This window comes from Marmota flaviventris, chromosome 16 (genome assembly GCF_047511675.1).
Source record: "Marmota flaviventris isolate mMarFla1 chromosome 16, mMarFla1.hap1, whole genome shotgun sequence".
Classification (NCBI taxonomy): domain Eukaryota; kingdom Metazoa; phylum Chordata; class Mammalia; order Rodentia; family Sciuridae; genus Marmota; species Marmota flaviventris.
In genome coordinates, this window is record NC_092513.1 from 68,052,413 (window position 1) to 68,306,397 (window position 253,985).

The 253,985-nt window shown below is 43.4% G+C and overlaps 3 protein-coding genes across 6 annotated transcripts; 1 reads left to right on the forward strand and 2 right to left on the reverse strand.

The window, feature by feature from the left end:
* Window positions 1–20,662: 20,662 nt before the first annotated feature.
* Window positions 20,663–154,275, reverse strand: Spire1 (spire type actin nucleation factor 1). Of its 2 annotated transcripts, XM_071602486.1 has the most exons (17): window positions 154,004–154,275; window positions 132,832–132,866; window positions 96,361–96,594; window positions 87,413–87,538; window positions 70,200–70,277; window positions 69,249–69,413; window positions 54,426–54,512; window positions 53,469–53,598; window positions 42,334–42,506; window positions 35,287–35,377; window positions 33,695–33,837; window positions 30,825–30,998; window positions 26,953–27,090; window positions 26,446–26,516; window positions 25,913–25,940; window positions 25,691–25,827; window positions 20,663–23,767 (listed from the first exon to the last, which is right to left on the reverse strand). In XM_071602486.1, the coding sequence occupies exons 1-17, from the start codon at window positions 154,266–154,268 to the stop codon at window positions 23,509–23,511; spliced, it is 2,334 nt and encodes a 777-aa protein (XP_071458587.1). In that variant the 5' UTR covers window positions 154,269–154,275; the 3' UTR covers window positions 20,663–23,508. The 2 variants fall into 2 exon arrangements, with proteins under 2 accessions (XP_071458587.1, XP_071458588.1); XM_071602487.1 differs by lacking the exon at window positions 30,825–30,998.
* Window positions 154,276–157,485: 3,210 nt separating this feature from the next.
* On the reverse strand, window positions 157,486–188,656 carry Cep76 (centrosomal protein 76). 3 transcript variants are annotated; one of them, XM_071602488.1, is made up of 13 exons: window positions 188,491–188,633; window positions 187,850–188,005; window positions 186,844–186,919; window positions 185,724–185,948; window positions 184,239–184,424; window positions 182,409–182,506; window positions 180,224–180,352; window positions 175,502–175,690; window positions 172,177–172,343; window positions 170,698–171,031; window positions 168,945–169,162; window positions 168,434–168,549; window positions 157,486–157,644 (listed from the first exon to the last, which is right to left on the reverse strand). In XM_071602488.1, the coding sequence occupies exons 1-13, from the start codon at window positions 188,551–188,553 to the stop codon at window positions 157,628–157,630; spliced, it is 1,974 nt and encodes a 657-aa protein (XP_071458589.1). In that variant the 5' UTR covers window positions 188,554–188,633; the 3' UTR covers window positions 157,486–157,627. The 3 variants fall into 3 exon arrangements, with proteins under 3 accessions (XP_071458589.1, XP_027776495.2, XP_071458590.1); XM_027920694.3 differs by lacking the exon at window positions 157,486–157,644 and having other exon boundaries at window positions 166,169–168,549; window positions 188,491–188,656; XM_071602489.1 differs by lacking the exons at window positions 157,486–157,644; window positions 185,724–185,948 and having other exon boundaries at window positions 166,169–168,549.
* Window positions 188,657–188,921: 265 nt separating this feature from the next.
* Window positions 188,922–205,566, forward strand: Psmg2 (proteasome assembly chaperone 2). The gene is made up of 7 exons (XM_027920695.2): window positions 188,922–189,098; window positions 191,778–191,949; window positions 195,575–195,633; window positions 198,964–199,082; window positions 200,023–200,196; window positions 204,427–204,547; window positions 205,276–205,566. The coding sequence occupies exons 1-7, from the start codon at window positions 189,042–189,044 to the stop codon at window positions 205,366–205,368; spliced, it is 795 nt and encodes a 264-aa protein (XP_027776496.1). The 5' UTR covers window positions 188,922–189,041; the 3' UTR covers window positions 205,369–205,566.
* The last annotated feature ends 48,419 nt before the right edge of the window (window positions 205,567–253,985 follow it).

The window sequence follows — 253,985 nt, forward strand, 5'->3', positions numbered from 1 at the left end:
CATCTATAGATTCATTAGTATATTCATCTATAACATCTTTCCCAGTTAAATACCTTGGGATTTTGAATTAGAATATTCTGGAGTTTAATCTCATTAGATGGAAGGTATACAAATTAACTCTCCTGATGAGTTTGAGAATACACGATTCTAATAAACTCACCAGGTAAAGGGCATAAGGATCCACCCCCATGGTGGGGTGAAGGACATGGGGATCTTCACAGTGCAAAAGGTATGGAGATCTACTCATCTCATTTAGCAGAGGTCAGGTTGACCCCTTTTCTATATCAGCAGAAGGCACTGGAGTCTAATTCACATATATAGTTATATATGTGTGTGTATATATGTATCCTTATATATGCATATATATTCATTTGTATATACATTTTCATGTACATATTAATATGCATATTCATATTCAATTCATGTGTATGTTCACATATTCATATTTATACTCATGAATATGTTCAGATTCAAGTACATGTACATATGCACTTATATACATTCATATTCATGTTATGTACTTGTACATATTCATATTCAGGTAGATATTCATATTCCAACTCATTCATATTTATGTACATGTACAAATTTATATTCATATTCAAAGTAATACTCTTTCATATGCATATTCATGTTTGTATATATTCATAATTATGCACATATTTATACACACATTCACATTGATATTCATGTATGTGCATAAGCACATTTATAGTCATTAATATTCACAAATATTCATATCAATATTCATATTTGTATTCACGTACATATTAAAATACATATTCATATTCCTATACCTATATGTTCATATTCATGTTCCATACATATTCATGTTCATATTCATGTATGTGTACATGTGTTAATTCATATTTTTACTCATTCATATTCATGGACATGTAAATGTACACTTCATATTCATGTAATGTGCATGGATTCGTGTATGGATTCATCTATAAAATCTTCTCAGTTTCATACTTTGGGTTTGAACTGAGATATTGTGGCATGCAATCTCATCAGATGAGGGTATAGAGATTAACTTACAGAACAGTTGGAGGATACACGATTCTAATTCACTCACAAGGTTGAGGGCATGGGGAGCCACACCCATTGTGAGGTGAAAGACACAGGACCTACTCCCCTTAAAGGGAACAGGAGTCCTCACGATGCAGAGAGGGTAGATATCTACTCACCTCATCGACCAGAGGAGCACTGAAATCTAATTCTCATATATATATATGTACACACACACACACACACACACACACATATCCTTATATAGTCATATACATATTCATTTGTATATTCACATTCATGTACATATTCATATATTCATATTTATGTACATGTACATACACATAGTCATATTTCTACAAATATCCATACTCATTAATGTTAATGTACACGTACATGCAAATACTTATATACATATTCAGGTACATGTACATATTTATATACATACACATATTCACATTCATATCCATGTACATGTACACATTAATATTCAAATTCATGTACATGTGCATTCACATATTTATATTCATATGTATGTATATTTTACAATTCTACTCATATATATTTTATATAAATATGCATATCCACATGCATATATTCGTATGTTTTATATTCATATACATATGTATATATTTATGCATGTATTAATATTCATCTGTAGATTCATATTCATATACATGGTCATATTAAAATCCATGTACAAATATAGATATTTGAATTTATATATGTACATATTCATTTCCATATTCATATTCATATTGACAAACATTCATATGTGCATATTCATATTAAAAAACATGTTTATATACATATTCATATGCCTACACATGGCTTCTCCATTCATACTGTGAGGGTAGGACTGGAATGGGAAATCATCAAAAGGACTGAAATTAACTCACCTGATCAGGGTGGATTATACATGGTTCTACACCCCCCAGAGTGGCGGGCATGAGGACCTGCACCCCTCAAGATATTAAGAACATGGGGACTTACTACCCCCAAGGAGAACTACTCCTCTCATTTGTGAGAGGGCATGGAGATCTACGCTCCCCATGTAGGGGAGGACATGATGTTCCATTCTCCATATTGAGCGGAAGGCACTGGGATATATTCTAGATTCTTCTATAGATGTATCTACAGATCTACTCTTCTCAGAGTGTTGTGCATATAGATCTCCTCTTATCTAGTGGAGAGCATGGTGATCCATTCTTCACACTGAGTGGAAAGCACTGGGTCTACTTATCCGTAGATATGAATATATGTGGTATTTAATTTTAATTGTTGGTGGTTGACCTGGATTGTTCTCCCATGGGATGTCATCAAGTGGAGGGTGAATGATCAACTCTTCTGATCAGGTTGAGATACTTGATTCTAATCCACTCACCAGGTGAAGGATACAGGGATTATTAGCAGAAGGCACTGGAATCTTTTGTTTTTTCTTTTTTTCCCCATAGCTCTATTGAGGTAAAATTGATATACAATAAAATACACATTTGAAGTATGCAATATGATCAGTTTTGACAGATATGTAACCAATAAATCAATATAAAAAGCATTTCCATTACTTTTTTTTTTTTTTTGAGAGAGAGAGAGAGAGAGAATTTTTTAATATTTATTTTTTAGTTTTCGGCGGTCACAACATCCCTGTTTTGTACGTGGTGCTGAGGATTGAACCCGGGCCGCACGCATGCCAGGCAAGTGCGCTACCACTTGAGCCACATCCCCAGCCCTCCATTACACTTTAAAATTTGAAATAATGCAGACTGTGTTTCCTACATGATTTATTACATGAGACATCAGCACCTTAAGATATATAGAACCCCACCCCACATGTCAACTACTTCAAAATTAAATGGAACACTGATAAATATCCCAGAGGTCAAGGAAGAAAGCACAAGAAAAGTAAATAAAAAGTGCTTTGAATTAAGTGATAATAAAAGCTTAAAATATCAGGATCCCTGGGATGAACAGTATTCAGATTAACATTTATAACTTAAAGTACTTGTATCAGAAAGAAGTTAGAATAACAATCAAATTATTCTCAAATTATATAGTAGAAAGGAAAAAAATAAGAGTAAGAACAGAAAATAATGAAACAGAGAAGATATAATACAGCTAAAATGCAATAAAAATCAAACAAGTCTAATCAAGGAAAAAGCAAGATGATGGGCGCAGTGGTGCATATCTGTAAACCTAGCAGCTAGGGAGGCTGAGACAGGAGGATCACGAGTTCAAAGCCAGCCTCAGCAATGGTGAGGCACTAAGCAATTCAGTGAGACCCTGTCTCTAAATAAAATACAAAATAGGGCTAGGAATGCAGCTCAGTGGTTAAGTGCCCCTAAGTTCAATCCCTAGTACCAAAAAAGAAAAAGAAAAAAGAACATAAAAATTAATATCAATGGAGAAGGAGCTATAAAAATAATGCTAAAAATATATTAAGTAATATTATAATTTATGCCAACATTTGTAATAGCTTATGTAACATGGTCTACATTCAAGATGGGTCTGTGTGCTGCTAAGAAGAAAGTGTATTCAGTCAACAGTGTATGAAATATTCCATTTGTCTGTTAAGTCTAAATTTTCCATTGTATTTTTTACTTCTATAGCTTCTTTATTTAGTTTTTGTTTGGAGGAACTATCCAGTGGTGACAGAGACATGTTAAAGTTACCCAGTATTATTGTGTTGTGGTCTATTTGATTATTGAAATTGAGAAGGGTTGTGGGATGTACGTAGATGCTCTATTTGGGGGGGCATAAATATTTATGATTATTATGTCTTGCTGATATATAATTCCCTTAGCATCATGAAATGACCTTCTTTGTCCCTTCTGATTACCTTTGGCATGAAGTCCACTTTGTCTGATAGGAGGATGGAAATCCCTGCTAGTTTACACAATACACATGAGTGACATGCTTTCTCCCATCCTTCCCTTCAGTCCAAGGATGTCTTTGCCTATGAGATGAGTCTCTTGAAGACAGCATACTGTTCGGTCTTTTTTTAAATCCAATCTGCCAGTCTATGTCTTTTGATTGATGGGTTTAGGCCGTTAACATTCAAGGTTATTATTGAGATATGATTTGTATTCCCTTGTTGAGGGCCACAGCCGAGTTGGGATGACGCATGACATTTTTGCCAGAAGTAGTGGTTGAGAGGTGACGCCAGCAAGCCATTAAGATGATGACTTTTGAGTTCTCGAGGAGTTCCTGTTGAGTTCCGGTTGAGCTCTTGCGGGGATTCCTGAAGAGTTCGCATTGGTTGGGGAAGTGCCGGAGGAGGGATTTCCAGTTGGTGGTTCCTGGAGGAGCCGCGTGGCGTGCGGGAGAGTTCCCGGGGAGCGTATGTGGAGTGTGCTGGTGGAGTTCAGAAATAAAGTTTATTCCTGCTTCAGTGGCTCATGATTTGTGCCCAGCCAGACTGCGGCATTCCCTGTCATTTTGGTTTATTTCTAGTTTTTAATTTAAATTAGTTTCTCCTTGGATTGACTATTCCTTTAGTGTAGTTCCTCCCTTTGCTGATTTTCACTTTATTTTATTTTATCTTCATGGGATACTTTGTTGAGAATGTTCTGTAGTGCAGCTTTCTAGCTGCAAATTCTTTTAACTTCTGTTTATCATGGAAGGTTTTTATTTCATCTTCAAATCTGAAGCTTAATTTTGCTGGATATGAAATTCTTGGATGGCATCCATTTTCTTTCAGAGCTTGGTATACGTTGTTCCAGGACCTCCTAGCTTTGTGGGTTTGGGTTGAGAAATCTGCTGAGATCTGAAGTGGTTTCCCTGATATGTAATCTGATACTTTTCTCTGGAAGCCTTTAAAATTCTATCCTTATTCAGTATGTTAGGCATTTTCATTAGAATGTGCCTTTTGTGTGAATCTGTTGTAATTTTGTACACTTGGGGTCCTGTAAGCTTCTTGTACTTGATTTCCCATTTCATCCTTTAGATTTGGGAAATTTCCTGATGTTATTTCATTGAAAAGGTTGTGCAGTCTCTTGTTTTCTATTTCCACACCTTCCTGTATCCCAATGATTCTTAAATTTGATCTTTTCATGTTCTAACTATCATAATTCTTGGATGTTCTGTTCATGGTTTCTTAACATCTTCTCTCCGTGGTCAACTCTATTTTCAAGATTATATATTTTGTGTTCATTGCCTGAGGTTCTGTCTTCCAAGTAGTCTAGTCTGTTGGTGATGCTTTTTATTGAATTTTAAATTTTGTTTTATTGTTTCCTTCATTTTGAGGATTTCTGCTGTTTGTTTCTTTAGTTTTTCTTCAGAATCTTTCCCTTTTTATTGAAGTGATCTTTCACTTCCTCTGCTTTCTCTCTGATTTTATTCCTTATACCACCCTTTATTTTGCAGGTCAGTTTAACTGTGTACATTCTAAACTCCTTCTCTGACACTTCTTCCACTGTGGTGTTGACAGATTCTGTTATTGGAGTATCTTGGTTTGTTTGGGGTGATCTTTGCTCTTGCTTTTTCATGTTGTTTGTGTGTCTACTCATCTAACAGTATGGATTTGAGGGACTACAGTTTCTACCCTGTGGACTTAAAATTCCCCTGAAGGTTTCCAGTACCTCACTGTTTGTTGGGGAGAGAAGTAATAACAACCAATACCAATAACATGCCACATTAAACCAAATAGTTCTTACTATGATGTCTACAATGTTAATTATCGCAATAAACAAAAGTGATGTGATAATTTATCACCTACAATAAAAACAGCAAATTTGCAAAGAAGTTTATAACTTCATATGGTGGACAGGGAGAGAACAGAAGTGATATATGATGTGATAATTATGAGGGATGAGGAGCGACGAAGAAGTAAAACATTAAAGGGAGAATGAAAGAGAACAATAGAGATTGGCTGTTAGAAGAAAAGAGAGAATCAAGGGACATAGGCAGGAGAAAAATGTGTATAAAGTTAAATGTTTTTAATTAAAAATAAAAGAATACAGAACAAAACTAAATGTACTAATAAACATCCTAGTTCACAAAAAGCTAATCCATGAAAAATAAGTGGCTTCAAAAATGCTCAAAATATGAAAAAACAAATATGAGTATGTATAAATGTCCACGTACCATTAAGGTCAAAATTAAACACAGAAAAAGAATTTTTAAGAAGATCTTTATGAAAAGTTAAAGAACTTTTTCCATTGGAGTTCGAGGGTTCTGTTCTCTTCTCAGCAGTTTCAGTTGGGATCTTCTGGAGTGTGATGCTCTACCCTCTGGATTGCTGGAGTGAGCGAGGTGATCCTGTAGGTGGATTTCTGGTGTAGGCTTAGGTGGGCTCCAGGCTCTTTGCTGAATGCCATTTGTCTGGAGATTTTAATCAGTGCACCTCCAATGCCCAGTACTTGCTGGTCCATGCCGGAGGACTGTATCCCAGGGGTCTCCCTGGGTTCCACTCATGTGGCTGGGGGCCCAATTCTTAGTCCCCTATGTTACTGGACACCACCTTTCCTGATCTCGGGTTCAGTCACCAAACAATCTCTCCCATGAGTTCCCGGTCAGAGGCTCTCTCCCCCCATCCTGCAGGCAGTCAGATTGGAGGTGGAGGGGTACAGCCAGTGGGTTTCCACCGCCAGGTGTCCCCTGTGTAAACCGCTCTCCATTTTGACTTTTCTCCTGGTCATTTAAGCACACTCTCCATCAGGCAGTGTGTGTTTACTGGGCCTGTATTTTGGGCCAAACTTGAGTTTGCCAGGCATTGGCCCCCCTCAGCTGCTGCCCCTCACCCCCCACCCCCAGCAGCAGCTGTGAAATTGTTCTTTGCTTTGTCCTCAGCTTGCGGCCTAGAGAGATGCAGCTTCCATCTCCACACACGGATCTTGCAGCGCCTCTTTCAGGTCCGCTGGGCAATGTCCTTGATCTCTAAACCAGACACCCCCCTGGCCTCCCCAGAATGCGGGTTTCTTTAACTCCCTTACCCCTCTGCTGTGCTCTTGGAGGGGCCACTCTGGCTGGAGATCCCCGGGCTGTGGCAGTGGCTGTGCTGTGGGACTTCCTCCTTACTTCATTACATCCCACCGCCTGTGTCCCCAGTCTGCTTTTAATGTTCAGTTTTAAATTCCAGTAAAGTCCCCCCGCCCTTTTTCTTGTTCACCCACCTTGCTGGGAAGCTGCCTGTCTGCTTTCTTGGTTCCACTCCACAGAGCAGCCAGGAAAGCGACCTCCTCTATTCCACCATCTTGAAAACCTTGGGATCTTATTCATATATATCTCCTTATCTATTCGTATACATGTTCATTTGCATATTCGTATATAGCATATACATATTCATATACAGAAACATGAACATGCTAATATATACATATCCATGTTCATACTCATTCATATACATATGCATTTGTATATTCATATACATGTTCATATTTATATACATTCATATTAATACCATATGCACATTTATATACATATTCATAGACATATTCACGTACATCTCTTTGGCTTTCATATTTTATGGTAGAACTGGAATGATCTGAAATGGGAACTCCTCAGATGGAGGGTACAGAGGTTAACTCCCTGGTCAAGTGCAGTATAAGTGATCTGACTCCCTTCACCAAGTGGAGGTCATGGGGATCATACCCATCACAGGGTGAAGGGCACAGGACCACTCCCTTGTGGGGACCTTCTCCCCTCCCTGGGCAGAGGGCTTGGAGTTCCAATTCCCTCCTGTAGGAAGGATCCATCCTATAATTCCCTCCTGTAGGGCAAGGTGATCCATGCTCCATCCTGAGCAGGAGGCACCGTTATCTAATATATATATTCATAATCATAATCATGTTTATTTATATGTATAATCATCTACATATTCATAAACATATTAATATTGTCCTCTTTATTTTCCTGCTTCATGGGTTAAACTGGAATGCTCTGGAATGGGTACTCTTCAGATGGAGGGAACAGGATTAACTCCCCTACTCGGGTGCAGGCTCTACTCCTCTTACCAGGAGGAGGGCTGGAGATTGTTCCCCTCATCTTGCAGGGGTGGGGTGCAGGTGGGCCTGTGGCCGCCCCCCCCACCCCAGCCTCTAGGCAGCAGGCTCAGGGTTGGGACTTGGGACATCAAGGTTGCATTCGCAAACCTCTGGGGGAATGAGGACCTTCTGTGTTATACTAATGTTATAGTTAAAGCTTTGTCCCAGGGTTTCATAAACTGACTTCCAGACTACTCATGTACAATCAAATCAAGCCTTTATTGAAGCACACTAGTGGCGGCTGACCAGAACATAAAGCTGTTCCCCTGATCAGCCCCGAACAATTGCAAGGGCACTCCTTATAAGCCTGAAAACTACAAAAGGGATGTTTGGGGGTCTAGCCAATGCAAGCAAGCCAGGTTACAGAAGCGGGACAGTGCAGTCAAGCGGAGGGAAGCCTAACCAATCACAGTTAGCCCAGTCACCCCAGTTACAGAAACAGAGCCCTGTTACCCTAGTTACAGAAACAATATCCCATTAGGTAGTTCCGTGTTCTTAAAGGTTTCTATAGCAAAAGGAAAATAACATCTTGCTCCAGTCAGGACTCTTCAACTTGGCATGGTTGTTTTACAGGATGAAGTCATAAAACAAAATGGAGTCACATTTGCTCCTACTATCACACTAAGGGGGTGCCAAGGCTGGGAAAGCTGGAGTGAGGGTGTCAATTTACTAAGATGGTAGAGAAAACATTCCGGCTGATTTTGAGCTTGAGGGAGATGCTGGACAGGTCTCTGTTGTGTCTTCACCACAGTGTCACCCCTCTCCTGCTGCCTGCGCCGGCCCGCAGCGGAACTCACAGTGGACCTTGTTCTGTGTTGCTGCAGGGGTGGGCTGCTATTGAGTGGATAATCGAACATTCTGAAAGCGCTGTGAGCTAACAGGCGTGGACCTGCACCTCGGGATACACGGTGGTCACTGCAGTGCTCGTGATCCTGGTACAGACGTTTGGCGTTTCATTAACTGCGTGCATGGGGCGTGTGCAGAGGATGCTCAGGAGCCCGCTGCGCTCCTCTCCGGGCCTGTGCTTCTCAGTGTCCGCCCCCAGGTCGAACCCTCCAACCCCACTGCTTTGCACTTGCTTGCTTCATGCAGGATGTGTTTTCCAGGGACACTTGAGCTGCTGTCCTCTGGTGCCTGCAGGTTCCTCCTGCAGTGCGCGGCTAGTGAAGAACCCTCCTTGGGTAGGTCAAGATGGGCTTAAAGGCTCTTCTGAGGCGAAGAGATTTCATTTGAGGTAAAATTTGTTCTCTTTTTTTGGAGCCGGGGATGGATCCCAGGTCTCACACTTCTACCCCTGAGCTCCATCCCCACCCCATACATAGTCTGTCACCTGCCAGAGCCAGTGTTCAGCCCCTGCCTGCTTCTCTTCAGTGGCAGAACCATCCCTGGCATGTCTGAGAGTGTCACAAGCATTGCTTGATTTGTGCCCGTGAAATTGATACTGGGTGCCCAGCACCCTTGGCCACGTCTCACTTGGGAAAGGAGACCAGAGCCCTGCCTCCCTTTGTCCAGGGACTCCTCATGCTCCTGGTCCCCGTCAGGCTGCTGGGCTGTGCTGCTCTGGGCCCAGCTCCCCATTGTTTGTCCATCTGTCTGTCCCCAGCCTGCCTGCTCTTGTTTGGCTGTCCTTCAGCCAATAAGCTGCCTGGTCCTGGTGTCTTTAAGAACTTGTTGCTGATTTTGCCTCAATCACTGAAGCTGCAATTTGCCAGTGACCTTGACCTTGAATCCAAGGCTGAGAGCTGCCACAGTCTTTCCTCTTCCCTGGTGGCACTGAGCTGAGCACTCTCAGGGAGGTTACCAGGCTGGTGTTGCAGTGTGTGTGTGTGTGTGTGTGTGTGTGTGTGTGTGTGAGAGAGAGAGAGAGAGAGAGAGAGAGCAAGCGCATTGATGTGAGTCATGGCTCCTCAGGTTCTGTTTCCTCCAAAGCCAGAGCTAACCTGCCTCCATCTTCAACCAGATTCCTGACCCAAAAACTCCAAGAAGACAGGAAGGAAGAGAAAGAAGATGGAGAAAGGTGAGCTAGACGTGCCTCTGGCCTGTCTGGAGGGGAACCTGCTGGCACGGAAGCCCTGGTGACCTTGGAGCAGCCCTCAGCGTGCAGGCTGCAGTCATGGGCATGCGGAGGCTGCAGGAGTGCTAGAACCCCAGCGCCAGTCCACACCATGTCGCCACTGTGCCCTGGGCCTGTTCTGGGCCTTTGCTGCCTTTCCCTGGCACGGCCCCCAGCGCTTTTCTGCCAGTACTGGGACCTTGCTGCGAGAGCTCCTTCTTATGTCCCCATTGAGCCCTGTCCCTCTGCAGAGCTGACACTGTCCCTGCCCTCCACCTGCATGTGCCCTCCATGCTTCACAGAAACAGTCTCTGATCCTGAAGCTTCCTTCTGCCCCAGGTCCCCTCTGCACCCCTTGGCAGGGAGCTCTGCTCAGATGTCACTTCACACTGATGGGGAGCTGAGCCCTAGGAGCCACTGGACTTGCTGTGGGGTCCTGTGGTGTTGAGAGCCACAGCCGAAGGGGCCCCAGCAAACTTCCAGCTGCCGGCTGATGATTGGCTCACAGCGGCCCCAGCAACATCTAGCTGATTGGCTCCTCTGCGGTGATGCTCATTGGACTGTTTCCCTGCCCTTTCAGACCACGGAGCTGCTCATTGGGGGACTTCTTTGGCTCCGCCCACGTGACCCAGCCAATCGGCCTCAAGAGCAGGAGGATTGGGGGAGGTGGAAAGAAGCTTGTGTGGCGGGGTGAGAGGCTTGTGGAAAGCCGGTGGTGGCAGTTGAGGCTCTGAGGGGTTTTCCTGAGAGGCTGTTTTGTTTGGCATGTGTGGTTCTAAAAATAAAGTTAGTTTCTTTTGACAAGTGGCTCCTGATTGTGCCCAGCCAGACTGCGGCACTGTGGGCTGATGGGTTTGTGGTCAATTACCAAATGTCTTTTTTCTGGAGTGGTCTGACTTCTGACGAGACTCCCCAGCTCCTGGGGAGGGGAGGAACACAGTGGCCTCCCACTTCCTACAGGCTGGGCAGCAATTCCTCCAGCCTGGCACTGCCCTCTTGGGACACCTGGGGTGTGGGACCTGCTGGGCTCTCACTGGTGGCTTTGGGCCCTGCCTGGGCTGGACTGTCCCTGTCTACATCACCAGCCCCAGCTCTGCTCTCCCGCTATAACTGATGGCCTCAGGGTGCCAACACCTCCAAGTTTTTGAAGTTTGTTTTCCTGGTTTTCTCCTCATAGTTTCATGGACATTTCAGGGATCAGGGCAAAAGGCTTTTTCTCAATGTTTTGAAATCAAAGTTTAGAACAATACTAGTTAAAAAAAAAAGTCAAAGCAGCCCATATTTAATTGGTTAGAAGAAAAGCACAGGACTGTGTTGAACAGAGTCCTCAGCTCTCCCTCTGCAGGTGAACTCCCCCACCCTGTTCTCACAGACCCTTCCAGAAATTCTCCGTGCCTGTGAAAGTTCACATGTGGGGTTTGATCTTTCCCTTCTTTCATTAAACTTAGATAGGATCGTGCTGTGTGTACTGTTTTGTGACTGTCTTTTTTTCCTACTTTTTTTTTTTGTGTGTTGTTAGGGGGGTTGAACTCGGGGCACTCGACTACAGAGCCATATCCCCAGCCCTATTTTGTATTTTATTTAGAGGTCTCACTGAGTTGTTCAGTGCCTTGCTTTTTGCTGAGGCTGGCTTTGAGCTCCCAATCCTCCTATTTTGGCCTCCTGAGCTGTCAGGATTACAGGTGTGCGCCACTATGCCTGGCATTTTTTCTCCTTTTTAAACATCTTCTTGAAGGTCCTTTGGAGGATTCCCCCTGGAGGATTCGCTGCATGCACCCAGCCCTAATCCCTGGGGCCCCGAGGGCCACATTCACTGGCTCTGCTGTGCCTAGTCCACTGGTGGGTGAGGAGGGACAATCTCTGGGTTACTGTACCACACTCTTTCCAGTGCAGCCTCTTGTTCCCAGGTTTCAGGATGACTCTGTCACTTCACAGGGTCATTGTCTAAGTGTGTCACCTTGGGAGTTGTGTTCTGGAGGGAAGCATGTGAGGCTATGATTTGGAAAGCATGTGCTGAAGGCTGGATAGTGTCAGGGCAGCTTCTCTGATCTGTGCAGCGGTGAGGCCGCAGAGGTCCCGGGTGTTTTTGGAGTAAGATGGCATTTTTAGTGTGAGGGCTGTTGTAAATGTCAGTCAACTGATTCTGCCCAACTTCTGGCAGCTTGAGGGAGGTAAAAACAAGCCCCTGCATGCATTGCGTTCTCAGTCTTCCATGCTTTCAGCCATTAACAGGTTTTAAAAGTTTCCCTTGAAGTGATCATTAAACCTACAGGGTAAGTTGCTTGGCTTTGTAACACGGTTGGTTGGAAGTGAACACAGTATTTATTTCTACAACCATTTCCATTTGGAATTCATCAGCACAAAAGAAAATTTGTATGATAAAATATCAAGGAAGCAGTTTAGCCTTGATTTCAAACTTTTTATAAATTTGTCAAAAGTCAACTTTAACAAGACAGCATGCTCCGTAACTGACAGAAGTGGCTGTTGCATTAATGTCTAGTAGATACCCAGATATCCCCAAGGGAAGCCCCCTGTCCTGGGATGCTCTGGGGCAGAAGTTCTAGAATATCAGTCTCAGTGTAACAAAAATAATAACAGAGAAGAAGCAGAAGTAAGACTAATGAGATGGGATATATAATGTAGGGAAGGACGTGTGGGCAAGGCTGTCTGGCCACTTTGGGAGGGGACTCAGTGCTGTTCTGTCTTCAGGGTGGAGGGGTCTTGGTGTGGGTGACTGGCCGCCTGAATGTGGCCTTGGTGAACCCGCAGCCTGCAGGTGTCTCTGCAGGCACCAGAACCTGGCCCGGGGCCCCAGCACTGCCCCAGCCACTGCCCCCACCTGCAGCCCCAGGACCACCCCTGGGTGACTCTGCCACCTCTTAGCCCACCGTGCCCTCTGTCTTTTCTCTTTGATGGAAGAAAGACAGGTGTTGACTACTGACAGGAAGTTAATTCAGCTTCCCCAGAGCCATCCTTTCTGCAGAGTCCACGACATTGAGAGAAGGGAGTGGATTTCTGCACCTTGAGTCCTCACCCCATCCCCACCCTGCCAACAGAAGTTTCCGGAGGGATCTGTCCCAGGTCAGCCTTCCTTGGTTTCCAGCCTCGGGTCTGCGAGGCCCTCAAGTCCAGCAGGAATGAGCGCAGGACACCAAGTCTGCAGGACACCACCGGGTGACTCCGGCCAGCGTCCCCGACAAGCCGGAGTCCCTCCGACAGCCCTGGTCTGGGTGCACCGGGAGCTGATTTCCGGTTGTTGGTTCTCTAGGGCCCGGCTCGCGTTCGCCCCGTCGGGCGCTGGACCCTCGGACGTGCGCGGCGGCTTTGCTCCTGAAGCCGGGCGGGTGGCCTGGCACCTCTGCCTGCTTTTGGGAGGCGGCGGCGGGCAAGAGGAGCTGGCCCCGGGGCCCGGCTGTCCCTGGCGCTGGCCGGCCTCCCCAGCGGCTCTCGGCCGCGGAGCCCCGGGGCGGCCTGCAAAGCGTTCAGCCTCCAGGGCGAGGAGGCTCAGGAGGAGGCCGGCTGTTGGCCAGCGCTCTGGTCTCCTGGGCAGGCCGCCGGCTGAGCTTCCGCCCCCTCCCCCGGGAGTGTGGACACCGACCAACCAGAGCAGTCCGGAGGTCCCCGTGGAGCCTGTGTCGCGGGTGTTGGCCAGGCGCTTGGGAAAGGCAAGGCTGGGTGTAGGGAGGGTATTTTAAATTTTTGTAACTTTTTTTCTTTTTTTGGTACTGGGGATTGACCCCAGGGGCACTTTATGATTGTGCTACAACTCCAGCCCCTTTTATTTATTTGTTTTGAGACAGGGGCTGGCTAAGTTGCTGAGGCTGACCTCAGATGTGTGAACCTCCTGCCTCAGCCTCCACATTGCTGAGATTATAGGTGTGCACCACCACAACCTGGCTTACTTTTTGTAACTTAGTCACTAATAAGCGGCACCTGTCAGCTGTAGAACCTTCTAGTGAAGTTACAGGTGCTCATGGGTATGGATGAGCTTTGGAGCCTCTACTTCTCAGGTCCAACCATGCTGTGTCCAGCGGTCCCAGGACTGCCCAGCAGGGCAGGCTGGCACTCTGTGGCCCCGGGTGACTTCAGTACCACCTGTGAGCCCAGAATGGCCCAGGTGTTTTTAAAAGCTGGTTAATCAGGCTCATGCCTGTGATCTCAGCAGCTCAGGAGGCTGTGGCAGGAGGATCTGGAATTCAAAGCCAGCCTCAGTAAGAGCGAGGTGCTGAGCAACTCAGTGAGATCCTGTCTCAAAAAACAAAACAAAACAAAATAAAAGCTGGTTAATGAAAACCCTCAGCAGGAGGGTGAGGAGACCTGGGAGGCCCACGCGGCCCTTTGTGGAAAACACTGCCTGCACCTCCCCTGGACCCCATGAGACCCTGGTCGACATTGATTGAGCCAAACTTTCCTCCTTCCGCCAGAACCTCCCTCTCGCCTTGGGGATCACGCTGCTTCGGTTTCCCAGACACACAGCCTGCGTGACTTGGGACCTCCTTCTTGGCTTCTCCAAATGGCTCGGGTGAGTCTCTCCCCATGTCACTGTCGTGCTCCATGCTGGGTTGCTGAGAGCCACAGCCGAGTTGGAATGGCCCCTGGCATTTTGCCAATAGTATTGGTTGAGAGGCAAGCCATTAAGATGATGCTGGATTGATTCGGTTGTATATTAGACCTTTACTGTCCGCCTTGGCCTGCTACTTTGGAGTTCTCGTGGGGATTCCTGGAGAGTCCCATTGGTTGGGGAAGTGCCAGAGGAGGGATTTCCGGAAGAGGGATTTCCGGTTGTTGGTTCCTGGAGGAGCCGCGTGTCGTTCGGGAGATTTCCCGGGGACCGTATGTGGAGTGTGCTGGTGGAGTTCAGAAATAAAGTTTGTTCCTGCTTCAGTGGCTCGTGATTTGTGCCCAGCCAGACTGCGGCACTGGGTGCTCCTCCCCAGGCCTCGCCCCAGGGGCAACTCTGGCCGGTGCAGGGGCAGGGAGGGCTGGCCTGCGTGACCTGGGAATGTGATCATGATGGTGTGACTCCAGAAGCCGGTCACAAGAGACACTGCCTCCTGCTCCCTCTGTCACTCGGGGCCTGCGGGGGCCTCAGGGTACCAGCCTGTGAGCAGCCACCTTGGAGGCAGATCCACTAGCCCAGAGCAGCCTTGGGATGACAGGAGCCTCCGCAGACTTGGCTGGGAGCCTGAGGGGGATCCCTGCTACCGCTGCTCCTGAATTTGTGACCCAGGGGGAATTGTGAGATAGTAAATGCTTGTTGTTCAAGCTGGAGTTTGCGGGCAACAGTAATAGATAACTCAGATGTCACCTCATATTTCCATCGTCTCTTTCACACTTTCTCTCTTGCTGTCAAATCCTTCCCAACGAGTCCTGGGCTAATTGGCTGTCAAGCTGGGAGGTTTTTTGTTCCATTTTGAAAATGTCAAAACCAAGGCTGAGGCTTTGGCATAGATGGCCCAGGTGGAGCCACATGGCCTAGAAGTCTGGGCTCTCTCCCCTCTTTGAACTGCCTTAAAATCTCCTGTCCTGGAGCTGGCCTTGCCTGAGCGCAGCTCATGGTCCAGGGCAGTCAACCCTGGAGATTTACATGGCCTCCCCCGAGACCTCCTTTTCACCTGTTCTCATGTATATTTGATTGGTTTGTACTGAGATTTCTTCCAGAGCGAGATCAGGTGTTCTGCTTGCGTGCACAGTCTGGGTATTCGCTAAGACTCTTGGGGACTGATGGCCAGTCACTGTTAAGAGGAGCAGCTGGAAATGCAGCAGGGTGAGGCAGCTTCTGGAGACCCATGGTCTCTTTCTAACCACTGGCAACCTCACTGTTCCCCCTTCTTCATCTGTAAAGAGGAGGCTAGTGTCTGAGTGCTAAAGGAGATGCTGTGGACTGGGGGCATAGCTCACTGGTGGAACAGAATGTTACCTTGTTACTAGTTGGGTTGGGGGTTGTACCGAGGGCCTTGTGCATGGTGGTATGTGCTCTACCACTGAGCTATACCCACAACTCAGCAATTCTCAAAAATTGGTGAGGCATGGTGGTGCATGCCTACCTAGAGTCCAGCTACTGGGGAGGCTGAGGCAGGAGGATCGCTGGAACCCAGGAGATCAAGGCCAACCTGGGCAACACAGCAAGACCCCTGCCACAAAAGCAAATGTTGAAAAAAACCTATATTAACCATAACAAACTAAGTGGGGAATATCTTCATATCCTAAAGCTTACTTTCTTATTGGTAAATAATATAACAAATTTGGAATAGTTCAGTTAAGTTGGAATAAAATTGTTAATGAAACTTTTATGATTCCGTAGAGGGGGCAGAGAGAGAAGAGGGGAGGGGAGGGGAGGGGAGGGGGGATAGTAGAGGATAGGAAAGGCAGCAGAACACAACAGACACTAGTATGGCAATATGTAAATCAATGGATGTGTAACTGATGTGATTCTGCAATCTGTATATGGGGTAAAAATGGGAGCTCATAACCCACTTGAATCAAAGTGTGAAATATGATATATCAAGAACTATGTAATGTTTTGAACAGCCAACAATAAAAAATTAAAACAAAAAAAAAAAAACTTTTATGATTCCTACTAAGAGTTAACCACACTGTAAGAGTCAGGCAGTGAAGATTATGGGCCCAGTAAACCTGGCGCATTTACGCAGCCGCCTCCTGACAGGCACTGGGCCCTGTGCATCTGCACATCTCTTTGTTAATGGAAGGAGACAGGGGTGCAGGCCCCCACCCAGGGCTCTCAAGCTGGAACAGCCTCTGGGAGAGTGAGCCAGGGAAGCTAGGTGGTGAGTCAGGGTCCTGAGAGAAAACTCCGTGTTTCTGAGTAGTGCTTGAGCTGCTTCTGGCTCTTCCCTTAGCCAGCTCAGGGCTGCAGTGACTCGGTGTAGAACTGTCCCTGACCGCTGTACCCCCTGGGCCGGGGGCTGTCAGCACACTGCCAGGTGCTCTGACATCCTCATGGATCCATCTTTGTGTTTCTCACTTATTCCCATCTTGAACATGCTGTTAACTCACTCTGCACTTACTGAGCACCTACTTCATGCCAGCTATTTATTTCAGAAACTGGGATACATAGGACAGGGAAGAAATATGGCCGAGATTCTTGTTTTCATGGAACAATGAAGTGGGATATGGGATGCTAAGAGCCGAGGGGGAAACACACAGGCCCACATACAGCGGGGAGAGAATGTCGCGAGCAAGTCAAGGATGGGAGCAAAGTACGTGAGGGTGGAACTTGCAAGTTGGCATTGTGCAAGGAAGATGGCACTGTGCAGGGAAGAAGGTGCACCTTGTCCATTCAGCACTGAGAGCGCCCATCAGCAGAGGCTGAGGACCACTCCTGCCACTGGCTGGTGCGGGAAGGAGGCCACATCAGCTCTGAGCATCAGCTGTGGAGAGGCATCAGGTGGGGCTGGAGGGTGCAGCATCGAAGGCCAGCCACCTCACTGGGGACGTCATCGACTCTAGCCAGCAGGATAGGGAACATTGGCAGCCATGCTGACTTGCCTGGATATTTGTTTCCAAAAATGGCATTTGTGTTGCCATGTACAACAAGTAAGTGAAAATAGCCTGCTCATGTCGTGTCCCCCGCCACCACGCTTCTCTTTATATCTCCAACAGGAAGTAGGCAGCACAGCATGGGTCACAGAGACCGAGCCCCTGCTTCTGCCAGGGCAGATGAGGCCCGGTCTCCAGCAGAACCCAAGGGGACCGCGGAGCCCAGAAGGTGCCAGAGGAAGACGCTGGCGCACAGGGTCTCCTGTGTCTGACACTCATCACTGAGGGTTTTCTTTTTAATTCTGAGAGATGGACTCAGGTCTTTACAGCAACTGGTGAAACTGATTGGCCTCTGCCTGGAGCTACAGATAAACCAAGCCCAGTTTGCACTTTTTCCTGCTTCTAGGTAATGTTCACAACCAGTTTGTCTTCAGACAGAGAGGCACTACTTAAAGCCAGGCACTGTGGTACACGCCTGTGATCCCAGTGACCTGAGAGGCTGAGGCAGAGAGGATCATGAGTTTGAGGCCAGCGAGACTTTATCTATCTTTAAATAAAAAAATAAAAAGGGTTAGAGGTGTATCTCCGTGATAGAGCTCTTGCTGGGCATTTCATGGGGCCCTGTGTTCAGTTTCCAGCACTGTGCAAAAGAAAAAAAAAAGAGAGAGAGAGAGAGAGACTGCTCAGAAAGCATCAGCTACGCCACACTTGGGTGAAGGCTGTGAAGGCTGGCGGGGGCTCCACAGACTCTTCGCCACTTCTAGTCACAGCAGGTCAGGTTTTAACGCAGTTGCTGGCTGGTGCCTGCGTGGTCCTGGAGGTTTAACACAGTAGCTCCAGTCTCTCTCTGGGTAAAAAATGACATCGTGACCACCTAGGCTAACATCCTCATTTTAAAATTGAAGAAACATATCCATAAGTGTTCAGGAGCCTTCGTGAGCTGAGCAGGAGCAGTTTCCTTAGTACCATTTCTGATCTGTGAGAACCGGGTGCTCATGAAGACTCTCCTTTGCTAGCTAGGCTTTTCTTTTTTTCCCTTCAGTATCAGGATGGAAGCTCTTGGGTCCTGCAAAGGCCTTTTTGCTAGAGATGTCACTTGGGAGTGGAGAGGGCTCTACCGCCTACAAGGAAGCTTCAGCCACTGCTGGACCTGGGGGACCCCAGGGGCCAGGTACCCCTGGGCACTTGTTCCTAATGTGCTCTGTGCAGCTGACTCCAGGTGACCAGGAGTCGGGGTAGGAGGCCCTGGGGCTGCGTGTCAGCCTGTGCTTCCTGGGTGTGGGGGACAGGCTGCGTTGCTGCTAGAAGGCCAAAGCTTCGCCCCAGAAGTCGCCCTGCTCAAGGCTCACCTTTGCTCCCTGTGGCTGCTCCTGACTCCCCTGACCTTGGGCCGTTTGCCTGTCCTGGGAGGTGTGAGGTTCTCTGTTGCCCCCCTCAGGAAGGGCTCTGGAGGAGGAGGCAGGTGACTGCTGGGGTCAGAACCACACTCCCAAGTGGAGCGGCAAATATAAAAGGGGCAACATCAGATGGGCTGGTTGTTCAAGGCCGGGCCTCTTCGCTGGCCGCAGCCCGGGAAGGGCACCCCTCCTTAACTCACAGCTGACCCAGGCTTGATACAGCAGCCGGCGAGACCCAGTGCGTCTGGCCCTCTGGGTGCCGAGTGAGGCAAGGGGTCAGGCCCCTCTCCCCGGGGACAGTGAGCAGCTTCTTGATGCCCCTCCCAGGAGCCCTGCCCTCCAGGTCTGGAGCCCCTCTTCAGCACTTCCACATCATGGCTCTTGGGTTGGCCAGAGCTCTGTGCAGTGAAATCTAAATAGTTCCACAACGTCACCATGTTTTAATGGGATGAGCTGGGAGACAGCGAACTCCATCTGCCACACACATGCTGCTGAGCGTGGCTCTGTACTAACCAGGCACTTGGCTTCTAAACTTTTTTGGGGTGGGCAAAGGGAGCCGTTTCTAGATTCTGTCATGTCTCTGGATGACAAGAGGGAAGGTGGCCCAGGCTCATCAGCAATGTGACCAGTGCACGGTGCATGCAGAATGGAGTCCCTTCCTGAAAGTAGTCCCCTCTAGGATACTGCAGACTCATGATTTACAAGGACAAATCTTTTCCTCTGTCGAAGCTGGGGAAAAAAAATACATTTACAGAATCACATAAACCTCTGACCATTTATGGTATCCCAATTTTCTGTATCTCTGGATTCAAGAGTTCGGTCCTGGACTTAGAAGGTCACTGAATGTTTGGGTCATGAGGTGGACATACAGTGACACACACTGGTCTTGTTCTCTACATATTACAGAGAAACTCCAGTAAAAAGAGCTCCTAAAAAAATGTCAGGCAGGTGGGTACAGTGGCGCATGTTGGTAATCCCAGTGGCTGGGGAGGCTGAGACAGGAAGACGGCAAGTTCAAAGCCAGCCTCAGCAACTTAAGTGAATTAGTCCTACGCAACTCAGCAAGACCCTGTCTCTAAATAAAATATAAAAGAGGGCTGAGGATGAGGCTCAGTGCTTAAGCACCCCTGGGTGCAATTCCCAGTACCTAAAAAACAAAACAAAACAAGTCAGGCAACTGAGAAGACAGGTTTGTGTAAAATGGATTAATATCAAATTAAATTATCACACACTGTTGAAACTATGCTCAAGGTCAACAAATTTCTCTAAATTCACCATTTAGGAATATGTTCTTTGAGGAATGCTATTTAAAGTGTACCAGCCTGAGACACAGCCCTCATCCTATAAAAAAGGGGGAGGGGGAAGGTCTTATCCCAAACTCATCAAATGACATAAAAATGTTAAGGTGACTTTTTGGTTTTGGTATCTGTTATCCAGAAAGCTGTTATAAAAACATTATCTATAGTCTGTCTCCATATATAATAAAATGCTATATAATCTATTTTAATCTCCCACATGAGGTTATAAAAACAAAGAAGAGTCACACTGCCTGATAACACTGCAGTCCCGGGGCTGACGGCCTTGTCTTTCCAGGGGGTCCCTGCAGATCACATTTCTTCAATGCCCAGGATTTGCTGTGGAGAGTACCTGCCTTGACCCCAGTGATTTAACAGCCACTCACCAAAAGACATCACTGTTTTACAACAGGAACAACACAGAGGTATGACCAAAGCCATTTTATTTTTTCCTACATAAATTTTAAAATACTTTAATGGAAAACACTGAGTACCCATCATGTCACCCTGAATGCCGCAGCACCTCGGCTTCTACACACGTGGCAGCCGGGTCAAGGCCCAGCCAGCAGCATATACTTCTTCATGGTCCTTCAGTAGTTTTGCATGTATAGAATCTCCCGTTTTGCTTTAGCAAACAGCAACATGATTTAAAACTCTCACATTTCCTGTATGACACCTAAAATCCAGTCCTATATTTATTAATAGAGTTAGAAAAATAAAAGCCTTAAAAATTTCATGGAATGAGTTCATGTATTAATCACATAATCTCTTTAACATAAGATTATTTTTAAGACTCGTTTACATAACAACCTCTGGTTTAATTTGAAAGACATGACTTGAACTCTAGTGAGATCGTTAGGTCAATGTACATGTATGTCATTTACCTGACTTAATTTTTACTGGCTGGGGAGAGTTAATTCCCACTGTCCACTGGATGAATGACTTAAATATTAATAAATACACTACAGTATTTACAAGCATTCTCACATACTCTGACACTGACTGGAAAGTCAAGCCACAGGAGGGAAGATTTCCTGACAACGTGACCTCATGGCAAATGGGACAAAAGGAAGCAGCACTCAGGGATGAGAGGAGGGTGAGACGAGGGTGACCGTTCAGATGTGCACAGTGTTCAAAACGCGCTGGATGACACTGAGGCCAGCATGCTTCTTGTTGGCGTGGAAGTCAGAGGGGCCCAGTGGGCAGTCAGGACAGAGGAAGGTGCAGAGGGAGGGCATGCCAGGAGCCTAGGGGTAAGAGTCAGCCTGAGGAAGTTACCTCCTGCAGCCTGCAGGGGGCAGCACACATCCCAGGGCTAATTCAGAATCCTTCTTGGCAGCCCGGGCAATGCCTACTGGTTTTGGTGGTTTCAACCACACGCCATCCATCTGACCTCTGTGCACTTGGCCAAACCCATCCCTGCTGCTGAAGAATCTACACCCTCACAGCCTGCTAAGGGGTGACCGTGATGCCCGGTCATCCCATGTGAGGAGGTGAAGGGACAAGGGGTTTAACCAGGTCACTGCTTTGTGAACAGGAGTAAAATCCTCGTCCTGGGCTTTATTTCTTGTGTTGCACACACAGTAACTAGTCACCGCCCTGCATGCGAGTGCACACTGTGTGAACTCCATCTGCGTCCCTTGCTCTCCTCAGGACCTGCCTGGTAGCTGCTTCAGAAGCTCACACCCAGGGCCACCAAAGCAGGTGGCCCCACCTAACTGTCTGGAATGTGAAGTTCAGAGTCTCTTGGAAAATTGCATAAGCAAGCTTCCCTGGTGTGATTTCTAAAGCTCTTTAAAAAAAGGCTTGAAGCAGCCAGCAGCGTGTTCTGGGGACCCGCTTTCACAAGCAGCACAGACCAACTGTTAACATGTATTATTTAGTCAACTGTTAAAGTTTATTTCATAAGTATCAGTAATTTAAAGCCATTTACTAAATTGTAAATTTCAATCCTTTAAAAACTACTACCAGAGCAGTTCTGAGGTATTACTGTTAACTTAATATGGAAATGTGGCTGGAAATGTGACTGCCATGCCCGCAGCTCCCTAGGCTGCTGGGGTGTGACCACAGACACGAACTACAGCTTTCAGGAAATTACTGTGCCCGTGCATTAAGTGACTTTCTGAACGTTAATGCTGATTTGGTTGGCTGGTCACTTCTAAGCATACCAAAATAATAAAGGCTGGCCCACAGAAGGGCCCCTGGAACTGGGAAACCGCCCTCCAGGCCTCCTTCATCCGAAACCCAGCCTTCACTCAAGTTATCTACCAGGAAATCAGTGCAAAAAGCATCCAAAAATCTTGCCTGTCAGCAGGTTAATTTTCATATAATTTTAAAAGAGCTAGACATTTTTCTTTCAAAATTCATTTATAAAAATAAATTTCAGTTTGAGACCTTAGGTACCAAATTGTAGCTTAATTTAGTCGTGATGGCTGCACTATAAAGTCATGAAAAACGCAGCTGAAAATGCTGAGCCCCAGCTCCTCCTCCCGGCACCCTCTGTGGTCACAGCCCACTCCAGGGCTGACCAAATACCCTCAGCTGCTTGAGAACAGTTTAGCCTTCCTCTGTCCTGAAACTCCCACAGAACTGTCATTCTCAGATCCTCATGACGACACCCAGTAACTGAAATACACTCGTGATGGGGAAGGAGGCCCGTCACAGGCTCAGCAACACTGATGCAGGCGCCAGGACAACGTGGCCACCTCGAGGCCCCGCTCCCTCAGATGCTCTGCACTACAGTGCCAGCACAAACTTGAACCTTGGAACAATGACAATTTCAGTCAGCTGGACGGCATCAGCAAGTCCCTCCAGGTGTTGTGCTGAGACGATGGACAGCCTGGCCCGCCATCACCAGGCACCCTGGACAGGCACACTGTCAGGTGGAACTGCCAACGTGCCTTCCTGCGCACAGCCCTGCTGCCATCGACATCTCTGTCTGACTACGTGCGGGAGCAGCTTCTGCCTCAGCCAGGATCACTGGAGGGGTGGCAAGGAACTGGACTCAGCAAGGTTCCGGCCTCCACATCCACACACACAAAGCAAGTTCCAGAGTACTGTCCTCTCAGGGCCAACGAACAGGTGGCTGGCCTGTTCCTATTACCAGTTGAGGGAACTCAGCGTAGAGCCTGTGGGACAAGGTGATACAGCAGGAGTCTGGTCCACTGCAAACTTAAGCCTGTTTAGTCAAACCACGGAAAGGAACGGCCCGGTCAGCATCCTCGGACATGGCTGCCCCAACTCTGCACACAGAAGCCAGTGGAAGGCACGGCTCAGATCTCACTGATAGTCCTCTCTGAAGGACAGTACTCCGAGGGGCCAGGAGAGGACACATAGAAGGACTGTGTTTTCCTTTTTAACCGGGCTCTTTTGTTGGCCAGCACCAGGCTGCGCCGGCTGGAGCTGATGATTTCCGAGATGAACTTCTTGCAGTCCACGCACACCTCCATGGTGCTCCAGTCCTCCATGAGCTCCTTGGGAAAGTGCGGCTCTTCATCCGACCTGTCCACAGACTTAGACTTTGAGGAGAACCTGGGAAAAACCAGAACCACTCAATATTCTTACTTATTTTTCCGCTGCAGTACTGAGGACATTGGTAAAAAGCAACTATTATTGCCAGAACATGGGCTGGGGAGTGGCCTAATCAGGTCCTTCCAGAGAGGAACTTCTCACTGGAAACAGATTTAAAAATATTTTTCAGTAAAGAAACCAGGAAACATGTTTCATTAAGAAGGAACAGAAATAGCTGGGCACACACCTGTCACCCCAGCAACTCTGGGGGCTGAGGCAGGAGGACTGCGTGTTCAAAGCCAGCCTCAGCACCTCAGCAAGGTCCTAAGCAGCTCAGTGAGATTCTGTCTCTAAAAAAAATTATTAAAAAATGGCTGAGGAAGTGGCTCAGTGGTTAAGTGCCCCTGGGCTCAATCCCTGACACACCAAAAAAAAAAAAAAAAAAAAAAAAAAATATATATATATATATATATTAATTATAAAGGAGGAGGAAAGAAAAGAAAGAAAGAAAACAGAGCCTCCTGGGTATCTGCTGGTTACCACACACATACAGGTGGATTTTAACAGCCAAATGACACAAGGGTGCACGCTGCTCTAGCACCCTACGAGATTTAGAAGAATAACTTCTTCCCAAGGGTCTGGGGACTCTGTGTCGTGAGCACAGGACATTGGTAAATGGTGCACGGGGGTCAGATTATGGGAAACTGAAGCACATTTATCTTCATCCTACGACACATTCTGAAAAATTGTCTTTGATCAGTTCTCCTGTCATTTGTGTATTTGTCAATATGCCACCCCTCCCCCATCTTTACCTTTGGGTAACTGGTAACTTAGATTCCAGAGATCACAGACATTTTGGCCATGTTTGCGGGACCAGCTATTCATTTACTTTTTTTTTTTTTTTTTTTGTACTGGGGATTGAACCCACAAGTGCTTAACCACTGAGCCACATGCCCAGCCCTTTCTATTTTTTATTTTGAGATAGAGTCTCGCTAAGTTGCCCAGGCTGGCCTTGAATTTGCCATCTTTCTGCCAGTAGGCCTGTGCCCACCTCTAAGCCTAGCTTTGTCCTGCCACCATATGACCAGAGCTGGCTTTCTTCCTTCCATTTTCCTTTTCTTTTTCTTTTTGGCCCAGGGGGTGCTGGGGATTGAACTCAGGGGCACTTAACCACTGAGCCATATCCTCAGCCCTATTTGTATTTTACTTAGAGGAAAGGTCTCACTGCGTTGCTTACCACCTCCTTTTTTGTTGAGGCTGGCTTTGAATTCGCCATCCTCCTACTTCCGCCTCCCAAGCCACTGGGATGACAGGTGTGCCACTGCGCCCGGCTCCTTCCATTTTTCTTTTAAGACCAACACTAACCTTGCCCTGCCCTGAATCCAAAATGACTGAGACTTGGATGAGTTTTTTTTTCTTTTAAATTGCCAGCTTTGGGCATAGAGCTTTATTTCATAGTGAAGTGACCCAGGGCTGTTTCAGACTCTTGTAGCACAGGAATGAACAGATTTATTTTTTTCCCCAAAACTTAGGTAGGGAATAAGGATTAGAGTGTTACATGCAATTTTTCATTCCACTGACAATAGTTTTAAAGATGACTTTTTTCTTCAATATTTATTTTTTTTAGTTGTGGTTGGACACAATACCTTATTTCACTTATTTATTTTTATGTGGTGCTGAGGATCGAACCCAGGGTCTCGCACGTGCGAGGTGAGTACTCTACGGCTGAGCCACAGCCCCAGCCCATAAAGATGACTTTTAAAAGGTGTAATAAAGCAGTTATTTCAAAAGTAGGAAAAATAATAGACTACATTATTAGAGTATCCTTTAAGTAGCTAGCCATTGTCCCCCCAAAGGTAACTTTGGAGATTTGGGACTCATGTGGAAGTCCAAAACTATTAAAACTGAAGCCAACACATGCCCCTGGAGCACAACCCCCCTCACCTGGCGATGCTGCGCAGTGGCCGCTGGTGGCTTGCCGGGGGCTTTTCTGACCTGGTAGTACTGTCCCCTCTTTGTAAGGTGGAAGGTCCCAGAGAGAAGATGGGTAGAGTGGAGTATGGCTTGGAGGGCAGCCGCATCTGTCACCCCAAATAAAACAGTGTGAGCAGTGCTGAGGCGGCAGGCAGTAAGCCGCCCCAGTCCAACTCAACCAGTGAAGCTTACCTTTTTGCAGCACTGTGAGCACACGGGTCTGCGGACAAAACCAGAAATATCAGTTGATGTACAACAGATGAGGCCACCATGAATCTCTGTAGTCAACTGCCCGTCACCAGAACCTAACAAGTTGATGGTGTGGATGCCAAAGTGGCACCTGGAATGCTGAACTCCTACTTTGTCTTTCATAAAAGGACCAATTGATATCTCTTTGGAAGTTTTTAATCAGTCTACCCTGAATCTCATGGCAATCATACCTGCTTTTCTTTTTTTTTCCCATTCCCCCATGACATAGTATTAGAATTATCTTGCTTATGTAAAAGAAATAATGAGCCAACGGTTTCCCAGTTCAATACCAAGTCACTGTCTAGCCTACCCTTCATGGGAAACAGATGATTCTAACTGGCAGGGATGGCACAAGGGACCAGGCAGAAGGGGCCGTTCCTAATATCCTGGGCCAAGAACGCAGAAACAGTGGAGGTGACAGTCATTTCTTTCATGACTGCTGATCTTATCTTTTCATCAATTCCAGGTTACCTTACCTCTTACAGAACTGGCAGGTGTAAGACCAGGTGAAGAAGGAAAACCTCCGGGTTCGGCAACAGAAGCAGAGCTAAAAAACACAAAGTCAGAGAAAAGAAGCAGGGTTGACAGCTGCCCCGCCAGCCCCGCCGGCTGGGCAGGTTTCATAGACAGGAGGGGAATCCAGAAGGCCTGTGGTCCTGGCAGGGCTTTACCCAGCCGCCGCAGGACGATACTGAAACACTCCCCCGCTCTTAAGCATTTCTGTACAGACCCTTTCCAAGTCTAGTGACTAACACAGTTATGAAGGTGGGTCACTATCTTTGTGGTGGTCTTTAAACCTTCCAGATTTTTCTCTCTGCGGGAGAGGCAGAACAGGACCGTCACAAGAGCATGGATCTTGCCCTTGAATGCCCAGGTCCTGAGCCCTGCGGCCAGCAGCCAGGCCTGCCAGGCCAGGAGCCGAGCCTGGACCTGGTGTCCTCCTGCCCTCCAGCCCTCCTGCTGGCCACCTGAAGCAGCACTACCTTTCCTTTCTTCAGGGCGGTGTAGATGTCCTTGTACTGCTGGTACTTCTCCAGCTCTGCCTTCACCAGCACCTGGCGGATGTGCATCACCTCCTCCACCGTCAGGGCGAGGCATTCCACGGGGAAGCAGAACTCCTCCTGAAATTCAGGGTGCCAGTGAGCAGGAGCTCCCACCCACCCAGCATTGCAAGATCCCCTTCCGATCAGACACCTCGTTAGTAGCATCAGAGAGGAAAAGAGGTTTCCCACGATCACTGGGACAGAGCTGGCTTGCTCTGGGGACCACAAGACTCTAGGTGGCTGACGGGACCATGCAAAGCCCTGGAGCCACGGAAAGGTCCACAGTCAAAGCCTCTCATTTACTTGGGTATTTTTTTTAAAATTTTTAATGTTTATTTTTTAGTTTTCGGCGGACACAACATCTTTGTTTGTATGTGGTGCTGAGGATCGAACTCGGGCCGCACGCATGCCAGGCGAGCGCGCTACCGCTTGAGCCACATCCCCAGCCCTACTCGGGTATTTTGACTCAAGTTATTCTATTCCATCAAGCACAGCTGTGTTTTTATGCTTGAAATCTTCAAATAAATTTTGTTCTTCTAAGCCAATTTTATGTCAGTTTTCTCCTAAAATTAGGCAAGGATACTATTATTTTGGGGGCATTTTATACTAACAGATAAAAGAGCAAATCTGCAACATTGGTCCTATTTTTGTAACTGGTTTGTGGTACCCAGAATAGCCAAAAGATGGTGGTTAGTACTTTATATTACAAGCATTATTTAGTGATCAGTTACATCAGCACACTTGAAAAAAATCCTTGTGAACAGAGGCTGGGAGGTCGGCCTGCAAGGCCGCTTCTCCGGGCTGCCCCACAGGCCTCCACGTTTTTTCAACAACTGTGAGCCGCAGTCAGCACCGGGAAGACTGCAGAAACTCAGAAGGCTTTCGTCTCCTGTTAACAGTCTCCCTGCAATCAGCACGGAGACGCTGATGTAACCGATCCCTCCGCTCTCCATCCGGCCCTGCTCGATTGGCGGATCTAAGGCAAAGACAGACCAGTCTGGGGCACTGGGCCCTGCCAGGCTTCAAGGGGCCATTGTGGTGCAGTGACACTGAAACTGAATGTCTTCAGGACAGCACATCAGGATTCACTCCCACACAGCCAGCACCGCTCACAGGCATCCTGCAGCCCCAGGAGCCAAGAGAGAGCTGTGCCTGAACGCAGTCAGTTTACAGAGCTCTAGCCTCCGGTTCGGTCTTTCAAATCAGAGAGGAACAAAAGTAAATCTAGGTTGCAAACTTGACAAACATTAGCATTTACTAAAAAAAGTACTTTGAGAACTACTGCTTCCTACTGAAACTCAATACAAAATCATCTCTGTTCAAGCAAACTTAAGGAAGATTAAATCAGCTTAAAAATGCTTTGGAAAAAGCCCTCGATTGAATTTTTAATGTGAGGAGCTCATTAGTATTTGGAGGGCATGGTTTGTTCAGAAACACTGCATCATTTGCTCAAAGATGCCCAAAACACTCATTAGGGGGGGAAAAAAATCACCCTTCAGAGTTTTCTTTCTCTGAGAGCAGCTCACAGAGTCGATAGGATAAAATGGACATGTTCAATTATCCACTGTAGTTCGCTCTGCCCTGGGAAGAGTGGGGCCAAATGGGAACAGTGAGCGCCTTTGAAGGTCAGGCGTTGAAACTGCAGTAAACAAGCAGAGCTGGCTCGACACAGTAGCGGTGGCCCTACTCGGCTTCACCATATTTCAGAAGTTTTCTGCAGCCATTCCTATTCATCAGTGGTGAGCGTGAGCATGGGACCTCGCTGCTGGCTGAGTCTATGATAAATTTGCTAAGCTGCAGCAAAATAATGTGTGGATCTAGCAAATAACCAGGTAGTCACTCCTAAGTCTGTCACCTAGCACAGTGCCACATAACACTCATCACTGTGCAGGAAGTCAGCCAGCAGTGCCAGTTTCGTTGACTTCACAACCAGCATACCTGGGCTGCTATACATTTCAAGTAGACAGCAACTCCTTTTTATTTGTGGGGACATGGTACCACACACAATTCACCTGACAGCTTGTGCTGCCCTCTCTTTAGTCGCAAAAGGGCTTAGTCAAGTGTACCTTCGACTTCCTGCTTTGAACCATCTGCAAATCCAGTGCTTCGTATGAATCATAGATTTCTGTTTCTTTTTTTTCTTTTTTATTTCAAGCAGACTACCCTTCGGTAAAATAATATTTATCAGGTAAAATGCTAATGTTTTAATTCTGGAGCCTTCCCAAGGACAACAAAACTTTAATGCAACACGAAATAAAATGACAGATAGTTACTAGAAAAGTACCCCCCCCCAATTGAGAGAAACAGTAATTTGACATACCCAACATCAAATTAAACTTTACAGACCTTGCTGAGCGGCTACTGCTCCAAAATGTAAAGAGCAGCAGGGGTTTAAGGGATATTGCTTTGTCACTCCTGCAGGGGGCATTGAACTCACTTGATGGCTAGATGTGGGCAGGTGGATAAGGGCTGGGGCCAGCACCATTCTGTCCCCTTACTTCTCTGTACTTCAACATGACCCTCAAATTTAGGAAAGTCCAATAGAGGTCACAATCTGCTACACGGACAGACATGCCTCAGAACTTAACCTGTGTGCATGTCATTAAGATCGCAAAACTTTTATTGAATATTCTTGTCCTATTTTACTATATGAAAAGGGGCAAAGTTAGGTAGCAGAGTGTAAAACTCTAGTTACTGAGCCACAGAAATGGGAAAAGACTTCTTTTCTATAATGTTCTTGATTGGCAAAAAACGTCATACATAAGTAGCAGATACCTGAAAACTATCCAAAATAACCACCAATTTTCAAGCTTTTATATATCAACTTTTATATATCAACTTTAAATAAATAAGAATAGCAACTATTAAGTTTAGTTAGGCTAACCTTTTTTAGAATTCGACCATAAAGGCCAGAGTGAACCCTCGTGTTGCCTAAAGCACTACCTGGTTTTTGTGCAGGGATCTCTGTTGGGAGGCTGGTCATAAAATGCTGACCGGCAGGATTGGGAGGCACTGAAGGCCACCCTGCACCTGACCACACTCTGCCCAAACCAGGTCTAAAATAGAAAAAGGCTGAGATCTGACAAGAGGAAAGTGTGCATTCACATTTGGGGTCTTTTTTCTATTCCAAGACGAGTGATAAAAAATAGCAGCTGCTGGGTCACCCTGAGGGGGAGCCTTGAGAAGCCAGGACCTGGGGGTTCAGTGGCACCTGCTCTTGCTGCTGTCTTTAAATCATGAAAGCTCAAATACCAGTAAAATGTATCCTTCTGTGAGAAAAAGCTCCAAAAAAATGCAATGACATGCAGATTTAAAAAATTTAAAATAACCACATCAATACAAAGAAAGTGTAAGCCTCTCTCCACAGTGAAGCAGCACCCTGCCCACCATGGTGCAGTTTATGACAGGTGCCGCCCCAAGTGGCCACAGCACCTTCACAGTGGGCGGAGCCCCAGCGCTGCCTGGGGTTGGGAGGCTGCTGAGCCCCCCCAGGTCCTGAGCAAACTCTTCTGGATGCAGGGGAGGCCCCTGGAGGAATGCAGGCTGGGACCTCCCAGGAAGGGGCACTGCCCTTGCCAAAGACTTGCTCCAAGAGAAAAATGCCCAGTAGGCTCTCTAATCCCTGCTGCATTTTGAGTTTGTTGTCCTTTCCCCTCTGGAATGAGATCATGGCACGACCTACGCATCCTACACAAGCTTGGAATCAAGGACCAGAAGCAAAGTGCCCAGGCTGTTAATTCTTGCGGAGGACAGGAGCTGAGGCATCACCCTCAGAGAGATGGGAATTCCCACACCGGCAGAGAGAGGCCAACCTTGGAGGAGGTCCACCTGCTGGTAAAAGCTCTCTCACACAGATAGTACACAGCCCCTGCCACCCCAAACACGGCCGCTTCAAGAGGATGGGAGCTGAGCAGAGAAGCTGTGTGTAGGGTAGAGAAAAGCGGCCTGAAAGGCGTCCGGGGCCACGCGCTGCTCATCCCAGGAACCTGAACAACAGAAGGGAGAAGACAGTGGCAGGGGACGACAGGAGAAATGACACCACTGAACCTAAAAAACAGCAGCTGCAGATCATGAAAGAAAAACAAAACAAGAAGCACCGGAGGATGGTGGTGAGGTTCCCGCTGACGCCTGCGCACACAGGCCTATGGCCAGGAACCAGCCAAGAGCTGGGTGGAGGTTTTCAGCTCACACGGCAAAGCCGTGAAAAGGGTTTTCCTAACTGGGTGGTCCTGTGAGCACTGAGTCTCCCACATGGGACTTGTGGGGATGCAGGACAGGCCACCGCTTCCTCTGCCAAGAAAGCCCTGGAGTGAACACAAGGCACACAGCCACTCACTCAGAAGGTCCTGAAAGACTCTCTCCTTTCACCTGGATGGGCAACCGCCCCTAGTCACTGGACCAAATGATGGGAAAATGACACCTGAACCTCCTGTGGGAAGGGAGGAAGGACGATAAAGTAAAACTATCAATGCCAGAGCATTCCGGCCACTTCCAGCTGAGGGCTACACAAAATTCACAGTGATTCCTTGTTTTCTAAAATGCAGACACAATTTTAAACTGATGACCACACTTTGAGAAAAGGTCCCAATCAAGCTAGAGTGAACTGCTACAGAAGTGTGATTCTGTGGATTTCCCAAGATAAGCTGCTAGTGGGAAGTCTCTGCCTGGAGCTGGAAGTTCCTCTGCCTTAGCCGGTGGCCCAGGTGGGGCCGAGGATGTCCTCCAGGCTGCACATGCCCTCCCTGTCCTCCAACCTGCATGCCCTCTGCGTCAGCAGAGCTGCTCTCCTGCTGCCTGTCCCTCAGGCCATTCTCAGTGCCTGCAAAGGAAGTTTGTCTTGATCTCCTTCCTACCCACAAAGGAACAGCCCACCTCAGGACCAAGCACACAGGAGCCCTTGTTGGGCTGAGGGTCCTGGTACTTCTCTTATTAGGTGGAACTACTTTTAGTTGCTCTGTAGTTCCTTTAGTTTGAGTCTAACCTCAGGGCAAAGAAAAGAATATCCTAATTATCAGACCAGCCAAACATCCCGGAGAACTCCTGCTTATGTGTTTAGATTGTGACAATAACTAATCATGTTATTGAGAGTCTGGACTTTATTTATTTTTTGGTACCAGGGATTGAACCCAGGAGTGTTCAACTACTAAGCCATGTCCCCAGCACCACCCCTCCCCCTTTTATTTTTTTTTAATATTGAGAAAGGGTCTTGCTAAGTTGCACAGGGCCTTGCTAAGCTGCTGAGGCTGGCCTTGAACTTGCCATCCTCCTGCCTCAGCCGCAGAGCCACCGGGATTACACCCCTGCACTTGGCAAAAGTCTGGATTTAAGGTTTGAATTATGGCCAGAGTTCTGCTTCTCTGCTGAGGAGCACAGCAAGGCTACATCTGATCCAACAGCAGTGCTTCGTGCTTATTTAGAGGTTAGGGGAGCCTCCTGAGGAACAACCATAACATCGTTTGTTCTTTCACTGTATTGTTTGAAAACAGAGAAGACTGATCCCACTTCAGCTTTCATGTCAGCTCTCAGCTCTGCTCAAACTCCCTGTGGGGGGGCTGGGGATGTGGCTCAAGCGGTAGCGCGCTCGCCTGGCATGCGTGTGACCCGGGTTCGATCCTCAGCACCACATACAAACAAAGATGTTGTGTACGCCAAAAACTGAAAAATAAATATTGAAATTCTCTCTCTCTCTCTCTCCCTCTCTCTCTCTCTCTAAAAAATAAAAATAAAAAAGTTTAAAAAAAAAAAAAAAAAAACTCCCTGTGGTCACAATGACCACTCCCCCCCTACCCTGAGGGACATCTGCTGCTGCTTCACTGAAAACTCTCACATCCATCACAGCCCCAAAGTGGGGGTAAGGATATGGTGGTGATTTCTATTCTGAGTACTTGGAAAAACATTAGATATTAGGTTGTGGGTAGAAAACTGAAGCCTTACATGCCGCACGCCCCATGTAAGGGGGCTAAAAAGAATCTACACAGGCCTCCTTTGGCTGGCTGATCTATTAATTTTTCCTGGCAGGCACTAACATGCTGTCCCATGTCCTGAGAAGTGAGTAGCCACTATGTGAACGAGATAATCAGGCAGACACGGTCGCACACACTTGCAATGCCAGCTACTTGGGGGTCAGAGGCAGGAGAATCTCAAGTTTAACACCAGCCTGGGCAACACAGTGAGACCCTGTCTCAAAATAAAAATCAGAAGGCCCAGAGATGTAGCTCAGAGGTAGAGCACACCTGGGTTGGATCCCCGGTCATACAACCGAAACAAACAAACCTGGATGCTCTGGAAAATAACAGAAACTGTTAACCAATCCAAATAGCAGCTTTGGCCCAATATCACAGAACATACTAGAAAACAATGTACAATGGTTATACATGGGTCAAAATTTTCCTAGCCCTTCTGTTCCAATACAATCCTCTACTGTGGTCAGATTTTGCTAAGAATTTCTAGATTAGCCTTTAACAATTTTAAATGAATTAATGTCCTTTGAAAGAAAGCATTTCCTTAATAATAATACACTGATAAATATTCTGGGGATTTCACTCAGGTTGGCGCCTATTTTCTTCACATACAGAGTAAGTTACTTGGAGTTCATTTTAACCTTTGGGAAGTTTTTCTCCTTATCATTTTGGAAGAAAGCCACTGACTCCAGGTCTCTGGGGGGCTGGGAGCCGGTACTCACCAGGGAGCGGGAGCTCTGCCGGGTCGGGGGCAGGAACTGCCTCACGTTGGTGGGCGTCTCCTTCTCGATGGAGTGCCGGCGCTGGGGCGGCTGCCGACGCTCAGGCTGCGGGGTGGACGACATGGGCAGGAACTCTGGGGGCTCTGCAGGCGAACCCAACAAAGGACTCTCTTACAGAACAGAAATCTTAGGCCTTGACTTTCCGACGGAGAGCCCTGTCAATGTGACAGCACCGCGTTCCAGGAGAGACTGCAGGCCGGTGGTGGCCAGATTAAGGGGGACCCCGAGGGACTCCCAGCCAAGTGGCAAGGAGAAGGAAAACCTGTTCTGAACACTCCGTCAAATTCACATGAGGAAGCACAGCACAGCACAGCACACTCCTGGATCTAGTCTTACAATTCACATCTCCGGCATTATTTTAAAAACATGCAAAAATATGTATTCTGTATAGCCAAAAAAGCTCCCAAACCATCCCAGAATTCTTAAGTGCATCCTCTTTCTTTTTACATTCTCCCTTATAAAGATAGAATATGAAAACCTTTTGTACTACATGTTTATTCAGATATTTTATTCTTAGGTTTAAATTGTATTTAAATTGCAAACAAAAAAAATTAAGCTTGATGTTAACATTGTAGCCGCTGCTCCTCTGCCTAGTAGTATTTTGGGAAACGGCGTGAAAGAATTTTTCAAGGCTGAATGGTGCTGGATTCACCCTTTGAAAGCACAAGGAGAACATTAGAAATAAATCATCCTGACAGTCTGATTGAGTACCCCCTCCTGCTCTACTGCAAAGGAGGGCTGCTTCAGCCAGTGGGTGGGTCAGCAGGGCCAACAGAGTCAAACGAGACCCACCAACTTGCACCATCCCCTTACGAGACAGCAGTCGAGAAAGATGCAGAAATCCCTCCTGTGGCTGAACTGGGTCCCTTATGCTGGGCCTCACCAAATACTAATTACACATAGTAACCCAAACCACTTCCTGATTTTTTTTTTTAATAATCTTTTTAAGTAACTGAAATGCTATGTAAAGAATTTTAACCACTAAGCTCTCTGGTGCACAAGAAGTCAAAAGACTCTTAATATGTAATTAACTTTCAGTTCTTTATAATAATCTTATGGGTAAAAGATTACTGAAAGCCTTTAGAAATCAATACCTTCATTTAGGTATCTGTGTTCCAAATCTACTGCCTGTAGATTCTGTGTTCAGAATCTACTAAATTCTCCTATGGTATCTTCTGGAAGCACGTTCACGTGCATGAATGAAGGTGGGGGTGTGTGTGTGTCCCCCAGAAGGGACAAATATGATTATTTAGGGCTTACTGCTCAAATTCAGATGAGGTAATTAATCTAAGATAGGCACACCCCTCGAGGACTTATTTCCGACATTATCTGTCACACTCAAACGTGCCCCACCTGCTCCACATTAGAACTGAGGCCAGCGACCAGGTTAGCCTACCTCTGGAGGGCAGCTAAGAAAGTAGCCAGGTGTTCCTGCTTGTGATGGTGAGACCCAGGGTTGGGGCTTTACACCCCGAAGGTCACAGGGAGCTCTGGGTTCCTTGGTCTGGGCCACGTGTGCCCTGGGTACTCACTCTTCCTCACGCACGTGGCCTCCAGGGCTGGGTCCTCGAGGAAGGAGGGCGACGCGCTGCTGCCACTGGACGACCTGGGCAGAGTCTCCTCCTGAGGAAGGGAGAGGTCCTGCCAGTCAGCACTCCCAGGCTGCTAAGAACACACGACTCCCAACGGCTCCACATCACAACTCAAAGGTTCAAAGCAGCGGAGACACCCAGAGGGCCTGAGTTAGACAGCTCTGGGTGTGTGTCCCAGGTCGGGCCCACTGAGTGGCATGGGGCAAGTATTTCAGCTCCACCACTGGTGAGGGGGCATGACACCTCTTCTCCACAATGTTACTGGAAGGACTGAGAGGCACACTCAGGAATATCGAACCCAAGTACTAGATGGTAAGCCCCATTGGCAGATGCTGGGTCGTCCTGCTCACTGCTGTGTGCTTAGTAGCAAACCCATGACTTAGTAATAATGAGTAAATATTAGCTGAAGGAATGGATGAAAGTAAACATTTACCGAGCATCATAAGTCTAGAAAAATGCCTACGGTGCACCAAGTAAAATTCAAATTCCTGTTACCAGTGAGAAGGGACCTTAATTGGCTTTAATGCAAACCTTAATAAGGTACCATATTTATCCAAGAAATATTTTCTACTTTGTGACAGAAAATACATTAACTAGAAAACAACTAAATTTCACTATAATATCTATGAAATACCACTAAATATTTTAAATACAGAAGGAAGAATATTAGGTAAATCTGCTCATCCATGACTTTGTGAGGTAGTGAAAATTCCCTTTGACCTTCCCAGCTCAGGTGACTTTAAGAATTAGTCAGTTACCAAAGAGGGGCCTCCCCTGAAACTTCATGCTGAAATCATCAGTTGCAACTCAGTTACAAGGTAAAGAATCTGGTCCAAGATCAGGAGAAGGAGAAAGGCCACAAAGGGAGGCAGAGGGCACCTGCAGGTTTTAGCAGTGGCTTCCCCATTCCTGGGACAGGCCAGGAAGAGCAGCCAAGCAGTGAAGGTCACACCCCATCCACATGTGCCACAGGCCACAGCAACCGGGACATGCAGCCAGCCAGCAGAGAGAAGGACTCCTGCTTATGGAGCTCAAAAGGGGACAGCAGCCAAAAGCACGTCTTAGGAAAAGAAAAAAAGGAGCGAGGAGCAGCACCTCCCTGCAATGTCCTGCACAAGACTACACGATGGAGACCCGGAAAACCCTCCCTGGCCCCACGCACTCCTGCCCACCTTCCGCAGGAACTTTTTCTGCAGTAGTGGGAATTGTTCCTTTCCAAGCCCTTTTTATTTTCATTTCTAAATTTTGATACAGGGTGTTGCTAAATTGCTGAAGCTGGCCTCGAACTTGGAATCCTCCTGTCTCAGCCTCTGGAGCAGCTGGTATGACAGGCCTGCGCTGCTGTGCCCAGCTAACAATGTGTTTGAAGTCCAATTTTACATGCTGTTTCCTCTGTTAGTGTCAAGAGAGAAACAGATCCCATTTCTTCTTTTTTTTTTTTTTAAGAGAGAGAATTTTAATATTTATTTTTTAGTTTTCGGCGGACACAACATCTTTGTATGTGGTGCTGAGGATCGAACCCGGGCCGCACGCATGCCAGGCAAGCGCGCTACCGCTTGAGCCACATCCCCAGCCCTCCCATTTCTTTATTTACAGGCAGAACCTAATTATAAAGCTAAGCTTTGTCTCTTGAAGATATTACCACCCTTATTTTTTAAAGAAAACTCTGGGGGGGGGGGGGGAAGCTCTCTAAATAAAGCCTGTCAGAGTGAAGTCTTTTTTAAGCAAGCAAAGAGATCAATAGTCTTAATACCATAAATGTTAAAATTTCAAAGAAAACTAACCAATGTGAGAAAGTGTGGTCAGTGGGGGGAGTGGCCACTGGGCTCACAGCCTGCAATGGCCCCCTTCGGCCTGGCCCCTCCTCCACTGTCCTGTATTGAAGGAGAAGAGCTGTGGAGGGGTCTCTGTGGAGGGGGGTTCTTTTTCTTTTTTCTTTCCACACTTTTTATTGGTGCATTATAGTTGTACATAATGATGGGATCTGTTGTTACATGCACACAATGTAACCACACAGTTTGGCCAATACTCTGCCCAGCACTTCCACTGTGTGTGTGTGTGTGTGGGGGGGGAAACCTCCTTTTCTTTCCTTCATACCTAATTCTAGGTGAAGTCCTATAAAACCTCACAGCCAGCTTTCCCTACCATTGCTCCCAATCTTTAAAACAGCTACTCAATATCTGATAGTCTTGAAAGCACTTTAAGGAAGCAAAGTAAAGTTAATCAGGAGCCTTCGTGGTACCCTAGAGCGCCAGCTCTGCTCCAGGAAGTCAGCAGGGCAGGGCGAGATCCACCCCTTTCCTAACCATCTGGAGTGAGGGGCTGGAGGAATACCCTTCACTGCCCCTAGCAGGTCAGAGTGTCAACTCAAAGTAAGCATCTTTCCTGAATTTTACTTTTCAAAATAACACTAAAAATGTGCAGATATGGTTCTAGGGGAATAAATATTTCAGTTCAGGTAAATTTAAAGGTAACATTCTGATTTTTTCCTTAATAATGCCTGATACTTTTCTTTCACTTTTGTAGACACAAGGAAGATAAGAGTGAGAAAGGAGCACATTCAGAGCAGGATCTGTGCTACTCAGAAGCTGCATTCTCTATTTAAAAATGCATTCACTCAAAATTAAAGAGCAACACAAGAAAACTGCATGCATAATGTACTCATTTTTAAGTGTTTTTGCAAAAAGGAAATAACCAAGGTTTGGTGATAGAATCTGATGACCTCATTGAACTTGCTGTCTTCCTGCCTCAGCCTTCTGAGCTGCTAGGATAAATAGGCATGTGCCACCATGCCCGGCTTGATTCCCAGTTTATGTATAATTATAATGTACCAATAAAGAAAGGTTAAAAAAGGAAACATAACCTCTTAAAACCGAAAAAAAAGTTGATATAATTTCCTTTAAGGAAATTGAAAATATGTAAGCTATGAAAGTGTATATTTTCATCTCCCAAATGTAGTTCTAGAAATATTCTGAAATAATATAAAAATGTAACATAAGAACGTTCACTATAATGTTGTTACTTATAATAGCAGAAAATCGGTGCTAATCTAAATGTTCTAAAATGGGGGACAGGGCAAATGCTAATGATGGCATACCACTGGACATCGTAATAGCACTGTGTTTGAAAAGGACATTTAATCAGATGGTAAAATGTTCATGGTATTTTGGTAAGCCAAAGACATGGGTTAGCTCTAGTTCTGGCAAAATGGCAGGTTAGACAAGCTACTTCCAAGCCCTAAGAGAGGTGTGAAGCTTCTGGCCACCACCAATGGACAAGTGGTGTCCACTAACAGTGCAAATTCTCAAGTTCAGTGTCAAGGAGGCAGAACCAGCAGGCCATGTCTGACAGCTAGAAACTCCGAAGGCACCAACCCCAACTTGAGCTAATGCTTCCTGTGATTGCAATTTGAACGGATAAAGCTACTGGGTAAGTACAAGAGAAAAAAGATTGGTTTGCCACTACTGCAAATGGATCTCTTACTTAAAGGAAAAGAAAAAAATTTGATTTTCCTTGATTAAACCACAAACTTTGGACTTTAAGAAAACGAAAAGACAAGTCAGTGTCTCACAGTTCTTACAGTGATTAAGAGAACCGTTTTCTTTCTGCATAAAACAGTGAAGTTATCATTGATGTGCAAATAATTAATATTCTACTTCACAAGACCATTTGATCAATAATAACATAGTAACTGATTACAAGGAACTTCAGAACAAAATAAGAATTACTTAAACAGTAAACTGCTCTTTGTGATCCTACAGACATAAGTTAGCCTCACAATCAGCAATGAGGAAACTGCTGGTGGGTGATGTCATCAACTGAAAACTGCCTCTCTAGGTGACATCCTACAGTGGGAGAAGCTGTCTCTCAAAAGAACGTCAAGTCTCCAAGAGAAAGACACAACCATGATCAGAGTTCACTGCGCAGGAGGTGTCCTGGTGGCCTTAAGACGGCAGAACAAAAGCTCTCTGTGGGGTAGCTGAGAAGGGTGTTCACATTCAGGACAAGGTGCTTGGTTTGCAGTGTTGCTGCTTCTCCTCCAGCCATTTCCAGGGCTGCAGGATATGGGGTGGCAAACAGGTAGGGCGCAGAAGTGCAGTGCAGGCCACATGCTGTCACTTTTGGCACAAACACTTCCCTTAGGAGGGAAGATGAACTTCATGGTGCCCTACGAGGCCCTCAGCGAGGCCAGGAAGATGGACAGTGAAGGTGGAAAGACTCTGGCCTCCACCTCCATTTCTAGTCACAGACACAGCAGCTTTCTGTAACTCTGGGGTAAGGAAAAGTTCTGATGCTTAAAGAAAGGTCTGGAAGCCTTTCCTTAAACCAGGAGGGAAGGAGCAAAATGGGGAAGAAGGTGATTAAGAGGGAGACACAAGAAAGCAAGATCAGCCTTCTCTGAGATTTCCCTTGACTCAGCCTCTGCAGCCCTGAGTCCTGACCCTGCCTTTGCTCCTGGTGCGACCTTGGCCAGGAGTTCACTAGGTAAGTCAGCAGAGCCACCACATGCCAGAGGTGGAGCAGAGGCTCCATGGCCTCCTGTCCTGGAGCACAGGCCAGCACAAGCATGCTAGGCCCATCCAGGCTCTGGTCATCGCACAGCAGAAGGGAAGGCCCCTGCCTGTCTGCCATGTTCATCTAAGTCTAACACCCAGGTCCCACCTCCCGCCTGAGGCTGCTCCAGCCTTCCACCCTCTGAGACCACCAGACTCCCATGCATTCAGTCACACAGTCCAAAGTGCCCTCAGACACTGTGCTCAGAGAGGCTGTAAGGATCCTTGGCTGTAGGTTTTCATTTGGTATTTAAATGACAAATACCTAGAGGACAAAGGCCATGGTATTTCTGCCTCCACCTCTAATATTTATTGAAGTCAGTCAAAAATATTTGACCAGAAAAAATGGAAAAAACAAGTTGGTGAAAAGGCCAAACAGAAGAGATAAAGAATATGTTAAAAAGCAGAAAACAAACAAAAAAAATTACTAGAGAATGCAGATGAAGGCAGTGTGATGTGACATGAACACACCTCGTCTTCATATTTGGGCCATTTTTACTAGAGAGCAGAGATGAACAGAGATCAATTTTGGTTTAGGAATGTCCTGGTATCAGAAATAACAAAAGGGGCAGGAGAATACCAACCGCAGGTTAGAAAAGGCAGGATTCTTCAATGTCTTCTGCAGTTCCATACTTCTGGGGTTGCACTGGGATGCTCATATGAGTTCATGGAACTCATCAGATGGAGGATACAGGGATTAATTCCAGGTGGAGGATACCTGATTCTACTCCTCTCACCAGCTGGAAGACACTGGGATCCACTCCCCTCACCAGGCATAGCGTATGGGGATCAACTCCCTTCACTGGCTGGAGGGCACAGGGATCTACTCCCTTCATGCAGTGGAGGGTGCAGGGATCTATTGCCATCGTTGGATGCAGGGTACACTGTCAATAAGATGAAGGGTCTCTTCCAGGTCCTGAGAACTGGGAGCCTGGGCAGGTTCCCTGTGGATAACAACCTTCACTAGTCCACACTGGAAGGAAAGCTGGTGTGAATTTCCTAGTGCACCATCCATCCAGATGAATGTCAGCTGATGATCTGACTTTACAACAGATGACCTGCCTAGTCAGCTTCCACTAGGTAACAGATCACCTGAAGCTAGCTAATGCGGGAAGACACCGTTAGGATAAGCACACTAATCTACTTTAATTCAATTAAAGGTATGTTTCCTCCACAGACACTTTATTGAAACTTTGATTACTATAAAGCCCAAATTTAAATATACTTGATTAAATATGAAGGCTTCTATTTATCTGTTTTCTTAATGTTAAAATTTGAACACTCTAAACTTTTAAAGTTTTAAAATTCTTTTCAAAAAAGTAACATAAAGCATTGCCACATATGATCCCTTTGAGTAGTCCTTCCTTACACTTAGAAACATCAATCATATTAAACTGCAGAGGAAGGGAGGGTATGCTGCCTTTCAGGCCACTAAGATTACGACCCCTGCGGCTAGTGACAAAGGTCAGAGGCCACAGGACTGTAGCTTCAACACTTCCCCTGGCAGTGCCCCCCTGTTCTGATGGTAGGGGGCTGGGTAACAGCCTGAGGGACTTGAGGTGTTAACAAAGTATCTTCTAGAAGAGACCATAAAAAACGCTGTAGAGGCTGCCAGTGTTTGGGACCACGGCCTGGTGCATGGTTCTGGGCAGGAGGTGATGGAGGAGTCAAGCAGAGTCAGCCACAGGCCAGGGGGCAAAGGAAGGCAGCCCTGGAAGCTGTGGACAGACCCACCCAACAGAATGTTCTGCAAGAGGACCCTGACCTGCACCATCCTATGGTGGTGGCCACTAGGCCTGAAAACCCAAGTGCAAATATAGGCTGGTGCAAGCGACTGGGGAGAGATAAGAGGGCAGTCGTGCACACACGAGGGGCAGGGAGGGGTTTGGCAAGCAGATGAGGGGAAGGCAGGGCAGAAACCAGCTTCACCTCACAGCTGGTCTTAGAACGGGCAGCAAGACCCAGCAGGAGGCAAAGGTGCACAGGACACTGGCCAGGGTGGAGAGCGAAGGAAATGCAGGACCACTCTCAGGAGTGCTTGCTAGCTTGCTAGCTTGCTTTTTGAGACTTGTCTGCTGACATTACTATTACAGAAAGAATCGCAATTCCGACATGTGTATTTTAGAGGGAGAAGAATACGCAGAAAGGTTTTTCTGGTCTTTATTTTTCCCCTTCCCCAAACAAAGGGGAAGGTGGTATAAGTTTGAAAACTGATGACTAATTTTAGCCCTATGTATAATTTAAGACTGCAGAATATTCAAATTTCAGCATTTATTCTAGAGGTGCACCACTGCACCAGCCTACTCAAATGACACTAAGGCACCTGCTGTCTCCCTCTCTGCTACCCAGATCAACTGGAATCCTCTTCGATGGCTGGAATGTGAGAGGAGAGGAAGCAACCTCTGAAGGCCACGGCGATCTAGATGGGCCTCACCTCGGAGTCAGAGCTGTCCAGCTCGGCCAGCGTGGGGGCCTTGAGGAGCTTCTTGCGCTGTGTAGGTGCTTGCTGGGCAGCACGGGTCCCCCCAATTTCTGTCTGCGATGTCAGGCCTCCATTCAGCATAGATGGCTCCCCAACATTCTTTGGAGATTCTGGGGTAGTCACATCTGGAGGAAGAAAGAGAGAAGCTCAGCTGTGCTTAAACCATCAAGGTAGGTGGTGCTGAAAACTGGCATCAAGCAACAAGCACCTCCTGATCACTCGGGCTTGGCACAGAGGCACCTCGCCTTTGCCCACAAACCACTATGTTCAGGGTTTAACTGTTGAGACTTGATAAAGGAAACTTCACACGTTCACATTTGTAGTTCAGAATTCAGATCTGGGAGAAATCCTACAGACTCTGACTTCTTTTTATTTTTCAGATGAAGAAACTGAGGTTCTGAGAATCTGGCTTTCCTTTACTACCTCTGAGGAGGCAGAGGTGGGCAGACGTAAGGATAGCACATGGAGCCTTACGGGCACAGTTCCAAGCTCTGTATGTGTCTTGGACACCAGGGGCTGGAGTTGTGGCTCAGAGGTAGAGTGCTTGCCTAGCACTGTGAGGCACTGGGTTCGAGCCTCAGCACCACATACAAATAAAATAAAAACATTTTTAAAAAACCCAATATACCAGTAATTCATATACCAAAAATCAATATGCCAACAAACAAAGAATCTGGGAGATGTTCCCTCTCACACATCAGATTTAAATTATTAAGGGCTCAAATTTGATGGGAAGTTAACATGACAAACAAGGAGGAGGAGGAGGAGGAGGCAGCTCTCTACAGGAGCCTCCTGATTCTGAGCAAGCTGCCCAAGCTGCTTCCCCCTCTGTAACACAAGGACAGGGACAGAGGAGAGCTGCTGAGAGGGCGCAAGGCTGACACCACTCAAGGACACCCTGTAGGCAAGGCGGGCAACACCAGAGCCAGCAGCTGTGAGCAAGTGAAGGCAGGCCCAGACTGGCACCCGAGCCCCATGCCGAGCCCCATGCCAAGCCCCTGCTCTGGGGCGCTCTCCTGGAATCCTCCCCTGCAAGTGGAATTAGTTTTCCTCACCATTTCAAGTAAAAACTTAAGTGTGGACTGAATTTAATAGCTTACTCAAAACAAGGGTACATGAAAGTGAGGAGGAGCAGCAGTAGGTTTTTCCTCAACAAATGACACTTCTACGTCTGGAGTTAAGAGGTCAAGTTCCAGGAAACAGTCAGTAGGCAAGAGTGCTCCACTGTGCAACTCCCGGGACGCTGCCTAGGAGCCTGCACAAGAGACCTGCACACTGTGCTTACTGCAAATGACACACAGCTTATGCAACGTTTATAATCTCTGCTTATTTTTGGAGACAGGACGTCAGAGAACATGCACTTCTGAACATGAAGAAAGGTTTGAACAAGCTAGAAAAAAAGGATGAAAGGAAGAGGAAAGGGAAGAAAAAAGGAGGGAGGAGGGAAGAAGGAACGGAGAAGGCAGAGCATCAGTCAGGTTTTTAATACCTAACAATACACACACTTATTTTATTATTGCCTTCCTGGGGATTAAATGGTTAGAACAAATAAATAATTGATGGTGTGTGTGTGTGGGGGGGTGGGTATTGAAAGAGAAAAAATAGAATGGGTGACAAGGGTTTACATAAAATATAAAGGTTAAAATCATTAAATAATTCTTTTGTAAGAGATGTAGGGAGAAGTATCTTAAGTATGTTAAAAGTTTTCCAGAAAGCAAGAGGAAATGACTGGGCTAAATGATTAATTTCTATTCAAGAAAAAAAGTGTTTAAATATGGTCTTGAAGAATAAATTTCTCAAAGTTTTATTCTACAGAATACTAACTCTATAGAATTCTAACTATATACATTTCCAAAGACTGCTCGCATTGTTTAGGAGAAAGCACTCCTAAAACTCAGGCGAGACAGGCGAGAAAGCTCTCGCCTGTCTGAGCTTCTCATATTCCCACAGAGGCTCCCTCTGCTCCGTGGGTGGCAAAGAGGAGGAGGAGGCCTGGGAACATGGCCAGCCTCCCAGTCCAGGATGGACACACTTCCCACCCTGCTGCACCCCACCACGGGTAGCGCTTAGGGGCATGAGCAGCTCAGTGGTACATATTTATGAAAACTTTGTAAAATATATAACCACTAATCAGATCCGGGATTTTATGGATATCATTGCTTAGGACAATGAAGAGAGTCATTTAGGGTAGTTTAAACATCTTAAACAGTACTGGAGGCACTATGTGGAGTTCAGGGACAGTGGCTGCCCTGAGCTCATTTCAATACAGGGACATTGAGAAACTGCCCAGCAGCTTCCTAACCATCTGAACACTGTTCTACGACAGTTGTCTCTTTAGCTCACTGATTAAAACTCCTGGAATCAACACCTATTGGTATTTGGATTAAACTTTTTATTTCTTCTATGTAAGACAGCATATCTTGAGGGGAAAAATTGTGTTATATTAAAGATGTGAAATATTTAGACAGTTTTAGAAACACAGAATCTAAAATGTATACTTATAATATTCAATATTTTATATAATAACTTTGTGCTGCCTTATTCTGTTTGAGGAAATTTGACTAGAATACAGGTTCTATATTTAATATATACATAGGAAAAATACTCACCTTGATTGATGCTGAGTGGACTGTTAGGAATTTCACTGAGAAATGACCTCTCTACGATGTTCTTAAGCAGCAGGATGTACTGTCTTATTCTACACTTAGATTCAAAAGTTATCATCTAGACTACAAGCTTCAAATGTTTACTCCTTAGTCTGTGCATTCTTCAACTCAGGAAATACACTCCTATCCTTAATAGAATTAGAAATGGACGAACCTTTCCTGTTTACAATCTGGGACATTTTGATAATAGTCAAAATGCAACAATGAAAAACATAAAAGTAGCACAAAAAAGAATGAAGCAGTTGGAAATCACAGAGTACATTAAGGCACAAAATAAATCACAGCAAATGACAAGTGAAGGCAAAACTCTCTGCTGGAGGGTGTAAGTAACAAGAACTTTCTTCCCAACACAGAACACCCGTGGGCCTGTGAACACACCCTCATGTGGGAGCCCAAGCCTGTGTCCATCAACCCACTGCCCACCACCTCATTCCCTGCCACCCAGCCTCAGAGACCTCAGGCAGAGGTCAGGAAAAGAGCCTCGTGGTACACTTGGCCAACTTCCGGAGAGCAGCAGTCACACATACGTTCTAAAACTTTCCTGAGTTCCTTTTCTAGACTATATTTGTTTTTACGGGGTTACTCTGCAAATGGTTGATAAAATTAAAATTGTCAAATGGATAAAAGAAAATAGAAAAGGCTCTTCAGTGGTCAGTCAAAAAGATTGTAAAATTTTATTCATGCCATAGATCTACAAAAATAAACAGAAAACTTAAAAGCAGTTGGAAATTAGTTTCACAGTTAAAAGACAGTATTCAATATAGAAAATGAAGTTAGAACTCTCTGGCTCTTTACATATGCACTATATGTAAGGTATGCCACTACTTCTTTGTGACTTAAGGAGCATTCTATAGTATTTAAAAGGAAATTCTGGAAGAAAACATTGTAATACCTCATGTTATATGTTTTAAACAGTGGCTTCTAAAATTAAAAACTTTAAACTGTAAAATATTTCATTGAAATCAGCTGGCTTTGGAAGTTTGCTCATGTGTGCTCTTCCCTGAGCCACAACCTGCACTGGTTTTCTTCACTCTTGAGCTGTCATTCCCACCTGGGCTACATCTACCCAGCTCCTGCCTACCAACTGAGACTCTGCAGGCATCTCAAGCAGCTGACTGTTGGGAGTTCAGCTACTAAAAACTGAATGCCCCAGAGAACAGGATGCACTGAAATTTGGTTTTCTTAAAAGTCTTTCTCTTTCTCTCAAGGCCAAGGCCGGAAGCTGTGACAGCCCCATGTGGGTGGTGGCTGAGTTCTGGACCCTAAGCCTGGCATCATGGCTCCCGCGTAACTGACCAAGAGTGCGGATGTGCTGCAGTTTTGATTATTTCAAGTATACTGTTTTCAAAAGGCAGAATGTCTTACTGACCACAGATTACAAGAAAGCCTTTCAATTTTCTTTTTTGACATGTTTGAACAAGCAGATGAATGCAACGTGTTTCACAGAAACCACACAAACCCACGTCAGGTGTGAAATGTTTGTTGTTTTTACCTGACAAGTCAAAACTGTGAGACATGCTAAGTGGCCGCATTGCTGGAAAAAAGAAAACAAACAATAAAAGAAAACAGTTCAGCTGTTAGGAGTATACAGGAAAGAAAGAAAGGGCGGAGCGCGCAGGCACACCTCAGCCCCCAGGCTGCTAGAGAGCAGGCCTGAAGGTGGCAGCACCATGCAGGAACCTGAGCCTCCACTGGGTCACTGAGACTTGACATGCAGGGACAACAGAAGGGAAAATGAAGATGAAGAATTGCAGAATAGAAAGCCACAGAAGGATCTTTCACTTATATATAAAATAGACCCAAAGGAAAAACGGGCAAGTTTTAAAACAGGATTTTAGGGAATGTACACAATGTTTAGAATTTTAGCACACAAATGTAGTAATGTAAGTCAGGGTGAAAATTTCAATAATGTAAGTCAGGATGAAAATTTGGTTTTCTCAATAAAGGTGAAACATTTCAGTTTAACAGTCTCAGTAACCAGCGGCATCACAACGTGTTATATACTGTGTCTTCAGATATAAATGACTTCCAAAAAGGGTGCTTGGCACACAGTAAAAAAAAAAAAAAAAAAAAAAAACAATGATTACCATTTCTTAAGATCATTATTTCCGTCTTGTTGAAATAATCTGTTTCTAAAATTTATTACATATCATGAAACTGCCAAAATATGTACTTTAAGTGGGTAAATTTTAGGGTATGTATATTATACCTTACCCAAGCAGGCAGAGGAGGCTGTGAGAGAGATCTGATGAATTTGGTACTATGGACAGAGCTACCTACTTTCATTGCAGTCCCAAACCCTGACCAGTAACTTGATGGTACCTTGCCCAGGAGAACACCTCTTCCGTGCCCTGGGCTGTTCTCCTGTCCCTGTTCAGAAACTGTGCAGGGATGCACAGCATTTCAGATGCCCAGGTGGCCTTCCTCCCTCCCTCAGGAGGTGCGGTCTGCTCTCCCCAGGCACACACTCAGCTACCAGGACCTGCAAGGCTCCCCAGAACCGCTGGAGGCAGAGTGGAGTCTCTGGTGTCAGCCCACATTCTTTCTTCCATTCTTCTACATCCTCTTCACACCAGCTAGCCAGGATGATCTGAGGCGTTCACTATTTCTTTTTGGCTTCCCCATTCCACAAAGCCCTCATCACAGCCCTGTCTCAGGCAACTTGTCATCTAAGGACAATGCTGCCTTCCTGGCATGACCTCTGGTGGCCTGAGGTGCTGCTGCGGGAGGATCCACTGCAGGAGGGCAAGGCTGACGCACAGGCACACCAAGCAGTGTCCTCCAGGAAGGCAGCCTCTGGGCTCTGTACCCCAACTGAACAGACTGTACTCTTCAGCATGTATGTTAGTAGGTGATTTCAGGGAATAATTCACATCTACAACCCAAAAGCTCAATATAGCATCCTTCAAAAAAATAGATGTGAAGGAAAAACACTGACTTATGTCCAGCACACATCTCCACAGGTAGATGTTTTCAAAAGCTGTATTTCATCAAAGGGATCTGCATCTGAGGTGGGGCAAATGAGGCAGCTATTTTACTTAACATTCTTACTGTTTGATGGTCAGAAAGTAATATTTTAAGCACTTCCATCCTAACGTAAAAGTTAGGATATAACTTTTTTCCCTCCAGTACTGGGGACTGAACCAGGATGCTCTACCACTAAGCCATACCCCCAGTCCTTTAAAAAATTTTTTTAAATTTTGAGACAGAGTCTCACCAAATTGCCCAGGATGGCCTCCAACTTGCAATCCTCTGCCTCAGCCTCCTTTCCTCCTAAGCATAAGAAAGTGATTAGGGATTTTGTGTTGATGAGAATAATCTTCCACTCACTCTTCAAAAACTATGCATTTCTAAACTCAAATACCATCTACTGTAGATTTTCCTAATTACGGATAGCAAATAAAATACTACATATTCTCAAGGTAAAATATTACATATCCTCAATCTTCTCTAACATTTTTCTGCTCTTCTCTGGTATGTGACCTCACCTGTGGCTGAAGACTTAAGAAAGCAATGCAGTCACTTCTGGGGGAAGAGGTTCTGTCTCTCCAAGCTCTCTAGCCCAGGAGGACAGACAGTAACTAGTGATTGTGGCAATTAACATGGTCAGAGAAAACAAGACGGGGCAGGTGCTAAAGTGCCATTTAGCCACATGCTGGAAGGTCACAGCCTTATAAATCCAGTTCTGTGTCATAATTAATGGCAAGATGTTTGTGACACATCAGTGTTAAATGGAGAGATGGGATACTGTACAGACGTGGAATTTGGTTTTTTGTCCTCACTTTTTAGATTCACAGTAGATGCAGCTGGCTGATGAAATTATGGGTGACATTTCCTTCTTCAAACATTTAGACATTTTCTCCATTTCTGCACTGGGTTTATACTAGCAAATAAATGGAGAAAAAAATGTCATACAAGTATTTAGGGGAACTTTTCTTAGGTTAAGTCTGCCAACCTTATCCAAACTCTCCAAAGCCCAATTTTATTGTTAAAAAATCTATGTAGATCTGTGTAAAAAATGAACTCAAATTCCTTACTTTTCAATTAAGATCACTTGGAATTCTAGAATTCTCACAGAATCACCAAATTTGGAGGTTGTGAAACCCCAACTGTCAAGGCTAAATAAGATACACTCAACACAAAACTGTTACTTACGTATTCTAAAGTAGGGTCCCTGCCCTGGTTAGGCAGCACCTGAATCTAATTTTTTGAAGAAGTTGAAGAACATATACTGAGAAGAACCTGCAGTAATCAATCCACTCCCCACAAAGAAGCGTCCAGGACCAGGGGCATCACCTGTGACCTCTGCCAAGCACTGCAAGAAGGAACGCCAGTCTTTCTCAGTCTTCCAAAACTCCGAGGAGGGAAGGAAAAAAATTGAAGATCAAATGAAAATGGAAAACTACAGGCCAATATCTCGGATTAACACAGACGAAAAATCCTCAACAAAACGGCAGTGAATCAACTCTAGCAGCACACTGAAAGGACTACACCTGGGCCAAGTGGGATGTGACTCTGGGGCAGGAGGACAGCTCACCCTGTGAGAATGGGTCACACCCAGCTAATGTGACCTAGTAGAGTTTGGTAAAACTCCACACCTTCCATGATACAGACTCCCAAGGAAGTGGGAACAGAGGGAAGTTAATCAGCATAATAAGGACACATGTGAAAAGCCCCCAGGTAATGCTCATCCTGAAAAACTGAACACTTTCTCTCCAATATCAGGAACCAGGCAAGAATGACCATAGCACTGGTGGACCTCAGGAAAACAGCCAGGCAATAAATGGGGACCAGAATTAAAAGGCACCTAAATTGGAAAGGAAGAGGTAAACTGTCTCTGTAGACAACAAGATCTTATATACAGAAAACCCTAACAATGCCACAGAAATTGTCAGAACTAATAAATTTAGTAAAGTTGCAAGACACAAAATCAACTACAAAAACCTGTGGCATTTCAATACATAACAGCAAACTATCTGGAAAGGAAATTAGGAGAACAATCTCATTTATCACCAAGAAGAATAAAACACCTAGGAATACTTGTATTCTAGAATCCACAAGATACAAACGAATGCAAAGACACCTCTGTGTTCAGACCACAAGAATTAATATTGCTAAAATATCTGTACTACCCAAAGCTAAATACAGATTCAACACAATCCCCATGAAAATTTTAGTGGTAGTTTATATAGAAATAGAAAAGATCAGTTCCCAAAATTCATATAGAAAACCGAAGATGAATAGCCAATCAATCCTGAGACAGAAGAGCCAAGTTAAGGCATTACTCTTGCAGAGGTTCAAATATGATGTTACGAAGTTACAGCAATCAAAACACAGGGTACTGAAGTACAGGCAGACAGCCAGACCCAAAGATGGGACAAACCTGCTTAGATGGGGTCAACTAATGTGTGACAGCGTTACCTGAACCCACGGTGGAGAAGGTAGGTACAAGCAGTGTCAGGAAAACTGAATATCCACATTCACAAGAACAAAGCTGCACTCTGGTCTTACACCATACACAAGAATCAATTCAAAGTGGATTGAAAACTTAAAGTGAAAGACCTTGAAGTATAAAACTCCCATTAAAAAGCAGCAGAAAACCTTTACGACAGTGGTCTGGGCACCGATTTCAGGGATATGACACTAAAATCACAGGCAACACAAGAAAAACGAACACATGGGACTGCATCACACTAAAAGGCTTCCAGTGCCAGCAGAGCCCAGAGGGGAGGCTGGGCAGACACCAGCTCAGAGTCTGCACTGATACTGGACATCAACTCCTCATTTCAAGTTCTCTGAGCCTCCACTGTCAATCACTGTGGGAGTGACTGGAGACCAGAGATGACAACGCACAGCCCTGCTTACTGCACACTTCCAGAAGAGACCATGAGGCTGCAACTGCAGGAGGGCTGAGTGAGCCCCAGCAGAGCCCATCAGGACGGCTTCTCCAGGGCCAAGACAGGGGTCTAAGACCAGCAGGGGACCCGCCCCACTGCACCCAAGGATCACAGCAGACTTCTTTCCTTTTTAAATAGTTAACATTTTATTCCTAATGCAATAGAAAAGCTTAATTTTTTAAAATTGTGGTAAGAGCGCTTTAAAATGAAATCTACCTTAATCTATTTTCTTTCTCTCTTTTCGGCAGTGCAAGGTAAGTGTCCTACCACTGAGCTACACCCCAGCCCCATTTTAACAAATGTTGAAGTGTGAGATACGTTATTACTGAATACAGATACAATTTTGTACAGCAAATCTTTGGAGCTTACTCATCTTGTTTGATCGATAAGCCAGGCCCTGGCAACCAACACTACGTTTTTCTGATTCTATGAATTTGAGTGGTTTAGAGTCCTACTATTAGTAAATCCATGCAATATTTGTTTTTCTTATTTCACTCAGCATGATATCCTGAAGGCCCTTGTGAAATATGCCTTGTTTTTTGTTTTGTTTTTTATTTTAGTGGTACTAGGGATGGAATCCAGGGCCTCATACCTACTGAGCAAGTGCTCTGCTACTGAGCTACAAACCCAGCCCAGACATTTTTTTATATTTCAGGGGATCCACAGACTTTCCTCCAAGGAAAAAAACCCTTGGTTCCCTGATCTATGTTGTGGCTCATATAAATGCTTATATGGAATTGTCATTTAGCATGCTTTAAATATTTTTCCTTTCCTTCTTTTTTTTGAAGCAGGATCTCCCTGTGCCACCCAGACTGATCCCGTACTCCAGGATACCCCTTCTCAGCATCCCAGACAGGGGATCTCCAGGTGTGCACCAGTATACTCAGCTTAAATGTTCAAGAGACAAAACGTGCTGCCATAAACCCAGGGAGGTACATGATGGTACACGTCTGGGCATGATGGTACACATCTGTAATCCCAGCTACTCAGGAGGCTAAGGCAGGAGGACTACAAGGTCGAGGCCACTCTGGGCAACTTAGTGAGACCCTCTCTCAAAAACTAAACTAAAAACCCCAAATTACAACAAAAATATCTCATGAGGGATAAGCTGATAGAACCTTGCTCACTCTAGCTTTGTAACCAGAAGGCACATTAACTATTTTACAGCCCAGTCCCATACTAGGAACACAACAAACAAGAGCTATGGGTCCTGCCACACTAAAGGAGGGTGAGGGCCAAATAGGGAACACTGGTGTGGCCTGAGTGAGGGGTTCCAGAGTGGAAGCGGGGAGCACAGTCAGAGGACACACCAGGTTGGGGAGGAGGCACCTGGTTAGACAGTGGCTGCTGGGCTGCCAATGGGAGCAGACTCAACGGGGCCTGGACAGCAGGCAGGAGCCAGAGTCAACGCTGAGGCCCCTGCCTGGGGAGACAGGGTGAGAGGGCTGGTGGGCAGAGGCCACTCGTGGACACCGTGGTCTGTTTGCTTGTGGGATATGAAGAGGCCCTATCTAGCCGACAGCTGGGTGCTTGGCCCTGAACTTGAGAGATTTGTGCTGTAGACCGGGAGCTGGAAGATAGCCAGAAACACACCCTGAGGGAAGGTATAGTTGCCCAGAGAGAAGAGTCCAGGGTGGAAACGAGGACCATGAGGAGTGTGAAGAGGCAGAAAAAGGGATGGGGGACAGAATCAGCAGAGTGTGTCTTCCTGGGATTGGCTGCTCCCTGCTCAGGCACCACTAAAACCTGTTTTCCTAAAGATGCTTCTCTGAATTCTTTGGGCACCTTTAATTTTACAAATCAGAGGAGAGCTACATAAACAAAAATGTTTACAAACATCTAAAAATGTGGTCTTGCAATAAATCAAAGTCAATATGTGAAATATACATTAAAATATTTATTATTAAAAATAATAACTGGGGCTGGGTTTGTGGCTCAGAGATAGAGTGCTCGCCTACCATACGTGGGACACTGGGTTCCATCCTCAGCACCACATAAAAATAAAGATACTATGTTCACCTATAACTAAAAATAAATATTTAAAAAATAATAACCATAAAGGAAGTTTGGGAATAAGTGCTACCTAGTGATAATGGGTGCTCTCACACATAACACCCATAATTAGGATGACAGAAATATGAAGTAAGATCATGTATCTACTATTTACATTCCCAAAACACAACACCCAATCTTTGCAAAAATGTTGCTATTTATGAAATGTTTTTACCACACTCCTATTTCTTACACAAAAGCCACAACGTAGTGGGCAGGATCTTTATTCCCTCTCTGCTAACGAAGGACGTGTACTCAGCGAGGTAAAGAGCCTCTCCGGAAGCCTCAGCGTGGGTCCTGGTAGAGTCCCCTCCACTGGGCCAGGAGGGAAAATCTTCCAGCACAGACTCTGAGTGTCAGTGTGCGTGAGTGACAGATGTGGAGAGGGGGAGGGAGGTGACGGAGAGCAACTGCAGACATGTCTTTCCCAGAGGTGACCACAAACTGAGAGTGCGAGAGGTAATGGACTCACCCAATCGGCTCCGTCTAATCTCTTCCGGGGACACAGGCCGTAGCTTTCTTTCTGCTTTAATTTCTTCTAATATTCTTTCATGCAGGCTCCGAGGCCGTGGTGGGGTTGGTTTCAGTTTTCTGGCTGAAGCCTTGAAAAAAGAGTATAATGGCTAGAGATCTGGGTGTTCGTGCTTCAACAGTCTTTCCAATATCGTGATTTATATTTCATGGACTGGGCTGCTGCTTGATAACCAGTACAAGTCATTAAACATCACGATTCCTCAAGCAACAGGAAGAGCACAGGGTTCCACCGTGCTTTGGTCATGAATGCTCTGCTCCGCTCCCCTGAAGCATCTGTGCTGCTCAAGTCACACCCATAGCCCTGGATGCTTACAGGGCAGGAGTCAGCTGCGCCTGATCATTGCCCTCACTGCTTCCCCAGCTGACGACCCTGACTGACCCACCACAACCTTCTTAGACTATTATTATTTTCTTTACTCTGTGGAAATTAAGGCTCAGAGAGGCCAATTAATGGCTCGGAGATGCGTGCCTACTGGGCTGCAGAGCTAGTGTGCCTGTCAATTTCACCTCACCCCAGGCTCTTCCTGATGAGTATTCTGACTCTGTGGTCACCAGAAGGAACCTGGTTAACAGAGGAGATAAGAAGGCCGCTGTGCTAGGTGGTAGAAGGGATGGGTACAGCAACAGGGCCCGGGAGGCCTTCTTCCTAGAAACCACCAGGCCTGCCTCAACCGAGCAGCTGTCCAGCCAGGTCTTGCACCAGAGTTGGGTGTTTTGAGTAAAAACACCCTGATAGCCTCATATTGAATGAGTTTAGTATTTTTCTATGACACTTGTGTTTCATCGTTCTTAAAAGGAAAGCTCAGATACACCAACCACTAGGGAAAGCTGCCTTCTAGGGAGGAGCCCTGGCAGGGAGTAGCTCTGGCAGCGAGGGGAATGTCAAGTTACATACGGGGTTTAAAGGAGGTCTTGACCTGATGAAGTCCAGGATGATCTCGTGAGCGCTCTTCTTTAACCGAGGAGGAATGTCGCCATTCACCTACGGAGACAAAAGGTAAAGACCCAGCTGACCCCAGGATGTACCATGGTGAACTTCTAGGTAGAAGTGTTCCCCAAATGACGATGCAAAACTGGTGAAGTGCAGTCTGGCTCCCCCAAGGACACATGTCAAATCAATAAAAAGGAGGAAAAAAATCTGTGATTCTCAGCAAAAGTAACTGTGGAACTGAGAAAACACCCACAGTTCCTATTAGTCCCACCATTTTGAGATATTTGAGACACAGCCTTCCAATCAAGTTTCTCAAATCATGCATGTGAACGGAATAAACACTGTGATTATAAAGCCTTTTATAATATAAAAAGACTTCACTTCATATTCTCACCCTTGGAAAAACCAAGGTAGTAGGAAGGACAGGTGACACACATCATATTCTGTAAATGAAACTCTAGTAGCGGAGGAGATGCTGCCCATGTTCCCAAGACCAGTAGGCAGAAGAGTTACTGCAGCCCCAGTTGCCTCTCACTTAAATACTCTAAGATCTTCTCATTTTACAGCAAGAAGTTTTTTTTTCTAATTCTTATTTTTTTTTAAGAAATATGAAAAATCCTCAGAAAGCCGCAAAAGTAAGAACCTGAACTCAGTCTGACACTCCAGAAGGCACAGCTGTGACCACTTGGCCACCTTTGCTCCCCAATCTTGTTTGAACAAAACAGAAACTGAACTGCACCTCCAGGCCTGTGGCTTCTTCCTCCAGGCGCCCTCCCCAGGCCTGACCAAGGCCGGGTGGCCCCACAGCAAGTCTCAGCAGCAATAACCAGCCCAGCCCAGCCAAGCATGTGGCCTGGCGGCTGGGGCTTGGACTAAAGGTAGGAGCTGCGACTTGGAAGCAGAACCCGGGACCTGATATGACAGGGGTTTCATGTTATATAAGATTTAAAAAAAAAAAATCCTTAGTGTATGAAGCAATGAGAACTTCCTATTACTCACAATGCTACTCCGGAGCAGAACAGCATCTACCTTTACAGCTGATTTTTGTATGCTTTACTCTTCTTTCCATCACAGTGGCAAGACGCAGAGATAGCACAGCTGGCTTAAATGAGGCTGGGGTTGTGAACCCTGTCACCAAACAGCCTCCTCAGTGGCAGGAGCTGCCTCCTGGTCCCTGCAATGAATGAGGGTCAGTAGCATGCTACAGAGGACAGGAAGGTGGGGTAAGCAGGTAAGCACAAGCAGCCCTGTGAGGCCAGCCTGCTGGCAGGGCAGGATCTCCGGGTACACATCAAGCCTGAACTGCAGAGGAAAACGTGTCCTGCGTGGACACAAACAGTAGACTCAAAATAAGTTACATCAGTTACAGAAACCTGATCTCAATTTTGAGCCAAATAACTTAAACAAACATAAAACTTCTAGTACACAAAAGGATCCCCTTTCAATATTTTAAAACATCTATCCTGAACTCTGCATTGTTTCTGAAATAATTTTTTTTTTTTAGGTAACTGAACTTTAAACAGATAAAGGGAATCTTATTAACAAACACACAAGGCCAAAGATAATCTCTTCTCCTATTAAGATATATATCATGGGGCTGGCAGAATAGCTCAGTGATAGAGTGCCTGCCTAGCATGTACAGGCCCCAGGTTTGATCCCCACTCCCCATAGATAGATACAATTAAATTACTGAATTGGTTGTTTAGTTACAAAGTTATAAGCAGATTACATGATAAATTTTTCTCCATGTTTTATTTGAATTTTAAAAATTTGTGAATTGGGGGTACTGCTAGGGATTGAAATGGAGAAAACCATGTTATATGAATATCAAAATTCATAAATGCACATAACACAGACCCCCTGTTTTGAGAAGGTACTGGGGGTTGAACCCAGGGGCACTCTACCACTGAGCTATAACCCCAGTCCTCTTTAAACTTTTGAGACAGGATCTCATTAAGTTGCTGAGGCTGTCCTTGAATTTACAATCCTCCTGCCTCAGTCTATCAAGCTGTTGGGATTATAGGCATGTGACACTGTGACTGGCTGAACCCCACTATTATGTATAAATATAATACACTAAAAAATTTAAACACATCAAAAAATCGTGAATTACAATAAATACAACTACAACAGAAAAATGCTAAGTTTTTACATCTATTTTTAAAGGACAAAGTTATTTGTTAGAAATAACGAAATAAAGCATTCCGCTCAAACATTTTGGGATTAAAAAAAAAATCAAATAAAATGTTTTACATCTCTATAATTTAATATTCCAAACAATATATAATAGAGTTGAGTCAGTCAATTGTCACAAATAGTATTACAAATATGCAGAAAGCAGAGAATTACTGTGGTACATCTATGTAGCCTAAACCTTAGGATTAAACCTAAGACACCATGGCACAGCACCTCAGGGATGCATGGATCGTGAGTGAAAATGGTGTGCACTTACTCTTTACAGAAACATTTATGAAGCCAGGGACAGTGGCATGTGCCTGTAATTCCAGCAGCTTGGGAGGCCAAGGCAGGAGGATCACAAATTCAAAGCCAGCCTCAGCAACTCAGTGAAGCCCTAACAACTCAGTGAGAACCTGTCTCTAAATAAAATATTAAAAAGGGCCATAGATGTGGCTCAGTGGTTAAGCACCCCTGGGTTCAGTCCCTGGTACCAAAAAAAAAAAAAAAAAACAAGAACAAAAACAAAAATCCCACCTAAATAAATAAATAAACAAACAAACTACAGCCACTAGAAAATACTGCAAAGTACCTGCTGTGTTCTAAGCATTTCCTAGGACTATGTATCTTTGTACTTTTTGATACACTGCAGCCCTATGGGGCAGGTACTTTTACCCACATTTCAAAAACGAGCAATCCAAGGCACAGAAGCAAAACAGGCGGAACCATACGGTCAGAGCAGACCCAAGACTCAAACACTAGTGCCTGCTTCCAGAGCCTCTGCTCTGGGCCACTGCACTTAGCTGCTTAAACACATTAAAGAGGTGCCTAAACTTATTCATAAAAACATGAGATTTATAAATAAGAACACATTTTTACCTGTAGACTGGTAGATAAAGTCTGACTATAGAGCATCATTAGTGAAGAGCCGGGGAAAGGCTTTATTATGCATTTTTGAAAACCTCAGGTGAAAGGACTCACAGGTCAGTTTTCCTATGTGGCCTCTGCTGCTCGCCACTCTTGAGACTCCAGGACACTGCTGCCCACACTCCATGTGCTTGCTCCTGTTCATACTGACGGACCTTGGGTTACGCTCACATTGTTGCTGTTGCAGACAACACTATCGGGCATACTGCTGTACGCGTCTTCCGGCACCACACCCTCACAGTCCATTTAAGAAATTGCCTACCTGAAGCTCATGGAGACTCTGTTACCTTGCAGAAACTGACTGTTGCACATTCACTTTGAGATCTAAAGCCACATGAGACTGAGTTTTCTCTCCTGTGTATACTTTGAGATAAAGGTCAAAATGTACTCTTTTCCCATAAGGAAATCTAAATGAACATATACCATTTATTGAAATGTCATTCTTCCTCCACTGCTTTACAGTGTCACCTCTTTCACCACCAAATGAACACACAGGTCCAAATGTGTTTCTGCTGTCTACTGACAGTCTGTGGACCATGGGTTCCAATAAGTGGAACCTAGCCCTGCCTTCTTAGACTGCAGAACCCTGGGGCCCTTCACTTCTGAGTCCAGTGGGTCTTCCAGGCGGTCTGTGTGCACTGTGGAGGGCCGTGGTGGTGGTGTCTCCATCTCCCTCTGGGAGCCCCCTGCTTCAACATCCTCTCCTGCCATCCCTGAGAGAGTCCCTTGCCCACAGGCTGGTGCGATGACCTAATCTCCACGCTCCAACATCTGGACCGCTGTGGGGCTTGCTCCAGGACTCTCCCTCCAGGCCCAACACATCTGGGATGCTCAGTGTGTCCTGTGTTCTACGCTTCTCTGCTAGACACACGGAAAAACCCATTTCTGTTCCTAGTATTTTATTTAATGAACACACTGACTGCTTCACTTTGCAGAATGAACATCTGCAAACATCATTATATATAAAATGATCAATCAATTTTTGGTTCTGTGTAAGCTTCTCAAATCCTGTACTTCAATTCTAGTCACATGTTCATATGTAGGGGGCCCCTCGTGTGCATGAACAAAGACCCACCCAAGGCTAAACTCCAACCTGCAGCTCCTTCTCCTCTATCACAGTCATACAAAGTAGTTGGGTTCATTTTAACAGAATGTCCCCATTTCCCTCTCCTCCTTCCTCCCCTATTCTCCTGCCTCTACTCAAATCCCTTTGCTCATTTATTTGTTCATTTCTGACAGGTTCTTTCTACTTGTACATGAAGGTGAAATTCCCTGTGGCACCTTTATGCATGTACCTAACATGATCTTGCTAAAATGATTCTGCAGTGCCCCTCCCCTCCCTCTTGATCTCCTCCGTCTATGCACTGATCATCCCTGAATCTTCCTTTTTTTTCTCTCTAGTATCAGCTTCTTTAGGATGGTGGTTTCTTTGACAAATGCTGAACTGGTTCATAAAGTTTATGGTAGGTGTAAACAGCAAGACTTGTGATGTTTACAGAACGAGGCCACTCTGCTCAGGAACAGGGTCAGCTGAGGATGCAGTGCTCCTGTGCCACCGAGGACTCCTCCATTCCATGTGAAATACTAAAACCTAAGAAGGCCTGATCTTGTTTTTTTTGTTTTGTTTAAATATTTATTTTTTTAGCTGTAGTTGGACACAATACCTTTATTTTATTTATTCATTTTTATGTGGTGCTGAGGATGGAAACCAGGGCCTCGAACATGCGAGGTGAGCGCTCTACCACTGAGCCCCAGCCCAGCCTGAAGGCCTGCTCTTCAGGTGGAGGTGTCAGCCTCACTGAAGTACCATACGCACACAGAGAGGAAGTACGTGCATGGAAGGGGCTCCACTGAGCCCCCTGCCCAGCTCAAGGAGCAGAACAGTGCCACCTCACCCCAGCCACCCGCTGCAGTCTTCCCCCAGCAGCTGCCCTGCCCGGCTTGTTTTCAGTATCCCTGTAAACAGTACGAAGACAGGTTTAAGAGAAAGACTGAATCAAATCAAGATGGTCCTGCGGCCACCAACTCCACTCTTAACACCTTTCGGCCTCCCCTTCAGCAAGGCTGACTCATCCATTGATGTCCACACCGTGATATTTGTTCAAAGCATTAGCAATCAAAGGTGGGATTTATGCTTATTTGTTGATACTCAAAACATTAATGAGAGGTGCATAAAATATGTGGCCTGACACCTACTCTAACACATGCACTTTTAAGAAAATGAATATAGTTTCTTTCAGAAATATGTAAAGCTATAATTTTAGCTTTGATCTTATTTTATATATATATATATATATATATATATATATATATATATATATATATAATTTTCAAAGCACAAGTTGCCTACAAGTATTTTGGATAATTTGATTATATTTATCAAAGGCCATCACAGCATGCATAGTCACTGATCCAGTAATTCGGTGGTTAGAATTTATGTAAGGAAACTAATACAGTTTTTACACAATACTAAAAAATGGGAAATATCAATAATAGATTAGTTAAATAAATTATGGTTTGCCTACTCAAGAGATTATTTTGAAGGCATTAAAAATAACGTAGGATGTACCAAAAATTCCACCAGAAAACTTCTAGAACTAATAAATGAATTCAGCAACCTAGCAGAATATAAAATCAACACCCCAAAATCAAAGGCATTTCTGTACATCAGGGACAAGTCCTCTGAAAGAGAAACTAGGAAAACTATCCCATTTACAATAGCCTCAAAAAATAAATAAATAAATAAATACTTGGGAATCAACTTAATGAAAAAGGTGAAAGACCTCTACAATGAAAACTACAGAACGCTAAAGAAAGATATTAAAGAAGACTTTAGAAAATGGAAAGATCTCCCTTGTTCTTAGATAGGCAGAATTAGTATTGTCAAAATGACTACCAAAAGTACTATACAATTTAATGCAATTCCAATCAAAATCCCAATGACATCTTCTCAGAAGATGATATAAAATCAATCAATACATGAAAAGATGTTCAACATCTCTAGCAATTAGAGAAATGCAAATCAAAACCACTCTTAGATTTCATCTCACTCAAGTCAGAATGGCAGCTATTAAGAATATAAACAACAATAAGTGTTGGTGAGGATGTGGGGAGAAAGGTACACTCATACACGCTGGTGGGTCTGCAAATTGCTGCAGCAGTATAGAGATTCCTTGGGAAACTGGGAATGGAAACACCATTTGACCCAGCTATCCCTCTCCTTGGTCTATACCCAAAGGACTTAAAAACAGCATACTACTGGGACACAGCCACATCAATTTTTTTAAAAAAGATATTTATTTTTTATTTTTTTCAGGTGGACACAATGTCTTTATTTTATTTTTATGTGGTGCTGAGGATCAAACCCAGTGCCTCACATATGCCAGGCAAGTGCACTACCACTTGAGCCACATCTCCAACCCCACATCAATGTTTATAGCAGCACAATTCACGATAGCTAAACTGTGGAACCAACCTAGACGCCCTTCAGTAGATGAATGGATAAAGAAACTGTGCTATATATTACACAATGGAATATTACTCAGCATTAAAAGAGAATAAAATCATGGCATTTGCAGGTAAATGGATGGAGTTGGAGAATACTATGCTAAGTGAAGTTAGCCAATCCCAAAAAACCAAATGCCAAATGTTTTCTCTGATGGGAGGATGCTGATCCATAATGGGGATGGGGTGGGGTGAGGCATGGAGGAACAGACAAACTCTAGATAGGGCAAAGGAAGGGAAAAGGAGGGGGCATGGGTAAGAAAGGCCACCGGTGTGACCCGAATGGTGTGACTCTACTTTGTGCACAACCAGAGACATGAAAAATCGTGCTCTATATGTGTAATATGAATTGAAATGCATTCTGCTGTCATGTATAACAAATTAAATAAATTTTTTAAAAATAATGTAGAATGTAATATAATAAAGCTACAAAAAATAAGAAGAAAACTTTTTACATGCTGTTAACATAATGATCAGCAAGAGAGATAAAGACCCAAAACAATATCTATAATATGGTAAAATTGTGCAAATGTGAGCATAGATGGGGCCCACATGTGTGCGTGCACGTGCACACACACAAGAGGGCTGTACTAAGATGGACAGATTTCTGACCATTTCTAGGAACAAAACTGGAGCCCTGGGAGAGACTTGCAAATGTCCACCACATGTCTTTCTAGTTTAACCACGGGTTACTTATTACCTATATAAAACCTAGGTATTAAAAAATTTTTAAATGATACACAATTGTATTTCATGATACAGAACCAAGTTTATAACATATCAATCAGGTGGAAAGAGTTCCAATACATTTTGTCCACTTTAACTCTATTTTTATAATTATACATTACACATTTACAGAGAAAATTCAGAAGCAAACATGCTAAAAATGGTAGAAGTGGTCTTAAGAGTAGATGAACTGTGCGATTTTTTTTTTCTTTTTACCCACATTTTCTAATTTCCCCACAATGAGCAGTTATACTTTCAAAATAAAATAAAAAGTTAAAAGAAAGTTACAACATGAGCAGGTTTGAGAGAAAAGGATGGAAAAAGATGTTCCGTGCAATAGCAGTACAGAGAACAGGGCAGCAACGCTGCTGTCAGACTGGAGCTTTAGGAAACACTCATCAAGACAAAGGCCCCGCATCCGGAACATTCCACAGTTGTAGGTGGACATGCACCAGACTGTTGGGACCTTTTACCTCCCTTGGGACCGCGACCATTATTGGGTGTTGGCTGAGGCGGCCTCATGGGTTAGCATTTCTGTATATGTGACCTGGCTGATTGGCATTCGCGTGGGCTTTTGACCTTAGTCCCGCCTAATGGTTTAATCTGAAATCTGCCTAGGCCCCTTAGTGATAGTGTCGTAACTGCTCCTTATTGGTTCTTGCTACTGTTTCTTCTTAGTCCCTCCTATCACTATATAACCTTGTCCCTGACACAATAAAGTTGAGATTATTGCACCTTCACGGTTGACTCATCTCCCAACTCGGTGTGATTGTGTGGGCGAGGTTGGGTGGCGGGCCGGGTCTTGATACTTACCCTCTCGCTCAGCCCAGGAGACACTAGCTGGTCTAGTGCGCTTCACTACCTCTGTCGGAGGGCGGTTCCGACAGCTGGTGCTTTGGAGACGACAGGCTGGTCTCCCACATACCCTTGTCGCGGGGTGTGTGTGTGTGTGTGTGTGTGTGACACCAGACCACAGAGCTCCAAAGCACAGGGAGCGAACGCTGAAAGCAGAAGGGGAAAGCTCCACAACAGGTGGAGGCTCAACAGTCCATTTTCCATTCAGGATTCACCACTAGACAATGGGGCCAATGAGAAAAGAGAGGGCTTGGAAACACCAAAACCAACCAGCAGAACATGCATCCAGGCAGACAGCGCTAGGCCATGAGAAATACCTCAAATTTAAGACACTGAAACCACACCAACTAACTCGTCTGCCCATAATGGACTGAAACTCGAAGTCAAAAGCAGAAGGAAAAATGAAAACTTCGCAAATATGAGGGATTTAAAAACATACTCCCAAGCCATCAAAAGGTTCAATGATAATGAAAGTGAAAGAAAGGAAAACATGGGATGCAGCAGGAGTGGTGCGCAGAGGGCAGTCCACACTGCAGACCCCTGAGCTCAATGAGGACTCAATCAACAACCTGACTCCACAACCCACGGACCCCACAAAGAACAAAGAACAATGCCTATGGATACAGGAGGAAAACGGAGGAAATGGTAAAGAACAGAGAGGAGACAATGAGCAGAGAGCAGAAAGCAGTGGACAGAATTAACAAAACCAAAAGGTATTTCCCTGATAAAAATCAATAAAAGTGACAAACCATTACCTAGACTAACCAAAGAAAAGGACCCAAAATATAAAATTAGAAAACAAGGATATTAAACAGGCTGCGCACCAATACGAAGGACTATAAGATGTACATCAGCAAACGTCTGTACTTGATGATTGTACATCAGCAAACTAGGTCACCTAGAGGAAATAGACAACAGGAGGGGAGGGAAGACAGAAGAAAGGCAGAAAACACCCTGGGGAAGACCTGAAGGAGGGAACAAGATCGAACCAGCAATCAAAAGCCTCCCAAGGACAACCATCAGTCGAGAAAGTCCAGGACCAGGAGGTTTCACTGGTGAACTTCACTCAGACTTTAATGCTTCTCACAAGCTTAGCAGAAGAGCTAAGACTTCCTAACTTATCTGTGTGACCAGCGTTGCCCTGCAGCTAAGACAAGACAACGGAAGAAAACACCACATCAAATGGATGCACAACATCCTCGCAAGGGGACTCCAGCAGCATATCAAAAAGATGGTTCAGCCAGGTTTGGTGGCACACACTTGTACTCCCAGTAGCAAGGAGGCTGAAGCAGGAGAATCCCAAGTTCACAGTCTCAGCAACTCAGTGACACCCTAAGCAACTTAGCACGACCCTGTCTCAAAATAAAATATATAAATGGGCCTGGAGATGTGCCTCACTAGATAAGCACCCCTGGATTCAATCCCCAGTACTGAAAAAAAAAGTTCATTTTGAGAAGTGAGATTTATCCCATAAATATAACGGTGGTCCAACATATAAAAATCCCTCAAGGTATTCCATCCACTACATTAACAGAATAAAGCAAAAGAACTTCCATGATTGTTCTCATTGATGCAGGAAGAGGATTTGATAAAATCTAACACTTATTTTATGATTAAAACAAAACAATAACTAACAGTCAACATACATGAATTGGAAGGCAATTTTCTTGGCATGACAAGCCATTTATAAAATACTACAATCTACTATGACACTCAGTGGCAGAAGAGTGAATGTCCTGAGGAGACCAGGGACAAGACACGGATGCCTGCTTCTGCCACATCTAGTTAACATTGTGCTGGAGTCCTTGCTGGGCAATTCGAGGGCATCCAGACAGAAGAGGAAGAGGTACAATCAAGGGTCCACACAGAGGACACGAGCATGAAATAAAAATACGTTAGAGAAGCCACCAGGGAAACCATCAGAACAAACAAATTCAGCTGAGTTATAGGATACCAGACCAATATACAAAAATCAACTGCATTTCTATACTAACAATGAACAACCAAAAATAATCTTAAAAATGATTCCATTTATAATAGCATTGAAAAGGATAAAATACTTAAAAGAAGCTAGCTTGACCAATGGGGCACAAGATTCATACACTGAAAACTAGAAAATATTGCTTAAAGAAATTAAAAGAAGATCTAAGTAGTACCTCATGTTTATGTACTGAAGACTTAAAATTGTTAAGATGACAAACTGCCCAAAGTGATCCACATATGTAATTCAACCTCTACCAAAATCCCAAATGCTGTTTTTTAAGTAGAAATATGCATCCTAAAATTCATAAGGAATTTCAAGGAAACTTGAAAAGCCAAAACAATCTTGAAAAAGAAAAGGGCTCACTTCTCTATTTCAAAAATCACAACAAAGCTATGGTAATGAAAACATAATGATAGACATTTACATTAAAAAATTTCAGAATCCAGAAATGAATCCATACATATTTGTTCATACATCAGAGTTGGGTGCTGAGACACAGGAGCCTGACCTTGACCTCTTACCACATACAGATTAACTCAAGAATGGAGCAAAGACCAGACCATAAGCACCAGAAGTGAAAATCATACAAGAGAACACAAGAGGATATCCTCATGCCCTGGATTTGGCAATGGATACCTGAAGCATGGGAAATAGAAGACAAAACAGATCAACTGTTTTAGCCAAGCTAAAACCTTGTAAACACCAAAGGATCAAGAGGGTGACAGAAGAATGACCAGCTGCAAAATGGGATAAAATACTTGCAAATTGTGTATATTGAGGATTCAGCATCTAGAACATACAAAGGAACGTTACAACATCATGGCAGAATGGGTACAGGACCTCAACAGACACCTCTCCAAAGATGACACACAAATGGCCCACAAACACATGAACACACACATAGCAGCACCATAGCATCAGTCATCAGCAAATCAAAACCACAAAGAGATACCATGCCATACCAACCAGGGCAGTTATGATTAAAGGCAGAAATGGACAATATGTGTTGACAAAAATGTGGAACACAGGAGCCCGCGTCCCCTGCTGGTGGGAACATTAAATGTGCTACCACTGTGGAAAGAGTTTGGTGATTGCTCAGTCACTCACAGAATCACCATGTGACCCAGACACTCTAGCCGAGGCACACACCCAAAAGAAAAGAAATGAGATGTCAGACACTCACAAGTGACGGTTCACAGCAACCCCACCAGCACTGCACAATGGTGACAAGAACCTAATATCTACCAAGCAACACACAGTACAATGTTGTCTATCCCTGGGGTGGAATGATTATTCAGCCATGAAAAGGAATGAAGCGCTCCTACATGCTAGCAGGATGGATAGACTTAAAGAACATTAGGCCAAGTGAAAGAGGTCACACACAAAAGGTGGCACACCACATGACTCCATTCATGACACATCCAGACAGGTAAGTTCTCAGAGTCAAAGCAGAGAAGTGCTTGCCAGGGCTGGTGGGGGATACCAGTGACCCATCATGGCTATGGATTTCCTTCTAGGAGGATGAAACTTATTTCAGAACTAGATAGAGGTGGAGACTGTACAATCTTGTGATATACTAAATGTCACTGAACTGTACACTTTATTTTTTTGGTGTCAGGGATTGAGGGTGCATAACTATTAAGCCACATTCCCAGCCATTTTTGTTTTGAGACAACATCTCACTGATTTGATTAGGGTCTTGCTAAGTTGCTGGAGCTAAAAACTTTCAATCCTCCTGCGTTAGCCTCCTGAGCCCCTGGGATTAGAGGAGCATGCCACCATACCTAGCTAGACTCTTATTTTCAAAGCCTTTTATTTACCCCAGGAAAAAAAATAATTATGCTTGCAAATACTTTCCAAGTTGGATGTCATTCTGTTATGGTTTGGATATGTGATATCCTTCAAAAGCTCATACATGAGACAATACAAGAATGTTCAGAGGTGAAAAGATTAGATTAAGAGCTGTAACCTAAGCAGTAGATTAATCCACTGACATGAATTAAGTGGGTGATAACTATAGGCAGTGTGTGCCTGGAAGAGGTGGGTCACTGAGGGCGTGCCTTTGGAGTTCATATTTTGTCTCTGATTCATGTTCTGAGCTGCTTTCCTACACCAGGCCCTTCTGCATGATCTCTCTGTCCTCGGACCCAGAGCAGTAGAGTTGGCCATCCATGACCTGAACCTCGGAAGCCATGAGCTCAAATAAGCTTTTCTTCCTCTAAGCTGCTCGTGAGGTCCTTTGGCCACAGTGACAAAAAAGCTGACCAACACACATTCTATCAGACATTACTATTTCCATAATCCTCACAGAGAGTGATTATATAATGTACAAATACCCAGGCCCCAGGTGGAATCTGTTAAGTCAGCAGCTACAAGGGGAATCTATCCTAGTAATTCTTAGTATCAGAAACATTACCTACTATTCAACACAATTATTTTTTGGATAAAAATGTAAAGATTTAACAATATCAAGGGTAGCAGGTAAAAGACATTAATGTTAGATCAACTATTAATGCTAATGACCAACTGGGCTTACTATAACTACTGACGAATTTTTCAAAAATGCCTTCTGGCTACAGAGGAAAACTACCTGAGATTTATGCTAAGTGCTTGCCCAATCAGAATGGATAAAGTTCTAATAAGTAGATGTTTTTTAAAATGATAACACTACCCCGTATTGGCAACAGGATTGGAATGTATTATCTTGCAATACTAGAAAGCATACAAATTGGTGCAACCTTTTGGAGAGAAGACTGGCAAAATGCATTAAATTTTTAAATATGCCTTATCTTTATCAATTCATGTCTCCGGCAGAAATTTAAACCCAGGAGAAAAATGAATGATTTTTTTAAAAAAAATTTGTAGTTGTAGATGGACAGCATACATTTATTTTATTTGGTGCTGAGGATCGGACCCAGTGCCTTACACATGCTAGGCAAGAGTTCTGCACTGAGCTACAGCCCCAGCCCCAAAATGTTTTTATGTGGATGATCATCCTAATCCTGATTAAAATGATGAAACTGGGAACAACCTAAATGTCCGTTCATGGGATGGGAAGTAAATCACGACAGGAGAAAAGAAGGCTGGGAGGGGAGAGAACCAGGCACAAGCCGGCAGCACACTCCACTTTTCATTCTGATGCTTTTGCTGTCTGGATACAAGGAAATATTGAGCCACCATTAAACAAAGAGATCATCCACAGTCACCTTTACAGACTGAAAAAGGCTCTAGTACTACATGTCACTCTATGTGTAAAATGACCATCAGCCTACCTGCCTATCTATAATAAGGGAGTGAACAGGAAGAACAGACCAAGGGCAAGGTTTTGGTACACAGCACGTTTGCTTTTATTCATTTCTTTCTACAATGAGCAAGCAAACAGAGGACAAAAAATGTTGTGTGGAAAATTTATGCAAAAGTAAGGGGAACTGCACCTGGATGCACCTGTCACCTGTCCATCACTCAGGACTCACTGGAGCATGAAAACCTACTGGTGGCCACCACCCTACAGCACACCTTGCTGTCCCAGCCAGCATGGTCACAAATGCTCACTGTGGCATGAACTGGAGATATAACTTCATGACACAGTGTTGTCCCTGAGCCACATTTCCCAGGGGCTGCCCTGGCATCTGTGGTCCAAGACACAAGCCCCTCTTGCTGTTACATGGCACTGCAGGTATGTGGCAGTGAGGCTGACAGAGCACAGAGGCTGACAGGGCAGAGCCAGCAGCCACACGGCACGCTGCAGGAGGGTGCAGGGTACCTCCAGACCCAGCCCAGCACCTCACTCAGTCTCCACCTCCACAGTCCAAGGAAGAGACAATGTGGCCAAAGCAGAAGGGGTGCGTGGTCGGATTCCAGGCATACGTGACAGGTAGAGCTGTCAGGCTACTGGCACACTAGACATTCCAACTCTAAGACCTGAACCCAAGGGTTTCATTGTGGCTATTCAGGAAGACAAACGTCAAAAAAACACACAAAACAGGCTGCATATGATTGGGTATGGGGCAATCAGCTTAATGGACTCTGGTTCAGCCATAGCTACAAAAGATAGAGCCATTCAGAAAGGGTAATATTGACTATAATGACAGGAAAAAACATTACAATATGTCAAACAAAAATAACTGGTGACAAAATGAAATTAGCCCATTTTATCCAAATGAAATCAAAGAGAAAAGATTGAGGGATGTCTTCCACATAATAAAGTTCTTCTTTGCTTGTGCAATTATAAGTTTATAACTTTCCTTTGAGAAATTTATAATGTATTTTCCAATGATCAAGTATTACTTTTATGAGAAGAAATGCTTTAAAAAATATAAAGAGTAGACCACTGCTGGGCGTGGTGGTGCACGCCTGTAACCCCAGCGGCTCGGGAGGCTCAGACAGGAGGATCATGAGTTCCAAGCCAGCCTCAGCAAAAAGCAAGGCACTAAGCAACTCATTGAGACCCTGTCTCTAAATAAAACACAAAAAAAAGACTGGAGATCTGGCTCAGTGGTCAAGTGCCCTGAGCTCAATCTCCAGTACCAAAATAATAATAATAATAATAATGTAGACCATTTCAACAAACATCATCACTCGACCCTCTGAGAGCACTCATGGCTGTGGTCACTCACCATCACTTTCCGCAGGGTGTACCTTCTGCACCGGATGTCATCCATCAGCATCTCATAGGGGGTCAGCTGGTACTCGATGGGCAGTGGGTTGTACTGCCGCTCCTGGACTTTCTTAAGTTTTACCCCATTTCGCAAATCCCTCATCACCTGGACCCAGAATCGGGCCTGAAAGAACCACAGGTCAAGAGGCATCAATAAGTAAATTTATAGTTTTTTTCTGAAAAGCTACAGTCATGTAGAATAAAGGAATGATTCAAGAGTACAAAATGCTGAGTAAACCAAACAAAAATAACTCTAAAAATAACATTTTAGGATACTAAAAAAAAAGTCAGCCAAGAAGTCACAAGCGCTCACAGACAAGGTACTTGGGTTTAAAGCTTTACTCAAAAAAAGTCAGAATTCTGAAGTGTGCCTCCCTCTGACACCTGAAAGCTTCAGGGCGCCCACTGTCCTGTCACTGTTTTACTAAGGGCAGGACCCCTAGTGTGCATCATTGGGATCTGGAAGCAGGCCAGTGGAGGCTTGGCTCATGTCCCTGGAGCACATCCATCACTGGCCTGTGATCCAGCTCCTGCTCGGAGCTCTAGAGGGCAGACTCCACACTACTTACTCTGAAGCCCTGGGACCCTAATCCAGGAACTGTCTTTGGATAAATGAAGGCACTGCATGCTAGTCTTGCACCTAATCCTGAAAACAGGTTTGACTTTGAGTGCACGGAAGCGTACATCCGGGTACTAGTATCATTAGAAATGTTGGTATTTTAAAATTTCAAAAATTCCCAGAGATATGAAAGATGGCTGATAAAATAGGAAAGCTTTTAAAAATGGGAACAGATATTTCCTCACATGTTAAACCAGGCATTCAAATTTACGTCCGATCAATTCACACTACAGTCCTAAGTCACACTGTCTTAGACACTGAACAGCCAGGAAGTGGACCCCACTGCCTCACCCAGTCAGCGTTTTTCAGCTCATCTAGGTCTGTGCTGGAGTCGTCACTCTTCTCCATTTCTTGAATCTTCTTAAGATTCTACCGGTTAAAATAAAAAGAAAACAGGCATGAAAATTTCACTAAGCCCTTCTCAAATTAAAACTTCTAACAGATCAGACAAGATACACACATAGGCATCACTGCGGGAGAGAAGTCCCTGAAAATGGATATAGTCTTATGAGGAAGCCTGGGGCAGCTGGCTCTAGGCCATGGCCCCAGTTCTCCCTACCTAGCCCCACACCACCCACCCTGGCCTAGGCGGTACTACTCCTCCAAAGGACACAGGGCCACACCTGCACCAGCCCCTCTCGGTTTCCATGCAGATGCCTTACTCCACACCATGTCCTGCCACCCAAGGCGATCCCTGCTGGGCACCCTCCCCTCCTCGCCCACAAGGCTCCCTTTCACTACTTCTTTTCTTCCAGATCCCAGGCTCAACAGAAACTTCCAGTTCTTTGGGAAGCCCCTTCCACCCCGAATGAGCTGGACCCTTCGCTCAAGAGACTCCCTTCCTCCAGGCCCTTATCAGCACAGTGGGCTTACATCTGCTGCACCATCCGTTCACCAAATAACTTAATAAATACATTGCAAGTGAAAAAAAGACCTTTTCAATTGCGTCAGTTCAACGTGTGCAACTTTAGGAGCATCCTGACTGTAACGCACATGTTCACATATTAATGATGAAGTTGCGGCCTGTCTCCTAGTTAGAGAGTCATCAACCCTACTGTATTTTTCTATGTGCTGAGATATTTACCTGCTTACACTTAGGCTGAATTTCAATGAGCTATATGAAATCTGACTTGTTTTATATGAGAATACAAATGAAACATTTCTTAACTATTCTTAGCTTCCTAACTCCTCCACTGGCCATCTGTGAACATGGAACACATCACCTGCTTCTTTTCCTTCAATAACATGAAAGAGTGCAGATGCAGTTACTCAAAACACTCAGGGAAAATGGAGTACAAATAATGCATTATTTCTACTCTCCCCAGGGGGGAGAAAAAGTATTTCTGGTTATTTCAGAATGTGTTTACACTTACTTTATTTATTTATTTTTTAAATTTTCTTTTTTTTTCCTTTAATTTTTATTGTTGGTTGTTCAAAACATTACATAGTTCTTGACATATCATATTTCACACTTTGATTCAAGTGGGTTATGAACTCCCATTTTTACCCCATATACAGACTGCAGCATCACATCGGTTACACATCCACTGTTTTACATATTGCTATACTAGTGTCTGTTGAGCATGAGAAGAAGATTAACATTAAACAGGGGTGAGAGGTGGGAGGCAAAAGGAAAAAGAAGGGAAATTGCATGGAAATGGAAGGAGACCCTCATGGTTATACAAAATTACATACAAGAGGAAGTGAGGGGAAAGGGGAAAAAAAAAACAAGGGGGAGAAATGAATTACAGTAGATGGGGTAGAGAGAGAAGATGGGAGGGGAGGGGATGGGGGATAGTAGAGGATAGGAAAGGCAGCAGAATACACTTATTTTAAAGAGCCAAGTCAAGTCTCCTGTTTGAGATGCTGTGATAAGATCCTTGCCACTCCTCGAGTCTCTGGTCTTGCCTAAGACACCCTCTTTGGGCCTCTTAACTTTAAAAGGAAACCACCACTACCTCCCTCACCAGGGCATGAGGAGATCACCTGCTGAAGTAAATCCCTGGCATGCTGGCTGGCATGCAGAAGGCTCCCAGGACAGCTCCCCATACCTTACAAGTATAATAAATCACAGTTCATTACACCATAATATGTACCAAAATTTAAAATGCAATCAATTAAACACAGCAGAGATGGGCACATATAGATTTGGTAGAAAGCAACCCAAAACATACACATCTGGATTTTCTTCTGGGCCACCTCTCCAGGCCCTTGCACTCCTCTGGAGCTAGGCTCTTTCCCAATGCTGGTCTTACCCGCAGCAGGGTGGTAGGGTCATGGTAAACAAGTTGCTAAGCCTCCAGGCAACTACCACGTACCCCTGCCATGGCCCATAATGAGGGGAACCAAGGCTCTGACTGGCTGAATAGCACACCTGGGGTCTTCCCCCGAGGCTCCCCAGTATGAATAGGCTGTGAGGCCTCACCAGGCTATGATAACAGTGGCCCTCCAGGCAACTGACATATCCTGATCCTACCCCAGTGGCTTATCCAACCCTCAGAACAGCTGGATGCAGTTCTACTTTATTTTGCTAAAATAAACATTCATGAATATTAATGAATTTTGATATTATGTAAGGAAAGAGGACAGAATTTATTACTTGTGGCTGGTCTTTGCAGACAGTGGGTAGTAACATCTGGCATGACCTTACATGGAATCTGAGTAGTGATCATTATTACTAAACTAGGACTCCACCGTTTCTACCTTTTTAGATACATCAAACTGGCACACACAATATTTCTGATATTCAAAATCCCTGATTTGTTTTGGTAGGGGTCAGGTATCTTTTTAAAAATTCCTGATGATTCACAACGGTTGTGTCCAGCCCAAGTCCACACTCCTCACCAGTGTCCACATCAGAACTGAGTGAGGAGGAGACCAGGCAGGGGGATCTGGTGAGTTTACTTTGTTCTCTGGTGGTGTGACTCAGGCTCCATTCAAAAAGAATGAATGACTTAAAGTGTATATTGTTCTAGTTATTTAATTTTTAACAATTACAATGGTGAGAGGAAAGGGACTCCAGGTGGTGAACTGCCCCTGGGTTCCCAGGCAGGTGCTGTGGCAGCATGCTCCCTGTGCCATGGGAGCGGAGAATGCCTGGGTCCCCTGCTGCTCCTCCCCATGCAGTCCTGGGGCTGCACTGCTCCCCTTCCCAGAAGGCTTCAACGGATCCGAAGGTCCCAGAGCCAATTCCCTCACATCCTTCACCTTCACATCGTTGCTCAAATGTCACCTTCTTAATGGGGACGCCCTTGACCAAACTCCAAGCCACTGGCCCTCCCCCTGGTCTACATCTTCTTGCAGAGCACAGCCTGACTTCTCAGCTTACGATTCACTACTACTAACCATCTCCCTGAGTAAGAAAAGAGACTTTCACATATTCTGTTCACTGACAGGTGCCTGGCACATCACTGGCATTTAGTACGCATCTGTTCATAAGTGAATTAAGAACTTTCAACCAAGAATGTTTAAATGCTTATATGTCTTCAAGAGCTCTTAATAAAAGTCACCTTTAATTAAAAGAAGATCAATCACAGGGAAAATTATTCAGAAGGAAATCTGCATTTTCTCCTTTCAATTCAGGATCTCCAGGGAAGCTGGGAGAGAGGTATCCATCTGTGCCAGAGAAATGTGCTCTGTAGCTCAGGAAAACTGCCAGCACCCACACTACACACCTTACACACCTCAGTGTCCCATCCCACACCCAGGCTTCCTCCCTGTCCAGGAATGGATCTCAGTCAAAAAAAAAAAAAAAAAAAAAAAAGGGAAAGGAACCATTCTAGCACCTTACAGAGGAAATGAAGCAATCACAGTGCTAGCAGGTCAGGAAGGCTCCAGCACCATCAGAACCCCCTGCTGAAACCCCCTGCCTGGGCCAGCCGAGCCCACGCAGCCGCACCAGCGCTCGGGCAGCCCCTGTCCCCACACAGCAGCAGCTTGCTGCTCCTGCCCAGCTGGAATGCAGTTCGCGCTTCACGTTCTCCCATCACTGGAGGCTAAACACATGGCAAGGATCAGTGCCAATGACCTCTAAACCAGCAGAAGGAAAATGGGAAGGAACCCTTCCAGGCCTGGATTGCTGACCACACTCCAGTGGTCCCCAGGATCAGACCCATAGGCAAAGGCTGGGAGGCCTCTGGCAAGGCCCAAGTCTCTCTTTCTTCGGTCGTTCATTCGCTCTGGTTTCTCCCCCACTGCATCTACCTTCTCACTCCCCTGTGCCAGGTTCCCAGTGTCGCTGCTGTGGCCCTCAAACTGGGACCTCTGATCAACAGTGCAGGGATATGCCAGAGAGCATTAAAGTGACAGGTAAACACAACACATTTCCTGGAGTTAATTTTATTCCATGATAGGGCAGCGGAAGCTGCAGTCAGTTGCCTTCCAAGTTGGGAAGGAAATTTCTTCTACTGGCTGCCGAACTACAGGGGCTCCTCACTTCCTCCCTTCCAGGAACTGCCCTCACCAAAGGGGGCCCTCCTCTCTGGGGCAGCCCACACTTGTCCTGCCTGTGTGGAAGCACACAGCTTCAATCTGGGACGTTTCGGGGCCACCCCAATTTCTGGTGGGTCCGCTGCGGTCCCTGTACGCTCCCTCACCACTCTGGGTCCCCCAAGGCACTCCTCATAAACCTGAATTCAGATTTTACCCCTTGGAGTCTACTTCCTGGGGAAACTAAATCCATAACACAGGACATTAAAAATCATTACAACAGACACAGCAGCCAAAGTTTTATGAATTTTAAGAAAATCTTGACTTGCACTGGACTACACATCCCTTCAAAGTCAGCCGTTCTTTGGACCCAGAAATTTTCCGGCTCCTTCGTTTGGCAAAGGCCCTTTTCCTGTTGGGCAACGTATGCCCTGTGGCTGAGCAGAGCTGGTCCACTGCCAGCACCTCACCTCATCCTCACCAGGCAAGGATATGACAGCCCGACCCCTGTGACTGGCTCCCAAGACAGTGAACCTCCAAGACTTTGACCTAAATAACCAACAAATTTCCATGGGAGTCACTGACCTGAAAGAACATGGCTAGAGGACGGCCTCCCGCCTGTCCTGGGAAGGGTGGGGGGTGGGAAAGCCCGTCCTAATTAGAACTGTGCCTAAAGCCAACTGGATGTCCCCATTATTCAGCCAACTAACTACTCCCTACCTTTCCCATGCTATTTTGAGTGTGATTCTGTCATTTACAATTAAAGTTGTGACAGAATGTGTCACCACAGGTCCAAGAGCCGAGTTCATGATTCTGTTCCTGTGCTCCTCTGGTGCAAGCGCAGGAGAAGCAGCAACCAGGTCCAGTCAGCACGGCTCGCCAACACAGCCACCCAACACAGGCCTTCACCGTCTCTGCCTCTGTCTGGACTGAGCTCAAACCCCAATTCCCTGCTACTAAGAAAATCCATCTCTTCTTAAGATGTTGCAGATAATTTAAACGAATGATCCAAGAACGTCAGGTTCTTTATTTTCCTGAGCAGAACTCTCTGGTGGCGTAGATCCTCTAGGCTGTGTGATTCTAGATGGTATTAAATGGCCCATCCTCATCTGTGAGATGCAGATAATAACAACCACTTTTAGGGTTTTGTTAACATAACATAAAATAACAGAGAAGAAAGCAGCCCTCTCATCATGGGCATTCGGGAGACAGTAGATGTGGAGGGCCAATGGAAGTCCATGAGGAGCTGACTGTCAATTTTTATTCCATCACAAAAACACTTTACTCTTTATGAGTTCGTTTTACCAAATGATACTTCTCTTCTTCATAAAATCAAATCCTGGCTCAGCAACAAATCAAGGTAAAACAGTGGAGAGTCTGTAAATACTATAGTTGAACAAGTTTGATCTTTCTAGTTCCCAGAAAGACAAATGAGCTACTTGTCAATTACAGATTTGTCCTGCTTTACAGACAAGCTTCTGTGAATTCTATTTCAGCTTGTGAATGAAAAAATTTTTTTTAATTTGCTTGCACAAATGTAATCACAGATGCCAACCTGTGCCTGGAATATGGTGAGAAAGCTCTAATTGGGAGCACCCACACGGTAATTACTTCTCCACATTTCTGACATAACCATGTCAGGCTAGCAATTAGAACTGCTCCATGCCAACATTTTCAGTTCCTGGCATCTTGAGGAAAAAATAAACAGAATCTACCCTGTGAATCACAAGTCTGTCAAATGCTCGGAGAATAATATTAATTCATTTATGAGAGTTCAATGTCAGCTCACAGACATGTCTCCCCTTTTTGGTTAAATCTCCATCTTAAAGATCACTGCTTTTTTTCCACATCGTTAACCATTTAAACTACATGTCACTTCCCCTGTGCAACGGGCACCTAGAGGAGCTCCTCCGCCATCTCTCACTAAAGCACTCTTGTGAAACATCTGAACAGGGACAGCAGTGAGCAGCCAGGACTGCAATGTGACAAACGTCCTGTGCACACACAACATGCACGATAGGAACATGTCAGACGAAGATAGGCTGGGATAAGGACCCTGAAAGTCACAAACGATGGATGGCCTCACTAAAACGAACAAACGGCAACCACACAAACAGGCATCTGGTGGCAGATTCTGTCTGTCAAAAGTGACATGTTCACCACTTGGAGGGATTAAACAATCTTGGGTCTAGGGAGGAATTGCCAGGCACCTAAATGCTGCAATTCTGTGATACTGGGGGTGGGGGGTGGGGGGGTGCGGGAGGAGGGGCAGGGGGGTGGGCAGCGGCAGGGGGAGCTGTTTACTGAGGTTGGCCTGTGCCTCAGACCCTGAGCTGCTGGGGCTACAGAAGGCACCATTGCACCTGGCTAGAATAATGCTACTTAAATAGCGATAGCCATTAGCACTGGTAGAGGGGAAAGTATTTCCTTCCTCAGGACAACTTTTAAAACATTCTGAGAAATGAAAGACAAAAAATTCAACTCAATTCACAGTATAACAGAATGGAAGGTGAAATAATTCAATAGTTTTTCATAGTAAAACTGTCACAACCTAACTTGTACTTCTAAAAATTTTTTAAATTTTAAAATTTAAAACCAAAATAGTTAAATTAATATTTTAAAAATATACATCCTTATAAAAATACTTTCTTAGGGCTGGGGTTGTGGCTCAGCGGTAGTGTGCTAACCTAGCATGTGCAAGGCCCTGGGTTTGATTCTCAGCACCACATAAAAATAAGTAAACAAAATAAATAATAGTGTCCAACTACAACTAAAAAATAAATATTTAAAAAAACAAAACTTGCTTAAAATTCAACCAGAACTGTGCAGAATTACACTAGCATAATACTAAAAAAAATCCTGAACTTGGATAAAAATAATTTATTGTGATAATTACTTAGAAAGAATTGAAATAAATAAGGGCAAGAAGTTAACAAAGGAAAAATTTAAAAATCACCTTTGTGATATGAATTTTAAAAAATCAATATTTAATTCAACGCTGCTGTTATTTCATTGTTTAAGATAATTATAGCGAAGAAGTTCATATTAAGCATTTATGATGGTCTGGGTGAGGAGAAAATAATAAATAAACCTAATTAGTAATTCAAATGAAATCCTGGGTATACTGAAAATGAGGATGCTTAATAAATGCTGCTGAAATGATCAAAATTCCATCAGCTTTATAAAGTTGTTCAATCAAATGGATGACTGAAGAGTTACCTGAAAAGAAGATAAAAGTAAAATGAACCTGGGTAAGGAGGAGGATTTAGGGGCTGGGGTTCTAGCTCAGTGGTAGAGCACTTGCCTAGTATGTGTGAGGCACTGGGTTCCATCCTCAGCACCACATAAAAAACAAATAAATAAAGTTATTGTGTCTATCTACAACTAAAAATATGTTTTTAAAAAAGTTGAACCTTTACCTTAAAAAAGAAAATAAAGGAGGATTTAGAAATGCCAAGTAGGGCTGGGGATGTGGCTCAAGCGGTAGCGCGCTCGCCTGGCATGCGTGCGGCCCGGGTTCGATCCTCAGCACCACATACAAACAAAGATGTTGTGTCCACCGAAAACTGAAAAATAAATATTAAAATTCTCATTCTCATTCTCCTCTCTCTCTTTCTCTCTCTCTTTAAAAAAAAAAAAAAAGAAATGCCAAGTAATCATAACTTTTAAATGAAATGCAATACAAAACAGATACGCGGTCAAACAGAAATCCATGCATTTTAGGGAGAAAATTTAAAATTGCCAAGTGGACTAACCTAGTCATAGCGTAAGTTCAGTATGAAACCATCATACGACTTTCGGGTCACAAAAAAATGTTAAGATTGCAAGCTTATCTCAGATGAAGCAAGTGCTACTATTGAGAATGAGCCCCCACATCTGGACACCAGGCCCAACCAGGATTCCTGGGCCCCCGGGACCTCTCTAGCTCACTCTCGGTCTGCGACCCAGTTCCTAGGTACTGGAGGAGTACATGCTCTTGGCTTACATCATCTCATGGCAGATACTGTCCAGATGAGGAAGGGGGTGTGAAAGTGGAAGGAAGGGAGGGGTAGGGAAGGCGGAGAAGCTGCTGTTCCAGGGCTCTTTCACTAGAGCTGCGTGATCAAGAACTGTGGGTCAGAGGCTTACAGACCCAGATTCAGGCTCCGGCTTTCCATCTAAGCTGCTACAGACTGACTGATTGATTGATTATTTATTTATTTACCAAGGATGGAATCCAGGGGCACTTAACCACTGAGCCACATCCCCAGCCCTTTCTTTTATTTTGAGACAAGGTCTTGCTGAGTTGCTGGGGGCCTCACTTAAGCAGCTGAGGCTGGCTTTGAACTTGCGATCCTCCTGCCTCAGTCTCCCAAGCTGCTGCATGCTTCAGAATTTTTAAAAAGCAAATCAGAAATCGGGAGAGAACACAGAGAAAATGGAAGCAACCCCTGACTTTCCCCTCACTTGGCTTCCTGAGCTTTCTCTGAAGCGCGGCCCCTCTCAACGTCAGGTCTCTGGGCACCAGCCCAGGCACACTATTCCTGATCTAATGCGGCAAATTGGAGCTTGCATCCTCACACATCTACCTTTGTCTGGACACAAGTTTAACAGAGTTTCTATTTTAAAGCAAAACTACCTTTAAAACAAAGGAGTTCCATTTGAAGATTGAATAACTAAAAACTCACTGTACCTTGCAACTGAACTGTTCTCCATCTGGTCATCAACAGCAAGAGACGAGACCTGGGACGTTTGTTCATGTTTCTGTGCATGCCTCACTCATTACGAGAGTCATTTTGCCACTTGAATTCAACTAGTCCTGGTGACCTGCATGTGCTCAGAAGCTCACTGCCCAGAACACAGACATGTTCCGTGACACACTGAATGAAGGAAGGAAGCAGCACAGCAGTGGGGGTCGGAGCACTGAAGCACACACCATAGACTTATGCTGGTTCTTGAAGAAGGCATTAGGCCACGAGCAGTCAGAATGCCTGGGCCTTCAGGCCCACCCGCATCAGGCACCTGCCTTCCCCATGAGCATCCTCCTGGGATGTTCCTCCTCAGACAGTGGCTCTGCCCTTGGACAGGTCTGCCCCTTCCTCCCCCTGTCATCTTACACTGCCTCCTCCCTTGCCTGTTCCTTGTCTCTGGGCCTTCACAGGGCCGTGTGCATCCACCATTTTGCTGGGCATTTGGGCTTCAAGACGCTCTTAGGTGCATCCACAGCACCCTGCATATACCTATCAGTCTTCTCACACTACTCTAAGATGGCTGCTCCTAGACAGTCACCCTTACTCAGCTAGAAGTTTTGTGAGGACAGAGACCCATTCACCTTTATTATGGTTAGGGTAAGGGGCGTCCCCCAGAAGTCCTGTGTCGATGCAGGATGTTCAGAGGTAGAAGGGCTCGACTGTGAGAGCTGGGCCCTAGTCGGCCCATCCTAGTCTGAACAACCTGACTGGGTGGTAGCTGTAGGCAAGGGACGGCATGAATAGGGGAGGGGGTCTCTAGGGGAGCCCTGGAAGGGTGCCTCTTCTTGAGGCCCCTTTGCTCTGCTTCTCAGCTGCCAGAAGCTGAGCAACTTTCCTCCACCTCGCCCTTCCCCCATGGTGTGCTGCCTGACCTGGGCCCAGAGCAGTGAATTTGGCCATCTACGGACTGAGACATCTGAAACTGAGAGCCAAATAAGTTGTTCTTGTCGGGTATTCTGGTTGCAGCGACAACAAGCTATCATAACCTTATTCACCATTGTACTCCCAAGGGGGGAAAACAGTAACGACACTTAACAATGGCTTGTTGTCAGGACCCAATGGGTTAATGTGCTTGATGTCTCCCAGTGGCAGCCAGTGCGGGGTAAGTATAGCAGAAATGCTGCTTACTGCTACAGCGGCACACGTCACAGAGCACACCTGTCACATAACTATTACATGGATGAACTAATTTTGCCATTTGGTCCTCGTTCTCCATAAACCTAGTACTTCTTTAATCACTAGCATTTCTGATATTTGGAAAAAGCTATCACATTCTGCCAATTCTACACCAAAATCCCCAGCATCTTCACTGCTTCTCCTCTATTGAGACTCACAGCCAATCACGCGCACAGCGGTCCTGACCTGCCATTTCAGGTATGTGTTACTTGTTGTTTCTAAAATACTGGAAGGCATGGCTGATCCAATTCCTCCTATCTCCCTCAGTGGCTAATCTGTTCCAGTTTATTACAAGCAGACTTGGGTTTTCCTATACATATGAAGAAATGGGAGGCAAAGGTCGGGGCTACCTGATTACAAGAATATCACAAGGATTAAGTGCCAACATAAGCAAGGAGTGGGCCACTCAGGATCGTAAGGACAGCGATGCAGGCTATCTGGGCTCCGAGCTGCTGCACAAGGCTTTGGGGTGTATAAACTGCCCTACTATGAAAATCTTTTAAAAACTAATAAAAATCAAGTAGGGCACCCAATCTCCCTCAACCCCTCAGCCTCTCACTGTGGACAGCAAGACACACGTGAGGGGCTGGCCCAGGGGCAAGACCAGGGCTAACCACAGTGCAGGGTTCCTGGTGTTGCCTCCTGCCTCCTACTGGCAACTGAGGGCTAACCTTCTTCAAAATGGAATAATTTGGTTAAAAAAAAAATCAGATTTTATTGACATAAGGCAAGCTGAGGAAGCAGCAAGGGAAACACCTAAACAGACCACGCGAGATTTCATCCTGGGCCTCAATTCTGGACTCTGACAAGGTGAAGAGACCCCTGTCCCCAGCAGCCCACGGTGCAGGGGAGGCCAGTCCCCTGTCACTTCTACACAACACCCCCAGGAAATCAAGGTGCAGGGGAGGCCCGTCCCCTGTCACTACTACACGATGCTCCCAGCAGCTCATGGCGCAGGGGAGGCCTGTCCACTGTCACTACTACATGATGCCCCCAGCAGCTCACAGAGCAGGGGAGGCCTGTCCACTGTCACTAATACATGATGCCAGCAGTGGTTGGAAGAAGACAGAGCCGGGTGCACTGCACACTAACAGAGGATGAAGAATGACCTCTGGACAGTGGACTCTGACCTAGATCCTAAGCAGAAACAGGCATTCTGTTGTGGGGAGAAGAAGGAAAGAGCAGCTTCAGCTGGGTGCAGACTCCCTGGATGCTCATGCAAGGGAAGCACAGGCAGAACACGCAGGCGACGCAGCAGGTGAAGGAAGAGCTTCCGGGGTGAGATGGCCTCGGGGAGAGTGCCTGCAGCCTGCGGCACCCCCAGGTGCACCTGCAAGCACCCAGTATGCTGGAGACAGGCTATATGGTACAGTTCCTCTTGGTGGCACACCTCGAGCTCACAGCTATAGAATCAAGCAGAAAGGCCCCTCAGGGATACCTGCTCACTGATGTCTACAGAGGAACACGAGAGAGACCAAGAAAACACCTGTCCCCGTGACAGCTGCCAGACAGGAAGGTACAGGGCACAGTGCCCAGTATGAGGAGCCATCATGGGGTAGCCTGAAGTGACTGGCAGCAGACGCCTCAAGAACGTGAGTGGAAAATCATAACCGAGGGGGGAATGAACAAAGAACTCATCAGAGGAAGTAAGACGTCAATAAGAAGCTAACTAAGCACCACAGATGTCACCACACTTGAGATCAAAGATCATCACACTCGGCTAATGACAATGAAAACCCTGAAGAAACCTAAGATGGCTTGACTACCTGAGACGCCTTGCCTCTCACATGACTGAAGGTCTAGAATACCTTCAGTGCGGTGTGGCATGCATGGTGCCAGCCGCAGCCAGGGGAGACGACTTCCATCACTCTGAGGATGCCATCTGTAGAAAACACATCCTGACATGGAAGGTCAGGTTTACACACCGCCCTTACATACAAGACATCCAGCTGCTCGCCAGGCATGAGGCATGGTCATGCCTGCTCCCTTCCAAGGACATCAAACTGCTCTGAGACAATCCAGCAGGCCCATGCAAGTCTTTTCTATCATTTAGAGAATAACTTCAAAGGATTTTATTTGTCATTTAAGAAGAAAATCACATCATAAGAAGAGATCAGAATAGAAACAAATGTACTCTTAAATGAACAGATGATGAAATACCAGGAAATGCACTTTATGAAGAACCCAGTCTCACCATGCCTATAATCCCAGCTACTTGGGAGGCTGAAGGAGAATGACAAGTTCAAAGGGCAACCATAAATTCAAAGGGCAACTTGATAAGACCCTTTCTCAAATAAATTGAAAAAGTCTGGGGATGTAACTCAGTGGTAGAATGCCCTTGGATTCATTCCCAGGACCACAAAAAGCAAACCCAAAACAACAAAGAAAACACCCACCTAGGCTCTGGAGTGGAGGCCCTGGGCAGGTCTCCAGCACCCAGAAATGGGGGCAAAAAGCTTAAAGTACCCATATTCAGTAAATGGGTATGTTACTGCCACTTTATAGGACAATGGTGGCACTTGAAAACAGATTTTGAAAATCCTGACACTTCAAAGCATTGTATGCCATGACAGGTTTTATATTTTAATCATTGCCAATTAAACAAATAAAGAATTGAATATAATTAAAGTACTTTCAGATCATCAAATCAGGAAGGGTATCAGCAACTGAGCTCAAAAATGTTCATATACTATGATTTTACCCCCAAGTTACATAAAACACAGACATAATTATACACTGATATAAGGTAGTTTGAAAGATCATTGATAATTTAACTTTTTATTTTGTTTACTCTGAGGCTATTTTGAAAATTTCACTTGGCTCAAACTTATAGACTGTCTGATTTTTTTTTTTTTTTTGGTACTTGGGATTGAACCTAGGGGCACTTACCACTGAGCCAAATCCCCAGCGCCCCCTCCTTTTTTTTTTTGTGGTGCCATGGATTGAACCCAGGACCTTGTGCATGCAAGGCAGGCACTCTAACAACTGAATATATCTCCAGCCCCCCAGCCTGTTTTATTTTATTTAGAGACAGGGTCTTGCTAAGTTGCTGAGGCTGGCTTTGAAATCACAATCCTCCTGCCTCAGCCTCCTGAGTCGCTGGGATTACAGGTGTGTGACACCACGCCCAGCAAAACTGTCTGATTCTTAAAATGCATTAAGTATTTGAGATCCTCAATAAAAAATATCAAATAAATATGTAATATTTTATTAGTAGAGTGAACTCAGCATTCTTAAGGTTAAAACCACTGACATACATACATGAACTAACATCAATGAAAACTTTCTTTCACTTCGAGAATGCCTTATATATTATAAAAGAAAACCTACTTGTTTTTTATTTAAAATTTCTATATCTTTTCTTTTTTCCTAAATCGTGTGTTTTATGTCATAAGAAAACCTGTGACCCTGCAAGACTTCATCCTGAGACCTCAGTGCTGACAGGTAGTTTGTGTAACTAAATGGCTCAGAACCTCTCAGGGCCAGGATTTGCATGTGCTCCACGGCTCGCCTGTCAGGACTTCTTACTAGATGAAGGTGTGCAAGCTTACAGAATGGCAAGAACAGAAGAAGACCTCATCTACAGTCCATAAATGTTCCCATGTTCATTGGACTACGTGACCAAGATGTTCCGAACATGCTTTCAAAACTGACTCCTTCCAACCAGAAGAAATCCTTTGGGTTCTGGGAAGACACAGAAACATACGAATGGTTTCAGTTCAGCAAGTGTTTCTAGAGGGTTTCCTACATGCCCCACACGGCGTGATGGCTTCAAACACAAACCAGCACCTGGTCCAGTTGTGGAGATGGGTCTCAAGGATGTAAGCAAATGGCCACCACTGAATCTGAAAAGTGAGAGGACACAAGAGAGGCACGGGCAGCAGAGGGGTCAGTGCTGTTAGGGGTGGAGGGAAGTGATGAGGATGTCACACAGAAAGCAGCAAGAGGGCAGGGCTTGACAGGGGCTGACCACATAGAAAGAGCCCAGAATGCAAGAGCTGCAAACATACGATAGCATGATGCTTTCCAACAGCACAGGATGATGTACACACGAGGAAGGCAGCACTGTGAAGGAGAACAAAACCAGGCAGGCACGGTGACACACATCTGTCACCCCAGCAGCTCAGGAGGCTGAGGCAGGAAGACTGAAAGTTCAAAGCCAGCCTCAGCAATGGTGAGGTGCTAAGCAACTCAGTGAGACCCTGTCTCTAAATAAAATACAAAATAGGGCTGGGGAGGTGGCTCAGGCGTTGAGAGCCCCTAAGTTCAATCCCTGGTACCAAAAAAAAAGAGAGAGAGAACAAAACCTAAATAGATGATGCACACTGGAGGCCTCCATCACAATGAGCTTTAACTGTCCTCCACAGTGACAGGGTGCCATGTTAACCAGGACAGCAAGTCCCTGGAGTCAGAGCAGTCAGTCAGGACAACCAGCCTAAGAAAGGAGCTACTGCCTCCTACAATGGGACAGGCGAGAGGCCAGGCAGGAAAGTGCTGGCTGCCCCTGGCCTGCTAATTCCCACAGATGGAACTGAGGCAGGGTCAAGAGTCCTGCAGGCAGGGGAAGGATCTCACTGCTGAGCAGTACTGGACAGAAAGCTCACCGGGGGCCCATAGGAAGAAAGGGGAGGGGCCAGGAATGGAAGGCGTGGAGTCAGAGAGGAGGGCTGCCCAGCACTGGGGAGGCAGGCTGTGAGTCCCTGTGCCCCGGCAGAGACCAACAGCGCACTGGCTGGCACCAAGGAAGGGGGCAGGCAGGCCACCTGCCCACAAGCCTGCCAGGTCACACCTGTCATCTTCTGTGCTGGGTCAGGGGGCACACACAACACACAGGATTTGGGCCTGGAGCAGGCCTCCTGAGGCCTCCTACTCTGTGATCTACAAAAATTAGCCATCAACAAAAAGGAAGATGAACTGGACGGAGAGGGTTTCGGTGATGAAGGCCACCTGCAAGGAGGCTGCTGTCATGATGGAGGCGAGACAGTGGACACAGACTCCTGGAAAGTGACTGAACCCAGTCCAGACAAGAAAGGAAGTGGAGCTGGAAGGGCTGACAGACTGGAAGACAGGAGGGAGCAGAGGGGTGGAGGACCTGCGCTGGCTGCAGTGGGCCAGGCCTGAGGACAGGCGCTGGGCCAGAAGCGGAACCAGGGCCAGGGTTCTGATGTGAGACAAACAAAGGTTTTTATGAGGAGAAGGTGTGTTTAGGTGGCAGAGCCCCAACAAGAGGAATGGCAGGACTGTGCCATGTTTCTTCTTTTTCTTGAACTCCCCCAAGAGGAGCTGATGATAGCAATGGAGGGTTGAGACTGGCTGGGGGACTACATAAGCGTCAAAGAAAGAAGGCAACTGCCCAGGGCGGCCACAGGCACAGAAGCTGTGCAGAGAGAGAACCAGGAGAGAGTGCCCAGAAGAGCCTGAGCAGACGCGGCTGGAACCCACCCCAAGGCCTGGCTGGTCCCCCAGGCCCAGCACCCAGCACTGCTGTTCCACTGCCTGGGTGGTCCCTCAAGCCCAGCACCCAGCACTGCTTCTCCAACTGCCAGTTTTCTTATTTAAACAGACTTGGATCATGGTTAAACCTCTTTCTGAGAATGTGTTTGCGTATCTGAAAGAGCCAAGTTCTAATTAGGAGCCAAGGAAACTTTTTAAGAAGCTCACTGGGTGGGGTACAGTGGTAAAAATACTAACGCTGTTCTTTATGCTCAGAAGCAGCTTCTGAGGACGTCTGTGCTGGAGATGTCAGAAGCCATTCAATATGCCATACTAACTCTGCAGCACTGTACTCACATCCTTGAACTGAAGCTCTGGGGAGAGCAACCTCAACCTCACCTAACCAGGAAGACGAGGACAGCCTTAAACTGTGACCTTTTCTACCACTTACTACAACTTAGTTGGGGGTGTTTTCACATATTCACTTGGAAGCTGTATCAGCTGCTGTTTCCTCTGATCCCATCCACGCTGGGCAGCCAGTCTGTAACATGTACAACAGCCCTCCAAATAACATACAGTTCGCCTTTCTCCACCCTGGTGATGGCTTTCCTCTTGGGTCCAATTTTATGAACTTATAGCTTCTCACTGGCCTACCATTACAAAAAAAAAAAAAAAAAAAGACTGTAGGCAGTGTGCTGTCTAGAGCAAATGAAGAAGCCCAAAGCTCGTCTTCACAGGTACCTGACGGACTCAGGTAAGGGCAGCTTATTGAGGATGAGGATGATGTGGCTGAGACACCCTTCACCTCCTTTTTACCAGGGCTAAGTCTTACTTAGCAATGAGGTTTACTTTTTCCTTCTTTGCTTCCGCATCCAATATGTGTCTCTCCCCAAATCATGCATAGTGAATCTTAGCCTAGTGTTTCAGATAAACTCTGTACTTCAGGCATTGAAATACTGCTTCTGTTCCCTATCGTGATCCAGAATGCTGTGCCATTTCAGATGAGATCTCACTGAATCTTCACAACCATCTAACTCAAAACATGATGATTCACCTTCTAAATAGAGTGATTCTCTTTGGACACAGTATTTTAAACTCACAGGCATTAATAAACAATAAAAAAGATATCCCAAATAAGGTTTTAGGTTATCCATACATTAATTCCAAGCTCCTCCACTAAATCTTTCATCAAATCCAATCAGAGGTAAGGGTCACCTCCTTTCAGAGTTCCTGTCCTTTCCTGAAAAAGGCACTAACATGTTTCAGAATGGACAAAAGAAAGCATGGCAGGGCAGGTGACAAGCAGGTATGCGGGAAGCTGGTGCAGCCAGCTGAGGCGTCCTTGTTCCCCACTAGGAAGGAAACTTCATGAAAACCTTTGTTTTATAAAATGGATTCAAGCTGCTCATATGTAAGAAGAGATTTCCTGGAGCTGGGGATGTGGTTCAAGCGGTAACGCGTTCGCCTGGCATGAGCGGGGCGCTGGGTTGGATCCTCAGCACCACATAAAGATGTTGTGTCCACTGAAAAACAAATATTTAAAAAAAAAAAAAAATTCTCTCTCTCTCTCAAAAAAAAAAAAAAGAAGAGATTTCCTTATGCCTAAGTTGCTTCTTTCCTAAACAGTTTCCAGTACTCACCAGAAAGCAGAATGGGGATGGACATTTTAAGGTTCACAGGGAGGACAAGGTTGAGGACTCAGGTGTGCCATCCCCGACATCAGCGGACAGCACTCACCTCCTTTGCACTCTTGATTTTAGTCAGGAACGTGTGGAGCTCCATGGTTTCTGCGAACAGTGCGCGACACACTGCCTGATAATGATTTGGTGCCTCTGACTCGGCTGGGAGATGAGCAGCACACAGCTACAGAAGAGGAAATCAACAGAGAAGGTCTGTGATCAGGGTTCTGGGCACCGGGAAAGCAGCCGCACCTATGTATGCTCCCGTGAGACAGAAAGGCAACCCTCCTCGCCCAGGGCCATCAGTTCCTACACAATTACATGGGGAGGCCCAGAAACCAACCAATGCCCAACAATACACCAGGCTGGCTGAATTAGCTTCTCCTTGAAAATGACCAGACATGTATCAAAGTTTAGGTTGGGAGCAGAAAGGGAACTACCATTTACTGGTAAAAATGAGAGTATCTTAACAGCTACTATATACTCAACTGTTGTCATGCCAGATCCTATATCTGACATGCCATTAGGCAGCCTATTATCATTTACTATTCTGTGAAACCCTGACTCTTCCCCTTTTTGTGCAAAGGAAGATGACAGTGAGAGAAGCCAGGTTAACCTGTCCACAGTCAGAGATCCCTCTTCTCAGGAAGAGGGATCCTATCACAACACTACCTGGTTCTGAGGCCCAGGCTCACTCTAGTACATGTTGACCTTTGTAAGTAGTAAAAAGAATGTCAGGAAAACATTTGGACTCAGGAGAAGGTGCTTGGGAGTGGAGCAAGAGGGCAGCAGGAGCCCAATGATGCTTCCTGTCCTGCCATCCTGGACTCCACAGAGTGCATGACCCTCACATCATTTGCGGCAAAATACATCATTTAATGTCATGCAGACAATATACCACTTTATTTGTTTTCAAATCTTTAAATGGTGCATTATAATTTCACATAATAGTGAACTTCATCATACATGCACCATTTATTTTATTAGATTGCAAAGATACCTCCCAGGAGTCCAATGCACTGGAATAACCATTTTTCTATAATAATTATATATCCATATACAATAGCTATATTTTAAAGTACTCCATTTACATTAAAAAGCTATAAGAGCCAGGTGTGGTGGCATACACCTGTAATCTCTGCGACTCAGGAGGCTGGGGCAGGTGGACCACAAGTTCAAGGTCAGACTCAACAACTTAGCAAGACCCCATCTCAAAAAAATGAAAAGGGCTGGAGATGTAGCTCAGTGGTAAAATGTCCCTGGGTACCTTAAATAAATAAATGGCTGTAAATAAGTTTTCCCTTAATAAATTTGACATTAATACAATTACTAAATGAACATGTCATTACATTTGAATAATTGACATCAATTGAAGAGTACTAAGCTGGAAATGGAAATGCCAGGGCAGGAGGAACAGAGGGACTGGGTTATTGGGTTTTATTTTGGGGTTTTTTTTTTTTTTTTTTTTGGTGGGGCTGGGTAGAATGCAGGGCCAGATGCATCCATTCTTAGGGAGAAGCACTCAGTGGGAGAACTTGGTACTAGGGCTTCATTCAGAGCCACAATCACTGGACCACTTGAACCCAATCAGAAAGGCCAGAGCGGATGCCTGGCTGCCTGCCAAAATAACTCTTCTCTTTATAAGCTGGTATTTATTCTCAGGCAGGCATATGTATACTCAGCGCGCTGCCGCGTGGCAGGCACAACAAAAGGGAAAACTGTCCCCATGCTTTTAATAGTGCCAGGCCTAAAAAATCATGCAACAACTCCTGCCTCACACCATGCTCAACAGTCGATCTGGGAACTGTAAATTCTAATAATCACTGTGAAGGAAGTCAACAGCGTGGTGGAGGGCATGAGCTAGCTGGGAGCGGCGGCTTGCTGACCCGCCCAGCACGGGACACTGCTAGCTTGGGAAAAGATCAAGGTTCAAAACATGAAGTGCGGTTTCTGTAGAACACGGGTCGCTTTCCACAGGTAAAGTCAAATATATATGGTTAATATAATTTTAACCCTTGGACACCCAGAAAGACTTGTTTCATGTCCTAGAATGGTCTAATTTTTCATTGTTCCACACAAACCTAAAAAGAACATGTACTCTGGGTGCTGGGTCCCATGATGTCAGTTTGCTCTTCCCACTGTCCACATACCCTTTCTTTGATGGATGCTGAGAGACACCAAACCTCCCCTCAAGGACCATGGATCTGTCAATTTCTCCATATAATTTTATCAATTTTATTTAATTGAATATGTTGTTAATGCTACTATTTATAGGCTGTTATTAGGTGCACACAAATTTAGAATTGTTACTTCTCCTTAGTGAATCAAATTTCTATCACTAAGTATACTTTTTATCTGTAGTAATGCATTTTAAGTCCAGTTTATCTGAAAAGAATATCTACAATAGCTTTCTTTTGGTTAGAATGCTGTATCTTTTTTTGTTCTTTTACTTTCAAGTTTTCTTTGTCCTTGTATTTATGAATATGTCCTTTGTAAGAACATATGGCTGGATTCTGTATTTTTAGTGCAGTCTAAAAATATTTCTCTTTTAATTAGAGTGTTTTCAGCGAGTACAATCCATAGAAATAGTGTGAGCCACATACGTGACTTTTTTGAAGTTTTCTGCTGAACACGTAAAGAGTACAAAAAAACACTGAAACTGACCTTGAGAATATATTTTAGCTAACCTGATAAAATACATATTATACAATACTTAATTATAGTCAATATAAAAATTCTTAAGGAGATATTTTACATTACTTCTGGGTGTTTTGGAATGCAATATGCATTTTACACTTTTTGCACATCATCTCAGGTAATCGACCTGTGGCTGCTACCATCCTGAGCAGAGCAGTCCCACCAATTTAGGTGTCAGGACACTGTCCTCCACGTGCCTCTACCTGTCCAACTGCTCTCTGTTCAAAGCTTTATCATTCTTCCCATCTCTTCTTTCACACTGTCAATATTATTTTATTAACTTGTTCCCTCCCCTACCAGCTCAAAATCTACAAATTATTTTACTTTCTTTTATTGGCTTCCTTAGAGATGGGCCATGTTCTTCATCACAATCTAATAAATTAGTGCTCTAACCTGCTAAGGTCTGGACTTGTCCCCCAAAGGACCGCGTGTTGAAGACAAGGTGCCAGCTCCACTCTCTGGGAGGTGGTGGGATCTCTAAAAGGAGGGTCTAGGGGAGTCCTGGTCACTGGGGATATGCTGCCAAAGGGGGTGGTGGGATCTCTAAGAGGAGGGTCCAGTTGGAGGCCTGGTCACTGGGGACGTGCTGTCCTCTTGCTCAGTTCCTGGCCACAGGTGACCAGTTTGCTCTACCACAATCTCCCTGCCATGAAGTGCTACTTCAATGTAGACTCAAAAGCAATGGGTCAATTGGCCACAGACTAAGACCTTAGGAACTGAGCCAAAATAACTCTTCTCTTTATAAGCTGGTATTTATTCTCAGGTATTCATTACAGAAAGGGAAGGCTGGCTAACACAAACCTCTGGCCACACCATTCCAGGACCTGACAGTGCTACCTCCAATTACTTTCTCACTTGTGCTGAAGTTGGGTGTTTTAACTTAGTATGGTCTAAACCACACAAGTCATTATTATTGTTTTATGCAGTTAGTATTCCTTTTGATTTACTTTCATGTTTATCTTTTTCTTTGTTCTTCAAATCTCCCTGCATCCCCGAGCTTCCACCTGGCATGGTCTTTGTTTGAGAAGCGCTCTCTCTGTCAGAAGAGGTATTTCACCTTTACTGCTGACAGTTATTCCACTGAGTAACGCTAGACTGTCAGGACTCTGAAGATGGCACTCTCTGTTTTCCAGTTCAGCTGAGACCTCTGGTGCAGTTTCACTGATGTTCCTTTGAAGTCATCTTTTTTCCTCTGGCTGATTTTAAATGTGGTGTTTTGCAGTTTTGCTCTAATGAAATCAGATCATGGTGTTGGAAAAACAGTGTGTCTTCAATACCGCTATCAGCCCTTCTCTTCTTTGCTCTCCTTTAAGACTTTAATTACATGCACCAGCTTTGTGTCTGACCCTCTATTCTGCTCGTTTTGTTCATTTGGTGTCCCTGTGCTTTGCTCAGTGTGTCTCCTAGTGACCACACTTTCTACATTTTCTTTTCAGCTCTGTCTAGTCTGCTACTGAACCAATCCATTCAACTTTTATTTTAGTTACTGTGGTTTTTTGGCTCTCAAATTTCCATTTGGTTCTGTTGAAAATCTTTTCCAGTTTCCTGGCTCTTAAAATCCTGAACATCATTCTAAAGTCTTCACAATTCCATTATGTGAATTCCCTGTATAGAATCATTATTAATATACGGACTCAAAGTTAATTTTCTGGAAAATTTCATCAGCACTCATAGGATTCTGCTAGATATTTTCAACAGAACTTGAAAGTATCAGCAAACCCCACCTATACTGATGTGATGAGGAAATAGCCTATTTACATGTCAACATTTTGAAACCTTCTCACTTTTGTTATTCTGGCAAATAAAAAAACATATACATCATAAACAATGTACCAACTAGGAGAAAAACCTTTATTTGATACCAAAGACATTGTGGGTAACTTGGAAATTCTATTTATTAACAATTGATACTTTATTTCTACTTAGTAATAAAATACTACACAATAAGAGACCATGAAGTTTTCCTGAAAACTTGGCATAATTAATAATATAGTTTTTGTTTAAGTTAGAAGGTAGTCAGTATGTCTACCTCTTTTTCTGTAACGCATACCACAATATGTGCGAGATATTTAACCTTAGAACTGATATAATCAAAATTACATTCTCTCAGTTATTTAGCATTTATCATATCAGAGCACTTTATTAATACTACTGAATTCCTTACCCTGGTTTGGTCATCACAGATTGTATGTGTGTACTCAAATTTCACACTCTGCCCCCAAAATAAGTGTCAATTCCAAAATAAATTTTAAAATACTAGCTTCCAGTTTTTCCCATAATTTGTTCTCAGATACAGAAATTCAAATGTTTTTAACCATATTTAGTCACAAACATTTATAGTATAGAATCTTATTTGCAAAAAAGTACCATATTGGACCAGTGTTGTGGTCAGTAGCAGAGCACTTGTCTAGCTTGTGTGAGGCACTATGTTTGATCCTCAGCACCACATAAAAAATAATAATAAATTTTTAAAAAGATATTGCATCCATCTACAACTAAAAAAAATTGTTTTTAAAGTACCATATCAGTATTTTCAACTACATAATATAAAAATGTTTTCCCACTGAGCATAAGCATGTATTTATCACAAGAAATAACAACAAAAAAAAACTACATGGCAATCTTTTTGATTAACTCAGCACCATACAGTTAACCAAGATGGATCACTAAAACTCCATCTCCTCAGTGAGAAAAGCAGCACACTTTCCACCAGACTTTAGAACTCAGAGGACAAGTACCAGGAAGGGTGGAGAAGTTTCTCTCCATGGAGCCACTCCAGGGAGTGGTGCACACTGTCCAGTAAACTAACCTGGGTGGACAGAGATCTTAATTCACTGGCTCCACCAAACATTCAGACTTCCCTTGAATAAACTCTGTAAGCCTAGGCCAAATTAAAGCATAAATGAAATAACAGATGGGTCCTGTTTCTGCTGTTTGCAATAGATGAGCATTTTGAAAAGGAAGACTCTGGCATAGACAAATCTAGTTTAGTATTTATAAAATTAAATACATATTTATAAAATTAAATACATAAAGCTCACTTCTAATCATACTTTACTATTCTTAAATTCTTCCCCTTTTAAAATAGCAGGCAGGCCAGGCACAGTGGTGCACACCTGTAATCCCAGTAGCTTGGAAGGCTGAGGCAGGAGGATCCCAAGTTCAAAACCAGCCTTGGCAACTTAGCAAAGCCCTAAAGCAACTCAGCAAGGCCCTACGCAACTCAACAAGACCCTGTCTCTAAATAAAATATAAAAAGGGCTATGGATGTGGCTCAGTGGTTAAGCACTTCTGGTTTCAATCCCTGGTACAAAAAAAAAAAGTAGGCAAATTTCCAAATTACAACTGTATATATCAACCAAAGAATCTACCACCTTTTTTCTAAACATGGCCTGTTATTTGTAATCTATTTAGGTATGGCAGATCTCATTCAAAAGTATGAATTAGCACTGAAAAAACTTATAAATTTTAACTAAGAATTTTACGTATTTTATTTACTGTACAAATGCTAAATAATAAGAGGAAGGGAGTTTCTGAAACCAAGTGATTCCCCCGCAGTCACAATATGACTGACATACAACTTCAAATTGCCAGAGTTTCTTTTATTCTTTATCTAATATATGCAAATTTTGTGGGTTTTCCCCCAAGTATTAAAACTAAGGGGGGTTGGGGGTGTGGCTCAGTGGTAGAGCGCTTGCCTAGCACATGTGAGGCACTGGATTCGATCCTCAGCACCACATAAAACAAAATAAATAAAATAAAGATATTGTGTCCATCTACAACTAAAAATTAAAACAAACAAATAAATTTAAAAAAACTAAAGTTTCTCTACAACCACAGAACCCATGTGATTTTAATGTGACAGCCTGTATAGTATTCCACTTCGCTGCTAAACCAGGTGCCAACTCATTCCTCTCCGCTATCGGTTTGTAGCGTGAGGGCAGAGTCAGGATGCCATGCACATCCCTGGGTACATGTTCTATCTGCCCCCTCCCACAAAAGTGCCAGTGCAGCAGGCACATTGTCCCCTATGCTTTCAAGTAAAAACCCTGGAGATTTCTCCACAAGGTATGAAGAGATAGTCCTTAATCCTTATGGCTTCCTAGTAGTCCAGCGAGTACCATAGTTGAACTAGTCCCCAATTAATGGACAATCAAGTTTTTTCTAGACTTTAACCTTTTTTATTATAGTGAACTATTTCGAACTTTTTAATATAACAAATTATTTTTCATCAGGAATACATAAATTTACATTGCTGCTATTAATTACCAAGCAAAACAATTTGCCACACTTTCAAATTTCAACAAAATAAATTGTTTGCAAAATAAATAGTTGCAAAAGGTATTGCTTTATGTTTCCAACTGTCAGAAAGAGGGAATGCTGCAGGAGAAGAGAATCCTCTCAGCTGGGTTCCTCCCCTCTGTGCTCTCAGAGTATCTCACATCCACTCCAGGGGCCACCCTTCCATCCTTGCTCGTGAGAACAACCCACCTAGAAACTCCTCGTGGCCAGTCCTGCCTGACATGCCTGCCCTATGTCCGCCTTGCTGCTGTTCACTTAACTTGCCTCTCCCCCATGCAATCAGCTCTGAGAGGAACCACAACTCACTCCTTGTGGCAGGCGATCCAAATGCCCACTGCAATTCCCAAAGAAGGCACACCAGAGGCTTGCAGGATGTTTAAAGATAAAGCCCAGCATGGATACCACTCTCCTATTAGCCCTCGGTCACTTCTCAAACACCCTCAGGTCCCACACCTCCAGGGTCTTTCAGGCCCATCTGTCACTGTTCCAGGGCTCGCTCTTCCCTTCCTCCCTGTGCATCTTAACCCACCCCACCCCCTGCACTGTCCACTGGACCACGACAGTTTTCTTCCTAACACAGACAGAATGTGCATCCAGGGATATACTTTTATATATAAAAATAATGGAGCCAACTTTTCTTAATACTTTTAGAGGGCCGATGCTCATGTTTCTCAAGAAATACTTAAAATTGGAAGTATTTTACATGCCATATTCTAAAAATTTTAAAAAGCACATGTTCCAGTCCTGACATAAATTTGTGCCTGCAATTTATTGTGCCTGAAATTTCAATGGCAAAGAACTCTCAAAAAATTCAGGGAAAAAAACTTATGCATGTGCATTTGTGCTTCATAGACATCCCAAGAATCAGAGGCCTATAGCTTGTGTGTATTCTGTTTCTATTACAGTTAAGAGCCACCAGGGCCAGGTGCAGTGGTACACGCCTGTAATCCCAGCTGTTCCGGAGGCTGAGGCAGGAGGATCACGAGTTCAAAGCCAGCCTCAGCAAAAACAACTCAGTAAGACCCTGTCTCTAAATAAAATACAAAATAGGGCTGGGGATGTGGCTCAGTGGTTGAAAGCCCCCGAGTGTCTTAATATGCATATTATGGAGTGTCTTACATGTGCATATTATGGTACCAAAAAAAAGCCATCCAGGTAGAGACCCTGCATATTTGTTACAGACTAAAGAGGTCCTGCTCACTAAGAATTGAAGACTAATTGACTCCAAGATGCTGGTGGCACTGTTATATGTCTCCCACCCCTACAGTAAGGGTGCAGTCTGAGTTCTTCAGCTGACTCTTGCCTTCCCTCTTGACAAAGTCAAGGGTGAGGTTTTTAACCCACCGGCCAGACCATAAACTACCATAAACTCTTTCTCAGGTCCTAAGTAATGGGTTTTATGATATTTTAAAAGTTCAGTTTACTTGCCTAATGTCTCAGCAATTATTTTTCCTCCTGTTTAGCTAAAAGGGACACTCAGAACATATTATTATAGGTGTGGGAGATTTTTCAGTATATGTCAATACACGTGCACAGCATATGCTGACCAAATCCTCCTTTGACCCACCCGTCCATTCCCAACCGACACTGGTCACTATCCCAAGCTCAGGTCAGCTTGGTTCACCTTCCATATGAGGGAGTTTGAGGCACTTGTCTATATCTGGCTTATTTCACTTAACATGATTTCCTCGTTTGTATTTTTAAAAAATAAACCTTAACATTAGAAAACAGAAAATGAATACAATGTGTGAAATTTTAATTTGTATGTACGTGAGGACATTTTATTTGTTGAGGACATTGATCTAAAATGGAAAGTACTACAGCCCTTTTTATTTCTTATTTTGAGACAAAGCCTTGCAAGTTGCCAGGCTGCCCTTGAACTAGTGTTCCTCAGGCCTCAGCCTCCCGGGTAGTTGGGATTACAGGTTTTTATCATTATATTTTTAAAACAGAAGAAGAAGCACTCTAGAGAAACTAGCTCTATGCTGTCGTGAGCTGGTGCTTTACCTTCATGACGTCTCGGTAGGAGCGTACGGCGGAGACGGCCCTCTTCTCATCTTCCTCCTCCTCTAGGCCCTCGTCTGCAGCCTCGTAGCCCTCGTCCTTGCTGCCATCGGCCTCCACCGTGTTGGCCATCCGGTCGATGAGCTGCTCCAGGGGAGGGCTTAGCTCCCGTTCCTCATTCTCCTTCAATCCATAGTCCAGTGCTTTATAGATAATAATTCCCAAGGACTCGATAACCTGGGAACATTAGAGAAGGGGTTAGGGAGGTGATGGAACCACTCTACAGGACCAAGTGGAAGATATGACACATTTGGAATGATACTTAAGCTAGGTCTGATACTGTTCCATTTCAGATATGTGACAAAGTAAATTTAAGGAGTGTCTACCTATGCATATTATAAAAACAACTCAATGGCAATCTTTGCTTCCCTCAAACCAATACATGATACCCACAAAGCATTTTTATATTTTCTTGGATTTACAAAATGTTAAGATCAACATTCTCCTTTCATTTAAAATTCTAACCAGGTTGATTTTTTACATTTCCCCCCAATATTTCTGAGAACAGATAGAATTATTAAGGGAACATATCCTTTCAGAATTCTTATTCCAATATTTGAAGATTTCATAGACATCCCAAGCTGAGAGGCATAAATTCAGTTCTGAGTAGCAAATAACTTACACCTTATTGAGTTACATTCAATCCCTGGAAATGTGTAACTCTCATGCAATACAAACACTCTTCAAACCTTCAAGTTGCAGAGTACCCAGATGACCCTCCCTGCCTCCACCTCCAACACCAGGACCAGGTAACACAAACCTGATTTACAAATACCAGACACACTGCTGCTGCACAGCGTTCTCACGACCACACCAGACACAGCCAGCACAGGGAACTCTATTCTTCAACACTTCCTTCCTTTTCTGCTCAGAAAAATATCACAGGACTGGGTGCGGTGGCACCCAATTATAACCCCAGCAACTCAAGAAGCTGAGGCAAGAGGATCCCAAGTTCAAAGCCAGCCTCAGCAACTTAGCAAGGCCCTAAGCAACTTAGCAAAACCCTGTCTCAAAAAAATATAAAAAGGGATAGGGATGTGGCTCAGTGGTTAAGTGCCCCTGGATTTAATTCCCAGTACCATCAATCAATCCATCCAGCCACCAATTAATCAGTCAATATTTCTTGTTGAAAATACATATTCTGATTAGTTTGTATGGTCACTGTTTTCAAAAATGGGTATGAACAATGGGTCTTCAGGTTCCAAGGCAACTGACTGCTCTGGCGGCCTCTCCTGGCAGCTTCCCTGGCCAAACCTCCCCAAGAGCTGAAGCCCTCCGCACCCACAGGGCTTGCCATTTGCCCCTGGGTTGCGACTTGTATGTCATACTGTTATCTTAAAACCTGCACATGAATAAGTAATGACCAGCACAGCATTGATGTTTGTCTCCTGGCTGTCCCTGCACCAAAGTTCAAGTTCCACCAGGCCTGGGAGCTTGCTTGCTCTGTTCACTAAGGAATATACATCTACAGCACCTGGCTCACCGCAATGCCAAATAAATATCTCATAAGTAATAAATGCATTGATTTATAAAAGAAACACATCTACTTCTTAGTTTCTTTCTGTAGACATAAAGTGAAAGAGTAAACAAATTTTTTTCAGAAAAGTTATAGAATTTTTATCTTAACAATCTAAGTTACTAAGAAAAGTCATTTGGGGGCTGGGGATGTGGCTCAAGTGGTAGCACGCTCGCCTGGCATGCGTACGGCCCGGGTTCGATCCTCAGCACCACATACAAACAAAGATGTTGTATCCGCCGATAACTAAAAAAAAAAAATATTAAAATTCTCTCTCTCTCTCTCTCTCTTTAAAAAAGAAAAGTCATTTTGGCTACATTTGAATACAAATGATTTGGTTCTTTTTAAAATGTAAAAATAGAATAAATATGCTAGTGTTCCCAAGGCTAAGTTCTCCACAATCATCAACTTCCACCACCTCTTATCTGAAACCTTTAAAAGCAGCGAGTTAGAACCTTCAGATGGTTAGAAAGGTTAATCCCACAATTCCCATCTCAGTGGGATCTGGGGTAGTACTTTATAATCAAGACCTTAATATTCCTGCAATGAAATGTTTGATCATTTACATTGAATAGAAAAAGAAAGACTATGTGTACAGTTTCATACTGGTTACATTTTGCCACCAAACAAGTTGGATACCAAACAGATGGGGATGCAGCAGTGTCAGAAACTTGCATGAGGAACAGGAGGGAAAGCACAGCAACACTGGATGGGGACAGGACAGGGCGGGTGCTTCCATGTGCAACTGTGGACTTGTATGTGATGGAAATAAGGCCCCAAGGGAAAAGACCAAGACAGTGGACTCCCACAGTAGAGCATTATTCTGTGACTTGACTGTGGCAAATCAGATCCCCAAAGGGTCAGTGATTTTTATAAATAAAACAAGGAAGCAAAGCGCCTTTCTCTGCTGTAGGCACCATCAGTCTCCCCACTGATGAGCAAGGCCTTGAGCCCCAGGCACGGCTCCCATTAGCTAACACAAAGGCACACTGCTCATGCGGAGAGGTGAGCTGCCCCCTCCCCAGCACGTCCCAGGGGCCTCTCTGTGGCAGCACACACCGATCTACCCACACCTCATTCCCAGCCTCACTTCCACATAGTGGTCCCTTCCTTCCTTTACCCATGGTGCCCTCCTTGGACCCCATCAGCCCTCAGTCCCAGCTACTTCTTCCACCTCCTCTTAGAGGTTCCCACTGGCCATGGTGGAGTAGCCAGGAAGATAGGGCACCTCCCCTGCCCTATCTTACCCACCACAATCCATGTGTCCACCAATCACACCACAAACTGCAGAGGTCAGTTACTAAGATACCTAGAACATTCTCTTTAAGTGTGAATGGCACATTCGCCAAGAAAAGCCCAAAGTTCTGCCAAAAACAAGTCCCAATAAAATTCAAGACTGAAATATCCAAGAATATGTTTCTTGGAAATGCAATGAAATCAGAAATCAGTTAACGATACCTACACCATTCCCAAGAACTGAAAAATTAATTAACACACAACTAAAGAAATCTCAAGGAGAATTAGAAAATATTTCATAATAATGAAAACACAACCTATCAAGATTTGTGGGATGCAGGGAAAGCAGTGCTCCAGAACCTGACAGTGTCAGATGGAGGGACAGACGTCCTGAAAAATATACTCACCAGGAGCTGAGAGACATCAAAGACCACAGAAACACAGAATTCCTGGATCAAAAGACTAAATATTGGAGCTGGGGTTGTGGCTCAGTGTTAGAGTGCTTGCCTAGCGTGTGTGAGGCATTGGTTCGATCCTCGGCACCACATACAAAATAAGTGAATAAAGTACAGTATTTGGTCCATCTACAACCAAATTTTTTTAAACCAAAAATTTTTTAAAAGATCAAATATGGTTAGTTATCTCAGGTCTCTCCCACACTGATTTACACTTAATGTAATACCTATCAAAATCCTAGTCACTTTCAGGGAAAATGATTTAAAAATATCTATGGAAATGCAAGTTACCTAGACTCACAATTTCAGAACAATAGAGCTGGTGACGAACACAACCCAGCTTCAAGACTCAGGACAGAACTGCAGAATCAACGCCTGAAGCACTGGCCCAGGAGGAAGGCACACCAGGAACCCACAATCAGCCCATCTAAACAAACATGCCAAGGCGGTTGGACAGCAGAGGCCACCATTTCAACAGATGGGCTGGGGGCTGGGGTTGTAGCTCAGAGGTAGAGCGTGTGCCTAGCACGCATGGGGCGCTAGGTTTGATCCTCAGCACCACATAAAGTAGAATAAAGACATTGTGCCCACCTATAACTAAAAAATAAATATTTTTTAAAAATAGATGGGCTGGATACCTGGGTCTTCGATCAGGAAACAGACCCAGGCCCCACACCTCACATTACACACAAAGGTTATTTTTAAACAGATCGCATATCAAAGATGTATTAAACTTATAGAAAATCTGAATGACAAGAGTTTTCATAAATTTTTAAGTACTTTCCATGGTCATGTCATCAGTGAGGTTGACATAAAGAAAAAAATCTATGAAAATTTATCAGAATTAAAACTGTGCTTCAAAAGACAACAGTGAAAGTGAAAAGGCAAGTCACATGTTGAGCAAAGCTCTCTCTCATATATATCCCATGTGTGACAAAGAAGTTAAATCCAGAATATATGTTTTAAAAACTTAGAACTGCCAGGCACAGGAGCATACAACTCTACTCCCAGCAATTCGGAAGGCTGAAACAGGAGCATCACAAGTTCGAAGCCAGCCTCAAAAACTTAGTAAGAACCTGTCTCAAAAGAAAAAAAATTTGTAAAGGGGGCTAGGGATATGACTCAGTGGTTGAGCACCCCTGGGTTTAATTCCCAGAACTAAAAACAAGAACAAAAAAAACTTAGAACTAATATTAAAAAGTCCAATAAAAATGAGCCAAGGATTTGAACACATATTTCCCCAAAGAAGACACACACAAAATTTATAAGCATGTGAATAAAGGGTCTATATCATTAGTCACTAGCAAATGCACAGTACGAGGTGGCATCTTATGTCCTCTAGAACAGCTCACATAAAGACAGAAATCCCAAGAACTGGGAGGATGTGGAATACAAGAACTCACTGATTTGCTGGTGTGACTTAAAAAAGGCTGGGGATGTGGCTCAGTGGATAAGCCCTTCTGGGTTCAATCCCTAGTACCAACCCTCCCACCCCCCCACACACTGAAAATACAACTATTCTGCAAAATATATGGCACTTTCTTATAAATATCAAACCCAATTACCATATTACCTACCAATTACATTCCAAGTTATTTATCCAAGAAAAATGAAAATGTATGTCCGCAAAAGGACTCATACAGTAAAACTCACAGCAGCTTTATCTGCAAGGGTCCCAAACTGTAAAACCCCAGCTGTCACACAACAGATTACTGGATAAACAAACTGCAATGACCTGACAAAACAGAAAGCCAGGCAGCTGTACAATGACACAGTACCGAGGCACACTGCAGCTGTGTGCTGACACCCACCACAACTCCCCACACTCTGAACAGAAAAGAGTCCACACAGCACATTCAGCATGACCCCATTTACAGGAACCTGGGACTGCAGAGGGCATGGCCTGCGGAGGGAACTTCCATGTGATAAAATGGCTGCAACCTCAGCTACACAAGTGTACAGTATTGTTAGAACTCATCTACTTAAAACATTTACATTGTTGGCATTTTATCGTATTTAAATGAGACCTCAGGGTTGTTTTTTTTAAAAATAGCCAAATGAGTTATTTCCATTGTGAAAAGAATATGAGCCAGTGACCCTGAGAGCTTCTGCCCATGGTCTAAGGTATAACCTTGGGCCATCGCATGAGCTCAAAAGACACTCAGCCTGTGGGATTCCAACACAGCAAAACGGTACAGTTAGAAAGAAGTGCAGAATAAGAACACTGAAAAAAAAACACCCTGGCTGGATGCACAATGTTCTGCTTATGGGAAGGAATACCAGAGCCCAAGAACCCGGAAGGTTCAGAGGAATGAGTAAGCAGGCCTCGGAATCAACTGCACTTTAGCAGGAGTAAAGAACAATTACAGCAACAATCAGCCGCCTCTGAAAAACTTCATCATCATCGTGGGAACTTGCCTGGCCTGCTATGAAGGAACATTTAATTTCAGAACTGGTTCTCCTTGAATTAAAAAAAAAAAAAAAATCAGGCCTTGAGGATATAAGGAGGAGGAGGGGAAAAAAAGAAACCCACATCAAAGACACCAAATTTGAACAAGATTAAGAACAAGAAAGGAATTTTTCACCACAGAGAGGAAAATTCCAGGAACAAAACAACTTGGGTACTTATATATACAGCGGAATATTACTCAGCCTTTAAAAGGAACAAAATTCTGATGCATGTTACATCACAGATGAACCTTTAAAACATTATGCTAAATAAAATGGCAGACACAAAAAGACAATTATTATAATACTCCATTTAAGTGAAATATCTAGAATAAGAATAGACAGGAAGTAGGTTCAAGGTTAGTAGTGATGAGGCTAGGGCTTATTGGATACAAAGTTTCACTTTGGGACTCTTGCAGGCCTGTAATCCCAGCAGCTCAGGAGGCTGAGGCAGGAGGATTGCAAGTTCAAAGCCAGCCTCAGCAAAAGCGAGGTGCTAAACAACTCAGTGAGACCCTGCCTCTAAATAAAATACAAAATAGGTCTTGGATGTGGCTCAGTGGTCGAGTGCCCCTGAGTTCAATCCTTGGTACCCCCCAAAAAAGTTTCAATTTGGGGCAATACAAAAATTTTGGAAACAGTGGTAATGGCTGTCAACACCCTGAATGGAATTAATGCTGCTGAAACGTGTGCTGAACATAGTTAAAATCAAGCTGTGTATTTTATCACATTAAAAATTTTTTTTAATAATAATAATAAAAAAAACCCATAGGGGCCACCACAATTTCTTAGGAAATACTATCACTTAACAACACTAAAAAAAAGGGGGGGAAGTGGTGCTAGGGTTGTGGCTCAGGGGTACAGCACTTGCCTAGCACGTGCAAGGCCCTGGGTTCAATCTTCAGCACCAGATAAAAATAAATAAAATAAAGGTATTGTGTCCAACTACAACTAAAAAATAAATATTTAAAAAAAAAAAAAAAGCCCTGAGTCCCTGTACCCACAGAGGTTACTAAGGTTTCCAAGGCAGCTCCAAAGTCCAGGAACCAACCTGCCCTCTCCCCACCCACCAGCTCCTCTGCATCAGCAGCAGCCTGGCGAGCACTGGTTGTCAATTGGCTTCCATGACCAAGCCTTCAAAAGCACCTGTCCCAGGCTGGGGCTGGGGCTCAGGGGTATAGCATTTGCCTGGCACGTGTGAGGCACTGGATTCGATCCTCAGCACCACATTATATAAATAAATAAACAAAATAAAGATATTATATCCAGGGCTGGGTGTGGCACTCAAGCAGTAACACGCTCGCCTGGCATGCGTGGGGCGCTGGGTTCGATCCTCAGCACCACATAAAATAAAATAAAGATGTTGTATCCACTGAAAAATAAATATTAAAAATATCCCTAAAAAAAGATATTATATCCATATATAACTAAAAAATAATAAGTAAATAAAGATATTGTGTTCATCTACCAAAAAAGACACCTGTCCCTGTATCCGCCAAGCTGACCTCACATGATGCTTCCTTCTGTTGACTCCACACTCTTCTGACCTGCTTCTTGTCTAGACTGATGCCCTTGACAAGAGGGGCTTTCACTTAGTGGGTCCTTGTTAACACATGAGAAGAGGAAATGGAGGGACAGGGGGCAAACAAGCCTTCAGAGTCACTTCTGAAATCTCTAGTACCAAAAAAAAAAAAAAGGTCCTAAGTTTTTATCATCTTGGAGGGGAGAGTAAGAAATGAGACAAGTTATGCAAATTAGCTTTTCAAAGAGTTACAAATCTAAACTAGGGCAGTGTCTCCCCAACTGAGCATGTGAGGGCTCCTGAGAACATCTGTGGGCCAGCTGGAAGGACACTGGGTGTTGCTGTCTTTAGGTCACCAGCTTCTGTGGAGGGCAGCACGATGGACATGTGACTAATCCAGGCATGGCAGCGAGACAGAGCTCGGGTAGGACCCACCAGAATCAAAACAGAACCCTCTGGAGCAGAACTACTGACCACGGCGGGTCCTCAGAGCTCACATGAAGAATACGTGGTTAGGGTAAACGCAGAACCTTTGGTTGTCTGCCATCAAGCTGGTCGTGGGAAGAATTGACACATGTCTGTGTTGTTACAGAATAAAGGTGCTGAAGCAGAGGATGTCATCCTTCTAATTCTCCAATTTACTAAAGCTGGGTTTCACTGGTTCTGTTGTGACAATTCAAAGTACTCATTAAATTCTGTTTTCCTACGATTTCTGTTAAAGTCTTACCACATGTAATTTTGTGTTTCACACAAGCTGTTTGCTCCTTCTCCATCATTTCCCAATATTTACAGTGCCTTTTCAAATACAAGAGACCAAAAAGGTTTTATGACAACAGTAATAAAGACAGACCGAGGCACTCCAGACACATGATTCTAAGTGTCAAACAAGTCCTGGCCAGGCTCACTTACAATAGCACATACTTATTATTTCATTTAGATTACCTAGTGAGTAAAGGTTCAGAAAACAATCAAACTTTCATTTCTTCAAAAAGGTTCAATTAAAAATTAAACATTTAAACTTTCCTTATAACACAGTAATTTCCTGAACTTTTTATATAACTAAATTTATAACAAGATTATAAAGTACAACAATGGCCCGTATCTACCACTGATGTCCAGTTCAACAACATGCAACCTGCCCACACGAGGGAATATCTCTGAGCTGTAACAGACTGAAGCCCTGACCCGGGCTACACCACGGCTGGTAAACCCTGAAGAGCCAGCTGAGGAAAGAGGCCAGTCACATGGGCCCAGTGTGATCTGTTAGGTGATGGGCTGGGAACTGGAAAATCCACAGCAGTGGAACAACACCTGGAGCATATGGGGAGATGAGGAATAACTGCTGGTGGGTACAAGAACCCTCTGAGGATAAAGAAAATGTGAAAAAGATGATCATGGTGATGCTGGCACAACTGTGCATTAACTAGAAGCTACTGACTTTTCACTTTAAATGGGTAAATTATGGGTCATGTGAACTGTCTTAAAATGGATTAAAAAAACCATAAATGAATGTCATATGCAAATCTCTATCCTTAACAACAGCTCCATTACATGGGAGGGGACTTAGTGGTCCAGATCATACACATCAGGAACTGAAACCTAAACACCATAATAAGCTTCTTCTTTAAATATTGAAAAAATATTAAGAAATGGAAATTGGCTAAGAATCACATATAGTACATCACTGGCCAACAGAACCTTCTAGAGTGGCATGTTCTGTATATGAGCTGCCTCATGCTGTATCCACCAAGCAAAGCAGGCTTGGACACATGAAATGTAGCCATAGGACTAAAGAAATACAACACAATTATAGTTGATTCTAATTTTAAAAGACACACATGGGAGGTGGCTACTTGCTGAATAGTACAGAGCCAGAGAAAGGAAAGCATGTATGCCCCAGGAGCCTGTGCAGCCACAGAGAGGACCACAGACAGGGACACCACAAAGGCCCAGGCTGGGCATCTGGGCCACATTTCAAAGCCCACAGATCAGAGGGTAACAGACAGGTTGTACACAAGGGCACTGATCAACATCAGAACTCAACTGCTGGCAGCATGTTACACTGGAGGGACCCAGTCTTGCCAACATCAGCTGGTTATATGAAGCTTTGTGTCTGAGTACTACCCAGTGTGCAAGGACATGGCTTTATCAGGATGGACGTGGAAACAGAGCAAGGAAAGTGGGTCACTATTTGGGGGCAAAGACTTGGTTTCCTGTTTCCAGATGATCCTGCTGTTCGCCCTCCTGTTAGGGTACAATGCCCTGCAACGCCACTGAACCGCCACAGCAGGTGGCCCTCATCAGCCTCCAGGCCATGCAACCCAAGAGCAGGACAGAGATCTCCACAGCTGAGACTGGACTCACCAGGAAAGCACACGGACAGTCATGTCATCTGGGGAGCACCAAGCAGCCCTGACGTTGAGTGACGATCCTGGCCTGGCCAGTTCTCCCCATGGTGAGTTCTCAGACTATTTAACATATGACTTCTGTAGTGCTTGAACAGAAGGGACTTTCATCAAAGTGGCTCAAACCATTAATTAAGATTCCATACTGGACTAAGTATTATTTCCATTTTTAAAACAAGAAAATCAAGGCACTAAAAGGTTAAATAATATACTCCCAATTAAAAGATGTTGAAATATTTAAAAAGTAAAAAGCCATATTATTTGTATTTTAACCTGAGTAAATCTGAAAATGCAATTCTAATGTTTTCCCTTAAATATACCTACTGAAACAACTCACCATGAGCCCACCTGACGCCTGGGTACTCAGCTTCAACACAGAAAGGAACTCAGGGACTACCTGATCACGCACAGGTCTCGTAAACAACTGTCTCCAACTCTACAAAGCTCACATTCTACGATGTGTGTTCCTTCGAGGCTAATGCATTTCCCAACTCCACAGTTGACTCAACCAGAAGAAAAACTCAAAAGGTATAACAAAGCAGGTCCTTTGTATGCCAGTCAATTTCATAAACTATAAACCATGATAAATGTCAACTAAGAGAATCAGTGCCTTAGGAAGTGGAGGGAAGACTACTATCCCTAGTCCAGGCACTCGCTTCCACGCTCAAGCCCTTTGGCTACTTCCAGGGATGGATACTGCTGATGAAAAGCATAGAAGCATGTTCAGCCAAGCCAACTCTTACAGAGCATGTGAAAAAGATGTAGAAAAGCTTAAAGAACCATTTCTGAAAAAGAGGAAAAACTTAACATTGCTGCTTTGATGTTACCCAAATGGTATCCTCCAACTTAACTGAAAGAGAGAGAGAGAGAGAGGGAGAGCGAGCGCTAACATGGTAGAATGTTTCTCTGCTCTCTGCTTTACGGGACAAAAGCCTGACGCCTGACATTAAATAGGTAAATAGATTACCAAGTGATCAATGTTTGAGTTACAGTCATTGCCTATAGCAAAGGAGCCAGAGTCTCTCTCAAGACAGGAAAGCCCATAAAACACCAGTTCAAACTGTTCCAAGTCTATCTGACAATCTGGGGAATTTCTGTTTCTTAGCCTACCAAGTCAGAGCTACTGAGAATGAAGGCAGCCACCAGCAGTTTGTAAAGCTATCTAGGTGATCTGAACGATCAGCTACTCATTCATTCAAAACATGAAATAAGTACCTGCAGTACGGTGCCCAGAGCTGAGGGACAGTAGTGAAGGACAGACAAGACTGGCACATTGTCCTCATGAACCTAGTACAGGGTCAGATGGACATGACCAACAGCCAGGAGAGGCTGTGGCAGCCAGAGCGTACAGCACCCAAAGGTACACTCCAGCCCCACTGCTCAGCACACCTCCACGCAGGCACACATGCCCAACAATGAATGGCAAACGTGACTTTCCAAGTAGGCGAGAGAAAAGTCAAGGACCCATGGCCAAGTATAACAAGCTGCACAAAGTAAGATGACAGAAATTAGTCCAAATACATCAGAAATCAAAATAAACGTGAATGGGTGAAACATGTCTGTAGACAGACTCCAGGTGAGGTCTCGAGACGACAGCCCTGCAACATGCTGTTCACCACAAGCACACTGTCAACCACGCAACATGGTCTAGGGTGAGCAGAAGGGAATATACAAACCACGAGGCTCCAAATCCGAAGGTGGCCTGGGTACAATATCAACACACAGGAGAAAACAGACTTAAGGAAAACATTATTTAAAATAGCAAAAATGGGGCTATAAAAATTAATTTTTTAATAATAAATAAGAAAAATAAAATGGCAAAGGAAACCTTTCAAAAAATGATGGCTATAAACTTGCAAGCACCGAACAGTATAGCCTCAAGACAGAGTAAATATTTTAGCTGTAACTAAAGATATCAAAAGTTACAAAGAGGCCAGGCACAGAGGTGCACGCCTGTAATCCCAGTGGCTCGGGAAGCTGAGGCAGGAGGATTACAAGTTCAAAGCCAGCTTGAGCAAATGCGAGGCACTAAGCAACTCAGTGAGACCCTATCTCTATATAAAATACAAAATCGGGCTGGGGATGTGACTTTTTGGTCAAGTGCCCGAGTTCAATCTGGTACCCAAAAAAAAAAAAAGTACAAAGAGGAAGTGATTAACCCCTAGCCATAAAAGGAAAACTCAAAACACCTTCCCTCCAAATATTACAAATCAGCCCCCGCACCCCCCCCCAAAAAAAAAACTAGGATGAAAACATCTGAATAATACAATGAACAAGCCACATGGACACCTACTGAACTGACACATGGGCTATTAGGACACCGCTCCCTCAAAACACTAGCATAATGTTTTATTAAAAAATGTGAAAGCTAGAGAAACTTTGAGAGAGGAAGAGCAGAGGACGGACAGCTGGAATCCTACCAAGTACAAGGCCAACAACAGGGCACCAGGGGGAAGTGTCACAGCTAAATATTCAGGTAATTCTCTTCTTCGCTGAAAACTATTTGTTCCTTTCACGAAAAATAAAATGGGGGTGGGGCTGGGATTGTAGCTCAGTGGTAGGGCGCTTGCCTTACCACTGGTGAGGCCCTGGGTTTGATCCTCAGTATCACATAAATATTAAAAAAAAAAAAAAAAACTACCAAAATAAAGGTTAAATTCTTTAAATAAATAAATAAAATAAAATGGATAGACTACTTCATGGAGTGTTTACAAAGAATACATGAGAATGAGAGCCAGATATAGCCTCCGGAGTGGCTTCAGGGGAGGTAATCCTGGGAGGATGGCCACACACCTCTGAGCCTGAGGACCCTCCACACAGTGGGGTAATGGCAGCAGCTCATCCATGAGGCTGGGTGACGACTCAAAGAGCCTAGAGTGGGAAGGAGCTCCTGACAGCACCACAATGCAGGCCTGAAACCATCAGCAGCTGGTCACCACCAGCAGGCACTCTGCTGTTAGTGTTAAAATAAATGTGCATAACAAACACAAATGCCTGTGAATTCTTCTAGAAGAATAGCTAAGTTTCTAACAGTCACTTCTAGCCACTAGACTGGAAGGACCAGGCAAAACTGTGTTGTACTGTGTGAATTTGCTTCACTATTACCTTCATAAACTTTAAATTCAGAAGTGTAAAAACAAGTTTTCATAGCTCAGCTCTTTTGCCAGCATAACTACGGAAGTCAAGCCCGGTATAGCAAATTCCAGCCCCACAAATAACCTGGTTTAGCCCACCTCTACCTTCACTCCCTTGCCTAGGAAACAGTAGCTCAGCAGCCAGGCGGCGGGGCTGCCTTGGAGTTCCCCAGGCTGGTCTGAAGCAACAGGCAGAGGGCAGAGAAGGACCCCTCTTCCCATGTCACAGAAAGACTGGAATCCGTGAAAAAGATCCTCTCCACAAAAATCCCACAGCTGCTGCACTTGCCCTGGTGGATGAGAAAACAAGTTAACACTATGCAAATTTAGCATGTATTTCCATGGAGTCTCAGGCTGGCTGCAGTGGTGTCTCATAGATACACATGCTTATGGAGACTTACATCACACAGTCTACTGCAGGGCCTGTGTGCTGCCCACACCCTTCTGGCGCAGGACACGGCACACCATGTTTTCTGAGACAAGCAGGGCAGCTCTGTCCTCTGAACAAATGTGGTGAGCACTGTCCACTTGACCTTCCAAGCCCTAGCAGGAAAATGACAAGGTTGATATGTTGAGAAAGGGCATATTTTGTTTACCTGCCCTTTAAAAAACATTTCATGACTCTAGGTCTTAAAGCAAAGCTACCTGAAACCTTCTGTAGAAACAGTTCACATTGACCGAGCATGTACTATGTGCCTGTGACTGTACCAAGCATCCCATAGACAACACTGTAATTCCTCACAAGAATTCTATCAAGCAGACATAATTCTTACCCTGTGTCCTTCTGAGGATGAAACTGGAGCACAGAGAGGGGAAAGTAACCTGCCCAAAGTCACAGCCAACGTGGTAAAGCTGCTGAAAAGCAGTTAGCCCCCAACTCTGTGCAGGTCAAGGACTGAGTACTGCATACAAAATAGAATTCTGACACAGTGTGAGGAAGGGGGAGGAGCTAGAGAGGGCCCAAGCCAGCCTGGATCTGGATTCCAACGCTCCTGCTTAATAGCTGTGAGGCTCTCATGAAAAAAGACCTGTCTTCAGCTGCAGTAAGTCCACACAAGAGAGGTTCTGATGTCATTTCAAACTCTAAATAAATTACTGCATGACAACAGTACAGACAGGACAGAAATGCACAGAACCCAGGCTGAATCACGGGGTCCAGGAAGATGCTCTATGAGAACCTCTGCCAGGCGGGTCTGGGTGCTTGAGAGGACAGCTGACTCACTGGGGAGCAGCAGTGCCTACCGCCCAGGAGCACCTGGGACCACACTGTAACCCCCCCTCACTGGTGAAAGGCTGCCCCAACCCAGGCCCTATGGTCTACCCTGCCCCCTCAAGACTTCAAGAATTCTTTCAACTGCATAACTCTTTAATAAAAATTAACAGCCTTTTTACGATGTAATTATCTGCCACACAGTTCACCTGGTGTTCACAATTTGGTGGCTTTCAGTGTACTCGTGAGAGCCACGCGATCACTCACAGTCAATCTCAGGGCTTCCTCACTCCACAGGCAGCCCTAGTTTCTGTATCACTCCTCACTGCTCCAACCCCACCCCTGCCCCAGGCACACCCAACTGTTAATATTTCTAGACCAGCCTCTCACAGAGAAGCCACCTACTCTGCTTCCTGACGTCTGTCCACCACAGCCACTTCAGTCTGTCCCAGCTCTCCACAGGGAAGTACCCATGCACCACATCTCACTCGTCCATAAAGGATAGCCACTGATTTCTAAAACTGCCTCATTTTAATGCAGAAAAAAGTACATCAGGTTTAAAACTTCATTAAGATTTTCCTAGATATCAACATAGTCAATCTGTTCACTAGAGTAAATCTTATCACAGCATAAACATACCAGTTACAGTTAATAGCATACTTTCCCATATTATTTACTGCTATTAAAGCAGACACCAGAACATAAACATGCTTATCATCACGTGTTTGAATGGTTGGGGGTCACGATGTTTAAACCATGACTCTTTCAAATCCAGGTGCTAACTTCTGATGCTGCCACCAGAGGTTATGGCTTCTGTCCTGGAAAATCCCCACCTCCACTCTGCAGGGCAGGGTGCTCTCAGGGTTTCACTTTAAAGGCAGCCCTCAGAGGCCCTGCTCCATTGGCTGCCTCCCCCTTCCCAGAGCTGACCCATGGATGCTCCTTAGGGGCCACGCCAGCTTGCGGAGCACTTCTATCAAAACGCTGGAAAATTACACTGATTTCTCTTGTTCTTTTTTAACTTCAGAGTTATTTTATTCAGCTTTCAATTTAAAACTTTATCCTAGGGGATGGGATTGTGGCTCAGCGGTAGAGTGCTCACCTAGCACGGGCAGGACCTGGGTTCAATCCTCAGCACCACATAAAAATAAAGGCATTATTTAAAAAAAAAAAAAAAAACCTTTATCCCAGCTTCAATTTAGATTTCTTCTCCAACTCCAGATCTACTCAAGGCTTCTTCTAACAACTACCAGGTTTCAAGACACAAATGTCTCTCCCTGGACTGTGCCATGGCAGCTGTGGTCACTCGGCACCTGGCAGGGAGCCCAGGCAGTTACTCTTATACTAACCCTCTGTATTAATAACTTTGCAAATATAAAATAGAACACACAAATGAAAGAAATATGGCCTGAGAAGATTTTCATAATAGCTGATACCTACCAAGTTTCTATGTGCAAGGGCCTGTGCTAAATATTTTCATGCATTATTTAATTCTCATAATAGTACTATTAAATAGGTATTATGCATATTAACACACACAACTTAGAGATAAAGAAATTAAGATTAAGTAAGATAATTAGGGGCAAAGTAAGTAATGGAGCCAGAACTGAAACTCGAGTCTGCCTTGAGAGCCAGGACTTGACCTTTGTGGTGCATGCATATATCAAAAAGCAAGAGAGCTGAAGACCAGGACAGCCAGCACAGGAGGGCACGCCCTTGACCTTGGACCACATGCCAGGTGCCAGGGCCTGGGCAGTGTGCAGGCCACCGCCCTGCCGGGCTTCTAACAGGCAGCTGGGACCTTTCTTCAAACATGCACAGAGAGGGCACAAAAACTGCAGGACATGTAAAATGTCCTCCCTCCGTCCCAGGAGCTCTTAGGTAAAACAGCTCATGCTGTGGCTTACAGCTCATCATTTCTGGAAAAAAAAAACTTCTGTGCCAAGCTGAAAAAACAAACAAGCAAGCCCAACTTGAGAAGAGCCAGGGCAAGGACAGGCACCACCCAGCTGCCAGTGCCTTCTGTTCTGATCCAGCAGCAACCACCACCACCTTCACCTTCCTGTATCAGAACAGGGAAGAAGGGATCTCATGTTAAAGATTAAGTTACCCTCTGCTACAGAGGGAGTAGTTTAATACAACAATGATATGAGTTCATCAAGATAAGCGCTTCCGTGTTGTCCAGTCATATATAATTTATCTTCATAAAGCAAACTTGCACTGCTAAAGAACAGGGGTTTGTAATTTTTAAAGATTTAGGTACATAATAAACATGTTATTCAGGACTATTTAGGATGCCAGGATACTTTAATCTTGCCTCTTAGTAATACTTTTCCTCATGCAGTAAGTGAAAAGTCATTCTCAGGGCCTCTCCTAACTGCCGAGTGGGTTATGTTCCAGTTTTCTATCAATGCATTTATAAACTGGATATAAAAAAGTTATGAGGCCAAGCACAGTGGTGCACACCTGTAAGCCAGTGGCTCAGGAGGCTGAGGAAGGAGGATCATGAGTTCAAAGCCAGACTCAGCAACTTAGCGAGGCCCTAAGGAACTCAGGCCCTGTCTCTAAATAAAACATAAAAAGGGCTAGGATGTGGCTCAGTGGTTAAGCACCCCTGGGTTTAATCCCCAGTACCAAAAAATTGTTATGAAATGCTCCAATACTAGGCCACAGACCACTATAGTTGAAAACATGGTGCAGAAGTGGTGTGAGCCCCAAATCCCTGGGGCCACAGGTGGGAGACGGAGTGACATCTGGGGAGCTGGAGGTGAAGGCAGCAGTAAGATTGCAGAGCTCGATGGCTCCTGTCCCCAAGGCCTCCACATGAATAAGATCTGTACGGAGCATGTGAGGTGAGTCCCATGTTGTGGGGACTTCTTCAGCCACACAAGCTCACAGCTGGGCACTCAGCCCCAGTGGTGTCCATAAATGGTCCATCGCCCTGTTATTGTTTTTATCATCTTCACCTTTTCAGGTGAGAAAGACCCAAAAGTAAGTTATGTGCTCAGTATCACAGAGCCCAAGAAACAGAGGGAATCCAAGAGACGGAAATCCTCGCACTCAGAAGAGGGAGCAATATTAATAAACAAGGATAATAAACAAATGATAGCATATCGGAAGGTACCAAGTGTGGGGAAATCACACTGTGTGTGAGTGGCAGCAGCGTCAGCTGTGACTAGGACAGGCAGCAGTGTCACGTCAGGTGGCTATACAGAGCTAGGCTGGGAAGGGCAGATGCATGGCTATCTGGGGGAGAGAGGTCCCAGGCAGAGGGCAGCACAGCGCCACAACCCAGGAAGAGGTGTGTGCAGTGCACTCTGCCAACAGCAAGGTGGCCCTGTGAAGACAAGCCACACAGTGCCAGATGGGTGGGAGCCGGCTGCCCGCTAACTGCAGGGACTAAGACTTTTATGCTGAAGGGGACGGCAGCCACTGAAGGTAAGTGGAGGAGGGACCCAGACACAACTGCCTCTGTCGCTTGCTGCCAACAGGCTGGAACGCGGGCGGCAGCTCGGAGCACTGCTGAGAAGGAAGCAGGTATAGGTGCCCTCCCACCGCAAACCGATGGCTGGGGCTCAACAACCACTGGTGCACACGCCAACATCTCCCTCCTCAGACACAGAGACACGAAGAACAGCTCTGCAAGGAAAATCAGGGTTCAAAATCAGGGACAGATTAAGTTTGAGCCACGCTGCTGACATCTAAAAGAACTGGCCCACCAGCTGACAAGCAAGAAAGTGGCACAGGTCAGGTCAGCAATGTCCAGCGTAAGCCAGGACACAGAGACCAGGACTTGACAATAAGACTGCCGAGATCCCTGTCCTAGATTCCAGGGTGCCGGCACAGAAGAGCAGCCAGGATTTTCCTTTTTTCTAAGGTAATGAGAACTGTCAGCAACAGTTCTTAGTTTCTTAGGAAGACTCATCTGGAGGGCTTTTTAAACGTGTGGTAAGATCTGTTAAACCCATGTAACAGAATCACATTTTAGACAAAGGCATATCATTTTTCACTCACATAGTTCTTCAAGAGCAAGATTCATTTTGTATGTCTGAGCATCAGAAAAGTTAGAGAAGATGAGGGCTGAGGTTGTAGCTCTATGGCAGAGCACTTGCCTAGCACACGTGAGGCACTGGGTTCAATACTTGGCACCACATAAAAAAATAAAGTTATGTCCATCTAGAACTAAAAAAATTTAAAAAGAAAAATTAAGAGAATATGATTTCTAAAAGTGAGTTTATATATTATCTGGTCTCATCCCTTTGTTCACAGAAAGGAAGGATAAAGGTCTTTAAAGAGAGGTTAAACCATCTGTCAAAATTCACACATTCAATGGTGAGCTACAGTGTCATCCACAGACCCCCAGGTCAGCACCCACACACATTTAATCCACCCAATCCACCCAACACCCAGTCGAGCAACTGGGTGGTGGGATAGAGCATGGGGAGTCTCCTCGTGATCACAGGGATCACTGCTGGTCCTCAGACACAGGAGGTCAGAGCACACGGCGTCTGCCAAGAAAGGCAGAAACAACCAGGGCCGAAAAACCAAACAGAACTACTGTGAGCTGGGGGCCAACAGCTGTGGGGAACCACCTGGACCACCTTCCCAGTCCAGCCAGGTGCTTCCGTTCTCTATGGCTACTACTAGGTTCTCTTGTCCCTGTCTAGGTATTTGTCACAGGCCACTCTTCTTAGTAACTGATCAAAGCCCAACTATTACTGAGTCATTAGCCTATAAAAATAAACCCTTTATCTTTATACTATAGTTTTAAATCAACTTAAACCAGTTACAAATTCTCATCATGCCTAATTACTACTTAAGACAGACTTCAAATATAAACTAAGAACATATGGTATTAACTGTAATTTGCTTAGAAAGAAAATTCTCTGCTTAAACTTTTAAGATACACAGACATGAATTACTAATGTTATCATTTAATCACTTATCTACCAATAAAGACTAATATATTAAGGTATTGAACAGTAGATCAATTTGAAATGCAGAATACATTTAATAAAAATTATTGGAGTTTTCCAACATGAAATGTACTATAAAGTACTCTGTAAGTAAAAGGTCATTGCTGTTGTGTGGATAAACAAAATGTCTGTCAGAGCCTGTCAGCTAATGACCCACCTGGAGAAGACATCCATTCATCCGCTCAACAGGAGGCCAGAGCACATGGTGCCCACCCGGGAAAAACCAGACTCAAACTCCACCACAGAAACAACTAGGGCCAAAAAAATCCCAACTGAACTACACTGTAGCACTGTATGGGGCTGGGACACACAACAGAAATAAAGCCCAGTTCCCTTCCTGAGCCTGTTATGGTCTAGTGGGAGACACACTGAAGAGAGCAGGCTGCTCCCACAGAAGTGTGCACAAAATGCCACCCACAAAGCCCTCTGAGGGACAGTAACTCAGTCTAGGAAAACATTCAAAAAAGAAGGAACATGCCGGGCGGGGCGGTGGCACACACCTGTAATCCCAGTGGCTCCGGAGGCTGAGGCAGGAGTATGTCGAGTTCAAAGCCAGCCTCAGCAACTTAGAGAGGTGCTAAGCATCTCAGTTGAGACCCTGTCTCTAAATAAAATACAAAATAGGGCTTGGGAGGTGGCTTCACTTGGGTGCCCCTGAGTCCAATACCTAGTACAAAAAAAAGAAAGGATCATCTAAGTTCAGGCTTTAAAAACATTCTTATTGGCTAGGCAAGTATGTTCTGGGCAGAAGGAAAAGCTCTGCACTTGTCTGAAATCGAAAGAACATAAAGTTTTCAAGTCTTAAAAATGGACTGACACAGGTTGAGCATCCCTTGCCCACAATGCCTGGGGCCACAGGTTCCCCCAGGTACAGAGTCCCCCGGGTTGTAGAGTGTCTGCACAGGCTTAGCTGGTTGGCATCCCCAACCACACCCACACCCCCAAACCCACACACATACCTGGCAAATCCAAAGCCCCCGTGGGGTCATGTCCAGGCTTTCTAACTCCTGGGCTGCAGAGCATTCTGTAGATCAGATCTTTGGATTAGGGATGGTCAGCCAGTACCATCAAAATAAAGAACAGGAGGAGAAAGGGATGAAGCCAGAGGGGCACACAGATCAAATGCACTCTGTTAAGTGAGTACACAGCAGCCTAACCATGGAGAACTGGGAGACTGGCTGGATAAATGATAATACGTCCATACAATGCAACATTGATCACCATATAAAGATGCTGAAATATGTTTGAAAACATGGAAAATGTTTGTCAAGATAAGTATTTACTGAGCATCTATTACCGCGCTGAGCTAGGGAGGTGAAAAAAATCCAGTTACAAACCAGTAAGTTCCCATGTGACTGTATTCTCATGAAGAACATGCGCATACCCCCAAGAAAAAAAAAGGTGTGACTATAAAATGCTGACCGCTGTTATTTTGGGGAAACGGGGTTGGAGGTGATCTATTTCTTTCTTTTTGCTTATCTTTCCCTCTTATTATAACAATTAATATAGACAATCCAAAATAGGCTGGAAGTAGTATTAAACTGAAAACATGTGGCTCCTCCATGACCAGGTTTGCAAGGTGAAGACACACAGTTGCTTCTGTTTCTAAAATTATGGTCACACTCCTCTTCATTAGGGGGCTTCCTTACTCCATGCCCTGCAATGTGGCCATGCAATGAGGCTGGGCCCCCACCCTCAAAGGGTTCAGAGTCAAGTGGGACAGGCAGGTAAGCAGAGAGTGACGTGTTTTCTAACTGCTAATGGAGACACCACAAAGAACTGTGGCGCTCCTGAGGACAGAGACCTCTGGCATTCTAGAAGCTGCTCTTCAATAACTGCCTCCTGGGCCCCAGAGAGTCCCATTCATAGCACATCACCTTGACCTATTTGCCACCACAGAAAAAAGGGGGAAGGAAGGAGGGGAGGGACGCCACACCAATCATACACAGCAGCCCACAATGCAGCATTGATGCTCTGTACCTGCTGCACAAGGCACCCGTTGTGGGAAGGACACAATGGCTGCCCAGGCGCCTGTTATCAGATGGTCCACTCCTGTTCTCCAGCCTCTGGGTTGTCAAGGGCAGATGTGCAATCAGCTCTGGCTACATGTTAACAGCTTTCCAGCCAGCCAGAGAGACAGGAGAGGAAGACCTGCAGTACCTGTCGTCTACTGAAAGGAGAAGAAAATGAAGAGCAGGTGAAGGCCAGATCCGTCACTTGGCTTTTCCACCTCTACCTCCAGCTTTCCTTGAATCACAGAAGAAACAGTCAATTAAAAATGTCTGCCACTCTGAGTATTCAAACCTTCATTACAATAGAAGCTGATGAAAAACAGGTTCCCTACAAGGTTCAAAAGGAGGAGGATATATTTCTACAGCACGGACCACATATTAACTGAGGTGAAAATTTTGTTAGGAGAAACTGTGGCTCCTATAAAATTCTATACATTGCAATGACTGATATTGGACCCAAATACCGTTTGGTTCACACATGCTTAATCTTAAACATTTAAAATGACATTCGAGGGCTGTGATTGTGGCTGAGCAGTACGGCACTCGCCTAGCATGGGCGGGACCCAGGTTCGATCCTCAGCACCACATAAAAATAAAGGCATTGTGTTGTGTCCATCTTCACCTAAAAGATTTAAATAAATAAATAAAATGCCATTCAAATAACTCATTAAACTCAGCTGGGAGATGTGATTTTCAAATTGACTTTAATAACTCATAACACGTTCCTAAAGAAGTCACTGTGGCTATGAGACCTTGAGACCACAGCTGTCCTGTGCAGGGCCTGTTCCCCTTTCTCGTCTCCTCCCATTAGGGGTGGGTGGGTGCTCAGAAGCCTGGCTGACTCCTCCACCTCTGCCTCACTCTAGCCACCTCCTCTCTTGACAAAGACCTTCTCCTTCCTTGGCTCCTTTATATAATTCAAGCCCCCATGTTTTATTCCCTATTCAAAGTCTCTATTCACTGTTGCATTTTGTATTATCTCTATGGCGTGTCTCTCTCTCCTTCCTTAACCTCTCCCTCTACACACACACACACACACACACACACACACACACACACACACAAATTCAACCATCAGGTTTACTTAAAACCCCAAAAGTTGAAAGAGCCCACCCACCCAGCCCCCTGATTCTGAAGGAGAGCTGGAGAGGCTGGCGGCCTGGGCAGCCACAGGGAAGAGAGCTATGGGAGCAGAACACCCATGCTGCTTTAACCCCTGTGGGCAGACGCTGAAGACAAACCCCCGAGAGGACGGAGCCAGGGCAGCCTGCCTAGGCCTAAATGCCAACGGCTCTGGGGAGACTATTAACTCTGTGTCTCTGTGCCCAGCACTTCTGAATGTTTGCCACATGAATGGTTCCATCTCAGGCCCCCCAAAGAGTAACTAATTCAAAGGAATGTCTGGCCAGAAGAAAAAGAAAAGCTGCACAGTAACACTGTGTTAGGAACTGTGTCAGAGGGCCTGGCACTGGGGTTCTCTTGCACCAGGACCATTCGTGAAACAAACGCGGTCTCCACTGTTTTTTCAGGACTACCTCACTGTCGGCAATAGCTGTATAGTTTCTTTGCTCCACCCCCCGGGGCACATTTAAATATGCAGACTGGAGGAGGAGGAGAAGATGGAATTCAGTGGTGCAGATGCCAGGAGACCATGCCACCAGTGTGTGGGCCCGCCCCTCCCAGCACAACCCACTGGCTGGCATCTAGATAGTGGGCTACAGGCAGCTGGGGAGGGTGCCCAAGGGGAGGGCAGGCGGGATGCAGCAGGGTGCAGAGGCGGCCCTGGTCACATACTTCAGATTTTTACACAACAGAGTAGCCTGGGTCATATATAATCTTTGCTTTTTCAGAATTTTGAACTATATGGTAGAAAACTAATCTGAATCATTCACTCCTCACATATTTTTCTTGTACTTATTTGGTAGGGTTATATCTCCCTTAAACATGTACATAATTTTCTTAAAACTAAATTAGAAATATACAATGAACATAAGATAACACAAATTTAAATTTCATTTCAAATTATGTCAGAAGCAACAAATCCTTTAAGAATCCTCCCCACATTCCTGGTTCATTTTTTAAGATTTTTTATTTTTGTTGCTGTTTTAGTTGTAGATGGACACAAAACCTTTACCTTAGTTGTTTATTTTTATGTGGTGCTGAAGATCGAACCTAGTGCCTCACATGGGCCAGGCAAGTGCTCTGCCACTGAGCCGCAGCTCCTGGTTCTTTCTTAAGATTTCCTTTAGAGAGCACATCAAACGCCAATCACACTTGAGAAGAGGGCCCACACCCACTGCCGCGTGCTTTCAGGCTGCACGGATCCCAGCAGATCATTAACATACATCACTGTGTACACTTGTATTTTTAAGTAACAATGAAACTTTACAAGCTAAATAACTACCCTTGCTTCATGATTTTTCTCATAAACACACTCATACATACTTTCTCACCCAAGTCATATTCACACATATCTAAAACCATTTGAGTAAACTGGACACATCACGACCACCTCTTCTCCAAATACTGTGCTGTTATTTCCTAATAAGGACACGCTTCAGATGATGACGATACAATGATCGAAATCAGGACATTCACCAGAGACACAGACTGACTGAGTCTGTATGAAACTCCGATAACCATCCCTGAAACGCGCACTTTGCAACTCATCACAACCTGGCATCACCAGCTGGATTTTTTTGGTCATGTCTCTTCCATCTCCTTTAATCTGGAACAACTCAGCTTTGTCCTTCATGACAATGTCACTGCTGAAGCCTGGCACTTGGTCCCTTGGGCGTTCAGTCAGTCTCAAGCTCCTGGGTTGTGCATAGTTGGCAGGACCACCTGAGGAGCGACACCAGGAGGCACAGAATACCACCTATAACTCTGACATGGGCAGACTCTGAGGTGTCCGGCTGCTCGTGCCTGTTTGAGCCTTCCTTGTGAACACACGCAGGACCTGTGATGTGCCTCTAGCCAACAGGATGCAGCGTGTGACTTTGGTAGGTGAACTGCAGCTTCTAGTGCCAGAGTCGCCTTACCAGCTGCTGTGGGGGAAAGATGGCCATGGGGGAACCAGCATGGCGGGAACTATAGACGCCTCTACAAGCCAAGGCCAGCACACGATGAAGCTGTCAGTCCTACAGCCACAGGAAGGGAACGTGGCCAACAAGCTCAGGAGCCAAACAGCAGGAAGAGGACCCTTCCCCAGCTGAGCCTTCGGACGATCCAGCCCAGCTGACCCCAGGATTCCAGGCTCAGGGGACCCTGAGCAGAGGACCCAGCCAGCCAGGCCCAGCTTCCTGACTCACAGAAGCAACAAGATGACAAATATATGCTTGTTTTAAGCTTCCAATTTGGTGGCAAAATTGTTTTAAATCAATAGAAAACTAATTGTCATGTGGTCCTTAGGATTTGTCATTCCAATGCTCAAGCCCTTGGGGTCAATCCACAGCACCAAAACAAGCAACTCATACTGCCACGTCACACTAAACATAGTCTGACAAAGGAAAGAGGAAATTTTTAAGACATTTTGGAGACACAGCCACGCTCTAAAGACAGCCATGACTCTGTAGACCATAAGCTAAACAGGAAAGTGCAACAGTAAAAGCCCTCAAGCCACAGTCTTCCAGTTTCTGTATCCAAAACCAGCAGGAATTAGGGACCAGGCAGAGGAGGAGATGCCGAATCCAGTCTAGTGTGCAAGGCAGGGGAAGAAACCGAAGCGGCCACTGCTGCGTAGACCAGTATGTGCACAGGACAGGACCCACACCACCAGCAGAGTGCCAAGGGTCCACACCCAGCGATGCAGGAAGTCCTTTCATAGCTGTCAGGAGCTGAAGAACTGCTGCAGCTGTAGGTAAAACTTGCTTTTCTGGACAAATTCCATATTTTTCATCATATTTTCAATGAGGTCAGTGACCCCCAAGTGGTAAAGGCTCCCTGCCCTAACATATGTGTGAGCTGACACCACGTAAACCACACAATGGCCTGCAGGGTTTGCCGCACTGTGTTTTCTTACATTCTTATTTCTTCAAAAGTGTGCATGCCCACTATGTGCCAGGCAGCACACGCAATAGAAAGAGCAGAGAACATACACACACTGTGCGTACGTGTGCTAAGGGAAGGGGACAGCTCAGGTCAGGTCAGATGGTGCTCCTCTGCTCACACCCAGTTCATAGAAGCACTATTCACAACAGCCAAGATGGGAAGCAAGAAATCCTTCATCAGCAGGTGAACAGGTAAACAGAACGCAGTGTACACATAAAATGGATTATGACTCAGCCTTCAAAAAGAAGGAACTGCACCCTGTGCTCCAGCTCCGAGGAACCTGGAAGATATCAGCCAAGCTAAACAAACACCACACAAGCCCACCCTGGGAGTCACCTGCAATGGCCCATCAGAGGCAGCAGAGAGGCTGCTGTCAGGAAAGGGGACAGGGAGAAGGGCAGAGAGTTTCAGGTTTGCCAAATGAAAAAGTTCTGGAGTTCTGTGGCATACCATGTGGATGTACTTAACACCAACAAAAAGTACATTAAAAGTGGTTAAGATGGTAAGTATCACGTGCTTTTTACCACAATTTCTAAAAAGGTAAACTTTTATCACCTTATGTTATGCCAGCAGACCCCCATGGAGGACAGGCGAACACCCAGACAAGAAGCAGGCAGCGGGAGCAGAGCTCTGGACTGTGATGACAGTCCCGATAACAGTCCCTCACCATCACCAGCTACTGAAACGAGATCATCTTCTGGTCGACCTGTTCCAGGGTAAGGTGGGTGGGTCCTGTGGAACCATGACTGTGCCTCCAGTCTCCACGCTCCTCAGAGAGCACACCACAGAACTGCCCCTGGCACTGCCCACTGCCTCCCATCACACTGCCTTCCTCCTTGGGACACCCAGACTCCCTCCCACCACACACCTTTGGCACCTGCCACTTCTTCTGCCTGGCTTCCTCTCTCACTCCATTCAGATCTCTGCTCAAAAATCACCTCAAAAAGAGGCCCTCCTGGGGCGAGGGGGCTGGGTTGGGGCTCAGTGGTCGAGTGTTCGCCTTGCGCATGTGCGGCCCTGGGCTTGATCCTCAGCACCACATAAAAATATATACATAAAACAAAGGTATTGTGTCCAACTACACCTAAAAAATATGTATTAAAAACAACAAAAAAGAGGCCTTCCCTTCTAAAACAAAAGTGAGAAAATAGAATCAAGAGGGACCCTCTCTCTTATGTTATGGAGTCACACTCCACTCCTCATCCTTCTGTTCTTTACAGCACTTACTGGGACCCCACATTTAACAGACACTCGTCTGTGTGTTCCCCACAAACACTAGGGTGCAAACCAGGCAAGCAGAGGCCTTTTCAGTTTTGTTAACTGACAAACCTCAAGGCCTAGCAGGAGGTATGCTCCCTGCAAAGAAAGGAAGCATGTGTATTTAGTTTCTGCTCTCTTTGCAGAAAGAAGGCAAAGAAAGAAAAGGGAGAAGAAAAGAAGAGGGAAAGAGGGGAGAGAGGAAGAAAGGGAGATGGGAGAAGGAAAAGGAGAGAAAGAAAAAGGAGAGGATAGCGTCTGACCAACCATCTAGGGCTGCTCCCTGGCCCAGCTCCTTCCCAGACTGCTCACCTGCCTAAAGTTAGCAAATTATTTTTTTCCCTTTAATTATCTGATTTGTATACTTAGCAATGCTAATGTTCCCTTTTATTAGTACTATACACATAATTAAAAAGCTGCTTTTCCCTCATACCTGCTGAACAACAGAATAAAAGATAATTTTGTTGGGACATGAAATCTGCTTTTTACTTAGCTCAAGATAAGTGCAAATTTCAGAGAATATTCCATCAACTGGGAAGCCATGCCCTGTTCAATTTGGGACCTGCAGCTCCCCGCTCCTGCGGCAGTTTTGTTCACTAATAAACCTCAAGGCCAAATTTGTATTTGGTAACCACACATCTTTCCTCGAGTTCAAAGCCAGCCTCAGCAATGGCGAGGCACTAAGCAATTCAGTGAGACCCTGCCTCTGAATAAAATACAAAACAGGACTGGGGGCGGGGGCTGGGGCTGGGGCTCAGCAGCAGAGCACTCGCCTAGCATATGTGAAGCCCTGTGTTCGATCCTCAGCACCACATAAAAATAAATAAATAAAGGTATTGTGTCCAACAACAATTAAAAAATAAATATTTTTTAAAAAGGGCTGGGGATGTGGCTCGGTGGTTGAATGCCCCTGAGTTCAATTCCCTATACCAAAAAAAAAAAAAAAAGGGGGGGGGTAGTGATATACAATGTGCTACAGAGCTAATATTGACTTATCAAGAGCCAAACTGGCAAATGTTCAGGAATCCTGCAAGCTCACTAACTAGACTGCAACTGTCCAGGTGGGAGTACTACTTACACCACAGAAATCCGCATGTGGGGAGTGGCTGTGCAGTACAGCCAGGTGACCAGCATGCCAGCTTCAAGCAGTTAAGTCAGTCTCCTGTTTTCCTCTTGCCACCACCCTGGTGAGAAGGGCTGGCATAATGTCTCTTCTCTTCCTGACAGCTCCATGCTCCACCAAGGAGGAGGAGTGCAGTCTATTCCAGTCATACCTGAGACCTATTTCCAGAATTTTCTTCTGCAGGATCAAAAGGGAGTTCTACCTTCCCCACTTCTATCATCGATGACCTCATCGTCTTACTTGCTCTCAGAACACTCTGTCTGTGTCCCAACTGATATGAGTCAGTACAGAAGCTGCATGCTCCCTCCCACTGCCACATAGATCTTCACGGCCAGCAAAATATGATGCTATTCATACAGTGGAATATTCAAAGACACAACACCAAAACTGAGCAATGATGGAAGAAACTGAACCTTAGCTCACCAAAGTTAAAAACTCAGGTGCTTCCACAAACATCATCAAGAAAGCAGAAGGAAAACCCACAGACTGGGAGAAAATATTTGCAAATCATACATTTTTCAAGGGCTTGTTTCCACAACATGTGAAGAACTCTTGCAACTCAATAATAAAAAGAGAAATAACCACTTTAAAAATGGGCCAAGAATCTGAATAGATATTTTTACAAGGAAGATATATGAATGGTCAATAAGCATGTGAAAACATGCTCAACCTCATTAATCATCAGGAAAAATGTCAAATGAAACTATATGACATACTACTTCATACTCTGTAGGATGACTGGAATGAAAACATCAGGTAATAATGGGTTGGCAAGGATGTGAGGAATCAGAACTCACACTGCTGGTGGTAATGTCGGGAGATGGAGGTACTGTGGAAAAGAATCTTCGAGCAAGCTGAAAAAGTTAATACATGGAGTTCCATGTTTAACCACAAATTGTTCTTCTAAATACATGCCCAAGAGAGAAGAAACATAAGTCAACACAAAACTTTGTGTATAGCAGCATTATTCAGAACAGCTAAAAAGTAGGAACAAATCAAATTTCCATTAATAGATAAATGGGTAACAAAATATAATGCTATTCATACAGTGGACTATTCAGCAATAAAATGGTACTGGATACCAACACATCCTCTAACATGAAGGAACACTGAGCCCCCTGCCAAGAGGCAGAAACAAGACAGGAAGGACCACACGTTATGCGAAGTGTCCAGCTACTTACAGGAAATGTCCAGCACAGGCAAATCTACACAAACACAAAGTAGGCAGTGGGGGCTGAGACTGGAGAGTGAAGGACCGGAGAAGACAAAGGGTACTGAGCCCCCCCTGAGGTGATAAGGATGTTCTGAAGTTGACTGCAGTAATATCTCTATGGTTATCTTTAAGATTGCTGATTTGGTTAAATAAATAACTTATAGGGTTTGTAACTAACATTTTTATAAAGCTGATAAAAAATTAAGAAATACTATCATCAAAAAAAACTAGGTAATAATCCCAAATAAATTATCTAACTTTACTGACAATGGGGGTTTTTAAGCTGTATTTTATGGCATCTGCTAACTCCATAAAATTTCTACCAGCCTGAGGGAAGACACCGAGACACACAGTGCCCAGAGGCAGACACTCTTGGTCAGTCTCCAGTAGCTGACCTGTCCACCACTCACTCCCCGGTCCATCCCACAGCTGAGCTCCACTCCCTAGGTCACCAGCGCATCTCTGCCATTCTGACATGGGTGCGCAGTGAGCTTACCATGTCAGCTGTGGCAGCTTGGACAACTGCACTCCTGAGATCACAATAACGATCTGGACAAATAATGCATATACTGGTGACATGAGCATACACGAACACCCCACAAAGAACAGACAGACAATGTGAAGAGTGGACATCAAAAGAAGAGTGACCCTGATGACTTCAGACTGAAGAGGAGATGTCCTGTCTTAGTACGAGTGGTCAGTCCCAGCACCAGCTTGTCCTCCCCTCCGGCCCCGGTGCTCTCAGCACACCACAGCATGGCTACCCACTTCAGTCTCCAAGATGATGGTGTCCTCTGCCTAGAAACCTCCCTCAGGTACCTAAGCTCCTCCTCTCAGCCTGGCTATCTCCTTGAAGCCAAGTTGGTCTTTTTATGCAAAAAGTCCCTGAGGGTGGTACCTGATATGTGCTCAATGTAACATGGTCATCATATAGATGGGAAGCGAGGCCTGGGACACCCTGAGCAGCCATGACCCTAAATGGTAGGGTAAACGTCACCCTACTGTTTCCTTTTACCTTTCTGTGCCATTTTAATTTTTACAACTCTACAAATGAATAAAGGTACTTTGAGAAAAGAAACAGAAATCTGGTCCTGTCAGCACTGTATTATGTATGCTAAAAAATCCTCAAGTTGAAAGTTATCAAACACATTTTGCCTTTTCATCAAGGTAGATGACATGGCCCCCTGATAGGGCAAATGACTGAGAAAACCTTTACTCCTTATCCAACTACTGAGAGATGTTTAAGTACAGAAACCTGTTTAATGTATAGTAACTATGGATAATTATAAAATGCTTCCTTGCAGATAAACATTTTTGGTTTTCCTGAAATCCTTTGCCAAACATAGATATACAATTTTCATCTGTCTTTGGATACAGTAAAAGTCACACAAAGAAACACTACTTATACAAGTTCTGTATCCTGTGGTCCAATCAGGTGCCCCCATCAGCCATTAACCAAGGCAGGCGCCTTCGGGGCAAACCACTGCACTTAGAGGAAACAAGCTGTTCACCCTTGAAAAGACCATTCTTTTCATTTCAGCTAAAACTCCTAGGAAACCTTTGGGAGCCAATCAGGGTCACTGAAGCACTCCAACTCATTCTTTTTGGAACCTAGCATCAACTTGCTCAGAAGTGCTCCTGTCCACCATCCTTCCTTTTGAACATGTGCTCTATGATGCTAAGCTGAGCAAGCCCAGGAACCTCTGCCATCTTTTTCCTGAACTGTGACTTCAAACTGGACATGCTCAGAAATGTGCCCTGCCACATGCTTTCCTGCGTGCACACACAGAGGCTTGCCAAACAAAATATCCATGCTTCCTTTCTTTGGAGTGATCATACCTGCTATGGGTAGTCTTTCCCCACTCTTGTCTCCCAGCTGTCACCAAGATATGACTGCACTGCCTTTGTTTACACCTGACATAGACATCTATCTCCGACACTGTCACCCAGATAGGCCATTTTAGTAGTAAACATACCTGGGTGGGGGAGGGGAGGTCAATATCACAATGCCCTGTCTGTGTCTACAGGAAACCTGAGTGGAGACTGTCTATTCAGCACACCAGTGCCCCTCTACCAATCTCTATGAGAACCGACAATCAGAAATGGCAATTCATACATGAATGCAATTTTCTCTGAGGAAATACACCAATTTTAAATTACAAATTAACGTCAGCCAAATGGCAATACCAATGCCAACACATTGGGGGGGGTCGTTTGGGGGAGGGGGTAGGAAGTAGAATGTGAGCATTCCTTCCCACTCCTTTTAGCCTGTGGACCAAGGAGGAGGGAGGATGTGATGTTGTTACCAGGAGTTCCCAGAGCTTATTCTTTTCATCCTTTTGGTGGCATATCACCATTTTAACTTGTTGTGGTCTAATTCCATTTATCAACTGTTCAACTTAAGTTTAAGACAGACAAAGCCTTATGCTAAAAAGGGTAGACTTGAGAGCATTTCTCCCTTTGTTTCTGCTAGCTATTCCAATTATTTTGTATCAAATGCTATTTTAACAGTCACACAGTATGCCAGTCATGGTGGCCCACACCTATAACCTCAGTGGCTTGGGAGGCTGAAGCAGGAAGATTGCAAGTTCAAAGCCAGCCTCAGCAAATCAGCAAGTCCCTAAGTAACTACAGAGACCCTGTCTCTAAATTAAAAAAAAAAAAAAAAAAGGCCCAGGGATGCAGCTCAGTGGTTAAGTGCCCCTGGGTTTAATCCCTGGTACCACCAAAAAAAAGGGGGAGGGTCAAAGGAAACAGCCTCATTCAAATACAACTCAAGTTGTATACACATGCAAATACTTTTACAAAAAATATCATACACTTCTCTCAAGTTAGATTTTTCAGTTGTTTATAAAATTAACTAAGGGTGGTACCATGTCAAAAGAAACAATATGTATGGAGGCCAGAGTGCAATGGGCAGGTTGAGCCAGAGACAAAGTGAACATTTTAAAACATCATATTCTGCATCACAGCAACCTCCACGTACCACCTCTAGGCTGCTCAGGAAACAAACAAACAAAAAATCATATAGTCCAATTTGGGTTAAAAACTATCCACAACCAGGGCTAGGATTGTGGCTCAGCAGTAGAGCGCTCGCCTAGCACGGGCGGGACCCGGGTTCGATCCTCCCTGCACCACATAAAAATAAAGGCATTGTGTTGTGTCCATCTACACCTAAAAAAAAAAAATTATCCACAACCAAAATAGAGTAAGTCCAAGACACTAACTCTAATGTATTTCTTGGCTCATTTCCAAGATATCTGGGTTTTCCCCAAAGCAGACCAATTCTAGGTCCAACTTCCCAGGAGATTCTAATATATAGGACAGTTCTTGAATCATTCTTGAGTAATTCAGAAGCAGACCATTGTGCAAACTCTGTACCCACCCAACTTGTGGATTGAAGGTCCGCGGACAGCACTACAGCCTCACAGGTTGGTTAGGTTTAGCCGTCCCTGGTCAGGGTACACACAGGGTGAGGAGACGCAGACCACGCACTGTTCTCCTCGGGGCCCTAATTACCAGCACAATACAGATGTCCACACTACAGATGCGCGCGCGCACACACACACATACACACATGCTGAGCAAAGGAAAGCATAGAGTAGACGAGAGTGGTTCTGCAACTTGTTTAGCCTCTCTATACCTTAGCTTCCAACTCTAAAATACCAATAATAATAGCAGCCATCTCATAAATTTGTTATGAGAATTAATTAATGTCTCTAATAGTGCCTGGCATTGAGAAAACTCTAGTGTTTTTTTAAAGATGCACGCAGGAATAAAGCAAAATAAATACTTATGCACAGTATATATGATCTCTACTTTAAAGATATAAGTATAATTTTTTAAAATAGTTTCCTTCAGTAAAGTTTAAATTTTTCTGCTATGATACAAATTAAAATAATTTCTACTGAAAGTTCACTTAAATCAGCTCTATCAAGACTACAGTAAATGGGCTGGGGATGTGGCTCAAGAGGTAGCGCACTCGCCTGGCATGTGTGCGGCCCGGGTTCGATCCTCAGCACCACACACAAAGATGTTGTGTCTGCCAAAAACTAAAAAATAAATATCAAAAATTATCTCTCTCTCTCTCTTTAAAAAAAAAAAAAAAAGACTACAGTAATGATAAAAGTTAATCTAACTTTATGTAATACATTAACCTATTCCACTTAAAATATAGCTAATCTGCCAGGGGAACAGCAGGGTTGTTCTAGTTATTCATTTAACCTTCTTTCCTATTAAAGGGAAAGGCCTCTGAATGCTACATAATTAGTGGTAGTTAATGGAAGACAGGAATGTAATGAAATCCAGAAAACTTAAAAAAAAAAAAAAAAAAAGAAAGTCTCAGTTTAAATACTTGAAAATTCAAATCAGTTATGTCTTAGTAATTTTAAGTACTCAACAATTTTTCTTCAAAGTTTATAATCCATAAAAACTATTTAAAAAATGGCAGAAGGAAAAACTTATAAAATGTGGGTAAAAGCTCCTAATCTGGGTCAGAACTGTTTCCTTGACAGGCAGGCCAAGTACAGGTCAGTCATTCCCAGTTTATAAGTCACCAGCCTGAACTGGCAGCCACAGGAGGGAGAAGTATGGGCCATTCTGTTTAAATTACATGTCCTCCTCAGAGCTATAAGGACAGCATGCACATCAGAGGTCACCACAGGCTTGGAGGAGCAGCACCGGGGCTGGGGGGGGAGGGCACTGGGGGGGGGCACTGGGGGGGGGGGGGTGTCAACAAATGAATGCATTTGCAACACTGTAAAACTAAAAGGAGTGAATTTCACTGTGCATAAAAATGGGGGGATGGGGGAAAAAGTATGGAAAAATTGCCTATTAAAAATTTTTAAAAAGGAAGTAGATCCTTAAGAAGAAGTCACATGAAAGATTTCCCTTCATAAGTTCAAATACAGGAACATGAGAGCATAATGCAGTACACTGGAAACATCCTTCCAGTGGGCTGGGGTGAGGCTCAGTGGCAGAGCCCTACTGAGCACATGCAAAGTCGAGGTTCCATCCCCAGCATTGCCAAAAAAAAAAAAAAATCCAAACCGTGACAAATGTGGCAAAATTCTTCATTGCAATAAACATTAGCTAATCTTAAGGCAAAAGAACTTGTTAACTGAATGCCTGCATAGTCATATTAAAAAGAGAATTATGAGTAAAACTAGGAAACAATTACTAACATTTTTATGTACCACAAAAACCACTAAAATAAACACACTTGAACACTTGAAATTAGTGTCCATTTCAACTATGCTGTCTTGATGAGGGTACTGAAGCCCCAGAAAGATACAGGGCCTCCTTTTTCACCAGCGGGCTGCTCAAGAAGCAGGACCTTCGGCTCCCTCCAGAAAACCTCGTTGCATAATAGCAATCACAAGCTGCACTCCTCGGCCAGGCCGGGCAGGGCTCTGCCCTCAGCTCACCACCAGGAAGAATCCCAAGGTGGGGGCACACCCTGAAGCCCCAGCCACCATCTGCACAAGCCCTAGCCACTGTCCACACAGCAAGCCTGCCAAGAACAGGGGCTTCAAACCTCTGTCCTCACTAGAAAACTACTCAGGAGCCCCGAGGGCCCCGCAGTGCCCAAACCTGTCTCCTCTCTACAGAGGCCACTGGCCAGAATCTGCAAGGGGTGTCCTGGCTCTCCAGGGCCTGCAGAGGGTTCCCTCATCCTGTTCCTCAGAGAAAGAGCTTCTGCAAGGGCACATTACCCAGCAGCTGTCAAACCTTTTGGTTTTAGGAGACCTTTATACTCTAAAAAAAAATCACCAAGGACTCCAGAGAGTTTCTGTTTATGTGGGCTACAATCTAACATTTACTGTGTTTGAAATAAAGAAATGTTAAGAATATCATTAGTTCACTTAAACCCCATAACATATTAATATAAATACGTTTTCATTTAAAAAAATATTTTCCAAAAAATCAAGAAGGGCTATACTGTTCCACATTTTGCAAAACACTCTGATGCTGGGCTCATAACAGGCAGCAGACCTCGGGCTGGCTCCTGCAGTCAGTCTAGCCATCACGGCTACCCAGAATCAGTCATTGAAAGCCCATGGCACACTCTGGAGGATGAAGACAAAAGGCAAATAACGTCCGAAAGTACTCTGAAAATGGTCTTAACCTTGCAGATCCCCAGAAAGGGTCTCAGGGACCCTGTGGTCCTGCTCCCACCACTGCCCCTCTCATCCACCCTGGGGGCTGCTTCAACAGGTAATCAGGCTCCACCTGGAAGTCAGTCTCACATTCTCCCCTCCCCCCAAAGGCACATCTTCCCTAACCACAAAACAACCCAAGAACATCTCCTCTCAGGTCCCAAAACTTCTTAAAAGTGTAGTTCCTACAGCCTCACTGCCCCTCCCTGTTAGTATTTTAATTACTAAAAAGTAATACATAGAGGCATTTATTTTTCTTTAAAAAACTCAAACAATATAAGCAACCATCCACCATCCCAATCTCCTCTCCAGAGGGAACTGTCACCTACTTTACCCAGAACCTACTTTTTAAACCAGATTGAACTTTCCATTTTCCTATAATTTGCCCTCTTCCCTCAACAGTTATTTTAAAAATTCTGCTTAGGCTCATTCCTTCTGGTGACCTAATTTACCAGTCAGGAAATAGGAGGAGTGAGCCATCCTGTGCAGAGGCAGCAACGCTACAGCCAGCTGGTTCTGTCCAAGGACGGGGCCTTGTACACATGGCCACACCACATCACCAAGTGTAGGCAAGTGCCAGAAACTCCCTGGTCTTCACTGTGACAGAGCCTTCAAGTTTGGGAAACATCTGCTCACATAAGGCGATGATCTCTCTTAAGTTCCACAACGCTAGGAAGTCACTAGGGATTGTCATTAATGCTTTACAGGTAAGAGAGACAAAGTTCTGAGAGAAAAAAAAACAAAAAAACACTTGCTCAAAATTGTACTCCTAGAAAGATGCACACCCAGAAACCACAGATAAAACCTCCATTCTGACTCCAGTCCAGTCCTACTCATTGATGCCCCCTGAATAGTGCCTCAAAACCCTAGCAATATAAAAATACTAAGTGACCTATTTTTAGAACTAATTTGAAAAATTATCTCAAGTTATTTCAAAGTTGAACAGAAAATACAAAAATCATTTTTGCTTTTTATTGCATAATATAATCCCTTGGGAAGCTTGAATTTCACTAAAGTTAAAATTTATTAAAACCTACATCAGAATGTAGAGGCATCAGAAATACAATTTCCCAAATCCTTTATTCAGGCATCATCATGAACAAGAACCCAACGCCCCACTCCATGAGAGCAGAAAGAGAGTCACACGGTGCAGCCCTGGCACCTCAGGGACACACAGAAATGCCTCAAACTTCACAACCACAGTTCTGAACCAAGTTATTTAAATTATTAAAAAATAATAAGGCTACTTGTATGAACAACACAACATTTGATTCCTTATTCTTCTTTCTAGAACACTGTTTCTGAGTCCCTATTTTTTTTCCTACACTCAGGAAGCCTCACAGAGTCCAACACATCTAAGTGATATTTTGATCACAACACACTAGGCTGGGTTATTAAAAAATAAATAAATTGGACTTAATTTTTATTCAGAGATCTTGGTCTTAACTCAATCCCACAAATACTATTACAGAAACAATTTTAAACTATGATTAAGTCACTCTTTATAATACACCTTGATATTACAAACATGTAGACAAGGTAACTAATTTCTCCTCACTTTTCATCCTTCAGTATAAACAGTTTATAGCTGTTCTCAATATATTCTTAAGAGAAACCAAGAACAGCAGTGATATGGTCAGCACTAAGTAAAAACAGGACAGCCAAGTTGCTTTACTCAAAATACTTGAGTGTCTCTTACCTCTGTTTCTGTACAACGTGAATTTCCCATTTTACCTGTAATAAAAATGAGATAAGTTACTTTCAAGGATTTTGGATTTTTTTAATCATTGACGAATATATGAGTTACTATGACCATGACTTTATTATACCTATAAAAATATCTATGCAAATAAAAAGTGCTAGAGTGACCAATTTTCTAGGTCTTGCTCAGATATTTAAGCCTAAATGGGCCCATGCGAAAATAATAAAGAAAAAGATAGAAGAATATGCTTAATTGTAGAATGATCTAAAACACACACATACTTAATATGCATTCATACCAGTTAATCAAAAGAAAATAAAAATGCTTTTAAAGTCCTACTTTCTTTTTAAAATATCTTAAAATATTTTAAAGACATTTTAAATATACCTTAAGAAAACTTTAAAGATTCTTGGGCTTTCCCCCTAATATATTTCCATTTTAAAGGTACAGTGATCATTTCAATGCAAGCAGAAACGTTTCAAATTCAAGTTTTCTTTAACACATGTGGCTTTTCTTCTTTAATATGTGATTAGATGGCACATCATGAATTTAGTAATTCTTTCAATAGAAGACCACCTGAAGGATGACCAGAATTGAACAGGACCTGGCTGTACCAACATAGTGTCATTCGTCACCTCAGAGACATAAGCCAAGGAACATGTGTGGCCATACATTTCTGTCAATGTGGGTGGCGAAAACGCTTTTACAAACAAAGATGTTGTGTCCGCCGAAAACTAAAAAATAAATATCAAAAAATTCTCTCTCTCTCTTTAAAAAAAATAAAATAAAAAATAAAAGCAGCTGCTTTAAAGGAGAACCTTGCATTAAGTAGTGTCGACAAGAACAGACAACACCTCCATGTGCTCCATGTGGGCCCTGGGAATTCAGTGGTTCAGGCTTCATCCTCCTGAGCTCACCAGCGGGCAGCGCTGCTCTCCCTCCTCCCACATGTCCCCCGCTAACCCCACTTCCTCACCCCCCCCCTCACCCAGCCAGCTCCACAGTGATGGCCCCATCTGTCTTGGGGCTTTCCTTTCTTCAGGTTTAATGACTTCCTACGCCTGAGAGTCTATGATGACACCACCAAAGGAAAATCATGAGCAATGGTTTCGTAGGCCACCCAGTTCTAGACGAAAACTGAAGGGGAGCCACGATTCCCACCACCTAATGACCCTAATGTAAAAACACCAGCTGCAGCTGAGGTCAGATAACAAGGGACCTCGGGTCCTGCCAATTAAAACATATATATAAGCAATGAGTAATTAAAGACTATGTGAATATATATAATGAGCTAAATAGATGAGGTTTTTATATAGGAGGGCTTGCTAAAGATGACTGTTTTTTAATCTGTTATATAAAATTATTAGGATGTGATTCTGCATATCGTTACAGACTTTATTTATGTCTATATTCACATACAACTATCTGTTCAAACCATTAATGCTGTGGATAGATTAGTTTTACTAAACTCCTACAAAAGTGGTAATGAAAGCAGGAAAGTGCTGTTGATCAGAGGCAGCCCAAAAAAGGGGGCAGACTGGTTCTTTGCAAACATTTCCTAAGGCCTATTCTGCACCAGGGGAGGGGGCCACCCCACACTATAAGAGAGAACAGAGTAACCTCCAAGAGTATGCACATGGATGTGTGGCTTCAGTAGGATAGATTCTTAAAGTAAAGAGAATTACAAAGAAATCTGTAATTTTTTTGGTAGTGGGTTTGCTGCTGGTGGTCTTGCTGGTAAAAACTGTGAGCACTGAGCAAATGAGTAGACAGATACACTGGTGGTGGGAGGACCATTCTGTGAGGGAAGGAAAACACAAGACTATGTGGTAAGGAGGGGAAGAGCTCTGTGGGTGACTAGAACTAGAGTCATTTCTCAATTCCACACCCACGCTTTCCAGGCACCCATTCTGCAAGGGCACACCTATGCCCATTCCCCTTCATTGGACCAGGACCCCTCGGGAGCTGGCCAACTCTAGGCCAGGACAGGGAAATGGCCAAATGAGCCTAAAACATCTTGCACCTGAACATAACAAAGTGCTTAAAGAATGATAATGTCAAAAGGGCATTTGATTATATGTAATAGGATTCTTTCCAAAACCTGTTTACAAAACTGAAAATGCCTTTCTATAAGAGCATCAAGAATTCTTGTGAGAGATTGTAACTGTTCCTGGTTATCCAGGGTGAGCTGGTGAATCCCCCCCAGAGAATGTGACAACATCCCAAGTATGCAGGGCCTGACCGCCTACACCAGTCTGCCACCAAATCCTCGCCCAGATGCTGACCCAGGAGTCAGAAAACCCCAATCACATGACATCAGAGCTTAGGACCTTGGAAATGGTCTTGCTTAATCCACTCAATTCGTAGATGAGTAACCCGAGAGGCTGCAGAGTCAAATGACTGGCATGTGATGACACAGAGTGGGTGGCAGGCCAGGAGGACCGCCAGGCTCCCGATCGCCTGTGTGCTGGTGGGGCTGTCTTACCCCGATCTCCATTCCCACTTCCTAGAGCTGGTGGGACGAGGAGGGGATCGCAGGGATGCTGTGCTGGCGGGGAGAGAGGGGGGGAGATGGAGAAACCGCCACTCTCACACACCACCCAGGCTGGAAACCTCCAGTCTAGCACCAAGGGATTTTCACTTGACCATTTTTGCACCTTTCTTCAAGGACTGGGCACTGTTGTATAGAACCAGAATAAGGATCCCTCCAGAACCCAGAAATCATACGAGGTCACCTATGGCACTTCCAGTTGTATACACTGATAGAAGGCCTTCCCAAGTAGTGAGATTATAAACACAGTGAAGCAGATCTTTCAATTAAATATGAAGTAGGCTGAGTTTAGAAGGACAGATTAACTGTGTGACAACATAAAATCAAATATCTGAAGTAAGGGTCTGGGGCTCAGCGGCAGAGTGCCCGACTAGCACATCAAGGCCCTGGGTTCAATCCTCAACACCACATAAAAATAAATAAACAAAGGTATTGTGTCCAACTACAATTAAAAAATAAATGCTAAAACAAAATCTGAATTTAAATATTAAGTTTTCAAAATATTTCCAAATTGTCAAGAAGCACTTACACACTAAGCAGAGGGATATTTGCAAAGGAAGCCAGAAGTTTAGCTCAATGTTTCTCAACAGGAATGGGCAGGGCCGTGTTTTAAACTCTTCTTTTTAACTCATCTAAAAGACACATTCTGTTCTGAAGTTTTCCTGGATGAGCCCCTCATGATCCAGGAAACGGAACACCCTGCATCTCAATATAAAATGATAGGTAATGGTTTTAAGCAGCACACAGAGGGCTGGGGTTGTGGCTCTGTGGTAGAGCACTTGCCTAGCACATGTAAGGCACTGGGGTCAGTCCTCAGCACCACATAAAAATAAATAAATAAAATAAAAAGGTTATTGTGTCCATCTACAACTAAAAAATATTTACCAAAAAAAAAAAAAAAATAGTAGCAGCACACCAGTCCTGGTATAAGAACTCACCAGACAACACCACTCTAGCAGGCTTTTTTTCTTAAATTTTTTTTAAGCTATAGATGGACACAATACCTTTATTTTGTTTATTGATTTTTATGTAGTCTGGGGATTGAAGGTAGTGCCTCACATGTTCCAGGCAAGAGCTCTACCACAGCCCCATCTAGCAGGCATCTTGAGTCTTCAGTGCTGACACTCAGGTGGCTGCAGTCAGCAATTCTGCACACGTCACTTCCGAGGAGGCGCAGCAGGCCACGGGGCATGGCATTAAGATCACAGCTCAGCGCCCCATCCACTTCCCTCAGTGCAGCCAGATTCCCAGGAACCACACAACTCTGACACAAACTTTTTCTGGCAGTATTTCAGAAAAAGATCCCCAAGTTTTCATATGGCCAAACAGTACTTTGGAGTCAGGAGCTCTGGAGCAGAAGCCTCCCACCTGGCTGAGTGATCACACCTGGAGCAGAAGCCTCCTGCCTGGCTGAGCGATCACAATGCCACACACAAACCATTGAGTAAGCACAGGGCAAACTATACCCCCAGAGACACAGAATTCCTAAACTTTTAAACAAATAGATACTTCTCTGAATTATTCTCAAATCTCTTCCTTTGTGACCACACTGGACAATGTTCAGGTCCATCTGACCATGCGAACGAGTGTGCTTTATCATGATGAACCTAGGAGGTACCTCCACTGACTGAACACATATTAAGTGCTCCTGATGATCATTAGCACTGATGATGTGGAGTGAACAAGCCCGACACGGGCCTCGTCCCATAGTGTCTACATTTAATAACACAGACCAAAAAAGAGAATGGGAAGAAAACCAATCAAGCAAAATAATCACAACTGGTGATAACTGCTATTAAGGACACAAAAGGGAGAGAAAGAACAAGAGAAATGACTCCACTCAGGGTGGCCAGGTAAGACTCCTTGAGAAGATGCTGTTTAAACAAAGACCTCGAAGCTGAGCAGAACTGACTGCAGGCTACAGGAAAAAGCAGAAGACAGCAGTCTGTGGGGAGCACAGAGGGTCAGGAGGAGAGGAGAGGAGTGGGCCATAGGCCCACACGGGCGGCACAGGGCATTAAGCCGCGACTTAAGCACAAGAGGATATTCCTGCAGGACCCGACACGGAGGGAGCCGCTCCAATGTGTTCCAAGATGGCCCAAAGGCATCCAACTGGAGGGTCACCAGGGGAGAAGGCAGCAGGCTCAGAATCAGAGGGGAAGGGCAGACGGGAGCAGAGAGGAAGGGGACCAAGGGAACACGCAGGAGGCCTTCAGAAGCTGAAAAAGGAAGGATGCAGTCTCCCTGGAGCCCCCAGAGGGAACAGCCTGCCGACGCCTAGATTTGGGCTCTTATTTTCAGACTTCTGACTGCCAGAACTGTAAGATAACAATTTTATGTTGTTTTGAAGCCATGAAGTTTATGGTCATTTTTTACAGAAAACCAAGACATGGACCATCAAAGCAAAAGGACATTCCCTCTTCATTACAAACCCAATCCCAGGAAACCATGCACACTGTACCAACCCTAGAGAGAACACCCTGGGTGAGAAGTCAGACACAGCCCCCACATGGCACACAGGATGCAGGTGGCAGCATGAGGCCTCAGCGTCACACTTTTTAGGTGTGATCCAGGTGGGCTGCTTCCTAAACTTAAGGAGTTAACTCAAAAATATCCTTCTCTTCCACACTAGCTGTGCGTCAACAGGCTACCTGACCTCCCCAAGATCCGGTACAACTTAAACCCTCACCATGCCTGGGCCCTAAGTACAAAGACCACCCAGTTTATTATTAACTTTTTTTTAAGTTGTGGATGGAACAATGCATTTGTTTTGTTTATGTGGTGCTAAAGATTGAGCCCAACACCTCCCATATGCTAGGCACGCGCTATACCACTGAGTTATAGACCCAGTCCCCGCCCAATTTCTTTAAGGTCCAAGAGTCTCCTACATCTGTGCATGCTGCATTACTAGCCTGGGCGTGAAAAAATCACTGACACCTCCGAAGACGGGGGCTGGCAAGGAGCTGCAGTCATTCTCCATCTCTGCTTTCCCTCACCTTTTCACTGTCTCCACCTTGACTTCTTCCTGGCTATCCAGCTTGTGCACACCCCAGGGGTCTTATCCTACCTTGCAAGTACTTCTTCCAAAACTGACAGCACCCTAAGAGTGATTCTGGTTACGAAGATTTCTTCCATGTCCTTACACTGAACAGCTTTAGTTGATAACTTCATGTAGATGCTCTGACAATTATTTTTACAAAGATCCCCACCTTAAGGGAAATGCTACAAACAGTGGAACTGTTCTGAACACCTCTACCAAAGATGCATTTAAAAGGATAAGAAGTATCCGTCCAAACTTCCCTGGACATTTCTAAAATTACATGCCATTCAAACCCCAATAGTAACCTTTTAAAAGCTAGGAGACAAAATTATTACCAGCGAAATATCTCAATACAATCAGTTCACACTTGTCTTAGAGAGCTCAAACACAGGCTGCACTCTGATCTGAAGACCAGACATGAGAAGAGAGGTGTAAAGCCCTCCTGTTACAGCGGAGGAGGCTCAAGCTCGAAGAATAAAATGACTCCTTAGAGGTCAAAGAACTGAGACCAATCAGCAGCTGATCTCTCTCCTCACTTAATAAAGGGAAGAACAGGAATCAATAGTGCCTAAAAGGGAGGCAAAGGACCAGCATGGGGGAAGTCTGGGAATATCAGAAGCAAAATTTGCAAAGTATTGCTTTGGCTTACTATTCCTTGGTCGTGACTCATAACTATGGGCAAAAGAAAAGAAAAAAAGCCGTGTTTAAGCTTCACACCCACTTGAGAGGACAGAGGAATCCTTTAAATAATCAATGAGTACGACACATTTAATCAACATTTTCAAGGATCTGGAGCACAATCTTACCAATTTAAACCATTATAGACATGCACAGACGCCTACACTGTTGCTCTTATCCAACAGATTTCGACTCCAAGATCCTGGTCAGGAGCATAACTTCTAATTGTTTTTTTTTTTTTTTGTTGTTGTTGTTGTTGTTTGGTACCAGGGACTGAACTCAGGGGTACTCAACTACTGAGCCACATCCCCAACCCTATTTTTTGTATGTTATTTAGAGACAGGTCTCACTGAGTTGCTTAGCACCTCACTGTTGCTGAGGCTGGCTTTGAATTCTCAATCCCCCCACCTCAGCCTGCCGAGCTGCTGGGATTACAGGCATGTGCCACTGCGCCCAGCCATAACCTCTAATTTTAATGCCACTCAGGGAACAAGTGTTCAGCCATCTATTCACACACAGGCACTGCCCAGAACTGGACTCTCCTTTGGGATGAAATAACTGCCATCTGCAGGCTCTGCCCTGGGGCAGGCTCTAGGACCTTCAGCTTCAACTTTTTGGATAAAAAAGTCAGATTAGTGGCAAAGGTGACATAAGCCTGCTTTATTTTCTCAAGACAGTCTATACTATGCATCCTATGCTTCATAACTAAATTTCTTATCTTAAAAAAAATGAAAGCCTTGCTTTTTTATTATTGCTGGTCACCTCCCAGGGACCAGAGGTTAGTCCTGGACCCAATGCCAAGGATTAAAACCCACCATTGTTTCTCCAGCACACACCACTTACTGGGTCTTTGCTATGGCTACAGGCGGCAGCTTGGGGCCCAGATGAGAAAGCAGTTCCCACAGAGGCTGAGCACTGTGGAGGACCAACACACCAATTCTGTCCCTTGCTCATTAGGTCTCCTTGCCTCCACCACCCCAATCTAGGAGGAAATGTGTCCCACAGCTCCCCAAGCAGTTCCATGACAAAATATTAGAAATTTAACTTTTCAAAACAAGAGTTCTTAATTATCAGTGTTGTTTTTCTCTTTCTATTCAACAACCTTAATATTCTCTCATAGAACAAACATCATAAATATCATTAAATGTCAAGTTTTTTCCCCTGAAAAATGATTACTTCAGTTTCAGCAGAGGTTTTCTCAACATAGTTCAAATATCACCTTGTCTGTTTTATGTAATGTGGCAACACCAAAAGTTACCAGAGAAAATAGGTTTTGCCTCTGCTGCCAGCTGCAGCCAGCCAGTCACGGCTGTGTAGAACTCCATCTTCAGAAGACCTCTGCGGGCAGGTGGGAGGTGCAGCCTGGGCACAGGAAGGCAGGAGATCAGCCCTGGGGCCACAGAACTGACACTCCTCCATAGAGCACAGAGATAACGGAATCTGTGATACTTTTTGTAAACACTTAAATTTTCCCTAGCAATATTAATTAAAAGATTGCTTAAATTTCATGAAATTTAAAAATACACTTAAGACCACAGCACTATATCACTTCCTTCAAGAACAAGAACTGGGAGGGGACTCCCGGGCAGAATCACCACTGCCTTCCAAATGTCCAGGGCTCCTGTCAGTGAAGGTCCTGTGTCCCTTCCATACATCCTTGCACATCCTTAGGATCTCCTCCCCACTGTGACCCAGGACCATGCAAGAGATCTTCCAGTCAGGAAGGGCCCTGCCAGGCAGCTCAAGTACTTCTATCTTGCTGGCCCTATCTCCCCTTAGATAGATCACAACTCTACCATCCATCCATATCCATTTACCTCTTTATTACTCATCCCTATCAAGATTTGAGTATATCTGATTTAAACTACAAAAAAAAACCTAGGTAGGGACAGGGGGAGGGTGACTCAGTGGTACAGCACTTGCCCAGCATGAAAGAGGCCCTGGGTTCCATCCCCAGCACTGCCCCCCTACACACACATACACAAACCTACCAAGGAAAACATTTTTATCTATTTAAATTTTCATTCATATAAATATTTATAAACACAGACACACATGGAGAGAGAGAAAGAGGAGGGGGAGAGAGTAAAAAAAAAAAAAAAAAAGCTTTGCTTTTTATTATACTTGTGAGTAAAATACTAAGTTTTTGTTTGTTTGGGTGCTAGGGATTGAACCCCAGGGCCTTGGGCACAGGTGCCTTACCACTGAGCTGCATTCCCTGCCCAGGATCTTTAAGTACAAACAGAACAAAATGACATTAACTAAAAGGAAAACATGAGTTTGGGAGCAACTATTATGACAATTTCCCATCAAAATTAAATTTTAACACACCAAGCAAAGAATCATCCAAATGTTTCACTTTGTCTAAGCTATCTTCTCTTACAGATCTTATGTAAAATTTGTTCCGAGAGTTCAAGGGAAATGCTGTATTTACATTATTTTTATTATTAATGGAAATAAGCTCTCTTTCACTCCCCAAAAGGTTTTAAAAAGCTAAATTAATTATGAAGTAAATATACAATGAGTTAAAAAGTAGTAAAGAACAGGAAAAACAAGAATATACACATGGAAAGCAGGTAAAACTATAAATGGTTCTCAAATGCTAATTACCTTTTTCTAGTATTCTCCAACGAAATCCCCAGTCCTTATGATCTATTCTAAAACCTAGTACAGCCCTAAGACAAATATGAATACCTACAGTTTCAGATTTTTTTCAACCTCAAGAATCATTCTATGGACCTCCAAAAATTATATCTGATATTGTTTCAGAATTTCTTATCAATCTTGAATCAAAGAATCTTAAAATACTCATCTTTTCACAAAGGGTAATAATAGTTCAGTAACAATATATTTGTGCAGAATGTATGAGCTGACGAAATGTCCTCACACATATTCATTTGATTCTCAAAACAATTTTGTAAGAAGAGCTGAACAGCCAGGTATGGTAGTGCACGCCTGTAATCCCAATGACTCTGGAAACTAAGGCAGGATTATCACAAGTTCAAGGCCAGTCTGGGCAATTTGGAGAGATCCTGTCTCAAAATAAAATATATATATATAAAGGTCTGGGGGTGAAACTCAGTGGTAGAGCACCCCTGGGTTCAATCCTCAGCACAAAAAAAAAAAAAAAAAAGCTAACTGAATATTACTTCCATTTTATAGATTAAAAATAAGAAAAAATTAGAAAGCCAAAGGTTACATGGCTTGCCTGAGGTCACAACTAAGCAGTAAGCATCAGAGCCAAGAATCAAAACCACATCTTTTGTAGCCAAGTCTCATGTTCTTTCCATGTCACCACACGATATTACATAGTTGATGTACAAGTACCGGGAAGAACCAAAGACAGGAGAATTGACATGACTCCATAGGAAAAGTATTTCCCCAGCCAACTGAGCTTCCATGAAGCCCAAGTCATCTTCTTCCCTCCCTGATCTGCCCTCCTGCCTCCACAACACCCAGGAAGGGAGACCAGGAATCTGAAGATTCCTGCCTCTTTCTCACCCACACATCAGGAACTCAAGAGCCTCGCCCTGCTCCAGTTCCCCTGGTCAGCCCTCCATCCTCTGGTCTGAGCAGCCCTTGTGCCCCTAAGTGGTTCTGCAACTCAGAGCAATCAGGATCTAAAGACAGCGTGGAGGGCCACTAGCATCTTGGGCCCGAGCCTCACCCCGTCAAGAGCCCCTCTACAAAGCCCTCCATGTCACCCTCCTGCTTCCCCTCCCTACCAGTCCTTCTTGACCTCTCTGGTGCCCATTCCTGGGTAGCCAGAGTCCAGCCAGCATGCTCTCCCACACACATCCCTGCCCCAGGCACAGTGAACGCCCACCAGAGAGGACAAACAGGTTTAACCTCCATGCCAAGTCCAAATCACTGGTAGGGGCAGCCTGAAGCACCCTGTGAGAACGCAGGCTGTTCACGGATTTAGCAGCACTGCAGTGAGGGTTCCCAGGGGAAGTGGGGCAGCACACTGGGCACTCACCACTCTGGTGGGTGGCACACTGTCTCCCATTACACCTCCAACCTTTCAACCCCAATGCATCTGCCTCCCAGGCCTTCCTTTTACCTACTGCTCCTCCTTTACCTTGTCCAGGAACAAAACCTCTTCTGACACCAGCCAGGTGTCACAGGCAGCCAGTTGCCCTGCTCTGGGTTCACAGGTTCTACAGGTCTCTGAAATTCTGAGGTCGCTGTACTGTACTCCAGGTGTCAATGCAGCTACAAGCTTCATCTAGGAATGGGTGTACTGCACCCCTCATTCTATCTTCCACCTGGGGGACAGTTCACTCAGAAGGCACTCAGATATTACTGAAATTAGCAAATAAAGTCATGTAACAGGGATTCCTCTGACATAGTATTCTGAGTAAATATCCAGGAAGACAGGCCATGTCCATGACCAGGCAACTTATGGAGACTGTTATTTTTTTGTTGTTGTTTTTTGTTTTTTGGTACAAGGGATTGAACCCAGGGGCACCTAACCACTGGGGCACATCCCCAGCCTTTTTTATATTTTACTTAAAGACAGGGTCTCACTAAGCTGCTCAGGGCCTCAGTTGCTGAGTCTGGCTTTGAACTTGTGATCCTCCTGCCTCAGCCTCTCAAGCTGGAATTACCAATATGCACCACCGTGCCAGGCCCTATGGGGATTGTTAATGGCACTCTACCATACCTGTCAAATATAATAACCTAGCTTTATTTCTCAGAAACAAAAGGTATTAAGATATTAAATAAGAATTTGGCTTCTAATTATATTGGGGAGGGTGAAGAAAATGGGAAATGAGTTCTACTTAAAAAAAAATAGTTCTACTTAAAAAAAAAAAAATCAATATAACCTAAGGGTCAGTTTTCACAAGCTAAACATAGGCCATGAAGTGCTGATATTATTAGGAATAAAACCTATCCACATATGACACTAATATCTCCCTCTCACATTCTCTCCCTTCTCCCCCTCTCTGTAGTGGATCAAACCCAGGTACTCATGCACACTGAGCAATCATTCTACCATTAAGCTACATCCCCAGTACTTTAGCTTTACTTCAAATAGACAAATAATAATTGTATATATAGCTATGGGGTATAAAGTGATATTTTAACATGTATATATTGTGGAATGATCACATCAGAGTACCCAGCATATCTAACAGCTCAAATAGTTATTTCTTTGCAGTAAGAATTCTTGCCAGGCACAATGGCACACATCTGTATTCTGAGCAGCTCAGGAGGCTGAGGCAAGAGTATCACAAGTTCAAGGCCAGCCTCAGCAACTTAGCAAGGCTTTAAGCAACTTAGCAAGACCCTGTCTCTAAATAAAAAATAAAAAAGGACGAGGATGTGGTTCAGTGGTTAAACATCCCTGGTACCAAAAAAAAAAAAAAAAAAGAATTCTTAAAATCCTCTCCTTTACCTATTTTGATTTTAGGGTGTAGGAGGGTAGAGGAGTAAGAGGCATTGAATCCAACACTGCTAGGCAAGTGCTCTACCACTGAGCTACATTCCCAGCCCTTCTTTTAGCTACTTTGAAATATACATTATTAATAACCTTAGTCACATAAAATTTATACTGATGTCCTAGACTGGTTTTTTTTTTTTTTAAAAGGTTGTGTTTAAAAATCGCATTGGAAAACTTTTGGCAAAAATACAATATCTATTAATGTTGAACACCCACCGTGAACTAACCACTGCACATTTAAATATTTGACACAAATGCTACATGTATACCAAAAGATATGTTCATAATGTTTATAGCAGTATCACAGTATCTAATAAATGGGTCTCTGAAACCCAGAGTCCAGGTAGAGTGAGATGGGAACAGTACAGTCACGCATTGGAATGTCACACTAAAATACGAACAAATGAATTGAAACAAGGTTCAACCTCACAAAGGCTAGGGAAAAAAAAAAAAGACGTAAAACCATACACACTGTGGGTTCTGTATAAGCTCATCAGTAGACAGAGCTCACAAGGCAAGCAGGCACAACGGCCATGACCAGACACAGGTAGGCCACCCTGATGCTAGCAGTGCTGTTCCGGCTACACGTTTTCCAAGGCTACATGTATCTATTCATGCTGCAAAACTCATCATGTAGGACTTGTGCACTTTACATTGTGTGACATTTTAAATAAATTTGCTTTAAAAATATTGACGAAAGGCCAGGAACAGTGGCACATGCCTGTCATCCCAGCAGCTTAGGAAGCTGAGGCAGGAGGATTACAAGTTCAAAGCCAGCCTCAACAACTTAGCAAGGCTCTAAGCAACCTAGCAATTAAAATTAAAAAGGGCTTGGGGTAAAGTACCTCTGGGTTCAATCCCCACTACCAAAAATAAATAAATAAATAAAATTAGAACAAAAGTATTTTTAAAGCATAAGACAAAACTGAGATGTCTTCAGACCAACAAAAACAGTGAATTCAACAATGACAGGGCCTGCTCTAAAGGAAATACTAAAAGGAGTTCCTCAGTGGGACAAATAGACCCAGAATTAGATACAGTAATCCAAGAAAAAGAGCAAATATAGTCAGCCCAAGTTCACATTAGTGGATTTGACCAATTGTGGATACAAAAACATTGTGCCTATACTAAACACACACACACTCCCACCCCATCACTATTCCTTGAACAATATAACTATTTACATAGCATATATGTTATACTGGGAATTATAAATCATACAGAGATGATTCAAACTATACAGAGATGTACACACAGGTTATATAAATATTTCACCATTTTACATATGAGACTTGAGCATTCGTGGATTTTGGTACTGGGGATAGTACTGGAACCAATCTCCTGCGGACATTGAGAAAGATGATGTTTTAGTAGTACTTCAAAAATAGTTTTGAAGTTGCAAATTTCCTGGAAGGACTGAGTTGACTTTTTGTAAAACAATCTAATGAATATTATATTGTGTTAAAATACTGTCTTTTAGCATTTAAAATATATGAACTGTTGGGCACGGTGGCTCACACCTATAAACCCAGGGGCTCAGGAGGCTGGAGCAGGAGGATCGCAAGTTCAAGCAACTTAGCGAGGTCCTAAGCAAACTTAGCAAGACCCTATTTCAAAATATTTTTAAAAAGGGGGGTACTGGGAATGTATCTCAGTGGTTAAGCACTCCTGGGTTTAATCCTCAATACCAAAATAAACAAACAAATTAATTAATTAAATATATTAACTAAAATACAGAGTTAATGTTCTCTAACGTCTTTGCATTACACAGAAAGTAATACAACAATTTATGTGAGATTTAATAAGTCAATAATGCATGTTGTAAGGCAACTACAAGAAAAAAAATGGAATATTACAATGAAGAAGAAAATTTTAATAATTTTTAAAAATATTCATAAAGAGAATGAGAAAATGTATACAGAGCAGGTGGGACAAATAGAAAACAAATAAGGGCAGATTTTTCTTAAAGCCAAATATTAGTAATTCAGCAGTGTTTACAGCAGTGCTTGAAACAGCTAAAAAATTCCAAACTATTCATAATGCACGTCAACAGCAGAATGGATACAACAATTCAGGTATTGTCATATAGTTGAATACTATGCAACAAATAATGTAAGTCATGAATGCAAAGTTGATTAAAAGAAGTCACACAGAGGGGCTGGGGAGATGTAGCTTAGTTGGTAGAGGGCTTGCCTCACATGTGTAAGGCCCTGAGTTCAACCCCAGCACTACACACACACACACACACAAAAAAAAAAAGCCAGACCAATTGGGAGTACTGCTTGGTGATGGAGTCCATGCCAAGCAGGCCAGGTCCTCGGTTCCATCCCCAGCACCAAACAAAAGAAAAAGATTTTCAAAAAGCAGACAAACGCACAATGTAAGATTCTGAATCAAGCAAATCCAATCTCTGGTGACAAAAACTAAGACAATGATTAGCTGAGCTGAGGGCTCTGGGTGACTGGTGTTGTCCTCTTTTTTGCTCTGATTTGGTCTGGTCTGGTCTGGTCCTGTTTTGTATGCTGAGTGTGGTTCTTACTGGGTTGGTATTTACATGGTTTATTACTAATGACTTGGGCACTTCCCTGTATTTATGTATTTATTTTTCAAAAAAATTGCAGGGAAAAAGCCCAAGAAGCCCAAGAAATAAGTTCTGAGTAAGAAATGTGAAAAAAAATGTTTTTTAGTTAGAAGTGGCCAATTATTTATCTTCAAATATATACAACATGCACACCAACAAAAAAAGTCTGTTAAGAGATCCTTATAGTACTTGGTTATCAGCCCACCACCTGCTCAACTAGATGATTCAAACTATACGATGAAATGCACTTGAACTGGTTAAAAATCTGGTGAGGAATTTGAATGAGAATAATGCCAGCAGCAAAACAAGCAAGGGGTCAGGGAACATCCTCCCTTCACACACTTGAGAACGCACAGGACGCCAGCCAGGGGGGCACTGGCTTGCGAGCAGTAAAGGCTGCATCAGGTGGCCCCAGTGGAGTCAAAGCAGGAAAAAGCAAACCCTGCCTGGCTGTGCCACCAAAGTAACCACACAGAATTAGCACTGGAGAAAATATTGTGATCTTTCCCAACTAACTTGCATCGCTTTATATGCTATGTATCAGTGTTTTTCACATTCCTAAAGTAAATATGATCCCAGCTATCAATCTGAAATACTCAGCCAACGCTGTGCCTGACCACACTGTTTTCGTCTCTTTTGTTTGTGTAAGATGTTCCATGAGCAGATTCGCACACCACAAGGAGTGTATTGTACCTACACATTGCACTTGAGAGCCCTAATGAAAGCACACATTTGCAAACAGGGAACCATTTCAAATGTGGCTGACTGGCTATCACTTAGATGGTTATGCTACTGTTTTAGGGACACCATCAGTCCAGTCTCCACAGCTGCTTGAAAGAGGGAGGCCAATGACCTTGAGATTTCCCAAACCATTTCTTGACCATTCGCACACCTCAGTCAATGAATGCTTGCCCACTACACTCAGGCAGCCTTCCCTGAGCGCCAGGAGTCTATTTCAACATCCCAGCAAAGGCTTCTCTGGCTTCAGCTCCCAGGCATTTCTCCCTCTGACACACACCCTGCTGTCACCCTCCCTACTCAGCCTTCTGTGGTATCCAGTAAATACCTGCTGAGCAAAGGAAAGGACAGTGGCTTCCGCAGAAGCAGAACACCAGCAAGAAACCCCAAACCTAGCAGTATGAGCACCAAAAGGAACGAAGCTAACACTGCAATTCTCCTACATTACAACAAAAACTAAACTAGAGCAGCAGCAAGCATAGCTGGGACTCAGCTTTTGGGGTCCACCTGTTCCCAGCCAAGGAACCACAGCTCCTTAGAGGTTCAGCCAATGCCAGGTGCTGGGCAGGAAATACACAACATGAGACTCAAAACACCCTGCAGTGCCAAAAAGCAAGGATGTGTGCCTCCAAAAAGGATGGCTGAAGGGTAAAAGGCCAGTGGCCACCCCAAAGGAGAGCCACAGTGGCAACAGCTAGAACTATCTGAGCAGCAAAAGAGTATAAGTGGATAATGACCAAAGTACAAAATATGTGGGAATCCAGACTGATGAAAATAGGTCACCGGATCAATAAGTAAATGGGGGAAGGGGACAATCTCACCTGGCCCTCTTTCTGAATGAGGCTGGACTTAGCATCCCATTTCTAAACAAGAGCACAGAAAAGGTGAAAACAATAACTTGGCAGAGAAACCCGGGAAAAAACTTGCTTAACTAAGTGTCAAGGTTAACATAACGTATGACGTTCCAGGCCCCAACACCACCTGAGAAGAGCCCTTCTCCTCTGGAATTATCTTCCAGCACCCCAGTCTAGACACTCCCAAATGGAGGGACACTTCACCAGGAAACTGTCACAGACCAAAACAGAACAAGCAGTACGACTAACTGCAGGACAGCATCCTGGGCAGGATTTCTACAGAGGAAAGAGGCAGAAAACTTGGGGGAACCCAAGGCACGTAAGGAGCTCAGGGAAACAGTAGTATACCACTGCTGGCCTTCATGCAGTTCTGACAGAGGTGCCTCAAGGATGTAAGATGCTAGCACCACAGGAAGTGGGTGAGGGGCACATGGAATTCTCTGAATTATCACTGTAACTTTTCTGTAAACTTAAAATTCTGTCCAAAATAAAATTGTTGTTGTTGTTGTTGTTGTTGACGTTGTTTTTTTGGGGGGGGACAGGTAACAAACTGTATTTCCCTCATCCTTTTAAATACTTGAAAGAGATCCTTTTCTTGTGTTCCACTTGGACGACAAGAAGCAAGTGGAACTACAGAGAGCCTCATGACGCCCCTAAGGAAAAGGGATGGGAACTGCTGCCTGCAGAACCTGTGACCTTACAGTTGAGCTCACCCAGGGCTCTCACCAACCAACACGTGACCCTTGGCAGATCAATGATTGCTCTCATTCAGTCAAAACTTATAGGGAGACTAATGCTTTCTTGACAGACCCCCAACTTATTGAAGCACCAACACCTGAATATAAATTCTTTGTTTCCCTTTGCATGAGACAGAAAAAAAGACAGAAATCATGTGCTCTTTCAGAATCTCTCCCCAAAGCGCACGTGATCACACAAGTGGAAGTATGTTGGAAGGTGACACTGAGAGTGACTTTGATCTTATCTGATCATGATTTAGTTTTGCAAATGAACTGGGAGGGGCCTGGGTAAATAAAGGGGCTTGAAGTTTAAGGTCTCATTTAACTTCATGGTAAATTTACCACTCTGTTTAGGTTTTATTTTCTCCTGTTCAATGACTACAACTTTTTATGTTTAAATAACCTATGAAAACTAGAACACTGCTTGCACATAGTAGAAACCCACTGAATATATGTTAGAGGGAATTAAACTGACAGATCTGAACATACCGTACAGAAGATGAGTCTTACCTATTCCTGTAACCGATCAGGCATTTACCAGCCCTTAATCTCACCATTAACCCCCAACACCTGCCCTGGACTCACACACATACCTCCTATATTCTTTTCATTTAATGGCCAGGATGTAATCACACAAGAAATAAAACAAGAGTGGACAAAAATGTTTTTAAACATGTTTTCATTACATCCACTTTCTCCACTAATATTTTCTCTTTAAAATCCAACGGGATATTATTCCAACACCATTCTCACCAATAAATTAGCAAGAACCTTGCTGAGAAGCTGACTGATCATATCCTCTTTTCAAATCCCAAACAAAGCCTGAATGTTCCCTACACCAAGAAACCATTCTCAAGGGATGTCTTTATTAGTGTGCACACAGCCTTCATTGTTCCTCCCAGGAAAACCTATTACTAACCTTAAGGATATTTAAAACCAAGATGTGACCATAATTTTTAAAATGTTCTTTACACAACCAAAACTAAAGGCATATTTAAAAAAGTGAAATAAATTTTTTAAATAAATGACTACTGTCGTTTAATGTGTTTAAGTCCTGAAGGCTGACAGCCCATGCATGATTCTAATTTCTAATATTATGCTATTAGTAAATCTTTGTGGCATTCCAGAAAAACAAATGTTTTAATCTTTTAAGATCTAGAATATTACCTCAATTTCATCAGTTACTACTTCCTAAACATACCAAAGTGAACTCTAAGTGCCAGTTAGGTTTCCTCGTGAGCACCCAGAACCCATATCCTTAGGTCCTTGACTGTCAGCATGTGAAAATGAAAACTTCATCACTCTGCACCTAAGAAACTCTCCCCACAATAAGGTCTGATGAGCACAACTGCTTGAACATTGGGGAATATAAGAATGTTACATAAACTACCTAAGAAGAATCATAAACCTCCTGATTCCAGGCAATCTAGCCTCCTGTCATCACAGAAACACTTCATAAAACACTGCTGGTTTTACAATCCTAGCTCACAATTTCCCTTTTCCTTATCTCCCTCAGTTTTATACCATACTGCATTTATGACGACCCAAGCGTGGCTCTGAGATATATCTGAATGCTAAATAAGATCACTTGTTCTTCCTTCCAGTGTGTCTCATTTCTATGCCTTGGACAATTTTCATCATTTTCTATTTCTCCTATAATGTACTCCTATTTGTTTTATCCAAGCTAAATGGGACTGTTCTGGGATGGATCTGCAGAGTCAGCCCTCAGTATCTGTGGGTTGCCACATAATGCTAAGTATCAAAAGTAATTTATAGAAGATGTGCTAAAGTCACATGCAAGCACCATGCCAGTCCAAGGATTTGGGTATTTGCAGGGGATCTGGAACCAAACTCCCTCGATGCTGAGGGAGGATCACTCTCTTTAAAGAACTGATCTAGGAGTGAAGCACAGTGGTTGAGCCCTTGCCTAGTATGCCTGAGGCCATATGTTGAATCTCCAGCACCACAAAAAAAAGTAAAACAGAACTAAAGTCAATTATTACTACATTAAGCCCCCAAACAAGGTGGTAAAGCTTATGAGGTTCTCTTTCTTCTGATGGGGCTAACTGGGATGATACCAGCGGCAGCAAGAAGCAATGCCACCATTCGTTCAGCTCAGCAAACTGAAAGGTGTGCTCACCTAAGGACTACCACCAGTATCCACTGCTACACTTGAACATACTCCTGGGCACATCTGTAACCTTCAACAGGGGATAATTTTGTCCTCAGGAAATAGTTGGCAATGTCTGTAGGCTTTTTATTGTCACAAATAGGGCTTACTGGCATCCAGTGGTAGAAACCCATGATGCTGCACAAGAGGCCTCCACAGAAAGAACTATTCAGCCAAAAATAACTATTCAGCTGAGAAACCCTTGCCTAGGGGTTGGGGGTGTAGCTCAGTGGTAGAGCACCTGCCTAGCATGGCAAAGCCATGGGTTCAACCCCTGGCACCAAAAAGAAAAATAGCCCTTAGACATGTGTTTCAATTCTGAGTAGAAATAAAAAACAGCTTAACTACAGGCACTGTTGTGGTATGAAAGGATCAGGGGATAGGGTAAAAAAGTGTCAGGCACTTTAGATATATTATTTCACTTAAACCTTTCCTGGATGGGGGAAAAGAAAAAAAAAGACATGTATTATGCTTTTATACAGAAGGCTGGACACAAGAGGGTTAAGGAACTTATTCAAGGTCATTCAGCTACAAAGGAAAGGAATCAAACCAAATCTGTCATTCGACAGTACTACAAAGAGTAGAGGTCAAAAAGACTTGGATTTAATTCAGAATTCCCAGTATGACTTTCAGCAAGTAGATGGACTCCCTAAGCCTCCATTTAGAAAATAACTCAAGGTATGACATTTGAAAATGTAAACAATGCTGATTATTAACCACATATAATCACACTAAATACAAGAGGAAAAATGCTTCTTACAATGGATGTTGTATAAATACAATTTTTCCTTAAAAATAGAACTTACACAAGTATGCCCAGTGCCAAATTACTCATCACTTCTAAGAATCATGATTAAATATTCAAAGACACTATGTCTTGCACAGTCATGCAGCCACTTGTAAATCCTGAGAAAATAAGTTAATATCAATAAGATTTTATAATGAACTTCCTAAACATTTTTAACAGGGCCTGAAATGCTCATGACTTCATCAACATTGATCAGGTTCTCTCCACAGCTGACAGCAGAGGTCACATGCAGAAGGAAGGGAGGAAGAGGACAGTTGCACACCCATGCCATTTCTGCTCACTATTCTCTCCGCAGTGCATTACACTGAGACTACATTAGGATGTCTAAAATCATGCATGTCATATAAGGAAAGTTCTAACTACAACAAAAAGAACCTGTCAGTCTTTGGCAGCTGGAGTACTCTCTTTGGAGTAAGTTCAGGAGACAGACTATTCAAAACCAGGGTTTTTCTCTCTGGAAAGCACCAAGGCTGCTTCTAAAAGCAGGCTGCTCACCACTTCTCCTAGAAAACAGCTAAGTACCAAGGCACAGCTTCACTATCCTTTCAAAAAGGTATCTTTTCATTCCATCTTAATACAGTAGTATTAATGCAGGTAGTATTTACAACTGAGTCCAAGTCCAGACACAACAGATGCATCAGATCCAGAAAATCTGAAATATAATCTCAAAAGAATCTTCAAAAAGGCTGGCTTTAAATAACACAATGTATGTGCGTGTGGATACATCGCATGGTACCTCAAAAATATGTGCAATTGGAGGACAAATCAGTTTAAAAAATTAGAAGCTGACTTTAAATAAATAAAAATGGGTTTAACACACACACACATACACAGAAAGAAATGTTCTGGTAGGACTAAAAGAATAACTATAATCTTGAATGTTTTTAATTTAGAAAAGGATTTTCACTGAATGCCATTTTTACAGACTAATTCTGAATTACATCTTTCACGTTAAGCATTTTGACATTTCCATCAACTTTCTCAAAGTCGAAGGTGGGTTGTTTTCCCATGTTTTAATAGACCTGCCTCTCAAAAAACGGAATTAGATAAAAACTGGCAGGAGAAACATACCGCCAACCTCCTTTTGGTCCCCAGTAGGTGCAGGTTGGTTGACACTAGACAATGGGTGACCAACCCGTTTCCCCTCTGCCCTCAACATTCAGTCAAGTCTTTACTGAGGAGCCTGTTTGTCATCTCGGCAAAACCCAACACCGGCAAACCACGTCCGCGGCTTCCAGGAGCCCTGCAGTCCTGAGTGTCTCTCCACACCGCAGCCTCCTCCCCGGCAGAGACCTCTGCGGCTCGGTAACCACCGCGCGCGGTCACCGAGGGCCGGTACGTGAGAACCGCCTTCTGCGCGGGGCCGCAGGGCGCGGGGCTCGGAGCTCCCCGCCGACAGGGCGAGCGGCCGCGGAGGGGAGGCCCCGCCGACCCGCAGCCCCCGGCGCAGGGCGCCCTCCCGCCCCCCCACCCGCCTGCCGCTCTCCGCCCTCCGCGCCCTCCGCCCGGCTCGCCCGCCGCCCTCGGCCCGGCTCGCCCGCCCTCGGCGCCCTCCGCCCGGCTCACCCGCGGCCGCCGGGCCCTCGTCTCCGGGCGCCAGCGTGACGGCGCCGTCCCTGCAGACGCGGACCTGCGCGGCCGAGCGCAAGCGGCGCGGGGCCCGGCGGGCGGCCCGCAGCGACCCGCAGCACTGGTAGCACACGGCCCACGCCTGCTCCTCGTTGATGGGCTGCCCGTACAGCCGCAGGATCTCCTCCAGGGTCAGCGCCTCCGGCGGGCCCGCCGCGGCCGCGGACTCGGCCGGGTCCTCGCCGCCAGCCGCCTGCGCCATCCGGCGGAGGGCGCCGCGCCGCTGCCGCGTCCGCTCAGCTCCGCGGAATCGTCCCCGCGCGCCTCCGCCCGAGCCGCGCCCCACCCGGCCGCGCGCGCCGCCCAGGCGCGGGACCCGAGGGCCGGGCGGCGTGGGCGAGCGAGGCGGCCGGCGCCGCGGCGGCTCCGAGAGGCCGGTCGGCCGCGCTGGCGTCCGCTTGCCCCGCCCGGCGTGCCCCGGAGCCTCGCGGGCGGGGACGCCGCCGGCGGAGGGCGTGCGCGGGGGCGCTGGCGCGGTTGGGGAGGGGCCGCGGCCCGAGCCCCGCGCGGCCGAGCTGAGGATGCGCGGCTGAGGGAGAGAGCGGAGCGCGCGGCGGGGCGGGCGGCAGGACGTGCGGAGGGGGCGGCGCGCCGGGGGCGTGGCGCTCAGCCCGGGGCTAACCGCGGAGGTGGGCACGGCCGGTGTTCCCCGCCTGCCGCCGCGCTGCCGGAGCAAGCCAGCCGGGAGGCCACCTTGCCGAGAAAGCAGGTAGTCGCTGTCACTGACGCGCCCCGGGAACAGGATTGCAGAAATTCTCCTCAGGAACCCGAGCCCGGCCTGCAGGGAATCCCCGCGGCCCGGGCCTCCCCCTCTCCTGACCATCCACTCCGTACTCTCCACGCACCCTGCTCTACTGGTTTTTAGATTTTTATTGTGCATCTCCCTTTCTCATCTTCGTTAAGGTCAAGGATCCTTTCTGATGTCCCTCCTTGACTCTTTCCAATCGCCTAGATCAAGGCCTGGGACGTGGCCGTCATTTGCAAACGACTATTTCAGTGTCCTTTCAGATCATCGGTAACATCAGAACAGCCCCCTCACTACGGTCATGTCTCCATAACCACACGCGTCATCACCCACCTAACCCAGTCTGTTCACAGGACAGGGAATGGACAGCACAGTGGCAAACTCAGCCCAAGGCAATTAGCCACAGAATGCAGGAAATTACTCCGGGGCCTCACGTAACCCGCTAAGCAAGCAATAAAAAGTAATTCTTAAGTAAAGAAATCGCCCATCGAGTGGCTGGGGTTGTGGCTCAACAGTAGAGCCTCCCCTGGCATGCGCCAGAACCCTGGGTTCGATCCTCAACACCATATAAAAATTAAACAAAATAAAAGGTATTGTGTACAACTAAAAAACAAGTATTTTTTTTTTTAAAGAAAGAAATCACCCGTTGGTAAATGAGTTACTTCTAAGGCTAGTCTTGTGTGAAATACCTCACAGAGTTGAAAACATCAACCAAGTAAAAAATTTATAGGAACTACCATTTTATGTGCAATATTAGAAACCTCATGCTAAACATTACATCTTGCAGAAAAAAAAATCACAGCTGCTTATTGTTAATGTCTAAGATGTCTAAGGGGTGGGGGCTCCTTAGGCACCTTATTATAATTTCACTTAAAGACATACATCTGGGCATGGTGGTGCACCTCCTGCTGAGGCAGGAGGATTGCAAGTTCAAGATAGGCCTCAGAAATTTAGGGAGGACCCAAGTAGCTTAGTGGAAACCCTGTCTCAAAATAAAAATAAAAAGGGATGGGGATGTGGTTCACTGGTTAAGTAGCCCTGGGTTCAATCCTCAGTTCAAAAATAGTAAAATAGATTTTTTTTAAAGGTAGCACCACTTAATTATGGGTTCATAATCTCCTTTGTAAAAATGCAGTATTTATATGTGAACACACCCTCATAGGCAAAGAGCTTTGATTCCTTGTAAGACTATGATTTAAATCATGCTCAAACATTCTCAAATTTTGCTATATTGAAAGTTTAGATTCTATAAGGATTTTGTAAATACATTGGGGCTTAAAATAGATTGAACAATAGAGTGACATGGTCTATTTTTGTGGACAGCACCACCATCTTCTGGCTTTGTAGGATATTGCTGCCCCACTGCATTTGGATAACTATAGCCAAAAACACTTGTGTCCTTGCTTTACTCCCAAGAAATAACTGAAATGAATTAATCAGCTGAGCAATCCAGGAGCTTGCTACTAAGTATCAGGCATGAGTAGTAAATAAATATCCACCTAAAGGTAACAATGAGGGAAAGGAGGAGTAGAAATGAAAAATCCAAATTTAATGTTAAGCTTGATCTTTAAAAGGTGTCTTCTTAAAAACAAATTTGTAACACTAAGATTTTTTTTCCTTTCCTAAGGGATAATTTTAAAAATATTTTGGAAGGGAAAAACATAATGGCACTGAGTCACAGGGGTATGTATACAATGGAAAGACGTATGTGTATATGCATGTACGCCCACTTGTGCATGTGCCCTGTGCAAATTCATGGCTATACCACATTTAAAGTAAATCTTTTGCCTTTGTGACCTTGTATGTCATTAAATTGAGGCAAGATGAGAGCTAGAATGTTGCTTGATGTTCCATTTCTACACAGAAGGAAAATCTTCATCAGTGATTTTATTTTATATAGGCTGAATATTTGACATTTTCTGTACAAAGGCAGCATAATTCTTTTATATGATTTTCAGTACCCTTTGAAAGCCCCACCTATCCATCATCACAAGAGTCTTCAAAAGTGACTGCTGGCCCCTGAAAGGCTACCAGAGGTTGATACATTATCAGTGGAGTTCAAGGTATCCTGTGGAATTAGTTAGCACTTTTCCTCTTTTTCACTTTCAGTTGAATTTAAAAGATTCAAATACTTTTGTGTTCAGTATATTTGGCCCAATTTGACATTTGTCATTTACTTTTTTTTTTTTTTTAGTTGTCAGTGGACCTTTATTTATTTTAATATGGTGCTGAGAATCCAACCCAGGGCCTCACACATGCCAGGGTTTACCACTGAGCCACAACTCCATCCCCTGTCATTGATTTCTTTTTTTATTATTATTATTTTAGTTGTAGACAGACACAACGACTTTATTTTTGCGTGGTGCTGAGGATTGAACCCAGTGCCTAACACATGCTAGGCAAATGAACCCTGGGCTTCCAGCATGCTAGTGCTCTACCACTGAGCTAAGTCGCAACCCTGATATCATGGTCATTCTATGACTTCAACTTCTAAAAATTGTACTATGTGGTTGAAATGTCTGGGCAATTCAAATCAACATCTAAATGTCTTTTTCAGTGTTGAGAGATCTGTGAAAAACGACGGCATATTGCTCCAAAAATGATTTGTTTTCATTGCTTTTGTTGTGTTTATTAAAAATGGAATCCTTGACACTTTTTCTTACATTACTTATCATTTTTGCAGAATAAATGTACTTCATGCTTCACATTCCGGATGTGCTGGCTGAGCTGCTGAGTCTTTCAGAGAGCACGGCCTTCAGGGAGCACACCTGTCTGTGCAGCCCAAGCTTATCCCAGACACTTCCAGGCAATTGCTCCTAAGAGGCACATTCACCTAGAAAAGTGCACCAAAAAGGGAAAAAAAAAAAAAATAGGACAGCATATTTTTTCAATGTTGCAACCTAAATTTTCATTCCTCGTCATTATAATACCTTATAAATTTCTAGTGATTTTTTTTTATACTTTCAAAGTGCTTTCTTTAGTGATACAACTTGTAGGGTCAGATATTATTATCCCTGTGTTATAGGTGAGAAAATACAGTCAACAGGAAAAAAATAGAGGACTAGTAAATGAAAAAGATGGGAATGGAATCCAGGCCTCTTGACCAGCTCAGTTCTCTCTGCCACTTGCAAAGATCAACAAAAAGTGCTGACACTTATTTCTCATTATACCAAGGCTAAGAACATAAAAGACAGATGCCTTAAAATTTGTGTATACCAATATGACTAGATTTTTGTTGTTGTTATTTGTTTTGTTTTTTGATACTGGAGACTGAAACAGGGGGTGGGGGGGCACTTTACCACTGAACTACATCCCCAGCCCTTTTAATTTTTTATATTGAAGCAGGGTCTGGTCTCACTATGTTGCTTAGGGCCTCATTAAGTTCCGAGGCTGGTCTCCAGCTTGTAATCCTGTCTCAGCCTCCTGAGCTGGATTATAGGAGTGCACCACTGCACCTGGCTAAACTTTTGGTATTTTAAAATAACTTTAACTGAAATCCTGCAATGATGTCATCCTCCCTTGATGGGGTTTTTCACTGGCATGAAAGTGTCCCTGTAGCAGTCTTCTCTGAAGTCATCCTCTTCAGCAGTATCTACTAATTTCATCCCCATCAAAGGACTGTAAATTATCACTCCACAGGCAGGCCCAATTCCATGAACAATCCTAAAGTACAATTTGAAACTGATCTCTTGTAATTAAGTTGAATAGTAATCAATGATCTTTAAAATCAGCATGCAAACCAGCATGTGACCTTATCCCCACAACTAAAAGTACATAGACCCAATAAGAACACAACAAAATTGGCTTCTTCTGGTCTCTTGTAAAGAATTAACTTTTCCTTTCTTATGGAAAATATATTTATCTGGAAAGTATCTAGAAAATATTCCAGTAGTGCTTTTAAGTAATATCCTAAACCAATGTTTTCTACATTTTCATTCTATAAAATCTAATATATTTATAATTTACCTAATCTATCCCAAAGGGAGGTGTACCTTTTGATAAAAATTGAGGGAAAGTAGAGAAATAAGGTAAAACATAAACAGAATATGAGTACATTCATGAAGACTGGAAAAGAGTAAGCCAAGCAATTGCTTTCACCTTCTTAATGGTGAAACAATTATTTTAAAACCAATATGATATTCTGAGTATGATGTAAGTAGAATTATTAGCTTCAATTAATTAGAAAGATTCAATCTGGGGAAGTTCACATGGATCCAAATTTTAGGCCAAATTACTATTTTAATGCAGATAGGATTTGGAGTCTACAAAGGTAAAATGACTTAACCTAAGTTTCTGTTAGTTCCAGAGGCTATTCAAATATACTCCCTATAACAAAATTTCTAGACCCTCCTATTTTAGCCATATTACCTAATTCCCATCAGATCTAAAAAGTGAGGACAAGCAGTACCTTACTCTTTTTTGAGGTGGACCTCATTAAGATGCCCAGGCTGGTCTTGAACTTGTGATCCTTTCCCCTCAGCTTCCCAAGAAGTTGGGACTACAAGCCCATGCCACTACACCCAGATATAAGTAATATCTTATATGAGTCATATAAAATACAAAAATACCCTTTTTTCATATCAAGAGTTTGGTGTTTGACAATAATTGCTCTAAAATGGAGAATCTCGACAAGTTTAAGAAACCAGAGTTCGGAGTTATGTAAATTAAACAAATCCATTTTTTGACTGAAATTAGCAAAATGAAATATTTTTTTTCAAACCTCCACTATTTAATTTGCCAATTCGCCTGCGTGTGGTACCAGAAAGACCTTTCTTGTTTAAAACTGATGTCTTTTTTCCCTACATACAGAGGTCTGGAGCTGTGCTTGGCTCTTGTGTTCTCCTTTGACCCTGAGAGGCTTCTTTCTCTTCCAAGGTCAGCATGTAACAAACATAAAATATGGCTTCCCTTTAATTCAATTAAATAAGCAATGGTTAAAGCACATTCTAGCTAGCCTCACCTTGGTGTTTTTTATGGAAGGGTTAAATGGGTTTCTGTTCTTTTTTAAGTTGTTTTTCCCGAACTGCTCTGGAAGTCCTGTGTCCTTGGGGTCTCTTCTCAGTAAAGGGTCATTAATAGAGCTATACTACACATGCTCATTCCTCAGGTGCAGTGGCATACCAAGCAGCTCAGGAGGATCGAGTTCAAAGCCAGCCTCATCAACTTAGTGAGTCCCTGCGCAAGTCCACAAGACCCTGTTCTCTAAATAAAGGGCTCCAGATGTGACTCAGTGGTTAAGTACCCCTGGATTCAATCCCTGGTACCAAAAAAAAAAAAAAAAAAAAGTTTACTTAAAATACTCTTATACCTTTAGGTTGAACTCTGGGGAATCATTTTTGTGGAAGGCTTAAATGGGTTTCTGTTCTTTTTTAAGTTTTTTCCCCTGAACTGTTCTGTGAACTGGAAGTCCTGTGTCCTTGGGGTCTTTTCTCATTACGGATTTCATTATCAGTGATTTTTCTTCTAACATCACTTTTTTGTTTTCTTTTTTGGTACTGGAGATTGAACTTAGGGATGCTTTTACCATTGAGATAGCCTTTTCTATTTTTAATTTTGAACAGGGTCCCACTGCATCACTAAGACTGGCCTTGAACTTCAGATCCTTCTGCCTCAGCCCTTTGAGATGCTTGGGTTACAGGTGTACACCACCGCACAAAGCTTAAGCAGACTTTCTTATGCTATTATTTTTAATAGCATTAAAATGATTCCCTTGCGAGATTTGGTTAATAGTCATTCTTCAACTGTTGTGCTGTCAAAAATTTGCATGGTCATTTTCAGGGATGACTAAATTGTATTCTTTTTCATTTTAACAGACAATTTTTAATTTATGTTGTGGGGTTATCAATCTTGGGCCAACTTTCCTTAGCTAAAGCAAGGCACTGAAGTAATGGCAACAGAGTAAGTTTTCCAACCACAGTAGAATGAAAAGTATAAATCAATAGCAGGGGGAAAACTGGGTAAACTTACACATACATGTAAACGACACACTCCTAAATAGCTGACAGATTGTAGAAATCAAAAGGGAAGTCAGAAAATAACTTAAGATGAATGGAAATGAAGAACACTATAACAAAACTTATGGAACACATCTAAATCATGCTTAGAGGAAAATTTACATGTGTAAATATCTAAAGAAAGAAGATATCAAACCAATAACCTAACCTTACACTAAAAAAAGGAAGTAATAAGTCAGAATGGAAATTAATTAAATAGGGAATAGAAAAACAAACATTAATGGAAACTCAAAGCTGGTTCTTCAAAAGATTAACATGATTGTTATTATGTCCTTAGCTAGACTGAACAAGGGGCTGGGAGAGAAGAGGACTCAGGCTGATGCCATGGTACACACCCACCACCCATAATCCTGGAGACTCGGGAAGCTGAGCCAGGTGTTTGCAAATTCTAGGCCATCTGGGCAATTTAGCGAGACCCTGAGCAACTTCGCAAAACTGTCTCAAAAATTAACTAAAAAAAAAAAAAGACTGGGGATGTAGTTCAGTGTTGAAGTACCACTGGGTTCAATCCACAGTACTAATTAAAAAAAAAAAAAAAAAAAAACCCTAAAAAGAAGATTCCAATTGCTAGAGTCAGAACTAAAGAGGGGACATTACCATTAACACTATAGAAATAAAAAGGATTATGAACAATTGTACACCAAAATTAGATAACTTAGATAAAACGGACAAATTCCTAAATACCATAATCTAGATAGACTATAACAAGTGAATAGATTAATAATAATAAAAAAAAACTACCTGCAAAGTAAAACCCAGACCCAGAGGGTTTCTAAGTTCTACCAAAGTTAAGAATCAATACTATTTTTAAACTCTTTCAAAAGGGAAGAGGTAAACAATACTTCCAAACCCATTTTCTGAAGCTGTAATTTATTTAGACAAAGACAACACAAGTAAACTACAAACCAAAATCTCATGTATACACAGAAATTCTCAACAAAATACTAGCAAACCAAACACAGCAAAATACAGGTGTTAGATATCATATTTCACCATGACGAAGTATGGTTTATCCCAGAAGTTGGTTTTACATTTAAGAATCAAGGAGCTGGGGCTGGGGCTCAGTGGTAGAACACTTGCCTGGCATATGTGAGGCACTGGGTTCGATCCTCAGCACCACATAAAAATGTTTTCATTAACAAAAAAAAAAAAAAAAAGAGGTGTTAAGGGCTGTGATTGTAGCTCAGTGGTAGAGCACTTGTCTAGCAAATGTGAGGTACTGGGTTTGATTCTTAGCACCACATAAAAATAGTTATGTGTATATCTACAACTTTAAAAAAAGTTGAAAAAAAAAAGGGGGTGTTAAAGGGAACTTTCTCAACCTGATAAAAGCCATCAATAAACAACACAGGGGCTGGGGTCATCGCTCAGAGATAGAGAGGCTAGCCAAGCATGCGTGAGGCACTGGGTTTGTTCCTCAGCACCACATTAGGTAAAATAAAGACACTGTGTCCACCTAACTAAAAAATAAATATTTTTTTTAGAAGTACAGTTAACATAACAGTGAAATAAAAGATGCTTTCCCCAAGACGAGGAAAAAGATGTCTGCTCTTCTGCTTCCATCTATCATTGTGCTAGGAGAACAATCAGGCAAACAAATAAATAAAATAAATAAAAGAGATCTGCCTTGGAAAGTAAAACTATCTCTTTTGTAGATGATATGACAGTGTGTAAAGACAATGCTAAAGAATCCATTAAAAAATTTTTAGAATAAATAAGTTCATTAGGTTGCAGGATATATAATCAATATACAAAAATCAACTGTGTTTTTATATACTTTTAGTGAACAATCTGAAATTAAAACAATGCCAGGATTGGAGACGTAGCTTAGTGACAGAGCACTTGCTTAGCATGCACAAGGCTCTGGCCACAAAACTACAAAAAAGAAAAAATAAATAAAAGTTCCATTTATAATACCATCAAAAGGGGAAAAATAGGAATAATATTCTCATTGTTGAAGAAAGATCTGAATAAATGTAAAATCACTCCATGTCCACGAATCAAAAGATCAAAAGGCCTAACTTGGTTATGATGGAATTATTCCCCAACATAATCCACAAATCGAAGGCAGTCCTTTCTGCCTTTTTCTAGTAATTGACATTGTTTCTAAAATTAATATGAAACTGCAAGGGACCCAGAATAGCCAAAACAATCTTGAAAAAGAACAAAGTTGGGGGAACCATACTTTGCAATTTCAGAACCTACAAAAGCAACAGTAATCAAAACGTGTGGTACTAGGTATAGAATTGAAAGTCTAGAAATAAACCTGTATGTCAATGGTCAAATAATTTTTTTTTTTTTTTTTTGTACAGGTGATTGAACTCAGGGGCACTCAACCACTGAGTCACATCCTCAGCCCTAATTTGCATTTTATTTAGAGACAGGGTCTCACTGAGTTACTTAGTGCCTCACTGTTATTGAGGCTGGCTTTGAACTTGCAATCCTCCTGCCTCAGCTTCCCAAGTCACTGGGATTACAGGCGTATGCCACCACGTCCGGCTCAAATAATTTTTAATGAGGGTGACGATTGAACAGGGAGAGAGAAAAGAGTCTCAAAAAATAGTGCTGTTAGAATTGGGTATGCTTATGCAAAAGAATGAAGGTGGATCCTTATCTCAAACCATATTCAAAATTAACTGAAAACTTGTTTGCCTAATTGTGTGAAGACCTAAGTATGAGAGTTAATACTACAAAGGTCTAAAAAGAAAACAGGTAAATCTTCACAGCCTTGTATTGGGGAATGGATTCTTAGGACACCAAAACTATGAATCACAAACATACTGGAATTCATCAAAATTAAAAACTTTTGTACTTCAAAGGACAGCATCACAAAAATGAAGAGCTAATCCACAGATGGGGAAAAAACATTTATAAATCACTTGTTTATTAATAAGCGACTTCTACCTACCTCATATTAAGAACTCTTTCAATTCAATAATAACCCAAACATTTATAGGAGCATTATTCATAACAGCCAAAAGGTAAAAATAACCAGATACCAACTGACAAAAGGACAAACATATATGGCATATCCACACAATAGAAGAGTTGTCACTCAAAAAAAGGAATGAAGCAGCATGATACAAGCTCCAAGCTGGGTGCACCTTAAAAACATTATACCAAGTAAAAGATGCCAGTCCCAAAAGACAATTTATTATTTCATTTCATTCATGTGCAAGTTCACAATAGGGAGATCTATAGAGAGTAAATTAGTGCTTAGTGTTGGGAGTTAAAAGGGATGTGGAGATAGGGGACTGAGTTAAAAAGTCAAGGGCTGCTTTTAGAGGTGACGAAATATGTTCTAAAATGAGTGATGACTGCAATCTCACTGTCTTACAAACCACTGAATATACACTTTAAATTAATCGTATGGCTTGCAAATAAATCTCAGTGAAGGGGTCAAAAATATAAGAATTGGTAACAAATATTTTTGCTTATATTCAAATTAAATAATTTGTAATTTCTGATGCTCATCTCCTCATTTTGGGCCTACCATTCTATCATCATATATTTTAGCAAAGAAAATATGCAAGTAACAATTGGTTAGTTTTACCTAATTTGTAAATGAATTTCAGAATTCTTTCAGAATACAAACTAAATATGACTGAGATAGTTTGTGGATGCACATTAGTGAGCACTGCGCTTCAGTATTCAGTCATTGATTCAATCTCTCAAGTATTCGAACAGCAGAATTCACATCCTTCTTAACCTGCCACACCACAAGTAACTTCAGGCACCCTGTCTCCTGTCGTGGGGCCTCAGCTTTCCAAAGTCAACCTCTCTAAAAAGTAATTCTGGTCCCACTGGTGACTTCACACACAACATATTATAAATTTTGTTATGTCACATATAGGTGCCATAGACATAAATGCCTTTTGTATTTCTACCTTTGGGATAGAAACCCTAAAACCAGAAAGTTGGAATGGTGGCCCGAGGGGCAAGCAGCATTTTATTTTTTAGAAGTTAGTAGCTGTCTATGAACATTTTTTTAAACTACAATAAATGGTGAGTTAGCTATAACAATGCCACCTCTACATAGAGAAAAGCACACCTGAGGTTGGGGGTGCGGCTCAGTGGTGGAGCACTTGCCTAGCAATGCGTTGAGGCCTGGGGTCCATCCCCAGCCACAAAACAAAAACACAACATACATTTGTACAGTGAGTTACAGAAAAAGTAGTAAACATTAAAAAGTCAGAACTGGAATTCTAGACCTGATTTGCTACTAGAGAGAGATATCTCTAGGCAGAGAATTTAATTCTCTGGATTTCCATATAATTAATCTATAAATTCAGTTGTCTGGAAGCCCTATTATTCAAATCCAAAATTCCATATTGTAGTTCATTAAATATCCAATCACATTTTAAAATAGAGAACATACATATAAAAGCAGTTAAAACTCAGTTTTGGTCAAATGTCAAAAACAAAAACTCTAAACAGTTAACTTTCAAAAACACTAGAAAACATGGAATTTAGATTACAAATCTAAATTCAATAGAATCAGATAAATCTTTCATTTCATGTAAACACAACATTTGAACTGCTGCCAATTAATAGCTCCCTTCCCTTTTCTTCTAAAAACCCATGACTATTTTAACACTTTTATTACATAATTAGTTCTAAATCCAATTATAAGCCAAATGAAAATTCAAAGACCAAATCTCAGAAGAAAATTTTGAACAACATTCAATACCAATATTTAAATACATTAATGATTATAAGTGAGTTGTGCTTTAACTATATCATGGTAAAAACAATATGATGTGGCTCTTCAAATTAGGATGACATCTAGTTTCTTTGGCTATTTTAAGATTTTATACAGCCTTTAACCTAAAAATTTCTCAAATATAGACTTCTGGAAAGTATTTACTTTCACTGTTACAAAGATTAAGTCCATGTTAAAAACAGATCATCCAACTCCTATACTATACATAAGTAGAAAGTATGAAACCATTATATTGCAGATCATATTTAAAGATGTATACATAAATACTAGAAAAAATTCTGAAGGCACTTGGAGTTTTCCATAAATTAGAACTGGATTTAGGTAAGTTTTATTCAACAGGTTCATGCTTGAGAATGAAAAATGAAGTTATGGGGCTTCTCATATTTTTCTACTAAGTAAACATATATATAAATACATAGAGGACTATGTCAATATCCATATTGTCAAAAAGAACACATTACACGTTATACAAAAAATTTTAATAAACAACCTTATAACAGCTAAATATACAAAGGTAAATTTAATTCTTAAGAAAAATTATTAGTAAGAGAATCCTAGTAATAAATGTACTGAAGTCATTAGACTATCTTCAAAGAAAAATATAAATTAATGCCAGACTCTTATTAAAGTGCATAAAAAGCAAATTTATTTTAGAATTTATACCAAAAGCATTCAAAACACGTGTTATCATGGTACAGGAAGGCAGGAAACCCAGACTAACATCACTACAGCCTTGATCACTTGATGATAAAATAGCCCATAAAGTCTGCCTCTTCTTTTCTTTCTTTGGTACTGGAGATTGAACCCAGAGGTGCTGAACTACTGAGCCACATCCCCAGCCCTTTTTATCTTTTGTTCTGAGACAGGGTCTTAGTAAGTAGTACTTACTAAATAATCACAAAGTTGCTTAGGACCTTGCTAAATTGCTGAAGTTGGCCTCGAAATTGCAGTCTTCCTATCCCAGCCTCCCAAGTGGCTGGGATTACAGGTGTGTGCCACTACACACAGCATATATATAGACTGTGTCTCTTATTATGTGCTTTATAGTTTATCTCAAAAATTAAAAATTATGAGTAATTTTCTCTGTTGATAGCTTTATGTGTAATTGTGGCAACTAATAAAAATGTCTTAATTCTTATTTCACTAATTTCTTAAATATCATCTCACAAGAAATATCTGATTACCATTTTCAATAAAAAGTGATAATAGGATAGTAATAGTTCCAGACTTTTAAAACAAGTTAAATCATAAATATTCACTACACATAAAAATAAAGAAAAAAAGTAAATTTTAAGATATCTTTATTTAAAAAAAAATCGTGTATTTTGCAATAGTTAATGACAAATAGAATTAATAACTTGGATAGACAACTGATATACATTTACTTTAAGAAGACCACTGGATAAAGCAACTGAATTAAGAACTTTACGAAGGGTTGGGATATATAGCTCAGTGGTAAAATGCTTGCCTAGCATGTGCAGGGTCCTAGGTTCAATCCCCAGCACTGCTAAAAGCAAAAACAAAAACAAAAAAAAACTTTGTACAGAGATGCTAAAAGGACAGTCAAACCTATCACTTATATCATATAGCCTTTTATAGAAAGTTGAACTGCTTTTTAAAAAATTTTTTATACCTTTATTCATTTATATGTGGTGCTGAGGATCAAACCCAGTGCCTCACATATGCTAGGCAAGCGCTCTACCACTGAGCCACAGCCCTAGCCCTGCTAGAGTCTTTTTAATGCTTACTTTTGCTCACATAAAACCTGTTCAATTTTTAAAAATAGGAGCATGGATTCACTCATTTATTACTTATTTTCAGTGGCCTCACACAATGATTCTCTCACTTAGGTTATTCACACATACACTGATGTTTTTATCACAATGAAAAGAAGTAGTCTCAGAAGATGGAATCCATTAAGAGGTTAGAAATAAATCTTCTGACCACTAAAAACAGTAACAGTGATAGAATGCCATTGTTAATTATAGAAAATAATCTGTATTGGGGCTCGGGATGTGGCTCAAGTGGTAGCTTGCTCGCCTGGCATGCGTGAGGCACTGGATTCGATTCTCAGCACCACGTAAAAATAAGGTAAAGATATTGTGTCCACCTAAAACTAAAAAATAAACATTAAAAAAAAAAATAGATCTGTATCATAATACAGGGGTGCAAGAGAAAACATTTTTTAAATACCCAATACACTTCCGTAACAATAAATATTTATAAATTACTGAAGTACTTTCATATGAGCTCTGTTATTAATATTCATGCTTTTGTGGAATTACTGATTTCCTACTCTGAAGAAGTCTTTCCAAAAATTTCTGGGAAGTCTCAAATATCCCCAGCATCATGGGTAAACCACAAAAGTGGTAATTCACCAAAATGTATTTTTATATATGCAATTAATAAGTCTTGTGAGGTTAATTCCTCCTAATATATTTAAAATAATTTCATTCACCTCTGAAAAATAATAATCACTTTGATTTTACTATAGTCCAAACCCTTAGATATATACCTCTATGATAATTATTAGTGTAAAGAAAACCGAGTAAATTTTATATTCATATTTAAACTACTGAATACCTGTAAACAAAGTAGCATTTATTAAAATAGAATATACACTTAATTTATATTAAATCCAACTAAGATTTTTACAAGTTTTTCATCCTTAGACTTGAAATACACAAATCATGATTTTTTAAAACATTATCAGTCAGGTCTATACAAAATTGAAATAAGACATCCAAAGCAGATTATGATAATAATAATAATAAAAAAAAAAAAAACCTTCAAACAGCTAGTAATATATAATGTGTAAAATTTCAGTAAAACACAGGTATAATTCTTATGGAAATGCTAGTCCTATAATACAGAGCGATATTTACAAGCAAACATGATCCAAACAGCACATGCAGATTCGGGGTAAGTGAACACTCGGACACGAACTGCCAGTCGCACCTGGTCTCCACGGCAACAGATTATTTCTTCACAAAAAGGGGATCTATGTTAGAAAGAAAATTTACTCAATTAAGAAGTGACACAGGCTTTACTTTCTTATTTCCAACTAAGTCAGTATTTAATTATATAATAAGTATCTTAATATTTGATAAATCCTATCTCTGCTCAATAATTTTGGTTGGGCTATTCAAATTATGGACTATTTCCCCATAGTCTATACACTAGTCAAGATCAGAGATCCTCAATCAAAATCACTGAGGAAATTACCCCCGACTATTTAGGGCTACGTCAGACCTAACAAAATGTGTGGCAAGAAGGTCATTGTAAAAGCTCCCCAGATGCTTGTGTTGTGCTGTCACTCCTAATAACTACCAGACTAACTGGTTTCTAAGATTTCTAGGCAAAAAAAATTTTATAAATCCATAAATGCCACCTTACCGAAGACAGGTGGCAAATGCACGCCTTGCATTTCTATACACAAAATGTATAGGGAACCCTTTAAATGTGTGACCATCAGGTACCGCCCTCCTTATGGCATCCTGAAATTCTTCGTTGCCTGCAGATATACTTGTGGTGCGCTCAAATTCATAAGAAGCCAACGCTGGTGATAAAAGATAAGAAAGCTGGTCTTCCCAAACAGTCGTGAGGCCAAGATCCTATATATTCAAGAGGAAAAGAAAAAGTGAAGTGCATTAATATTATAAAAACCAACAAACAAAAATGTCAATTATTTTAATGGATGCCAAGAAAAGATTTTTTAAAGCTGCCATAGTTTTTAAAACTTCCTATTAATTATCCCAAGGATAAAGAGAGATAAAAAGAAGACAACTAAAGGTTATCAGGTTTTAATCCTTAAATAACGGAAAGACATTCAATACAATGATGTTCATGAAGGTTTTATGTCCTACACTTTTTTGTGTGGGGTACCAGGGATTGAACTCAAGGGCACTCGACCACTGAGCCACATCCCTAGCCCTATTTTTATTTTAGTAGAGACAGGGTCTCACTGAGTTGCACAGAGCCTCACTAAGTCACTGACGCTAGCTATGAATTCAGGATCCTCCTGCCTCTGCCTCCTGAGCCACTGGGACTACAGGCAACTGACCGCACCTGGCTATATCCTCTATTTTTAAAACATCTACTACAAGTGGCCACCTGGAATAGTCCTAGTATGAAGACAAGTAGTGTCAATGAATTTGGAGACCATATTTATTTAAATTTAAAGAGTTTATAAGACTGAATCTGCCTAATTAGAATAAGTCATACTCCATGTATGTATAGTATGTCAAAATATACTCCACTGTCTCAGACATCTAAAAAGAACAACAAAGACTGAATCTGCATCAACTCACCTGCAGTGGGTGGGAGGGACAAATTAATGATACATGTAATTAAACTAAGTATCTACTGAGCACTTACTCTCCCAAAAGCTTTGAGTTTTATACTACAACAGAAAAAAAAGAACCAGCTAGGGGTCCTTACAGAGCTTAGAGCGTATATTTCCATGGAATAATAAAGGCAATTATGGTTTCCTTTATACATAACATGTGCATTAAAGAAACCTACATTTACAAACAAACTTTTCAGGCGGCTGGGGTTGTGGCTCAGTGGTGGAGCACTTGCCTAGTTTGTGTAAAGCCCTGGGTTCCATTCTCAGCACCACATATAAATAAATAAAATAAAGGTCTATTGGCAACTGAAAAAAAAATTAAAAAATAAAACTTTTCAAACTTCTAAATCTTTTGATTACCATAATGTAATGTATCTTTATCAATTTCTAACTTCACATTCAAGATTTCTGCTCATCACAAAGGTTCATAATCAACTACATTTTGCCTGTGGCAAAATGGGAATCTCACTTGCTAGTTTACAGGTACCATTACAGACAATGATTGACACTGGCATCTATTTTGCCTAGATGGGTAGATGTAAAATGATACCCTCGCCCAGCAGCTCAGGAGGCTGAGGCAGGAGGATCGTGAGTTCAAGGCTAGCCTCAGCAACTTAGCCAGGTCCTAAGCAATTTAGTGAAACCCTGTCTAAATAAAAGTTAAAAAGAACTGGGGATGTGACTTAGTGGTTAAATGCCCCTAGGTTCAATCCTCAGTACCAAAAAAGAAAAGTACAAAACAGTTCAATACATGAACAAATGAAAAAGGTATAAACCTACAACTATTTTGGCATTAATTACCTTTCTGTGTTCTGACACTAGGAGCCTCAGCTGCATTTCTATTTCATTACTTGTGACGGATGCATCAATTGTGGATGCACACAGAGGTGGAAAGGGAGGAAGGGATGTTGTTGCTCCTGGGGCACACACAGATTTAATTGCTTCTTCACTCATGGGTTTCCATTTGGATTCATCATTCAAATCAAATATACAGGTTTCTACTGCATCAGAGGGTTGACAATTTCCAAGGAACATCTGATGATTGAAAACACAGCCAATCGTTCGATATGGGTACAATGGTTTGGCCTGTTCGGCAAGCGGAGGCTCATCAGGATTAATAGGTTTGTGAATATACCTAAAAAAAAATTAATTTATAAATTTACATAATGAGAATTTAAAAATTACAGGCAGTATCTGAGGAAAAAAATAGTCTAACACAAGACCATAACTCCTTCCAGAACTAGAATTTAATACTTGTTTTTCCTTTATATACTTCCACAATCTGATTACTCTAAATTAACTACAAAGAACATCTTACAATATAGAAACCAAATTGTATTCACCTAACAATATGATATATTCTATGTCTATTGTCAATATCAAAAAAGTTTCTCTCAGATAATACAATTAAAATAATTTAGCAACATATTAGCAGGCATGAAATGATTATTGATGCAGGAGAAAGAAGACCCAAGGAAATGAGAAGGCAATCCAGGGATGTGTCTTTAAAACATTCACTATTTAAAGACGAGATGAAGGAAAACTGAGAAGAACATCCAGAATGAAAGAATGAAAACTGATAGGCAGTGATAGTGATAGCCATTGAAGCTAAGGAGAGAATGTTCCAAGATAGAGGGAGTGTTCCAACTTCTTTTTAAAACCAAGACAGGCTAATGAACTGGAAAAAAAAAAAAGTCCAATGGACTTACCAACATGGAGTTGGTGTCCACATCCAATTTTCAAAAGAATTCATGATTTACAACTTGAACTTATTTTCAGATTTAGGTATGATTGTCAGAAAAAAAGTGTGCCAATTACACATAGCTAAAAGTTACTATGATTTAGTTTTTACTAGTATAATGTCGGTAAAGACTTCTTTTCAGGGGCACAGACTTTCATATTCATTTTTTTTTTTTTAGTTATATATGGACACAATATCTTTATTTTATATTTATGTGGTGCTAAGGATCGAACCCAGTGCCTCACGCATGTTACGCAAGTGCTCTATCTCTGAGCTACAATCCCAGCCCATACTGAAGTAATTTTTTATAGTCTCCAAAAATATTCTAATAACTAAAATTATAAATGTGTACCTTCAATACATCAATATGAACAAAAACCCTGTTTTAAAAAAATTTTTAAGGCTGGGGATGTAGTTCAGAGGTACAGTGCTTGTCTAATGTGCTGAGGCCCTGGGTTTGATGCCAAACGCTACAAAAATCAACTAATTAAAATACTGACACCTTCATTTTAAAATCCCTACAAACTGAGATGACTCACCTGTGTCCAGTTAAACTCTCCCAAAAAGTGATGGTTCCATCAGTTCCACAAGTCATAACCCATGCATGAGGTACTGCTTTTGCCTTAGTCCCTACACAGACAAAGGCTTCTAACCCATATCCAAGAAGAAGGCTGCACAGAAGGTTAGCATGATCTTCACAGTCACCCTACAGGATAGAATGAATTCAAATCAACTACTTATTCCCTTTTCAAAAATATTTTTTAGTTGTAGTTCGACACAATACATTTTATTTATTTTTAAGTGGTGCTGAGGTTTGAACCCAGGGCTTTCATGTGCTAGGCGAGCACTCTACCGCTCAACCCCAGCCCAAGTACTCCCAGCCCAAGTACTTATTTCTTTATATTGTCACCTCACTTGATATTTATATGCAATATTAAAATCAAAATTTATCAAAATTTTTCAATTTTAATCACTAGACCAGTATTAAAATGAGAGAATGGGGGAAAACATACTAATTCTGGAAGGAAATTATTTTACATAATTAGTGTTCATGGAATGGGGAAAATGGCTCAGTGATACAATGCTTGCCTAGCTAGGATCCCCAGGGCCACAAAATTAATTAATTTAAAAAAATTAAGTTCTCACAGATATGATGTACACTTTAATAGGCAGCACTTAAGATTCAAAAGTTTATGAAGAACTCATACAATGTAGGAAGAAAGTCGGGAAGATTTTAATACATGAATGAATAGCTAAAGGACACGAATAAGCAAGCTAACAAATCATATAGCAAAAATAGTAAATAAATGGAACACACACCAATGATTTGTAGCATCTTTATATAATTTCAAGGAAATATATAGGAAAATTTGATTGGGAGAAAACACAAAAATGACAACAATGCCTATTATTAGTGTAGATTATACATCATTCTCCCCGTTTTCCAAATTCTCTTTGCTACATTTCACAATTTAAAAAAAATTATGAAGACTGCACACCGAAAATATCTAATATGTTCTGAGAAAAACTCTATAAAAATAATATGACTACATTATGTAAAGATATGTATTTATATATGGAATACTACAGGTAACACACAAAAGTGAAAATAACTTTTTGTTGCTGTAGTACTGGAGATGAAACCCAGGACCATGGGCATGCTAGGCAAGTGCTCTACCAATAAGCTACATCCCCAGCCCTGAAAATAACTATTGAGTTGAATGCTAAAATGAAGAAGGCCTCCTTTCCCCTCAAAATTTTAAATTAGTGGCTCTGCATTGTTTGTTTTGCGGTGATGGGGATGGAACCCAGGGCTTATGCATTCTAGGCAAGTACTATTTTATAGTTAGTAAATTGACTTTACACAATTTTTTAGACCCATACTTTCTATCCTGAGGTTTGGTAAAAAAACAAAATTCACACACACAGAAAAAAAAAAAAAAAATCAATGCAAAAATTTATTCATAATATCAAAAAGCTAGAAGCACAAGTTGGCCAAAAGAAACAGTTCCTACAATGGAGAAATAGGTAGATTTTATATATTGACTCAAGAAAATGTGAAATAACCATTAGAAGTTGGAAATCACAAAAAAATACCAATATATGAAAAAAATGTTCATAGCATAATGTTAAATTATAAAGCAAGATAGTTTCATTTCTACTTATGGAAATTTATAATTGTGGAAAAAGTAATATCTACTAAAAAAAAAAACCCAAAATATGAAGAAATTGTAAGTTTGGAAAAGAATTATGGGTTTCTGAAGTTTCACCTTTACTATTGTAAGGCTTGTTTGTAAAAGATTACTCTAATTTTCAAGCTTCTCCTTTTTAAGATATACTTTCTCTTTAAAAATAAAACAGTCAAGGGATGGGGTTGTGGCTCAGAGATAGATCTCTCGCCTACCATGCATGAGGCACTGGGTTCAATCCTCAGCACTACATAAAAATAAAATAAAGATATGGTGTCCACGTATAACTAAAAAATAAATATTTAAAATAAATAAATAAATGAATAAATAAATAAAACAGTCAAAGCTGGCTTGGTAGTATATGCCCTAATCCCAGTAGCTCAGGAGACTTGAGGCAGAGGATCCCAAGTTCAAAGCCTCAGCAACTTAGCAAGGCCCTGAGCAACTCAGCAAGACCCTATCTCAAAAACAAAGGCAGGGTGGGGTTGGGTTGGGGATATGGCTCAGTGGTTAAGCACCTCTGAGTTCAATCCCTGGTACCAAAATAAAAATACTCAGAAGAGTGATTATTTGCTTTACAAAATAATTATAGACACAACTGTAAATATATTATTCCTATTATATTTGAAAATTTTTAAAAGTCCATAAATATATAACATTTGGGAACTAGACCTTGGAAACAAATCTAACTTTTTTTGCTAAGTAAAATTAAATGTTTTTTTAACTGTCTTTAAGACACAGTCTTAGCCAAGACTGGTGGCACATGCCTGTAATCCCAAGAACTTGCCAGGCTGAGGCAAGAGGATCCCAAATTAGAGACCAGCTTCAGCAACTTGGCGAGATCTTGTCTCAAAAAATGAAAAAGACTAAAAGGCAGAGCACCTCCTGCTTCAATCCCAGACTACAAAACAACAAATGAAAAACCCCACATAATTTCTCTGTCATATCAACATCATCCAAATGTTTCTTCCACAGTTTGAGTTTATTTAGACTACTATACTATTTATACAACCTCAGAATAAGCAAAATTATTTCCAAACAATAATAGATGAAGGTAAGTTCTCTTTTTTCCTGTTTCAAAACAATTAAATGTTATAGTGTTATTTGTTCATTATATTATCATCATTTTTAGAATTCAGACGACTAGGGAACATCCCATGATATATTTAATTTATCAAAATTGAGTCATTAAAAAAATTTAACATTAACAAATTTATTCTACATGTCTTTAATACTGTGTTTAAAACTAAACAAAAATACCATGTAATCCAAGTTTTTTTTTTCCCATATTCATTTTGTACTGCCATTTTCCCTTTAAAAATATGCAATATTACCCGAGCAAAAGTTAACCCAAGAATTGTACCAGCAGACCATAGTTCTGGTCACAGTGCTTTCTCAAATTCACTCTATAGCTTGGTTTCTGACTACTACTTAACATGTCCCTACCTTGTAGAAATCACCATAAGTTACATAAGAAACTGTGAGAAAACAAAGACGTTAAGTGTTTACGTATTGAGACACTTAAAATGTTTATGGCAAATGGCGAGAACAAGATTTTCTTATTCAAACTGACAGTACGTACATTTTTTCTAAGGTCATTCTTTTACAAGTGTACTGTAAGTCCAGAATAACTATGATGTACTTGCTACTTAATTCTACTATGCGTGTATGATACCTTGTTTCTACAGAGAAAGGCCAGCAGAGTGCACCATTGTTCCTGTTTACCTCCTCCTCCAATAATAGGAGCTCGTTCATAACCAAGGACATTAACGAATCTTGCTGCCTGCCGTGGAGTATCCAGAAGCCGGCCAGCTCGAAGTGGTTTAATGTAGGAACAGACGGGTCTATTTACTCCATTTTCATCCTGGAAGAAAAGGATGAAAACATCATCTATAATGACAGATTGTCATCCCCCAATTTTAACATCTTTTGTTTTTTTTTAATACATGAGTATGAGCTAAAATAACTCTGGATGTCATTTACTGTTAATCATAAATCCAGCACTATGCTGCTAAGCACTATTCATATAATCTCTTTTAATTCTCATCTATATTATTTTCATTTCATATTTAAAAAAACAGAAGGTACAACTATCACACAACAGAGTCAGGATTCAAACCCTAAACTGTCCGACTCTAAAGCCTAAGACAGCCAGGAGTGGTGGCACACACCTATAATCCCATGGGCTCAGGAGGTTGAGGCAGGATGACCACAAGTTCAAAGCCAGCCTCAGCAATTTAGTAAGGCCCTGAGCATCTTAGCAAGACCCCCATCTCAAAATGAAGAGTAAATCAGGGTGGGGATGTGGCTCAAAAGTTAAGTGCCCCTGGGGTTTAACCCCTAGTACCTACCACCACCATCAAAAGCAAAGCCTATAACAATAAGAATTGATCTGAAAAAACAGTGGGCAGACAGGTACAGGAGGGATAGAGGGTCTAAGCTAAAGTACTATTTATATTACCAAACAATTTAATAGGTATCCTAACAAACAACAATTCTGATTGGCTGCTTATTTCTAATTTGTTTTTATTATAGCATCCCACTTCAGAGATCCAGAAAAATAGCCATTTGTTAACCAAGTCAACCGAAAGCACAATTTTAAAAAACATTTTAGGAAAATGTCTTTCATTCTAGCTCTTAATACTTGTGGTTAATAACTATTATTGTGTATAGCAGTCTTTAGAGACTGACGGGAGATTACATCACCAAGCACACACATTCCTTAACTTCACAGTTATGCCGCAGCATGAGAAAGGGCCAACAGCTGGTCAGGGTCTAGAGACCCCACACCCTTGACCAAGGCAGGGATCCTCAGGAGACAAAACCCAACTCAGCCAACAGGAACACTACCTGCTCCAACCATCAGAACTGCTGATCTCTCTACATCACAAAGACATCATTTCTCCAGAATAATCCTCACTCAGCAAGGAAAGAAACCTTACTTATCACTTATATTTGATCATTATACACACCTGACCATAAATTGTAACACAATCCAGAGTAAAACAACTTATTATTTTCACTCGTTCTGGTAGTTCTCAACTCTGATTGCCACCAAATTCTAAAACAAAATCATGATTCTAATTAGGGGGAAAGTGGAAAACTATTATTTGATTTTCTTTTACATTAATTCAGCATTACTAATTTGTGTAGTATAATATTAAGTCCTGAAATCACAAGCAGAACATTAAAAGGATATCCTCAAGCAATTATAATATTTTCTTAAAAAATTATTAGCCCTAAGTTTCAATTTCTATAACTTATTTTAAAATTTCTTGCACTAAAAATTTCAAAAGGTGTCATTAAATGAATTGTTGCCCAACTAGTGAGGGAGGAAAAGAACAAAGGATTACCAAGTATATAATGACCCTGATAGGTCCATAGATCTTTGGTTAGAATGAAGGTAATGAACCCAGTTATGTGTGGGAAGTCCTATTCTTACATAGGCACTAATGACAAGAAAAGGTTGAGTACCTAAACAACAAATTTATCTGCCATCAAGAGTAGCATCTTGGAATACAAGATATATCATCATGTTTCATTATAATAATATTTAATATATTATCTATATATCCCCATATTATTTAAGTCTTGAAAATTTCAATATTTCAACTTCTCAATCTGCACAATAAGTTTTTCCCATTTTTAAATTTATTGATTTTAAAAAATTTAATACATAAGAATTGCACACATCTATACATATCTCATTTACTATTTTAAAATTTTTTATAGTTGTAGATGAACAGCATGCCTTTATTTTATTTATTTTTTTTAATGTGGTGCTGAGGATCGAACCCAGTGCCTCACACGTGCAAGCCAAGCACTCTGTCACTGAACTATAGCCCCAGCCCTCATTTACTACTTTTGTGGTGAAAACATTCAAAATCCTTTCTTCTAGCTTTCAAAAATTTACAGTACATATTATCTGTAGTCAATCTACTGTGCAATAGAACACCAGAACTTTATTCTAAATTTTAATTAACTAAAATTAAATGAAATTTCAGTTTTAGTTGCATTAGCCACATTCTGAGTTCTCAACACATGGCTGGTAGATCCCATAGCAGACGTAGAACATTGCCATCTCTGCAGAAAGTGCTACTGCATAGTACTACTGGAAATTTATTTCCTCTTGGGCCTGGAAGGAGCAAATTCTTTTTCAGACCATGTATAATTTTCTGGATTAAAACTATGGTTTTAAGTGGGGCAGGTGGTAAATGTCTGTAATCCCTATCACTTGAGAGGCTGAGGCAGGAGGATTTCAAGTCTGAAGCCAGCCTCAGCAACTTTGCAAGACCCTATGCAATTCAGTGATAGCTCAGTAGTTAAGTGCCACTGGGTTCAACCAAAACAAAAACAACAACAAAACAACTAAAAGAGAATAGAATCATGGCATTTGCAGGTAAATGGATGAAGCTGGAGAATATAACGCTAAGTGAAGTTAGCCACTCCCAAAAAACCAAATGCCAAATGTTTTCTGATATAAGGAGGCTGATTCATAATGGGGTAAAGGGGAGATAGGGCAAAGGGGAAAGAGGGGAAGGGAGGGAGCATGGGGATAAAAAAGATGATAGATTGAGATGGACATCATTACCCTAAGTACATGTACAAAGACATGAATGGTGTGAATGTACTTTGTGTATAAATAGAGATATGAAAAATTGTGCTCTATATGTAATGTGAATTGTAATACATTCTGCTGTCATATATAACAAATTAGAATAAAAAAGTAAAAATAAATAAATAAAACAAAACAAAACAATATGCAAATTAATATAGACTCTGCCAGGACCAAGTTGCCATTTGATCTTAAAAAATTCCAATCCCTTGATTTCCTTAGCTGCACACCAACCTCCTGTTCCTTGTTCCCCGCCCCAACCCGTGCTGGGGATCAATCCCAGGGCTACCTGTTACCTACTACTATACTATTGCTGAGCCACATCCCTAGCCCATTCCTCCTTTCTCTGTGATATATCATTTATCTGATCCACTTCTTGAGTCCTCTCTGGTCTCAGATTCCACATCAGTGAAAATCTGCAATTTGACTAGAAAACAGGAAGATAAGTCATATTTTGATTGTGGTTTCTCCATGCCCTTGTGCTGATTCAGCACTACCTTGCCTACCCGGTCACTGAAAGCATTGACAAAATGCCTCTGTAAAGTCTGAAGCCATTTCCCTCATTCCCACCACTAGACAACCAGGGACTCTCATTCCCAAGCTTCCCATCTAGAAACTAAACCATTTTTCATTTGTCCCAACATCTAGGGAGAACAGGGTAAAGCTAGGATCTAAGAAATATAATTCAAAGCAATATTACATTATAATTATACAGAAGCATTTATATAAGGTTAAACATACGTGAAAGATTTGAATGTCTCCTCAAAAGTTACAAAAAGTACAGGATCTCACTATATGCTTTATACTGACTTGTTAAAAAGAAAATGGGGGTTAGGGTTGTGGCTCAGTGGTAGAGCACTTGCCTAGCAAGTGTGAGGCACTGGGTTCGATTCTCAGCACCACATATAAACAAATAAATAAATATAGGTCCATCAATAACTAGTAAAAATTTTAAAAAAGAGAGGGGGCGGGGGAATGGGCTTAAGATTTGGGAAAACAGAGGCAGAGATCTATACAGATAGTCCCAGGCTTAGGATGATTTGACTTAACAATTTTTCAACTTTAGATAGTGTGAAGCTATGTGCATTCGGTAGAAACCATATTTCATTTTCAATTTTGAGCTCCAGACTAGGAATATGCAGTATGATACCATCTCTCATACAAGGCAGCCACAGCTCTCAATCAGCCACATGACTACTGACACTCTACTGTGTTGCTAAGCTGTGATGCACAGTATGTTAGATGTATTAAATTTTCAACTTCTGATGGCTTTATTTTATCAGGATGTAATCCCAATTGTAAGCCAAGAAGCATTTGTTGTTGGAATTCTGCAGCTGAACATCAGTAGTCACTAAGTTACAGATCTTGATTATACAGAATTATTGCATGTGACTTTAAAAAAAAAAAAAAAAACCCTAACAAAAATAATTTATGTCCAGAGCCTCTGTTCTGCACACAAGAGCTGCACTTATAGAAATCCATTCATGATACTTAGAAGTTAATTATCTAACTTCTAAGTATCATGAATGGGTTTATTCCAGGTTAAATAAAACAGATTTTCATCTACTTAAAAATTAAATAAATTCAGAAAGGGTTTTAAGAGCCTAATAAAAAATTGAAAGCAAAATAAAACAAAGATTGTGTTATGCCACTCACCTACCCAATAAAAGAGATTTACAAAGTCAGCATTGCATTTTAGAAAAGCAAATTAAATAAATTTATATATACAATACTAACTACCATATGTACAAAAGAAACTTTTCTGATATATAATTTACAAACCTGTGCAAAAATTTTCACTAGCCGTGAGTTGTGTGAGGGTCGAATTTGCAAATATTCTCTCCACCACTGCTTGGCATACACAAGAAATAATCGCTCTTTCTCTGCAGTTTTCTGACGTTCCAAAGCAAGCTTAAAATTTAAAAGAAAAATATTTTTTTTTTTCAATTTCTACTCCATCTCCTTGATTACCACAATACATATCTATTTCCCATTACCATATTTGCAAGAGCCTGCATACTTCCTTGTTTCTATGACTAGCCATATTATTTGGTCTCCACAACATAGTCAAGTGATCTTTTTTTCTTCCAAGACAGAAAATTGTAAACAATAAATCATATTGTCACTTTCTTGTTTAAAACACTTCAGTAATTTTCTAACACACTCTAGAGTACTTGCATGGGCTTCCAAACTCTGGTATCCACCTCATTTTCTTCTCTTGCCCCATCCACAAGGGGCCCTTGATTCTGTTCAGGGACTTCTGCTTTAAGCTACTGTTCCCCCTGCCTGGAATGTTCTGGCCTGGTATGCTGCTCTTGCCATCTGGACCTTTTTCCCTCTCCTAATCACTTGACCTAAATCAGACTCCTAGTATCCACTCTACTGCACACTTCACCCCATGAAACTTTTCCACCTAACACCTTCTACTATCTGGTACTTTGTTTATGGACTCATTTTTACTGTTGGTCTTCTCACCAGAATCTAGGCTCCAAAAACAAGCTGTCTGCCTTGTGTACTGCTGCATCTTCAGCATCTAGAAAAGTGTCTGGCCCTTTTTAATATCTGTTTAAGATCAATAAATATTTCTGACTAGAAAATTTTAATATAATCTTAAAGAGAAGTCTGGGAAAGTTAGAAAAAATATATGAAATAAGAAAATAAACTTAGGCTACAGTCATCAAAAAACAAACATAAGAGCAAAAACATTAGAAATGTTTATAAAACAATGTTAAACACTAGAGCTGTTGGGACTGGGGATATAGCTCAGTGGTAGAAGTCTATACGGCCTGAGGTCGTGCACGTAGGCAAACGCATGCAAACACCAAACCCATTTATTTGTCAACATAATAAACAAAAGAAAAAAGTAAAACCCAAGTGTTTACTTCCTTATGTATCATATAAACTTACAAAAAACATAATTAAAACTCATACATAATGTATGTATATATACACATTTCTATTCATTTACAAGTAACATCAGGTCACTTCCTACTAAGTGTTATGTAATATATAATTCAGATGCCAGATTAAAGGGAGATGAGAGTTCAGAACTAAGAAGCTGTTTCAGGAAAGCAGAGTAGGACACTGTTTACCTGGGGGAGAGGGGTTAGCACTGTAAAACTACGAAAGCAAAAATATAACAAACCCCAAAAAGCTCAGTGATAGAGCACTTGCCTAGCATGTACAAGGCTTTGGGTTTGATCCCCAGCATTGCAAAAAATAATAGTAAAAATAAAAATCCACACCCCCCCAAGCCAAAAAAAGATAAATAAAACTAAGTCACCAGAACACTATAAATAGAACAATACAAAGGGGCATGACTGAATAAAAGCACAATTTCAGGACCAAAGTATGCAGTCCAGGAGAAATCATGCCAAAAGGCGGCAGATGATCATAACCTGCAAAGTAAGGACAGGGTGGCACACCCCCCTGAAGGGGTGGAGAAACCTACTAATCTCAAGACCTAAGAAGAAAGCAGCAGAGATCTGAGATCTGAAAGGGTTTTAAGAGCCTAATAAAAAATTGAAAGCAAAATAAAACAAAGATTGTGTTATGCCACTCACCTACTCAATAAAAGAGATTTACAAAGTCAGCATTGCCATTTTATAAAAGAGATCTGACAGCAGAGTTAGGGAAGAATGCCTCTTCAAACTTTCCAGAAGCAAGTGCTGAGTACAGAGCAAAAACTGCATGACACCAATCTCTCAATAAAAGTCTACAAAATGAACAAACCACACCCACTGAGGCTACTCCTTTATGTCGTTTCAAACATCCATTACATTTCCCAAAATATACCACAGATTTCCCTAGAAAGCAATCTTTGTCATTTTCTTTCTCAATTCTTTTACTAACCTTTGAGTACTAATTTAAAAATGCATGGCAATTTCCAAAAAGGGAGTACTTTCTAGGATCAACAGGTAAATATACTACAATAAAAACAAATATACCAGGAGAAACTAGGAATTACCTGTGTGTTCACCACTTCTTGAGATAATGTCTGATTGAGTGGTGGATACATTTCAAGTTTTATATTTAAAATTCCCACAGAAACTTTTGATTCTGTGCCTATAAAGATAAATAAAGATTTAGAACTTCACAAGTTTCAATACTATGTGTAGTCAATCAAAGTGTAACCAAAATAACTTAGCTTGGTGTTTTCCACTTAAATGGAATAAATATTCAATTTAAATATTAATATTCACATAAAAAATGAACTTTTTTTTAACACAAAAATGTTTACATTTTAAGATTTTTCTGATCTAATGAATTCAGGATTCTTAATTTTTTATCTTTATTAAATGCATTTTACCAACCAGACTTACATTAAATATAAAGTCAATGCAATACCTCATTCTGTCTCCATGAAAAAAAAAAAAAAAAAGAATTTTTTGTGTGTCATAAAGAAATTCTCATTTATCCTTTCTTATTATCACATCACATAGGAATACAAATTTTCAATCCATGTCTAGATGTAAAGAATTAGAAAACAAATGTACTTCATAACCAAAGTATTTAATATTGCTTCAGGAAATCAATATGCTTGTTTCCAGGTCATTACTATGATTATCATGTTAGGCCTATTTTTGAAGACAAATAACTGGGAATTTTTATTTTAATAAATTTCCTACGTAAAAAACACATTTTTTCTTCTACTTTTTATTTAATGAAATATATATTCTAGGTCTGGTTTAAAATCCAAATCATTACTAAAGCTATGCTGTCCACTGGTCAGATTTAACTCTGTGAAGAAGTGTCAATATGAAATTCCATTCTATGTCAGGCAAAAAACATTGGTAGGTTTTAGATTTTTGGTTTTTCCATTTTATTAGCAAAAATAATGTTACATAACAGGCATCATGCAAGATTCCAAGGAATAAGACAGGCATGAACTTTGCCCTGAAGGACAACAACTATTCATTAATAATATAATTAATTTAATACTGAGCAAGTAGTTATTACCTCCTTCCAAGTCTCACTAGTCCACTGTAAAATGCTGAGAAAAAAATCTACTCCATATATTTTTTTTAATATTTACTTTTTAGTTGTAGTTGGACACAATACCTTTATTTATTTATTTATTTTTCATGTGGTGCTGAGGATTGAACCCAGGGCCTCACACGTGCTAGGCCAGCACTCTACCACTGAGCCACAATCCCAGCCCTACTCCATATTCTTTAGGAGTCACTGGTACTGACTAGATGCACTGTATTCCAGGATATGCTAAAGAGGAATAAGCTTTTTGCACATGTATATTTGTGCATGCCAAAAATCTTATGTTTCTTTATAGTCTCATACTTATTTAAGCAAATGAAAATAAATTAAAAACCTTCCAAATTTCTATATTCGTTTTCCAGAAAAACATTTTTCTTAAGACAAGGCCAGCCTCATCAGTGCTATACTGGTATTGTTTGTCAAAAAGTTCCCAAAGATCACAACTGGAACGCTAATGAAATTCCATTTAAGCCAACATAATGGCACACATCTGTAATCCCTGTGGCTCAAGAGGCTAAAGCAAGAGGATTCCAAGTTGGAGACCACCTCCTCAGCAACTTCACAAGGCCCTAGGCAACTCAGTGAGACTCTTGTCTCTAAATAAAAAAAAATATTTTAAAAAGGGCTGGGGATGTAGCTTAGTGTTTAGGCACCCCTAGGTTAAATCCCAAGTACAAAAAAAAGAAAAAAGAAAGAAACTCTACAGGCTTCCTTCCCTCTTGGCTTATAAGGAAGGCATCTTTGAAATAGAGGTATAAATGTTTTTACCAACTGTGCCTATAAAAAGGTAAGAGTGACACCATACCTACACCCATAAGCTCCACAGTCAGATTGGTTACTCCATTTTCTGAACCCAAAACTGATCGCCATTCCAGAAAATAGGATGCTACTAAGGTGGTCTCACCAAATATGTCAGTTTTGATTAGCACCATATGAATTGGATCACTTATTGATAACATTGTTGTTGAATCAGCCATTCTAGTTCCATCGCCTAGCAACATAAATCAGAAAAAAAAAAAATCAAGTTACATATTCATTTAGGCCAATATAAAAGAAAACTTACTGAAAATTATACTAAACTAATACAAAACCAAATAGAATAACTTTGTATGTCTTGGAAAACATGCCAAAGGCTGGGAATAAAAATAGTTTTATCACTAGCTTCTGAGAGGATGGCAGAATTGTGATGAGTCATTTAGTTACTTAATACATAGTCAGTTCTTTCTAACCCATAAACAATGAGTTTGTTCTTTATTTATATGCTAATATGATAAAATGCCATTAAATAACATCATTTTCAAACTACCTTTACCCTTCTTCAAAAAAAATTTTTTTTTAAATTATCTTCACAGCAAGAATCTTACTCTTTTTTGGGGGGTACTGGAGATTGAACCCAGGGGCACTTTACCAATGAGCTGTATCCCCAGTCCCTTTATTATTTTGAGACAGAATCTAGATAAGTTGCTGAGACTGGCTTTGAATCTGCAATCTTTCACATCAGCCTTCGAGTCTATGATTATAGGCATGCACCACTGTGCTGAGCTACCTTGCTCTTCAACCTCCTGATATACCACTGTATTATCTACAGAAAACTCAAAGATGTAAAGCCTTGGATCTAGCAATTTATCTCATTAACTGCCTTATTAAGTAACATTGTTCATACGGAAAAACAATTTATGAATGCATTATCAATCTTAAAATCTAAACTTATGAAAACATAATTCTATAACTTTGCTTATTTTATAAATACAAACAACCAAAGTGTATAAAATGCCTTTATAGGCCATGCATGGTGGCACACACATGTAATCCCAGCAGCTCAGGAGGTTGAGGGAGGAGGGCCCCAAGTTCAAAGCCAGCGTCTGCAATTTAATGGGGCCCTAAGCAACTTAGGAACACCCTGTCTCAAATATAAAAAAGGGCTGGAGATGATCCCCATTACCCACCCTCCCCTCAAAAAACAACAAAAACAGCAATATGAGAAGAGAGAGATTCATCCGTTAAAAAAATCTCTCCTTACGAAGTGTGGTGGCGCATGCCTGTAATCCCAGCATCTCAGGAGGCAGAGGCAGGAGGATCACAAATTTAAAGCCAGCCTCAGTAATTTAATGAGACCCTGTCTCTAAGTAAAAATATTAAAAAAGGCCTAGGGATGTGGCTCAGTGGTTGAACCCTCCTGGGTTCAATCCCCAGCACAGAAACAAATAAAAAAACTTATAGGGAAAGTTATAGTTTTCTGCAATAAAACCTGACAAAGATTTATTCAATTGAATGTATTTCCCATCCTTACCTAAGCTTTCTCTGTGTACTTCAAGTAAAAAGCCATCATGAAAATCAGGTTCACAGGCACATGGAACAGGTTTAGAACGAAAACGTTGGTTCCGATAATGTAAACATAAAGTAAAAGTTGAACAAACTTGTCCAGGTAAAGGCTCAGGTTCTTGAAGATGTTCCAAGAAAGCTTTTCCACCCAAAACCTGAAGGTAAAGATACCTCCGTGTTGGATCAATATTAGCTGTAAAGTGTAGCAATATATATGAGGAAACTGCCAAATAACTTAGACTGTGATCAAGACATAAGGAAACAATAACTTGACTGAAATAAAACCAAAGACTAAAAAAGAGAGCAACAAATTTACTATGGAGCAGATGATTTGCACTCTGGGACGAAAAGATACATAATACATATCCTTTTCTGAGTTTATATCCTGGCTACTTTCTCCCAGCTGGAAAGGAGTTAACAGTCAAGATTTTCTGTACTTTGCTTTTTTAGTTGCTTATACAACATTCCTCACCCCATAAACCAACTCAGACAGTTATCAACTTAGCAAGTGTTTTGTCAATTATATTACTGTTAGAAAAGCAAAGTTGTACTGTTTTTATAAAATCATACTAAAACACAAGAAACTAGAGTTTCTTGTTTCATGTCCTGTTTCATGTGCTACATATGATACACTACATACAAAATGAAATCCAAGTTTAGACAAACTAACCATCAAATTTTGTTTCATTTTTTAAAAAAATATTTTTATTTGCTTTTCTGTCTTTTAAAATATTTTTTTAGTTGTAAATGGACACAATATCTTTATTTATTTATTTTTTTAAAAAAATTTTTATATTTATTTTTCAGTTTTTGGCGGACACACCATCATTATTTGTATGTGGTGCTGAGGATCGAACCTGGGCCGCACGCATGCCAGGCGAGCTCGCTACTGCTTGAGCCATATCCCCAGCCCCAATCTTTATTTATTTTTATATGGTGCTGAGGATCAAACCCAGTGCCTCACACATGGGAGGCGGGCATTCTACCACTGAGCTACACCCCCAGCCATAAGGGTTTCACTTTGAAAAATAAATACTGATTTTTTTTTCTATCAAACACTGTAGTAATATTAAAAAATATATACATACTTTTTTTTAACGTTGATTGTTTATCAAAACCAACAGGTTGTTTTGGAGAGGAAGGAAGTTCTTGATCAACATTTTCCTAAAAAGGCAGAGAAAAAAAATCAAAACAAATTAGAAAACAAAAATCATAGGTAAGAACATGCCAAGCATTGAAATCAAAAACAGTTAGGATAATAACCTTTCAAAAATAAAATAAAATAAACCGCTTTATTTTCCTAGCATAATGAAAATAAATACCTATAAATATCTCATAAAAGACAGCAAAACTGGTTATTCCTAAAGTCTAAATTGTCTTACCATTCACAGAATGTGACAAAACAAATCCTTAACACCTTACACAAGGTTAAACTTTCTCTAAACCTTATATAACACTGGCTTAAGATTCCACCATGAACTGGTTTTAATATGACATTCATATAGCAGTAGCTTTTACTAGGTCAATTTTTTAATAAATGGGTTCCATAAGCCTCAAAAACCAAAAAAGGATGCAGTATGAACAGACTTAATTCCCTGATGTATTATGAAATTCATTCTATTTTTACATTATATTACCCAGGTATTGAGGTCACAATTTCTCATTACTGTCTCATTTTCAAAAGAGGGCTTACTTAATAATATACCAAGAAGCCTATCACTCAGTTTTGACCTATATGTGTGAAAAGATTTGAGAGCTCTTATTGAGTCAAGTATTTTCTTAAAAAAATTCCTAAGTGTATTTTCTTTAAAATAGTTTAACCTAAAATGTTATAAAACAATCCTAGAAAGCATGTGTAGTTCGGATTACTGATCTAAAAGAATACAAAATTCTGCTATGCACAGAAAGAAATATGGTAACTCAAATTTCACTGATATAAAATACTATTTGCCATACTGAACGCTGAAACAAGGCTATTAGTAGACACAATGACCTTAAAGTGACTTCACTCAATCAGGAGAGGCACCCAATACAGACCGAAGTGTTATGCACGATCAATACATTGTCAAATTTTCCCCCTAAAATTTAACTCACGGTAACAAAATTAAGTTCTTTCATCACATCATCAATGATTCCTCGACGTCTAAGGGCTTTTATCAAATCTTCGGTCGACAAATGTTGCTGATCCGGTGCCAATTCTTCCCGTATGGTCTCAGCAAGGATTTCTCTTATTCTGCCATGGACATCCATCTACGCAGAAAATTCGAATTGTAACTCACATCATCACAAAGCAGTTAAAACTTGCTTCTCGGGTTTGCGGCTTCCAAAACTATCAGTAAACGTACGGCTCTGACCGCAACTGAACGAGAAAAGGAGACTTCCGTTCCCCTCCGCCACCTCCCGAGGGCCGGCGTCCCGGGTTCGCCCCGCAGCCCTGCACCCGGAGGCCCGCAGACCGGCAAGGCACCCGTGCCCGCCGCCCGGTCGGAGACGCAGCACCAGAGCCGATCCAGGGCTGACCCAGACCGACTCAGACCGACCCAGGACAGGGCGAGGGTCGCCAGACGCCGGCCCAGGCTCGGCCCGCGAGCGCAGGGCCACGAAGGCCATCCTCCGGAGCTGGGAAGGCGCGGGAAATGCGAGAGGACCTGCCCCAGGCCGGTCCGCGCCGGGGTCGGAGGGCGCCCCGGGGTCCCCCCGCCTGGACCCACCCGGCCGCCCCGCCGCCTCGGCACCTTGCTCAGCTGCTGGTGGATGAGCTGCTTCAGCTCCGACGCCTTCTCCGGAGGCAGCGACATGCTGGCAGCGGGCCCCGGAGCGACAGTGGCGGCTGCAGCACCAAGCGGCTCAGCCACCCGCCTCGCGCGGATCCCGAGGGGCCCGACGCCGCGACTGGCTGACCCGGCGCTGGGCGGGAACCCGGCTGCCGCGGCGCCGCCGCCAACTGTTTTCAAACGGCGCCGGACCCGGGGTTGCCCGCCGCGCTGCCTGATCCTCACTCGCCGCCCGTCCTCCCTCAGGGCCCGCCCCCGCCGCCGCGCATGGCCGGGGCTCCTACGGCGAGGCCCACCGCTTGTCTACCCCCGGCCGCCTCTTTGCGCACCGCGCGCCGGCAGGAGGCTGGACAGCCTCTCAGGACCCGGCGCCAGGGGACTCGAAGGACCCCGGTCGCGTCGCGCGGGACCCCTGGGATCTGCGAGGCCCAGCGCCGCTCCCGCGCCCGCGCCTTCCTGAGGCCTCGTTCTCTCGCGCCCGCGCGCAGCCTCCCTGCCCGCCCGCCGCGGTCATGTTTGTTCCCTGCGGGGATTGGGTGCCTGACCTGACGGGCTTCACCCTGCTGATGGTAAGTGTGCGCGCGCGCGGATTGCGGCCCCCCGGAGCGACCCCACCCGGGGGCCCCGCGGGGCCGCGGCAGGGCGGAGGCGCGCGTCTTTATTTCAGTGTTTGAGACCGAAATAATAATGGGGAGGTGGTCGCGGAGGGCGGCGGTCGGGAGCCAACCTTTGTCCGCGCTGGGAACCGACGTTCGCGGGCCGTCTTTGTTGCCCGCGAAACGTAAGAGGCCTGCGAGCGACAGTCGGGGACCGCGCACGGCGGGCCGCGCATCCCTGCAGTGTGTCCTCAAAACACGTGCTTTAGGTCGCTCCTCGGCCAGCACCTCATCGTTAGAACCACTGTTAGGTAACAAGAGAGCTGTCAGGCGCCAATGCCAAGTTCTGTTCCTCCTAGAGCTGCCATATTTCGATTTGTTTCGGTGAACGTTCTACTTGGTGCTGCTGATGTTAGAATAATAGGTGCTGTCCTCAAAGAGCTTACTAGCTAGCTGGAAATCCTCACCAGTTAATACTGGGATCAGAGCTTGACAACGAGAGAGAAAGGCCTTAGGTGATTGACAGAGAGAGGGACACAGGAGCTTGTTAAGAAAATCTGTGTAGCGCGCTCAGCGGCTGGGGAGGCAGAGGCAGGAGGATCGCGAGTTCAGAGCCAGCCTCAGCAACAGGGAGACACTAAGCAACTCAGTGAGACCCTGTGTCTAAATAAAATACAAAAAGGAGCTGCGGATGGGCTCAGTGGATGAGCTCAATCTAAAAGTCAAGCTGTGTGGAGGGGCTGGGGCTGAGGCTCAGTGGTAGAGCGCTTGCCTACCTTGAGTGAAGCACTGGGTTCCATTGTCAGCACCACATATAAATAAATATAATAAAGATACATTGACAATTTAAAAAAAAAGATGGGAGAGGGTGCATTTCTGAAAGATGGATGCTAAAAGCAGAGGTGCATAAGCACTGGGGACTGCAAAGAGTTTGGAATGAAACGTTGAGAGAGAATAAGCTGGGGTACCTGTGAACCCAGAATGTAGCACTGAAAAATGCACTTTTTGGAGTGGTGTAATGCTTGAAGTGACAATAGCTTTCTTTTATTCATAAAATATCAAACGTGTTAAGGATTTGATACCAACATGTAAGTTAGAGGGGTCACCTGGGCAAACAGTTATGGATGGGGTGGCAAAGAGGGAAGCTGTCCTGGGGTGAGTTCAGTAGGGAGAAGAGGAGGTAGAGATTGTAGGTATATGTGTAATGGGCTCACTTGATGCTTTGACTAAATCCCTTGGGGCTTTGAAACTTAGTGTTTTGTTCTTTTTTCCAACCTTCTTCTTGACCACCTCCTCCCTGATCTTTTCCCTAACCTTCTCCTTCCTGACCTTCTCCTCCCTTATCTTCTTTTCCCTAACCTTTTCCCTGATCTTCTCCTTCCTGATCTCTCTTCCTAAGCTATCAAAGCAATAAACCTTCTTTTTCCCTTTTCTCAAAACCAGGTCTTTGTTATTGGATTGGCATCTGGGACAAAGAACAAGCTTTCAGCAACATATGTATGCATTCATTCAAAGACAAAGTTCCCACTTATGTGTAGTAGACAACTCTTGGAGAATTTGGGCTATGAAAGGCAACAGAAATGAGGTGGGAGGGAGAGGAGTATATGGAATAAGGGAAGACTTTTTAGAATGGAAGATTTACAACATGTGTACATGCTCATGGGAACGGTCCAGTAGTGAGGAAAAGAAGGGTGATACAGATGAGTCCAACCAAAGTAGCAGAATCTTTGAGAAGGGAATTATATGTAGTAGATAACCAGGAGTTTGGTAGACAACAGCTATGAGAAGTAGGAGAAAACTTAGGTAAGAACATTGAAGGTCAGAAAAAGGCAATTGCTGGAAGAATGCAAAGGAGGAGCTCATTAAAGAGGTATTTTGAAGATAAATCAATAAAAATTGTCATATATTAGGTTGATGAGGGGAAAGGAAGACATTTCCTAGATAAGGTAGTCAAGAGAAGATGTTTTTTTTAAAAAATACAAATATGAGAACAAGTTTGAGCAAAAATTGGTTTAATACAAGTGGAATGGGAATTGCCTGTGATATAACCATGTAGATATGTCCAGTAGACTCTGGAGCCCAAAAACTTGTCATGTGATGTAGGTTGGCCGTTTGAAGTTACGGGAGAGTGTGTGTGTTTAATGTGAAAAGATCATGCCAACCTCAGGAAGTGGATAGAAAGGAGACCAACAAAGCAAATGGAAAGAAGCCCAAGAGATTTCTTTTATAGATCCTTTACAGACTTTATACTTGCTTTCCAGCTTCCTTGAGTATTGTTTTCCCAGGTTTCTCTATGACTGTCCTTTACCACTTTAAGATAGTGACTCGTCACTTGAAGTGAAGCCTGGATCACCCTATTTAAAATTGCATCCAACTACATATAAACCTGCTCCCATTCATTCACTGTATTTTTCTTCATAGAACTAACACTGTATATTTTGCTCTTTATTTTTGTTACAGGTAAACTACTCCCTCACTGGAATGGAAGTTCCACAAGAGCAGGAACTTAGTTTGTTTTACTGAATGAAAGAGTCAATATCTAGCTATGCACCTGAACATATATGCATTCCGAACAGTCAATTATTATCTTCTGTCTAAACTGTTTGAAGTGCTCCTAAGTTTGATGACTTATTGAAAATGTCTTTTTTTCAGCCAGCAGTATCTGTTGGAAATGTTGGACAGCTTGCAATAGATCTGATCATTTCTACATTGAACATGCATAAAATTGGCTACTTCTATACCGATTGCCTGGTGCCAATAGTTGGGAACAATCCATATGCAACTGAAGAAGACAATTCAACAGAGCTCAGTACAAATGCTGAAGGTATGTCTTTGGCATGTTCTGTTATGTTACCAAAAGCTCGGTCCTTATCCCCAATGCCAATCCAATAATGAGGACACAGTTTTGAGAAAAAGGAAAGAAGAGTTTAATTGCTTTGCAACAAAGGAGAAACACAGGGGACTCCTGTCCCAGAGGCTGTGAGGCTGTGAATGTCCCCATCAGCAAGAACAGGGGTTTGGTTTTGTTGTTGTTGTTTGGTACCAGGGATTGGATTTAGGAGCACCCAACCACTGAGCCACATCCTCAGACCTACTTTGTATTTTATTTAGAGACAGGGTCTCATTGAGTTGCTTAGCACCTCACTTTTGCTGAGGCTGTCTTTGAATTTGGGGTCCTCCTGCCTCGGCCTCCCAAGCCACTGGGATAAGAGGCTGTGCCACTGGCTAACAGTGGGTTTTTAAAGAGGTGATGCAAAGGCTACTAAAGTCATGGACTTCTGTGTTGAGTTGTGATTCACTTGTTAATTTGGGAGATAGTCATTTCTGAGATCTTCTGGTACCACCCAAAGTCTGGATTACTTCTTTCCTATGGTGGGTGGGTACTCAAGGACTGATAAATCTGCCTAAAATGAGGAAGAAAGGTAATACTGTTTTCCCTGAGATTGGGGCAGAGGAGAGATTAGGGAGGAGCGGGGAGAGAGGAAGAGAAACATGACTTTTTAAAAATAAGTTCCAGAGGTAGAGCAGCAAGGGCAATTTTCAAAGCATAAAGTAGACACTGTAACAGCTCCACCGTAGTGTGGAGTTCTTCCTTAGTATAAACACAGAAGGTTCTGGCTTAGCATTTTCAATCCTACCCCAGCCAGAGCTCTCTCTTAGTATGCTTGCCGGTGGTTGGTCAGCATGCTTATCTCTCCCACCTGATGGAGTTCCTTTAAATCAGAAAGGTCTGACCTGGGCACAGAAGCCACACCTGTGGTCCCAGCCACTCACAGTGCTGAGGCTGGTGTGTCACCTGGAGCCTGTGGCTGGCCTGGATCACAGGATAAGACTTCTTGACAAGAGGCCTGGGTCACACAACCAAGACTTCCTCCCACATGACTTCTCAAAAAGAAGAAAAGAAAAGCAGTGTAATAGAAACTCCAATGAAGATTATGAAAGTGTGTTGTGCTTGTGGTCTGGGTAGCCTTTCAGAGTTCTACTTTTTTCAACTCAGATCTTTTTCCTTTTGTCCTGTTTTATTTTCTGTTCTTAGTGGCATATGTAACCATTGCTAGTATTATAGATAGAGGAAAAGAAATTCCAGTAAGCTCAGTGCAATGCTTAATAGTGCTGCTTCAGCTAAACCTTGTATTTATCCCCTCAAATGTTTTAGAATTCATGGTAATACAGTATAGATAAATCTCAGAGATTGAGTTGTTCAGTGCTCCTGATATGTAAGTTTTTAATACCATAAGACCATAATTCTTCATAGGCCTATCATGTAACTAAAACGACATTAGCACTGTTCAAAAAATTAATTTTTAAATATTTTCCTATGCATAATCTGTATTGATTTGCCTCAGAATGTCATATAAAGTTTATTTCTCCAAACCAGGATCCGTGCTGATTGTTGTGCCCTTGAAACACTTTTACTCTAGAGTAGTCCTTTTCTCTTCACAAAACCAATTTATTTCCTTGTGCTCTCTTTTGGCTTCTTCCTCTAGCCCCCTGTATTTTCTGAACCTGGAATTAGGTCTGTTGTCTTAATTTGCTACGAGATAATATTTTTGGCCAGAATACATAAAAGGTGGTATTTTTTTCATATTATGTCATGTCAGGGGCGGCGGGGAGTACTAGGAAACAGGATCTAATAACAAAAAAGAATTTCATGATTTATTAATAGAGAGTATGAGACTTGCTGCTATTGAAAATGGTATATCTTGTGCTCTAAGTCTTACCCTCCATCCCTATAGATACATGCTTTTTGAACCCAGATCTGTTAATTTGGACTGCTGTAGGATATTTGGACAGAGACACAAGATACCAAGGCTGTCAGCAGGAAGCAGTTGTATTCAGTGCCCGCACTGGCTCAGCAGATTATCATCCAAAGGCTGAGCCCCTAGCGTAGGGTTGCATACATAGCCTTATATATTTTTTGTTAGTTTTCTTTATGTTCCACATGAGGTAATATACATTTCTGATTAGGCATTTACTTCTGTACTACAGAGTAACAACAGTGTTGCAGCTGAGCTATGGTAGGCTCCAACTGATGCAGATGGCTCCCTGTTATCTTTTTCTGTGCTGAGAAAATCTCTACCACAGGATTAAAGGGGTATGTCACAGATCAGAGGCCTGAGTGGCCTGTGCCTTAGTCCTTTTTCCCTGAATTTATTCGCATTTCATTAATTCCTAAACTTCCTGTTCTAGTCTCTTTGGCCTGAGTATAGTGGTATTTAATAGTCTTCTGAGTGTGGTATAACCCCTAGTCACACCAATCACGTATGACAGTCCCCCAGAAACTTTTAACAGGAGAGACCTGACCCACCAAAGGATATGCCCAAACTAGGTTATTTGTAATCCATTTATAGTAATCAAAAACTTACCCCTTAGACAGGCGTGGTGGCGCATGCCTATAATCCCTGAGACTTGGGAGGCTTAGGTAGGAGGATTGAGAGTTCAAAGCCAGCCTCAAGAACTTAGTGAGGCCATAAGCAACTCATTCAGACCCTGTCTCTAAATAAAATATTAAAACGGACCAGGGATGTGGCTCAGTGGTTAAGTGCCCCTGGTTCAATTCCTAGTACCAAAAACTGACTCCTTGCCACAGTGGCCTCTTCCTCTGGATTGAGTGACTCTGTTATGCCCTCAGTTCATACAAGAGCTTCTCATTCACAGAGGTAAGGTTGGACAAGGGGCCTTTAGCCTCTCTAGAGCTGGCTTCTTGTAGAATCTGGTGAGAGCTATGAATCCTTTTCCCAGAAAAAATACACACATGCTGACTCACAGAAATTTTTTGTTATTCAAGGTCTTTTAAAAACTCCAAAAGAACACAAATTTACCTACCTAGTTCTTCTGTTAATCCTAGTGAATATTACTGTTCTCAGGAGAGAAGAGGGAGGAATATCAGACAAAAAAGTGTAGCTTTCTTATCATAATACCAGAAATTTCCAGGGAAATACTTCTCTGGTTTAGGAGATATGACTCTCTGTTAACTAGGCTGGCCCCAAACTCAAGGGTTCAAGCTGTCCTCCTGCCCAGCCTCTGCAGTAATTAGGACTACAGGAGTGTCCACCATGCCCGAGTTAACTTATGAATATGTTCCATAGAATAAAGCTCACTGGCACACATTTTGAGTTACTTCTAAAATGTTTTATTTTAACCAATTAATATAGTACATATATTCCATATTTTAGTTTCTGAAAATACTTAGATGTAAAAACTATTATATTCAAATTTTATTTTTTATCATTAATAATTCCAACATTTAGGACTGGGGTTGTGGCTTAATGGTAGAGTGCTTGCCTACCATGTGTGAGGCACTAGGTTCGATTCTCTACACTGCATATAAATAAATGAAATATAAAGGTCAATCAACAACTATAAATATATATATTTAAAATTTTTTCAACTTTCAGAATCCTTCATTTTAACTATTGTATGATTTCAGTTTCTTCTTTTCCTTGTAGTATATTCATTGCCTTCAAAGAAGCTTGTGGCTCTTCAGTTAAGATCCATTTTTATCAAGGTTGGTATGTTATATTCACTTCTTAAGTTTATTAAATTAAAATGTAATGAGAAAATATCGAGTCGGTATCATTAAGAATTCAAAGTAGGGAGGGGGTGTCGGGATGGGAAGGACGGTGAAATGAGATGGGCATCATTATGCTGTATACACACATGTATGATTACACTACCTGTGTGACTCTGCACCATGTTCAGCCAGAGAAAGGAGAAGTTGTGCTCCATTTGTATGCAATGTGTCAAAATGCATTCTAATGTCATGTATAACTAATTAGAACCAATTAAAAAATAAAATTTTAAAAAATTGAGTATCTGTTAAAGTACCTATATATCAAAATTATGCTCTGAATCCAACTTACTCCTCCAGTGCCACCGCCTGTACTACCACTCAGCCTGAACCACTCCTCATCTCTTAAGCCCATTTTCACTCTTGCCCACTCCCTGCCATGAACCTTTTCATAGTCTTTTAACAGCAACATTAATGATCCTTTAAACCAAGTCAAATCACATCAGTGCTCTCTTTAGAACCCTCCTGTGGCTTCCTACTTACTCATAGTGAATTCATAACCCTTTACCAAGCCTTCAAGTTTCTGATCTGGTACCTACTGGCCACATGTAGCTATTTATTCGTTCATTTATTTATTGGTAGTGCTGGGGATTGAACCCAGTCTCCTGTGTGCTAAGCAAGGGCTCTACCACTAAGCTCTACTCTCATCGCCCCTACCATGTAGCTATTTAAATGTTAATTGATTGATTTAAAGTAAATAAAATTAAACACTGGGTTCCTGGGTCAGTAACCACATTTCAAGTTGTCTGTAAGCACACGTGTAAAGAGCGTTACCACGCTCAAAGAGTCCTGTGGGACAGCTACTATATTTTATATGCAGGCTCTGACCTGCAGCCTCCATAGCTGCTTGGTTGGTCTTCAGACACTTGCCCTTCATGCCCAGCTCAGAATCCTGCCGCTGATTCTCTGCCTGGAATGCTTTTCCCCTACAAAGCCAAATGGCTCGCTGCCTTATTGCTTAAATGTTGCCTCATCAGAAAAGCTGTCCCTTACCATCTTCGCTGCTCCTTTTTCTGTATTTATGTTCTTCAGAAATTATCACTTCTTGTCATAACATGTTTATTATCTTCCTCACTAAGAAGAAGTGAGTTTCCTGAGAGAATTGACATTATGGTGCTCACTCTGATATCCCCAGTACCTAAGAAAGAGCTTTTCACACAGGGAAACTATCAATAGATATTTATTGAGTGGGTTATTTGAAATGACTTAAGGTATATGTGTTCAGGAGGTCAGAAATACAGGATTTTATTAAGGTTAACTGCATAGTACTTGTTTTAATTTTTTAGTGAAGTAAAACATACATTTTTACAAACCATAAATGTATAGCTTGATGAAATTTCAAGAGTAAAAACTCTGAAATTAGCCTCTAGATGAAGAAATAGAATAGTGTCAATGGGTGTGTAGTGGTGCATGCCTGTAATCCCAGCAGCTCAGGAGGCTGAGGCAGGAGGATTGTAAGAGTTCAAAGCCAACCTCAGCAGAAGCAAGGCACTAAGCAACTCAATGAGAACCTGTCTCTAAATAAAAAACAAAAAAGAGCTGGGGATGTGGCTCAGTGGTTGAGTAGCCCTGAGTTCAGTCCCTGCTACCAAAAAAGAGAGAGAGAGAATATTGTCAGCATTCCAAGGGCTGCCACAATGAGTCCTATATAGATGGTAACTCAGATTGTACGCTGTACTGTGTCTGGCTTTCTGCAATCAACATTCCCCTTGTGCGGTTCATCTATATTGTTGCAAGTAGCAGTAATTGGTTCTCACCTTCATGCGCTATTCTGATGTATAAATAAACCATAGTGGTCCATTGCACTGTTGATGCTACATTCGGTTTTTCCATTTGAGGCTATCGTGAATAGTAGTGTTGCTGTGACTTTATTAGTATTAGAATCACTCCTTTTTTTTTTTTTTAACTTAACAATGCCATAAGGAAAGTTGCTCACTGATTCTCTTCATAAACAGAGACGGTTTAAAAATTAAGGTGGGCCATTCAGATACTTCTAAATGGATTTTTAGTAGATGGAAATGACTTAAAAATAGCAAAAATTGCTGAGCATTGATTCTTTACTGATGCTATGCTAAGCACTTTATTATCCCTTTAATCCTCACAACAGGCTGAGGCAGGCACAAATATTATTTCATTGTTTTTCTAAGGAGGAAACTGAAGTCCAGAAAGGTTAAGGACTTTGCCTGAGATGCAGAGTCTGGAAAGGACCTATGTCCTACACCCAGGCAGCCTGACTTCAGAACCTGCCTCTCTTAACTATTATATTATGCTACTCTCTTCTTTCTAAAGTTAACCATTTTTACCTATATTTTAAATTTAAGAATTCTCATAAAGTGAGTTTTTCCGCTAAAATTTATAATCCATATTCCAGATTCACCAACTTCACATCTTGTTGTCGAACCCACTTGATCTCTCTTTATGCATGTGAACACACAATGCGTAAACAGTGTCCTTCTGCCAGGCAATCCAAACACAGGCTAGCAACATGGTATTGTCCCCCAAATGCTTCAGCACACAGCGTTCAAGAAGGACAGGGCTTATGTTATGGCCTAGTGGCAGGTGCTTGCCTAGTGTGTGTGAGGCCCTGGGTGCTCCAGCACTAGAAAAAAACTAAGTATAGTCAAGATCAAGGACATTCTCTCTCACAACCACATTGTCGATACCATATTCAGAGAATAAGCATTTCATGCCTTGTTCAGAAGTGTCATCCAGGGTATTCTGGTTTCCCCACTTGTCCCCAAAATATCCTCCAGTTCTGGATCCAGTCAAGGTTAACATGTTACATTTCTCCATTACATCTTTTAAATTGGTGCCCCTCCGTGTACAGCTGGCCCCCTTCCTCCTCTTCTTCCTAGTGTTGGCTTGTATGAGGACTTGAGGTCAGATGTTCAGCATTCTCAGTCACCTGATTGCTATCACACAATCAGATTCCAGGCAGAAATTTTCTGGCAAGAACACTTCATAGATGACCATGTGATGATTATTACATAACAGTAGATTTCTTAAGCAGAGAAATGAGACATTTTCCTTAGAAATATAGATTCCTTACAGTTAGTTTATTTTGTCATTGTAAAAATATATCAAATAGTTTACAGCTGTTTATCTTCCATTTTCAATTTAAAAACATTAAGTAGATCTGACAGTACTAATAATTTTAGTGTCTAAGTTATTTATTGTTATCACATAAAGTGGATAATGTAGACACTGTTCTTCTACCCTAAGATCTCACTTTCACATTGTCTGTTTATTCTCTCAATGTACACAAAGTATAAATCCAAGTCATTCTGTGAAAAGCTGCTCTCCTGGGTGCAAAGCAGTGGCTGTGCCAAAGTCATCGTCCTTTCAAGTACTCATTCCTACCAGCGCAATGATCTCCAGCTGCGCAGGTATGTTCTTGACTTGGTTATGGTATTTGGTATGGCCATTTTAGAGGAAGGTGAAAGAAAGGTAAGAGATGAGGGGAGTGTAGTTAGTAGGTCCTCACAGTTAGGACTTTGGTGGAGAGCGAGCTTTGGAACCATGCTGTTGGTATTTACTTGGTAAATACTCTTGGTATTAGTCAGATGCAAGGAACATGAGAGAGCAGAGAAAGGACCTGGGACTTATTGATTGAACCTTTTTAGTGCTGTTGCAGATTGAACCCAGGGCCTTGTGCATGCTGGGCAAACCACACCAGGGCTATGTTAATTGCTAACTTTTGAGAGATTACATTGATGTTTCTATTTATTTTCAAAATGCACCCATTTGTACATGCAGAAATCCAGTTGCCTTTAAGTATAGCTGCCTAGCCTGTCAGAGTGAATTCTTTAATATATGACAGAGTATCCCAGAAATAGGATATAAATGATATTTTGTCATTGTCACATAGTTAATAAGATATTATATAGAATATTTTTATATTCTGAATATTGACTTTTAGTTAATTTAGATCATAAATTTTATCATCTATACACCTGTAAAATCAGGGTGAAAAATATCAATAAGCCCATAGTTAAACTTTCAAAAAGAGTTAACTTCTAAGGTTCTCACCACAGACATTTCAGACCCCATTGCAGAAGGGAACATAGCAATAGAAAATGGGTTGATTTTCACAATGGCTTTCGTTGGTTGAAGTTTTCCTTTCTTTCACTCCCTCCTGGTATGTAAGCGTCAAGCCAGGTGATGTGTTCTGCCCGAGTTGCCCTTCCATCATCAGCTAACGCATAACTTGCCTTATACAGTAGAACATGTGGAGACCAAGATGATATTGGTTAAAAACTGATAATATTCACCTTAGTATTCATGTTTGTAATTTTTGAAAAGGTGATTATATATGATTGTTTCTAGTACTCCCTTCCGGTACCTGCTTACACCTTCTGTGCAAAAAAATGTTCAAAATAAAATACAGAGCCTTAACTGGCAAGAAATGGAAAAAAGTCCATGCATCCCTCAAATGGATGATTCTGAGTTTTGTGTCCGTGTTCCAGGAGGAGGGATCACAAAAACACTCTATGATGAAAGGTGAGTGTGTCTGTTTCTCACTTTACTTACAAGTTAAAGTTGCTTGGCATTGTGATTCACATCTGTATCCAGCTCTGAGGAGGTTGAGGCTGGAGGATTACTTGGAGTCCAGGAATTAAGACCCTGTCTCCAAAAAAAATTTAAAGTAATTGGGAGTATATTGGATTTTTTTATTGGAACTTTGAAAATGTATTTATAAAATAGGTACTATGCTAGAGATCTTGCTTGTAGGGGAAAAATTTAAATTTGGTTATAAAAGACATGGTTCCTGAAAAGCCATATTTGGTGCTGTATTGGTGTGTGACATTTAAGGGATTCTGATTATTCCACATAGTTTCTCCAAACACTGTCTTTAAATGGCAGTAAAATACACATAATATAAACTTACCGTTTTCATTGCTTTTTAAGTGTACAGTTAAATGGCATTAAGTGTAATCTCACCACATGTCTCCATCGCCCTGCCCACTTCAAGAATTTCGTTTCCTAAATAGAAAACCTGTACACGTGAAATAATTTTTTATTTTTTTATTTCTGTAAAATTGCTAGTAATGTCCCCACTTTTTCATTTCTGAATTTGTCTTATTTCTTGTTAATCTAAAGGTTTGTCAGTTTTGTTGATCTTTAAAAAGATCATTGATTTTCTGTTTCTATTCTTTTACTTACCTGCATTGTAATCTCTTATTATTTTCTTCTTTATGCCAGCTTGCGTTTGCTTCTGTGTGTCTCTCTCTCTTCCTCTCTCCCTTCCCCCTCCCTTCCTCGCTCCCTCCTTCTCTCCCTTTCTCCTTTCTTCCCCCACAAGGTGTAAAGTTATTTATTATTTGTAGAATTACTGGGTTTTCTTGACAGTACTGTAGATCAAACCCAGGGCCTAGCACATACTAGGCCAAAAAAAAGCTCTACCACTGAGCTAAAACACAGCCCTTTTTATCTTTATGTTAGGACAGGGTCTTGTTAAGTTATCCATCTGGCCTCCAACTTGTGATGCTCCTGCCTCAGCCTCCTGAGAACTGGAATCATCAATGCTTGTTTTGTGGCAAAATATATGATCTATCCTGGAGAATGTTCTATATGTATCTGAGAAAAAGTATTGCTGTTTTGTTGGGGAGGGGGGTGGTATATGATCATTAGAACTGATTTATAATATTGTCCAAGTCTTCTTTTTTCCTTACTAATTTTGTGGCTAACTTTCTGGCCATTGTTGAATGTGGGGTAACCCAGTCTACTATTGTAGGATTATTTCTCCTTCATTTCTGTCACTGCCTCATACATTCTGAGACTGTTATTTTGCACTTAATATGGTTATGTTTGTTATGTCTTATTAATGAACGGACCCTTCCTAAGTGTAGAGTGACCTTAGTCTCTTGCAGTCTTTGATTTAGTCTGTTTGGTCTAATGTTGGTGTGGCCGCCCTTGCTCTTCTTGGTTTTTGTATGCAGAGCATCTTCCATCTTTTCACTGTCACCCTGTGGTGTGTCTAGCAGCCTGCGGTTGGATCCTATCTATGTACTTCTCCATTCTGCCAGTCTCTGCCTTTGGGTTGAGTCTCAGCTGTTCACATTGAGAGTCATTACTGGTGAGGAAGGACTTCAGCCATTTCAGCCTTGCTTTCTGTGTGCCTTGTTGTTTCTTGATTCTTCATTTCCTCTGTCACTGCCTCCTCTTGTCCTCCTTGCAGAAGTCTGCCTGGTTTCCAAGAGTCGATAGTTGTGTTACCTCCTCTCTGTGGTACTTAAGTCTTCACTAGTCATCTCCTGGACTTCTGTCTCTGGCCACAACAGTTTACTTAATAGCAGACTTGCTCTCCAGCAATAAAAAAACAGAAACTTGACAGAATAAACGAAACAACTGTTCCTCGGACATTACAGCACAGCCTGCACCAAGTCTCTGAGAGCAAACTTGAGGGGTCCGGCAGTTGCTCAGCTTCGGCTGACAGCACTTTCTGCACTGCAGGCCTGCAGGGGGTGCCCCAGCAGAGCACAGCCTCCTGCCAAGTTGAAGGAATCAGATGGGACTGGGGTGGCCCAGGGGACTGGAAATCCATGCAGAGAACCAGAGAGCAGGGGGCTGCTTGCCTGAAGGGCCTGGGGTCTCCTTGGGTCTCTGCATTGTGCCATGTGTAAGTGAAACACCATGAATAGTTGAAAGCTGCCCAAAAAGGTAGCCGCAGTGCCCCAGAAATGTGAAAGCTAGACATGCTCAGCATAGACTGTCTGGAAAATGCAGCCTAATCTAAAGAAACCATGTTGTGATAGTCTTGTCACCCAGAAGTAACTCCATTAATTTTTTAACCCATTTTTTTTTGCAAACTTCTTTATCGTTAATCAAATGTATGTATGTGTGAGATAATACATTTCTGACATTTTTAACACTGATTAGAGTTCATCCTATTCGAAGAATTTTCACAGTTTTAGTTTTTTAACAAATTTTTTACTCATTCATTACCAAACCATGTTCAGTACAGTTAAGCATTAATTGTGGTAAAAGAATTTTTGAAATTGAAAAAAGTGCATGAGATCATATGGTGTACAATTTTGAGTCCTTTTTTCTCCTTCAGTGATTATCTTGAGTATTTTCCAGTTTATTTACAATATACATATTTTGTTTTTCCTTATCAGAACAAATATTTATTCCCATCTCTGCAAAAGATAATATTGGTTATTCGATAACATGGTGGTAACATGGTGGTAACGATGTGGCTGATCGGAGATCACACATTTAATCAGTAGAAGTACACTTGTACTTTAATAATTGGATATATCTTATGCTAGGTTTTAATGTCCTAGAGTGTAACAGAAATAGCCCTCTTCCATCTTCCTCTGTCAACAGAGGATCGTGTGGTGATGTTAAAGCTGTTGTGCTGCCCTGGCAGAAGCTCTGTACAAGCTGGAATGCTTACAGCACAATCAGGGAGACTAGCCTTCTCTAAGCAGCCTTTGCTGAGGCCACTGGAGCAGAAGCACTTAGCAGCTAGAATTTTCAAAATTCACAGTATTCCCTATAAAGATGGAAAGTTTCTAAGGAGCTTGAGAACTGCAGGGTGGAGTGGTGTGAGTAGTGCTGACGACTTCTGCCCTTAGCTCTCGGAAGCCTGAGGTGCTGTGGTAAACTCTCCTGTTGCCTGACTTCTGAACTCACAGAGTCTCCTGTCTTAGAACCCTGCTTAGGACCCCACTCTCTGTGGCTGTCAGTCACGCACTCTCAACTTTCAACATTACATTTTTCTCCTAGTTCTTAGTTTTAGGGTGCTTTTGCTTTTGTTGGTTAAGTGGAAGCTTTGCATTGGTGTTCTGCCGTGTCACCCCTGGCTGGGGGCACTTACCCATGATAGTAGGGAGGCTATTTGGGAGTCAGGAAGACTAGCCTCAGGTCCCCTCCTCTGCCACTTGCCAGATGGAAAAACGCGGAGCAGATTAACTATACTTTCTGTCTGTCTGAACCTCTTGCCTCATGTTAGCTACTGACACTTGCGTACTATAATCTGTATGTCACCTTTAAGCACATTGCCTTCATTACTTCCTTTAAACCTCACAGCAGCCTGTAAGGTGGGTTCTGATGTCCTTTCATAGATGAGGGAAATTAAATAATTTGACCCATGTATTTGGTCAGTGGAGAGAAAAAAATCAGATCCTGGCATTCTGTCCTTGTTCCCACTAATTTTAAACTGATTCATTTAGAAAATGGAAATGATTACAGCTTCCTCAAGAAAGTGTTGAATCATAAACTGCAGAAAGTGCCTGTTGGAACAGTCACCCAGTAGGTGCTGTCTCTGAGAAGTAGCAGGGAGTTTTCCTCTCTCGAACCTTTCCACTCTCCAAGTTTGCCTTCACTGAGTTAGATTACCAAGAACAAAGATGTTGTTTTGTGGTTTTTCTTTCAGTCTCTTTGCTGTGGTCCTTCTGAAAGTCACTGTCTTCCCAAGTAGGTCTGGGGAGTAGTTCAGAACAGAGCTCACATGTTATTGCCAAGCACAGCTGGGCTGTGCAAGGACAGATGTCCGTGCAGCTTTGGGGCAAGGCACAATCTCTACATTCCCTGGCTGGTTGTTCTAGGCTCCTGTTCCTGCCCCACATCTACAAGAGTATATGTGGGCCCCTGGGAGACAGTGATTTTATGGTATGGTATCTTTTCCTTGCCTAAAACCTGGCAGGTTATCTTGCCTGTAATGCTATCACAGTAGAATTATCTACAAGTGGAAGAATACTGAATTATTCTTTTTATTTCTTGTAGCTGTTCTAAAGAAATCCAAATGGTGGTTCTGCTGAAATTTGTTTCAGAGGGAGACAATATCCCAGATGCACTAGGTCTTGTCGAGTATCTTAATGAATGGCTTCAGATAATCAAACCATGTGTAAGTCTTACTATACCAGCAACCTCTGACTTGTCTGGTCTGTATTCATTAACTTGCATTTTATATTCTATGTAAGTAGATCAAATAAGTAAAAAATTATACTAAATGTAGACATATCTCTATATAAAATTAAGTTTAAGCTGAACTTTTGAAAGTAAGATAGTTAACCAGTCTATTTATAGTTGCTTCATTTTCCAGAAAGGAAAGCCCCAGATTCTATATTGAACACATTATTCTTGTTATATTAATTAATCAGACACATCCATCTAGGAAGGTCTTCTGTGGAATTCAGGATTGTTTCAGAGAAGTTTTCGGAAAGTATTGCCCTGTGAGCAGTGCTTCCTGTAGCGATTGCTTGTCAAAATGAAGAACTTTCTGTATCCTGAAAAATGAGCATGACAGCCCAGGGAAGGGGCAGCTATTAGCCTGCTTTATACTTTTTATTCTTGCTTTTTTGCCAAGAAGAAAAATGATGCAATTACTTCTGTTGTTCAGAAATTCACACACCCTTGATCTTTGTGAATTTCATTCTAGGTAGTAGACTGTCTGCAGCCTTTCTAACATATCTTTAAGATTTGGAACTTGAAGGAATTTATCTGTATTTTTAAAAAGATATAGAAACTTGCTGCTTTATTTTTTCTAACAATGAAAACCATGTAAAAGAGGAACTGAAAGGGAGATTTGATGGTAAAATTGAAAGACTAAAGTATTTTGTTCTTCAATTACAGAGTGATGACCCTGCAACATCTGCCTTGCCGTGGAAAATCCCAAGTTCTTGGAGGTTACTCTTTGGCAGTGGTCTTCCCCCTGCACTGTTTTGATCTGTTTCTTGTTTTATACCTTATTTATACACTTATGCCAGCACAATTGTTATTTAACAGCTGTTAAATAATCTGTATAAAGAATGTGACTTTGCAAGAGTACATTAGAAAAAGGATGAGCAAAAGATCTTTGGCTGTAATTTTCATCACATGTAACAAATGTAAATTTCATACAGTAAAATTTTATTTCCGGAGTGATTCTGTCTGAAGCGAATTTTTTTTTTAACATTCACTATTTCTGTTGTGCTAATTCACTAACCTAGTGACATGAAATGACACATTTATTTTTACCTACTACAGTTCTAGAAATCAGAAATTCACAACTAGATCTTACACGGCTAAAATCCAGGTGATGGCCGGCTTTTCCTTCCAGAGGCCCTGGGGAGAGCCCCTAACCACCTTCAGGAGGGTGCCACAGTCTTTGGTTCATGGCTCCTTCCACCAAATCAAAGCCAGCAGCTCAGATCTTTCTCCCTCTTTCACACCAGAAGTCTTAATGATTCTAGTATACCTACCCCAGTAACACAGGATAATTTCTCCATCTCAAAGATATTTTACTATAAAAGAAATAAAAATCGTTCCCCTTGCCTAGTACACACTAGCCGCTGTTTACACAGGGTCTTGAGCAGCTGTGATTCCCAGCGAGTGGTGTGCAAAGCGTAGTCTCTGGCTCCCTCTGGTGTTTGTTTGCAGTATTGCAGGCTCACGGGGGCTGCAGCAGCAAGTTGCCAGCTTTGTCCCGCAGCTCAGGCATCCAAGCATGTCAGCCCCAACTAGATTGAGACAGACACCACAGCTGTGTCATTTCTGTGCCTTGACCTGCGGTGCAAACCAAGGGCTTGGAGTATTGAAGAGTACACCCTACTCCACAGTGCTCAGGAAATGTACCTTTTGACACATAAATCATCCTGGATTCCATAGCCTGTTCTCTTTCCTTTTTGGTTAAAATATTGGATGTGACAAAATGACAGAACAAGAAGAAACAGCCCTAGATATCCTAGAGAGATGCCAGTTTGAAAGTATGTAACTGGAAGAGAATGGAATGGTTAAAAGGAGAAAAACGTACTGCTGCTTCTTTTTTCTTGAGTGATTGTTATGGCTAAGCACTGTCTGCCATTTTTCTGAATCAGTTCCTACAACAATTCTTGAGGAAGATATAATCATCTCTATTTTATAAAATGAATCCATTTTAAATAATGGGAACAAGGACAGAATGCCAGGATTCAAATTCTAGCTCTCACCAGATACATTGGGTAAAACCCCAGTCCAGTTGTGGTACCCCCAAGTGGGTGCAAAACCAAGAACAGCTGCAGTAGAATAGGTAGGAAGGGTCCTGTGACCGCCCCTGGCCCAGGCTGACAGCTCAGCATGGCTGGAATAACACCTGGGTTGTAGCCTCCAGGAGGGCCAAGGGTAGAGAGGTGTGGGACTTGTCTGATTCCAGCTCTTCAGAGGGCTGCCCCAGGGACTGCTTTATGGCTCACCTGGCTCCAGTTCATTGATGGACGCAGCATAGTTTGGTTGCCTGGGAGCCTCTGACACAGGGGTCAGTGGGTAGCTTGCTGTGGCTCCAGGGCTTGCAGTACGGAGATGCCTGTAGGGAACCTCTCCCATTCTGTGGCTTCTCCCTCATTGAGGAGTGGACTGAGTCCAGCATTCTGGCTTTTCCAAAGTGCTGCTTGCGGGACGGACGGCTGTATGTCTCAACCTCAGTTGGGGCATTCCTGGAGAGCTGCACTGTTTTGAATTGGTATGGGGGCAGCGGGCAGATTCCTGCTTGGCATAGACATTGTAGGTCTTCCTTTGATTCTGTTTTGTTGTTTGTTAGAGTCTGTAAACAAGTCCAGATGGCGCCTGGCAAAATGCCAGAGGGAGTGGTTTGTGAAATAACACCAGCGAGCCATTAAGTGTGGAGATTTCTTATTGGTTGACTGCTGTATCTAGTTTATGCTAATTAAGATAAGCTGTGTGGAATGTATAAATACCACTCCTGTCCTACAATAAACGGCTTCCACTCCTGCTGTATCAATCTACACAAGTTGTTCGTCACCCCCCCACACCCCCGCTGGTTATTTTGCTGCAGCCGGACTGCGGCAGATGGTGGCCCGTACGGGGAGCCCCGGGACACTCGGAGGTAAGTGACGAGAAAAAAAAAAAAAAAAAGCTGCCCGTCCATAGATAGGACGGGAGCAAATCTGCTCGTCCCTAGATAGGGCGAGAGGAAATATGGCCATTTAGAGAAAATGGAAAGGATTGATACAGTATGTTTGTGTCTTGTTTTGTCTCAGTGTATTGTATTGTCTTTGTGATGAGAATATGGAAGGGGTGAGAAGTAAATTACTAAGGGAAGGAGGCACCCCAGTGGAACCAAGAATAGTTAGGGCATGTGTTGATGGAAGCCCAGGAACTCTAGTCAGAAAGAAGAAAAAAGTTCAGAGGAGGAAGGATTATCAAGAAAGAAATTGCAAAAGGCTACTACTAAATACTTTGCGTTACCGGAGGGTGCATCAATCGGTGCAGCGGCTGCCACGTGCGCCAGCTGGTCACAGCGCAGCAAGGGCTTTCCAAGCGGCGGCAACCGGCTCTTTCCCGCCCCCTGCTCGGGGAGTGGGACACCACTGCGAGAGCCCAAATCCAAACCTGTGCCCGGAAGCAGTTTGAGTCCGGGACTCTCTCCAAGGCCATCTGGGGCTGCCCGGGACACTGCGTCCCTGAAGTTTGATCATTTCCAAGGCTAGTAACTATAATGGTTCTTCCACACCTGGAAGCTAATGAGTAATGAGCACTATTAAGGCTTATTTCAAATGTAAAAAACCTTGAGATAATGTACTAAATTGTTCAGAAGGTTGTTTTCTTAGCACCTGCTGGAATACTACAGGATTTTCTTTAGCCATCTGGAGTTCCTGCCTTCGTCCCAGTGCCGGTAAAGGCCACGGTGGAAGAATTTCCAGTGTTGCTGAAAACCGGACGAGACTTCAGCTGAGAAACAGACGAGACTTCGGATCAAGCTAGCTGCCTGCAGAACTTACCTGGACTGTGATTTAAGCTAGCTGCCTACAGAACTTACCTGGACTGTGATTTACCTGGACTGTGAGTTAATCTATTGAGACACTGCTTTACCTGGACTGAGACAACAAACTGTAATCTACATCAAATTGTAACTTGGTATGTTTGCTAATGGTGTCATTGCTGGTATAATTTTTCCAAAGGCTTCTTGCATGGAGCCATCAATTGGCTTGGTATTGTGGCATTTTGTATCCTCCCTTTCTGTTTGTAGCAGGTTATTTATGGGTTTCTGTAAAAACCACTATGGCTGTTATTTAAATTAAACAAAAGGGGGAATTGTTAGAGTCTGTAAACAAGTCCGGATGGCACCTGGCAAAATGCCAGAGGGAGTGGTTTGTGAAGTAACACCAGCGAGCCATTAAGTGTGGAGATTTCTTATTGGTTGACTGCTGTATCTAGTTTATGCTAATTAAGATAAGCTGTGTGGAATGTATAAATACCACTCCTGTCCTACAATAAACGGCTTCCACTCCTGTCCTACAATAAACGGCTTCCACTCCTGCTGTATCAATCTACACAAGTTGTTCGTCACCCCTGAGCCACACCCCCAGCTCTAGTTTGTATTCATTTTTACTTACACTCTCTAAGTGTCTCACTGAGTTGCTTAGGACCTTGCTTTTGCTGAGGCTGGCTTTGAATTCACAATCCCCCTGTCTCAGCCTCCTGGCTGCTGGGATTATAGCTGTGCAACACTGCGCCTGGCTGTTGTTTTTTGTAATGGACTTACATAATGCTGTTTATTTGAGAAACACATGCATCGGCTCTCCTTTCTATGAAAAAAGTTCTTGAACAGTAAATAAAGTTGCCTTTAATTGACCAGTAGACTAATTCCACAGACAGAACATGCATACTTTCTTGAAGAAATTACTTGAATAAAGTAGTTTTCAATACATAGTTTTGAAAATGAGGATTCACCTAGAATTTTTTAGAAACCTTCCTCATATTAACAATCCATTTATATGTGTTTTGTGTAAAATATTGTAATGTCTGTTTTCTAAGCACCATTTTGCCCGAATTGGCATTTTATTCAGAGATATTTGCCACATTTGCTTCATGATAAACCCATTAGGTCAGTTCCTTTAGATGAGCTCTTCTGCAGATAGCACATTCAGTATATTATTCAGTTGATGGAATACTGTACCATATGTTCTGAAAACCCTGATCACAGCCAAATTCCATAAAGACTATAATAACAAACTAAGTTGTGACCCTATAGTACATTTAGGCATTTAGTTAAGTATAGCAACTCAAACTGACCTGTGTCCATCCAAGACAATTCCTCATTCAACCTTGTTTTTACTTGATGTCTGCTAGAAGAAATAGCAAACCAAAATTTGTTTTATGTACAAGTTAATACCACTGGCTCAGCAAACGCAAGTTAGTTTGCTTCTGCAGGAGGCTTTTGTAGTGGAAGAAATGCACTACGGAGGAAGGTAGATTTAGCCGAGTGCAGGAGGCCTTTTAATATTCCTGAAGAAAGCAGAAGCCTGGCTGAATTTGACTGACATCTACGTGCCTTGCTGCTGCTTGCTGGGTTTTTGTCAAGCTGTGGAAGTGTGCTGGAGGTGTGCTCTATGTGAAAGATGAGCAATGAAGTATCTACATGTTCAAAAAAATGTTAAAATATATTTGTGGATACATAGTATATAGAGAAGAAATTTGTGACATCAATACTATAGTAGAGCTGATAGAGAATACAAAAAAGAAAATGAAAAAGGAATCAAATTGTGTCAATACAAAAATAAATAAATAAAGGGAGATAGCAATAGGAAAAATGACAAATAGCTACAAGACAGACAAAGGAACAAAATGACAATAGTAAGCTCTTCCCTATCAGTAATTACATTCATGCAAATGGATCAAACCCCTTCAACTGGTATTCTGTCTACATCTCTATAAAGAGATGCACCTTACACACAATGCACGATGCAAAAGTGAAAGAAGGGAACAAAGATAAGCCCAGCAAATGGTAGCCCAGACAGCAGAGCAGATGACATACTTGGTCAAAAACTGTCAGCAGCCAGGCCCTGTGTCAGTGTCCAAAGCCTCAAAATAATAAATACATAAATAAACAAAAAGGCTGGTGATGTGGCTCAGTGGTTACATGCCCTTGGGTTCAATCCCCAGTACCCCAGTTCTCCCAGCGGCTTGGGGGGGCCGAGGCAGAAAGATTGTGAGTTCAAAGCCAACCTCAGCAACTTAGCCAAGGCCCTAAGCAACTTCGCGAGACCCTGTCCCTAAATAAAATATGAAACGGGCTAGGGATGTGGCTCAGTGGTTAAGTACCCCTGTACAAAAAAAAAAAAAGGAAAACAACCTGTCAGCAAACTACAAATGAAGAATCTCATCTAATCAGAAAAGGGCAATTTCCCAAGAAGATACAATTATAAATACATGTGAACAAACATTAAAATGTCCAAATACAGGAAGCAAACACTAAAAACTGAAGGGAGAACTAATAACACAAGGAGTTCAGTAATAGAAACCTGTGTTCAGTAATAGAAAGGCATGCTAGACTGAAGATAGAAAGGACCCAGAGGACTTGAATGACACCAGAGACCACCTGGCCCTGACAGGACACTATCCAGGAGCCCAGCAGCAGGTTCTTCCCTGGTGCACAGAGAACGTTTCCCAAGACAGATCACACTAGGCCACAAAGTGAGCCCTAAAGAATTTAAGATTAGAATCATATAAGTGACTTTTCCAATCACAATGGAAAGAAACTAGAAATCATTACCAGTAGGAAATCTGAAGAAATCCACAAGTATGCGGGAATTAAACTACAAACTCTTGAACAACCAGTAGGTCAAAGAGGAAATCACAAGGAAAAATAGAAAATACCTTGAGACATGAACAAAAACTAGAATATACTAAAACTAACAGGGGTCCATCAAAAGCAGAACTAAGAAGTTCATAGTGGTCAATGCCTACATTAGGAAAAAAAAAAAAGATCTCAAATTAACTTTAAGGAAGTAGAAAAAAGAAGAAAACAGTAAATACAAAGTTAGCAGAAAGAAGATAAATTAGGGCAAAAATAAATAGACAATAGGAAAATATAGAAAAAAGTCAACTAAGAGTTGTCTGTTTGAAAAGGTCAATGTATTAACAAACCCTTAGCTAGACTAAGAAAATAAAGATTCAAATATCTAAAAGAAGGAAAGAGATTTTATAACTGAAGTAGCAGAAAGAAGGGAATACCATGAACAAGTGTATACGAATAATTTGGATGGTCCAGAAGAAATTAATTCCCAGTAACATACAATCCACGAAAGCTGAATCACAGAGAGAATAGGATTTTTAAAAATTTTTTGCAGCGCTGATGGCCACATCCAGGGTCTCACTCATGCTCACCAAGTGCTCAACCACTGAGTAACATCCTTGAATAAATTGTAGATGTATGACCAATAATCACAAATACCTAGGGTTCGGATTGTGGCTCAGCGGTAGAGCGCTCCCCTAGCACAGGCGGGACCCGGGTTCGATCCTCAGCACCACATAAAAATAGAAGCATTGTGTTGTATCCATCTACATCTAAAAAAATAAAATATTTTAAAATATTTTAAAAATAATAATAATCATAAATCCCACAACAAAGAAAACCCAGAACCAGATGGTTTCACTGGAGAATTCTGCCAAACTTTTAAAAAACAGTTGACATCAATTCTTCACAAACTCTTCCAAAAAATAAAGGAACAGTTTCCAGCTCCAGCATGACCCCCAGAAAAAGATACTACAGAAAACTGCAGGTGGGGCTGGGGCTCAGTGGTAGAGGGCTCGCCTTGCGTGTGCGATACCTTGGGTTCTATCCTTAGCACCACATATAAATAAATAAATAAAGGTATTGTGTCAACTACAATATATATATATATATTTGTTTTTAAACTGCAGGCAATATCTTTGATAAATATCGATGCAAAAATTCTCAACTTGGGCTGGGGATGTGGCTCAAGTGGTAGCAAGCTCGCCTGGCATGTGTGCGGCCCGGGTTCGATCCTCAGCACTACATACAAACAAAGATGTTGTGTCTGCCGAAAACTAAATAAATAAATAAATATTTTTTTAAAAAAATTCTCAACAAAATATTAGCAAATTAAATTTACCGGGGGCTGGGGTTGTGGCTCAGCGGTAGAGTGCTCGCCTAGCATGCATGAGGCACTGGGTTCGATCCTCAGCACCACATAAATGTTAAATAAAGATATTGTGTCCACCTAAAAAACTTAAAAATAAATAAATATTTAAAAAAAAAAAAATAAAATAAATAAATAAATAAATTTACCCAAGCACTAAAAGGATTCTATCACATCACCTAGTGGGATCATCCTTGGTAACCAAGGATGGTTTGATGTGGAAAATTAACAATGTAGTTGGCCACATTCACAGAAAGACAAAACCCGCAATTATGGCCCCCAGTGAAAAGCAGCATTTGAGGATGTTCAACGGCCTTCCACAGTGAGACACACGCACACTAGGAAGAAAGGCCAAGTGCCTGGCCATCAAGAGACTGTGTGTGACTGCTGACGCCTCACTCGGGGTGGAAACCTAAAAGATGATTGTGCTATGTCAGAAACCAAGCCAGGTGCCCATTCTCACCACCCCTCTGCAAGAAAAAGAAGCAAACAGCATTCAGACCAGGAAGGAAGAAAGAAAGCCTGCAGCGCAGGACAGGACCTTAAATGTAAGAAATCCTAAAGTGTCTACAAAATGCCAGTGTTAAATGAATTCAGCACAATTGCAGAATACAAAATTACACTCAAACATCAATTGGGCTTCCATGCACAAAAAAATGAGCAATCCAAAAAAGGAAATTAAGAAAAGTCTCATTTATAACAGCATCAGAAAGAATTAAGCACCTTTCGGTTTGGGGCTGGGGCTCGGGTAGAGTGCTTGCTTAGCAGTGTGAAGCACTGGGTTCCATCTTCAGCACCACATAAAAATAAATAAATAAAATAAAGGTCTATCAACAACTAAAAAAAAAAAAAAATTAAGAATAAAAATAAAGCACCTTTCAGCTGAGTGCGGTGGCACACACCTATAATCCTAGCAGCTTGGAAGGCTGAGGACAGATGATCCCAAGTTTAAAGCCAGCCTCAGCAACTTAGCAAAGTGCTATGCAACTTAACAAGAACCTGACTCAAAATAAAATATAAAGGGTTGGGGATATGGCTCAGTGGTTAAGCACCTCTGGGTTCCATCCCTGGTACAAAAAAAAAAAAGAATAAAGCACTTTTAAAGCAACTAGAGCAAGGAGGCTACAGATATGAAATGAAAACTATCAAAATTTGCAGAAAGAAATTAAGGAAGACACAAATCCATGGAAAGATACCCATATTCATAAGACGGGAACTTAGTATTAGTGTCTAGCCTACCCAGAACAGATTCCATGAAATTCCTATCAAAATCCCAATGACTTTTTTTGCAGAAAGGAAAACAAGCCGGGTGTGGTGGTGCACGCCTGTAATCCCAGCAGCTTGGGAGGCTGAGGCAGGAGGACTGAGAGTTCAAAGCCTTAGCAACTTAGCAAGATCTTGTCTCAAAATAATAAATAGATAAATAAACAAAAAGGCTGGTGATGTGGCTCAGTGGTTACCCTTGGGTTCAATCCCCAGTACCCCACCCTAAACCCGCCAAAAAATACAGTCAGGTGCGGTGGTGCACACCTGCAACCCCAGCTTCCGGGGGGGGGGGGGGGAGTTAACATAGGAGGATTCTGAGTTTGAGGACAACCTAGTAAGACTGTGTCTTACTTTTAAAAAGGGCTAGAATGTAACTCTGTGGTAAGGAGCCCCTGGGATTGGATCCTCAGTACTGCAAACAGACAAACAAAAACATACTCCAAAGTTACAGGAATAAAACAGTCTGGAAGTGTCATAAAGACTGACATATAGAGTAGTGCCATAAAAGAGAGAGCCCAGAAACAACCTCACATTTATGATCAAAGGATCTTCTATCCACATGCTGAAGAATCAAGGTGGACTCTATCCTATACCATATGCAAAAGTACTCAGAGTGAATCACAGACCTAAATCTAAGAGCCAAAACTAAACAAACCTAAAAGCAGAAGAAAGCAGAAAATCTTCATGACATTAGAACGGACACTGACTTTTTGGATGTGGAATCCAAGACACAGGAAAAAAATAAATAAACTAACTAAATAAAATGTACAGATGGGGCTACGTCAACCTCAAAAGCCTCTTCAGGACAAAGGAGACAACAGAGGGAAAGGACAAAGCTCGGAATGGCCAAAACCTTTGCTGATCGCTCATCTGACACAGGGTTGGGAACCTTTGTATACAGGATTCCTACAGCACGACAATCCCTCAGTGAAAAATGGGCAAAAGAACTGAACAGACATTTCTCCAATAAAGATGTGCAAGTGACCATCAAGCAGACGAAAAGGTGCTCAGCAACTTAATTGCCAGGAAAATGCAAATCAAAGCCACAATGAGAGGTCATCCTGTACCCATTTGGCTGACCACTCTTTAAAAAGAAAAAGTGTTGGAGAAACTGGAACCTCCAAGCTTCATCATGCTTCGTGGGACTGTGAGATGGCACAGCTGCTATCACCAGGGGCCAGGTCCTAGGTGTCCCAAACAAAGAATTGAGCACAAGTAACAGGCCAAGCGCAGGGTTACTGAAGGTGAAGGGGGAAGGGCCACTCCCCAGGGAGACTCCCCAGGGTAGAGCGGAGTGGGCCAGGCAAGAGGGAGGCTCAAGGCTTAGATCTCTGGCAACTGGTGTCTTATAAGCTGAACTGGGACACGCTCTCTTCCCTAGATGGACCTGATTGAAGACCTCACCCCATTTGCTCCCACTGGATATGTATGATACCTGATCAGAATAGTGTCCACTTTTCCCCTTTTGGTAACCTTAGAAAACCCAATTAGAATACTGTCCAATTTACCCTCATTGGTCATTTTGAAATACCAAGCCGTGGTGGGAAATGTCAGGGTGATGGGTCCTCAGTGGCAGGACTAATCGTGAACTGGGACATGAGCCCTCTGCCTGTCTTGTCTGCCAGCCGCATCCTTCTTATTCCGTGCCCCCGCCATCTTGGTGGCCCTGAACTCCCACCTAACAGCTGCCTTGGAAAACAGTGTGGAGATTGCTCAAAAAGTTCAAAATGATGTGCAGCCCAGCAGCCGCAGGTCTGGGTGGGCCTCCAGAGAAGTAAAACCAGGATTCCCAGGAGCCGTCTGCCCACCTGGGTTCAGTCTGGCATTATTCACAATAGAAGGCCCAGAAGCAACCTACCAGCTCATGGACAGATGGCAGGAAAAAAAAAAATGTGGTATGACACAACAGTTCAGCCTCAAGAAGAAGTGCTGTCACAGCTACATCGATGGCCCTGAGGACTGCCTTCGCCCGCTCAGACTGCTGTAACTAAACGCCGCAGACCCAGGCAGACCCAGATGCCTCAGACCCAACAGGGACTCGCTTTTCGCAGTTCTGGGGGGGGGCGGGGGGAGTCCAAGGTCAAGGCAGATGCAGGATGTGGGGGGTGAGCTTTCTGGCTAACCCATGGCACCCTGTCTGTGTCACATAGCAGAAGGGGCAAGGGGTCTCTTGTTCCCTCTGACGAGGGCACTAACCCCTCCATGACCTGCTCATCACCCAAAAGCCTCATCCCTGGTGCCCCCCCCCACACTTTGGAGGCTGGGATTTCATTGTGTAGATTTGGGGGAAAGGAACATTCAGGAGAGTCAGGTCTGAACCTAAAAACTACACCAAAAAGAATGCAGTCTGCTTTGAGCTTTCTTTTCCCGTCTTTAGGAGCTATTGTCAGTCTCCTATGACAAAGATAAGAACATGGGACAGGGAGGACTGGGAGGGCAAGGAGGAGGTGATCTCAGCCAGCCTGATTGGGCCAGTGAGCAGAAGTGATGTTCGGGTTGAGGATCAATTTCAGATGATAATGGAGGATGGGGAATCACACCAGGCAGAGGACAGCTGGGACAAGGGCAATGAGTGACCCAAGAAGCAGAACCAGGGCATCAAGGAGAGTGGGGCACGACCCACCACTCACTCTGCACTTTATCTTCACATTCCAGTGCCTGATTCACAGCCTGTGCTCAGGAAATGTTTGTTGAATGAATAAACAATTACATGTGCCGTGATTTTCCTCTGACAGCCCAGTGAAAATGAACAGGGGAGCAGAATATGTTGGGCCTGTTGGAAACTCATTAAAATGCTTGTGGCCACAGGGAGTAGAAACCTAGGCAGCTAAACTGCTCTGCATATTAGAGGGAGAACTTGAAGTTGGCTCAGGAGGAGGGGGGATCTGGGAGAGAGCTGTGAAAGCTGGCTTCCCTGCAGGCTGCACACTCACCTCTGCAGCAGGTTTTTTGAGATGGGGGAGGGCGAGAATTTCGGATCCAGACTTTCCCCCAGGTTTGTACCTTGCAATCAGGGTTTGCTGGCTCCTCTATCCCCTTGCTGACTCTGAGGCCCGGCTAACAGGGTTTGGTAACAGTTTTGTCTTCCAGTTCCAAGTAGTAGCTGCACTTGACACGTTTGGATATTTGATTAATTCTCAGATAAGCGATCCAAAAAAATTGTGAAGAGTCTACATTTGTTATTGATGTTACTAAATTGACCAGGTTTGGGTAAATTTTCATGGTTTGGGAGGCAAGGAATGGTCATGTAGAGATGATGTTGTTAGGACTAGCTGAGGCACGTCCCACATCTACTCTCTCCCTGCCATGGAGGTCATCAGCAACAGCCTGGGGACTGGCACCCATCTGGGCAGAGCAACGTCCTCAGCCTGCCTGGAATCCCAGAAGGCTGGTGCCTGACCTCCTGGAGCCTGCAATTCTTTGGTCACCATAAATTCCAGTCATGCTGAGACAGCTCAGACCTGCAGAGGGCTCAACACAGATGCATGAACATTGTTACCCACGAGGCGATCCCATACCCACCAGAGCCCCTCCACCTGGGAAGAGGGGGCAGCACACCCAGGAGTGCTTCTCAAGTCCATTTTGAGAACCGGGATGAGGAGTGCTGGATTCAAACCACTCTCCTTGGACATGCTCACGACACAGAATGCTTGTTTCAATAGTCCTGAGCACGAATTTTACAGAACAGAAGCGCCCAACTGTATGAACAGATGCCCATGAGTGTGAGGGCTGTTTTCCCAGGTGTAGGGGCCAAATAAATGCCTGGTGATCCCCAAATGTGGTGGCATATGCCTGTAATCCCAGTGACTCTTGAGGCTAAGGCAGGAGGATCACAAATTCAAGGCCAGCCTCAGCACCTTAGAGAGAAGTCCATTCCCTAAGAATTACAAATCATGAAAGACGGAAATTTGATTAACCAGAATCTACCAAGTGCAATTACTGCAGTAACTCAATTTTTTAAAAACAAAACTTACATTACATAAGTTTTCAATTTTTTTTAATATTTATTTTTTTTAGTTCTCGGCGGACACAACATCTTTATTGTATGTGGTGCTGAGGATCGAACCCGGACCGCACGCATGCCAGGCGAGTGCACTACTGCTTGAGCCACGTCCCCAGCCCCAAGTTTTCACTTTTTAAAACAAAACTTATGCTATATTGCATAAAGAATTTGTGTCTGATTTTTAAAAAGTCTTTACTGCACATGTGATGAATTCACCCTCACTCTGAGTAACCTGAGTGCCATCGTGAAGGCCCACCCCTGGTCCTTGTCATGGGTTGCCCACCCACAGTGATCCACTGCTTGTCCATGCATCCTCTCAGACTTTCCTGTGTACTTGCTTCAGGGAAGAAGCCTGCATGCCCCGCTGTCCAGGAGAACTTCCCAGAGAGGGCACTGTTCCCCACATCCTCTACTGATGGGCAAGTTGTATGTTTCTGTCTACAAAAATCTGCGGGTCAGGACGTCACTGAGACAATGCAGAATGAATGCCCATGTATACATATATTCAGCTCCACTAAATAAGAATTTCATAAAATGAATTTATTTTTTCATTTACATGTTTACTTACTGGTATTATATATATTTGCTCATACTAAGCACTCTCTGACACTGAGCTCCCTAAATAAACATTTTAACCTTCCTTCAGCAATTTTTGTTGTTGATTTTGTTTTGCTTTGTTTTGTTTTGTTGACCCTGAGATTATGTGGTTTGTAAAGGATATTGCTACTTGGTTTATTTATGGGGGAAGAATTCTTGCTGTTGCTTGCAGAAATATAATTGTAGTTTTTCCTTTGGGAAGAAGATAAATCAGATTAAGTAAAATAAGAGATGAAGATGAAACTTTTTTTTTAAAGAGAGAGAGAGAGAGAATGAAATTTTTTGATATTTATTTTTTAGTTTTTGGTGGACACAATATCCTTATTTTATTTGTATTTGGTGCCAAGGACCAAACCCAGCGTCCTGCGCATGCCAGGCGAGCGCGCTACCGTTTGAGCCACATCCCCAGCCCAGATGAAACTTTTATTTCAAGTGGTGGTAATGAAATTTAAAATTCTGAACAGATCTAAATGATATTCCAATCAACTGAAGAACAATGTTTGAGATTTCTTTCTTTGTAGAAACCATTTACATTTAGACACTGTGAAAACATTTGTTCTTCCTCAAAAACTAAATTTGTGTAAATGAATATTTTACACACACACGCGCGCGCGTGTGTGTGTGTGTGTGTGTGTGTGTGTGTCTCACATATCTTCTGAGACAGGGCCTTGCCCAGGCTGGCCCCCAACTCCCAGTCCCAAACAACCCTCCTGCCTCGGCCCCCTGAGCAGGGGCAGCACCGCCATACCTAGCATCTCATTCTTTTTTTTTTAATATTTATTTTTTAGTTTTTAGGTGGACACAATATCTTTATTTTATTTTTATGTGGTGTTGAGGATCGAACCCAGTGCCCAGTGCATGTCAGGCGAGCGTGCTACCACTTGAGCCACACCCCCAGCCTGCATCACATTCTTTTTAAGAAAGCATTTCCCAGCAGTTCTCAGGTTGGAGAGCTAGAAGACACTTGCCAGTGCGCTTGGCCCATCGTGACAATGCTGTGGGACTTTGTTCCTCAGTGTTCAGATCTGCCTACTGACTAGATACCTGCAGTGGCACTAGTCCTTGGCGTCCTAGCTCCAAGGACTTTCCAACAACTGGTTCTCCTTCAAAAGCCAACACTTCTAATTTCTAACCAAGGGAAGGAAACCTCTCCAATGAGATTCAGCTTCTGAAGCAGAGGACGCTGTCTTCTTGTGAACCATGTTGGGGTTTGTCCCCCATAGGACTGCCTGTCAGTCTTGGATTGCCGGTCCTCTCCCCGGGGAGCTAGGTGCATTTTCAGAGTGCCCTGTACAGGTGGAGCGTAATGAATATTGGGTGGGACATGACAAAGCCACTCCCTTTCCCCAGCTGCCATTTTGCCCATAGCTGTCAGGCCCTTTCCCATGGGGCCCCTGGGGCTCTTGCTCCCCCTTCTCCCCTCCAAGCCAATAAGCAGCTTGGCTCCATCTGCCCCTCGGTTTGTTCCATCCAATACATCAGGTACAAAAACAAAATAGCCAAGTCTACTGAGTATAATGACATTAATTAATAGGTAATTAACAGTAGAACTCAAAACAAGGGCCTCAGGAACTTGGCTTTAGAAGCTGTCAGCCATCCCTCTTTGTCAAACAGGTTCATTCTTCTGAAGTGGACTGTCCAAGGCTGGACATTGTGTTTGGAAACATATGTGTGACCTACCTACAAAGATGTCATAATTGAGACATCACTTATTAGAGTGAAATCTTGAAAGTAAACGCAAACTGGAGATTAGTCAGTGAATTGTGGCCCATCTACAAGGTAACTATGGTGACATGACCTCTGTGGAGAGAGCCATGGGGATCTTCTGGGAGTGATCAAGCTACAAAATGAATATCTATTTAAAATGTGCCTTGGGGCTGGGGATGTGGCTCAAGCTGTAGCGCGCTCGCCTGGCATGTGTGCGGCCCAGGTTCGATCCTCAGCACCACATACAAACAAAGATGTTGTGTCTGCCAAATACTAAAAAATAAATATTAAAAAAAAAAAATGTGCCTTGGATTGCAATGATGCCATATTAGTTTACTTAGCAATAGAAAATAGTATTGTGGAGAAATATTGAACAACTTGGAGAAAAGTTCCCTCAACCCTGGGGTTGAGTGAAGTAAAATGAGCTGCAAAACAGAATTTAACCACATCATCTCAATTTAGGGGGAAGAAAAATGTGCATATGCTTGGTGAAATGAGGCCACTGTTATTTACCCAACGTCAGCAGTGTTATGCATACAGATTTTAAATTCTCTATTTGCCCGCAAGATCTGAATTTTCTATAGTTAACTCACTGTCCTTTTGAAACAAAGAGAGAAGACAGCCTGTCTCAGAATACTTTGTTCCAGAGTAGTTTAGTGCCTGCTCTGGTCTCCTCCTCCCCAAATGCTTATGCTGAGATTCTAACTCCCAATCCATGGAGTCAGGACATGGCCACTCTGGAAGGTGATGAGAACTTGGAGGCAGAGACCTCGTTTGTGGAATTAGTGACCTTATGAAAAGACCCCTGAGAGCTCCCTGGCCGGTTCTGCCATTCGAGGTAACAGTGAAGACAGCCATTTGTCAACTGGGGGTGGCTCACCACACTCCAAGTCTGCTGGCACCTGGGTCTTAGTCTTGCCAGCGTCTAGAACTGACAATGCATCGCTGTTGGTCAGGCCCCAGGTTAGGGTGCTGAGTCACAGCAGCCTGGGCGGACTAAGATGCCACAGGAGCAGCCTTAGCCCTAGTGGCACAAGGCTTCACGCCAAGACTCAGGAACCAGCTTCCTCAACATAGCAGCCCTGGGTTGGACCCCACTGGGGTCCTCATGGTTTCCCATGGTCCAGTGTGCTCTTGATCTACCTTGAGTCCTGCTCTAATATCTGAATTTAAAAAGAGGGAAAATGTGAAGGGAATTGATATTTCAGGGGAACAAGCCAGGCCAACTTCAACTAAAGTAGTAACAAGAGGAAAATTCTGGACTCAAAGAAGTTTCCCAGGGAATATGTTGCTGCCTAACCATAAATTCGCTCACCATTTTTGGTGGAAGGACACCAAGAAGATGGTATGTTAATAGTCACAGGTACAGTAAAGGCAGTGGGATTTGGGTGTGATTCTACTTGTGATAAACAACTTCAGACCCAGCCATCCCACTTCTGGGCACTTAGCCCAAAGTTTCAACGTCAGTGTATCAAAGAGACATCTGCACTCTGTTCCCTGCAGCCCTCCCCAGAGACCAGGATGGAATCACCATGTCCACCAGCAGAAGGGATGAGCAAATGTGGCAGGGACACACAACGCTGCCCTGTTCCACTTTGAAAAAGAAATATTGTCATTTATGATGTCATGGATGGAACCAGAGATGATTATAAAATAAGCCAGACACATGAAAACAAATGGGGTGTGTTCTCGTACTCATGGAATCCAAGCAATCAGACCCAGTTCAGAAGGGAACAGTGTGGTGCGGAGTGGGGGGACTGTGACAGTCAGCAGGCACAAAGTCCCCACAGGAGCTGCGGGAACAGTGGGTCTCTTTGATATCTTTTGCACAGCACGGTGAATGTAGTAAATAATAATGTCTTGTCTTATACATTTCAAAATTGCTGAGAGTAAATTTCAATGTTCTCCCTAGAAAACACATTCTCACACAAAGAAGGACTTGAGCACAGGTCTGAATATGTGCAGCAAATCCCACCATTCTGCATAAATATGATGCACCACTAAAAAATGAAATACAAGTATCTGAGGTGGTAGATACGTTAATCAGCTTGATTTAATTATTCACTGTTCCTTCCACAAATCATACCCTCACTTTGTACCCCCCATCTATATGTAAAACTATAATTTGTCAATTTACAATGAATAGAATATTTTCAAATTACTCAAACTTTTTAAAGTAATAATTTCATAAACAAATTCAGATATTTCAAATTTCAAATAGTTTAGAATGGTTAATATTTATTAGTCAATATGTCTTTCAAATAATAAATATTTTTTTAAAGAGAGAGAGAGAGAGAGAGAGAATTTTAATATTTATTTTTTAGTTATCGGCAGACACAACATCTTTGTTTGTATGTGGTGCTGAGGATCGAACCGGGCCGCACGCATGCCAGGTGAGCGCGCTACCGCTTGAGCCACATCCCCAGCCCAATAAATATTTTTTAATTCAATTTTTAACATTCTCAGTCTCCTTGCTTAAGACTCTGTGTACATGCTGAAGATTCTTAAACTCATATTTCTGCTAAGTCTCTCCCCTGAATCTGGATTTGAACGTCCACCTGCTACCTGGACGTCCACACTGGACATTAGGTGGCGCCTGACTGTTGGAGCACTGTAGCTGACCCTGGCCTCCCTGAGGAGCCTGCTGCTCCCTCTCTGTCCGGCTGGGAGCTCAGGCCAGCAGCCTGGGCCCCTCCTTTCTCTTGCCTCTCAGAGGTAGTCAATCAGCAGGTATCAGACTCTGCTTCAGACATATCCAGAATCTGACCATCTCTGTTTCCCCTGTCACCTGGTCCAAGCCGCCATCATCATTTATCCTCACCCAACTTCCCTCCATCTTCCCATCTTCTATGGGGGATCCCCAAAGCCCAAACTCCCCTGGAAAGGGGGTTGTGGGGTATTCACGTCCACAGACCTGGTCCATGCAAGATGGCCCTGGGCAGAGACAGGGAGAGGAAGGGTGGAGGGGACCCTGGGAGCCAGTAAGTCACAAGGAGCTGGCGTTTATACATCCATGACCAGCACTGCTAGGACAGGCTCATCCCCTGGGCACTGCTGGGTGGCAGCTTCTCCCTGCAGGGACAGATCCTCCTTTGTTAAAGGACCTGGCCTGTGTGGGTGTGTGTGCACACATGCAAACACACACGCACACACTTCCTTAGAGTTTAAGTAGGTAGGCTATGTTAAGGCCATCTTGTGCTATGCTGAATGACCAGTGTTGAGACTGACTTCTACATGCTGAGTGGCCTTCTCGACTGAGAGTCTATTTTGACGGGAAATGGTTGGTGTCTCCTGAATAGCAGCCAACACTGTGGTCTCTTCCAGCTTCTGCCCACTCCCACCCCCGGGTGGCTTCCCACTTCCCTCTTGGTGTAAAATGATTCCTCCTGACACTGCTGTGGCCAGCCCTTCCCCAACCAAACCACCTCTTCTCTGTCAGGACTTTTTCCTTCTGTTTTTTTTTTTTTTTTTTTTCTTTTAAGTCAGGGAAAAGAGTTGTATTAGAAAGAAACCCACTGTTACTTTCAACATCTCAGGTTTCTGTAATGGACATTTAAGAGCCTTTGGGTCTTGGGGCTGGGATTGTGGCTCAGTGGTAGAGCATTCGCCTCTCATGTGTGAGACCCTGGGTTTGATCCTCAAAACCACATAAAAATAAATAAACAAAATAAAGATTTTTAAAAAAAGAGGCTTAAAAAAAAAGAGCTTTTGGGTCTTAAGACAAATTTGGAAATAGTGATTATTCAGAAAACATTCATTGAGTACCTCTGTGTGCTAATATCTGTGTCCAGGTTGCATTGCTGTAAGAAAATGCCCAAGGCTTTGTAAGCGAACGTAGTTTATTTGCCTCACAGTTTTAGAGACTAAAAGTCAAAAGATTGGCAGCCCATCTATTTGACCTCTGATGAGGACCTCCCTGGCTGCGTCACAATATGGCAGATGGCATCATGGTGGGAGTGTGTGCAAGAGTGGCATTTCACAGAGGAAGGGAGACCAGGAGGGGACCAGCCTGGCTCTTCCATGATGGTCTGCTTGGGGGAAGTAACCAACCCTTGCGAGCTCTACCCCACAGGCCCCCTTCACCAGGGCGGAACCCTGGTCCACCCCCATCTCCCAAGAGGCCCCACCTCAAAGCTCCCTGCACTCTCTGTTCTGGTAAGTTGGAGCCAAGCCTCCAGCACATGGACTTTTGGGACACAAATCACCTCCAAACTGTCCTGGGTACTGCAGACCTGGCCCTTCGGCCTCTTCTGGAATTGGGCCCTTCTCCTGAACTCCCTGTGTGTGGCCTCCCTGTCTGCAGCCTCCATCTAGCTCCAAGCCCTTGCCCACAGTTGATTCTTGGGGTGTCTCTGGGATTCTGTAGGACACCCCGAGCTCACCACCTGCTGCGCTCTCTGGGCTCCCCGTCTCGCACACCGGGCTCTTCATCACAGGCCTCCCGGGGTTGCTGCTCCATGGTGGCTGAACTGTGCCAGGAACCCCCATCCACACTGAAACCCCAGGAGGGAGGGGACCCTCAGGATTTAACACAACTGCTCTCTAGGGACACGACAGGCTCTCAGCAATGTTCTTGTCATTGAATAAATGAAGGATAAACCATTATGTAGATACATGTATAAAACTTCTAAATCGATGTGCCAGATCTCCGGCCTGACTCGCAGAAAAGATAAACAGGGACAGACGGATGCTCAGCTGGTCATTCCCTCTGCCAAATCCCAGCTGTCCATCTCTGAGCCAGTGCTTATAAAGCAGGCCTAAGGTGACATCAGGTTCCGCCCATATATGTTTTCTATTATCACTGGAATCAAGCTGCAAGTTGTTTGGCTGGTTGGTTCTGAAATTCTCAGCACGGCCTTCATGGTTGTTCAGGAATTAGAATCCAGTTCCATCAGAGGTGACAAATAGCACCTCGGGCTGCGACCTGCGTGCAGTCTGCCTCTGAGGGCTCTGCACGGCCTTGCAGAGACCATAGCCAGATCTCCACACTGGGCCCCAGCAGGTCCATCCTGAGCAGCTCTTCTCTCTCAAGAGGCACAAGATGCCAACAGACATTTTGGAAAACACATCCTCAAGGGATTGCTTTTTTGATGATTTGATGACTTGATGACTTGATGATTCTCCTGGTATATTGAGAATCAGCCTTGGTTCTGGGGGTCTCTCGGCTTGACAGGAGGGAAACCCCACTACAGCCACGTTTTCTTTGGTACCAGGGATTGAACTCAGGGGCACTCGAGCACTGAGCTACATCCCCAGCCCTACTTTTGTATTTTATTTAGAGACAGGGTCTCACTGAGTTGCTTAGCGCCTTGCCATTGCTGAGGCTGGTTTTGAACTCATGATTCTCCTGCCTCAGCCCCCTGAACAGCCACATTTTGACAGCACTTGAAACTGCTCTGAACTTGGACTCACAAGCACTGAGGAACCAGGCACAGTGGCACACACCTATAATCCCAGCTGCTTGGGAGGCCGAGGCAGGAGGATCACGAATTCAAACCCAGCCTCAGCAACTTAGCAAGGCTCTAAGCAACTCAGTGAGATCCTGTCTGTAAACAATAAAGGTCTGGGGATGTGGCTCAGTGGTTAAACTCCCCTGGGTTCAATCCCCAGTACCAAACAACAACAAAACCACATTGATGAGTTTGTATTTTTTACAAAAACAATCATTTGGAAGCCCATCAGGGGCACATGGACAGTGGATAGATCAAACGCCAGAGGAGTAAAATAATTGGCCCAGTACCCTACATACAGGAGAGACCAAAGCTGCAGCAAATGACCATGAAACCCTTGGGAGATGTGTCAGCCTATCCAACCTTCAGAGCCCAGCCCAGGCAACATCGTGGAGTCAGAAAAGGACAGGCAGAGGAAGGCACCTGCCTGTGGCACTTCTCTGCACCTGGACAGCCAACGTTGACCGATAGGAGGGCAAGCAGGGGACAGCCACCTTAACATGCCCAGCAGGGTATAAAACAGTTCCTGTGTCTGAGAAAAGGCCTTAGCCCATCTTAGGTGGCTACAAACCAACAACTGTGCACAGGACAATTGAAATATCAAAAACCAGTCAAGAGGAGCTGTCAACCCTCTGTGCCTTTAAAAGAAGGAACATAAGAGACAAATGGCACCTTGCCCCCTCCCCACTACCAATCGCACTACTGGGGAATTCTGTATCTTTCTTCCACTTTCCTTTTTAACTCCTGCTCGCTGGCTGATCCCGACTCCTACAGGTCATATCCTGGGATGACAAAGCAGCCATTGGTGGCTTCAGTTTCCAGAGCGGATCTGTTGCCTCCTTGCTCCTGACATTTCCCATCTTCCTCCTCCTGTGACTGTCAGGAAGAGGTATTGTTTCCGCTGTTGACCGGTGACAAGTCCTTGCTTCCCCAATGTTGAAGTATAACACCAGAGAAGCACCCCGAGGCAAGGTCAGAGTGGAAAATAGAAGTTTATTAAAGGACAGCAGAAAAGACTTTTCCCGGAGGAAGAAGGGGACCCAAGAGATGGAATCTGTGGAAGTGCGGTTGTCTCCCCTTTTTATAGTTCTTTCAGTGTTGGAATGTAGGTGGGAAGGCCCGAGGGGTGGGACACAGGTGGGCCAAAGGAGTAATCTGAGCAGGAAGGACTTCTGAGTCAGCATCTTCAAGTTTGCTGGGGGCTGTTCTTTAACACTTCTTTGGGATGGGCTCTGGCCTTGGGCTTTTCCCGGACTTCATTAACATTCCAAGAGTTGTTCAACTTTTCCCGGAATTCATTCTCAACATGGCCTCCATTTTAGATCTCACTAGATATTAGACCCGATTTACCTAACTACACTGACTACCTAACTTTAAATCTGGCTTCAGCATGTTGTCCACCACGGGGTTAGTAGAGCTGCTGCTAATCCCAGGAAGATCTGGGGTTGGGAAACAGGAGGAGGAGGTGGGAAGCAGGAGGAGACCCTGCAGAAGGTCCCATGATAGAGGACTTGCACTGGAGGTTCAGCTGGAGAAGCTCTTGTCTAAAGCACAGGCACCTGCCTGTGGCCCTTCTCTGCACCTGGGGATTGGGGACTCTTCCTCCAGAACCTTCTGTCTGGGGCCATGGCCACATGATGAGGCTGCCTCTGGGCCCTGCTCCACTGTTCTGTTGAGTCTAGCTGGGGAAGAGAAACCAGAGCCCAGGCTCCTGTGGCTCCACAGACGCCATGCCATTGCCTGTTACAACAGTAGCTGAAACAGCCGAGCCGACCTCCCATCTCCCAACAGCTCACACTGGAAGAAGTGGAGCCCCAGGGTTCATCCCTGCTCCTCCCTTCAGAGGAGCATGTGGGCCTCACAGCCCTACCCAGCCCAGGCGAAGGCCTGGGGGAGCAGCTGCTGCCCGGGTTTGCCTCTTACCCTCTGGGGCAGCCTCCTCTGTAGAGAGCTGGGTAGACCATAGGCAGGTACACAGAGGGGGCTCATTTATTAATTTTTAGGGTTTTTTTAATATATATTTTTTAGTTGTAGATGGACACAATAACTTTATTTTATTTATTTTCATGTGGTGGTGAGGATCAAACCCAGGGCCTTGCATGTGCTAGGCGAGCGTTCTACCGCTGAGCCACAACCACAGCCCCTCAACTTATTTTTAAAACATATGTAAATTTCCTTCTCTCCCTCCCCTCCTGCTCCTCCCTAATCTCCCCCTCCCTAATCTCAGGGGAAACAGGATCACCCTTCTTCCCCATCCCAGGCTGAGCTATCTATCCTGGAGCACACCCTGACTGCAGGAAAGAAGTCATCCAGACTTGGGGGATGGCACCAGAACATCTCAGAAATGACCATCTCCTAGATAAACAAGCGAATCACAACTCCAGATGGAGAACATGTGGATTTTTTGATTCAGCTCTTTAAAACCCTCCTGTTCCCCCGTGATGGGCAGAATCAACCTCTGCCACAGGAGTCCTCTGGGTTTCTCTTTTACTAGAGAAGCAATGAAACTTTTTTTTTTTCTTTTTCTCAAAACCATGTCCTCGTTATTCAACGGGCACTGGGGACAAGGACCAAGCTTTCATCAACACTCCTGCCTCAGCCTCCTGAGTCACTGGGATGACAATTGTATGACACTAAACCCAGCTAATGATGAGATTCAAGTCAATGTTTTTTATTTTTCTATTTATTTTTTACTTTTCTATTTACTTTTGGTATTTAGGATTGAACTCAGGGATGCTTAACCACTGAGCCACATCCCCAACCCTTTTTTTAAAATATATATTTTTTTTAGTTGTAGATGGACACAATACCATTATTTTATTTATTTTATTTTTTTATTTTTATGTGATGCTGAGGATCAAACCCAGTGGCTCACATATGCTAGGCAAGCGCTCCACCACTGAGCCACAGTCCCAGCCCCTCCCCAACCCTTTTTATATTTTATTTTGAGATGGGGTCTTGCTAAGTTTCTTAGGGTCTTGCTAAATTTCTGAGGCTGGCTTTCAACTTGCAGTCCTCCTGCCTCAGCCTCCAAAGTCTCTGGATTACAGTTGTATGCCACTATGCCAGGTTAATGATGGGATTCAAGTCATAAATAATCCAGCAACTCTTAATTAAGAAACCCTAACTTCTCTTACTTCTTCCTCCTTCTATCCTCTGGCCTTTATAATTAAACAGCTCAGAATTTTTCTTTTATCAGAAGAATTTAGTAGTACATATATAACATCTATAATTTATTTCATAATAATTTACTAAAAATAGATAAAGCAGATATGGCAAAAGAATTACTCATAAATCAGCTGATGGACAAATATTTATATAATTTTCTCTTCTCTATATATTTGTGAGGTTAAAAATTAACACACAATTATTTTCAGGTAAGTATTTAAAAAAAAATTTTTTTTTTCAGTACTGGGGACTCTACCCCTGAGTTATATCCCCAGACCACTTTGTTTTTTATTTTGAGATAGGGTCTTGCTAAGTGGCCAAGGCTGGCCTGGAACTTATGGTCCTCCTGCCTCAGCCTCCCAAGTCACTGGAATTACAGGAATGCACCACCACGCAGCTCAAAATAATTTTCTTACGTACTACCATAGAGCCTGTATATATAAAGTCCTGCTGGAACAGTAAGGTGTGGTCAAAAAAATCAAGTTTACAACAAATTTAGTTTAAAGCTCTGGAGTAGTTTTATTTTGTAATTCTAGAATCAAGTAATAATTTCATTTCCATAAAAATGTTCTGATGGTTTGCACAAAGGATGGTTTTATAGACAGGGAAGGGCTAAAGAAAGCAGAAACAGAACAAAGAGTGGGTTTATGGCTTCAAAGTTCCTTTCCTTGTAAAGGACGTGACAGAGAGAACCATTAAAAAAAAAAAAAAACCCAATGAGTTAAACCAGATTATTTCAAGTTCCTTTTTTTTTTTTTTGGTAATGATTAAAGAGTGGGTACTTCATTATGCTGAATGAAACTGGCCTGTTTGGGAAATTCAGTTATCTTCTTTGACTTCTTGGAAGGTCAGAAAGCAACTTAGTTTCTGTTTAAAGACATGGAAATTTAGCATGAGTGACTCCATCTTGATTTTCAGTCTGTTCTATTGGAGCCTCCGGAGGAGCTGAGTCCCAAACAAGGGCCTCCATAATCTCTATGGAACAGTGTTAAGACATGCTATCTTTTGCTATTATTTTTTAAATTAAAAATAGATATTATGCATTAATTTCCTGGTGCTTCCAAAACAAATTACCACAAATTCAGTGTCTTAAAACAACAAATAATTCACTCCCAGTTCCAGAAAAGTTGGAGATGGATGGTTCATCAGCTTCTGGGGATGCCGCAGGCTGGGTGTCCCCGGCTTGCTGCAGCATCTATCCCAGCTTTGCTCAGTCTTCAGGGACCTCTCTGTGTGTCTGAGCCTCTCTCTTTATAAAGATTAGGGCCTACCCGCTTCTGGTAGAGTCCTATCTTGGCCTAACTGATTGATTATATCTGCAACCATCCTGTTGCTAATTAAGGTCACATTCGGAGGCCCTGGGAAAGACAGAGTTTGGGAGGACACCATTCAACTCAGTGCACATCTCCTCCTGAGCTGACACTTCTACCCGGACTCTCAGTCCTGCTCTCCCAGCGGCCAGTCCCTGGCTGCCCTGCAGAGCTCCTCCAGGGCAAGGTGTCTTCCAAAGAAAGTACTGAAGTGAGATTTAAGTGGAGCGAAGTCCCAGGTTTGTTTCAGGTGTATCATGAAGATAATGTGAACACAGCTCCTTACCTCTTCATTAATCAGGGTTTCAAGGCAGGCAAGTTTTAAACAGCTTTGCAAACTTCCCAAATGAGAAGTATTTATGTTTTTAGAATTTATTTGCTTAGCTGCCTGGAAAGAAATTAGCAGTGAGCAGTGTGTGGAAAAGCCAGCAGAACAGCTCAGCCGTTGACACATGTGTGGTTTTAGGACTAGGAAAATTCTGCCCACAAATCTTTTATCTGATAAGTGATTAATATCCAAAATATAAAGAGAGTCCCTAAAGCTCAGCAACAAAAAACAAAACAACCATCTCAAAAATGGATTTGAATAGACATTTCTGGAAAAAAAAAAGAGATTTAAATGGCCAATGAGCATATTAAAAATCCATATCACAAATCATTAGGGAAATGCAAACTCAAACTACAATGAGACACCCCTCATGCCTATTAAGATGGCTATTATAAAAAAAATAAGGAAAAAAAAAACTAGAAAGTCACCCGTGCTGGTCAGGATGGGGAGAAATTAGACCACCTGAATGTTGTTGGTGTTGATGCAAAGAAAAGACCACCGCCTCCAATTTTAAACCAAATTAAAGCAGCTTATATAGTGTGTACACAAGAGAGAGCTGGCCAGTGGCTGACTCACCGGGAAAACAAGGCCAGAGGACAGCAGTTGGTCTGATAACAGGGAAGTTTTTATAACACAAAAAGGGGGTGTCTTGGGAACTTAGAGCTGACAGGGTTCAGGCAAGTGAAATACAAGGGCAGATCGCAGGTTAATGATGTGCATGGCTTAACATCTCAAGGAAGGGAGCCGACTCCAACATCAGGGTTGATGAGGAGCAGCTGGGATTTCAGGGAGGGTGGTTATCTGGTCAAGGAGAGCTGGGCACCAGTAAACTCAAAGCACAGGCAGGAATCCCAAGCAAGTTTTTAAAACATCAAATTATGGCCAAGCCAAATAGAAATCTTAACATTTTACAGCAAAACAGAAATGAACTTTTCATGCCTTTGTGACAAGATGGCTCCCAGTCTTAAGATGGAACTAGGCTGGGTTCATCAAAGGTTAAGTGACCCAGCCATCATGCAAAGCAGTGTGGCGATTGTCAACAAACTAAAAAGGGAGTTCCCCTTGAGCCAGCAAGCCCTCTTTGGGGCCTGTACCTACAAGATTTGAAAGCAGGGTCTTGACTTATTTGTACACCAATGTTTATCCCATCATCATTCACAATATTCACATCATTCACAATTAAAATGTGGACACAACACAAGTGTTTATGGATGGACAAATGGATAAGAAAATGGGGCACAGACTAGACAGAATGTTATTCAGCCTCAGGGGGAAAGGGAGTCTAGCATGCATGTGGTCCTGGGGTCCATTCCCAGACCATCAAAAAAAAGGGAAATTCTGACCTACGTTACAACATAGCTGAAACTTGAAGTCATCGCACTTAGTGAAACAAGCCCATCACGAAAGAAAGAGGAATACTGGCTGCTTCCACTTACATGAGGTGTCTAGAGTAGTGAAAATCGCAGAGACAGAAAGTACAATGGCATCTGCTACCAGCTTGGGGCAGGAGGTTGGGGAGTTAGCACTTAATGGGTGTAGAGTTTTGTAAGATAAAAAAATAGATGTGGAGCCAGAGTGGTGGTGATGGCCATGCAGTAAGGTGGATGCGCCGGGCACTGCTGACCTGCACTCTTGAAATCGGTGTGTCTTGCTCTTTCACCACAATGAAAAACGTTGGGGAAAAAGTAAAGGAGGAATAAAACTTTCTCAGGCAAACACAACTTGAAGGAGTTGTTGCCAGGAGATCTGTGTTGCCAGGATTGTTAAAAGCTCTTCAGATGGAATCAGCACAGGACGCGGCCAGACCCCTCCCTGGTGTTTATCACGCACGAGGAACTAAAGTCATCTGCTCCAGGGATATGTGCTACCCATGTCCACAGCAGCCCAGTTCACAACAGCCGAATTGTGGAGCCAGCCTAGGTCCTTCAGAGGATGAATGGACAGAGAAAATGGGGTGTGTATATATACAATGGAGTTTTATTCAGCCATAAAGAAAAATGAAATTATGTCATTTGCAGGAAAATGGATGGAACTAGAGAGCATCATGTTAAGTGAAATAAGCCACACTCAGAAGGTCAAGGGTCGAATGTTTTCTCTCACATGTGGAAGATAGAGAGCAAAAAGGAAAAGAAAGTTGGGGTGGATCTCATGAAACTCAAAGGGAGATGAGTAGAGAAAAAGGGATCAAGGGGTGGGAGGTAGGGAGGGAAGGGGAGTGCTGGAGGGTGAGATTGGCCAAATTATATTGCTGTATTGTGAGCATGTATGAATATGTAACAACAGATCCCACCAGTATGTGTGACTGTAATGCCCCTGATAAAATAATAGAGAAAGAAAAAAAGATCTTCACAATGAAGACAAATGATGCAGGCCAGCAACTCGGATCTATGGAAATAAAGGAAGAATATGGAAGAAAGAAGAAAGAAAGGTAAAATGAAAACTTAAGAAAATAATATTCTTCTTCCCTTCCTACAAATGCAGCTAAAGATGATTCATAATTGCTTCTGATGATTTGTATACATTCTTATAAATGAGATACTTTATATAAATTATTCCTAGATTATTATTGTGTATATGGTTATTTTCATTTAATTCTAGTGAAATAAAGAGTTAATTCTACTCCATAAAACTATAATTGCATGCATTTTTTCCGCTTTATGCCATTTTTTTGGGTACCAGGGGTTGAAACCAGGGCATTAACCACTGAGCCACACCCCCAGCACCGCTGCCTTTTTTTTTTTTTTTTTTTAGTTGTCAATGGACCTTTATTTTGCTTATTTATAAGTGGTACTTATGATTGAATCCAGTGCCTCACACATGCTAAGCAAACACTCTACCACTGAGCTACAACCCCAGCCCCCTTTTTAAATTTTTTATTTTGAAACAGGGTCTCACTGAGTTGCTTTGAGCCTTGCCAAGTTGCTGAGGCTGACTTTGAACTTGTGATCCTCCTGCCTCAGCCTCCCCAGCTGCTGGGATTTCAGGCATGCACCTCTGTGCCCGGCTTCTGTATACTCTTAACTGTTGGGAAAAAAACACATGCTCTTGATTTAACATATTTGGCTCAGGAAAAATTGATATGCTATACTTTTACCTAGAAGGCTTTTGATTGGTCTCTGCATCAGGGTAAATCTTTACTTTTGGACTTTGAGACTGTGCAAAACTGCTTTTCAACTTCATCTCAGATGAAACAGAGTTAACTACTCTCTTTTCTTCCTTGATATGCCTATTTCCTCCACAATTTTAGATGGGTCTAGAGATGTTAGCCATGACTTTAAAAAAAAAAAAGAAGAAGAAAAGATAATAGCTGGGGGCAGTGGCTCATGCCTGCAATCCTAGCCACCCCAGAGGCTGAACAGGCAGCATAGTCAATTTAACAAGACCATGTCTCAAAATAGAAAGGTTTTTTTAAAAATTTAATTTGTTATATATGACAACAGAATGCATTAAAATTCGTATTACACATACAGAGCACAATTTTTCACATCTCTGGCTATACACCAAGTAGAGTCACATCCTTTGTGTCTTCATACGTGTACTTGGGTAATGATGACCATCGTGTTCCACTGTCTTTCCTACCCCTATGCTCCCTCCCTCCCCTTTTCCTCTTTGCCCTATGTAGGTTTTTTTTAAAGGGCTGGGATGCAGCTCAGTAGTAGAGCACCCTGGGTTCAATCCCAATAACACACACACTCACAAAATAAAAAAATATATATTGTATTAACTTCCAAAAGAAAAGCCAGGAGCAGTGATATAAGCCTCTAGCCCCAGCCACTCGGGAGGCTGAGGTGGGAGGATCATTGGAACCCAGGTGTGCGAGGTGACATAGTAAGATCCTGACAAAATAACCCAACCCCTACTGTCAAGAGTATCTAAAAAGATGCACACCTGTAATCTCAGTGGCTCGGGAGGCTGAGGATCACAAGTTCAAATCCAGCCTCAGCAAAAGTGAGGTGCTAAGCAACTCAGCGAGACCCTGTCTCTAAATAAAATACAAAATAGGGCTGGGGATGTGGCTCAGTGGTCGAGTGCCCTTGAGTTCAATCCCCAGCACCCGCCCCCCCCCCCAGCCAAAAAAAAAAAAGATGTGTGAGAATAATGAAAACATAAGATCCCATGACATGTTAAGAAGAAGCCTCAGTGACAGTAATTCTGAGGCAAGATATCAAAATAGATTGAATCTTTATTTTAAAAACTGCTATATATTCTTTGAATATTTCATTAGTTTTCAGGGCTGGGGGTGTAGCTCAATGGTGGGGCCCTTGCCCAGAAGGCACAAGCCCTGGACTCAATCCCTAACAACCTTAATATATATATATATATATATATATATATATATATATATATATATATATATATATATATATATATAAAATAACTAAATATTTCACTAAAATTTTCTTTCCTGATGCCCATGTCTATCAACACACTCTGTATCTGACACAAAGCGATTTCTCTGAAATGATAGTTTTCTATGAAATGATATTTTATCATTACAAGAGTCTCAGTTGCTGTCCTCTCTTCCCTATCTGCAAATCCTAGCTGTCTCATTAAATAATCTGCCCTCAACATCTGCAGGTTCAGATTTCTCAGAAAGAGAGGGAGGGAGGGAGGGAGGGAGAACAGAACCCCGCAAAGTTCCTTCAAGGAGGAACTCTGAACCCAAGTTACAGGAAAGGTCTCTGCCTGGGTTGGCCTCACTTCCCGTCGTGGTGAACGCAGGCTCTGTTCTCTAATTGACTTTAGCCCTGCTCAGGATCCTTGGGAGGATTTCAGTTTTTCCTTTGTGTGTTTGCTGACACTGTGCTAGGCATTGAACCCAGGGCCTCATGCAGGCTGGGCAACTGCTGGACCCTGGAGTCCCAGCCCCAGCCCCAGGACCCTTTAATCCTAGGTCCCATGCATTATGTCCCAGTTGGAATTTCCCTGAATCTGAAAAGGTTTGGATGAGCTACAATACTGAGCTTCAAATCAGAAATGAAACTTCGTGTGGTAGGAAAAGTTCAGAACCCAGAAGTACCTGTGCTGGTAAAACATTTTTGGTAGACAGAATTTTTGTAAAAATAACACACACTAATCACAAAATTTCAAACAATAAAGATGGTAAAACAGAAAGGAAAATGCCAGGAAGGCCCCTGAGTATGTCCACCTCTGCCCCAGGGAGACACTGTGGAGTGATTCTTTCTGGCCGTGTGCATGTGGATGTATTTGCATGTGTGTTCAATTGATTTCACACACTGTTACTAAATTTTCTCTGTTTAATCCATGATATATCAAAGGCATCAGCCATCTCTCTTCTCTCTTTTTTTGCAGAATCTTACTAATTTGCATAGGTTCTGTATAAGTTCCTGAGGCTGACCTTGAACTTGTGATGTTCAGCCTCTTGAATCGCTGAAATTACACCCAGCTCCATGTCATTTTAGTACCTTTTTATTTTTTTCTTCTGGTACTGGGGATTGAATCGAGGGGTACATTTTGGTACTGGGGATTGAATCCAGGGGTACATTCCCAGCCCCTTGTTTAATATTTCATTTGGAGACAGGGTCTCACTAAGTTGCTTAGGGCCTCGCTACATTGCTAAATGCTAAGGCTGGCTTTGAACTTGCAATCCTCCTGCTTCAGCCTCACCTGCCACTGGGATTACAAGCATGCAACACCTTGCCTAGTCCTTAGTATATCTTTTGAAGAATTCTTTAATTGTACAGGTTTGTATTTGATTTGTTCTTGCAGTGCTGGGGATTGAATTTACGACCTCACATGTGGTAGGTAAGTGCTCTACCTGAGTCACATCCCAAGCCCAGGCTTTACTTTGTAAGTAATACATGTTCACAATCAAAAAAAAAAAAAAAAAAGAAAGAAAGAAAGAAAAAGAAAACCTATCCTCCATCCTTCTTTCTAGGCCTGCAGTTCCCCTGACAGGAACAGCCGCCGGGCTATTTGGGTTTTTGTTTTTTGGAAATTCACCCTAAAATACTCTCTGCTGTTTAGGTGTTACCTGAATCTCCTTCATGTCCCTCTGCAGTTTCCGTGGTGACCGTACTGAATTGGATTAATTTTGACATATGTGAGCTTCCGTGTGACCCTTAGCCAGATTAACACATGGAACATTCAGACATCCTGAAACGAGAGAGGTTTTTAAGAAGGGGCCAGGGTTTTGAGTTCCGGCAAGCGAAGAAGTATTATAGCACAAAGCGTTTCATACATTAAAATGTCTCCCAAAGAGGCCAAGTGAGGACACGGCAGGACGGCCGCTGTCTGCAAGCCTGGAAAGGAGCTCTCACCAGAAAAATGGATTGGCCGACCCCTTGATCATGGAATTCCAGCTTCCAGAACTTTTAGAATTCAATGTCTGGTGTTTTTTGTTTGTTTGTTTGTTTTGCGGGGGTACCCAGGATTGAACTCAGGGGCACTCGACCACTGAGCCACACCCCCAGCCCTGTTTGGTATTTTATTTAGAGACAGGGTCTCACTGAGTTGCTTAGTACCTCACTGTTGCTGAGGCTGGCTTTGAACTTCAATCCTCCTGCCTCAGCCTCCTGAGGAACTGGGATTACAGGTGGAAGCCACCACACCTGGCTGTTTGTTTTTGGTAACAGGAATTGAACCCAGGGATGCTTTACCATGTCCCCATCCCTTTTTATGTTTTTTTTTTTAATTTATTTTTTTAAATATTTTTAGTTGTGGATGGACACAATACCTTTATTTTATTTACTTTTATGTGGTGCAGGGGATTGAACCCAGGGCCTCATGCATGCTAGGCAAGCGCTCTGTACTTCGCCACAAGCCCAGCCCCTTTTTATGTTTTATTTTGGGACAGGATCTCACTGAGTTGCTTAGGACCTTGCTAAATTATTGAAGCTGGCTTTGAACTTGAGATCCTTCTGCCTCAGCCTCTGAGCTACTGGGATTACAGGTGTGCACCACCGCGCCAGCTTCAGGGTCTGTCATTTAAGCTGCCCAGCCTGTGCTATTCTGCTATGGCAACCTTAGACTAATATGTTAGGACAGGAACAGCAGAAATCTCCAAGAGATTTTGGGGGTGCACAGATGGTTCTATGTCTTCCCAAAATCCATGTTTAATCCTAACATCCAAGGTGATACCATTAGAAGGTGGACCTGGGAGGATGATCAGGCTGCAACAGCAGAGCCCTTGTAATTGGGACTAGTGCCTTTATAAGAGACCCCAGGACTCCACCATGGGAGGACACGGGGAGAAAGCACATCTGTGAACCAGGAAGTGGGCCCTCGCCAGACACCAAATCTGCACAACTTGATCTTGGACTCCTCAGCTCCCAGAACTGAGAAATAAACCTCTGTTGTCTACACCACCTTGTCTACAGGATTCTGTCACAGCAGTCTAAACAGTGACCGGGCATCTGAGAACAGAGGGCTCTGTGCCTTCTTTCCCAGCCTCCCAGAGATACCCTGGGACCAGCAGGACCTGTGTAAGGAGCAGCAGTGCCCGACAGTTCCTGGAGCCTCTGAGCCCATGCTGACCTTTCCCAGGCTTCTTAGGGCCTGGGGGGCTGCCAGGCCTCAGGGTTGGGGGATCCAGCCTGCACAGTGCAGGATTACACGCAGGACCACAGGCTCCTGCAGGAGGCACAGAGCGGAAGTGAGGGCCTCATGGGGTGCCCGCAATGCCAAGATACAAGTGGGCACTGGTGCCATGGTGGAGAGAAGTTTTCACTTCCTCCTCAACTGGGGACCTCACTCCGTCGCCTCAGCTACTGTGTTGGCCTGGGAAGGACTACCTTATGTTTTCCACCTGTGCCTTTTGGTTCTCAAAGCAAAAATTAACGGTAGGAAACAAGAAACAGTTTCACCCACGCCGTGACCTGTGAAATGTGTGTTAACAACAAACGACTGTGCGACTCTGTGTGCCCATGTGTGTGTGCAGAGCTATGTGCATTTGGGCCTCTGTGTGAGGTTCTGTTCCCACGGACTCAACCAACTGTGGCTTGAAAGTCATGCCTGTGCCGATCACATGCAGACTTTTTTCTTGTCATTCTTTCCTCATCAATGAAGTACCGGGGCTGGGGCTGGGCCCCGTGGTGGGGCACTCGCCTCACATGTGTGAGACGCTGGGTTTGATCCTCAGCACCACATAAAAATAAATAATTAAAACAAAAATATCGTGTCCATCTACAACTGAAAAAAAAATTAAAAAAAAAGAAGTGTACGAGTTGTTTACACAGCACTTACATCGTATTAGAGGGTCTAAGTAATCTAGAGGTGATCTGACTCACACGGGAGAATGTGCATGGGTCATATGCAAGTGCTCCACCGCTTAATATGAAGGACCTGAGCATCCACAGACCTGGGTGTCCATGGGGTCCTGGACCATTGGTCCAGGGATGCTGCAGGACAGCTCTATATCCATGCTCACACACCCTCGATTTTTCTAGTTTACAAAGGTAGATAGATTCTTTTCCTCAATTAGAGGTGGGAGAGTGGACCATCGAAATCTGCCAGACTTCTGTTTGCCCTGAAGGTCCGAGGACCACTGGGACAAGGGGACAACTGCACAACTGCTGCAATCCCAAGCCTCCCCCTGGGTTGGCGAGTCAGCAGGAGGCAGCAGGCACATCTGCAGAGCTTGACCAGGGAGTGCCACAGCAAGGAAGGACTTGCGCTCCCCCGAGCAGTGGCCTACGTTCCCAGAGTCCTCTGTGCTACCTAATCCTGGTGTGTAGAGAAGAGCATGAGGTGGCTTTGGATTGTGTCCACTCAGCTGCTTCTGGTTGGGGTGGCCATGGGAGCAACCATGGGACCTGGAGGGCAGAAGCAGCAGGGGACGTTCTGAAGTGTGTGAAGATTGGCACCTGCCTGTGGGCGCACCTTGTGATCATGGCAAGCAGCCAGGAGTGCTGCTCCATGCCCCTAGCTTTGGCGTAAGGACATTGGCTCCAGCTTCTCCATTAGAGGCCAAGAGGCTTCCACAGGCCTCCACCCATCCTCATGGTTGGGGTCCTGCTGTGGCATCTCACCATCCTGACTCCCTTCGCACTGCCGCCTTGTGGACCTCAGGTTCCAGCTCAGGTGCCAAGAGCATCCTGGGAGATGACTCCCCAGCTCCCACAGTAGCAGGGGTGCCCACAGATACCCTGGCAACAGAACTGGGTGCTAGAAATGGGCTGCTTCCAAAGAAATAGAAAGCTTTTAAAAATCCTCACTGATACATAATCATTATACAGACTTATGGGTACGGTGTGATAATTTCATGCCTGTACACATTGTGAGTATTTTTGTTTGTTTATTTTTGGTACTGTGGATTCAACCTAGGGGCACCTGGCCTCTGAGCCACCTCCCCAACCATTTTTATTTTGAGACAGGATCTCACTAAGTTGCTTAGGGCCTTGCTAAATTGCTGAGGTTGACCTCGAACTTGTGATCCTCCTGTCTCAGCCTCCTGAGTCTCTGGAATTACAGGTGTGCATGAGCTCACCCAGCCACTTCTTTGTACTGGGAACATTCAAAGTTCTCTCTTCTAGGAATTTGAAATATACGATGACTTATTGTTAACCAAAGTCACCCTACTGTGCTACAAAACATTAGCACTTACTCTTCCCATCTGTCAATTTTGTGCCCATTAACCCGCCTCTCTATTCCTCCTTCCAGCTACCCATCCTGGCCTCTGGTAACCACTATTCAACTCAACATCTATTAGGCCAACTTCGGAATCTTAAAGATGAACTTCCTGGGTTGGTCTTCTTTTTCTTTTTTTTGGTGGTGCTGGGGATTGAACCCAGGGCCTTGTGCCTGAGAGGCAAGTTCTCTACCAACGGAGCCACATCTCCAGCCCCTGAATTGGTCCTGAGGGTTCTGGATGGGGTCCTGACATAATCAGATCTGAAGGGATTGGTGACTCCAGGTCCAGTAGGGGCAGGGACACTGGTAATCCCCAGCCTATGGTGGGGTCATGATTTGGATCTGACCACAGGCAGATGTGCTGAGGCGTGTCACCAGCCTGTGCCACTCTAATTGGTGGAATCACAGGAGGTGAGATACTGGAAGGAAGTCAGGTCACTGGGGGTCCCCAGCCCTTGGCTCTCTGTCCTGCCTCCCAGCCAGCAGCTCTGCTCCTCCCCACACTCCCACCGCGACGTCCAGAGTGAGAGCCAGCCAACCTCGAGCTGAAGAACGAGGAACCAAAATTAACTGTTCCCCCTTGTGTGACCTTCTCATGTTGTAGGGGACAGACCAGGTGGGGCACTGAAGATAGCAGGAAGCAGTTTTATTTGGCTGCAGCCAGGCTCAGAGGGCACAGCTTTTGCTGTAATCAATCAATCCCTGAACCCCGAGTTCAGGGAGTTTCAGAATTTTATACCTAGCATGTAAGGGGAGGGGCTCAAATTTTCATGGTCTGCAGAAGTTCACATAAAAGCAGCACCCCCCCACTGTTTTGAGCAATTTAACCCTTCAAGGACAACACCTGAGAAGGAGGGAGCTTCTTCTCCCCTTTTGTTTCTCCCCTGATAGCTGTTACCAGGGAGCTCAACTGGTACCTTCTCTTATCCTAGAATATCTGTGAAGTGAAGCTCAAGACCAGAGACCTTGTTAAAGGATTGTCTTTTTTAAAAATATTTTTTAGTTGTTGATGTACCTTTATTTTTTATTTATTTATATGCGCTGCTGAGGATCAAACTCAGTGCCTCACCCATGCCAGGCAGGGGCTCTGCCCTGAGCCACAACCCCAGCCCCAGGATTTGTCTTTTTTTTTTTTTTTAAATCACACTTTGCATTTTCAAACACACTTCTACAAACTACTATACTGGATAAATGTTTGTGAAATACTAGTAAAGGGGTGTCCAGCACCTGGAGTGCTGATCTCTTCCAAGCCAAGTAAAATAGAGCAACAGGAAAATAGGAAGTTTACCCACATTGAACTCTTTTGTAGACTCTTCTGCTGATAGTCCTAAAATTAGTGATGGTGAAGATTTCTGGAGAAGCTTGGTTAAGATTTTCCGTGGAGGAGGGGGTGCCACTCCACTCAGGTGTTTTGTCACAATGGAAAACTGGCTAACAGCAAAGGCAAAACAGTTACTCCAGCGACCCTCTGCAGATACCTCTAACCAGATGCCTGTCAAAGGCAAGACTCGGGACAACCAAGAGCCACAGAACACCTTGGTAAAAACAGAGAGTAGTGAGCTGGATGTGGTGGGACCCACCTGTAATTCCAGCAGCTCTGGAGGCTGAGGCAGGAGGATGACAAGTTCAAAGCCAGCCTCAGCTGCTTAGTGAGTCCCTGACTCGGGGGAAAAAAAAATGTGTAATGAGGCTGGCTGGTTGCTAGTCGGCTGGTTGCTTCTAGTGCACTAGGGAATTTGGAGAAATGACAAAGATGAGCTCAAGACTTTAAATTCCCAGCTCGAATTTCCCCAAAGGAATCTGAAAGCTTCTGTTATCACCCAAAAAGAAATCCTCAACTCCTATAATGACAAAGCCAAGATCTCTGAAAACCACACCCGACATCTAACCCTGTGGGCAGTTCAGTTGTGACACAAATCAAATCCCCAGCCTCCCAGGTCTTTTGTTAATACCAGGGCACCGATTTGTGTCAAAGGGTAAAATACAACAATTTAAAGATCTTAGTTGGCTTCATTTTTTATTCTAGAATTGGGTGACGGTTTTCTATAAAATAGAACAAGTGTTCCAATGATCTGATCAGAGGAAGTCGGTTTTCCAGACAAGGGCTGAAGAAGGTAGGAACAGAGGTGAGAGAGGATCAGTTGTTTCTGATTTCCATAGGCAGAGGTAGAAACAGAGACAGAACTGTAGAGAACAACTGGTTGGCTGACGTCAGGTTTCTCCAGGCCACCTTTGTGTGTAAGGATTAAGGCCCAGGGAACTTCATCATCCAGCCAGTGGAAACTGTCCTGTCTGGGGAAATCAGCCTTTCTCTCTCCTGATTTCTCAGAAGGTGTGAAAATAACCAAAGGTCAGTTGGGGACATGGAATTTGTCATGAATGACTCCATTTTGAACTTTACCTGGGCTGTTGGGACCCAGTCTAATGGCCCTGTGAAATTTTTATTTAACATTGTACAAGAATGAGATCCCAACCATTGGAATAGGAACACAGGGACAGGTTCCCAGGAAACAGCAGGACTTTGAACCCTAATACTGCGAAGGTGACACGTTTTACCAATATAAGAAGATCTTGCCACCCCTGTTTGAGGAAGTTGCTGTCCCCTGCTTGGGAAGACCCTGCCCGCCTCCCTCAGAGACAACCCTGGCCCTAGGCACCTTGCTTCTAGACCCAGGCTGTTACTGGAGGCCTGGACTCTGGGGATCCCAAAAATCAGGTTTGGTCACTCACCCCCAAATCCCTCAAAGAAAAAAAAAATAACAGAAGTAGCAATATTGAAGATCAGGAAAGGAACCCTAACCCATGTGGCCACCTTGGGCAGGCACGCGTGGGATCAGGCTGCCCGGCCCCGTCGTGAGGGCATGGACGTGAGCTTCAGGTCTAAGCAGAGGAAGGCTGGGGCGGAGGTGATGGGCTGCGCTCTGCAGCCGTCTTGGCCAAGCTGTGGGCCGGTGGGTCGAGCTCTCGGTTCTGATCACATCGTCTGATCTATGTCAAGGGAATCGCTGCTTCTGGGGCATCTCCACTTGCTCACAGGATGACATCCGTCTTGTGATCCCGGGAGGGGGCCCTTTGGGTCCCGAGGGACGACTGCTCCTGCTTCGGGGGCAGAACCACGGGACCATCTGCTCCACTGCTCCACTGTTTTTGGAAGGTGCAGGGCAATGAGGGACGGGCAGGCCCTGGCGTTGTGAAAGCTGGCCGCTGAGACCTTGAAAGCACCTTGGTCACTCCTGCCTGTGTCCTCCGCCTGGTGTGGGTGGGGTGGGGGCAGGTCACTAGCTCTGATGATCACTCTTTAAATGACCAACATGGCTGTGTGCACAACTGAGCAGAAATCTGACCCAGGTCAAAGTTGTGAGGGATACAGATGCAAAGTGAAGGCAGAGCCTGGTGAGAATCCCCCTCAGAGCCCCCCTGAGTGAAAAACTCCTCAGAGCCCCAGGTAAGGAGCCCCTGTCAGAGCCCCAGGTGAGGAACCACCGAAGAGCCCCAGACGAAAAGCCCCTTCAGAGCCCCAAGTGAGGAGCCGCTCAGAGCCCCAGGTGAGGAGTCCATCAGAGCCCCAGGTGAGGAGTCCATCAGAGCCCCAGGTGAGGAGTCCATCAGAGCCCCAGGTGAGAAGCCCCTCAGGGCCCCTGGAGATGAGCCCCCTCAGAGCCTCAGGTGAGGAGTCCATCAGAGCCCCAACTGAGATGGCCCTCAGAGCCCCAGGTGAGAAGCCCCTCAGAGCCCCAGGTAAATAGACCCCTCAGAGCCCCAGGTAAATAGCCCCCTCAGAGCCCCCGGTGAGGAGCTCCCTCAGAGCCCCAGGTGAGAAGCCCCTTAGAGCTGCCAGATGAGGAGCTCCCTCAGAGCCCCTGGAGAGAAGCCCCATCAGAGCCCCAGGTGAGGAGTCCATCGAAGCCCCAACTGAGATGGCCCTCAGAGCCCCAGGTAAGGGGCCACTCAGGGCCCCAGGTGAGGAGTCCCTCAGAGCCCCAGTTGAAAGACCCTCAGTACCCCAGGTGAGGACCCTTCTCAGAGCCCAGGTGAGGATCCCCATCAGAGTCTCAGGTAAGGAGCCCCCTCAGAGCTCCCAGGTGAGGAGCCCTGTCAGAGTGCAAGGTGTGGAGCCCCTTCAGAACCCCAGGTGAGGAATCCCCACGTAGTCCAAGTGAGGAGCCCCCTCAGAGTCCCAGCTGAGGAGCCCCTTAGAGACCAGGTGAGGAGCCTCCTCAGATCCCTAGGTGAGGAGCCCTCTCAGAGCCCCAGGTGAGGATCCCCCACAGAGGCCCAGGTGAGAAGCCCCTCAGAGCCTCAGTGAAGAGCCCACTCTGAGCCCCAGGTGAAGATTCTCTCAGAGCCCCAGGTGAGGAGCCCATCAGAGCCCCAGGTGAGGGGTCCCCTGAGACCTCTGTGGTGACAGCTGTCAGAGCCCCAGGTGAGGAGGACCTCAGATCTGCTTGGCAACTGGCCCCTCAGAGCCCGGGGTGAGGAGGACTCCCCGAGGTGCTGGGTGAAGGTGGCTCTCAGAGCTGTGTGATCAGTTTACCTGACAGGTAGCCCAGGTCTTCAGACCCTGGCCCCCAGTCTGAGTTTTCCGTGGTGGTGGCAGAACAGCTAATGGTGTTGTAAACACTGGGTGGCTCCTGGGGTGACGTGCATGTATGTGGCTTCCTCCTGGTAATGCAGAGGTGAGTGTGAAGTCCCCCTCATGATAGCATGATGGCATCTTACCCAAGTGAACCCATCATGTGACACTCGTCCCCTGGGGTATACCCATTGAGCCCTTTAAACCCCCTCATGGATCAGGGCTGTTCGGGAACAATGACCTGGCATCGACCTGCAGCACCCATTGGCCCTCAGGGACTCTGAATCCTCCTGGCTGGGATGGAGCTCCCCGGGTTCCCCCAGTGCTGTGGTCACATACACATCCTTCAGGGCCTGTGTGCTAAGGACTTGGTCCCCAACCTGTGCTGGGGGTGGTGGAACCTTAGGAGTGGGGCCTGGTGGGAGAAGTGAGGTCATGTTGAAGGGGGTCTTGGGCCCCCACCTCTTGGCTGAACTCCAGAACACTGCTCTGTGTGCTGACTAGGCAAGCCACTGGCTCCTTGGGAACAAACAAGACACTGGACTCTACCTGATCTGGCTGGTGACTTTTTTCCCTGGAGCAAGAAAGCTTACCTGGAAGTCAGTGGGCAGCAGAGTGGAGACAAGAGTCCTGTGCATTTGACTCAGAGGTTTACTGCTTCAGGTCCTCTCCATCTCCAAAACAGGTCCTGTGACATAGCCACTTCCTCAGTGCCCACCATCCCAGACTGGCACTCTTCTCCAGTGTCGTTACTGGACTGGATTGGGCTACTGTTTTGTCTTGGCCGAAGAGCCTTTTTCTTCCTCAGTAACATCAAGGAACTCGGACCTCGCGCATTGTGTGATTTTATAGTTCAGTTTTCAGAGAGTGACAAGTAGCCTTCCATACTCCCTAAGTTCCTGGAAGGCCCTACCCTGCTCATTATCTGCATTAACTGTAGTGAACTTGGCCTAGTACCAGTACCTGCCTTCTCTTTTCTAGTATTCTCTGGCAAAAGTTGTGTTTTGTTGTTGTTATTTATTTATTTATTTTTTTGGTACTGGGGAGTGAATCCAGGGGTGCTTTAAACCATTGAGTCACATCCCTAGTCCTTTTTTGTACTTTGTTTAGAGACAGGGTCTCACTGAGTTACTTAGGGCCTCACTAAGTATCTGAGACTGGCTTTGAATTCCAGGTACTCCTGCCTCAGCCTCCCAAGCCTCTGGATTGCAGACATGTGCCACCATGCCTAGTGGCAAAAGATATTAAGCATGTACTATGTACCAAAAATGTACAATTCAATAGCACAATAAGGAATAACAGGCTGGGGCAGGCATGGTGGCATACTCCATTCAGGAGGTTAAGGCCGGAGGCTTATAAGTTCAAGGCTGGCCTCAAACAACTTAGCAAGACCCTATCTCAAAATAAAGATAAAAAGGGCATTGGGTTCAAAGTGCCTCTGGCTTCAATCTACAATACTGAAAAATAAATAATAATGGTCACATGCATTTAAATATATGAGCTCCAAATAATATTTTTTTAAAAAAGGAAACTTCACTCATTCCTGTTGGAGCTTTCAGAGCCCGGAGTCCTTACACAGATGGTGCCTTCCTGTCTTAGACCTGCTTAGAAATTGACAAAGGCAAATTCTTCTTTATAAAAGAAACACAGTTAATGAATGTGGAGGAAGTGGAATCAGAAAATTGCTACATTGTTTCCTGTAAGCAGGCCTTAGGTGAAGGCGGTGCAGGGGCAAGCGCTCAAACCCATTAGCTGGAAGGTTGGAAGTCCCGCAGGAATGGATCAGACACCAACAACTGCACCTACCAATCACCTTCTATTTTATTTTATTTTTTTTAGCAGTGCTGGTGATGGAACCCAGGGCCTCATGCACACTGGGCAAGGTGCTCCACCACGGAGCTGCACCCCCAGTCCAATCAATCTTAATTCCACTAAAAGTGGGGCGCTGCACTTGAGGTGCCTGCATATGCCTCCCTGCCAAGGCGCTTTCACCTGCTGTCGCCAGCACTTAGTTATCTAAGTTAGTTTGTTGGAAATAAGGGGCGAGGTGCAGGTACAGACGCCATCACAGGGATACAGCCAGCTGAAACCAAGGTGGGGGGGGGGATTCAGCAGGACAGACGACCCAGGTTTTCCAACAACTGAATTGCAAAATATTAAACAAAACAAAACAAAACTGGGGGGCTGGGGATGTGGCTCAAGCGGTAGCGCGCTCGGCCTGGCATGCGTGCGGCCCGGGTTCGATCCTCAGCACCACATACAAAGTTGTATCCGCCGAAAACTAAAAAATAAATATTAAAAAAATTCTCTCTCTCTCTTAAAAAAAAAAAAACAAAAAAAACTGGCTTGGGCAGGTGGGTAGAGGGACCTGTTATAGATTAACGGAGACCCAACTTCCTTCTCGGGTAAACACAACATTTGGACCTTGGATCCTGATTCAAACAAAGAACAGCAAAGACACTAGTTTGACGGCAGCCGTGGAGAACTAAAGGAATGAGTGAAGCTTCTGAGTGGGGCCACGACAGTGCTGTGGGTTAGGCGATGTCTAAGACGCCCTCTCTGAGCGAGGCAGGTGGAGGCTTCCCGGGGAAGGGCATTACGTGGGGTGAGGCTGCGATTGGCAGAGCAGAGTTTCCGGCTGCTGAGCCCCAACCTGGAGGCAAATGCGGAGGTTCACAGTGCGACTCTTTGTGTGCCTGCTTCACACCATCCAGGGTCCAGCAAGTTTAATTACATTAAAAAAACATGTTTTCCAGTCCTTAAGACAGTGGGGAGCCAGCTCTGGGAGGTGGTGTCACATGGCAGGACTCCCACTTCTGCCTGACCTGGGGACAGGGCCGCAATGCCCCTGGCCTCAAATAGCAGTTCACAAACTTCCATCGAGGGCCAGACAGTAAGTATTTCTGGCTTGCAGGCCATAGAGTCTCTGTCACATCCACTGACTGCCCCTGGCATGCAGGAGTGGTCACAGGCAGTGTGCAAACAGGCTACGCCCCAGGGAAGCAAGGGCTACTGGGACAAACGCCTGCCTTAAGGAAACAACGCCAGCACGGGAGGGTACAGGTGGCTCCGAGTCCGGCAGAGCTTCCCAGGTGTGGGCACCTGAGCTGCACACACAGTGTGCACCACGCGGGCATGGATGCACACGGGCAAGGACTCACTCACACCAGGGCAACCTGCTGGAACCCGGGGGTGCAGGGGCAGAGGATGAGGCTGTGGTCCTAGGGTGCTGTAAACAGGACCCGGGGCCTCAAGTGTGCTAGGAGGTACTCGTCCCTGAGCTCCACCCCAGCCCGCTCCTGTTTTATTATTTGCACTAATCTGCGAAGTCACAGCATACAATACAGACCGGGATCTCTCTGCTTTCCCCAGTCTTCAGCGTCACTTCAACAAGTACGCAGTTCCCACCAGCAGCTCTCAAACCAATGTCTTTGTAATCATCTGTTGTCCGAGACTCATGTCCAGCAGGCGCCTAAAGGACAGCTTACACACAAAATACTTCCTGAATTCTTGCATGGTGATGACTTTCAAAGTCAGTTTTACTGGACTTTATATCATCCTTGGTTCACATTTTCTTTGTATGTGTTACTCAGTATGTTATTCAATGTTCTTCTGACATGAAGTACTGCTAGACTTTAAAGAAAAGGGAAATCTGGGAGCAGTGGTGCACACCTGTAATCCCAGTGGCTTGGGAGGCTGAGGCAGGAGGATCTTGATTCAAAATTAGCCTTAGCAGCAAAGCCCTCAGAAACTCATCAAGACCCTTTCTCTAAATAAAATATAAAAAGTGACTGGGGCCAGGCATGATAGTGCACACCTGTAATTCCAGTGGCTTGGGAGGCTGAGGCAGGAGGATCGCAAGTTCAAAGCCAGCCTTAGCAAAAAGCAAGATGCTAAGCAACTCAGTGAGACTCCGTCTCTAAGTAAAATACAAAATAGGGCTGGGGGTGTGGCTAAGTGCCCCTGAGTTCAATCCCCAGTCCCAAAAAAAAAAAAAAAAGAAAGAAAGAAAAGGAAAATAATCTTTGGGGAAAAAAGAACAAATGATTCCCAAAGGAAAGAAAATAATTTATAATCAAAGTCAGAAATTTACTGAAATATTGCTTAATTTTGGTGGCTTTGGGTTGATACTCTCAAGTGTACTCTCTTGGTCTGTAGTTACAAATATTTTAATTTTACCTCAGGAAACTTCAACTTATTAATTTTAGAATTTTGTGCACTCTGAATTTCTTTTTCAGGGAATCCTATTATGTGTTTGTTGGACCTTCTTTGCCTTTCTTCAGTATCGTTACTGTGTCTTGACTCCTTTCTAAGCTTTTGTCTTATTAATGATCTTTTTATTTTAGAACAGTTTTTAGAATTACAGAAAAAAAATTGCAAAGACAAACACAGAGAAGTCCCATAGACCCAATCTCAATTGTCACCTTTCATTAGAATGATAACTTTCTTTCTTTTTTTTTTTTTTTTTGCATTTCTGGGAATTGACCCCAGGGGTGCTCTACCACTGAGCCACATCCCTGCCCTTTTTATTTTTCATTTTGAGACAGGGTCTCGTGACGTCACCCAGGCTGGCCTGGAAGTTCCCATGCTCCTGTTTCAGCCTGAGTTGCTGGAATTACAGGCATGAGCCCTTGCACCTGGCAGATTGTCACAATTAATGAACTAACATTGACCCATCGTTATTAACAAAGGTCCATTCTTTATTCAGAAGTACCCAGTGTCCTTTGTTCCGGGAACACGTGGAGGACTCCACGTGACATTTGGTTGTTACCTTCTGTCTTTTTCCAGACTCCTCTCGGGTATGATTGCTTCTCAGATGGGCCTTGTTCTGGGTGGCCTGGACAGTGTTGAGGAGGACTGGGCCAGGGTCCTGACCGCTGGAGTTACATGTCTTGGGGAGTAAGACACAGAGGGGTTCATCCCATCGTGCCCAGAGCAGGTACTCCCAACATGATTACATCTGCTGGTGTCAACCTTGATTGTCCGGCTGAGGGTCTAGTGCATTTTTATTTATTTTTAATTTTTTGTTACTGGGGATTGAACTCAGGGGCCCTCAACCACTGAACCACACATCCCCAGCCCTATATTGTATTTTACTTAGACACAGGGTCTCACTGAGTTGCTTAGTGCCTCACTGTTGCTGAGGCTGGCTTTGAACTCACTGGGGTTACAGGGTGTGCCACTGTGCCCAGCTGCATTTTTATTTGATTTGATATGCTATATTCCTTTCCCAGAGGAACTTTTTTTTTTTTTTAAATATTTATTTTTTAGTTTTCGGCGGATACAACATCTTTGTTTGTATGTGGTGCTGAGGATCGAACCCAGAACGCACGCATGCCAGGCGAGCGCACTACCGCTTGAGCCACATCCCCAGCCCAACTTTTTTATTTTTTGATGGTGCTGGGGATGGAGCCCAGGGCCTCAAGCATGGTAGGCAAATGCCACCACTGAGCTTACCCCAGCCCAGCATTTTAAATTTTAATATAAGTAACACTTTTCTTAGCTAATAATATTACTGATATCCGTGAATATTGAAATGTTAGACGTGGTGAGAAGCACCTGAGATAGAGCATCTTATTCCTCTCAGTAACCCTGTGAAGTATAGATACAAATACGATTCCCATTTACAGAAGAGAAACATAAGTTTCCGTTTTAATCACCCTCACTGCACAGCTCAGGGCCTTGGTGCATTCACACTCTTCCACCACCATCACCACCCACCTCCGGTCATGTTTCATCTTCCCAACAGAATACAGTTTTGATTCTTTTTGTGCTTCACCAGGTCTTCTTCTTCTTTTTTTTGTACTGGGATTGAACCCAGTGGTGCTTAACCACTGAGCCACATCTCAGCCCTTTCTGTTCTATTTAGAGACAGGATCTCACTGAGTTGGTCACTGCTGAGGCTGGCTTTGAACTCTTAATCCTCCTGCCTCAGCCTCCCCAGTCTTTTGGCCTTTCAGGGATTCAGATGATTCCAGCCACTTGGGCTCATCCTGAGTATTCCTGAGTCTGAATGGATCAGTTCAGGGCCATCTGCTCTCAGCTGGCCACGGCCACTGCTCCTCTCTGGAGCCACATTTCCTGAGACTGCTTCCCCACCTAGCTGCAGCTTAGACTTTGCAAATGACAGAAGTGCCCACCAAGCTCTGAGTGTGGAAGTGTCCAGTTCTTCTCTGGACAGCTGCGGTGTGTGGGGGCACAGAGGAGGTTCCTGGTGGCCTTGCAGCAGGCTCCGCCCACACGTCCCACCACTGCAGACAGAAGTGAGCTGTCCCAGACCCACCAGGAAACCGCTGAGATTTATCTGTGCAGGAGCTTCAGGCGGATCTTGGCCATTCCCTTCATGAGATCAGTCGGCAGCACCTCTGGCCTCTCTGAAGCCCAACTTCTGCCCAGTGGAATAATCAGGAAGCCCAAGTTCCACGGGTCAGAGTCACCCAGGCCTTGGGGTCCAGCTCTGCAGACAGACCTCCAGGCATCCGACAGTGACCAGGAAAGGCAGAGTTTGAGATGGTCTGAATTTCTCTCTCTCCATTTTGTATTTTAAGTGATGTGTAAGTTATTAATGCTGAATTCGAATTTAACAGATCACTGCTCAAAAGATACCCACCACCTTGGCATTTTATCATTCAAACATTATATCATTCAAACATCAATTATCAGAAACACAAGCAAATAATACTAAAAATTACCCAGATGTTTCAACAACTATCCAAAAATATCTCAGGGGAATGATTTCTTTGACTTCTATCTATAATCTCATATAATATTGTCCAGGTTCTACCAGAATTGGATCATAAAAGACACCTGCACACTTGGATTATAATTCACACCAGTCCTCACCTTATGTTGCTGTATGTCTATTTACAGTCGTTTAACCTGATCCTAACCCGAGGAGAGAGATCCTTTCCGGTCTTATTAGAGAGAATACAGTCGTAGAAAATTCAGCACAGAAATCTGGACCCTTACATAGACAGAATGTGCTCTGTCCATTCTTCCAATTCTGCCTCCTGTGACTATTGCCAGGGTGCCACAGAGGGGACGTATAAGACATTGTCTCTCATTCTGTTTGGACCCCAGATGAAAAAAAAGACACCACATGCCTTCCCCATATCCAAACACAGTTACCAGGCAGGCAGCTTCCTGGCTGGGTCTTACAAGGGCTGTGGGCTTATTTTTACTTTCAATGTTGGACTGTGTGGGGGAATTCACTCCACTTTAACAGAGCGGGAATACATTCAGCTGAAATACTTAATTTTCCAGACTTCCTCGCAACTCAGTGCATGCATGTGGCCCAATCCTGGCAAATGAGATGTAAGCGCAAGTAGAAGGGCCAAGTATGGGGAAACCTGCTTAAAGGATGCCAGCTCAGCCACAGTGGGTGCTGCACACCCGGAATGTGAAAGTATTACAGAAGCTTCAGCAGCCATCTTGGACCTTGAAGTGATCATGAGAGAACAAACCATGAATGCTAGAGAAATGGAGCATCCTTGAGTGACCTATCTGTCCTGGTCTACGAGCATCTAAATTTCCATCTTGGGTAAGCATTTCTTTCTTCCAATCTGTTAGTGGCCAAGACAGTTCCTAATTGTCAGGGTGCATAATTTTTAGGGTCTGTTACTCTATACTGGGCGGGCTCAACCCCTTCTGCTGTCACTGTCTTGCCAGGGCCCTGGTTCCCTATGGCGAGAGGCCGTTGAGACCGGGCCTTCTGTAGGAACTCAGCAGGCATCACTTCCTGGGGACTTTTTCTGAGCACAACACATCTTAGCCTGCATCCATTTCTCTTCACTCTGGGGCTGAGGAGCGTGGGGTCCTCTCCCGGGCTGTGCCATCTGATTCCCTGCTGCCCGTCTCTGGTGGCCTCGCAGTCTTCTTATTGGGCCTACACAGCCCTGGGAGGTGCTCCTCAGGAGTGGAGTCCTGGCTTGGCTGGGGCTCAAAAGGATGCCTACCCAGAGCCCAGGGAGCACTTCTCATTTTGAGGCAGGCTTGCTCTCATAAGTTGCTGAGGCTGGCCTTGAACTTGGGATCTCCTGCCTCTGCCTCCAGAGCTGATGTTAATAGGTGTGCACCACTGTACCCAGCAGAATGTTCATTTTCTTCCGTCTTCACACCCCTGACTCAGTGTACCCATCTGACAGAGCTCCACACACAGTCCCTCTGAGCACGGCTGGGTGTTGGGTGTCACATGCTAATTACTATTTTAAATAAATTGTATTTCTCCCCTGCCACCAGGCAGCACAGTTCTCTCCCTGACATGGAAAGCTGGGATATTTCAAACCCAGAGCAACAACTATTCACTTTTGCTTGGAAGGCTACTGTTTGCTGGCTTTGGAGGGCGTCCTTGGGACCTCCCTCCATCCAACTGGCTGATGAGCTTGGTGGTGAGGAGAAACTCAGGGTCCCTGCTGCCCTGGTAAGAAGCCGGTATGAGGTTGACTCGGTGTCAGCTTGACTGGGTGGGACAGGCCTGGGGCTGGCAATGCTTTAATGTGTTACCTGGGCTTCGGGAGGCATCTGGCCCAATGCTCTTCTAATGAAAGGGACCCCAGGAGGTCGGCATTTGATCAGAAAGACTGGCTGCGCCAGCGTGGGTTGGGGCATTTCTGGAAGAGACTAGTGTGAGTTGGTGAATGAGAAGATCCCTCCGTAACATGGGTAGGCGCCATCTGCGGAGCTGAAGGCCAGGCAACAAGAAGGTGGAGACGGGTGGGTTCTTGCTCTCTCTTCTCCCACCTATGGATGCTGGAACTTCTGGTTCTCTGGCTTTTGGACTCTGGGAGTCTCACCAGTGTCCCTGAGCTCTCAGGCCTCCAGTGCCACTCGGGGAGTTCCATCATCTGCTCCCCTGGTTTTGAGGTCCTGAGTTGCAAGGACTGTGCCCCAGGTCTCCCTAGGTCTCCAGCCTGCATTACACCCCCTGTGGGACTCCTCAGCTCCATCAAGCACGCCAGGTGCCCTGATGCACCCTCCTCCTCTCTACTTACCCCTTTGGTTCTCTGGAGAACCCTGATTGATAGCACACCAGGGAAGCTTCCTTGTTTCCACGTCCACATCCTAAGCTGCTCATGGGCCATGAGAATGGCTAACACTGGTGACTTACTGTGCTCACTTGCTTGTTTTTAAAGGGTCCGTCAACCACCCACATAGTCTTAGGCCACATTCTGCCTGGTCCCCACCTGGGAAGGGCCAGGTCACTCTCCTCCAGTCTCCTAACACTCCCTCCAGAGCCCAGCGGTAGTGGTAGTCTGCACACCAATCCCACTTGGACCACAGCGCGGCACCTCGGGTGGGCTGGGAATTGTTGGAAGATGCATTCCAACTCCACAAGGTTACATTAAGCTTCTGATTCAGTTAGTTAAGATAATAACCCCAGCAGGGCTGGGGTTGTGGCAGAGTGTTTACCTAGCATGTGTGAGGCACAGGTT

Bases quoted from the DNA above. Each gene is read 5' to 3' on its own strand.
- Spire1 (XM_071602486.1), bottom strand. From the start codon at position 154,268: ATGGCGCAGGCGGCTGGCGGCGAGGACCCGGCCGAGTCCGCGGCCGCG. The intron at 87,539-96,360 runs GTAAAGCACCAG...CCTCTTCTGTAG, and splicing joins CCTACCGAGACGTCATGAAG to CTGTGTGCTGCTCATCTCCC. The intron at 23,768-25,690 runs GTGAGGGGGGTT...GGTTTTTCCCAG, and splicing joins CCACTGCGCAGCATCGCCAG to GTTCTCCTCAAAGTCTAAGT.
- Cep76 (XM_027920694.3), bottom strand. From the start codon at position 188,553: ATGTCGCTGCCTCCGGAGAAGGCGTCGGAGCTGAAGCAGCTCATCCAC. The intron at 180,353-182,408 runs GTAATTCCTAGT...TTAAATTTTAAG, and splicing joins AAGAAGTGGTGAACACACAG to CTTGCTTTGGAACGTCAGAA. The intron at 172,344-175,501 runs GTATCATACACG...TCTATCCTGTAG, and splicing joins CCTTTCTCTGTAGAAACAAG to GGTGACTGTGAAGATCATGC.
- Psmg2 (XM_027920695.2), top strand. From the start codon at position 189,042: ATGTTTGTTCCCTGCGGGGATTGGGTGCCTGACCTGACGGGCTTCACC. The intron at 199,083-200,022 runs GTATGTTCTTGA...GATTGTTTCTAG, and splicing joins AATGATCTCCAGCTGCGCAG to TACTCCCTTCCGGTACCTGC. The intron at 204,548-205,275 runs GTAAGTCTTACT...CTTCAATTACAG, and splicing joins TTCAGATAATCAAACCATGT to AGTGATGACCCTGCAACATC.